Source organism: Sardina pilchardus, chromosome 1 (assembly GCF_963854185.1).
Source record: "Sardina pilchardus chromosome 1, fSarPil1.1, whole genome shotgun sequence".
NCBI lineage: Eukaryota > Metazoa > Chordata > Actinopteri > Clupeiformes > Clupeidae > Sardina > Sardina pilchardus.
Genome location: NC_084994.1, coordinates 13,712,177 through 13,961,166, shown reverse-complemented (window position 1 = coordinate 13,961,166; position 248,990 = coordinate 13,712,177). Strand labels below are relative to the sequence as shown.

The 248,990-nt window shown below is 40.5% G+C and overlaps 3 protein-coding genes and 3 long non-coding RNA genes across 6 annotated transcripts; 1 reads left to right on the top strand and 5 right to left on the bottom strand.

Moving 5' to 3' along the window:
• Positions 1–4,786: 4,786 nt before the first annotated feature.
• Positions 4,787–13,433, bottom strand: LOC134082724 (NACHT, LRR and PYD domains-containing protein 3-like). The gene is made up of 10 exons (XM_062538653.1): positions 12,953–13,433; positions 12,341–12,518; positions 12,089–12,202; positions 11,148–11,437; positions 8,768–10,514; positions 8,296–8,466; positions 7,473–7,643; positions 7,164–7,337; positions 6,280–6,326; positions 4,787–5,798 (listed from the first exon to the last, which is right to left on the bottom strand). The coding sequence occupies exons 2-10, from the start codon at positions 12,478–12,480 to the stop codon at positions 5,272–5,274; spliced, it is 3,381 nt and encodes a 1,126-aa protein (XP_062394637.1). The 5' UTR covers positions 12,481–12,518; positions 12,953–13,433; the 3' UTR covers positions 4,787–5,271.
• A 20,054-nt stretch (positions 13,434–33,487) lies between these two features.
• LOC134082546 (protein NLRC5-like) lies at positions 33,488–209,960 on the bottom strand. The gene is made up of 35 exons (XM_062538339.1): positions 209,721–209,960; positions 202,540–202,626; positions 176,910–177,263; positions 171,964–172,062; positions 165,523–165,573; positions 146,412–146,490; positions 136,978–137,148; positions 136,182–136,352; positions 130,480–130,650; positions 116,714–116,884; positions 116,431–116,604; positions 115,985–116,152; positions 113,065–113,235; positions 112,772–112,945; positions 112,389–112,559; positions 96,953–97,123; positions 94,878–95,045; positions 91,961–92,131; positions 89,035–89,208; positions 82,285–82,455; positions 76,959–77,129; positions 76,561–76,734; positions 74,467–74,640; positions 64,507–64,677; positions 64,224–64,397; positions 59,306–59,476; positions 55,702–55,872; positions 53,028–53,198; positions 52,547–52,720; positions 51,428–51,598; positions 45,005–45,178; positions 43,935–44,105; positions 43,151–43,324; positions 39,503–39,549; positions 33,488–36,344 (listed from the first exon to the last, which is right to left on the bottom strand). Exons 2-35 carry the CDS (start codon positions 202,622–202,624, stop codon positions 35,806–35,808), a joined length of 5,892 nt encoding a protein of 1,963 aa, XP_062394323.1. The 5' UTR covers positions 202,625–202,626; positions 209,721–209,960; the 3' UTR covers positions 33,488–35,805.
• Positions 209,961–210,473: 513 nt separating this feature from the next.
• On the top strand, positions 210,474–211,993 carry LOC134082980 (uncharacterized). Its single transcript, XR_009939684.1, has 3 exons — positions 210,474–210,516; positions 210,601–210,651; positions 210,723–211,993. It is a non-coding gene; the product is annotated as an uncharacterized LOC134082980 (long non-coding RNA).
• Positions 211,994–216,935: 4,942 nt separating this feature from the next.
• LOC134082951 (protein NLRC3-like) lies at positions 216,936–225,443 on the bottom strand. The gene is made up of 8 exons (XM_062539019.1): positions 225,261–225,443; positions 224,281–224,591; positions 223,438–224,115; positions 220,277–221,441; positions 219,452–219,622; positions 218,920–219,093; positions 218,377–218,423; positions 216,936–217,720 (listed from the first exon to the last, which is right to left on the bottom strand). The coding sequence occupies exons 1-8, from the start codon at positions 225,413–225,415 to the stop codon at positions 217,131–217,133; spliced, it is 3,291 nt and encodes a 1,096-aa protein (XP_062395003.1). The 5' UTR covers positions 225,416–225,443; the 3' UTR covers positions 216,936–217,130.
• Positions 225,444–231,204: 5,761 nt separating this feature from the next.
• LOC134082961 (uncharacterized) lies at positions 231,205–232,248 on the bottom strand. The gene is made up of 2 exons (XR_009939677.1): positions 231,973–232,248; positions 231,205–231,355 (listed from the first exon to the last, which is right to left on the bottom strand). It is a non-coding gene; the product is annotated as an uncharacterized LOC134082961 (long non-coding RNA).
• Positions 232,249–236,194: 3,946 nt separating this feature from the next.
• On the bottom strand, positions 236,195–237,402 carry LOC134082965 (uncharacterized). The gene is made up of 2 exons (XR_009939679.1): positions 236,963–237,402; positions 236,195–236,345 (listed from the first exon to the last, which is right to left on the bottom strand). It is a non-coding gene; the product is annotated as an uncharacterized LOC134082965 (long non-coding RNA).
• Between the last annotated feature and the right edge of the window lie 11,588 nt (positions 237,403–248,990).

Below are 248,990 nucleotides of genomic sequence, written 5' to 3'. Positions count from 1 at the left end.
GTCGACCTTCTCTGTACGTGTGCCATTTTAAGATAGCCTACCGGTGGCCAATTTCCTACATTCAGTGATGTAAGTTATGAACCCGTTTTCTACAAGCCACATCTCTCTAGCCGTTCCCATTCCCATTTACGGTGCTAACGTTAGCAAGCTAGCTTGGTTAACAGGCAAAATTTATGCAATTTATTTAGTACATGTCCGAAAGTGTGTTTTATTGGCATCACACAAGCAACGACAATAAAAAAAGTTATGTTTTGACACACCGCTTTCTTTCTGCTGCTTGGTTTTACATTTCTATGGTTTTATTGTTCTTTCATCTTTGTGAAGCACATTGGGTTGCCTTGCTGTACTAAATGCGTTATTCAAATAAAGTTGCCTTGCCTTGCCTATTTAGGAGACTGAAACTAGGCCCATCATCTTAGATTAGCGACTAGATGAGCTGTTCTAAAACCTTGCAACTGTAACTAGCTAATGAATGCTTTGTGACCGCTTAGAACTGCTGACAACGATGTGCAACATTTAATTCACACCTCTGCAACAGCTTTGTCCTATCCGTGGTTTTGTCTCATCGCAGATCTTTGGTGTGAATTGGGCGTTATGTTATGTGTGATGGCTACCATAGTTCTAATAGGTTGCGATATAATCCCTAACCACAACACAACTTTAACTCATATAAGGATAGTTAACTTTACATTTCGTCCACGTGGCAGTGACATCGTACGCTGGTCAACCAATAACATTGCAGTTGTTACCGAGAATAATATTTATGCGACATCATACAGAAGTAGCCTACTAGCAAACGTTTTAGTGTCATTTAGTAGGCTACATGAAGTTGACACAACATCGCGACCTGGTTGCCTGATAACAGACCCAGCAAACACCCGCCGTTCGGGAAACCTTCACTAAACTTTTGCTGTTACTTGCAACAGTAAACTTATGTTAGTTCGATCCAAAGGTTCAGGCAAAGTGGGTTCGACCACGGTTTCAACAAATCATAGGAGCTCTGTTCTTGGATTTGCTCTTTGGTCATGTTGAGGTTACAGCACATCGCAATTTAGGTTAGTTCCAAACGTACATTTCAAGTCAATTGCCTCGGTTAAAGGCCGTTATTGTTTTGATTTTGAAACAGTTTAGCCTTCTTGTACTGATATTTTAAATAGTAAAATGACAAAATATGCCCACTGAAAATGGTTTAGTTTGGCTAGTTTATTACATCAAGTATTACAGCTGTAGAAGATTTGTTTTTAACATAAAAATACCCTGTATATTATAAATATTAAAAAACAAAACATTTCAATTACGCAGAAAGATTTGCATTACACTGTGAACCTTTACCACAAACAACCCATTTCCCCTCTCCTCTCCACTACACTATTTTCAATTACTTCATAAAAAAATAAATAAATATAGCTGCAAACAGCAATGAAGGGGCCAGGCAGTAGGCCAGAGTAACCACGGCAACTCAACGCTGTTAGCTCAATGCCACAATGAGACATATGACAGTAAGCCGTCAGAACAAGTTTCATGTCTAACACGTCAAAAGCTACAACCCAACTTGCATTTTTGCAAATTTTTGCTAAAGGTCAAAGGTCACCAAATTTCTTGGACGTCCATACGATCGGGTCTGAGGGGTATGTACTAACTGTGGCTTTGATAGATTCAAAGGTTGCTGAGATATGAGCTCACTTCCTGTTTGGCGGCTTCACACCCCAGAGGTCAAAGGTCACCAAATGTCTTGGGCGTCGTCCGGATTGGGTCACAAGTCCATTTATTAAGTTTGGTGTTGATAGATGCAAAGGCTGCTAAGATATGAGCTAAATTCCTGTTTGGCGGCTTCGCCGCAAATTTTGATTGGCTGCGACGAGCAAACGCTTCTGTCAATTGTTACCAAAATTGACACACTAACAAGACATGGTGTGAAGATGATCTGTGCCAATTTTGGTGAGGATCGGTTGAAATTTGTGACCTAGGGAAATTTGTTAGTGTTTTTGATTAAATCCAATATGGCGGCCGAATCAATTACTTTGACGTCACGAGTTGTCCTCAGTTGACCTAAGGACCTTCCACAGTATTATAAAACACCACTAGTCCATTTGAATTCTAAATATAACAGCAGCTACAGGCCAAAAGGCATGTTTTTCAATTACAACGCCCCCTAGAGGTCAAAGGTCACCAAATTTCTGGTGCTTCCTCCTGATTGGGTCTGAAGTCCATGTTCTAAGTTTGGTTTTGAGACATACAAGGGTTGCTGAGATATCTGCTCACTTCCTGTTTGGCGGCTTCGTCACAAATTTTGATTGGCTGTTACAGGCCAACGGTTAAAGTTCTAAGGACAAAAAGCACGAGCTGAATAGGGCATTGTCTGAGGATATTCTGTGCCAAGTTTGGTGTTGATTGGACAAAATTTGTGGGAAAAATAGTCTTTGAAGTGTTTTTGATGAAATCCAAAATGGCAGAAAATCCATCATGGCGGAAAATGACGTCATAGGGTGCGTTGAACTCGGGCAAGTCCAAAGATTCCAAGAACACCTGTTTTTCCAAAAATCGGACCAACGGTTCAAAAGTTATGTGCATGAACGCACGTCCAACTTTGACCTGTTGGTGGCGCTAGAGCGCTTGAGCTGCCGACATGAAACTTGGTCACATGATTCAAGAGACTGTCCCCAATCAGTGTGCAAAATTTCGCTGCTTGGCCCCTAATTATCATTGCACCGTAGCCCACTGTACTCTCTAACTGAAGGTCCGCTCAAGTAATTTGTTAAGGTACAATCAATAAACAAAAACAGACACAATTATATCAACATGTACCTCCATGTTATATTTTGGAAAATAACTTACTATATTTTTTTAGTTTCATTTACATCGTGAATCACATGCCCTACTGGAATCCATGTCCTTGAAGCTGAGACACTCCTGTAGACAACTGGATGGACTTGTTTTATATCAGGAGGTTAGGGTGTGTTGATACTATCAACAGCACAATATTTGTTAAAGGTATACTATGCAGGATTGGCGATTTCATCGCCGGTTTCGCTTTCACTTTTCATTTTCGCTCGTTTTATGCTTGCATATTTCTCTGCAGAGCTTCCCCTACAGCTTTAGCGTGTATATTTGACAAAACTCTTCAATCGGTCAGTCTGCCGTGCCTTTTCATGAGACTTTACATGACACTTCCTGGAGTAGAGCATGGGTGCGTGCCCGGTGTCTCCTGAAGTTGCAAGTGTGGTTTTACCGCTACAGACCACTAGAGCGGCCAAAAAAAACACCGTTCGACTGGTAATGACTCATTTAATCATATATAACAGTATGGAACGAATTGATTAACTGAAAAACGTTGCATAGTATACCTTTAAGGTACAATCAATAAACAAAAACAGACACAATTATATCAACATGTACCTCCATGTTATATTTTGGAAAATAACTTACTATATTTTTTGAGTTTCATTTACATCGTGAATCACATGCCCTACTGGAATCCATGTCCTTGAAGCTGAGACACTCCTGTAGACAACTGGATGGACTTGTTTTATATCAGGAGGTTAGGGTGTGTTGATACTATCAACAGCACAATATCTCACCTTGTTATGAATGTTAACTCTTTCTTCCCCGTCTCTTTTTACGCCATCAAGGAAATGACTTGCTAGACAGATACAGCTAATCTTCCCCCTAATGGCACATTTATTTGTGCATGTGTAACTTGTGTTGTGTTGAATCGCATGGCTCAGACCTGCACACGCTTGGACAAACCCACAAACAGAAGTCAAGCATGCTAGCAATCATGTTAAAGGCCCAGGCTGCTAGATCTCCTGCCAACACTACTCTTAAGGTGTCAGGCACAGATATGGACTAGCTGGCTTCTGTTACACATGGAGTTTTCTCCATTTATTCAATTAGCAGATACTTTCTCCAAGTCGACTTACAATGGCCACTGTTACTCAGGGCAACTTGGGTCACCGCCCCAATTATTCTTCATCTCAGCAGTTGCACTTTACATGCTCAAAATGCTGGAATACCTAGAAACAATTTATTGCTTTAGTGAACTCCCAGCCTGGGACCGACAACATAGACTATACTGAAGTGCCTGATATCCAGTTTCCCTTCACTACACTCAATGAAGTTGCAAATTTTGAAGAGTGGCCGAGGGATCCTATCAATTCCTCAAAGAAAGAAAAATCTCGTATTTGTTGTAAATTTTGTGTTTTCCTGCAAGAGCTAGAATTCTCATGATGCGTCAGTAATTGATGATAACTCACAACTAATTTATAAACCACAAGCAAACATGTAGCCTGATATCCATAGTCTCTCATTATTGCTTTCTAAAACTAAAACACATTTAACAGTGCTTCCATATTCTATTTTTTTGCAATGATTTTATCTGTCTAATGTTTTGTCAACTTGTGATGCACTTTGTAGCTATGTTTAAAGACGTTTAAATATTTTTTTTTTTCTGTATTCTGTATTTCTGCTTACGGAGGGCTATGCCAGGCTAGTACAGAGGCATTTCCCCCTCTGTATCGGTAGAAACATGCCCCATGTCCCAATGCTTTGGTTCCAGAGTCAGATGCTGAATAGAAGTTTGAGTATTCTACCTCAGGCTAGTTATTATTGTGAAGGCAGATTACTCCAATCAGAGCTCCAATGTGTTCCTTATTTTGAACTGTGCTTACTATATAGTGTGTACAGATTCCCACCATGCAATACAGTCACTCACTACAGGTTTCAGTAAGGAACATAAAACCATAATACATTACTATAACATGGCAGGAGAATAAACACTGTTCATGCACACACAATCATAGGCTACATTAAATAACTGAAGGGTGCACAATATTTTATAAAATGTATATTATACAGAATCTCATAACACACATGTTTTAATTGCATACAGGTATCCATGTTCTTTGATTGAGCAGTTGTACTGTATATCAAGCACACACATTCTGAGCTAGGCCTACTTCGCATAGCGGAGGAACTGGGCTAAACAAAACCATGGCAAATAATAAATTATCCTTCCTAAAAAAAAATTTGTTGGCAACAGAACTGATGTATAAAGCGTTATCACACTTGTGGTCGTGGTGTTGTTGGCCCATATCGCCACAGCTGTGGTTACCTACGGCACTCAGCCTTCTGCTTCGTGCCTACGGCGAACCACAGCCGTGACGATATTGGCCAACAACACCACTCCCACTCGTGTGATAATGCTTAATACAAGTCATCCCATCAGAGCAGCATACTTTTGAATAGGAGTGATGTTTCTGAAGCATGAGGAGGTCATGTGATCTGGCACAGGGACACTGAAGTATTTGGCCACACCGCAAACCCTGGATAGAGGGGCTCAGTGAATGTGGAATGGAACGTGTGCAGGTGGGTGAGTGAGTCAGAGACGCTGTAGAATGACAGAGTGCCAGCCAACCAGTCCAGGTAGACTCCTATTCTGTTGGAGTGGGAGGAGGAGACATTTACAGGTTGACCACTATGCCTAACAACATGCTTGTCAGCAGAGCAGTTCAGAGCCCAGGACTTGGCATTTGCTCCCAGGTTACATTCATCTGTCAACCCTTTCCTCTTGATGCTTTTATAGGCCACAGCTATTTCACACTTATCCCCACTCCACTCAGCCTCCCAGTAGCAGCGTCCAGACAGACCCTCTCTACACAACACCTGAAGCCACCAGTCAAATCTCTCTGGGTGGTCAGGATATGGCTGTGACTCTGACATACGGGTCACCTTTCTATTCTGCTCAGAGAGAAGGACTCCTCTGCCTGCTGTGTTTGGGTCCATTGTGAGCTCACAGGCATCTGCAGACAAGAAAAGAGGAGAGAAAATTATCAGATTATGGAATAAGAATAATATATCCACAAATACACTATTTTTCTGTTCAACTGTTTCCTCTCCCTTCTCTGGTTAGATATGTTCCAACATCTACAGGTGAAACAAAAAAGAATTCAACTTAAAAGGTGAAACTAATATTTTATATAGACTCATTACAAAGTGAGATATTTCCAGCTTTTATGTGTTATAATTTTGATGATTATGGCTTACAGCTTATGAAAACCCCAAATTCGAAATCTCAGAAAAATAGAATAGCTCACAGTGTCACACTCTAATCAGCTAATTACTGTATGGACACTGGACTGTATGGAAATAGCACTGACTGATCCACTAACTTTACTGTGCTCTACCTCAATTGTTTACCACATTGAGTGTCACTTTGGTTAAAATGTATCAGCCAAATGTAATGTAATGTAATGTTGAATCTACATTTGGAGAAATACTTACATTTTTGCACACCAGGTCTAAATCTGCTTTCAGCACAGTGGTCCATACTATATAAAAGAGACAGTGAGTGAGAGCAATAGTAACACTGCAGGACTGAGTCTCACAATTCTATCTGAGATAACCACAAGAGAGAAATGCAAACAAACATCTACCCAGCCTGTTTGATGCTCATTGAGCTCAATGCAAATCAAACCAGCTAATAGGCTAACTGAAAAAAACATGCCAATTTCGAGGTGTGGTGAAGGGTATGTGATGATGTGGGGCTATTTTAATGCCAAAGGCCGAGGGTATGTTATCAGTATGCATAGTTTCCTGGTTCCATGAAATAGCTGGCCTTTAAAAATGAAAATCTGCCTGCTGTAGGAATTTTACATAGGAGGCAAATACTCATTCCCCCTGTATTCTTTATTTTTTTTTAATATATTAATTTATTTACGATACATTCTTCATTCACAAAGTAAATTGGTGTTCTGAAGTGAGCGGCAGAATTCGTGCAGAGTGAAATATGCGTAGTTACGCTCTTTTTAACGTACACACCCTTACGCGCCCTTACATACATGGGAGAATTCCCCCTATGTGTTTTGCAGTAGGGCACTTTACAACTCAAGTACAGTATGTTGTTTAGGTATTCATCATCATAAACTGCTCAAAAATTATTTAAGGGAACACTAACAGTTCTTCACAATTGCTAAAACACATTTTTGAAGCCTTCCACCCTTTCTTCCTTTCTCAAACTACATTCACAGAATGTCTGACAGATAATTTTTGCAAAATCAAACTATTCTATTTGAGCAATATATACATCCCTATGTTGGTCACTGGCCTCCCTAATTATGGGCACTGGCCATTGGTAACTGCAGGGATTGTGTGTTGATTCTATGTACTTAAGTGTCTCCAGTTTGCAGTGGGAATCCTCCAGTCTAGCAGATAAAAGCTTCAGTCCTGATTCTCCAGGATGATTGTAGTTCAGGTCCAGCTCTTTGAGACTGGATTGGTTTGAAATCAGAGCTGAACCCAGAAATCCACAGCCTTTCTCTGAGATGAGACAACCAGACAGCCTGGGGGCGATAGAGAGAGTGAGTTGACAGTGGCAGCGCTACCTGGAAAACGACATTGGGAGCTTAAAACACCATCAAGCCAAATAATTGCTTTGATCTATGGAGATTTTAAAGCAGGAATGATGAAAAACCAACCTTAATATTTGCAGTTTACAGCAAGTACTGGCTAGTCCCTCACAGAGATGCTGGATTCCAGAATCTCCCAGGTCATTGTGACTCAGGTCTAGCTCCATCAGGGGGTTTGCTGACTGTAGAACACAGGCTAATGTATTGCAGGATTCACCACTGAGTTTACAGTCACCAAGTCTGTAACATAATTTATAAGAAGTTAGACAAATAGTTTTGAGAGGAATACAATAACCTTGCTAAATGCCTCCTGCCTCCGTCCCTACAGTCCTGTACTTCAATACACATCCTGGTCTTAAGCAGTGTTCTGGCGGACACTCTAGATTGAGCATGGTGAAAAATACTACGAATCAGACAATCCTTACAACTTACCTCACCTACAGCTATCAAAGTAGCGCCGCGTGTCAGAGCCATTGAACGGACACATTGAGACGCGAGAGGTATAGTATGGTATCAAGAGGTACCATAATGAGAGAGAGTGGTTCTCAGTCTCTGCTCTAAATCTTCTCTACTTCACTTAATGCTATCGGTTATCTATACTGTATGTATCAAATTGTCTTAGTTAAGGGAATAACATCGTTCAACAATATGAACGATCATAATGTTCCTTTAAAGGTGTTCCTTTAAAGTCTCACCTTTCAAACGAGCCATAGTATGTGTTCATAGCTATAACATAGAATACGCTGTGGCTCTACAAAAATTGTCAATAATGATTTAGATTGCTGGCAATCTGGGACAAAGGTTCTGAAAACAGCGCAGCATTCAAAGTGTTAACTTCACACACAATGATCAAGGTCCAGACAATGCTGTAAATGTAATGAAATCTACGAGCCTCAATGTTTTCAATGTACAGTGGGGACTAGTTAGTCCTGCAGAAATAATCTGAAGTCCAGAATCTCCCAGGGCATTGCAACTCAGATCCAGCTGTATGAGGGAGTTGGCAGACTGCAGATATCGCCTCACTGTTTCACAGGACATCTGGTTGAGTTTACACCTATCAAGCCTGCAGATCAGCAAAATAGCATGGTCAACACACACATACTTCATGAATACAAAATAGATACATTAAGTTAGCAAAGGTACATGCCATTTGCCATTGTATAATTATATTTACACACACACACACACACACACACACACACACACACACACACACATGATGTGAATACAATTAGTAAGGTGTATAATTTGCAATGCCAATCAAACTCAGGCATAGTACTGCGGTTTTTAGCAAACACAGATGATCCTTGACATCAAAAAGCTAGAGCCAGAAAACCTAGCATGAAATTAATTATGTATCTCACATTGCTGTTCTGAAGCAAATCAGGGCTGGGATCAGTCGCCTGCGTCCCTCATCTGACGTGTTGTATCTCTTCAGGTCAAAGACGTCCAGCTCCTCCTCAGACATCAGAAGCATGTGGGCCAGTGCTGAACAGTGGGCAGGAGACAGTTTCTGTTTGAAACTATTGGGTGTTTTAAGGAATCTCTGAATTTCTTTATGAAGGCTATGATCATTCATTTCCAATAAACAATGGAAAAGATTTATGCATCTTTCAGGAGAAAGGTCTTGTGAGTTGAGATCCTTGATGTACTTGCACATTTCTCTGATGGTCTCTGAACTGTTGAGTGTGTGGCTCAGTATATCTTTCAAAAGTATCTGATTGCTCTCCACAGATATACCCATAAGGAAGCGAAGGAAAAGATCCAAGTGCCCATTCCTGCTTTCCAGAACTTTGGTAACTACAAACTTCAGTGAGTCCTCCAAGCAGAAAAACATCCCCATAGTCTCCATCTGGTACTTGTAGGAAACAAAGATATGAAGTGCTGCCAGAAACTCCTGGATGCTTAGATGCACAAAGCAGTAGACCTTCTTCTGATGAATCACAGATTCTTCTTTAACGATCTCAGTGCACATGCCAGAGTACACTGAGGCTTCACTGACATCAATGCCACACTCTATCAGATCTTTTCCGTAAAACATCACATTGCCATTCTCTAGATTCTTGAAAGCCAATTTTGCCAGGTTCAGTATTACTTCTTTCTGTGATTCCAGAAGGTCTTTATATGTCTGTCTTTCACTTTGACACTTTGGATCCTTCTTGGTTGTCTGAATGAGTAGGAAGTGTATGAACATCTCAGTCAGTGTTTTGGGGATTTCCTGGGTTTTATCCTTTTCTAGCATCTGCTGAAGTACAGTGGCTGCAATCCAACAGAAGACTGGAATGTGGCACATGATGTGGAGACTCTTGGATGTCTTTATGTGTGAGATTATGCAGTTGGCCTGACTCTCATCACTGATTCTCTTCCTGAAGTACTCTTCCTTCTGTGGGTCATTGAATCCTCGTACTTCTGTCACCTGATCGATATACTTAGCAGGAATCTGACTGGCTGCTGCTGGTCGTGAGGTTATCCAGATGAGTGAAGAGGGAAGCAGAGATCCCTGAATGAGACTCGTAATCAGAACATCCACTGATGATGCTTGTTTAATATCAGATACAAACATCTTTGGCTGAAAATTGAGAGAAAGTCGACTCTCATCCAGACCATCAAAGATGAACACAATCGGACAGTCTTTGTATCCTTCATAATCATTTAGCCTGTTCAGCTGAGGGTAGAAGTCAAGCAGGAGACTGTGAAGACTATATTTATCACCCCTTATCAAATTCAGCTCACGGAAAGAAAACGAAAATATAAAATCTATATCCTGATTGGCACCATCTGTCCAGTCAAGAATGAACTTTTGCACTGAGACAGTTTTTCCAATGCCAGCAACACCTTTGGTCATCACAGTTCTGATGTGCTTCTCCTGTCCAGGTAAAGGTTTGAAGATATCATTGCAGTTGATTGGTGTATCTTCAGTGGTTTGTGCTCTGGATGCAAATTCTACTTGCCAAATCTCGTGTTCATTATTCACCCCTTCACTCTCTCCCTCTGTGATGTAAACCTCTGTGTAGATCTTTTTGAGGGTTACTTGAGTCCTTGGATTGTTAACACCTTCAGATATGTTCTCAAATCTCCTCCTCAGACTGGCTTTATGTTTCTCTATGACTCCTATCAGGACATCATATGGTTAATATTAGAAAAAGAAAGAAGAGGTAAGCCATTATGTGTACAATAAATCACAATTTTGATTAATTCAACTGTGTGAATTGTGAGATCTGCTGTAGAGTTATCCTCTTAAACACTTTATGAGACTAGAGTAGGGGTGGGAGAATCATCTGAGTTTTTACACTGTAGCCCTAGTACACTTTTAAATCATTAATGCATTAAGTATAGTGATACACAAACATAAAAATGAAAGTGCAGACATCCAAGATGGTCAAATTGTGTATGTTGCTGCATTAGCGAAAATAAAGCTTTGTGAATCTGTATTTAAGGAAGATTCTTTTTTTTTTTTTAATTTACTATGCATACTACAATCACAAAGAAAATTGGTGTCCTTAGCGGTTGGATTTTTACAATTGTTTTTAATTAAGGCATTAAGATCAATTGTCAAAGATGATTTTATACTCCTCTTTTTAGTCAACTAGCATGGGGTCAAATACTTATTCTCCCCACTGTATGCGTGTATGATTAATTATATCCATACCAGCTAGCAAATGTTTCCCTGTCTTCTTGTCTTATAAGCTAGTCCTTCACAAGAGCTCATAGAAGTATAAGGTATAAAGATCAGAAGACCATTACCTTGATGTCTCTTTCTGCCTAGTGTGTGTCCAGTGTGCAGGTGTGTGCTGCTTTCGATCAAGCCTGCATCCTGTGTGCTCATATCTGTGTGTTCATCCAGAGTAGGCTGTAGAGGAGGTTGAGTTCTGCATGTCTCTCCACACTGGGGACAGGCTTGGTCTCCTGGTAGCCCAGGCTGCTCCCAGTAGCTGCTGATGCACTGCCTGCAGAAACTGTGTCCACAGGTGGTGATGACTGGGTCCCTCAGTACCTGCTCACACACTCCACACCTGGCAGCAACCCTCGGTTCACTTCAGAGATAAGAATCAGGAAAATGGTGGGAACACAAAGAGGGATTGTTAACAGATTGATAGTTGATTTTTTAGAAATTCTATTTTTTCAGCCTTGTTAAAGGTGCTCTAATATAAGCAATGTTAAAATCCATCCGTTAGCTGGCTGTCCCCTGAATACACTGCAAAACAAAATGCAGTCTGTGGACAGTCCAGGCTCCAATAGTGGCAACAATGACATTTTACACATCTAACATGGCGTAGGCCTACATCAAATCAAACCTTGCGTATACAAGGTATTTGATCTCTGCATTTATCCCATCTGTGAATCTGTGAATTAGTGAACACACAGTGAGGTGAGCACACACTAACCCAGAGCAGTGAGCTGCCTTCATACAGCAGCACTCGGGGAGCAGTGAGGGGTTAGGTGCCTTGCTCAAGGGCACTTCAGCCGTGGACTGGTTGAGGATCGAACCGGCGACCCTCCAGTCATACGCTCTAAGCCCTAACCAGAGCCAATAGGGAGTGAAAATGGTATTTATGCGTCGCAAACGGAACCATTTAGTTGGGCCCCCGGTGTGTCCTCCCTGTCAGTCATTACAGTGTCTCTGTGTGTGTGTGTGTGTGTGTGTGTGTGTGTGTGAACAGAATAAACTATGTCTCAAATCTCACCTCCGGTCATGATCTGGTGGTTCATGACTGAAGTTCTGGGGCACAGGCATGGACTCTTCACTCTTCAGAGACACACAGCTGGGCACTGGAGATGGAGGTCTGTGTGTGTTTGGCCTGTGGAGATTCAGGGGCCATGACATTGTTCTTGTTCTTAAAATCATTCTTCAATATTACACTGCCATAGTGCATAACCTCTGGTCTCATATTTGTGTGAACTTGAGACACTGAGTCAGGAGATTATTTTAAACCTACCCTCCATTAAAGTGTATTGGTTGTCCATGATCATCCATGTCTTTGGCATTCTTCATGGTCCCACAGCTGTGTGCTGCAGACTCTGGTCTGAGTGTATCAACGTCATCTGCAGCCTCCTCTCTCTCTTGAGAGACACTCATCCTAGCAGCAGAGCATATACTGTAGGTTCTTTACAGACCTGCACATTAAAAGTATCCATGACAGGAAGACATCAGAAATATTCAGCATGACAGGACTACTTCAGAAGTATTCAAAATGACTGCATGACCTTTAGATATCTCTATGTATGTTTTGGATTTTGACTTTTTAAGTAATGGGTCGGTCAGTTCTATCTAGCATACATTTATCCACTTCTTTCTGTCAACTTATACAACACATTGTTACACATTGTTAAAGTGTTACCGATACTTGATGGTTATGGTTATGGTTATGGTTATTTAGCAGACGCCTTTGTCCAAAGCGACATACAAATAAATAACAATACATATTAAATAACAGTGAACAATTACAAAAAGGGAGAATAGCAATATTATCAATAAACAATCAATTAAGCACTAACCTAATGATAAATAAAACAATGAAATTGTTATTGATAGGCTACTCAGTATTTACATAATTTGGATTTCCTTCTCATTGCAATGCGTACGACAATGGTCCTTTGTACCTAGCATACGATTATCCACATTTTCTCTCATGACAGACAGACACACAAGAGCACTGGGCTATGACATATCACATGTCTGTCAGTGTTTTCTGTGACCTAGAATAACCTGAAATGACAAAACTTTTTCAAGCAGTTGAGTGAAGGGGCACCCAACATTATAGAAGATGAAACCTGGCATAAACAATTGGAAAGTTATTTGTGTTGATTTGGCATCTACAGGCATGTCTCTAACCTTTTCCCCCAAGAAAGGACCGGTGAGATCATGCTGAATAAACTGTGATATTTTACTGCCTTCATACTTCTCCTCTTGTTTTTGTCCCTCTTTTACAAGAATTTCCATTCAACAAATGAAAACAAGTATCAACATGCAGAAACTACACATCGAGTGCCTACATGTGTATTGTATATAACAAACATCACTGTACTATACTCTCATGCTAAGTATTTACTCTCCTCTTAACTTATTTGTCTACGTACAATCAAGTAGATTAAACATACTACTTGTAATTAAATGTATACAAGCATATACTCATTATATTTAGTGATAAAACTTACGCTGTATTTTGAGTCTGGAATTTTTGAATCTCAGACACTCCCTGTAGAGAACTGGATGGACTTGTTCTGTCTCAGGAGTTTAAGGTGTGTTGATAATATCAATCCTTGTTATGAATGTTAACTCTTTCTTCCCCTCTCATCTCTTTTAATACCATCAATGGCCGCGTTTCCCAAACACGTTAAGAAGCTCTTGACGCCAATATCTTCTTTGGAGCGCTCTTAAGAACGCTGTGAAAGAAAAACGTGTTTCCCAGAGTCGCTCTTAGCTTAAGAAGATCTTTCACTTAGAAGGAAACGTAAGATCGAGCTGACCCACTCTTAACTGCCTTCTTAGCGATCAAATGCTCAGTGATCATAGCCTGCCGCTAGGGGCACCTAGATTTCTAGGCTTTAGTGATCAAGCTGCGTCAGGGAAATGTATCCTCCACTTTTTTAAACAATAAAACAATTTTCAATGTTGCAATGCACTCGTGGCTGTGGACCACTGGTGCAAGAAACATAGACTTAAAAAAATTAATATTGAATTACACGTTTAAGTTTTCAACACATCTGCATATGAGTTTATAATACTTCACATACAAAAAACATCCACAATCCTGTGGCATTCCACGGATATCAAGGAAACAGATGTAATTGAACTAAGAACCTAATCCAATGAGGCTTCACCTGCTACAGTAGCCTACTCTAGGCGTTGCCAAAGTCCGAGATGTAAAAGTCCGGTTTACATTAATGCATATGTGCACCCCACTCGCAGGCCACATGGGCTGGAGGGTTACATCTTCTCGGATATTAATATAAAGTAGACTAGCCTACATCATATGCCTACTACCACACTATCTATAAGAGAGATGGGATGGGTCTTGCATGAGTTAATATATGAATGGCCTGAGCTAATAAAAAAATAGGCCTAGGCTATATTGATAATCACCCTGTTTTATCAGTTAGTTTGAGTTTTTGGCAGACCTAAGGAGCCGCGAGCCGCAGAAGTGCCGCAAGGACACAGCAAATTATCTTCAGAAACATATTTAAACTCACGATATTCACACTGGCCCAAAACGTTGGCCCACCGGTAATCCTCCCGAATCTCCAGATTAGCCACACACACACACACACACACACACACACAAACACAAACACGCACGCACACACGATACATGCGTAGCCTAATTGCACCTGTAGGGGGAACACGGGGCGCTGTGTGTGACTTGTGCGCTTAAAAAGGGGTGGGTGATCGATTTGCCTGGCATCGATTGATTCCGTTTCAGCACCACCGTGGTGAACAGCTCTCGTTAAGAGCTTCTTCAGAAGCTTTTTTGGCTTGATCTTAAGATTCTCCTAAGAAGGCAGTTAAGAACGCGTTTGGGAAACACCCGTATCTTAGCGCTCCTTCTTAGCGATTTCTTCTTTGGAGCCTTCTTAAGTCCTTAAGAAAGATCGCGTTTGGGAAACGCGGCCAATAACAGTAACAGTAGTTAGATACAACAGACACCAGTTGCACAGAAAGCTGGCTTCCTTCCTACAGTATAATAGCACCTGCACATATTGTATGTGGAGTTTTCAGTGAAGAAAACATACAGCAGGTGTATGCTAGCCTTTCATAGCATATTTACACCTGAAACCACATCCCACTGAATTAAATGACTTTAGGGCAGTCGCTCGAACATGCAGACCATGGAGCAACTGCTACTTCACAATCCCAGACTCCAGGTCCGCCACTCAGTCGTCCAACTCCAGTTTGCATACCAGGAGAAGGTGGGAGTGGAGGATGCCATCATATACCTACTGCACCGAGCAATATTTCATCTGGACAAGGGAAAAGGTGCTCTGAGGTGCTTCAGCCCGTCATATTGTGCAGATGTGGGTTGATGCTCATCTGGTATCCTGGAACACAGACTATCTACCTGATGGAGAGACCACAGTTGAATTATTTGTTTCTCACAAATCACCCAAAGAAATGTCTACCACCCACCTTAATGTGTGTAAGTCCAGCTGCAAGGAGTTTGGTGACTGTAGAACGTTGGACAGTTCCACATATTATGCAAGGTTAAGGTTAACTGTGTAAAAATCAAATACAGTAGTTGTAAGCCAGCATGTTTTTTACAGGTAATGAATGAGAGGTGATATGAATCATTAACGTTTCAGCACATCTACATATGCAGTATCTAGCGAAATCCAACAGATCGTGAGGGAATAATGTTTTACACATATCATTCTCAGTGCATTGTACTACATTAGTCAATTTGATTTATACATTCATTTATTCATTCATTCATTCAAGCTAATTGGCAGAAACTGTGTTGAAACAGCTCTAAATGGGAATTTAGAAAATCCATGAAGAGGGAGAAGAGGGGAAAGCCAGGAGTAAATTTGTCTAGTTTGTTTAACAAGTATGTGTTACTGATACTGTAGACGTCACTGGAAACTGCAGATACAAATACTCCCTTTAGACTTCATATTTCACACTACATTATTATAAAGTAACTGTTTTGTCATTTTTCCATTTACCCTATAAGGCAGGTCATATTTGTCATGCATTTTTGTAACATTAAAGCACAGTAATTAATGAAAACTTGTACTATTTACAACTTCATGTATCCTCAATTGGATAAATGCAGCTAAAATGAATAAATGAATGAATAAATAAGAATCCAGACTGCAATTTGTGGTTTCTTTTTCATTAGAGTACATACTGAAGTGCTTCAACTTTGCTCCTCATACTCACTTACTGAAGTTACTGTGTGCTTACAAATCCTCACAAAATGCTCGCTAATTTTCACTAATAATCACTAATGCGCACTAATATGTATTAATACTAATAGATAAACAACTGAACTGATAAATGTACATATTATTTTGTTTTGACTTGGAAGAAACAATGTAAATGAATTCAGGAAATGATGACATTGATGTTTATGAAATCTGAAATATTTATTTTGTTTATATCAAATTTTGTTTAAATCAGATCAATTTACAGTGTATAATCCACATATTCCATGTAGATAGTGTAAACAAATAAGACAAAAAAAAAATCAATCACATTTCAACATATCAGCATCACACATGTGTATGAACAGGAACTTGTGACTCTGGTGTTCCTGCGGCATGAGGAGGTCATGTGATCTGGTACAGGGACACTGAAAAGTGAAGCCGACCTGAAACCCTGGACAGAGGTGCTCAGTGAACTGGGATGGAATGTGTGCAGGTGGGTGAGTGTCAGAGGAGACGCTGTAGAAGGACATAATGACGGCCAGCCATCTCAGTTCTTCTGCTAGGAGGAGGAAAGACTCTCTTGTGTCTCTATTACCGTACTGTGGGGAGAATCAAAGTAATGGCCAGGAGAGCAGTCCTGGCGGCAGGACTTGTCATCACACCTATCAATGCTTTATGAGCCACTCCACTCCACTCAGCCTCAGGAGGGCTGGGGTGAGAGAAGGAGATGTGAGGTGGGGTAAAGAGAGAAGAGAAGGGGCAGAGAGAATAATAGGGAGAGAGATCAGAGAAACAGATAGGAAGATGAGAGAGATGATGGGAAGGACAGAGGGAGGATTCAAAGAGAAGAAGGGGAGAGAGGGCAGAGAAAAAGAGCAGAAGAGGAGAGAGGGAAGATGAAAAGAGTAGAGAGTAGAGAGAAGAGCTTTTACGCAGTTTAGCTTTTAAGCTTTTATGCATTTTAGCTTTTAACTAATGCATTGGACTGTATATCATTGCTGTGTTGATTGTTGGTGTTTAATGTTCTGTATTCTCTACGTCCTCAATGTTAGATGTTTGTTGTGTTTAGTATTTATTTATTGATATTTATTGTTGTCTGTGCTTAAATGTTCAATGTGGCTCAATTGAGTGCACAACAAATTCCCCTCAGGGCAATAAAGGTTTCATTCATTCAAGAAGAAGATAGAGAGGATGGGAGGATTCAGAGATCTGACAAACAAATGCTATCAGTTCACTCTGCAAACCAACCCCCTCAGTCACAAGGCTCACATCCTCCAACCATCTAGTAGAGAACAACTTAGAGGAACGTTACTGATACTGATGAGGAAGAGAGAGAGATGAAGATGGTCATGATGAGGAGAATGGGGTGGAGGGGAAGAGAGGAGGAATGACAGCACAGATGGAAGGAGGAGAAAGAGGGAGGGAGAGAGTGAATAACTGTTTAGCGTGAAGTTAGTGATAAGGATCAGAGAGAGAAAAAGAAAGGTGGATGGAGAAAGGGAGAGGTAAAGAGAGAGAGAAAGAGAGAAAAAAGAGGGGACAGAGGATCTATAGTCGTTTGGGTCCTCAAAATCCACGTCATTGCAGCACTGCCTGGGTTAGTTAGGCCAGGGCTCGTAAAGGTTAGAAAACAGAAAACCAATGGACTGGGTTGGAGCATGTGCAGAAACACACACAAACACACACACACACACACACACACACACACACACACACACACACACACACACACACACACACACACACACACACACACACAGAGAGAGAGAGAGAGAGAGGTATGGATACACATACATACAACACTCAGCTGTATACTGGGATACAGAGACAGAGAGATAAGAGAGAGTAAGAGATAAACTCAGAAGAGATAGAGAGACAGAGAGAGAGAGAGAGAGAGAGAGAGAGAGAGAGAGAGAGAGAGAGAGAGAGAGGGAGAGAGAGAGAGCAAGGAAGTCCTGGAGGATATATCTAGAACAACGACCTCCTAACCACAGAACAACACAGAGATGACCCCAGTCTCCTGATCTGTGTGATGAGTCCACCTGCTCACCTATCAATCGGAGGGTCATCCAGGTCATTGTTATTCTTGCCCAGTGGTCCCACTGCTGCCTGGTGCAGCCTCTGCATCTCTGAAAATACAGGTTCAGTCTGTCCAGAAATGCGCACATATTTCTTGTTGGTTGACAAAGAAATTTATATATTTATCATTATGAACTTCATTTGTGTGCGTCAAAGTTATAATCCACACTTTCATATGTGTGTTCAAAGTTGCTATTCACAGTTTCACATGGGAACCTCACAGGAACGCTATGCACCTGCAGATAAGAAACTGGGCATGAGCGAGAGGAGGATTTTAGGGAGGTTTCGACCAAGGTCATGCTGACTTGTTTTGCTCTCTGCTTTTCTTTAATAAAAGAGCCTCTTTGCGTCCAAGAGCTCAGAGACTGTTTCGGAGAGGTAAAGCACCTCCTCTCTATGTCTCTCCTCTTGGCGCCAGAGTATACTGAAAATTATACTACTTGTCTGTGGTTCTTGTGTCATAATATTGGGAAGATTTTCCTGACATTCTTTGGTCCTTCGAGCCGGATGTCAATATATCCTTTCTGGAACTGATCGTCGGAAGTTGAAGACTGCAGCAGCCCGCGGACTACCGTGGAAAAGCCCCGCACGGTGAATTCCGTGCTGGCCAGCCGACGGCGACCAGCTCCTAGACTGGATTGACGACTGAACAACAGAGCAGAACCATAACAGTGTGAGTATAATTTCATAGGCCTAATAGTCTTGGACTATTTTCTAGAAAAGGGAAAAGTCGCATTAAGTTGCCGTTCCCAAGGGAAAAGTCGCATTAAGTTGCCGTTCTCTTAATACAGCTGTAAAAAAAAAGATAAACTTTCCAGGGGGGTTCCAGTCCCGCCTGATGTAAAGTGGCTATGGATGCCGCTTAGTTTATCAGATGTAAAGGGGCTATGGATGCCGCTTAGTTTATCTTTAAAACAGGGGGCCTGAAGTCCCACCTGAGACAGGGGGCCTGAAGTCCCACCTGAGCTGGGGGGCCTGAAGTCCCACCTAAGCTATCAAATAGGGAGTTATAGAATTCGCTTATGTTGATAAAATTGTGAAAATCAAGCCCGCTTAAGTCGACATGAGAGGGAAAGAAGGAGTGTGACTGAGAAGTGTGTGTGAAGGGATTGTCTGTGAGTTAAAACGAACAACAGAGCCTGTGAGAGATAAAACACCCAGGGGAAGCCGGACTAAGGTCTAGAAGCTCGCTTCCCAGGCTTGTTGTTTGCCCTAAGAGGACGACACAGAACAAACTCTTATTTGTGCAAAATGGAGAATACTCAAGATAAAGGACAACTTTTGAAAGGCGATGCCAAATTCATAGCTAGAGTCCATCGAGGAACTGAAAATTGGCTATTACGATGGAAAAATAAATTCGAATTTGCAAACTAAAACCAAAATTATCATCATGCCATGCAGAAGTGCACCTGTATGACGATGATGATGATTACGGTAAAACTCCAAATTGGCCCTCACCGCCGCCTCCGGTGGAGGCATTTCCAATGGTAGAACTGCCCAATCCAACATTTAAGCCAGACGTGGCTGAGGGTCAAAATAATCCACGGTTAATGTATGTCTATAGGACATGGACACAGGACGACGTAAAAAAAAGCAGTGGAGGGAATTCCATCTCATAAAGCCCAAATTGAAGAATTTTGCGACGAAATGAAAAACATAATAGCGGTGTACCACCTGAATGGTTTCGAGGTCGAAAGGATGTTCCGCTTTAAAATGGGCTCTGATTGGAGCCGTGTTAAAGATAGCTTTGTAGCCCATCAGGCTGGTACAGCGTATGCGCCTGGTTCTCTGGATTTAAATCAACAAGTCCAAAGCCTAGAGAATAAATGTAAAGACGTGTTTAAAAAACATTGCAATTACACCAAAATACACGCCACCACACAGAAAGATGATGAAGATGTCTGGAAGTTTAGAGACAGATTTGAAAAAGTTTTTAAAGCCTATAACGGCCTAAAGTCAGGGAGTGCAGAAGATAAGATAATTTATGGACAGCAATTAAAACAAGCATTACTCCAAAGTTTTAGACCAGAGATAAAAGGCTGGATAGAGAAATATTTTGTTTCTTTCAAAACAGCAGAACTGCCAGATTTTATGGAACATGCTAAACATGCAGAGAAAACAGTGAAAAATAAAGAAAGTAAGACAAAAGAAAGACTCAGAGAAAGTAGGGGAAGCATTTGTGATGGCATTACAAGGCAGAAATGGGTCAGAACAGAGAGATTATGAAAATGAAGGTGATGATAGCAACAACTGTTTCAGGTGTGGGGGTCGCGGGCATTGGTCTCGTGACTGCGCCACCGAGGATGAGAAAGAACAAAGATACGATAGTGACCAGTATGTAAGTGGAGAAGGAGAAGAGCTAGAAATGTGTAAGGAATGTTTAGACTAGAGCTGATGTGTGTTTAAATGACTAAGAAAGTGGTAGCCTACATATTTAAACTGAACATTTAAATTAGATATTTAAATTCTGCTGAAGTTGTGTTTTTTCACCCATTCACTGTGAAAATCCCACATGCCGTCTCCCAACTGCTGTTACAAACTAACATGACATTCTTATCTCGTATGACAGTATTGTTATCACAACCGCACATTAAATATGGTGTAAACAAAGCAGCTTATGCAGTGACTAACTGCTAAATTAGAAGTTAAACTTTTGTCTGCCACATGCTCTGCACAGGTAGCCGAATTGACTGGGCTGACCAGAGCATGTGAGCTTTTTGCCAAAAAGAAAGTGACAATATACACAGACAGCCAATATGCCTTTGCTGTGTCTTACATTGCTGAAATCAATGTACAAATGGGTAGCAATTTTGAGTCATGAGCAGAGCCATGTCTCAACAGGAGGGATGTGTGAACTAGTAGACAAACAGTATAACGTATAGATTTACAAACTACTCACAAAATGTTTGTTATGCATCATATGTACTGTATTGATGTAGGAGTAGTGGAACAACTAATTAAAACACTGTGTTCAAAGGAATATGTGGACACGGATACTGCTCCCTCTCTCTCTGTTTTTCCACAGGATCCCAGAGTGAAACCAGAAGATTGGGTGTTCATCAAAGTCATAAAGAAAAAGTGCTGGTCTGACTCGCGTTGGGAAGGACCCCACCAAATCATCCTATCTACACCCACTGCAGTGAAGGTGGAGGGCCGGACCGCTGGACGCATCTCTCTCACTGTAAGGTTCCAGTCAACCGCTGAGGAGGGGAAGCCCGACTGCAAAGGGGATTAGAGGTTTAGAATCTAGTCGTCTCAACGTCGGTGAAGATTTTGGATCCTCCTAAGCTTAGTGACGATGCCTTGAGATAACAGACTTTTAGTGTGGAGGATGGTCCTTGGAGCGGCTATCACTCTCACCTTGCTGACAATTTTGTTAAGGACTGAACAAAGACTTTTTTCTTGAAAGACAAAGGAAGCCGAAAAAAAAAAAAAAAAGACATTGATTTTGTCAGAGGATGTGCATACCTACATCACACATGTGTATCACTTAAATTCATGGTATCGTTATGCTCAAATGCTGGCTGATTTGAATAATGTGTCTGATTGCTATGTGTGTTCTCTGATGCCAATATCTGTTTATCATTCCCGTTTAACAGCCGTAAAAATTCCTCATGGACAGAGCTTGTGTATAGGTGAAGGGAAGTCTGGCAAAGATGACTTATAATTCATCCCACATGACAATACATAAAAATGGTATTAACATGATCTGTGAACCTTGTGCAGGGACACACCCTTTGAAGTACATAAAGTGTAGTGTAACATTGACCCCTTACTGTATGCCACTGTTAAACCTAGAACAAGATTCCCACTGTTTTTTTTTCAGAGATGGTTCTGTGCCGGTGGGGAGTTTGCCTCTCTACAGGTGTTATCAGTGAAGTTTAGAATGTAGCCCTACATTTTGTAGAATTAAGCTTTGATTATTTGAGGACTAGCCCTCATTGCATATAGCCCATCAAAATGTTGATGTGAATTTGCTTGCTTGATTGTTGTGATAATATGGGTCTGGGAAAAACATATGTGTAGTAGAAGGTGAGTTTTTCTCCTTTTGCTTGTGTACACAAGTGCTGCTGCTATAGCAGGGTAATGGAAGAATTTTTCCTTCAACGGTTTTCTCCTCAAAATTAAGATCAATCATGACTGAGGTTTTCCGGTAAGGTTTTCGCTTCCATCAAAAGGTTTGAAACTTGCTATTCGAGTTGGTAATAATTACTACACGCTTTGATTTGATTTATGGTTGAATCTACAGTATGTAGCAATGGAACAAATGATTGTGAAGTCTACTAATGATAAACAGGAGGGAAATGACAAAGAAATTTATATATTTATCATTATGAACTTCATTTGTGTGCGTCAAAGTTATAATCCACACTTTCATATGTGTGTTCAAAGTTGCTATTCACAGTTTCACATGGGAACCTCACAGGAACGCTATGCACCTGCAGATAAGAAACTGGGCATGAGCGAGAGGAGGATTTTAGGGAGGTTTCGACCAAGGTCATGCTGACTTGTTTTGCTCTCTGCTTTTCTTTAATAAAAGAGCCTCTTTGCGTCCAAGAGCTCAGAGACTGTTTCGGAGAGGTAAAGCACCTCCTCTCTATGTCTCTCCTCTTGGCGCCAGAGTATACTGAAAATTATACTACTTGTCTGTGGTTCTTGTGTCATAATATTGGGAAGATTTTCCTGACATTGGTCATTCTACTAAGAACTCATAACTTTGTTCTGAAAGTCCCACAAGGAACACCTACGTTTTTCACATTGTTGGAATGCAGTTGTGACTCCATTATCAGCTGACTGAAATAGGATCTGTTTTCCACCTTCCTCACCAAACCTGCATATCGTCTAATGCAACACATACTGTACATCAGGAGACTTTAAAGACTTCTGACTTTGCAACCTGGACCAAGCTGTTATGGTTGCCATTTTTGGAGTCTGGTCTAAAGAGACCACATTTTTCTACAGTGAATTCAGGGGATAGGCAGCTAGTGGATCATCAGGAGACGTTTGCTGTAAGTGATAAAAAAAATGTTTTAGCTTAGAAACCGTGTAACATTGCTGAGAGCACCTTTAACTGCACAGACTATCAGTAGCCTACTTGTGTAGTACAGAAACACTCTCATAAACATACATTACTGTATATTGAATAGTCTGTTTACCTTTGAGTCCTTTAGGAAAATCTCTCCCCAAAATAATAGAATGCCAATGTTTCATTCACTGATGTCAAGTTCTAAAATATTTTTGCTAACTGTGCAACGCCACGGTAACACTATGGTACACTACTCTCATACACTACTACACATGCCTTTTACATTACATGCCATCATCAGAGCAAAATAGACTTCCTCATATCAAGTAGTTCCAACCTCTTGGGATTATTAGAGTAACATTTTCATTATATCCTTAATTAGAAGCACAACTTGATCAAATAAACGTACAGGACATTCTGAGAGTTTTACCATTTTGAATCCATTTCCCTGAAGCTCAGACACTCCCTGCAGAACAGAACTGGCTGGACTACTTCAGTCACAGGACTAAAACAATGTGATACTATCTGCAGAAATGTTATGAACATTTAACTCTTTCTTTCACCTTGAATGTGCATAACTGTGTGCGTGTGTGTGTGTCTTGCACATCTTCACAGTTTCTGTCAATCAAATGTACTGTTCTATGTGGAGAATACAGTAGGAGCTAGGCATATTAATACAGCTTCATGTATCCTCACTCACATGAGTGCAACCATGAATGATTGCAATGTACAGTATGTATACATAAATAACAACACAGACTGCAATTTGTTTTTTTTGTTTTTTTCAGTACACACTGAAGTGCTTCAACTTCGCTCCTCATTCTCACTTATGCTTGCAAATTCTCACCAAATGCTTGCTAATTTTCACTAATAATCACTATATTTATTTTAATACTCTTAATAAATAAATAATTTAATATAAAAGTAAATGTGTATAAATGTACACAATACAAGGCAAGGGAATGGGGCAGAGGAGATGAAGAGTTAGAGAGGGGGCAGAAAGAAAGAAGGAGAGAGGAGGTAGAGAGAGGGAGGGTGGTGAGGTGAAAGACAAAAGAGGGGTGGGCAGTAGGAGAGGAAGAGAAGGGTCAGACAGAAAGAGAGAGAGAGAGAGAGAGATAGTGTGGAAAAGGGCAGGATGAAGGCAGGCACAAAAACACACACACACCCCAGCCGTAAACCAGACCAGATACTGAGAAGACGCTGTAGAAGGACAGAGTGCCGGCTTCCCAATCGAGGTACACTATACTCTATACTCCCAGGGCAGGTACTCCGTTCAGCCCTGCAAAAGTTCCCGGAACGTCGCATTACAGGGCAGTTCCTGTAATGGCAACGCGAACAAAAGTTCAGAATGTCCCGAAAATCAAGTTCCAGTTCCGGTAATGGAAACATGCCTATTGTTATGTTTCTGAGATGTCTGACTTAGTATTGTAACAAAGAGACTCTTGTGTGGGGGCGGGATCTGTTCTGTGGGGGAAATCAGTGATTTGGAATTATACCTGAAATTGATAACACCTGTGTGCTAGTCGTGACTGGGGAGAAGGAGGTTGTGAAAAGAGGAGCGAACGAGGCATGGTGAGTAGTTCTGGGGAGCGGTATCATTTGGAGCCTATTGTCCGAGCTAAGCACTCAGTTTTGGGGGGTGGGTGCCGCTCGCATGCTATTTAGGGCTGCCGGCGGTGAAGCTAGCTAGCGGGACTAGGGAAAGGTTCCAACGCTAGGTAGGGCGACGTGATAGCTAAGGCTGGGGGTAGGAGTGCGGACTGTTTGTCGCTTCCCATTTAGGGTTTTTTTCCACGCGCTGGATCGGCGTTTACTTCCTCCACTACTTTTCAGTGCCGGCCAGCGCCAAGCCTCAGACCCTGGGGGAGGGTCTCAAAGCCGTGGGGAAAGCTACGTTTTAATCTTTACATTGTGTTTGTGTGTGTGTGTGTGTTTGTATTTGTGTGTTTGTGTGTGTGTGTGTGTGTGTGTGTGTGTGTGTGTGTGTGTGAGTGTTTTAAGCAGTGTAGCCAACAAGGTTTTGGGTGGGAGGATGTAAAGGGCCTGTGCTTCTCATATGTCGCCTGTACGCGCTTCGGTAGTGTTTGAATTGTTGCAGTGCATAGCCTATGTGTGCAGTGCCCTAAGGGGGTGTGTGTGTTATGGCGTCCTGTGATTTGTAGTGTGATCTATTTAAAGAGTGTGATGCCCTTGTCTATTTATTTCATCGTAGTTAATTCGCTGCAAGGAGTAATTTGCGAAGTTGAATAGTGCTCTGGATTTTACCCATTCTGGCCAAGTTTGGCAGCTGCATGAATTTGTATTTAATAAAAGTGTATTTCTTGTAATTCTGTTGTGAAGCCTGTGTGTGGGGGTAACTGGGTAGCCTACAATCCTCTAGTTCTGTATTCTAGGTTTATTACTGTATCAACAAGGCATGGAAATCTGTTCAATTTCATACAGCTTGTTTAGAATCTCATCCCCGAGCTACACCAGGCCAACTCGTGAAGCACTCTGTTAGTGAAGGGGTGGGCAATTAATTTTCCCAAGGGGCCACATGAGAAACTGGGACTGTTGAGGAGGGCCGGACCCAAAACACCGAACTCAAGTCTGAACTCAATTCGGTTAAATTCTATTCTGCTCTTGTATAACATTAAGTAAATCGTATGGTTTTGGTTACAACCAGTAAGAGAAGATGAAAATGTAAGGAAGACAAAGTAAAAATGGCAATATTTCATATATGTCCAGTAACCTACTTAAACCTCATTCTCAAATAAAATTGTTTTGAAATAGTTTTTTTTTTTCGGAGTGATTATTTGCACCCGGGTGTAAATAGTGGAATGGAGGCATTTTCTTATTTGCACCCAAACCTGAAATCCAACATAGCGGGACCATCTTGGCAGGAGATTGCCAACCTAAATCCTAAATCTAACAAGTTAGGATTATTAAAACAATATTTTAGATGGTAAAGTGGTGCTAAATTTCCATAAACCTTGTTCAGTGAACGGGTAAAGCCGTCCGTTTGTAAGCAAAATCAAGAAATACGATCTTCTAGTTTGTTTACCGTTACCTAGCAACCATAAAACGTCATTCAAATATTAGTAGTATCGCAAAATGATTCAATAGGGAATAGTACAGTGGATAGGTGAACGGGTTACAACTCTGGAGACCCAGGTTCAATTCCCAGCTAAAGTAATGTTTTTTTTTTTGCATGCCAAAGTACGAACGACTTGTTTTTTCTTAGATGACGTTACCTCGCGGCAAATAAGAGTTTGTGCTTTTTGAACCTGTCAAAGATTGACTAGTTTTATTTCAGTTATGAGTACAGTAAGTAGAAGTAGGCTTCAGTAGTTGTGAGTAGAAGGGTTTCTTGGTGTTTTGAGCCCCCAACGTTGTCTTCAAGGCAGCGCTGCCTGGAAGGCGCTGGGGTTAGGCATGGGTTAAGGTTAGGGTTAGGGTTAGGAGTAGGAGTAGGCAGCGCTGCCTGGAAGACAACTCAGAAAACAACTCTTTGAACTATAGCTTGCCTTTGATCAAACTACCACATGACCACTCATTAGCCTAATATTTGTAAAATCACTTCAAAGTAGGCTAACGCAGACATGGAACAGCTAAAAACTGTTAAAAACTAAATTAGGCCTAGCCTACTGTAGAGCTGGTAAATACACAGGCCTATTGACAGGGTAGGCTACATGGATGTTAGATATTGGGTGAAAATAGTATTGTTGATTATTACACTATTTACACCCGGGTGTAAATAGTAATGTTGATTATTTGCACCCGGGTGTAAATAGTAATGTTGACTATTTTCACCCGGGTGTAAATAGTAATGTTAATTATTTCCACCCGGGTGCAAATAGTCTCTGCCTTTTTTTTTTTAGTTTACAAAGACTGGTAAAAAAAGCCACCAATATTTCAAAGACCGACATTAAATTAACTCTATACAAAATACAGACAATAGTAGGCTATGTGAGTAGTTAATCAACATTCACAAAAAGAAAAACTATTTTGAGAATTAAGGCTATTTCTTTGCTTTAACTTTACACACAAGACTGTGATTGGTCATCTCGCCCTGTGTTGAGCCTGCTGCTTCAAGCAACCTGTGGGTAGTAACATCATACTAGTTCGCAAGCATAAGCTTTGCAAACAAACTCAGGCATATTTTGGTTACAATGACGGGGTTATCCGATTGTAAACTGTCTATCTGTCAGTAACGTTTTGAAATTAACACTTCGTATAGCCACCAAGCAGCAGTAGGACTCCGTTGCGGTGGTGAGTGACGCAGAAACAGGAGACATAAAACTTTGAAAGGTTTACGCCTATGTAAAGGCAACTGCATTTAGATGCAAAACTCTATTCACCAACACATCAGTGAGGGTGTTTACATCGTATGCATAAACGCACAAACATATGCGATTAAAAATAGCAGTCACTTTCAAAATAAAAGCAACAATGTTTATTTGCGTGCATTATCTCTAGGCGCTTGACTGCCTATACTGTTTTTTTTACGGACCTTGAGCGGGCCGGTCAGGGAAAGCCTGCGGGCCGTAGTTTGCCCAGGTCTGTGTTAGTGGAACGTAAAAATAGTTCAAGACTGGTCTATATGTTCCTCTTTCACGCCTGGTATATCCAGTTCCATTGACCTTGTGATAGTTTTTGTTGCAGCAGATGCTCCGCAAACGGAACGCTGCAGTTAGGTCCGTTGTAGCCTCTCTGATCGGAACACGTTCCAGTACAGGGTCACATGGGGACATTGAATAGGCAAGAAGTCAACACAAGGACAACATTCAGTTGAAGCAAAGTCTTTTTAAAGCATGTCACGTCACTCGGCAGCCATATTGCCTATGGGGTCGGGCAGCGAGTTTGACCGTAACAAGACCAGGCCCCAGGCGCGTAGGAACGTACCTGTAGTTAGCATTGGGGGGGACGAGAATAAGGTCCGTTGCGCGCGCCAAATTTTTTTTATATTCATAAATAAAGGGGGGGGGGGGCGAATTATAAGTCACACAAGAAATAAAAACCCATTGTTGAAGTTTTAATGGTCCTCTGTAAGATGCCGCTTTGAAAATATGTATTTCAGTCTTTTTCTTTGATCACCTATTTTTGGAACTGCACATATTCAGATTTCTTCCCTGAAAACGCACACAGCTATGTCTGTAGGACAATCTAAACTGACTCCCCCAATGCTTCCCAGCACGTTTGTAAAGGTTGCATAAACGTTGCTTAAAATTAAAATATGTTTCTTTTTCTTGACTTTTCATATGCCATCTAAGTAAACTTTATGTCAGCTGACAGATGGACGCGCGTGTCGGGCACGAATGAATGGGTTTAAATGGAGGCGGGGGGAGCTGTGGCTATTGTTACCTGTATGCAGACAACTCAACAAAGTTACGTGGTTAGGAGATTACTGTATGCTGCATTGCCGTGACCCCTTCCTTATGGATTTTTCTCATTGGAATACAGCTAACGAACGCGAAAGCTGAGATTGCGTTGCACATCAGTGTTGGAACGACTTCTCAACAAACTGTGAGATAAACATTGTTTTTCGTGTCTAGGAGATCTCGTTGTCGTTTTGGACTGTCGGATTCTTGTGGTTATTGTTTGGATTTATGGACATGACCTTTGGTGGGGGGGCTTTACGAAGCTTTGTGTTAATTATAGCCTAAGTGTCAGGCCGTCACCTCAGCGCGTAAGTTGCGCGCTAGGTGGCCACGAACTCATTGCTTAATTTGTGACACAATACAGTGTGTATTCATAATTCATGTGTTTTTTCATTTGTTAGATTATTGTATGTTTGACGTAGTTTGTAATCATTCTGCCCATTTATCTTAAGTCAACCGAGGCCTTCAATGCGGTTGCTCATATCCGCCTGTAACCTATGTGCGTCGTGACAGTGTGTAGTAGCCTATATAATAATATAATATTATAATAAGAGGCAAATTGTTACGTATTTCATTTTAAAAGCATATAATATAGGATGAACAAAGTGTATGGACTTGCTATATTAAATCCAGGTAACCAGATAATTAGGCTGCACGTCCGATTTCGCAAGTGACTACATTCAAAAATCGACAGCCGTCTGTAAGACCAAAGGCCAACACTTATAGGCTATCGTAGACTATACTGTATTCACCCACAGTAGGCTATCCTCTTAACTTTTTCGAAAAGAATGAAAGAAGGCAGTTTATTAAAGATATGGACTGCGAGAGTAGCCTTCAGCAGCTTTAGGCACTCAAGGTGAGGAAGTGCTCCATGCTGCATTATTGAGACGGGCTTCGTTTCGGGAAACATTCTTAAAACACAATATGAAAAAGACCTCCGATGCGCACTGATAGTTATGGGGCCGTAACTCAGGAGGATATACTTGAGCCTAAGAAATCAACAACGTCTGTAATTTGCAGCGTTTTTTTTTTCGGGAGGGTGTCCAACATTGCGGGTGTCCTGACCCCCCTCGTTCCTACGCGCCTGCCAGGCCCTATCTAAATGAATGGGGAGAGAGCTGGATGTCCATGTTCAGTGTAAGGGACATAAAAATCACATGTTTGAATTCACGATGGAAATCAGACTAAAATCACTGAAAAGGTTTGGTGGTTTTGTATCAAATTAACGCTTAAAAGGCCTTTTTCTTACTGGTAATCTTGGACTGCGCATGCGTGACCACCAAGGATCGGCAAAATGAGCAACGGCACTGGAAGAGGCGGGACATGTGCTAACCGTACAAACACCCGCCATCTTTGCGTTACGTCAGCGTTTCTCAAACTAGTGGGGCGCAGAGACATGCCAGGTGGGGCGCGAGCTGAAGTGAAAAACCGGAGATTTCTTTTTAATCTGTAGCCTGTGCCTTCCTTTATTGATAATTACGAGAATGCACCTCCATCTCACAAAACAAACACAAACAAGGTAGGTAATCTAGACTCTTGTAGGCCTATCATTGACCAGATGAAAATGTTAGTCTGTCCTGGAACAATAGTCCGAAAAAAATGATTGATGTCGGAATTTTAATTGCAGCGGAAACAAAAAAAAACTGTTTATGTTCGAGACGAGCGCAGTAAAATTGAAGGATATCTTGGCTATCTGTCCGACGACACAATTGCTGTTCTGCGATCTCCAAGAACAACTGCTTGACAAACGCAAACACTCATGTTTTGCCTTGCAAGTGGACACGGCCACCGACAGTTACAAAGGTGGTTTAGTTATTGCTTATGTCCGCTTTGTTAACTTGACAGCGGGCGAAGATATTCTATTCTGCGAGTATGCCAAAAGTAGGGCCACTGCAGATGAACTATTCAACATTGATCTCAACAATTAGTCTACCTGGCAGAACAGGACATCAAATGGGAAAACTGTGAGGGACTTTGCTCGGTTGGCGCACAGACGATAGCAGGTAAAAGAAATGCTATCGTCGTGATAAAGAGGGTAGTGCCCGATGCGCAACAGACGGGACTGTTTCATTCAAAATCTTATTCAGTCAAGGCTTGACCTGAATAAGATTTTGAACGAGGTTGTGAGAGTGCCCAGCCGCTACGCGTGGGCATTTTTAGGTCCATGTTGGACATGTCAGTTTAATAAAGACATTTTAAACTATTTGGAGTGCCTTGGTCGTGGAGAAATTCTCCTTTTCTACACAAACTATTTACCTTGGACCAAAGCACCCACCAACAAGCAGCATCAAAAGAACAAAGAGGACTGAGCACGCCACTAACTCTGAACATTTGAGGTTGTGAGAGTGTTGAACTTCATTTATAACACAATGGTAGCATATAGTTGGCCCTTTTGCTGTATTATTGGAAATCAGCTTTTTTTGAAGCAAGGATTGACACCTTGTCAATGACAAAAAAACTGACGTTATTGGTCATTGATTTAGATTTTTATTTTCTCTATTTTTGAACTGATTTATCTTTAGTAGCCTAACTGTTATTTGTTAGGCCTACTGATGTATATGTAGCAAGTGACGTTATAAATATGAAATTTGCATCTTCTCTACAGTTATATGAGCTTACTTTTAGATCATTTGTTTACATGCCAAAGTAAGGTCAATTGCCTTTTTAAAAAATAAAAGTATTTCCATGTTAAAACCATGTCCAATTCCATTTCACAACAAAACTAGATGTACCGCAAAGCGATACACAATATGACCGCCGCTCAGTCCTGCACATTCTCTCCGCAAATATCAATCACGCTTGTGTTTCCATCGCCTACTCCATCCCTACTGCAACTTTTATGTAAATGAGTGTGTGCATGTGTGCGCTTGCTTTTGTGTATGAGTGCTTCTCTGTCTAGTGTGAGTGTGTGTCTGCTTGTGTGTGTGTTTTATGTGTCTCTGTGTATATGTTCACTGTGTTCTCTGCCGTCACTGTCACTCCAATATCAGATAACACACACACACACACACACACACACTCACATGCGCGCGTGTGCACACACACACACACACACACACATACACAGGCACACACTCACACACACACACACACACACACACACACAGGCACAACCAGAGAGAGAGAGAGAGAAAGAGAGAACACACACAGAATACACACAGATAACACAGACACAGAGAGAGAGAGAGAGAGAAAGAAAGAGAACACACACAGAACAGGCACATACACACATATACACACATGCAAACACAAAGATGGGCACACAGAAACGCACCCACACACACAGGCTATAGTACATCACACACACACTCACTTCTCAGCTCCGGTGGTCTCACAAAATGTACTCAAAGATGTGTGTGTGTGTGTGTGTGTGTGTGTGTGTGTGTGCACTGTGCATCGCTCTCTCTCTCTCTCTGTGTGTGTGTGTGTGTGTGTGTGTGTGTGCACTGTGCATCTCTCTCTCTGTGTGTGTGTGTGTGTGTGTGTGTGTGAGAGGTGTGTGTAGGTGTGTGTGTGTGTGTGTGCGTAAGGGTGTATGTGTGCATGCATGTGGGCGTGTTTGTGCATGTGTTTGTGTAATGTTTTATGTACATGTGTGTATGTAGTGGTGCGTGTGTGTGTAGGTATGTGTGTGTGTGTGTGTGTGTGTGTATTTAAGTGTGTGTGTGTGTGTGTGTGTGTGTGTGTGTGTGTGTTCCTGCATGTTTGTTGCACCCAGAGCAACCATTCTCTTTTAAAACATATTTGGAAACTAGTTGATTAAAGGTTTCTAATGGTGTCACTTATATGTTTCTAGGACAAAAACTAGCAGAGATTGAGATGTTTGGAACAGTTTTTGAAATCCCCAGGGGGGGATTTAGACTCCACCATCTACTGGCCGATGGGTATACAGTCCTGAATGTACACATAAATCCATTTATTTTATAGCCCCCCATGGATGAAATTCCACAAAACTTGGCATACTCCCAGAGGGTGTCAGGTTAATCATACACATGACATTTGGTGCAGTTCATAACATCTCATCTGAAGATAGGGGCAATTAAAGCAATATTACATTGCATTTTCAATTTTTACCATGGGGGGGCAAATCACAAATGACTGGTTATAAGCTAAGTTGATGCAAGCTCTAGAGAACAACATACCATAAACATTTTGTCATCCTCGGTGCCACGCTTCAGGTAGTTATGTAGGGAAAACTGTCATTTTTGGGCTTCGGGCGGGGGCAGCGCGGGGGCGGAGTGACCCCCGGGGACGAAACGAAAATTTTCCATAGAAGTCAACTGGGGCTACATGCCCACCAAGTTTCATGCGCTCCGGTGTTACGGTGTCCCGGGAATCGTTGACGAAAAATGACGGGAAAAAAGAATTAAAAAAAAAAAAAAAAAAAAAACTTTGACAACAACTATATGACCGCTTTGCTAGCTACGCTAGCGGCGGTCATAATAATTGGCACTCACCTTGAGATCTTTTTAACGACCTAAGGCATATTTCACCTGTACTGACTGACACCTGTTTCAGAGCGAACTTTGTATTCCTGCAATGAGCTGCTATAAGAGGTTTTACAGCTTAGATTAGACACAGTACTAAAGCTTGTGCTTCCTGAAAGCTTCTTACAACTTTGACTCCATGCGTTCATAGTCCGGAAGCCAAAGGCCAGAATTTCGGGTGAATCTGGTGTCCTTGTAAGTGGCAGACATTTCAGCAACAAAAGTTTCATTTTATAGTGAGGAGGTACGGGAGGCTGTTTTATCTTTTTTATTATTTTTTTTTACAAACTGGAAACTTTTGATATCCATATTCAGCTTGAAATTAAGACACGGGGCAGTTTAGACAAAATGCCAAATGCCAAATACAATATTGCTGAACTGATATGTAAAAAAATCTAGCTGTTGAAATAAAAAATGTTTCATACTTTTCATGATTTTGGCTCACAGGGCATTAAGGTTGTTAACATTGGAAATTGGCCAGGGCATATACTGGGGCACCACTATCTTAAATCACTACAAGATAAATCAGAAAAAGACATTCAGACGAAAAAACAAGTTGACACCACGTCTCCCAGACTATTCAAAACATTCAAGCCTAAACAGAAACACATATCATTTGCAAGCTTAAACAGAAGCACATATTATTTGCAATAGCCTCTAAAAGTAACAACAATGCAAAAAAGCTAATCTTTCCTTCAAACAACACAATCTTTGGTCAAAACAGTTTGTGCTTTGCCATGGAGAACACAAGGCAAAACACTACACATGTGATAACAGTGGAATAAAATGAAATTACATTCCAAATATACTGGAGATGAATACAAACGGAAGATAAGCAGAATGATGGCCTTCGAGGTGACCTTTAAGATGGAAATAATGAGTATTTCTCAAAGTCAAGAGCGCATCCTTGATAGAATGCTTTCTTTCGAGTCGGGTGCTAGAGAGACAAGGCTACACACCTTCCCAGTACCCTCCCCAGCCATCAAGATCACATGCAATAGAACAGCCTAGCGAGTGTGGAAGTGCACGCCGGTTCCAGCTGCACGCTTCATTTAAACCGTGGAAATTGTGCTGCTTTTACAGGAGTTCCGGCAACTGTGCAGCTGCACTTTCCTCTAAATAAACTTTTTGGAGTAGCCTACAGTATTTCCACAATCGACTTGGTCTTCACATATCACAATCCGTAGTTTATAATTATGTTAGTGTCAATGGAAAGATATACCGGTAATTGACAACGGCAACGGTAATGTTAAACTTGTACAAAGTTCGCATTGGGCGAAGTTCAGAGATACATTAATAACAAAAGTCTATCACAACTTATTCATGCACATTGACATAGGCTATGCATTTATCATGAATATGCACAATAACTTGATATAAATGTCTGAGCAAATATACGATGGCATTACCAAAACACTTGAGAAATCGTATTTAGCCTACATTAACACGCACTGCTTCTTTGCATCTACTTTCCATCTCCCTCTTCCTCTTTTTTTTTTAAATCACACCATCAGAAAATTTCTAATTGTCCATACGCAAAGGATTGTGGGTTATTTCTTCACGCCGAGGATCCATCGATGCATCCTCCGAAATTCTCAGAACGAAGGACTCAGTACTTGCTAAAATTTTAAAGCATCCTTGACTTTGGAACAGTGCTTGACGAGATTTGATGATGTAATGTCCTTGAAAAAGTGGCTTGGAATGACCAATCCTTGACTTTGAGAAACACCCAATGTCTCGGCAGAGTTCTAAGCCCCCACCCCGCCACTATTTCCATCGAACAGGTCACCTCGCCGACCATTATCCCTTACATATAATGCAGTTTATTACTTTGGCACACTACTACAATCATGTCCTAAACTCATTTATGTATTTAAAGTTGAAAACAGAAAACAAAAGAAATTCATTCATTCAATTGTGTATAATGGTTACGGGACACAATAAGACACAACTGTGTGACAAAGAAATTGCCATTTGCCAAGTTATACTGACATCATTACTGTCACTCTTCAAGACAACATGCCGATCAATGATGTAGTAATTACACTAGAATTCAAATTAAAGTAAATGTATGTATAGACAACAGTCCAAAGCCCTTCACACAGCCATAGAAACATAAATAACCAAAAAATAAGTTCATAAGCAATATGGCATAAGCAATGTAGAGTGGTTCAATTATGGCTCTGGATGCACAAATATGAAATCAGTCACTGGAAAGCCATACGCGTAGATCAGCAGCTGTCATTTCTGTGGAGCTCTCTGGATGCACATATTTTGAAGTCAGAACAATCTCTTTCAGCCAACAGCACTGGGAAACCAAACCACAGCTAGGTTGACTGAAAACATTCTGTTTTTCAGATAACATGTGAACCATTTTGAAACCCTGGGACCTACTTTGTCCCTCAAGCATCAAAACAGACAAAAACAGAAATTAAGAAAGAGTGTGGAAAGGGACAAAGGGATCATAGTGGAGGTCTGAGACTCACAATAGTCATACACAAATCTGAAAGTGGATCAGTACCAGATCCAAGCCAAACAAGGGCCTGCTGTATGAACAGGTGACAACCTGTTAGAGAAGGAACTCAAGTGATCTGGCACAGAGACACTGAGGAGCGAGGAGAAGTAACCAGGAATCCTGGATAGAGGGGCTCAGTGAATGTGGAGCGGAAAGTATGCAGGTGGGTGAGTGTGTGAGAGGAGACGCTGTAGAAGGACAAAGTGCCGGCCGGCCAGTCCAAGTAAACTCCTACTCTTCTGGAGCCAGAGGAGGGGGCAGGTATGGCAGTGTGTTTATTAATGTGTGAGGCAGAGTAACTGTCAGGAAAGCACTCCAGACTCCAGGACTTGGAATTATATCCCAGTCTGCAGTCAATACCATTCCCTTTCCTCTTGATGCTTTTATAGGCCACAGCTACAACAACCTTACTCCCACTCCACTCCACCTCCCAGTAGCAATGTCTAGACAGACTCTCTGTACACAACACCTGAGGCCAGCCGTCAAATCTCTCTGGGTGTTCAGGATACTGCTGGTTCTCTTTTGCCCATGTCACCTTTCTGTTCCCCTCAGTGAGAGAGAGATTCATATGTGCTATGTTTGGGTCCAGTGTGAGTTCACAGGCATCTGGGAAGAGAAGGAGAAGGGACATAAAGAGGAAAAGGAGGAGGGGTGGGAGATGAGGAGGAAAGATAAAGTGAGAGAAAGGCAGACAGACAGTGAGATAGAGAGAAGTGAAAGGTTGGATGAGGGGGAGATGGGAAAGAGAGATAAATGGGTGTTTTCCCACATGGTCCCTTTGAACCTTCTGAACTAGATGACTAACACATGTGTCAACTATTAAATATGTTTACAGTAGGCCTACTATACTGCATTGTGAGGCTAAGCCAGTGTAAACTAAACAGTATGGGAGTTTTGAGACATGGCAGCTGGCTCAGCCAGTTGCCTTTGAAGGAAGTTGAAATAGGTTATTTGGTAGCCTACTTGAGTTATTTCTCTGTGACGATTGTAATACATTTTGGACTGAAAGAAGAAATATGAAATATGCCCACATCCCCTAGCCTGGTCCTACCATACTCTCGAGTCTGGCCACTTTCCATTGCCAAGTGTGAAGTTACTTGAATGCGGGTTGTTTTGTTATAAATAAGTTACAAAGTAATACGTTAATTTGCCTCAAGCTTTAATTAGTTACTGTCTCTTTAAGATTCTCAGCTGTGTCAATAAACCTGTGGACTTCAGAACCAGATCGGTCTTAATGAAAAACAAGCAGTTAGAATTAAGCTTACAACAGCCTACATAGGACTTGGTGTGCTATGCCTAAACAGTATTTGCTTTAACTTTGTCCCCATATCTTCATACCCGTGGTGACCAGTTGGGACATCTGCAAATAAATAACATGCTGGTGTTTTCATCTGCACTTCATTTTAGCCTACTTTCTACTTAATGCTGCTAATGAAAAAGTAGTTGAGTAAAAGTAAGAAAAAAAAAACTCAAGTAAAGAACTTCCCTATTCATACGTAAGTAGTGTACTTAAAAAATACTATTTAGTTATTTTGCATCTGTGCTCTTCAGGTGGAGGTCACTCTCTGTCTCCCTCTCAAGTTCAAGTTAATTTATTAGTATGACAAATATGTTTGCATTGCTAAAGCAGACCATCTAGACATACATTTACACATAGAATGCCTGGAATACTGCACATGGCATATAGACATGCATCCAAAATGAACTAACAAACTGGTGAATGTGCGTGTGTTTATGTGTATGCGTGTGTGTGTGTGTGTGTGTGTGTGTGTGTGTGTGTGTGTGAGTGGGTACTGTACGTGTGTGAGTGTGTCTGTGTATGCGTGCATGTAGCTTCACAGATAGGTGCCGTACAAAAGCAAAATCATTTAACCACTGTCGCTGGCCTTATGACAGTCAGTGACGTATTTGGCAGCAATACCTGCTGTCTGTCCCTGTTGTCCAAGCAAGACTGCCACCATTTCCTGTTCCTCTAGACTTCGGAACCCCGGGATTAAGTTTGTAAGCCTGTCAAAGTATGACTTTCGTATGATGGTATACTTCTCTTACAATTCTTGAATGATTGTATTGGTGTTCAGTAATTAATGTCTGTTAAGGATAGACTAGTTACTCTCAGTACAGGAGATCTTGAGTTTCTACTGCATTAAAGTGCAGTTTGTCAGTGGGACTTGTTTGTAGATGCATCCAGAATTTGAGGACTCTTGTTTAAGGCCAATGGAAATCTGCCTAGTTCTACTCTGCACACATTTGTTGGTGTTTTCTTGTGTGAACTCTGCATGCAGGCTTTCTATAGGATGTCTATGGATGTCCCATCTAATGTTGCTGTGCTCACTGAGTGGACCCCATACCCCACTTCCATACTGTGCAATGGGCTAGATTACACAGTCAAGTCTCTCTCCCTCTCCCTCTCTCTCTCTCTCTCTCTCTCTCTGTTTTATTTTTATATATGATGCATTGTTTTACCTGATGTATTAGGCATCTAACTTTTTTATTATTATTATTTGTAAAGTCTATGTTTGAAGCAACACTAAAGAGTTTTACGTACCTAAAAATTATGTTTCCAAAATAATTTCAGCGGTTCATCAACTCGTAACAGGGTCAACGGCACTTCTGCATTCACTTTGCGGCCCTCTATCAGCTATAACCGCACTATTTAACTTTACCAGATTGGGTAGTGTACCTGTAGTTTGATGAAATGAGACATAAGAAACTACTCATACTCTACATTGTCTGTGGACATCATTATTTGCTGGATAAACAAATAGTGTGCTTGTGTGTGGCAGAGGAAAAGTGCTTTAGTTTCTCTTTAATGGAACACTTCACCGTTTTTTCATATTAAACTACGTTATTCCCTTAACTAAGACGAGTTGATACATACCTCTCACATTTCAATGCGTGGGGATGAATAGGGAAAACATGGAAGTGTTTGGTCACTTCGAACTTCATCTCTGTTTGGAACCTAATAAATGAACTGGGCCAGCTACTGTAAGTCCTATCAAAGTAGCGCCGCGCACCAGAGCCGGTGAGTGCACGTGTTGAAACGTGAGAGGATGTATCAACTCGTCTTAGTATGTCTTAGTACAGTGTACATTTCACTGACAGTGTTTTTGTGAAATGTCCTGACTCCGATTTTTCTGACAGCGTTTTTTCTGAGACCTGAGTCCACTTTTTCCGAGACCTGACTCCTTTGAGATGTTTTTCTGAGCCCGTTTGGTTTGATGTGCAGCTTTATCTGAGAGAGTTTTTTCTGACGCTGAGGCAGTTTTGTTGCCTAGGTGTTTTTCTAAGTCTGACACCTGAGTTTGAGGATGTCCTAAAATGAACACTGTATACTGGATATCTGAGTTTTTTTTTTTAAATGGCTGTTGTTGGGTTTTCATCTTTTTTTTTTATTAATCATGTATTGTCCATTGACCTTGCCACTGCTGTAATCCCAATGCTATAATATAGCAGAGACTTTTTGGTGTTCTTTCTGGATTTAAATGGCATTCAGAGGTCAATGAGAAAGTCCACGTTCCACATTTTCATATCAACCTAAATTAAGGAGGTGGTAGATCCGTCTGGCTCTTTGTTTAAATAAATCACGCCTCTTTCATAAGGCCGCCCTGATTTCGAACTTGCTCGATGTGGGTGTGTCAGAAGCTGGGATGGCAGAATAGGGTAAAACAGAGGTGTGCAACAGAAATGCGTGAATAAAAGCTTATGCACGATTTCCTCGCGAACGGGAGAATTCCCCTTATACTGAATAAACCATAAAAACTTACATCTCAGCAAACGTGGTCTTGCTTTGCTTACAGAAGCAGGGTCAGTTCTGTAAGAAAAGAAAAAAATGCAATAGTGCTTTGCTGTTTGTGCCACCTGTTAAATGTAATCCCACAGAATATAGCCTTCTACCATACATATTGTTGTCCTAATATGAAGTAATGAATTAACTCACTTTCCAGTTGTCTTCATCACCCAAAACAGTATTCATCTACTTATCATAGTGGTACTTCTCTAAACATCTAAACATGCATATTTCATGTGAGTCTTAATGACTAATGGACTTATACTACTTGACTTGTACTTTCCATCAATCAGGTAGTATATATATACAGTGAGGAGAAAATGTATTTGATACCATGCTAAAGTTGCCTAAAAAGAAGAATATAAAATCATCATTTGACAATTGATCTTAATGTCTTAATTTAAAAAATGAGTAAAAATAAGACCGCTTAGTACCCCAATTTTCTTTGTGATTGAATAATGTTTCGTAAATAAATAAATGTTCTTCCTAAATGCTAGGGGGAAGGAAGTATTTGACCCCCAATGTAACCCTATGGGAATTTAACACATAGGGTTAACATAGGGGCAGGCAGATTTTTATTTTTTAAGGCCAGCTATTTCATGGATTCAAGATATTATGCATCCTGATAAAGTTCCCTTGGCCGTTGTAATTAAAATAGCCCCACATCATTACATACCTTTCACCATAGCTAGAGATTGGCATGGTGCTTTTTCTAGTAGGCCTATTAGCCTGCTCATTGAGCTTAATGCAAATCAAACAGGCTAATAGGCCTACTGGAAAAAGCACCATGCCAATCTCTAGCTATGGTAAAGGGTATGTGATGATGTGGGGCTATTTTAGTTCCAAAGGCCAAGGTCAATTTATCAGGATGCATAATATCCTAGATCCATGAACTAGCTGGCCTTTAAAAATAAAAATCTGCCTGCCCCTATGTGAAACCTATGTGTTAAATAATATTACATAATGACGCTGTCTTATAAACATGAGCTACGCAATCTTTTGGCGTTTGAAAAAAATAAAATGAAATTGAAATTATATTCATATGATGATATGCTGAAATGTATGCTTTTGGCTACTGTAGGCTACCTGGAATTTACATTTCACACGCAATTACGCAGGCAGTCCGTGTTTGCCCAAGACGTGAGAACTCCTGCAGAATTCGGCTTGTCAACAAATGCATGTGTATCCTAGCTCTATCACCATGCTGCCAACCAAACTGCTCGGGAGCTGGCTATGTGTGCGTATAGCTCAACGTGTAAATCTACAGCCTATAGGCTACTGACCAAACAATTACAGTTTTTTTCAATCGCTAACAAGCGTTTGTCCATTCAGTTGACACATTTTCAAAACTCTAAACACAGTTAGCACAGCATCGGTCTTTTGTGGCCATACCATTCACACATTTCATGTTGTTTTCACACAGTATGCAGTCAGTGAATACATTTTCACAATGCTTACATTTTCTTAACAGAGAAACTATACTTCCCAACAAAATAATGGATTATTTTTGTATTATTTTTGAATGTTAACACACAACATCCCACAATAGTTAAAACAATATTCCAAACCTTAGATACAATATAAAAACCTCTGCTTCTGCAATGTTATCAATTCAAAAGCAATATATCTCAGCTGATAATAAACAAACAATGGAATAATTGACACACAGATGATTTACAGTATGTTGGGTAAATTGGGCCAACCACAGCTGATTCCAGTCTAGACTCAGTGGCAGGGGTTATTTCTCTCTATTACATTGACACGTACACAGTAAAAAGAGGAGGTGATGTTTTTGGAAGCAGAAACTGAAAAAGACAAATACTGTAATCTCTGGACGAGGAAGAGCAAGAGTAAGGGGCCCAGGGAGAAGAGCAGGCCCAGTGAGAGATGCAGTGAGAGGTGCAGGAGCACTGAGAGGAGCAGGTGCAGAGATTAGACACAGTAATATTGTGCTTTCTTTTGTTCACCCCCTTTTTATCTGGGCTTTTTGCTGTTGTTTTTTGTTCAGAATGCTCTTGTGTTTCATGGATATTTTGTTCACTGCAATGCTGTAAAACTTTTTCTGTTCTATCATTGTCTACTGTAAACTAAATTTAAATTTATGTTATAGAGACACTAAAAATTACCACCCTAGATTAGGCTACGCTATTGCTCATAAATATCGTAATCGTTTTTTAAAAATAAGTAATTGACCAACATTAGGCTATCCCAATACCGAGAACGTGCACAGACCTGAGCTGAAAGCCTAGTTTTACAAATGTATCACATAACTGGTATTGTAGTACCACATACTTTAATATTTAATGTGCAGCCTCAATATGTCTAGCCTATATTGTACGCTATGTCTTACTTGCTTCTGGTGTAACCGTGACAGATTTTACGACAAGAAATTGCCGTTTCCCAACTGTAGGGGGACCCCGAGAGCAAAACTTCCATGGTGTTGCTTTAAATGGGAAAATTACCGGAAATCTTAGTCACTTTTAAACATGAGGCTAGCAGGCAATATGCTAATGGTCTAAACCGATTCAATGATCTATGCTAGGCTGAAGCTAAAAGTTTTATCGCCAGGCTCACAGAATGGCTGGATAAACGGGAAAAAGGTAATTATCAATTGTTTTGCTCGAGGGGAGGTGGAACGTGAGCTTAATTCCAAAAATGGCAGAATATCCCTTTAAGGACACCAATTTTCTTTGTGAATGAAGTATGTATCGTAAATAAATAAATATTCTTCTATAAAATAGGAGAGAGTAATTGACCCCTATGTTAAATTCTCATAGAGGCAGGAAGATTTGTTTTATACGTTTCTATTTTTAAAGGCCAGCTATTTCATGGATCCACGATACCATGAATCCTGATAAAGTCCCCTTGGCCTTTGGAATTTAAATAGCCCGATATCATCACATACTCTCCACCATACCTAGAGATTGGCATGGTGTTTTTTCTATTTAGCCTATTAGCCTGTTTGATGCTCATTGAGCTCAATGTGTGTGTAAATTAGACTCCAGAACACTGACCCCTACACCCTAATATATATTTCTTGTTGTGCTTTATTGATGATGATTAACTGTTTGATCTCCACTGAATTGCTGTGATTTTATGACATTGTAGTGACTCATACTCAGTGTGTAGTGTTTTTATAGTCGCTGAAGTCAGCCTTCAGAGTGCCTACTACTTTGCTGTGATTTTGACTACTAAAACTGTATTTTTATATGGAACCATGTCTCTGTTTTCTCAGTACCCGGACCTGATAATGTAATGGGAGTCTTACACAGTGTCCTAACTGCAAGCGACGCGACCGAATGCGTGCGACAAAATCAGTTCCATCCCTGTATTTTCAATTGGAATGTCCTGACTGAATGCGATGCGACCGAACGCGACAAGTTGCTTTGCGAAGCGACTTCTTCAACCCTGTTTTGTCGCGCTGTCCGTTTCTATTTTAGTTGCGTCGCGTCGCCTTGACATTAACTTCTTCACGACGTAACAAAGGTTCCTTAAAGAATGTTAATGGATACAATGTGGACACAAACTATCCGGCAGTCGCTTTCAATTAGGACACGGTGTTAGTGGTAATTTACAGTGTCCTGGGTTAGGCCTGCATAGTCAAACTTCATTATGCTACACATACTTAAGTATCTTCAATTTAGAGTCAGGATCCTTCTGTCTAGCAGATAACTTCCCTTGTCCTGATTCTCCAGGATAATTGTAGCTCACATCCAACTCTTTTAGATGGTAAGGGTTTGAAGTCAGAGCTGAAGCCAGATAACCACAACCCTTCTTAGAGATGAGACAATCAGCAAGCCTGGGTGAGAGAGAGAGAGAGAGAGAGAGAGAGAGAGAGAGAGAGAGAGAGAGAGAGAGAGAGAGAGAGAGAGAGAGAGAGAGAGAGAGAGAGAGAGAGAGAGAGAGAGAGAGAGAGATAGAGAGAGAGAGAGAGAGAGAGAGAGAGAGAGAGAGAGAGAGAGAGAGAGAGAGAGAGAGAGTTGATGACAATGATGTAAAGGATGGAGATGGAGTTATGGACATACTGTAGTGAAATAACACTCCTCCATAAACAAAATCGTACTCCCCATCAGTACGATACCTCTAGAGTACTTAAATGACTTTGTTGGACAGAGGTTTTAAAGATAGGCATTAATACAATAATCAGATAATAAGATGTCAAAACTAGATAACACATGATTAAAATATGAATGAAACACGACTATCACAGCCATGGCGATATCTGCTACTGATGGCACTCTCACTAGCCATATTGCTTGATTTGACTACACCAGTGCAATAATATAAGCAAGGTACAACTTATTCAGTGAACTACTCCATTTTCAGTATTTAAATTCTATTGTTATGTAGTCATGGATCTTCTACCTTATCAGGAAATCTAAGTCAGTAAAAATATGTCTACCACCCACCTTAATGTCTGCAGTTTGCAATTGGAACTGGACAATCCCTTAGAGAAAAGCTCAACTCCTGAATCCCCCAGGTCATTATTACTCAGGTCCAGCTCTAGCAGGGAGTTTGGTGACCGTAGAACTGAAGCCACAATCTCACAGGACTTAAATGTGAGTTTATAGTCAGCAAATCTGGAACAATGTTTTGGCAAAATTATGACAAAACTCAACCAATTAGGCACAGTTACAATAAATCAAACTGAATAAATGTTTTAATTGCACATACAATTATATGTAGATTATACACTAATAAGCTATGCTTTCATGCTAAAGAATGATGGCAAGTACTGGTCTGCCTGATGTTGAAAATTTGAAATTCCATATATGGAACTTTGTGAAAATATAGTTTTTAGTTTAAAGGGGAACCTGTACATCTACAATTGCAATGAGTACTAATCTTTATGAAGTACGAGTAACAGGCCTTGCTTAACAACAATAAAATTACTTTGGTACATTTAGGCTACTCCTGGGTTTCCAGTCTTCATGTTTTGTTAAAACTGGGGATACCGGAAATACCGGGAATACTGGGAATACTGAATGAGCTAAGTTAATAAATACATTTTCATGCATGTCTCACACATGAATGCAAACATTTAAATAAATAAAATAGAATAAAAACACATTGCCCTTCGGTTTCTCAGGGCATTGACACTTGCCAAGTTTGCCTGTTGTGCATGAAGGCCGCTGTGTTGGAGATTTACTTTTGTTCTTACTTTTGTTCTTTCTTTGGACAACTGAGCTATTAGCATTGCTTTTTCCACTACTTGGTTGAATTCTGGTGTGGCTGTGAATGGGGCTAATGTCACTTGCATGACTGATTGGTTTGTAGTCATTGGAATTACGATCTTTCACAATGTTGCAATTTACTAGTTATGACATAAACTGCAAATGTCTTTACATGAAAAATTGTCTTTAAAATTGACAAACATCATATGGGTAACACCTCATCTGTGTTTATTTAACATTTAGATCAATTAATGAAAAATACAAATCCAGCCTGCAAAATTATATTTCTGTTTCCTGGTACATACTGAAGTGCTTCAACTTTGCGGTGAGGATCCTCCAGTGTGGCAGATAACAGCTTCTGTGCTGATTCTCCAGGATGATTGTTGCTCACATCCAGCTCTTCCATGCAGGAGGGGTTTAACATCAGTGTGAGAGCCAGACAAACATAACCTTCATCTGAGATACCACAATTACTGAGCCTGAAAGACAGACAGACAGACAGACCGACAGACAGGCATACAGACACAGAGGAGTCACACACACACACACACACACACACACACACACAGAAAGGATCAGAAATCATGGAATCATTTTTTTTTATGTATCCTGTTTTGAAACTATTACAATTATTTGTATTACCAGTCCATAAAAATGCAAAACATATACTAACATACAATGCAAAACAAACTTTTATTTAGAAACAGTTGTTGTGGGCAGAGGAAACAGTTGACGGGAGTCATTTGATGACACCTGACAGTTGGAATGGTTGAACAGTTAAATAGTTGAGTAGTTTAAATAGTTAAATTATCTAAGTGAAATATATTAGTGCTAACTTTTATTTTGAAACTGTAGGCAGAGGAAACAGATGGCGGACGTCATAGGCCCAATTCGAATGTCCGGACACACAGACTCAGGGACTTTGGTGTGCTTTCTCACGAAATTCATAAGGGCTTGGGGCTGTCCCAATGTCGAATTTCAAAAGGCATGAGGGCTTGAGTACAAACTTACCGAGCCCTTTCCGTGAGTCTGCATCGATACAGAGCTAGCCTAAGGGAATTACCCACAGTTCAAAGTGTTGTGACGTTCACCGCGGAGACCATAGGAAAATCCGGAAATTACAAAGGTAAACAATAGCACGACACACGTGTATGGTGCACATGTCAGTAACGTCTTTGTTATTAAACATTGGCAAAGTACATGTGATCTTGTGAAGTGCTGTCACAATCCCAGATACCTATCTGAGGCCTAAAAAAAAAAAAAGAGCCATGAGTCGGTAGGAATTTTCCAAATGTTATTAAAATGTGCCGATTTCTAATGTGTTTAACTTTCTTTAGGGGCAAATCAAATGAGTGAGTTGCTGAGCACGAAGCAACATCTCAAAGGCGGATGGAGGCCCATAAACTTTGAGCCGCGGAGGGCATAGATTCTGGCTCTGGGGCACACATATACAAATTAAACTGAAATAAAGAAATTATGCTGCTGACTATTGTTTTCGAGAGGATTCTTCAAGATCATAAAATAAATTTGAGTCGCACATAAATTGACAGGGTCGGTCAGCAACCGGAACCAAAACTATTGTTTTTTAGGCCTGAGTGCATGCGGCCTCACACACTCACTCAGATACTGAGATCAATAAAGTCTGTGAGTCTTTAGTCCTTAGTCCTCAGTGCTCACATTGGTATTGGGCCATAATTGATGACAATTGACAGTTGGAATGATTGAGGGCGAGATTGTATGCTTAAAGCCTGAAACAGAGTAGATAGTTGAAAAATTGTGATAGTGGAATTAATGGTGGTAGACATAATGGATGTTGATAGGCAGATTGTTTAATGGATGCTGATAGATAGTTTAGTGGGTGGATGAGTGAATGATTTGAGGAAGATGAATGGATAGAAAGTTGGAAGGAACCTTATATCCTTGTAGAATGGAGAGACAGGGAGAGCTGGCCTAGTTGAACACAGAGCAGTTGATAGGCTACAGGTGCAATCAGTTTAACTGGCCTTTTGATGGGGCCTAGTTGGATCTTTTAAGAGGGGTCTTAAGGCATATTTATTTAATATGCACTTAGTCCTTTGAGTTTGTGATGTGTTATGGTTTGTATAATAGTATTGTTTTGTTATAATTTGTCTATTGATAGAATTTGAAATTTATTTTGCTATTGTCCTTAAATTTAGCCATACCTTGCTTTAGTTATTATTATCATATATAATTAACTGAGTGACTTATTTGATTGCTATTCTCATTTCACTGTTTTATTTCTCATTAGGTTAGTGCTTAAAATTATTGTTCTACTGATAATATTACTATTCTCCCTAGTTTGTAATTGTTCACTGTTAATTTAATTTGTATTGTTATTTATTTGTATGTCGCTTTGGACAAAGGCGTCTGCTAAATAACCATAGCCATAGCCATAGCCATAGCCATAGCCATAGCCATAGCTGCTGGCCCCTGATACAGTTGAAAATCAGCTTAATTAGCATATTGAGATGTCATAGTGCCAAAGATACATCTATGGGGAGATTTTGAGTAGTTTTTAATTAATAGTTCAAAAAGTATAAAAGTTACAAATACAAAGCCCAGATGTCCTAAGTGAGACCTACGCAACAAAGTTTGAATGCACTTTCGGTATTAAATAGTTGAAGCTGCATTAACTGCGATAGAGGAATAACTGGAAATGCAACTTCAAGGAATTACTGGTTCATGAAAATGCAAAAAAATAAAATATTCTTTTAAACATCATACAGAGGAAAAATAGATAATTATAATTTTGATGCTAGGGTACATACATGTATGTTGGTTGCTATGCCAAAGAAAGTGGTTGCTATCCTGGTTGCTGGGGTAATAAAGTTGGTTGCTAGGTCAACATTGTAATAGTGGCTGTTTGGTTGTTGCTAGGGTAACTCATATGGTTGCTGGGGTGTTGCTAGGGCACTTTTGGTGGATGCTATGCAAAATAAAGCAGTTGCTATGGTGGTTCCTGGTTGTTGCTAGGGTAACCCATATGGTTGCTGGGGTGTTGCTAGGGCACTTTTGGTGGATGCTATGCAAAATAAAGCAGTTGCTATGGTGGTTCCAATTTAGATGGTTGCTAGGTTGTTGCTAGGGAACATATGGTGGTTTCCAAGTCAGGGCTCCAGAGTGCGACCTAATTTGAAAAAAAGCTAGGTGCACCAATGCAACAACCCCAAAAAATAGTCTGGAGGCCTGTATGCACAATAAAGCAGCTGTTAAGATGGTTGCTAGGGTAATTATGTTGGTCACTATGCTGTCATTGTATTTGAAGATGCTAGGTTGTTGCTAGGTTAAATCATATGGTTGCCAGGGTACTTATGGTGGTTGCTATGCAAAATAAAGCAGTTGCTATATTGAAATTTTAGTGGTTGTTCCAAGGATACCGTAAAACTTCAAACAATAGCCGAGTCCCAAATAGACGCATGTCTCTTTTAAACGCCCGGTGTGACTACAGATTTGGGGTTATAGGCCGGTCTCCAACAGAAGCCTGGTCTGTTTTTTTTAGTTTCGAGTTGTATTTATTCTTCTTATACCCGTCAGATCGTCTGGTGGTGGTGATCATCGATGGTACAGATTGCGCACACTAAATGTATAATTGCATGACTGCGGAGGTGAAAGCCAGCTATAGAGTTCCAAATTCTTAACTTTTTTCGACATTGGCCTATGTCCTGCATTATTTAATTAATGCCATTTTGTTAAATTTGCGCACTAGACAACATATTCTATCACGAACTTTCTTTGTTTAGTTTCACTTTCTCTCGTTTCTCCACGTTTCTCCGCGTTTCTCTCAATACCATGGCGGAAAAGAAAAAGACTTGATTTAAATGACATTTAAGCTGACAGTTGTCAAATTTGCCTAACAAAATTCGGGAGAAGCAGCGGCAAGATATTTCTCGGTTGATCCAAAGAGGGTGCGTAAAGGCTGAGCTGTAACGTCTGTCTCCAAAGAGGGAGAGCCCTGCGCATCTGGTCGGGAGCTGCGCAAGCAAGGCAGGCAAGTGGAGGAGAGCGACGAGGAGGAATTCGCAAATCAACTTGTAGCCTAGTTGAGGATCACGGTGATAGCGATTAATAGGATCATTTTTAATCACACGATTGCAGTTGTTTTACAGGGTAGCATTCATTCTTTATTGTTGATGTATTATCAGGGGCAACAAGTTCACAGGCTCGATGGTAACTTGAATTGTTCAGCCCGCTGTCACATCGTTTCGTTATTTTAAGCTGCCAATAATTTAAGACATATTTAATAAGCCTATTATAGTAGGCTAGTTCTAATATGATCTGATTTGTGAAACACATTCGAATTATAGGCTAAATAAATAAATATAGCCTACCCTACTATAATGTGGTAACCTCCTGTTGTCATGCTTTCTGTCTGCTTATGCTATTGGGTAGTTATCTCTAATCCTACAATAAACCTACACTCAACTAACACCACTAAATTAAACGCCTGTCTCATATAGACGCCTGTCTCAAATACACGCCGGTGCATTTTGGCAATTTGGCAAAATAAAAGCCCGGGCTATTGTTTGGAGTTTTACGGTATGTCACATGGTTGCTATGTTGTTGAAAAGAATAAATGGAGTGGCTATGCAAAATAAGGCAGTTTATAATCATGTTGGTTGCTAGGTTGTCATTATAGCAGTGGTGGCTAGGTTGGTGCTAGGGTAATTAAGATGGCTGCTAGATTGTTGCTAGGGTACATACGGTGGTTGCTATGCACAATAAAGTGGTTGCTTTGGTGGATGCTAGGGTAATCATGTTGGTTGCTAGTTGGAAATTGTAGTGGTGGTTGCTCGGCTGTTGCTAAGGTAACTAAGACGATTGCTAGGGTGGTGGTAGGGTAATTGCGATGGTTGCCGTAGTAACTCAAGTGGTTGCAAGGCTGTTGCTAGGTTAATTGTGTTAGGTTAAAGAGACCCTATGCAACTTTCTGCAGGACACGATCGCTCCTTGTTTACATCTGGAAGTCTGAGACGAAGAACCACGCTTGCAATTTATATATTTAAATATAGCCTATACATGTATAAATATACACGCTAAAGCTGTCGGGGAAGCTCTGCAGAGAAAATGCAAGCATAAAACGAGCGAAAACGAACAACGAAACCGAAACCAGAGATGAAATCGCCAATCCTGCATAGTTCCTCTTTAAGTGTGTTGGTTGGTAAGTTAATCTCTTTGGTTGCTCAGTTGTGGAAGTGGTTGCTAGGCTGTTGCTGTTGCTAGGGTCCTTCAGGTGGTTGCTAGGCTTTTGCTTGGATAGTTATGGTGGTTCCTATATTGGTTGCTAGGTTAATCATGTTGGTTGCTATGTTGGTTGCTAAGTTGTAACAGTGAAAGTGGTTGCAAGGTTGATGCTAGGCTGCTGCTAGGGTACTTGAGGTCTTCGCTAGGTTGTTGTTCAGGTATCCATGGCAGTCATCATCAGAAATAAAGAGATTACTGTAGTATAATCATGTTGGTTGCTGTGGAAACTGACATAGATGCCTAAATTCAATGGTTGCTATGTTGGTTGCTAGGTACGTGGAGGTTTCATATAGTTGGCTGGAGGCATAGTTGATGATAATAGACATATGTAGTGGTTGAACAGATAACACTTGGAGGTCTGGGGGCCTTTCAGACACTAGGAGGCAGTTTGCTACACCTACAGTTTTTAGTTAGTTCTTTACTTCTTAGTTATGGTCTTCAAGATTCTGAAGCAAGTACTAAGACTCTGATTGGCCCCGAGAAATGTCAATTACAAGAATTAGCCAATGCAATTATCATTTCCCTTCAGCATTACGTCTGGGTCTGATCCCATTGAACTCGATTTCACAGGATGCATTCCATACGAACCAATCAGCGAACGGGGGGGGGGGTGGGGGGAGGCGGGTGTTAACGATGACGTCAGGCATATGCACGTTGTAGTCTCTATAGCTGTCACGACCAAATGTTAGTGATTGGGTAAAATCAGGCCCAATCGTTTCAAACTTCAACAGAGTTTACACCTCCTGCCTGAAATCGATTCTGAATGGAGAAGGTCCAAACCCTCTTTGGTATGACCAGGCTAGCATGGGGGGGGGGGGGGGGCACAGGAAACATGGATCTGTAGTCTTAAGAGAATGAGATTGTACGCTTAAAGCCTGACACAGTGTCCTAACTGGATCCTAGCAAGCGACATGTAAACAAACTCATTGTTGTCTGTCTACACTGAATCCGTTAAATATGCCATTCTATTGAATCATCCATATTCCATATTTTTCATTCAAAATTGCAGAGCAAAGCAGGCGACAAAAAGAAAAAGCTCTCGTTTCGTTGCATCACGCTGCTCCCATCGCCATTGTAATGTTTGCTCACATCGTGTCCAGTTAGGACAAGGTGTAAAGTAGGGTTCAGACGAAATATTTGAGACAAGACGAGATCAGCTGCGACGTTCTAAAACCTTTGGTGGGCTTTAGAAACTGACAGTGGCCTGGCCACCTGGCATAATATTCTAATTGCTTAACGGCCCTATTGTTATGTCATAATCGCCTATGTTAAGTCTATGGGGACATTTTGAGTAGTTTTTAATTCATATTTCAAAAAGTATAAAAGTTACAAAGTTGAAAAATCAAACAAAGTTTGAATGGAGTTTCTACCTTAAACAGTTGAAGCTGAATTTCTTGAGACTTGACTGAAAATATAAGATATACTGTAATAGGTTCATTCCATCAAAAAAAATGTAAATCTCTGACCTCAGTGTCTCCAGCTGGCATTTTGGGTCTCTTAGTCCCAAGCAGAGCTCCTGCAGTCCTTCATCCCCTAGTTTGTTATCACTCATGTCCAGTTCTCTCAGAGTAGTTGTCCTTTGCAGTACTGATGCAATCATTACACAGCTTGCTTTAGAGAGGTGACACTGATTTAGCCTGTGGAAAAACACAAAAGACATACAGTATATTCAGCATGTATACTGTCCATGGGTACACATTTACACACCTTGTGACACATATAGCCTAGAAATGAAGAGTACAGCACTAAACAGTTCCCTATAGACTATATGTGACCCTCCACAGCAAAATCAGTCACATTGTTCAAATTTTCAAAATAATAGTTATTAATTTTTCACGAAAGGGCATAATCAACCTTCAAAACGATACCTATATCTAATGAATTGAACGTCATATTACTGAAATATTAACATTCAAAGGAGTTGAGTTCATCCTGTCACGCCAAAAGAGAAACTGAGAAATCTGCCTTTGAAGTTGACACTCGACTCAACACTCACCAACGTAAGGTCGCAGCTACTTGCTATGTTGTATTAACAACAACAAAGCACGCGAATAGCTTGGTGGTCGTCAATGAGTGCATTTACCGTAAATATTAGAGTAGAGTGGTAAAAACCAGACGCCTCTAACATTCTGCTGAAGTTGAATTTCTCACCTCAAAACACTCACGTTTTTAGACTAGAAAAGGTACGTTTTTCAGCTAAATGTATTCACGGCTATACAGTGTAGACCTCCCACTGTTTCAAAACACACACAAAAAAAACCCATGATTTTAGCACACGTAACATAAATTGTCATTTTTCTCCGAGTCACATATCAAACTTAGCAAACCTGACTCAATATCCAGTCATCATACCTGACCCTGATGACCTGACTTTGATTATTGTATTTTAATGTATGGCACAGAGTACTGTTTCATATTTTATAATATGGAATATGGGGCTGAACAATTACATAAGAGTACCTCAACTTTTTTGCAATTCGACATGCATATTTTCATGTTAAAGTGTCGGCAACCCAAGCCATTTCCTAATGTAATTAATTATTCAAAGCTGGACTGCAACTGGTTTCAGTTTCTAGAATACTTACTGAAGTGCTTCAACTTTACAGTGAGGATCCTCCAGTGTATCAGATAACAGCTTCTGTGCTGATTCTCCAGGATTATTGTTGCTCATATCCAGCTCTTTCACACAGGTGGGATTTAACATCAGAGCCAGAGCCAGACAAACATAACCATCATCTGAGATACCACACTTACAGAGCCTGTGAGGGAGAGAGGGTTAGATGGCAATATAAAACTACCACAAAAAGTGCGCTGCACTGGTCATAATAATAATATTTACTATTCATATAAGTCTAAAGACCAGCACCCACTGGACACATACGCAACACGCCGCGACAAGAAAAAAAATAGAACACCATTGTTTTTAACGGAGCAAAGCCCACTAAAAATGTTTGTTGCGTAGCAGCCACGCAGGGATAGAAAACAGTTTTAAAATCCTGCGCGTCAAGCCCACACCCCTGAACACCGTGTCCAGTGGGCGCTGCTCTCACCAGTCTTAACACCAACCTTAGTGTCTGCAGTTTGCTGTGAGGACTACATAGACCCTTAGAGAGAAATGGAACACCACAACCTTTCAAGTCATTGTGACTCAGGTCCAGCTCTATCAGGGAGTTTGGTGACTGTAGTACATCAGCCAGAGTGCTACAGGACCATTCTGAGAGGTTGCAGTCAGCAAGTCTGTATAACAATTTGACAGAAGATAACACATTACAGAAAAGGACAAATCAATAAGGTATACTTTTTACAAGATGCCACAATAACTCACAATAACACATAATACAGTAACATTCTTCCCCTTCAGTGATCTTCAACCGGGGGGCCTGCGGCCCCTAGGGGTATGCAGAGGTACTGCAGGGGGTCTGCCAAATTATCAGTGGGCTTAATCCAGCAAGCCCACTATACGCTCTGTGCACGCACTATTTCCGCATTTGAGGTCAAGATTTTATGGCATTTCCGGTTGATATGGGTGCCGGTGTTATGGTGTTTGAAGTTAACAAGATGCCTTTTGCAGTTACCGAAGTGTACTGTCAATGATGTGCGTCATATCTTCAGAGCAACAACTACAAGTAAACTTGAAAAAGGTTTCAAATTCTATGCGTCTTCCTACCTCTGTGACTTTGAGGGTTAGTCGCTGAGGCATCCTAGCTTACCTTGAGATAGCAGCGTTAGTGATGTTACTTCTGTTTATGTTTGCCACGAACCAAACCGTCCTGGTTCAGTTTAACTATGTAACTAAAATGGTTATCTGTTAACGTGTTTGTATTTCTGGTAGAAGTGTCAGGCAAAAATTGGGATGGTGTGATAACAGTGAGGGCCTGCTGCTACAGATCTATGAAGAAATCAGAAACGCCACACCAGCTGACAGTAGGACTAGTTGAAAAGACACGGTCAAAGTTCGGGTGAACATGTTCAACCAGTCACATTCTGCCCTATTTGTTCTTGCTCTTGCTTTTCAGTCTTGCTAAGTAAAAACAATACAACAAAATATGTATTTCGATTAACTTTTATTTTGTATGTAAAGAGACATGAGGTGAGTAGAATGAGAAGTAGAAGTAAATAACTAGAAATAAATAAGTAAAATATTATAGAACCTGTGAGGTGACTCCTAGCACTCTTCAGAACTGTTTCAGCGGCGCCCGAATGTATACAATTATCGTTACCTTTTAGCGGAAATGACATTACGCTCTGGCGTGCACAGGGGGTATTGTTCTTCTTAAGTTTACGTCTTATACTTATTATTCCTGTTCACCCACTTTTTAAGAATGCTGATTTGACATGGAACTACACTCTCATCTGGCGTAATAATCAAGGCAACTTGCAAACGAACCATAGGCGCAGTGATATCGTACGCAGCATCTGAAAATAGTCCCCATAGACAACAAGCAGTAGTAGTGCCAGTAGTTTGCAAGTTGCCTTGATTATTACGCCAGATGAGAGTGTAGTTCCATGTCAAATCAGCCTAGAAAAACGCCAGGTTTCATTTTCAGTTGGTCTTATTGCTCTTTCTAACTTGAGAGGAGACACGTTTTAAATGGGAAAATTACCAGAAATCTTAGTCACTTTTAAACATGAAGCTAGCAGGCGAGAAGCTAATGGTCTAATCCGATTCAATGATCTATGCTAGGCTGAAGCTAAAAGTGGTATCGCCAGACTCACAGAATGGCTGTATGAACTGGAACAAGGTAAATATCAACTGTTTTGCTCGAGGGGACGTGGGAAATGAGCTTATTTCCAAAAATGGCGGAATATCTTTTTCCACCTTATCTGTGCTGTTCCTCTGACCCTGTGACAAAACCCAAAAAAGTTAACAAGACTCACTGTAGTTCCATCATAGTGAGATTCAACACATTCTTTCTGTTGTGTGACTGTGGAATTGCTTTGAATTGCCATGAATTTAATTCCACTTTCTGTCATTCCAAATCCAATTCAAATTCAAATTCCTGTGGGGCAGTCAATTCAATTCAAATTCAAATTCATGAATAGAATGGAGGCCAATTCTAAAATTTGGAATCTGGCAGGTGGAGGTAGCAGAAGAAGATCGTGAAAAGACCGCTTTCACAACGGCCGTGGATTATACCAGTTCTGTTCCATGCCTACGGGTCTTACCAACGCTCTTGCCACGTTCCAGCATTTTATGGAGCTGGTGTTGAAAGGCCTCCCCTGGAACATCTGCATGGTTTATTTGGACAATATACTTCTGTACAGCCACTGTTTGTGTGAGCATCTCGCACACCTGGATGAGGTCCTTAAGAGGATAGAGGGAGCTGGACTGAACGCAAAGAAGTGCCACCTGGCCCGGGATCATGTTGTGTTCCTTGGCCATGTGATCTCACATGAAGGGCTACGCCCTGATCCACGCAACATCAAAAAGGTGCAGTCATGGCCTGTCCCACGGTCAGCAACGGAAAAACTTGAGACTAGACATGAGATTCGAGCGTAGCCACCGGTCACGTTCAAATTGATAATGCTATTCTTTGCGTGGATATAGCGTACGCCTGTCGTACACCTGTTTTAGGTCGTACGCACGTTTCATAAATGAGGGCCCATATGTATCAGAATCTTGATATACCACACCTCTGAGTTGGATGGATTATATCGACAAAGGGGAAGTGAAAGGGGAAGTGAAAGGGGAAGTGCTCACTAACACAGTGACATATCTTGTCCATAAGGAATATCTGACCTCAGTGTCTCCAGCTGACATGTGGAGCCTGTTAGTCCCACAGAGAGATCCTGCAGTCCTTCATCATCCAGGTTGTTGTTACTCATGTCCAGTTCTCTCAGAGTAGTTGTCCTTTGCAGTACTGATGCAAACATTGCACAGATTGCTTTAGAGAGGTGACATTGTTTTAGCCTGTGGAAACCAAAAATACATATTCAGCATGTACTCTGTCCATGGGTACACATGTATGCACCTTGTAACACATATAGCCTAGTAATGAAATACGGATTTCAATGAAACTCATGATTAGGACTAGGGATGTCCCGATCCGATCACGTGATCGGAAATCGGGGTCGTTCACATGGTTTCAGACTCGATCGGAATCGGACTTTAAATCCCGATCAGGGATCGGATATATATATTTATTTATATATATTTAACAGATCTATAATACTTAAAAACAAATGGGAAAAATAACAGCTTAGTATTTGCTGTTATGTGGTGGTACAGACAGGGCTCAAAATTAGCACCCGCCAAGCGCCAATGGCGTGTAGATTTCTGTTCTGGCGAGTGAATTATGACAACGTGTAATCCGCCACTTTGCCGTGTGTAAAACGGCCACAAGTTATCAACTAAATACTAGTTATATTACGTTAACGACACAACTCTGCTGTGTGTGTATTTGCCCCTAGCCCCCTCCTTCACTCGCCGTCTCTCTCCCGCGGCCGCGGCTGCTACCTCACAGGCAGCCGTGTGATTTAAACGAGTGGCTGCTCTGCCCAGTGGCAGTGAATGCTATAGACAGCGGTCTGATCTGGCTGCTCGAAAACTGCATACAGTTAGTTGAGCTCGGACAAAGCGAGCATCAGAGAGTTGTCAGCTAATCCTGTCCATCCCCTGCCATTTTCCGTTCTGTAGCCTATTCAATTATTGACGCCTTGACTGGCGCTATATGACGCAACATGAAAGTAAATAAAACTGACAGCGATCGCGCAACTTCTGTTTCAGTGATTCAGTCCAGAATTAAACATTGTATCCATAAGTGAGACGGAAAACTATATATCCTGAGAGTCACATGAAAAGGTGTTCGAATGAAAAGGCCAAACTTCATGGAGGGCATAGTGGATGAAGAATAGACACATGTCTATGAATTTAGTTTATTTGATTACTTTGCTTCATATGTTCATGTAACAGGACAAGGTCTCACGTCCCTTGTCTAAGCCAGCAGTGGCACTTTGAGTGGCTCACCTCCAATCGCCCGGAGCCAATCAATACGTGGGAGCGGCTATAAAGTTTAGCTTTTAGTTTGAAGGCTGACGTCGTAGCCGCATTGATACCTGACTCCAGCCTTCACCGTTCCCCGTATTGGCTTCTCCTCTGGCCGGCTCTGTGTGTCCGCCGACTTCGGTAGGTGATTGTGGCATTTGTGTTGGTAGTGACGTTTATGTAGCCTATTTATCAGAAATAAGCTGACTTAGACTTTGGGGTTTTAGGACTGCAGCTAGTCGCTGAACATGGGCTGTCGTAACTGACCACATCTGAGTGGTAGGTCACGTTAACTGTTTTAAACTAATATGTAGCTTGCATAGGTTTTAATTGTACATTCTTTGTGTAGCAGATCTCGGCGGTAACAGAACGGCAACATCAAGGCATCTTGGTTCCAGTTCCGACGAACGCTGCTGTTTTGTTTTGTTCTGTTTTGTGTTTGTGTTTGTTTCATTCCGTTTGTTGCATTGGCTGTGTATAGCCACCACGAGGTTGAGTGACGACAGGTGTGTTACGGTTTTTGCTATCCGAGTGACTACGAATTCAGTCTGGTTACAGGGGCTATTCCTTATCCTATGTACACTGCGTGTCATGATTATGCGTGGAGTGATTGTGCCAATTAACACTGTTTGCCTTGAGTGCATTTGAAGTGCTATTTATTCACGAGTGTCTCATTCCCTGAATAGTCACCTCTACTGACTTTAGCGAACTCACTCTGGAGAGTAGCCTACTACTACTGCTGTTAGCGAACCCACACTGGAGAATACTACTGACTTGAGCGAACCCACACTGGAGAGAACTCACTCCCTTTGTTTTACTGATGATAATAAAAAAGAGTTTATTTTTGGACACGCGTCTCTCTGGTTTTCTGTGACCCCGAACCTGTGTTGCCTGGTAGTTTGTAATACCTTAATTCAGTTTCAAATAATTCATATTCTGAGGGGAAGGGCCTCAGGTGGCGTAGTCGACATGTGTCAAAATATAGCAAACCATCCACTTTGCCAGTTCTTTCATCCTTATGATTGAACAAGTATCAATGAGATACACGTAAATTAGATTTAAGGTATTAGGGGGGTAGTCCAGTGGTGGGCCGGTCCAGGAGAAAAATGCCAGGGCCCAATTTTGTTCCCAGTCCGACCCTGCCCCTCACTGTCTCAATTTTAAATCACTGCTGGAAACCCACCTTTTTTTCACTGGCTTTTAACACCAGGTAGCGTGTTTGATGTGATGTAAATGTGTTGTGTGGGCAGTGCTCCCATCTCAATCTCAAAATTCAAACTCAAAGGTAAAATCGACGATGTAGCCACACCCCCAAAGTCTATGCCAAGAAACATTGATTATGTTGGATGTAAGTGTCATTCCTTACAATTTAAGAATATTTCTGCCTCAGCTGTTATCTTTAGATGTTTCATACAGTAGGCTAGTAGTAAACAGCAGTGACTTCAAAATAATATAATTAACAAAAATATAATATAAATGCATATACCTGTCTGCACACCTTGCTAATTGACTTTGCCCTGATGAAGACCTAGCCAAGGTCGAAACATGTTGGCATTTTTAATGATCATTCATGAATAAGCCTATGAATTAAAGCTTTTTAAACTTTTTTGGAAGAGTGCCTTGGTCAATTCACCTATTATCAGTATTTTTTCTACCAAAGAGCACCTTCATGAAGTTATTAAAGGAACAACGCCACAGCCCTCCAAACTTGTTCTATTCATAATATAAATGCACTTTGAGCAAGCTTGACTGCTTCCTGTGGATTCCACTTGCTCCATTTTTTCAATGTCGGGGAAGCATTGTTGATGATTAGATCATTAGACTGTGACAGGGCCATCTCTCAGCATATCTAAACTCCTCCCCCATTTCCAGATACTGTAGTTAGCAGTTACATGCACTCATGATGATTCTCTACAACAACGTTTTATTGCAATGCAATGAACAAAGTAAGGTGTTTCCTTGTCAAACAAATTGGGATGCATTATGAGTCTGGAGTTGAAAACCATGCAATAATTTCAATCTAGCAAATGTTCTCTTATGAACATGGCTTGCCATAGAGAAGCACATGATAGCGTTGGATTATGAACATACTTTGCTGCAAAAACACACAAAAGTGTCGGGTAAATCAAGCTATATGAAGTTATTATTTTGCTGTCACTTCATCTGTTTTCTAACGTAGAAGGATCGAAGCATTTGGTATCAATAGATGGCTCTGTGTCTCCTCTTTTGTTGGTCATAATGGATGTGGAGGTGAGCGCAGAGCAGTACAGACCGTAAATATGATATGATTATCTTCTTCTATGTCAATTCTTAAAACTACAGGATGGACAGAATATATTGTCCATATGGAATAACTGACCTCAGGGTCTCCAGCTGGCAATTTGGGTCTTGTAGTCCAACAGAGAGCTCCCCCAGTCCTTCATCTTCCACTTTGTTATTACTCATGTCCAATACTTTAAGAGAAGTTGTCCTTTGCAGTAGTGATGCAAACATTTTGCAGCTTGTTTTAGAGAGGTGATACTGATTTAGCCTGTGGAAAAATACAGAGGACCTATATTCAGCATGTATACAAGGGCTATTCAATTAGTTTGTAATAGGGGCTAGTTCATGAAGAGTATCACAACTGAGGGGCCAGAGAAATACAGTTTGAAATAAGTAATTGAGTAAATGGAGTAATCATATACAAATGTAGATAAACTACAACAGCACCAATATGGGTGTTCAAATGTTGTATTTTGTATTCAAAACATCGTTTTGGTGGTTATTTTGTAGTATTTGCTGTTTAGGGATAGTTTGGCTACAGGCCCAGACTTACACAGTGGTTAGGCCAACATTGGGATTGGACCCTGGCTCTATATTGCTAATATGGCTAATATGAAATCTATAATGATAAATATCAACATCAATGGAATCTGTGCTTTGCGCAGTAACTGCTAGGTCCATACAATTTCCAGTGAGTACAAACAGGATTGAAAAAGTGTTCAGGTGAATTAAATGTGCGTAATCGGTTGCATATGCAACTCTTCTCAATATATACAGTACTTGTTACATTAAACGCCCCCACAATTTAAATGAGATTAACACGTTCACAAATTAACCGTACTTACAATGGACTTTACACCTAAGGCGTTGGATGTAAAATGTAAGTATTAGCTTTGCTTCACATTGAAACTATTTGCACGGTGCAACCCGTTAAATGTTACCGTAATTTCCCGACTATTAGTCGCAGCTTATACATTGATTTTGCAACATTTCTTCAGCTATGAGGTTAATACATGGGGACAGGTAATATGGTATCAATATGGTTTTGTTTTTTTTAACTTGCATAAAACACTGTCCTGCGGCTTATACTCAGTGCGGCTTACAGTAGGTGTTGGATTCAATTGGCCGGCTTCACGTGAGATCCTCACGAGACCTCACGTGTGAATCACGCTTATTTTATTGATTTTTCCCTAGTGAAGCTGCAATGACCTAAACAACCACCAGGTGGCACTTGTGAGCAGGGTTAGGAATGTCGATGTTAAGGATCTCGATGGGATCATGTTAACTGAGGATAGATAGATAGATAGATAGATACTTTATTGAAAATTCAAGGATAAACCATAGATAAACAAATAACATGTCATCACGAGCAGGCCATTTTATCCAATTTAGGCTACTGCAGATGTGACTCTGATTCGACAAATAGTCAATCATAAAACCACAAGCCTACTTCTGCGCGATACAGAAGTCTGCGCGAACATAATATTATATGGTATTGACGTGTCCATAATACAATTTACAAAAACAAACCTTATTTCTGCGATCAGTTGAAGACCAGTTATTGCTCCACAGCCCTAAGTTCGTGTTGATTTGGGAGAGTGCAGCCTGCAGCTCTTACTGATTTGGGGGGAAAGATAGCTCCCTTTGGTAGACCACGGAAAGGAAAGCTGGTTCAGCTGTTTTGCATCAGTACATAGCGTGCGCGGCCAAGGTTCGCATCTCACCCTTCCGTGTCACTTTTGAGTAAAAGGAGGCATAGCCTACCACGCATAACAATGGATTAGACCCTAAATATATTTAATTAGCCTTTACATCGAGTGGCCAGGAACACATCAGTTTAAATAATAGCTCCACGCCATTACAAGGTTATTCCCACGTTTCACTGTAGTCAGAAACAAAAGCATGTTGATTGCATGCAGGGTTAGAACCTGCAATGAATCGATAACGAGTCTCCCGCTTTAGCCTCTGCACTAAAGACTGGTATGCATGAAATGTGGGTTTGTTCACCAAAACTCACCAAAACTCAAACCAACACGCAAATTAACGTAAGGTAACACAAGTAGCAAGAATGAGCCCAACAGGGGAGTCGGTGTTTTAATTTATATTAGCCTGCAGTAATGCGCAATCATTGAGTCACAAGAAAAACATCAACTTAGTGATTTTTGGTTAGGTGCTCCTGACACTGACGACATCACCAACCGCAATTCCCAAGGTAGCCTACGCCACAGGTGTGACTGCCCAGTCCTTGTTTGCAATTGAGAGTTTGATAGTTTGAATTACCTTTTCTAGAAACACCAAATCCAGGGAACTTTCAAGGTTGCGATGCAAGTAAGCATACGAGGCTTTCTAGAAACGATCACATTTCAACACCTACTGTAGGCCTATATGAGGGAAATTACTGTAGTAGCTCATAAATGCCAACGTCGTGGCAATTACGTTGAAACTAAGCTAAGATGGATCCTACAGTCAACTCGTTCAATATGGTACGTGCAATTGGCTGAAGGACTACAGAGTGGGCGAGAGATGCAAGAGAACAGGACTTGATATTGTAATGTACTGGTTTTGCCACATGCTTAAACTTTTTATCGACATCTGGCCCACAATCAGATACTGTAGGTCCGCTACATTTGGATCTAAAGGCTTTTATCCGGCCCAAAGGAAATTGTTATCTGGGAATTAACGTCTTTGCCTAATACACAGTACAACGGCAATGCACCACACAGAACATTATTTAAAGGTGCATGAAGGTACAACACACAAAACAGCAAACAGCAAAATTTGCTCATATGTTATAACAACATCACACGTCAAGGATCACCACAAAATATCTCCATATACAAAAACTATATCAAACCTAGCAAACCTGGATCACTATCAAGTCATCATACAAATCCAGACTGCAACTTGAGGTTTCTGCTGCCACTTGTCCTCTCCCCCTGCCCTTAGGGACCACAACGGAGATACGTCTTTGGCCTTTACTGTGTCATCTCTGACTATTTATGTATTTTAATGTATGTCACAGAGGGCCAGATGTACTAAGAAAGCGCTAATAGCGAGTTTTTGTGTGAGTGGAATGCGAACGCTGTGTTTTGCTATATTGCGTGGAATTCACTAAGCTATCACTTTATTACGTTCACAGCGTTCATCACCACCCGTCCCCGCCAAATGCGTGTGCAGAGATGAACCACAAGCGCAGTTGATTATTGCAACATTAAAAAGAATCAAAGTTTGAAGGAATAGTTCGGAATTTTGGACATAGGACCTAATTTCCAACTTTACCGAGGTGATATAGGTCGGTGGAGACCTTTTTCATCGCGTTTAACCCCTTCCTTCAGTTGCAGCATTCCCCTTTGCTAACGCTGGTTCTGAGCTAACGCATTTCAACGGTAACATCCAAAACCGTCGTACTCACTCCACAGTACACCCGAGACAAGTCAATATACATGTCCGTGTTGATAGAATAATTTTAGAAATAAAACTAACCTTGCAACTCAATGATTTATTATATTTTGAGGGACTAGTTTCTCAATATCAATCCACCACTGCCATACAGGGAACAAAGTAGGCTATTGCAATGCGATGCAAGGTTAGTTTTATTTCTAACATTGTTCTATCAACACAGGCATGGGCATCAATAGTCTGACGTTATTATTTATTTGTTTCGGGTGTTCTGTGGAGTGTTTTCAGTGGCACCAGGCACCAGGTTAGCACGAGATGAACGCTGCAACTCAAGGAAGGGCAGAAATTCACTAAAAATAGTCTTCACCGACAGATATCACCCCGACTAAGTTGGAAATGAGGTCCTATGTCCAAAATTCCGAACTATTCCTTTAACAATAATACATGATACAAAGAGATGTAAACGAGCAGCGACAGACAGAGTATTGGCCTAGTAGTTCTTCTAATCCACTTAAAAAAAAAACTTGAACTATTTACTGCACGTAGACTAGGGATATGACTTAAAGGAATAGTTCGGTATTTTACACTTGAAGCTCGTTTTCTGTATTGCCTAGGATGCAAACGAGTGGTTGACACCGAAAATTCGAAGATTGGTCCTGTTGCTGCAATTTGTCTGCTTCAAAATGTTCTCTGTATGGCTTCAGCATTGCTCGCTATGGGCCAGGACGATTCTGTCCTTAAAACACCCCTAACGTTTGTTTTTAAAAATGTGCAACTCAGAGTCTTCAACGATTTTCTATAGCAAGTTTCGCAGCCTAATTCAACTCAATTCAATTCAATTCAATTCAATTCAATTCAAAACAGGCTTAAAGTGTAAAATACCAAACTATTCCTTTAATACCTAGTCTAATAGATTGGGAAGTGTAGGCTATGTCGTGAAAGAGAAACTACGATATTAGAGAGGCAAACAAAAATGATGCTTGCCTTTGATATAGTACAATGTAGAAAACTGATTCTATGAATACTGATTCAGCTGTCTCTAAAAGTTTTTCTAATAAGACGCATTTAACCACAATTTGGATTATACCTGCTTTTAGAAGGCGGAAGTTTTTCAACGCAAAATAGACGTGCGCTGTTTCATACATATGGCTTAATCAGTCGCTATTAGCACTTCTCCTCTCATGTGCTTGTGTGATACAACCACTTTTTAGATGATCCTCCCAAGAATGCATATGCATGACACAGAAAAACGCAAATAGCAGTTTTCAGCTCCCAACAGGCAATCTGCGTTTTTTCTTCAGTGAGACCTGTTTGTACATACCTCACCATGTTTTGACGCGCATGTTACGCCTGAAATGGGCGCAAAAACGTAAGTACATCTGGTTCAGAGTACTATTTTTTATTTGATATTTGTCTCGCCAAATGAAATCCATTAATTCGGTTTCTTTAGAGTACATACTGAAGTGCCTCAACTTTTTTGCAATTCGACATGCAGTCTGAACGGAACATATATTCATGTTACAGTGTCGGCAACCCAAGCCATTTCCTAATGTAATTGTTAAAAGCTAGAGACAAAAATCCAGACGGCAACTGGTTTCTGTTTCCAGAGTACATACTGAAGTGCTTCAACTTTACGGTAAGGATCCTCCAGTGTAGCAGATAACAACTTATATGCTGATTCTCCAGGATTATTGTTGCTCATATCCAGCTCTTTCACACAGGAGGGATTTATCATCAGAGCCAGAGCCAGACAAACATAACCGTCATCTGAGATACCACAATCACAGAGCCTGAGAGGGAGAGAGAGGGAGAGAATTGTCATTCTAAAACTAAAAGAAAAAATGTACTGCACTTTTCATCATAATAATACTTAACTATTAAGAGTCGTCTAACACCAACCTTAATGTCTGCAGTTTGCTGTGGGGACTACACAGACCCTTAGAGAGAAATGGAACACCACAACCTTTTAAGTCATTGTGACTCAGGTCCAGCTCTATCAGGGAGTTTGGTGACTGTAGAATATCAGCAACAATTTCACAGGGCCAGTCTGAGAGGTTGCAGTCAGCAAGTCTGTATACCAAATGAGATTACAGAAATATTACAGAAAATGAAAAATAAGTAAGATACTGTTTACAAGATGCCACAGTAAATCAACATAAGCCACGGACATTTTTCCCATACAGTGATCTTCAACCGGGGGCCCGCAGAGGTACTGCAGGGGGTCCACTAAATCATTTCATCTGAAGCTTTCTTTCCCCCCTTTCGAAAATGAAAAACGTATAATAAAACGTCTTGCATAAACATAAACAGACCATAGAAAATATGCTTTCTATTTATTAAAATAACACATAGGCTACCCTTGAGTCTTGCAATCATGTGATCACCATGGGAACATGCACAATTTAGCTATCCTGGGTGAAAACCAAAACATGTTACCTCCATCAGACAAGCTCTGTGACACTCACCAGGGTCAGGCCTCTCACTGGGTAGGCTATGAGATATTTCAATCATGCTCAAAATGAATTATTGGTCCCTACCTAATTAAAATGTGATGGCTAACTGGCCATCACAGTTTACATAGTAGTTAACATAACCACCCCCTTCTATTGTAGATGTGAGGCTGATGGTTCAGCCTCTGATACCAGATTTGTTTATTTAACAGTTCAAATTAAAATGTTTCATATGCTCTACTCTGTTGTTTAATGAAGGTTTACAACATGTCAGAAGTGTCAGATTGTCTGAAGCAGTCTAAATGGACCGCACCATGAATATGCCACCAACAGTACGGTCATTGTTACGGACAGATATGGGATTTTGTCTGGTGTTTGGGTGTGTCTGCGTGGTGACGTGCACTGATTGGTCACATGATGGTGGTGGCGGTAGCGATTCGTAATATCACCTGTTCACTCGCTAGGTGAGAGTTAGTTAGTAGGTGATGGGGGAAGCCTACTTTTTGCTGACCGCTAACGCTAGTATGGTTTAGTATTTTAACGTTTCCTGGCACTTTGTACTTTATCCTTCTTGGAGTCTCGCTCTTTGCACTTTATCCCGCTGGGAATTTGCACTCGCACTTTATCCTACTGTGCTTGAAGACGTGTTGTGGATTATCACTCAGCCTGTGGATTTTACTGCTCCTGTGGATGATATCGTATGAACTGTGCTTTAATGCCGTGAAGATTTGTTTTGAATAAAGAACGCTAAACTTTCATACTGGAGAACTTTCATGTCCTGAAGCTTTGGATAGCTAGCGCGTCTGGCATATCTTCCCCCCAGTCAGCTGCTCGGCGACTTACTTTGTGAAATAGTCGCCAATAGTCATTATACAACAATTCTTCTTGTATCTTATAGTGCGTTCGTTTATGCTCTCCGAGCTGCCTCGGATCTCGGGTGTGATGTCACGTCTGCACTTCAACCGTTTTTTCATCTTTCGCGCGTCCAAACATAGACGTCACGTTTTGCGGAAGCACTGGCCAAGTTCCAGGCGTGTTTAGCTTCTAGCTTAGCTTTTAGCCTCTGTTAGCAACTCTAGCTACATTTACCAACTGCAGTTAAACAAGTCTTCATTCAATGTTGCACTCACAACAAGGCCGATTTCCATTCCCATAGGCAGTGATACAGACGCAGTAAGGCATTGTAGTGATTGAAATCGTCATTTAAACCACCAAAGCGGTCCAAACACAATGAAAACCGTTAATATTTACAAATGAATATGGGCGCAGCCATCTTGGAATCTGTCTCGGAAACTTCCCTCGGTCTCCTCTGAGTTCGACGAGCAGACGAGGTCGCCTTCTGAGGAAAGGGGGCGTGCTCGTGCGTGTCACTAGGCAACGTCCTCGGATCTCGTCCTCGGAAGGTTAATCGAACGCACTATTACCTACAGTATACACACACATATTCTCTTTCTCTCTCTCTCTCTCTCTCTCTCTCTCTCTCTCTCTCTCACACACACACACACACACATACTGTACACAGATACTGTACACACAGATACACACACTCTCTCTCTAACACACACACACACACAGACACACACTCAAGGGGACTTCACATTGCACAAGGCTTACAACTTAAACGGTTGGTCGGGCATCCTGAAGCCGGAGTAAACGAGGGTGGATCAAGCTATTCCAGACGGAGTACTGTGGGGGAAAGAAATTGAGTGGAAGTATGTAGACAGGCGGAGTCAGGCTACGACACAACTCCATTAGTATCAGTTAGTAAAGAACTTGACTCTTGGGCACAGTGTGAAGCTAGGTTAGTATAAGGTGGGTAAATGTTTGAGATACAGCTGGTATGTCCTGTTTCTTAAGCTGTTTATACACTGTGTGGTAATTATTTGGGGTTGGTTAGTCTGGAAGATCCATTTGAAGTGTGTATTGTATGAGCGTTGGTTGTTCAATGGTGAGTAACATTACTTTTAAACATGAGTGCAGTGGAGGAGTTTCTTACAGCTCCATCAGGGGGGAGCAGCACTGACTAAAGATTAGCTGTTTAGCATAGCAGATCATTAAATGAACTACTTTAATTAACTAATAAAATTAATTTGATTCCATTCATAGCAAGTTAAAGGAAAGGTGCTGCTGGGGGGGGCACGAGCAAACAGCTCGAGCAAAAGAAATTAGAAGCGCAAGAAAGTGTTTGCAAATGCAGCTTGAAAACTTAAAAATCAAGGTTTGGAAAAGGAAATTGAGCATAAGAGGCTTAACCCTCTAACCGCCCAAGGCGCCGTACGGCGACAAGCAACATCACTGATTAAAACAGACGGTAGATCCGAGTAGGGTGACAAATCGCCTTTGTACTCTCCACCACTAGTTGGCAGACATCCAGAGCTTCGATTCAAGCCCAAATTCGAGTAAAAAAGTTTTCAGGAAGTGCCTGTATTACTCGCGAGAAACAAAAAAAAAAAGACGCATTTCCTGTTTATAACGCGGAAGTGAAATGCGCGATCGCTATGCACAAATTGAAGCAGAAAAACGGCAAATGTTAAAAAACAAAGTCGTGTGTTATGAAGTCTTGGGTCTGCCATTCACCTACTCTGATTCTGAAGGAGAATATCTGCCTTTTGGAGATTATGATCGGTCGTTCATTGGCAGTGACAGTCCAGATGCGTCTGTAAATGGAGGTGGGTCTTTGCGTGTGTACGTCAATGTTTACCTGCAGCAATGTTGACCAAAGGGTTCAAATAAGCATGGTGTGCTTGGTGCCAGTGATAATCATGATGTTAGTGTCTGTTACTGACATGGTATAGACAGCAGGTCTAGTAAAAATAGGGCTCTGAAGAACTACAAAGTCATCCGCGATAGGAACTGATTTGACCAGGCTACTTTATTATATAGTAACATAGGGATTGTGATAATACTAATAGTTTACTATTGTTGGTTTACATGTGGCTGTGGTCCTGTTTGTTTGTTATGTCGGAGAAATTACAAAAATCAAAGTAAAACTGCTCAAATGTGTTCAACAATCAGTATTTACTGAAATGTGCATAATTTGACGTTATTTCCATCCTGTGACGTCATAATATGCAAATTAGATGAGTAAATGTACTCCCTTTATAAACTTTAGTTCATACTCAATGATTTTCACATTTACAGTAGGACTTTATCTCTGACCACTTTCAAGCCATGGCCTTTTGAATTTTTTATGCAAAAATCAAAAAAAACCCGGGCGGTTAGAGGGTTAATATGATTGCTGAAGGTAAAATATCCGCCAGTGGCGGATCGTCTGGTATGATTATGTTTCTTCCCAAATTTAATGAACGAGATCCAGACATGTTCTTTTCTTTGTTTGAAAATGTTGCTTCCGATAGAAATTGGAGTGACAAGGAGAAATATGCTTATAAACTGTGTTAGTCGGAAAAGCTCAGGAGGTCTTTGTTGCTCTGCCTCCTCCTTACAGAAAAGTTTATAGGTGTGTTAAGAGTGCTGTCTGAAAATGTTATGAGTTAGTTCCCGAAGCATATCGTCAGCGCTTTCGTAACTGGAAAAAGACCGACAAACAAACTCATGCTGAGGTGGCCAGGGAATTTTCACCGCTGGCTCTTGTCAGAAGGGGTTGATACTTTTGAGGCCTTGTGTAATCTTGTTGTTGTTGAACAGTATAAGAGTCATTGCATGAGAAAACCAGGCAGAGGTAGGAAGATGGGGGTCGGCTCATACTTTGTATATGTGATAAGTATGTGGAACTATGAACAGCCATATAATTAAAACCTTCCAGCTTTTTTTGTTATGGAGTTCTGGGACCCCTCTCAGAGACCCTCAGAAATCCAACAATTCATGGCTGAAAATGACTGAAATTGCAGTGGTTACCCTGATTATCCTGATAAAGACATGAGCATAAGCTTTATACATTCCCATAGAGCCTAAGTAGCATAGTTTTAAAGACCAAAAGGTGCACTAGGGGGTAATCTGCACCACTGAAAGCAGAATTTTCCTCCCTCTAAATGTCGGTCATTGTTGTCGGATATTTTATTATCTCATATTTGCAGTGGCTTTGGTGGATGGTTTTACTGTTGCTGGAGAGAGGAACATCTACTGATTAAAAAACAATTGCCATCTAATTGACCTTTCGCCAGGAGCGTTCTAATTACGCCCCCCCTGTATTGTGGGAGAATTCTGCTGTCAAGTCCGACATTCTGTCAGACATCAGCTGGCTAGTAAACATAGACGCCAAAAGTAACGCAATGATGGAATTTGGAAAGTTAAGCGATATACCAGATGACATTGTCTTATTATATCTTGAATCCAGCATATACTTAAAGAAAAAGAAAAAGGCATATGGATTCATATCGGGATCATAGGCCTATGTAGGCTACAAAAAGAGTAGCCTAGTAGGTACATTTTTGTCGATAGTCTTACTAGCGGCTTGCTAACTCTTAACGGCCTAGCAGCATATTTTTTTACATTGTCAGATAATGTATTTCTATTGAAATATAAAAAATCTAAAGTGTCAGAATAAATGTGTGTATCATGATTGAAGCAGAACCTTTCTGACAATGTATGTGGGCACAACATTAACGTTACATGCACAATCAGCGTTAGGGGAGAAGTTTATCCCAGCCAAAGAAAATCTGACGCTCGTCTTGTTAGCGGATTCGCACTAAAAGTGTCAACAAGGGTAGTGCATACGTTGATATTAGCTTAAACTAACTGTTGGCGTCTGCTGACTATCCTGTCATAAGTAGGCTATCGCAGGCTATGTCACGCATAATGACCGTCAATGCATAACGATTTTGTTTCAGTGGTGATGGCAGCTGCTCTCGTGTCATTGCCGTGTTATACCAACTCGAACAGTGGAAAACAAGTGGCATAAAAGATGTCCCTACTGTCTTCGACAAGTATGCCCAAGCAATGGGACAAGCCACGTAGAACGTTAATGCAGAGGTGGCATCCCACGTTTAAATTAGGTTTGCAACATGACATTACTGTAAAGAAAACAGAGCCACATGTTGTTGAAGAGTATCATTTTTAATGTCAGACCAAGGGCCATTTTAAAACACAGGCATGACCAACAATATACATAAATAAATTATAAAGGTGTTTGCGTTTCTTAAGTCAATATATGTACACAATGTTTAATTTACAGATTTTGCCCATTGTTTGAACACTGTAGACCCATGCTTAAACTAAAGTAACACAACTTGAAGTTTTGTTGCCATATCTCAAACATGCACCTATACCTTAAACAAAAGTGCTGCTTTGCACTCTAGTTGCAATTCTGCAACACACTTACTCATTTATACACACTTGAAGGCAATTACTTGCAAAACTGAACACCAATCAGCCAGCTACAAAAAGCCCTCAGTTTAGCCATTGTGAATGCTGATGTGAATAGTAGGCTAATATTTCCCAGTGTTGTTTGATGTTTACTTGTGTGTAGAGTTGTGGCACAATGAGCGAAGTTTTGCAAAATGTATTCAAGCAAATATGTTTTATATAAAGTAGACTAGTGGGTTTCTCCTGATCTGAAAGCATATGATGCAAGTGAGTTTTATTTTGACAAAGGATTGTTAGGTTTTGATAGCAGAGTTTACGTACTGATAGTAGAGTTTCACTTTGACAGATATGAAAGGTATATTTTCTAGTGTTGCGTTATGTTATTGTGTGTAGAGTTTTGGCACAGTGAGCGAAGTTTTGCAAAATGTGTTCATGCAACGGGCAAAAGCTTTAAATAGCACAGTTCAGGGTGTGGGGAGTAGTGTCCTGGGTGTGTAGAGTAGTGTCCAGGGCGTGTGGAGTAGGGTCCTGATGCTCCATGATGACCCTATGCAGATGGATATATCCATAACTGTTACTGTTAACAGTATGTGACTGAGATTTGTACCACAGTATCTTTAATAAAGAAATCATCTGTCATTGCATGTCCGTTCTTAATTTCATTTAAATTGAAAGACATCCTTTACCTTATGGCAGGGCTATTCAACTTCAGTTCCAAGAGGGCCGAATGGAAAAATCACTGGGTTTTCAGGGGCCGCATAAAATAAGACGCCGCAAAATAATTGTATCCAACAATATTTGATAAAATCAGAGTAAAATTCTGTTCAATTCACTTGAATTTTATACACTGGCATAGAAACTAAGAACATAGCCTATTATCCATATCCATAAAAAAATCTTCTCAGACAGGTGATAGGCTGCCACACAAACTATACAAGTATTTGAAAACACCCAGGCTAACCATAGTATTTTCATACCTGATGTCTGATAGCTGCCATATCATGCATCAGTGGGAAAAATTGCAGTGTTGATTTAACTAGCCTACTTCAAGATAATTAGGCTCATGTGTTTCAAACACACACAGTAGCCTACAGCGCCAATCTCTCAAATAGGCCTATACTTAGCATTGAATTTAAAGAAAAAGTAATGCCAGCTCTGCCTCTGTTTATCTATTTCACGATTTCTTACCGCCAAAGATTCTAAACTTCGAGCCTGCGCAAATCACAAACAATAACATTCCCACGAGTGGAGTGAAGATGGCTCTGTCTAAAGAAACGTCTAATTGACAACGAGAATCGTTCATTTTACCCTCTGCAACAAGTACGAGACTTTCATGTTTATTGTGCAACGAATCCATCGATGTAAAGAAGGAATATAAAGTCAAGAGGCAATTCTCTACAAACCACAGCTCCTTCACTAACTTTCCCGAGGCCTCGGAGGAACGGAGACCGCGGGTATGATTGTAACATTTTTGATTTGCGCACGCTCGAGGTTTAGAATCTTTGGCGGTAAGAAATCGTAATTTAATCAACATTTAATGATAACATTTAAAAAAACTAGTTGCACATTTGGAAATGTCAGTTTGTGTAGTGATGTGCTGTGTTCTCTGAGTGAAGATAACTGGAAGAATTAGTCTGGCCAATAGGGGCGGGCCGACAGTGCGCTACTCGCCAATCATATGAAGATCTATGCACACCCGTCAAAGCGAGTTCATTCTCATGACGAGACACGCGGGCCACAGGAAATTTGAAGCGGGCCACATCTGGCCCGCGGGCCACTAGTTGAATAGGCCTGCCTTATGGTTTCAGTAGGCCTAGCCTAGCTCTTGCTGGGGGGCTGTGGCTTTCTTCGCAGCTGTGGTGGGCGCGTTACAGATGATGGGTGATCATAAGGTGATGCTGCAGAGGATCAGGGTGGTCTTGGGTCGCTTTGCCTTCAACAAAGTGCTGGTGAAAGATGATAGAAATACTGAGTTTACATGGTAAAGAACCACACATATAAAATATCCCACACCAACTTGCTTTGCAACTCACAAAGCTTTAAAATCAGTGTAGGCTACAGTTTTACTGCCATGGTAGCCTATGCTAGCTGGGAGATTACTGCTGACACGTTTAGATTAAGTCGCTAACCTGCTTTAGTGAATTACGCAGACATTTGAATGAGCTAATATCCAATATCTAATAGTGGTGGGGGAAAAAATCGATTCTGTTCAGTATCGCGATATTTTGTGCATGCAATTATATCGATACGAGTAGCTCAAAGTATCGCAATACTTAATTATATAGTTTAATTATCTATTTTACTTTTATTTGAGGCGAGTTTACTCAGGGTTTACTCTGATCACATTAAATATGCTAGATATATAGATATAGATAGATAGATACTTTATAGATCCCCAAGGGGGAAATTCAAGATACTACGCTCACAAGGTGGCACTTGTTGTGCCGTTTTATTGTGCATTCAACGGCAATTTCAAATTGAAAGTGTGGGTGTGCTTCGGTTTACAACAAAAAGCAAATAGTAAGGACCTTGATATGCACCATGCCATGACAAAGTGAGTTGAACAGTGTTATTTTCCTTATTTTTTGTAATGCCTACGAACAATATGAGAGACATGAATAGCAATATATCGCAGAATCAAATCGCAATACTTGTTGTATCGCAATATGTTTAGAATCGCAATAATATCGGATTGTGGCCCAAATATCGCAATAGTATCGAATTGTCATTCTTTTGCCAATTCCCACCCCTAATATCTAATGGTTATCGTTAAAACAAAAATACAACGTTACAGTTCTGACGATACAAGCGATAGCCTAAGTTTAAAGTTAACGGCACGCTGGCGTTGTTAGGACATATCCATAACGTTAGTAACAGCAGTTAGCTACAACTAGCGCTAACAAGTAACTATAATGTTCGCGTTTACCTTAATGCCACACCATGATGTACAAAAACATTAATCTGTCCTACATCGATATAGAATTGAAACGACTTACCTTTGAGCAAACGTAGAAATGTTTCTAGTAGCTGTGCCGTGATTTCTTAATGTGTTGACGTTCAGCTGCTGGTCGTCCGCATAACTTTATCCAACGTAAACATTTTTCTATCTGTCTACATTTTCCCAGTCCTTGTATCTGAAGTCAGTGTTGCAAGTGCCATAACAACACCGTTTGACCATTTTGGAGGGGGGAAACCGAATAAGCTGAGACAGTAAATGAAAGGTCAACAGCTGTGTTGATGCTGTGATGTCGGACAGAACGGCGGACATCCATGAGCTCGGTATTAGAAGCATTCTGATTGGTCAGATTGTCTGTCAATCAAACGCTGGCCAAAGGTCAATTGGGCCACACATAATGTGCGCCGTGCCAGCATGGCGTTTCACTGCCTGTGTGGTTACTTGGGCAATGGCTCATGCACATGCAGAGGACACTGCTAAAGTATCCAAGTCAGCTACTGTAAAATTGTTTTCTGAATTAACAACACCTCTTTCTCATAGTGGAGTTTCTCTCTAATCTTAAAAGATTGAGCTTAGTATGGTGATAGCCAGCCAAGTGGATGCTCAGATAAAGGATAAAGGTCTTGCAAAGGCAAGATGATGCACTATGGGAAGAGGGCAAGCTAGCAGAGAAACAAAATGCATGTCTCACAATAAAAACACACATAAGATATGAAGGCCTGCCTCAAATACAAGCGTAATTATTTCTGAGACAATTTATAGTACAGCAAAAAAATGTATGATCTCTCTCACACACACACACACACACACACACACACACACACACACACACACACACACAGGGCATATAGAAAGGTAACTTACATTAATATATTGATCGTGTTGGATGGACACTTCTTTGTGTTAAAACTATTTCACCCTTCTGCATCAGTTAGTATCTTAAGGTTACATACAGTAGGTTGGTAGTAGACAGCAGTGACTTATTATACTGAACAAAAATATAAACTGTGCACTTTGAACATGCTTGACTGCTTCCTGTGGATTCCCTTTTCTCCCTTTTCTCATTGTTGGGGCAGCATTCTTACTGACTAGATCCTTAGACTGTGACACAGAGCCATCTCTTAGCACATTTGAACTCCCCCACCCTTTACATGTACAGGATTCACAGACTGTCCATAAGGAATAACTGACCTCAGTGTTTCGAGTTGGCACTTTGGGTCTTCCAACAGTCCCACAGAGATCTCCAGCAGTCCTTCATCCTCCAGTTTGTTATTGCTCATGTCCAGTTCTTTCAGAGTAGTTATTGTTTGCAATACTGATGCAATCATTACACAGCTTGCTTTAGAGAGCTGAAACAGATTTAGCCTGTTGGAAAATACAGAAGAAATTGTCTATGGGTATGCATTTATGCACCCTGTGACACATAAACTATATTGCCAAAAGTCCCTTAACTGGGCTAGGCCCCTTAAGGTCAGCGCCCACCAGACATGGCATTCAGCGGTGTGGGCTTGACACGCAGGATAGGAATCAGTTTTTATATACTGTTGTGACTACTACATTGGACAACTGGAATAAACTCCTTCCTGTTGATACGGAATTCTGTGGACCTATTTCCTTAACACTGCACACAAGTGAAGAAATTGCTTCTGTTCAGAAACATCAGCATAGCCATCATAACAACCATTAGTGCATCACACATTTAGCCAAACAGTTAATCTAATGTGAAAACCACTACATGCACTAAACAGTTCCCTACATACAGTTAGGCTCATAAGTATTTGAACCCATGCTTAAGTTCACTAAAAAGATACATAAAAAAATAATCTTTTCGAAATTGATCTTAACACTTGGAGGTCCGGGGCCTTTTCAGGCACTTTGAGGCAGTCAGCTATACCTTGAGATTTTTTAAGTTTTTCATCTAACTAAAAACATCTATGCAAAAGTGGCACATATGGTTATATTCTAGAGGTCCTCCGCAATAATTATATGAGAGTAAAGTGGATGTAATGAAATTACCTTTTATTATAATTCAGTGTAAACACAACTATTTAAAAAAAATGATTTTCAAATGTCGGAGGTCAAAGGTCAAAAACACACTATAAATATAGCCGCAAGCGGCGATGGCGGGCCCGAGCACCTGCGGTGCGGAGACCTGTGACATTTCGGAAACTAACAAAGCAACATGTGCGTGTTGGTGGGCATGTGCATGAGCAACACACATGCCCACCAAAATTGGTTAATTTTGGTGAATGTGCGTGTAAACCACAACAGACAATGCGCTAGGTGGCGCTATAGAGTCCCTAAGCCACACCCTAGGCCAGAGCTCTGTCTCTGACTATCGATAGCAATAACGCACAAGCCCACCAAATTTGGTTCATTTTCGTGAATATATGGGTCAACCACAATAGACACTGCGCTAGGTGGCGCTATAGAGTCCCTAAGCCACACCCTAGGCCAGAGCTCTGTCTCTGACTAGAGATAGCAATAACACACATGTCCACCAAAATTGGTTAATTTGGGAGCTCAATACAAATCAAACCAGTTAATAGGCTAAAAAAAAAGGTTAAAAAAATACCTCACACCAGTCTGTGGGTACGGTGAAGGGTATGTGATGATGTGGGGCTGTTTTAATTCCAAAAAACAAAGGAATTTTAACAATGTGCATAATATCCTGAATCTATGAAATAACTGGCCTTTAAAAATAACAATCTGCCTGCCTCTATGGGAATTTAATATAGGGGTGAGAAAAGCCTACTTATGACCCCTACATTATTCATTCACAAAGACAATTGGTGTCCTTAAAGGTTGGATATTCCCTCCAATTAATTTCCAAAAAGATGATCTTATATTAATCTTTTAGTCAGCTTTAGCATGGATTCAAATACTTATGAGCCTAACTGTACATAGACTATATCAAACCTGGGTCACTATCAAGTCATCATAAAAATCCAGACAGTCGTCTCCCACTGGCCTTATATGATATAAGTCTTTGGGCTTTACTATATCATATCCCTGACTAGTTACGCATGTTAATGTATGACACAGAGTACTGTTTCATATTTAATATTTAAGTGGCCAAATAAAATCAATTAATACATCAATTCTGTTTCTTTAGTTTAGAGTACATACTGAAGTAACTCAACTTTTTTGCAATGTGACTTGCAGTCTGAACAGTTATATCATAATATATATTCAGGTTACAGTGCTCAGCAGCCCAAGCCATTTCCTAATTTCATTGTGACAAAAATCCAGAATGCAACTGGTTTCTGTTTCTAGAATACATACTGAAGTGCTTCAATTTTACGGTGAGGATCCTTCAGTGTAGCAGATAACAGCTTCTGTGCTGATTCTCCAGGATTATTGTTGCTCATATCCAGCTCTTTCACACAGGAGGGGTTTAACATCAGAGCCAGAGCCAGACAAACATAACCATCATCTGAGATACCACAATCACAGAGCCTGAGAGAGAGAGAGAGAGAGAGAGAGAGAGAGAGAGAGAGAGAGAGAGAGAGAGAGAGAGAGAGAGAAAAACAAGAGAGAAAGCAAGATGACAAACCGTATTAACATATACTTAGAGAGCCTGTGAGAAAGAGGGAGAAGATATCATAATATAACTCCAACCTAAAATGTGCTGCACTGGTCATAATAACAATCCTTTACTATAAGAGATGTTTCACACCAACCTTAATGTCTGCAGTTTGCTGTGAGGACTACATAGACCCTTAGAGAGAAATGGAACACCACAACCTTTCAAGTCATTGTGACTCAGGTCCAGCTCTATCAGGGAGTTTGGTGACTGTAGAACATCAGCCAGAATGCTACAGGACCGCTCCGAGAGGTTGCTGTCAGCAAGTCTGTATAACAAAATGACAGAAGATAAAACAAAACCAGTTGTAAGTAGTGCTATGAGAGCTGGGTCTTTAGACATTTTTTGAAGAGTGGGATGTCCCTGCTCTAGTAGGAATTGGTAGTGTGTTCAACCAATGTAGAATAATGTGGTGTTTCATACCAGTAATTAATGTAAGAGCAGAGAGACCTGTAACACACTACTTTCAACTTTATTCTTCTTCCTCATCTTCGTACCAACCAACTACCTGTATCCTCATGATGCACTCTAGCGGCCATCTTAGATGAAAATGAGGAAATTATGCACAACCATTCAAAAGTGTGACTGCGTTTCTAACAATATAAAGCTTGATGCAAATGGGTCCATCAGAGGTGGAAAAATCAGGTTTCAGTGAGTAAAAGTCCCACCATATCTGTGCCAGAGCGGTAGATAAATCAGAGTGGCGACACTCCCAGACCTCCAGAGGAAACAATGGCGAACGTTTTTCCAGGCTACTTCCGCGTTATGGAGAGCTCAACAGTTCCTAACATTGACATTCGCGTTGTTGGCCCCATTCACTACCATTAGTGTCTGCCTAACTTTGTCAGCAGTAAGTAAACAAAAGCACAACGTTTTTTAAATTGTTATATATATTTTCTATATCAACTGTACCAGTATATACTGGTAGTGTTATTTGAGTTGTTTGTGCTGCTCATTTAACTGTTATTTTTTGTCTTAGTTATGACCGAAATTTCAGCGTAGTGTCATCTCATGTTAACGTTACAGCATGGACAATACATAATAAAAACTGTTTTCGCTGTCATTCTGATAATAGGCTTACTATTTAAGCAGCAGCTCGAGATTATTATCACGCGTCACGTATAGCTGAGGAGGAGAAGAGTGTCGGAGAATGGAGGAAGAAGACGAATTTGCAATGAAACAAGCTTCTTCTAATTCCTCCTCGTACGAGCATGCTCCAAACAAAAGGAATAAACTTTATGCGGAATAAAGGTTTACATGGTCAAGGAATTCAATAATCATTTTCATGCGGAATAAGCGTTTACATGTGCTTTTTTAAAGCGGAATTAAGTTTTATTCAGAATTAAGTTTGTTTTATTCAGAATTAAAGCTCTCATGTAAACGCAGCACGTGTGTGTGTGTGTGTGTGTGTGTGTGTGTGTGTGTGTGTGTGTGTGTGTGTGTGTGACTGACACCTAGTTTCCTAGTATAAGATCGGAATATCAGGCCTAAATTTGAGGCATAATGAGGCGGGGGTGAGGGTCTGTGCTTAGTGTCTCAGCCCAAGGAGCTAAGGGATCCTTGGTCTGAAAAAGGTTTGTTCACACTGTCTACACACACATGAAAACATACACACCCATACAAACACACGCACGCGCGCACACACACACGCACACGCACACACACACACACACACACACACACACACACACACACACACACACACACACACACACACACACACACACACACACACACACACACACACACACACACACACGGCATGCCCTATATAAAGAAATATATTAACATATTGAATATTATTACAGTTTTTCTCAAATGCTAAAACACATTTCACAAACGTTTCCTCCATGTTCCCCAATGTCTAAACACAATACCCTTTTCTAAAGCTACATAAGCACAACCACACCTTATCACTTCAAAACTCAAACTTTCACACCAAAAGAGCAGCTCGAAGCTTTCAAAAATGTAAACACTATACACATCATTACACACTACAGCAAAACAATTGAAAACACAATGCTCAATTTGTGAGAAGGTTCTTTGTTTCATAACTGCCAATGCATAGAGTAACGGATCTTCTTAGATCTCTGCAGAGGATTAGGCATTTGAAGAGTTCTTTTCCAAAACGCTATATCCACCATTTTACTAATGAATTTTCATAAATATATTTTTTACATTTTGTTTTTCAAGTAATTGGGTTATGTTTAGTTACAGTAATTTATCTTCACTCAATAAAAACAAAACAGCTGCATTTTTATTACCTGAAACACACAAATACTGTAAATATGGTAACATGATTTGTTACAGTACAGTAATGTCTATAGAATGGATTTATAGCGTTTTGGAAAAGAGCTCTTCATTTAGAGTTGTGAGTTTCATATGAAGAGTACCAAAAATTCTCCAAGTACTAGCCTGGCAAGCCAAACTACACAGAAATGTATAGGCAAAAATATTTTTGGCCACTAGGGTGCGTCTAGATTTCTAGGCTATCCAAGTACAATACTGTAACACAACTCAATGCAAAAACCAGAATCTACACAACAGTACTCTTGAAAACGTGATCAGGGTGTGAATTTTTTTTTTCTTATGGGTGTGAAATTTATTTTCTTCGTTCACACCACACACACACACACCACAGTCACTGTGCGCATTAGCAACAAGTGTCTTCATTTTTTAGTCGTTGTGTGTAATGAATGACGCCAGGTGTGTTCATTGTGTTCAGTTATTGCTGACTGTGGCAAGCATTTTGCATCACATGAGCATTCATTTGAGAATATGTTTTGCAACATGTGTTTTAGCAAGGAAAAATGTGCTTAGATTTATGAGAACGGAGGATTGTGTTTTGAGAATTGTGTCTTCATGTGAAATGTGTTTATGGTATTGAAAAATTGTGGCTAGATTTAGTAAATGTGTTTAGACAACTGGTCATTTGGTTTAGAGGATTGGCTTTTGTGTTTTAGCATTTGAGAAAAACTGTAACATATTGAATATGTTGGTTGTGAGTGTCACTCCTCACAATTAACTTAAAGAGGACATAGAACGGATGAATTGAGTATTGTACCAGAGACGGTTTATAAAGCGAGACAAGTCATATGAGGGTCAATTCCGGTTACCCTGTGACGTAGTGCCACTCCCATTTAGGAGGCAAACGGGAGGCAAACGGGATAAATAAACCTTATCTCGGATTATGACAATTCCCTTAGCCCTACATTCAGCAATGCAAGTAACGAACCCATATTCTACAAGGCACACGTCTTTCTAACATTCCCACATTGAAATCGTATTTTCCAGCGTGATAAATACATAGAAAAATTACTTTGTTCACGACCTGTCCCTCCTGACCTGACCTGTCTCCGCTAATTGCGCAGGCCACCTGTTATCAACGGCACACTGCTTCTGCTGCTTCTACACTGGTCTAAACCGATTACTCGTCACTGATCACGCCCCTTTAGGAGGCGGAAGTGGGCACCATTTCATTCCATTGAAAACCCCCTTTATGATTCATCTTCCTAACTATACGATCTTTGATTGTACTGTGTTCTCTGATGTTAAAATAGTATATTCAACTTTGATTTATGAAAGTATCTTCATCTAGTATCTTTAGATGTTTCATACAGTAGGTCGATAGTAGACAGCATTGACTTCAAAATTATACCGAACAAAAATATAAATGCACTTTGAGCAAGCTTGACTGCTTCCTGTGGATTCCACTTGCTCCCTTTTCTCACTGTTTGGGCAGCATTCTTGATGACTAGATCCATAGACTGTGACAGGGCCATCTCTTAGCACATTTGAACTTATCCACCCTTTGCATTACTGAAGTTATGGTAAGTACTTGCTAACTTATCCATTTGCCTGGTGTTTTTACAAGTGTTAATTATTACAAGTACAAGTTGGACTGAATATCTTGTCCGTAAAGCTGGGCATACACTGTGCAATTTTTTCAATCACAGTATTCTGCTGCTGCTCATACTGTACGAGTGAATTCGCAGGGGCAGCTCACGATTCCTGTTCTCACACTACACGATCCGATGGTCGGATGCGATTTGACTGCTCACACTGTACGTCCATATCGCAACTCGTCGGACTCTTATCTGGAACTTTATCAGCTGTGCTGCCATGCGGCTCCGTGTTGTCTAATTGCTTTCAGTGTTGCCAGGTCACGTGAGGAGTAATACGCAGCAGTGGGGTGTCCTACGAAGCTCGATTAGTGCCTTAGCGAGGTATGTTGCGCTCAAAACCAGGGTATGCTGTCATACGAAAGTGGATTTGTTTTAGCGTCGCTGTATCACCATGGTATCTTATGCTCGCAACCAAACCTGGTCGGGAGCGGGTTATGTGCTTAGTTATAGCTCAAATCGTGAAATATCACCGCCCTCTGACCAATTCTAACCAATCCATTATCTTGAAAAACGAAGTTCTCTCACGTGTGCTAATCTGTCTACTTTGAACAGGTCCAGCCCCGCCTCTGCAAACATTTTGAATCTCGAAGGCGCTTTTAACTATGTTGTGCGTGCAAATATGTCACTACTATGGACATGCATGCCATACAATATCTGATGACCATCGACTTTTTGATGTTATAGGTTAGACACTAAAAAAGACCACCCTAGATTTCGCTACCGCTCATAAATGCGGAAGTAATCGTTTTTAAACCTGGCTGTCTTGTGCGTCTCCACGTTTCCCGATTGGTCAAAATCGCCCCAACCACGAGAACGCGCACAGATCTGAGCTGAAAGCCTAGTTTGACAAATTTATCACATACCTGCTGTCGTAGGATCACTTAACTTAATACCCGAGTTGAGGCTTTGTGCAGCCTCGATATGTCTAGATAACCTAGATTTGTCTAACTTGCTTCGTAGGACACCCCACTGGTCTCTGAAAATAAGCCGTAATAAACACACAACCCCAAAAGGTTATAGCATCCCCTCCCCGAACCCCTTTTACCTTTCTGGGGTGGTCATAGAGGAGCCTACAGTGAGAGTCGACGCAGCTGCATAGCCTAGGTTCAAAATGCCCCCTGTGTATGCTACGTGTAGGCGCTGCGTGCAACCAGCAACTTCACACAAAATCAAGCCCAAGTCACTTAAAATAAGCAGACTATGGCAACACCATTTGTTTTGTTGTCCGTATCTGTGTTCGCGCATGTGTAGTGTGACAGGTTGAGGTAAATCGGCTCAAACAGTGCTTCAACAGTGCGACAGACTCACGAGGGGCGACCAGGATTTCAAACAAGTTTGATATTCTCCCGATCGATCGGGAGGTGGCCGGGAGGTGGTCGTGAGGTGGTAATCGCTTCTCGTTACCCCATGTATACTACATGATGCGAGACGCATGACTGAGCCAAAATTCGGCCCGATCCCCAAAATAGTCGCACGACTCAAAAATCGTGGCAAAATGGGCCAAAAGGAATAACTGACCTCAGTGTCTCCAGCTGGCATTTTGGGTCTCTTAGTCCCACACAGAGCTGCTTTAGTCCTTCATCCTCCAGTTTGCTACCATTCATGTAAAGTTCTTTCAGAGTAGTTGTCTTTTGCAATACCGATGCAATAAATTTACAGCTTGCTTTAGAGAGGTGACACTGATTTAGCCTGTGGAAAAATACAGAAGACATATATTCAGCATGTACTCTGTCCATGGGTATATTCTATTCCATGTATAGTTACACACTATAGAACATTTAGCTAATTAATCAGAGTTTTACCAACAGCTTGATATTTGACATAGGCTTATGTTCATGGTAACCAAAATCTAGATCAGTACATTTAGTAAGTGATCACTATTTATCTGGCTGTCTAGGTGTTTTCATGATACTGTTTAGGCTGAGAATAGTGGATAGCACTACCACCACCACGGCATGTATTGGTCTGTTGGCCTTCACCATTTCTCCAAGAATGCAACATCGCAAGCTAACATACAGTCATGGTTGAAATTGTTGGCACCCCATGCTAAAGTTGACTAAAAGGAGGAATATAAAATCATCTTTTGGAAATTGATTTTAATGGCTTAAGTAATAAAATTAGGAAAAATCCAACCTTTAAGGACACACCAAATTTCTTTGTGAATGAATAATGTATCATAAATAAATAAATGTTCTTCCCAAAATACTGGGGTCAAAAATATTGGCACCCCTACGTAACCCTATGGGAATTTTTTTTTTTTTTTTTAAAGATTTATTTTTGGGCTTTTTATGCCTTTATTTGGACAGGACAGTAGAGAGAATGACAGGAAGTGAGTGGGAGAGAGAGTCGGGGTGGGATCTGGAAAGGACCACGGGGCGGGAATCGAACCCGGGTCGCCAGCGTACGGTGCAGGTGCCCCAGCCAGTTGCGCCACTGCCGGGGCCAACCCTATGGGAATTTAACACATAGGGTTAGGAAGTTTTTTTTATTTTTAAAGGCCACTTATTTCATGGATCCAGGATACTATGCATCCTGATGAAGTTCCCTTGGTCTTTAGAACTAAAATTGACCCACATCATCACACACCCTTCACCATACCTAGAGATAGGCATGGTGTTTTGCTCAGTTTTGTTCAGTTAGCCTATTAGCTTGTTTGATTTGCATTGAGTTCAATGAGCATCAAACAGGCTAATAGGCTAACTGAAGAAAACTGAACAAAACACCATGCCTATCTCTAGATATGGTGAAGGGTGTGTGATGATGTGGGTCAATTTTAGTTCTAAAGACCAAGGGAACTTTATCAGGATGCAAAGTATCCATGAAATACGTGGTCTTTTAAAAAAAAAAAAAACCCTGCCTGCCTGTATGTTAACCCTATGTGTTAAATTCCCATAGGGTTACATAGGGGTGCCAATATTTTTGACCTCGGTATTTTGGGAAGAACATTTATTTATTTATGATACATTATTCATTCACAAAGAAAATTGGTGTCCTTAAAAGTTGGATTTTTCCTAATTTTATTACTTAAGCCATTAAAATCAACTTCCAAAAGATGATTTGATATTCCTCTTTTTAGTCAACTTTAGCATGGGTGCCAACAATTTCAACCATGACTGTATGCATATATTCTATGTATATGCATTATGTTATGATAATATTCTAAATGTTTATGAACACCATTATTTATTCATTCTCCACTTATGTTTTTAATTAGAGTACGCAGACCCACAGAGGGAAGAAAACCACCAAGACTATCAGATCAGAATCAATCTTTGAGAACTCAAGATGCAGTTTATCTTCATGGATTACATTTTTCTAGGTGATGTTGAATCCATAAACACACTAATAGGTTCCCCTAGTTTATGAAATTCTTACGTTTGATTTCAGAATACTGTGAACATTTATTAATGAGGTAAATATGCATTTATGTCAGATTTTCTCAAGGTTTGCAATGAGGCAAGTTGATATGAAGACTGATGGCATAACAAAAAGCTCAGCATCTCTCTCAAAGATGTCATCCACTACAAGAAGAGTTTGCAGGCGTGCTATGAAACATTATGACAATGAAGTGGGACAGTGCCTTGGAGATGAAAGGGAGTTTGTTATCATTGATGAAAGCCACTTCCGCTATAAACTAAAGGTATCAGGACTGGCTTCTAATTTGTTCATTTAAAAGTGTCTGGTACAGTCTCCCCACGGTATCATAGAATTAGGTACCAATAGAATAGAATTAGGTACAACAATGAACATAGAACATAGATTTTTAGGGATGAGTAGAGGGCATATAGGGGGACATCTCATCGTGAATCACTCAAGGTGGTTTGTTGATCCTGTAGTGGAGCTCATACTCAGCACTTAGAGAGAGCATGGTTAACATACAAGTCAACAATTCGGCGATTGAGGGGGAACTGAAGTGCCAAGCTTCTGAAAGAGCATCTTGCAGTTATTGAGTGGACTTATTGGCTTGGAAACAGGCATAAGAAAGGAACTCTTGGTCGTTTACTGAAGAATATTTGGGCCCAGTTTCCCTGCTAGCTCACAGTAGAAGTTCTTTACACTAGAAGCGCCAAGCAGCGGTCATTTGACCGCTGACGCGTATTACTAGAAGTGCCGTGTAGGTTTGACCTATATACCTAGAACTGCCGGGCTGCGGTCTTTTGACCGCAGTGATTGTCACACAGTGCAAAATGTAATTAGTTCACGAGTGCAGAGTGTAATTTCACAGTTGTGTCTTAATGCACCTTTTTGATTATTTTTGTGTTGTGATTTTGGGTTGCCGTGTTTGTGCGTGTGGACTTCAATCCTGTGACTTGTCCCAATCTCTTGAACTGACAATTAACACTCATCACTAGACAATTGGACCTATGGGGAGGGGCTACTTGATCTAATTAGTGGGAACAGGTGTTGGGATGTTGCCATTCCTATATTTGCAGAGAGGATCCAGTCTGTGGGGAACTGGACAAGAAACGGCGACCGAACCAGGAGCGGCGAACCAGGAGTGGAATTACAACGCGCACAAGCCATATCCGGGTGGCAGATTGGGTCTGCCCCCGGTGATGTGAGTAGCTCTCTTTGGCCTTGATTGACAGCGTGTATTTGTTATTGGTCAACTCCGCACTGCCCAAAGCCTTGTGTTGTTTCAGCACGGCAATCGCATAGCTGCTGGTGATCGGGGAGGAGAACCGAATGGCCTGTTGGTGGAGATCCTTCAGGACGGTAATTGTGCTCTGGATTACCCGTGAGTTCCTGTGTTGACTGCTTGGCTTGGCTGGCTAACACGGAAGCTAGGCTACCTGCTCGCTTGCTGCTGCTTGTTGACTTTCATCGCTGGCTTGCTTGTTGCTGTCTGGGGCTAGGACTGCTGCGGGATATCTGGCGCTGCTTGTGGCGGGCGGCGGAACTGCTATCTCTTGTCTTGCTGTTTTTGCACATAGAGCATTTACTGTCGCTTACATTTTATCCGTGGTTTTGCACAACAACCAATGAATTGTAATTTATTTATTTTATGGAGAATAAATGTATATGAAGATTAAACCCCTCTGCCTCCTTGGTTAATTCCACTGCCTACCACCTGGAATCTGAATTCAAAATATATATTGCTGTCTGGTCACGGGCAGCCTAACACTTTAATCTGGTGACATCTTTCAAAAATCTTTTCACTCGATTATATTCCAAATTTATGACCAAGCGATTTGATTCGTGCACGAAGCACCATCTAGCTATCATTATGTGTAAGTAACAGCCTGCCAGTCCAAGGACTCGCTTTAAGTAGTTCACACCAGCATGGCGCTTCTAGTAGGTCGTCAAAGCGGTCAAATGACCAGGGCGCGGCACTTCTAGGTATAAGTGGGTCAGAACAGCACGGCGCTTCTAGTGTTAACTTGAGAGTTACTTTTGAGATGAAGATAACATTCATCTGAGTGACAAATTCTTCTATTTATTTGTTTGACTTGGGCTTGGGCAATTTTAAGATTTATAAGTCTGTAAACTGTATAATGTTTGAAATCCAGCTTACAAAATAGTTTTCTTCTGGAATAGGGCCTTTCAAGTGATACAGATTGTTACAGATTGTTATTAAAGTATGAACACATATTCATACCCTTACCTGTGGTGACTAATGGTACATACCTACACTTGCACATAACTTGTGCAAGTATATGTCTGAACATAACTTGCACATAACTTGTGCAAGTTCTCTAAACGCACGTCATTTTCCATCACTTTCGTTGAAGGCCCACAAACATAATGAACTCATGAGGAACTATTGCTTAGTTAATCTCCTAACAATTCAAGAGGGCTTACATGCGTGAATTCATGATAATCAATGTACAGAAAAAGAAATCATCATGATCATGCTTAATAAAACATAATTCATGATGATGTACCAACCATACTTAATGCTTTTAGTTGATGTGTTGTTCATGCAAGAGATCATGAATGACATATGCTGAACTCATGTCAATTCCTGATGATTCATGAGAAGTTAAGGCATGAAGTAAAACATAAATCATGAATAAATTCATGTATGAGTTCATGATGACTCATGTACCCTTACCATGAAGTGTTACCTAACTTTTATATTTAATCGGCCAAATACAATCAATCAATCAATCAATTCCGTTTCTTTAGAGTACATACGGAGGTACCTCAACTTTTTTGTGACATGTTGTCTGAACAGTTTTATCGGATTATGCTGTATATTCACAATGATGGGCAGTAGCTACTAGCTTAACAACATTTTTCAGTAGCTTGACGGTGACATTGCTATTTACAAAACCAAGTAACTTTTCTTTAGCTAAGCTCTTTTATTGATCAAGTAACGTAATCGAAAGCTATTTTCTCCAGGATATTTCTCATGTTCATAACAGCGTTTCCTGCAGCCATCAACACACACAAATTAGGAAGACAGCCAGGATGTTTATGGGAGCCATTAACTAGTTTTTGTTGTGGTGGTGGTGGTCTACACTAGGTGGCAGTATGGTGTTAGTTAGGTCATAGGTCACGGTGGCACAAGCGTGCCAGGTAACTTAATCACTGGTGTAGGCGGTGGTAATTATGCTAGGGTGGCAGAGAGATCGCACGGTTTTTACTGCTGGCACGCCGCAGCTAGTTTAGCCCTCACGTTTGCCTAGTAAACCCTGTAAACTTTTAGCTTTGCTATTAAATGGGAACACCACCCAAATAGTAAGACGTTGTGGACTTGAACCTTATTGGACAGTGCGTCAAAAACAGGATCTAGCCCTCACCCTGCCGAGTGTCTGATTTGTTTGGAAGACAATCACTACAGCCAGAATGTTTATGTGGCCATGACAACATGCCGGGTACAAGCGCATCGGGTACCAAATGTCCTGGTTTTTTTTTTTAAGTAGGCCTGTTCACTTCTAATCCGCTCACAGAAAGTAAGGAAACTTGACTTTGGCCCATTATATCTCCCCATTATATCTCCCCTATGAGATTCTGGAGCCAGTGGCAATTCCATATCTCCAGAATATGGGACCAAATGCCATCCTCCAGGATGACAACGCTCGCCCCCATTGAGCTGGGATCATCAGAGAGTACCTCCAGAATTTGGGAGTGGAGAGGATGGAATGGCCTGCCGTGACGTGAGTCCAGACCTCAACCCAATTGAACACTTGTGGGATCAGCTTGGGCGTGCTGTACGTGCCAGAGTCACCAACAGAACCAGGTTGGCTGACTTAACAGATCCTTATCGAGGAATGGAATGCCATCCCACAGCAGAATGTAGCAAGGTTGGTGACCAGCATGAGAAGAAGGTGCCAAGCTGTTGTGGCTGCATATGGATCCTCTACACGCTACTGAAGACCCTGACACTGAGTATAAAATGAACAAATGTATGCCTAACATGTTTTGTTTTCCTCATTTCTGTGGGAGAGTGCAATCGTCAATGCTTGAAGTAACAAAGGTGAATTCCAACAGCATAACAGGCCATTTTGGCACATTTTTCGTTGGCACTACTTACACGTTTGCTTGTGTTGCTCATTCCATGGGAGCCCAATGCTTACAAGCTGTACCTCATTGTAAAGGTGACTAATAAACGATGAAAATGACAAACACTTTAGTGATTGGTATTATTAACGTGGAGATATAATGGGCCAAAGACAAGTTTCCATACTTTTTGTGAGCGGTTTATGTTACTTCTAATCTACGTTCTGTGCATGCAATCCTAGGCTACTATTTTTCCTTACGGTATCTTGATCCAGCTGTGCTTATGTGATTGGTTAAAGTAACCCTGCAAAACAAAAATTTACCTTAACCATCACAAACTACCGGCCATGTATGAATTATTACACTAATGTCTGTACACTATACTATACACTATGCATTCTAGCATAACTAGAGCTAAAATGTGCTCTGATTTGCAATTGTTTTTTTGTGAACTGGGCCATTGTTCAATGAATGAATCTAAACATATTTTAGCCCTTATCTGACTGAAAGTTGTGTTGATCACTAAAATTGCGTCGACTTGCAGTTTTAATTGAAAGTAGCTGCTATGTATCAAGCTACTTTTGACAGGATTTTGGAACTTCGCTTGCTACATTTGTATGGGTGGTAGCTTCTGTGTAGTGAAGCTGAATTTATTGTATTGAGTAGTTGGTAGCTTAGCTCACTACACAAATCAAGTAGCTTGCCCATCATTGTATATTCAGGTTACAGTGCTCAGCAACCCCAGCCATTTCTTGATTTCATTGTTCCAAGTTGGAGACAAAAATCCATTCTGCAATTGATTCCGGTTTCTAGAGTACATACTGGATTGCTTCAACTTCATGGTGAGGATCTTCCAGTGTAGCAGATAACAGCTTCTGTGCTGATTCTCCAGGATTATTGTTATTTATATCCAGCTCTTTCACACAGGAGGGATTTAACATCAGAGCCAGAGCCAGACAAACATAACCATCATCTGAGATACCACACTTACAGAGCCTGAGAGAGAGAGAGAGAGAGAGAGAGAGAGAGAGAGAGAGCTGCCATTCTAAAACTACAAGAAAACATGTGCTGCAAAGATACTAATAATAATTCCTTATTATTAAAGGAATAGTTTGGTATTTTACACTTTAAGCCCGTTTTCTGTATTGCCTCTAAACGTTCGTTTTTTTTTTTAAATGTGCAACTTACTGAGTGGCAGTGTTGTGCACGATCACACTTTTCAATAACTAGTTCAAAGTTCATTTGAATGAAAATCTGTTTCTGAACGGTAGCGGCCATTCAGACCTGAAGCATCTAATTTAGAATGTCCGTAAATTGGGCTTTGTTTCCCTGGGCAGATACCGACGCCTAATAAATGCGGCCGCACATTTATTAATAATTAATACTAATAATGCGTCAGCTGTGCATGCCTGACAGCGGAAGAGTGTAGTTTTTACACCGGGAGTATGGAGGAGGCTATAGCCTTGCTGCATTAGGCTACCTGCAGCGATGGAACTGTTCAGTGACATAGGCTACTGTAGGGCTCTTTGAACACACGTTATACATCACTCGATCATCACTGACAAGTAGGGTTGGGACTTTAGATGAATTTTCATGTTCGACTAATCATAACGTTATTGAACAATTAATCGATTACTTGCTAAATCATGATGTCACATGGCATTCAGAGCCGTGTAAACATTTGCCCCCCACCCATAACTCCCACATGTCCAACACGCACACAATTGATATGAACGATGATATTTAAAAAAAAAAAAATACCTTTATCAAGACATAAGTTGTTTACAGGGCATTATGCCATCCGACGTAGGTCCTATTTGAACATGTAGGCTAGCGATTGCAACGCTCACTGGTCATCTCCGGTGCTGGTTTCGTTTATGGTCGGATGAACATTTTGTTACCTTGCCGGTCGGCCCGTTATCTTATCACTTTTAACTTCACTTGCCGGCAGCTTGCGAGGTAATCGTTCAAACACGGGTTATCCTACTGGTATATTGGTGATGAAACAATTAAGAGGCTTGAAGAATACCAGTTTAATAGGTTTCTTTTCGTTTAACATGGAGATGCTTCACAAAACAGTTCTCCCGCATTCATTAACATAACGGAATTTTTCAGCGATTGCATTCACATAGCAGCGGTTCTATATGTGTACAATATATTATGCGTAACGTGATCATGGGTAATGTACGGTAACTTAGTGCAAAGCTGTAGTTTAGGAGTGGCGCCCGTGGGCAGTGAGTGTTTCTTTTGAATTCGTTCATGCACAACACTGCCGAGTGGTTACAATCTTCTATAGCAAGTTTCGCAGCGAAATACAGCTTATGTCATCTTTTATCAGGGATTTTCAAAATCCAGGAAGTACTTTTTCAGATACATGACAACCGTGTGTGCCTAATACATCACACCTGAAGTCACATCCCTATGACTGCCCTACCATCGCCATCCCTATGACTGCCCTACCATCGCCTGCTGTGGTTCCCTGCCCGAATCTTTGGCCCACGCATCCTAGCGACCCATCACTTTCCGAAATAACTAATGGATTACTAATGGACAATTTATTCCCTACACTGGACTATTTGAACTTTCATTTGCCACGTTTACATGATGTTTTTAATTCCGAATTAGTTTATTCAGAATTAAATAAATCGGAATTAAAATATTCTCCTTCGAGTTTACATGGAAATAATAATTCCGAATTGGCGTTTACATGGAGCATAGGTTAATTCCGCTTTATTGTATTCCGCTGAACGTCTGGGGGTCGGGAAGGGTTCCGATTGGACAGGCGGTGCATAAACGCAGCCTAATTAAGGTCCACTGGAAGAAAACAAACTTTAGCTGGCTAGCGGCTTTTTTGTCATCTCGGGTTAACGTTATAGCATGGGCAATAACGTAATGAAAACGGTTTTCGCAGTAATTCTGATAAAAGGCCTACTATTTAACCAGCAGCTCGAGAATATTGTCAAGCTTCACGTTTGCTAGCTGAGGAGGAGAACAGTGCCGGAGAAGGGGGGAAGAAGACGGAGCCGAATTAGCAATGAAACGAGCATGCGCTGCGTCTTCCTCCTTGTATGAGCATGCGCCAAACAAACGGAATAAACTTTGAATCGGAATAAAGGTTTACATGATCAAGGAGTGCGTTAATTCCGCTTTAACATCGGAATAAACCAACCACTTCAATCGGAGTTAAGTTTAATTCCGATTAATCATTTTCAAGCGGAATAAGCGTTTACATGGTCTCTTTTAAAGCGGAATTAACTTTTATTCCGATTTAACTTGGTTTTATTCGGAATTAAAGCACTCATGTAAACGCAGCAATTGTCATTGTAACTTTCAAACTACAAATGACTTTACTGTAACTGACCCCAGGCAGATGGGTTGGGCCCTTGAGTCGTGGATCTGTCTAAGGTTTCTTCCTATATGTATCTCCAATTCTAGGGAGTTTTTCCTTGCCCCTGTTACTCATGGGCTCTCTTTGAATGTTTAACACTCCGTAAAGCGCCATGAGACATGTGTAATGTTTTGGCGCTCTATAAGTGAAATTAAATTGAAATTGAAATTAATATAACACAACAGAAGTTGAATTTCGCAGCGAAACTTGCTGTAGAAGATCGTTGAAGACCAGTAACCACTAACCACAATTGCAGAAACAGGATCAATTGTGGAGATTCCGGTGTCAAACACTCGTTTGCATGCTAGACAATACAGAAAACGGGCCGAACTATTCCTTTAAGACACGTCTAACTCCAACCTTAATGTCTGCAGTTTGTTGTTGGGACTACACAGACCCTTAGAGAGAAATGTCACGCCACCATCTCCCAGGTCATTGTCACTTAGGTCCAGCTCTATCAGGGTGTTTGGTGACTGTAGAACAGCAGCCACAATTCCACAGGACCAGTCTGAGAGGTTGCAGTTAGCAAGTCTGTATAACATGACAGAAGATACAACATTACAGAAAAGGACAAATACATAAGATATACTGTTTACAAGATGGCACAATAACTCAGTCCCTAGGAGTCCCATGGAGGTACTGCAAGGGGTCCGGCAAATGTTTTCATCTGAAGCTTTTTTCCAATCATCTAAAAAAGCTTAAATTGTGGACCCAGTCCTCAATGTTCATGTTTTCAATGGATAGGCCGTAGGTTAAAATCAAATCAAGTGTGTGGCCGAGGACATGGGTGGGCTGATCAATATGCTGCATAAAACCAAGCGAGTCCAACACTTGACAGAATTCTTTGACAAAGGGTTTATCTGGACAACAGACATGAATATTAAAATCCCCTAAAATCAACAAGCAATCATATAGTGTGATATAATGTGATAAAAAGTCTAAGAATTCTGTTAAGAAGTCCTTGTTAGGTTTCGGGGGCCGATAGACCAGAGCACACACTAATGGGGCTGAAGATTCCACCATGACGCATTGAAATTCGAAGGTGGAATAAGCCCCTGTGGACAGTGAGCAAATTTTAAAATTGTTCTTAAAAAACAGAGCCGAGCCACCCCCCCTCCCCCCCTCCGCGTAGTCCTTGGCGTACTGATAAAAGAGCAGTTTGTGGGACAGAGTTTTCCGAAAACAGATGTTTCAACTGAGCTCGCGCCTATACAAAAATCCAAGCGTTTTTGAGTGAAAAAGTCATTTAGGAGGAAGGACTTATTTGACACCGACCGGGCATTGAGCAGAGACACCTTGGCCGTAATGTAAACAGGAGGCTCTATGCAGTCTAGATAGGCCAGATGGCGGAGATTGTCCATGTTTACACCGCTACCAGGGGGGATAGATTTCCGACAGCGGCGGGGGTTCTTGTGAACTGGGATGAAGTCGGAGCGCTGTACTGGGCCAGTGCCCGTTGTAAACGGCAAGGTAGCAAGACCCTCATGCACACTAGGCTGGTAGGAGGTATTGTGAGGGTCAAGCTGGGCAGAGAGTCAAAGTTACTAAAAGCAATAAAATTGATAAAAGTGGAAATTAGTTGGCCGACACTGGTTATGTTTGGATGAAAACCATCCCTGTCAAATAAATAAATACAAATTTCTAAGCCATTGGTGAAGGCTCCAGAGGCGACTAAAACATTCAGAACTCATTGAGGAAGATGGGATGGGGCCAGACAGAATGCAGAGTTTCTTTAAAGACTCAATGACATAACATAAGTGCTCAATGTCCTGTTGTAATTTAGCAGACATTCTATCCATAACATCATTTGTCCCTGTATGGACCATTACAATAGAGACAGTTGGGTGAAGCTGGAGAGGTGCAGCGTTTTTTCGCTTTGTGGAGAGGAGTTTGATCACCCAGCACCACGGGACTAGATGGTCGCGCTGGCTGTCGGGTAGCCATGCAACCTCGGGCTCTGTGCCCTGGAGTGTCTCGAGCAGCCCGAAGGAGTTGGAGAGTGGAATGGCGAAGTCCTCGTCATCCAGGGCGAAGAGCGGGACGGACAGCCTTCCCCCGTTTCTCGTGGCGGTCGTCCAGGTGGAGTGTGGATCCCGACCCGCCCGTTGTATGGTGTCCAGCCGGGAGAGCAGCAGGGATTGCCGCTGAGAGAGCGTCGCCCAGGAGAACCTCGATGGCGCGGAGTTCCGACCTCAGGCTGGACACATCAGGGTCCGAGCGGGCAGGAGAGGAAGAGGCATCAGGTAGGCAAGCCTCCATAGTCCAAGTTAGGACTCAGGTAGAAGCCGAGTTGAAGCCAGGTAGCCGGTTAAGTTTTCAATAGCGTTTTTTAGTAACAGCGCACGCTAAAACTCGAACCACTCTGTACTGCGCTATGTTGCTAAGTTCTTTAACATCGCAATTATTTCCAATGAATTCCTTGCTTATTCGAAGCCTCATATAGAGTGAAAGAGAGCTACCCCCAAGGGAATGCGCTTGTGGTCCTAACTCCTAACTGATTTTCGCAGTAGCTGCTAATCTGAAAAAAAAATGACCACAGTAAAATTACTTTTATGTAAGATCAATACTTTCCATTATACATCCAGCTTTAAGGGGGGAGGAGGGGCTCTCGATTGTGTTCTTTTTGTCAAAGTCCATAGCACAAGAACTAAACCATGTAGGAGGCTCAAATTGTACATGCTGGTGCATAAATAGGAATATTATTGTATAATAGTAATGGAGTTACTAGGAATATAGGAATATTATTGTATAATAGTATTGGAGTTTTTTCAGAGGACATATTTGTACTCAACATAGGAAATGTATTTTCATCATTGAGATAAGTAGAAACACTCTCACAAAAAGCAATAGAAAATAAATTCCATCTGGGTCTGACAAGTGTACCTCACAAGTCTGAAAAATGTTGGATCTCAGTTTCAGAGCATCCCACACCACCTTGTGGGATTTAAAAAAAAAAGCATAAATATATATATATTCTCCATGATGTTTTCTTTTTAAAAATACAAATTAGACCTGTATTTTCTACATTTTCATCTTTTCTACGTTTGGTTAATGATTATGGGGCCAGTAAGACATTTTTATTTTTTCTGAAGGAAAAAAATGCTTCAGATGAAAAAAAATTTGCAGACCTCTTAGTTGTCGTGGACCCCCGGTTGAATATAACAGCTGTAGTTAGTTAGTTACTGATTAATTTGGCTGACGCTATAGTGTACTGTATGTTACACTGCAAGTTCAAGATGGATAGAATACAGTATATTGTCCATAAGGAATAACTAACCTCAGGGTCTCCAGCTGGCATTGTGGGTCTCTTAGTGTCACAGACAGCTTCTGTAGTACTTCACCCTCCAGTTTGTTATTACTCATGTCCAGTTCTCTCAGAGTAATTGTTCTTTGCAGTAATGCTGTAATCATTTCACAGCTTACTTTAGAGAGGCACTGATTTAGCCTGTGGAAAAATACAGAAGACATATATTCAGCATGTACTCTGTCCATGGATACACATTTATGCACCTTGTGACACATATAGCCTAGTAATGAAGACTACAGTGTTACTACTAGTGCATCACACATTTAGCCAAACAGTTTATTTTAATCTCAAAATCAAAGATCATAGAACACTACGCGCTAGAATCTTTGGTAAAAAAAAAAACATTTCCAAACACACAAAACAGTTCTCTAAATACATGGACTAAATCAAACCCAGCAAACCTGGATCACTATCACTAACAACTACTGTTCATCACTTAAACATGGACTGATAACTTAGCCGTTAGTATCTATTTAATAAATTATTGTTTGAAATGTACTATCGGAGTGGTCTCCCCAATGTCATTCCTCCCCCCAGCCAGGTAGGTGTGACATACTGTATATGACTATATTTACACAATAACGTCCACAGAAAGTGACAGATATTTGTAAAAATAATTGACAAAATCTTCATCTTACAGTGTTGACAAACAAGTGATGGTGTTGACTACAACTGATGGTGTTGACAAACGGCTGATAGAGAGGGAAACTAATTACAAATCAGTTTTGACATTGAAGCCTCAAAGGAAAGGGAAAGAGAGCAGTCAAAAAACAAGAGGCAGCAGGATGTCATGGCAGTGGCAGACAAGAAAAGAGACAAAAATAACCTACAATGTTTTGTTATTAGGGCTGTCAATCAATGCAATCTAATTAATTACATACTCTGTGATTAATTAATCTAAATGAATCGAATATATAATTTTTGCTGTGAAAGTATTTAAAGGTAAATCTTTCAATAAATGATCTAGGCAGCACATTCTCTTCTCTCTCCTTCATTTTACAGTCTAATGGTGACTAGAACGGCTCTGGGTCAAATCGATTAATCTGTGTTATTTTTTTTTATCAGTTATTTTTTTATAAATTAATTAATCGAAATAAATCAGATATTTTGACAGCCCTAATTGTTATGAATACAACCACCATGCTTTAGAGGAGTTCAGGAGACATTAACCATAGGGAAGTTATTCTTGGACGAGGTCCTGACATCTCACTGAGACAAAAATGACTTGAATGCAATCGGGTCAGATTCTATGCAGAGACTCAGAGACTAGTTTTATTTCTAACATTATTCTATTAACATAGACATCTACATCGATAGTCTAATGTTATAATTGATTTGCCTCAGGTGTACTGTGGAGTGGGCAAGTTTTTAGTGGCAGGCTAGCACATACTGTTGACTTGCGCTAGCCTAGCACATGCAACCTCTGTAACTAGAGGGACTGGGTGAAATGTGCTGAAAACTGTCTCCACGCCAGGCAATCACATCCATGTACTGTATCTGATATGGGTGGGCCAGAGGTGAGCTAAAAAGATGATGACAGCGCTGCAACATAGATGTCCGAAATCAGTCAACATTAATTGTATCAAATCGTGTCAAAGTCTGGAATCAGTCAGTAAACATTGGCTGTAGTGTTATCCAATTGCATGCAGCGATATTTTAAAATCCATGCTTGGGGCCGCCCCTCGAGTTGGGCCATTTCCATTACTCATAGCCAGACCCTAAATATTTTGTAAATTCCCAGGCTAGGTGGTGAGCAAATTTGTCATCAGAAATTCATTAAAAGTTTGCTATTATTGGCTATATGTGGTGGCAAATCACTTATTGCTGCCAGAACTATGGTGGAAGTTTGCATCTAGAGACCAACACTGGCAAACTTTTGGCAATATTTTCTAGTGAATTCATTTGTTTCCCACAAATTACCCACAAACATTTAGCTTCTGTAAGGGAGATTTGTCATCTTAAAACTAAGAGAGACAAGTACATTATGACAGTGTGATACACTGGTAATAATACTAATACTTTACTATTAAGAGTCTAACACCAACCTTAATGTCTGCAGTTTGCTGTGGGGACTACCCAGACCCAAAGCGAGAAATGGAATACCACGACTTCCTAGGTCATTGTGACTCAGGTCCAGTTCTATCAGGGAGTTTGGTGACTTTAGAAGAGTAGCCACGGTATTACAGGACCAGTCTGAAAGGTTGCAGCCAGCAAGTCTACATAACATCACAGAAGATAACACATTACCGAAAATAACAAATACATAAGATATACTGTTTACAAGATGCTACAATAAATAATAAAACAACAATATATTAACATAATCAATAGTCATTATTCCCCTGCAGTGATCCTCAACTGGGGATCCATGAACCCTAGGGGGTCCACAGAGGTACTGCAGAGGTACATCAGAAGATGTTTCTCCTCCTTCCAAAAATTAAACACGACTACATAACAGAACATAGAAAAGATGCTTATTTATTAAAATAGTCTAGATTCATACTTTCCTCATAGGCCTACCACAACAGTTAGCCTACAACCAAAACAGTTAGCCCACAATAAACTGGCATGACCCAACTTCAGACATTCATTTTGGGCTGCAGAAACACACATTGTGATTATAAAAGTTAACATGGACTCTTGTGTGTTATTTTTGTGTTTATTTTTTTTCCATATTCAAGAACTATTCCTCTAACCCTATGGAGTCTAAATCCCCCCCTGGGGACTTGAAAAACTGTTCCAAACACACATCTCAATCTCTGCTAGTTTTTGTCCTAGAAACATATAAGTGACACCATTAGAAACCTTTAATCAACTAGTTTCCAAATATATATATGTTTTAACACTAGAAGCGCCGTGCCGTTCTGACCCACTTATACCTAGAAGCGCTGCGCCCCGGTCATTTGACCGCTTTGACGACCTACTAGAAGCGCCGTGCTGGTGTGAACTACTTAAAGCGAGGCGATGTGGTCAAAAGACCGCTGAGTCCTTAGACTGGGAGGCTGTTACTTACACATAATGATCGCTAGATGGCGCTTCGCGCACGAATCAAATCGTTTGGTCATAAATTCAGTTTGCACTAATGTGTCATTCGTGTCAGACCGTGTTGTTGATAGTCTGTGGTTGTTTCATTATGACATACAGCACGTTTGAGTTATCTGTTCATTTATTTGTGTTGATTTGTGTTGTTTGAGGTAAAAACCCTGGAAGAGTTCTTGAACAAACCTTAAGCAAACTTGACTTTCAACTAAAATGCCCTAAAAGTGAATGGGTAGCTAGTTCTAATTCACTCCCCAAATTCACTTCTATTCATTTAATAGGTAGCCTATATGTCAAGTCAAGTCAAGTCAAGTTTATTTATATAGCACATTTCATACACAGAGGTCATTCAATGTGCTTTACATAAACAAAAAACAGTAATTATAGCAGATAAAAGCATAGATGGGCAAAGAGTAATAGTAATAATAATAATAATAATAATAAAAAGATCATAATAGAAAATAAAAACAGAGCATAAATCAAGATCAAATCAATAGGGAATAATTAACATAAAAGACTCCAGATGGAATAATTAAGAGACAGTTAGCAGAAAGCATCTGAGAACAATTTGGTCTTAAGTCTAGATTTAAAACAGGCTGCAGTTGGGGCCTTTTTGCCTTGATTATTACGCCAGATGAGAGTGTAGTTCCAGGTCAAATCAGCCTAGAAAAACGTCAGGTTTCATTTTCAGTTGGTCTTATTGCACTTTCTAACTTGAGAGGAGACACGTTTTAAATGGGAAAATTACCAGAAATCTTAGTCACTTTTAAACATGAAGCTAGCAGGCGAGAAGCTAATGGTCTAATCCGATTCAATGATCTATGCTAGGCTGAAGCTAAAAGTTGTATCGCCAGACTCACAGAATGGCTGGATGAACGGGAACAAGGTAAATATCGATTGTTTTGCTCGAGGGGAGGTGGAAAATGAGCGTATTTCCAAAAATGGTGGAATATCCCTTTAAAGTCAACTCTGTGACATACTGGAAGCCAGTGCAGAGATTTAAGAATTGGAGTAATGTGCTCAGTTCTTTTTGTTTTTGTGAGAACCCTAGCTGCTGCATTTTGAATCATCTGAAGCTGTTTGATGCATGAATGAGTTTTTCTAAGTCATGTTTTGACATTAGCCCTCTCAGTTTGGCAATATTTTTGAGGTGATAAAAAGCTGATTTAAAGTTATCATTTTCATGTGACTGTTGAAATTTAGATCACTGTCGATTAATACACCGAGATTTTTAACAGTATCCTTTGCTTTCAATCCTTTTGTTTCAAGGAGAGTGGCAACCTTAATTCTTTCCTCCTTTTTACCAAATATAATTGCTTCAGTTTTCTCTTTGTTCAGCTGAAGAAAATTTTGAGCCATCCAAGTGTTGATTTGTTCTATACACTGACATAGAGATTCAAGGGGACCATAGTCTTTTGGTGACAGAGCTAAGTAAATTTGTGTGTCATCTGCATAGCTATGATATGAAATCAAATTATTTTGGATGATTTGTCCAAGTGGGAGCATATAGAGGTTGAATAATAGTGGCCCCAAGATCGACCCCTGGGGAACACCACAGGTCAAGGATGTTGGTGTTGAGGTACAGTTGCCGATGGCAACAAAGAAGCTCCTTTCTTGTAGATATGATTTGAGCCAGTTTAGAACTATGCCTGTAAATCCAACCCAGTGTTCTAGTCTGTGTAGTAAAATATTGTGATCAACAGTGTCAAATGCTGCGCTAAGGTCCAGTAGTACTAGGACTGATGTTTTACCAGAATCTGTGTTGAGACGTATGTCATTGAAAACCTTAATGAGGGCTGTTTCAGTGCTGTGATTTGCCCGAAAACCAGACTGAAAGTAATCAAAATACCCATTTGATGTTAGGAAGGTGGTTAGTTGATTAAAGACTACTTTTTCAATAATTTTGCCAATAAAAGGTAGATTGGATATGGGCCTGTAATTGTTTAAAATGGAGGCATCCAGGTTATTCTTCTTGAGCAGTGGCTTTACAACAGCTGTTTTTAGTGACTTAGGAAAAGTGCCAGACAGCAGTGATGTATTTACAATGTGAAGGACATCTGAGGCTATAAGGTGAAAAACAGTTTTGAAGAAATTTGTAGGCAGGGTGTCTGAGATACACGTGGAGGAGCTGATAATCTGTACTGTTTTTTCAAGTGTTTCATAGTCTATCAAAGTGAACTCTGACATCAAGTTAAGTTTCCCTCTATTTGTAGCTGGAAGTTCCGGGTGTTGAATGAGTAATTTAGCAGATATATTGAGTCTGATTTTGTCAATTTTACTTTAAAAAAAGATGAAAACTCATTGCATTTATTAGTTGAGAGAAGTTCGGGCGCTAATTGTGAGGGAGGATTTGTTAACTTTTCGACAGTGGAAAATAAAACACGAGTGTTATTTGAACTCCTACTGATGATGTTAGAAAAGAAAGATTGTCTTGCTTTGCATATTTCAAAGTTATATGTGCGGAGCATGTCTTTATGGATGTCATAGTGGATCTGAAGTTTGTATTTACGCCATTTTCTTTCATTCTTCCTACACTCTCTTTTTAGGAGTTTAACCGCTGGATTTTGCTTCCATGGTGCTTTCTGTTTGTCCTTAACTTTCTTGGATTTTAAGGGAGCAATGCAATCCATAATGTTTGCCATTTTTGCATTAAAGTGATCCAATAAGTCTTCTACTGAGTCTGACAAATTACTTGATGTCTGTGAGAGTGCTTGCTCAAAAAGAACACTTGTCTTATCATTTATGATTCTCCTTTTTACCAACATAGATCTGTTCTGACTGTGTGGGGACATAGACACATCAAAGAACACGCAGAAATGATCAGATAACGCCAGGTCTTTAACAGCTGTGGAGACATTGAGACCCTTTGTGATAACGAGGTCGAGTGTATGGCCTTGAGAGTGTGTTGGCTCCTGTATATGCTGTGTTAGGGAGAAAGTGTCGATTAGTGCAATGAATTCCTTGGCATAATTGTTTTCAGGATTATCCACATGTAGGTTTAGATCAACTGATATAATAAGACAGTCAAACTCTATGCAAATAACTGATAGCAGTTCACCGAACTCTTCAAGAAAGACTTTAGCTGAATGTTTTGGAGGCCTGTAAATAGTCAGTAATAAAATCTGAGGAGAAGACTTAATGCTTGCACACAGATATTAAAATGAAGTAAATTCACCAAATGATGACTGATTGCACTGAAAGGATGCCTTGAAAATTGTCGCTATCCCCCTCCTCTTTTATTTGCTCTGGTAGCACTCAAAAAACTGAAATTTGGTGGAGCAGATTCGATGAGGGTAGCAGCACTGTTTGCTTGGTCTAACCATGTCTCAGTTAAGAGTAAAAAATCAAGGTTGTATGTGCAAATAAGATCATTAATTAAGAATGATTTGTTTGAAAGAGATCTGATGTTTAGGAGAGCTAGTTTTGCTGTAAGAGTTGGGGAGCTATGATCCATTGGGGAAATCTGAGGCTGTAGTGGTACAGGTAGGAGATTTGACTGGTTTACCCTGTACAGTAGGCTCGATGTGCTAGTCTTCTATTACTTGTCAGAACAGGAATAGAAAATGACATAGGCTTACTGGGTCCCGGCATGTTCTCAAAACTACTGTCACTACCATTTCTATTGCAGGGACCCACAGAACATCATACAATACTCTCATGAAGTTGTTGCTGCTTAGGTGATCCTTTTGCATGCGGAGGGGGAGGGCGTGGAGGTGCACTGCGCTTCAGTGCTGAAGGTCTTGGGCTGTTGAAAATCTGCCTGGCTGCTGGTAGCAGTCTCTCCATTGTTGCAGGGAACATCATGTGCTTGAGTGGGGATGGTGACGGGTATGTGGGGGATCCTGGGGAGTTTCTTTGGGTGGTGGAATGATGAGATGAGGATTGGGATGGGATATTAGGTGGGTTTGGGTGGCCTGGGTAGTTGGATTGGGTGGGGTGGTTATTGGGTGTGTGTGGTGATGGGAAATCAAGGAATAAAAGTCCAGAGTCTCCATCTGCCAGATGGGGTCCTGGGGGGTTTGTTATTTCGCTATTAGCAAGTATTCCAGTAGTGTGTTCCATGTTGTTATGGCTTTGTGGTGGCAAGGAGTCAACGGAGGTGGGGAGGGGCACTGGTACATAGATAGATAGATAGATAGATAGATAGATAGATAGATAGATAGATAGATAGATAGATACTTTATTGATCCCCAAGGGGAAATTCAAGGTCCCAGCAGCTTAAGACACCACACACAACATACAGTACAATGTAAACAATGTAAACAGGAAAATTAAAAAGCAAATCAACAAATCAACATGACTAAAGGAGCAGTAGAATACTATAGATAAGGTATGCATGAATGTACTGAGGATTGGTACTGTGATCCAGTCTGAGGTGTGTGTCAAGTTGGTAGTGCAAATAAGTCCAACAGTGCAACAGTGCAAGATTAAATTCTAGTGACCAGCAATAAATATGTGCAGTACAAAATGTAAGCATAGTAATAATAATAACAGTACTAGTATAAATATATGGACAATTAAAATAAAGTTAACATAGTAATAATATAAGAGTTAGACATGAGGGTAGACATGTAAGCCATGCCATGTAAGTGTATAAGAGGGTGGAGGTGCAGATATACTATGCATAGAAGTCCAACTCTCCTTTTCCCTTCAGTGAAGCATTGTACAGTTGTATGGCCCTGGGTACAAATGACTTCCTCAGTCTGTCTGTTGTGCATGTCATGGAGCGTAGTCTCCAGCTGATCAAGCTCTTCTGCTGTAAGATAGTGCTGTAGAGTGGATGACAGTCATTGTCCAGGATGCTGTGTAGCTTGTTCAGGGTCCTTTTGTCTGATACTGAAGTGATGCACTCCAGATCAGCTCCCACAACAGAGCCAGCCTTCCTTACCAGCCTGTCTAGTCGCCCAGCATCCCTCTTCCTAGTGCTTCCTCCCCAGCATGCCACAGCATAGAAGAGGACACTGGCAACAACAGACTGGTAAAACATGACCCTTCCTTTCTGATAGCCTTCCAACAGCTTTGATAGGTGCTATCTTCTCCTGTTCATGACATCCATTTGTTTGCTGAGATTTCGCAGAGTTTGACGCCAGTGATTTACTATGAATCATTTTAGCAGCACCCATCTTATCATGTCCAGTGGACGTGGCTGGGCATTGTTGTTCTGGTTGTTTATGTTTCTCCAAGGTCTGCATGTTGATGTCCTCAGCTTGTTCCGTCTGTGTGGCTACTGAGCGCTTATCAGAGGCTTGGCTCAAGGTTGGCAGAGAAAATGTTGGGTGCAAGAGAGAGAGGTGATAGTTCTGAGTTAAGATCTTGGCTCCAGCCCAACTCAGCTCTGTGCTTTTTGGTCTGAAATATTCCCTGCGATTCCAGAAAAGGTTGAAATTGTCAATAAAATTCATCCCAACTGAAAAGCATGTTTTTGCGAGCCAGGTGTTTAAACTACACAGTCTCGCAAAAACAAAGCTTCCCTCTGCTGGGAGTGGGCCACTGATGAAAGTTTGTAATCCAAGCTCAAATACAGCAGAGAAAAGTTCCTTGAAATCTTGTTGGACATACAGTTGTTCTTTGTAAATGTCATTTGCTCCAACATGCACAATGATGCGCTTGATAGTTGTATATTTTGACACCAGTTCTGCCAGTTTGTTTTTTGTGTCAGACACTGAAACATTTGGGAAAAAACATACAATCATCCTTTCCCCATTTAAAAGTCTCACTGTAGAGTCGCCTAGAATGAGGGTTGTGGGATGAACAGGTGCCGAGTGCTGCTTCTTGTCCGTCTTTCTATTGTTGTGGTTTGCTCGCTGCCTGTTTTGGGTTTTTTCCCTGGGAAAAACCTCTCTCACGTCCTGGAGGCATTCAAATCTGTTCCATAGTTTTAGGGGCTCTGGGTCACCCCTAGGACCACAAGCCCTATAGTTTGCTGATCTATCTGTATTTCTGATCCGAGGCCTGGAATTAACATCTGAGTTTACTGGTGTTGAGGTACGTACAGTTCTTGTATTACGTTTTTTGCTTTTTGGCCTGGCACCTTGCCTGCGCCAAGGCTCAGAACTCTCATTTTGCTTTGTGAGGTAGATGCATTCAATGCTATTGGCAGATTGTTGAGTTACATTCTCTGCATTTCCAGTTGTCACTGTACTCACTTCATGAGATGTCTCTCGTAGTTCATCCGTCTTTGATGAAAGGGCACCAATCTTTGATTCCAAAGCAGAAATCCTCTGTTCTAGTTCAGTACATTTACTACATGATCTCCTGCGTCTTGGGCCGGAGGAGTGCATGTTGTTTAATCCAACTTCAAGGTGACTTGCCGTTCATGTAAAGTAAAAACTAACTATTAAAGTCTCACCATCTTTGCTAACCTAGCTTATAAATGAAATAAAAGAAAGAAAAAGAGTGAAAATTGCTAAAGGGTTAGTAAAGCAGGAGCAGCAAGAAATGCGTCCTACTCGCTTGAGTAGGAGGAGGATGTGTTTGCGCTGCCGAAAATGATCGGACCTGGAACAAGAGCCTAACAGTCTGGTTTCAATTACACAGTAGCCAGGATTTCATGCCGCATTTTACAGGCTACCGTGGCTACTTTCTAAAACAATTTTCATTCATTTAGGGAGAAGTATCTCTAGCTACCTCGGAGGGAGGGAGATAGAGAGAGCTATGCTGAGCAGGCATAGGCGCGAGAAATAGCCTAGTCTAATTAAAAATGACGAGTGAAAGATATTCTCCGTTTTGCGAATGTGTAGGCTATGTTTGCGATGTCTGCTTAAAAAAGGCTATAGGCCTATTGTTTCTACAATTTCAGCTATCATCTATGTGAATTGACACAGACATTTTAACTTGTCAATGTAGAAGACCTGTAGCTCACTGCTTAGAGCTTCGGCCTCAAAACCCAAGGGTTGCTGGTTCGATCCCCAATCTGTACATGGCGGAAGTTCTTTTGAGCAAGGCATCAATAAAGTAGGCTATAATCTATTCTATTCTTTTCTATTCACACAACTACACGCACGCTGGCGAATTCGAACATTCTGAAACGCGCATATGCGATGAAACATGATTGCGCATTCTTCCACGAGTTGCCTGAACAGCCAGCCTACAGCCTATGCAGGGGACAGAGGGTGGGGGTGGGGAGGCAGTTAATTGTCCTCAGTGATGTCTGTAGCCTAAGTAGCCTAGACGAGTGTATGGGGGAGGGGGAATGATCGGTTTCAAATAGGCTATCTTTGCAATGGATAGTGTGTTATGTTAGACCCCGAAGCCATTTGCTTTGAGAATAACGGCTGGCTGATGAAGTAGTTGGCTGGCTAGCTGGCTCAGCCAAAACCTGCGGCAGCCGCCAAAGTTTTCATGACTGACAATGGCTTTAGTTGCCACTTCATGTCTACAGATGTCTATATTGTAGGCTACAAGATCTCAACACACAATGTTATTGTATTGTTTTGGACAACGTTCTGCAAGTTTCACTTCAATGTAGACTGCATGCGTTGTGAACAGCGCAGCAATCTCTGGAAAGGAAACGGTGGAAGTCGCAGTAGCCTAATAGCCTATCGGGTTCAATGCTATCCGTCTGTTCCAGAATATTTGGTTCATATCATCAATCTTTGGTTGTGGTGTTTGTGCAACCGGGCCCTGAAGATTTAACAAAAGTCTGAGTAGCCCTACGTAGGAATTAGGAAAGTAGCCTATGTAAGACGAGATCAAAATTGTTCGCTTCTTTCCCCCATGTCATCTCAATTGATCGCCAACTCACTGCGAGTCCTGTGTATCGTAGCAACAAGCACATTACTGATGTGGTGTGTCCAAATCTCATGCAGGCCTAGTTTCTAGGCTATCGTTTATTTTTTGCATGTCTCTATGATATAATTATTTTTAGATGCAAAAAGTCTAACTGGCTTAGTCAAAGTTTGTCAGATGGCGGCTCAATTTGGCTCAGAAAATGATTGGCTTGCGAAATTATTTTTCGTTAATGGTAAACAGTAGGCTATTGCGATTCATCCGTTTATTTCAGATAGTTTGTTATTAAAAACCATTAACAAAAAATAATTGTTCGTCGACGTTGAAAAACGGTCAGTGAATTCAGTCAATATAAGCCACATTATTTCGCTCGTGCCAAGTTGTGAACCTGGATCTCCTGCGTAATAGTCGAGCGAGTTCACGTTGCGCCACTTAACATTTGTTACATCATTCAATTGGAAATAGGTATTTGAAGCGATGCAACGCAGTTTGTCCAGCAAATATGTAAGAAAATGCTTATACATTAGTCTGAGCTTTAAAAGATAGCCTACAAATAGAAGATAAGATATACAATTATGAATGTACGTAGGTATACGCGCCCTACGTACATAAATACGCCGAATTTCGATGAATTTCAGCTGAAAAATATTTTTTACACACGTAGGCCTGCCTAATAGAACAACGTCGCAACGTTTTCAAAACTTGCATTTTACCACTGTAAATCGCCTCCATAGACTACTATGCCATGTAAATGAAAAATAGTTATTAAAATAAATCACATATATATAATACATATTGCACATATATAAACTATGGTAAACTATGGTAAAATATTATTCTCATGCCCGACTGACAGGAAACCCTTGCGACATCTACTGTGAGAAAAGAGAATAGCAGTCTGGACAAACATGGCCGAAAGTGAGATAACGTAGTGTTGTCACATAAGTGAGCGCAAAATAGCTCTAAACTAGCTTGTACCGGTGTGCTTTTGATCATGTAAAAATTCTGGGTGATAAAACACGCGTATTTAGAAAAAGTCGTGAACGTAGGGTCCTGGAATTTAAGGAAAAGATTTTTTTTTTTTGTAATCACTGCGGTCAAAAGACCGCAGCCCGGCAGTTCTAGGTATATCTAGGTCAAACCTACACGGTGCTTCTAGTAATACGCGTCAGCGGTCAAATGACCGGCGCTTGGCGCTTCTAGTGTTAAAAGAGAATGTATCAATGGCACTTTGTAAAAGCAATAAAAGAAAATCCCAGGATTTCAGTCCTGTCACCTGCAGCTGGCCCATTCAAAAAGCCCATTGAACTTAATTTGCATTTGAAAGAGACACTCACTAAGTGACTCATTTAGTCAGACTTTTTTCCAATTTGTAGTAAAACTACATAACATTTGTTAATGTTCTTTTTACTTATATGGAGCCAACACCATTGTTTTCAAAGTTCAAACTTCAAAAGTCTTACAGTGGGTACGGGTTGAGAATGCACCTTCTCCCGCGGGACTCCCGAAGAGATCCCGCAGGCCGTCAAGCCGATTTTTTTCGAGGCTAAGGCAATGTACCCAAACAACCACCAGGTGGCAGAAAGTTTCATCCCGCAGTTCAAAATGATGAAGACCGCATATCCGTCAATAGTCGACTCCTTAATCTCATTTAATCATTACAATGAAGGTGATGACTGGCGAAATTATTCAAACGACGTTTCAATGAACCATTGTTGAAATGAATGAAAATGGTTATAGAAAATTGCCTACAGCCTAACGCCGACACAGCTGATTATTTGATTGATTAAGCTGTTTTGATGTAGGGGATGGGTAAACTGGCGCGCTACAAACATGTTACCAATCAAATGTAATATTAGTAGGACTAGCCTACTTAGACACTTTAGTCATAGGCAACGTTGCCATGTTAATTTGGGCTAGAAGTGCTTGCTTGTGGTGGCGCTCCTGTCCGCTGCTTCTCCCGAATTGTGTGGCAAATTTGTCAGCAATCAGCTTAAATGTCAAATCATATTTATTTCTCTTTGTCGCCATGGTATTGGGGGAAACGCGGAGAAACGAGACGGTTAGTCCTCGTATTTTTTCTTCGCGTTTCGTTATAAGAAATATATAGGTAATAGTTAGTCTTCTTCCGTATTGAACAGATAGGCTACGGGACGCTCTTTGTTCCATATTTTAAGGAACTACTCAATGCACACACACTACAATGAAAAACACACAAAGAAATCGCTAAACAACCAAAGCCTACAACCAAATGACACTTTAATGCAGCGTTTCTCAAACTATGGGCCGCGAAACGTGGAGACTGCTGCTGGTCCGCGAGACATGGGAGTGAAATTAGGTCCGGTGATCTGATAATTTGCTGCGCAATTGACCAAGCAACCGCGGACCGACAGAAAAAGAAAGCAAACGTTGCTGCTATCGGGAGGAAATGCTTGCTAATTTTATGTGTTTCAACATAGAGCCATACAATTAGGTGTGTCTGTTATTATGATAATTTTCGAGCATAACTGCTTGTCCATAGCTCAGTGACAGGTGTTAATAGCCTTGCCATAAGCACTGCTGTGGAATGCAGGTGCTTCTTTTATTATGCGGTTAGAGCATAAGCGCTTAGGCTACTCATATAGACCAGGGGTCTTCAACCTTTTTCAGCCCAAGGACCCCTTGGCTGTGAGAGAGACTGAGCACGGACCCCCACACCTGGCACACCTCAAATCATGCCTATCATTTGAACCGTCAGTCATTAGTGCCTACATGCATGCACGTACGCGCACGCACACACACGAACGCACACATTCTAAACATAAGTTATTATTAACAGGGGGGTAACTGCTTTATACAACTCGTTTCTGATAATTCTTTACATAGTGTTGCATAAACTCGCCCTATAATAGAATGAATGTCACAAGGGTCAACTAAGGTGGATAGGCTATGTAAGGGATAATCAACGACGCACGTTTTAAGTGTTAATAAGGTCCCGACGCCGCAGGCATTATTGCAGTGAGTGCATTATTTTCCTATAAACGCACGGCGCGGAGTTGATTATCCCGTTTATACCACTGCTACTGTCATTTTCGTTTATATTGCCGCTGTCTTAGATACAACGTTGCTGTGTTTACCGTTACATTCACATTGGCGAATTAATATTCAAGTGTGAGAAGCTCCGCTTTAACCCTCTCTGGTGGTATAAATTCAGCTAAATTCAGGCAAAGCTTCATTTGCTCAACCTGATACAGACAGAGAGCCTCTGCATCTTGTGTAAATATAACTTGTCTTACACAAGGAAACACAAACACACAATATTATCGTTATCGTTTCATTTTGATGGTATGACATCGCGGAGAACGTTGGATTAATGAATTCACGCAGAACGCCAGACTAAATGTGTCACTTTAGTGATTGGCTCTTTCAAATGCAAATGAGGTGGATGGGCTTTTGAATGGGCCTGCTGCAGGTGAGAGGACAAATCCTAAGAATTTGTTGTTTTTACAAAGTGCCATTATCATTGGCATATTCTCTTAAAACAATACATAGGCCTAAGTTTAGAGCGAACGTTTCAACTATGTTTGCCATGGTAGACAAAAACACTCAAATAAAACAATAGCCTAAAAAATAACTGTAGTGCGTAATGGACACGGCTCTATATCCTAAATAATTTTCGAGGTTCGCCATTTGGTAAAAAGCCAGGTCTATATATATATATAGAGAGAGAGAGAGAGAGAGAGAGAGAGATTCATGCATTCTGCATTACCGTGACCCTATACCTTGGATGTTTTTTTTTTTTTCATTGGAATACAGCAGGACAGGATGCCTTTTATCTAACGCAAAAGCTGAGATTGTTGGAAGGACTAGGCTACTCAACAAACTTGTTTTTCGTTTCTGGGAGATCTCGTTATCGTTTTGGATTGTCGGATTTTATACTTATTGTATATATAGGATGAACAAAGTCCATGGATGTGCTATATTAAATCCAGTAGCCTAATAATTAGGCTATGTGCCACGTCCGATTTCGCAAGTGGTGTAGTAGGCCTAGGCTACATTTAAAAATCGACAGCCGTATGTGAGATCCATTTCATGAAGAGCAATTGTCTTGTGCGATCATGCCCCCTCCCCCACACTCGTCTAACCAGTTCACTACATTATAGCCTACCTATATGTGGCACTGAGGACGACTGCCTCTCCCTCTTCTCTCTCGACAGACACCTGAGCCCGACTCGTCAATGTAAAAATGTGCGTGAGGGTGCGCTGAACCACGAATTCACATAGGCTATTAACTTTTCTTTTCAGCAGACATCGCAAACATAAAAAAAATCGCAAAACAGAAAATCTTTCATTTTTTTATAAAACGACAGCTTCTCCCTTGATGAGTTCCGGAGGGGTTCTTCGAGTGGGTTTCGAACCCCGGTCGCTGGCGTACCTTGCACATGCTCCAACCAGTTGCGCCACAGCTCTATTTTTACCATCATTGTGCTGTATTCGCGCCATGGACTTGAAACGCTGATCAAAAGTTCTGACATGTTAAACTGACGTTAGTTATTAATTCACCATGATAAAATGCTGTCATATAGCTTGACGCCCAGCAGCCTATGGTAGTCTATGCCTATCTCTGAATCAACATGGACATGCATAGCCTACGATACATACGTTGCTAGAAACTTATATTGCGGAGCTAGGCCTCCTAGTCGATGGTTACAATGAATCACCCTCACTGCCCTATCGCATATCTGACCATCCATTGTTACAATGTTACAAAATGCGCGATCTTCTCCATGCATGTAGCCTACGGTTATAAGTAAAGTGACAAGCATAGGCATGTATCAAAGAGATTTCTGTTAAATACATTTTATTTTCAGTCGTCAAAAGTGGTGGGGACAAAATCTGTGATAACAAGTGCTGGGTACATGTAGGCTACCCAGCGTCGCCGGTTAAAATGAACATGCCTCCGTTTTAAATAACACCGAAATGCGGTCTTGTAGGCTAACCGTAATGAATTCATGAATTAATCTAAGGTTGCCTTTCGAGTATTTCAGGTTGAATTGAAGGCTATTTTCTTCTGATAGGCCTATAGGCGATTTTCTAAAACCATTTTCATTAATTTCAACAATGGTTTATTGAAACGTGGTTTGATTAATTTCGCCAGTCATCACTTTCATTTTAATGATTAAATGAGACGGATATGCGGAGCATTTCTCTCCCCCTCCATTGACCAAAACGTTGCTCTGACATCTCTGCTGGACTGACTGAGTTATAGGCTACGTCGAGTGAGAGAGCTGTGAGGTAGGCTGTAAACATTCGAAAACTCTGCAACTGCAATCTAACATGCCGAGCGTCATGTCTCTTTTCTCCGCTTGTCACCAGTGCGGTGTCCTCGGGTTTTTCCATGAGCCGAACCTTCATATTATTAGGGCGGTCTATGTTGCCCCCTTGCGGTTGCAGTTTTCCCGATGCTTCGGGAGTCCCGATGTGCGGGAAAGAAAGGAGCATTCTCAACCCGTACCATCTGTAGCTCAAAAGATTTATAGTGTGTTTTTTACCTTTGACCTTTGAACTTTGAAAATATTTTTTTAAATAGTTGTGTTTACACTGAATTATAATAAAAAGTAATTTCATTACATCCACTTTACTCTCATATAATTATTGTGGAGGACCTCTAGATTATATTCATATGTGCCATTTTTGCATAGATGTTTTTAGTTAGATGAAAAACGTAAAAATCTCAAGGTATAGCAGACTGCCTCAAAGTGCCTGAAAAGGCCCCGGACCTCCAAGTGTTAAAGAGACATGTACTTGACATAAACTGTGACATAAAATGTTTTCAGCAATATCCATTATTTTGTTTCACTTGCAACATCTGAACCTCTACCACTCCAGGGGCAGAGGCAGAGCAGACCGCTGTTGAATTTACACTGATTTTATGCAAATATGACATGATCACCAACCAAACTGGCAACCAGGTGAGACACTGGGAAACAGACAATTAGCAAAACCACAGCTAATTAGCTAACCCCCATTACTGACTGGGATATTGGCTTCTGTTGTACACCTTTCTATCAAATTTGGATTATTTTTTTGATATAAGCTTATTATATCTTCTAATTCAAATAAAGAATTTAAAAATGTATGTATGTGTGTGTGTGTGTGTGTGTGTGTGTGTGTGTGTGTGTGACTGACAATTAGTTTCCCAGTATATGATAGGAATATCAGGCCTACATTTGGGGCAGGGCAGAGTCGGGCAGTGGTATCCGTGCCTCTCTCAGGCAGGGAGTCCCTGAGCTGGAAAAGGTTGAAGACCCCTGCCCTACACATCTCATTCACACTATGTCTCCACACACATGCACACATACATACACAGGGCATATCTGCCCTATATAAATGTAATTTACATTAATATATTGATTATATTTGATGTAAGGGTAATCTTACAAGTAAGACTATTCCACCTTCTGCATCAGCTATCTTTAGATTATTCATACAGTAGGTCGGTAGTAGACAGCAGTGACTTATAGAGAGACTTACAGAGACCTAACAAAATTATCCTTAGACTGTGACACAGGGCCATTGCTTAGCACATTTGAACTCATCCACCCTTTCCACATGCTGTAGAAGTTAGTTAGTTAGTTAGTTACTTTATTACTTAGCTACTTACTTACGCTTTTATGTGTCAATTATTACAAGTGCAAGATGGACTGAATATCTTGTCCATAAGGAATAACTAACCTCAGTGTCTCCAGCTGGCATTCTGGGTCTATTAGTCCCACACAGAGATCCTGTAGTCCTTCATCCTCCAGGTTGTTGTTACTCATGTCCAGTTCTCTCAGAGTAGATGTCCTTTGCAGTACTGATGCAATCATTTCACAGCTTGCTTTAGAGAGGTGACACTGATTTAGCCTGTGGAAAAAGCGGAAGACATACATTCAATCCGATTCTGTCCATCACCTTGCAGCAAATAGAGCCTAAAAATGAAGACTACAGTTTTATTACAACCTTTAGTACATCACACATTTAGCCAAACAGTTCATTTCATTTGGCATTTGGCTCAATATCACGTCATTATACAAATCCAGATTACAGCTTGAGGTTTCTGTTTCTAGAGCACATACTGAAGTGTTTCAACGTTACGATGAGGATCCTCCAGTGTAGCAGATAACAGATTCTGTGCTGATTCTCCAGCAATATTGTTTCTCACATCCAGCTCTTTCACACAGGAGGGGTTTAACATCAGAGCCAGAGCCAGATAAACATAACCTCCATTTGATATACAACAATTACAGAGCCTGAGAGGGAGAAAGAGAGATTTGTCATTATAAAACTAAAAGAAAAAGAAAACGTCTTGACAGTGTGCTGCACTGGTCATAATAATAATCCTTTGCTATAAGAGATGTTTAACACCAACCTTAATGTCTGCAGTTTGCTGTGAGGACTAGACAGACCCTTAGAGAGGAATAGAACACCACAATCGCTCAGGTCATTGTGACTCAGGTCCAGCTCTATCAGGGAGTTTGGTGACTGTAGAACAGTAGCCACAATTCCACAGGACAGGTCTAAAAGGTTGCAGTCAGCAAGTCTTTATAACAACATAACAGAAAAGGACAAAAAAGAAGCTTTACAAGATGCCACAATGAATCAACATAATCAAAAGACATTTTTCCCCCACACATTTCGCTCACACTATGCCTACACACAGACACAGACACTAGAGATGCGCGGATAGCGGTTACAGCCGCGGACTCCGCGATTAAACCGCGGATCGGGCGGATGACCTTACAAAAAATGATGTGAAAAGGCCGATAATTATTCCCGTGTATTTGACGTGTGAGGCTTAGATGTGAGTGTGGGGGCGGGGATGTTTGTTTTTGCACAAGCACATAAGGCCTACATTTGTCACTAAAGCAAGTGCTGGAGGCTGTAAAAAAAAAGTCAAACATTCAAGTCAGTGCCTTTGGTGAGGAAGCAGGGATGTTGTCTGTCTGGTCATTCTTCAAAGTGTCTGAATCCTTTTCCAAAAACCATAGTTGCTAACGCTAACCTGTTAGCAATTTAGTTGGTTGGCAATGGGAAATTGCATTGCAACCACAAATTTTCTAAGTTAGTTACATAGACTACTGATTCAGCTTGCGTACGTATCGAGACACACACACGCATGTTCATATCTTTATCAGGATGATCAGGGTAGAAATGCCAATTTCAGTCATTTTCAGCCATGAATTGTTGGATTTTTGAGGGTCTCTGAGAGGGGTCCCAGAACTCCATAACAAAAAACAGCTGGAGGGTTTTAAGTATATGGCTGTTCATTATTCCACATACTTCTCGCTAAAGGCTAAATCTGGCTCATTTCGATAAGCCTCGCTAATTTTAGTGAGAGTTCTGTTCCATTAGTGTGGTTTACGTGAATCCCAGTTTAGTAACCATGGGAATTTATGCCACAGAACTAGCCTGGTCGGTGGCAGGCTAACTGCCAAAAGATGGTTCCGTCAACCTGTTCTTTCGTCACTTTGTAGCCTACAACCTCAAAAATAGAAGGAGAAATTTGGGGGGGCGCTGTGGCGCAGCAGGCTACAGCGCCCGAACCATTTACGGGTCCGAGTGCCCATGGGGACCCAGGTTCGAATCTAACCTGCGGTCATATCCCAATCCCACCCCATCTCTCTCTCCCACTTGTTTCCTGTCTACCTCTTCACTGTCCTATACTAATAAAGGCAAAAAGGCCAAAAAAATACTTAAAAAAAAAAAAAAAAAGAAGGAGAAACTTTTTTCCGACAGCATTGATTTGGGCTACCTACCTATTCGCTAGTTTCAACGAATTTATGAAAATTATGCAACTTAAAATGTTTGAACTTGATGTGTGTGTGGGCCAAGGAATCTTGCGGCTCTGCATAATGTGCGTCTCTCATGGTGTCATGCACTGCGAGACGGGTTTACAAAGAAATCATGTTTTGCGTGTTCTCGGGTTCGGTTCCCATGCGATGAATTTACATATGTTAACACATTAATAATGCAGTGTTTAGTTATACCCTTTAATGGAAGGCATATCACTATTGATAAAGGCTCATGCACATTTAGTAGCTTGTTCAGTGACAGAACAGGCTGTCAGTGGGCTATATCTGATGCAAGCCATAGCCTATAGCCTACTTCTGTAACCTTTATACTGTAGGCTATAATAATTAAAACCGCTTCATGTAGTCTATTGATTAGGCCTATAGGCTAGTTCATGGATGTCAAATCAACTTTATTACACAAATTAAATATTCAATGACAAATTGAAAGCCAATATTGCATTTCAGATAATTATATTTCACAAACACTTTGGCAGAACTATGCTTATGAGAGACAATAGGTTAGCCTAAATTAGGCTATGTTCATACTAATTTCTTTTATGACCACCGAAAACATATTTTAGAGTGAACCCTTTTAATCTACAAACGTAGGTTATCTTTGGCATAGGCTATTCAACATCAAAGTTGTTTTGAGTTTGAATAGCCTACCTATTCACTCGTTTTGTTCAGAGTGAAGACAATCAAAGTCCCAATTCAAACCATCATAATTACTGTCTAGCGAGTTACAGTAGCCTACAATTTCGTTATTCTCCTTTTATGTAGGCTAGGCAACTATCTATTTTTTTCTCTCGTGTTCAAATTGATTACTTCCGATGATAATCCTGTAGATGGCGCTTGTAAATCAAACTGAAATCTTCTAGTTTGCCTTAATTTTACGACATACATCCTCTTTTCGTCAATCTACGGTTTTGGTCTACTTTCCTACCTCGTGCACGAGCAGACATGAAGCTGATTTAAGTCCCGTTTGAATAAACGAGGGCAAGATGCAGGCAGCTAACTTGAGTTAATGGAGCTTTAGCTTCAAGTGAAAGTCTACACTAGTTCAAGCCGGGCTTACATTGAAAAAATAATGCTTACTACTGCATACTTAAAATGATAAAAACGTAGGTTGGTAGCAGACAGCAGTGACTTCAAAATTATGCAGAGCAAAAATATAAATGCACTTGCCTCCCTTTTCTCATTGTTGGGGCAGCATTCTTGCTGACTAGATCCTCAGACTGTGACAGGACCATCTATTAGCACATTTGAACTCCCCCATCCTTTACATTACAGGATGTCTTAATATGCACACTGTACTGGTGAAAATGTCATGTGGATAGCCTCATTGGAAAAATTACATGTTCAATACTTGTTTCCCTCACTGTACAATAATGTATTTCTGTTACGTTGTCGACAAGATATTTTGATTTAAATTCTGAAGTATTCTGACTGAAAATATGAAAACACTTAAAACAGGATTATTCCATAAGTAAAACAGACCTCAGTGTCTCCAGCTGGCATTTTGAATCTCTTAGTCCCACACAGAGCTCCAGCAGTTCTTCATCCTCCAGCTTATCACTCATGTCCAGTTTTCTCAGAGTAGTTGTCCTTTGCAGTACTGATGCAATCATTTTACAGCTTGCTTTGGAGAGGTGACACTGATTTAGCCTGTGCAGAAGACATATATTTAGCATGTATTCTGTCCATGAGTATCGATTCATGCAACTTGTAGCAAATATATTCTAAAAAAAATAAGACTACAGTTTTATCGCGACCTTTAGTACATCACACATTTAGCCAAACAATTTATTTCAATGTCAAAACCACATCTCCAAACACACAAAACAGTTATTTACATACATAGACTATCTCAAAACCCAGCAATCATTGCTCAATATCAAGTCATCATACAAATCCAGACTGGTTTCTGTTTCGAGAGTACATACTGAATTGTTTCAACTTTACGATGAGGATCCTCCAGTGTGGCAGATAACAGCTTCTGTGCTGATTCTCCAGGATGATTGTTGCTCACATCCAGCTCTTTCACACAGGAGGGATTTAACATCAGAGTCAGAGCCAGACAAACATGACCTTCGTCTGAGATTCCACAATTACAGAGCCTGAGAGAGAAAGAGAAAGAGATTTGTTATTCTAAAACTAAAAGAAAAAAGACAACGTTGTGATAGTGTGCTACACTGATAATAATACTTTAAAATTAAGAACACCAACCTTAATGTCTGCAGTTTGCTGTGGGGATTACACAGTCCCTCAGAGAGAAGCTGAACTCCAGAATCTCTCAGGTCATTGAAACTAAGGTCCAGTTCTACCAGGGAGTTTGGTGACTGTAGAACAGCAGCTACAGTTCCACAGGACTTCTCTGAGAGGTTGCAGGTAGCAAGTCTGCATAATAACATGACAGAGGAGATAACATTACAGAAAAGGACAAAAAGAAGATATACTGTTTAAAAGATGGCACAATAAATCAACATAATCAGTAGACATTATTACACATTAGTACATTAGTTCATTCACACTGTGCCCGACAGACAGACAGACAGACAGACAGACAGACAGACACACCGACAGACACACACACACAGCATATTTGCTCTATTAAAATCTAACTGACAGCCAACAACATAATCAAGGGTCATTTCACGTCAGTTCAACCAGAGCGTCTCAAAACATCTGAAAAAAATACCATGTGTACCTATGTTACCCAGGAGACACTCTGTAAAATTGTTTTGTGCTAAGATTAATACTTTCCAAGTTACAGCCAGATTTATGGGGGGAGGGGGCTGTCAATTTTTTGCTGCCTCTTTTTTGTCAAAGTTCACAAGCACATTGCTCAAGAACTAAAGAATATGTAGGAGGCTCTAGATTAGATTTCGCTATCAGGTGTTGTACAAGATAGATACTGACAGCGCAATAACTTTCAAAAAAGACCAGAAGATAAAGCCTACGTCATTGACTATTTCGTTGCTCTGTTAGGTTAGGTCTATCCAATAAGTGAAGAGCCATGCCCCCCGCCCTGTATCTGGATTAGGTTCAGACTCACATTCTGACCAGAATCGTGAGGATGACGTAGTCAGGCTATCACATGCCCTTCACCATACCTAGAGATTGGCATGGTTTTATTTCAGTTAGCCTATAAGCTGGTTTGATGTACATTGAGCTCAATGAGAATTTACGTGGGGCTATTTGAATAAATACAAACAAAATACATGAAAAAATACAAGTATATTAAAAAAGATGACTACCACATACTTAACCCTTAAATGCATAACATGGGTCACAAGTGACCCGGACGAGTTTATTTTTTCTGTAACTCAGCTATAACTTATTTTCATGACCCAGCACTCCATGATATCCTCAATTAACTTGTTTTTGTTCATTACAATACTAAATATATTTTTTTTCTCTTAAACATTTTAAATAAAAACACTTTTTCTGTCACTACCCCTCTAATGCATAACATGGGTCACAAGTGACCCGCATTCATTTTCTATGGAGTTTTGTTGAAGAGTTAGGGTTTCTTAGCTATATTTAAGAAAATAATTTAATTTGTCATCTAATATTCCAGGTTTCCATCACTTACTTAGTTTCTTCCAAACATCAATTATTATTTTCATTAATTGATGGATACTCCTTGAATTCCAACTCTTTTTATTTGTCTAAATTACATTTGAACACATGGGTCACAAATGACCCGCATTCATTTCCTATGTAAAATTAGCCTATAATCAGAATTTCTTTGCAGTACTCTTTGAAATCAGTCTAATTAGTCATTTAATATTCAAATTTACCATTACAAATTCAGATTTTAATAAACAGCAATAATCGTTCACTCCTCTATGACTACTCTATGAATGTGAGTAAGTTTAGTGAAACAATACAATGATTGAACACATGGGTCAGAAATGACCTGTGTGTGCAAAGTGTGATTATGTAAGATAATGAATATTATGAGAACAATTTTAATACAAACAACAAATTCTAATATTTCTAATACTAATCTGATTAGAAATAGTTGTTATAGGCCCCAGCCGTGACGCGGTTGGGGCACCTGCACCACACGCCGGCAACCCGGGTTCGATTCCTGTCCCGTGGTCCTTTCCAGATCCCACCCCAATTCTCTCTCCCACTCACTTCCTTTCATACTCTACTGTCCTGTCCATTTAAAGGCATAAAAAGGCCAAAAAAATAATCTGAAAAAAAAGAAATCTAAACATTTTTAATTTGCTTTTGTAAAACACTGTACATTATGTCACTGACACTTTGAATACCAATACAGAACTGCATTGCATCAGTAACGCAATTTATGTCCATAACTATGGATCTATGAGACTTCTCTCAGACCGTCACCATGGTCTACCTGTGGATGGCATCATTCATAGGTATACCGTGGTGACGGTCTGAGGGATGTGAAAATAGATCTATAGCGAGAGGACTTGGAGAACTGGTTAACTTTCAAACTGTGGAGAAGTAGTAAATGCGACTAAAACTGATGGTTTTGCTTGTCGTACCACCTCAAGCTGGTCATTTTAACTGGTGTTGCTGGTCTACATTGTTGGTTTTTACTGGCCATGCCAGCTTATGTTGGTCATTCTAGCAAGCCAGCATGACCATCTCACACCAACAATGTCAATCTTGGCAGGCTGGTCACCAGCATGACCATCTAACACCAGCGGTATCCCACACGACAGGCCATGACCAGCTTCCTCAGATGGTCACGCCAGCATGTCAACCTGGTGGCCTAACCAGCTACACCAGCTAGCAGCAATAGCTGGAAGAAAACTAGCAAAGATCAGCTCAAACCAGCTACCAGCGTACCAGTAGGGATGTTTCACAAATGACCACTGTCACTTTATGGTCCTGGCACACAGGCCGTGTGCATTTGGAGCAGGAGAGGGTGACTTTTCTATCACTGGCAGTTGGACAAAGGCTGCATCGCTTTCTGGGTTGTCTCAGCACTCCCCATATCGCCATGGTCTTGCAAATATTATAGTTACATAAAATGGTTCACATAATATTCATTATCTTACTCACAATCACACTTTGCAGACACAGGTCATTTCTGACCCATGTGTTCAATCATTGTATTGTTTCACAAAACTTTCATGGAGTAGGCATAGAGGAATGAATATAATTATTGGTGTTTGTTAAAATATTAATATGTAATGGTAAATTTTAATATGAAATGACAAATGACACTGATTTCAAAGAGTACTGCAAATAACTTTTGATTATAGGTTCATTTTACATAGGAAATGAATGCGGGTCATTTGTGACCCATGTGTTCAAATGTAATTTAGGCACATAAAAAGTGTTAGAATTCAAGGAGTGACCATCAATTAATGAAAATAATGATTGGTGTTTGGAAGAAACTAAATAAGTGATGGAAACCTGGAATATTAAATTATAAATTGAATTATTTTCTTGAAAATAGCTGAGAAACCCTAACCCTTCAACAAAACTCCATTGAAAATGAATGCGGGTCACTTGTGACCCATGTTATGAATTAGAGGGGTATTGACAGAAAAGTGTTTTTCTTTAAAAAGTTTAAGAGAAAAAAATACAACTTAGTCTTGTAATGAACAAAAAAAAGTTAATTGAGGAATTCATGGAGTGCTGGGTCATGAAAATAAGTTTTTTTTAAAGAAATTGCTAAGAAACCCTAGCCCTTCAACAAAACTCCATAGAAAATGAATGCGGGTCACTTGTGACCCATGTTATGCATTAGAGGGGGTTTCAATAGCTCATGCATCAAAGGGTTAAAATGCTAAAGTAGATTGTGACTTCAAAATGATTTGAGCCTGTGGATTCCAGCTGCTCCTCCTCTCACTGTTGAGGCAGCATTCTTGAGGACTACCCTTAGAGCCCATGGACTTAACACTAGAAGCGGCAATTGATCCGCTGACGCGTATTACTAGAAGCGCCGTGTAGGTTTGACCTAGATAAACCTAGAACTGCCGGGCTGCGGTCTTTTGACGCGTGTCTTGTCACCCGGAATTTTTACATGATCAAAAGCACACCGGTACAAGCTAGTTTAGAGCTATTTTGTGCTCACTTACGTGACAACACTATGTTGTCTCGCGTTCGGCCATGTTTGTCCAGGCTGCTATTCTCTTTTCTCACAGCAGATGTCGCAAGGGTTTCCTGTCAGTCGGGCATGAGAATAATATTTTACCATAAAACATATAGTTTATATATGTGCAATATGTATTATATATGTGATTTATTTTAATAACTATTTTTCATTTACATGGCATAGTCTATGGAGGCGATTTACAGTGGTAAAATGCGAGTTTGTTTTGAAAACGTTGCGACGTTGTTCTATTAGGCAGGCCTACATGTGTAAAAAATATTTTCAGCTGAAATTCGTCGTACTAGCCTATTTATGTACGTAGGGCGCGTATGACTACGTACATTCATAGTTGTATATCTTATCTTCTATTTGTAGGCTATCTTTTAAAGCTCAGACTAATGTATAAGCATTTTCTTACATATTTGCTGGACGAGTTACGTCACATCAAAAACCTATGGTATTTCCAAATCAGGAGTATTTATAAAATTAAGAGGCGCAGCGTTAGCTCCCTTGACTACTACGCAGGAGACCCGGGCTCACACCTTGGCACGAGCAAAATGTTGTATTTCATATTGACTGAATTCACTGACCGTTTTTCAACGTCGACGACGAACAATTATTTTTTGTTAATGGTTTTTAATAACAAACTATCTGAAATAAACGGATTAATCACAATACTGTTTACCATTAACGAAAAATAATTTCGCCAGCCAATAATTTTCTAAGCCAAATTGAGCCGCCATCTGACAAACCTTGGCTAAGCCAGTTAGACTTTTTGCATCTAAAAATAGTAATATCATAGAGACACACGCGAAAAATAAACGATAGCCTATAAACGATTCCCACTGGATACACCACATCAGTATTGTGCTCGTTGCTACGATAGGCTACTCAGTTGCATGTTCTGTAGACATGAAGTGGCAACTAAAGCCATTATCAGCCATGAAAACTTTGGCGGCTGCAGCAGCATTTAGGTTTTGGCTGAGCCAGCTAGCCAGCCACTAACTTCATCAGCCAGCCGTTATTCTCAAAGCAAATGGCTTGGGGGTCTATACATAACACACTATCCATTGCAAACATAGCCTATTTGAAACCGATCATTACCCCTCCCCCATACACGTCTAACCAGTTCACGGAGGGGGGAGATCGTTTTGCTACGTGTAGACATGATCTTGGGCTACAGACATCACTGCGCCATTGACAACTGCCTCCCCACCCCCACCCTCTGCCCCCTGCATAGGTTGTAGGCTGGCTGTTTGTTGTTTACATGCAACTCGTGGAAGAATGTGCAATCATGTTTCATCGCAAATGCGCGTTTCAGAATGTTCGAATTCGCCAGCGTGCGTGTAGTTGTGTGAATAGAAAAGAATAGAATAGAATAGGCTATACTCTATTGATGCCTTGCTCAAAAGAACTTCATACACATGTCGGGGATAGAACCAGTAACTCTTGGGCGTTGGGACTGAAGCTCTAACCAGTGGGCTACAACTCTGTCTCCTCAAGACATCACAATGTGTGTCTCAATGCTGAATCACAAACTCACATAGAAGTTAGCTTAAATTGTAGAAACAATAGGCCTATAGCTTTTTTTCCAGCAGACATCGAAACATATCCTACATATTCGCAAAACGGAGAATACTCATCTTTCACTCATCATTTTTAATTAGCCTACTTCCCGCGCCTATGCCTGCTCAGCATTTCTGCTCTCTCTATCTCCCTCCCTCCGATGTAGCTAGACCCTACACGATGCTTCTCCCTAAATTAATGAACATTGTTTTAGAAAGTAGCCGCGGTAGCCTGTAAAATGCGGCATGAAATCCTGGCTACTGTGTAATTGAAACCAGACTAGGTTAGGCTCTTTGTTCCAGGTCCGATCATTTTCGGCGGCGCGAACATAGCCTATAGGCTACCTATTAAATGAATAGAAGTGAATTTGGGGAGTGAATTAGAACTAGCCACCCATTCATTTTAGAGTTTAGATTATCTGCCCAAACCCGAACTGCGGGTTACGGATCTCGAGATCTAACAACGTTGGGTCGACATTTTTCATCCTTCCCCTCCCGTCGGGTCAGGCTCCTACTCACAGAACGCGTATGCTTCCGTTTTAAAATAGCAAACATTTCTAAGTAGCATACAAAATGTAAAAACGAAATATAAAAAATGAAATAGCCTACTATGAAAAACTTGAGAGTCAAGTTTGCTTAAGGTTTGTTCAAGAACTCTTCCAGAGTTTTTACCTCAAACAACACAAATCAACACAAATAAATAAACAGATAACTCAAACGTGCTGTATGTCATAATGAAACAACCACAGACTATCAACAACACGGTCTGACACATTTATGACCAAACTGGTCATTCGTGCACGAAGCGCCATCTAGTTATCATTATGTGTAAGTTACAGCCTCCCAGTCTAAGGACTCAGCGGTCTTTTGACCGCCTCGCCGCGCTTTAAGTAGTTCACACCAGGACGGCGCTTCTAGTAGGTCGTCAAAGCGACTAAAAAATCATAAAACCAACAAAAAGAGGCTAAAAGCTTAAAACAAAGTAGGAAATAGGGATAAAACCAAAACAAAACTAAAAATAAGAATAAAAATAAATTAAAAATAAGCTGGAAAAGCTATAGAAAACAGGGTGGTTTTCAATTGGGTTTTGAAATTGGCAATGGTTGGAGCATTCTTAATGTGATCAGGCAGTTTATTCCATATCTGGACTGCTTAATAACTAAAAGCAGCTTCCCCCTGTCCCCCCTCCTTTCTCTGATCTAAGATGTCTGAAGGGGGTGTAAAAGTCTGATATGTATGTTGGCTCCATCCCATGTAATGCTTTAAAAACCAATAGCAGTACTTTAAATCTATTCTAAAAGTAAGGGGCAGCCAATGCAAGGACTTGAGTATAGGGGTGATATGTTCTCTTCTGCTTGTCTTTGTTAGACTCGTGCTGCAGCGTTTTGGACTAGCTGAAGTTGTCTGACAGTCTTTTTTGGGAGTCCTGTGAAGAGACCGTTACAGTAGTCTAGTCGACTTGAAATAAAAGCATGGACAAGCTTTTCCAGGTCAGATTGGGACATAAGGTCTCTCAACTTGGCAATGTTTTTTAGGTGATAAAAATATGTCCTGGTTACATATCTCATGTGATCCTCAAAGTTGAGGTCACTATTGATTAAAACTCCAAGGTTTCTGACTTTAGTCTTAACTTCAAGCCCCTTTGCCCTAAAAAGTGTGGCCATTTTGACTCTTTCCCCCCTCCTCCCAAATAAAATCACTTCGGTCTTCTCTTTGTTTAAGTGTAAAACGTTTTGTGACATCCAGCTATTTATTTGGTCTAGGCAGTCACTTAGTGAGCCAAGAGGATCCTTGTCAGTGGGTGATAGGGCTAAATAAAGTTATGTGTCATCTGCGTAACTGTGATATGACACCTGAGTGTTCTTTATAATGTGAGCCAGTGGAAGCATGTAAAGATTAAAAAGAAGTGGCCCTAGGATCGACCCTTGAGGGACACCTGACGTCAGGGGTGCTGGAGCTGAGGTGTAGTTGCCAAGGGCAACAAAGAAAGATCTGTCCTGCAGATAGGACTTCAGCCAGTTGATTACGCTGCCTGAAAGTCCAACCCAGTGTTCTAGTTGACGTACGAGTATACTATGATCAATTGTATCAAAGGCTGCGCTGAGGTCTAGCAATACAAGTACTGAAGTTTTGAGTCTGAGTTGAGACGTATGTCATTCAGGACCTTTATGAGAGCTGTTTCAGTAGTATGATTGGCCCGGAAGCCTGACTGAAAGGGATCAAAGCAGCAATTTTCTGTTAAAAAATCGTTTAACCTGATTAAAAAACACTTTCTCAATAAGTTTCCCAATAAAAGGCAGGTTGGATACAGGTCAATAGTTATTTAATACTGATGAGTCTAGACTTTTCTTTTTGAGCAGAGGCTTTACAACAGCCATTCGCAGGGATTCAGGAAAGATTCCAAGACAAGTTCACAATTTTTAGTACATTGTCTGATAGTAGATGAGCAATATCTTTAAAAAAGTTTGTGGGAATTATATATAGACTGCAGGTGGAGGAGTTTAGGCTACTTAAGGTTTTTTCTAGTGTTCCAATGTCTATCAGGCTGAACTCTGTCATGAGGGGTTTGTTATACCTGAGAATGGCTGGTTCAGGACATTGAGCAGACTGTGATTGAGAACCAATATTTGATCTGATGTTCTCAATTTTGCTTTTGAAAGAAGAGGCAAATTCATCACATGACCTGCTTGAGAGCAGTTCTGAGGGCAGCTGGGATGGTGGATCAGTTAGCTTTCCAACCATCAGGAATAATGTACAGGAATTATTTATGTTTTTGTTTATTAGATCAGAGAAATAAAATTGCCTTGCCTTATATACCTCAAGATTGTATTTGCGGAGTGACTCTTTATAGACCTGGAGGTGAACTTGAAGTTTATTTTTCCGCCATTTCCTTTCACTTCTCCTACACTCTCTTTTCATGAGTTTAACGGTTTAACTATTTAACCAAGGGGCTTTATGTTTGCTGGTAACTGACTGAGTTTTAATGGGGCAACCTCATTCATGATCCAATCCAATTCATCCAACCCTTGGATTAAGAGGCCGAAGCTCTAACCAGTGGGCTACAGCTCTGCATTACTACTGTTTGAAAACGTGTGTCTCAAACCTGAATCTCAAATTCACATAGAAGTTAGCTTAAATTGTAGAAACAATAGGCCTATATAGCTTTTTTTCAGCAGACATCGCAAAAACACATTCGCAAAACAGAGAATAGCCTATCTTTCACTCATCATTTTTAATTTGGCTACTTCTCGCGCCTATGCCTGCTCAGCATAGCTCTCTCTATCTCCCTCCCTCCGAGGTAGCTAGACCCTATAAGATGCTTCTCCCTAAATGAATGAAAATTGGTGTTGGGTCGACATTTTTCATCCTTCCCCTCCCGTCGGGTTAGGCTCCTATCACAGAACGCATGCCTCCGTTTTAAAATTGCCTATAAATAACATTTCTAAGTAGCATACAAAATGTAAAAACGAAATGTAAAAAATGAAATACAATGAAAAAGTTGAGAGTCAAGTTTGCTTATAGTTTGTTCAAGAACTCTTCCAGAGTTTTTACCTAAAACAACACAAATCAACACAAATAAATGAACAGATAACTCAAACGTGCTGTATGTCATAATGAAACAACCACAGACTATCAACGACACGGTCTGACACGAATGACGCATGGCTTTGTGCAAACTGAATTTATGACCAAACGATTTGATTCATGCACGAAGCGCCATCTAGCTATCATTATGTGTAAGTAACAGCCTCCCATTCTAAGGACTCAGCGGTCTTTTGACGGCCTCGCCGCGCTTTAAGTAGTTCACACCAGCACGGCGCTTCTAGTAGGTCATAAAAGCGGTCAAATGACTGGGGCGCGGCGCTTCTAGGTATAAGTGGGTCAGAACGGCACGGCGCTTCTAGTGCTAATTGGGAACACATCTTGCGAGCAAGGCGAGGCAATGACAGTGGCAGACGGTACGGGTTGTCATTGTGTATCTCTTTTTTAATTTAATCATTCTTCAAATTAAATTATGAAGGCAACAGGGGGTTATCTGGTTCCCACTGACATGTTTTATGCTCAGATTGGTGTGATTGCTCTGACATACCTGTAGTCTGCAATCAATGTAATTTGGAATATGTACAATAATATGAATACTAGTGCTGTAAAACATATCGCCTCATTAACGCATTCACGCAAAACAATTTCAACGGCGTTATTTTTTTATCGCGAGATTAACGCTCTTCCTGACCTGTGGGAAGTTTTTTCATAAACGACAGGACCCGGCCAGCTGTAAATCAGAAGCAAAACGGATGCCGTTGTTTAGATGTCCAGCTGAAGACGTTAAAATGGGCTGCTAACAAAATAATAAATGGAAAGGGTCAGGGTCAGGGTCAGTTGATAAGAGCAAAAGTTATCTGCATGTACTGTCGATGTGAACTTAGTTACCATCGTAGCACGACTAGTTATTATTAGCCGCATTGAGAATTTGCAGGAAACTTAGAAGACTATAGGTAGAGCAGGCGTTGGGGCAGACACAGTTGTGCTAACGGGAGATTAGCCTACAGGACTCGGTAATGAGAACTAGCTCGAGGTAACGTTAATGTGAGTGTATATGTGTGTCTGTGTGCGACATCCCTCTGGCTCTTCTCTCCCCTTCCTACTGCTGCGTTATCAGTCTTCTGCCTGCGTGTGTGTGTGTGCGCGCGCACGCATTCATGCACATTCGGTTTGTGTGTGTGTGAGTGAGTGTGTGTGCATTTGTGCACATTCAGTGTGTGTGTGTGTGTGTGTGTGTGTGTGTGTGTGTGTGTGTGTGAGTGAGTGAGTGAGTGAGTGAGTGAGTGAGTGAGTGAGTGAGTGAGTGAGTGAGTGAGTGAGTGAGTGAAGAACTATGCTTGAATTAGGCTACAACAATTAAAGGTATACTATGCAGGATTGGCAATTTCATCGCCGGTTTCGCTTTCACTTTTCATTTTCGTTTTATGCTTGCATATTTCTCTGCAGAGCTTCCCCTACAGCTTTAGCGTGTATATTTGACAAAACTCCTCAATCGGTCAGTCTGCCGTGCCTTTTCATGAGACTTTACATGACACTTCCTGGAGTAGAGCATGGGTGCGTGCCCGGTGTCTCCTGAAGTTGCAAGTGTGGTTTTACCGCTACAGACCACTAGAGCGGCCAAAAAAAAAACACTGTTCGACCGGTAATGACTCATTTAATCATATATGGAACGCATAGATTAACTGAAAAACGTTGCAAAGTGGTCTGTGTATGCTTCGTTCATTTGATATTCAATTAAGAACCAAAAATCAAAAAATAAAAAAAAATGACTTGTTATTTCATTATTTGTTTATGAATGTGATACGAAGAAGAAAATAACGCTTTGTTTTTCAGACTCTTGATTTCGTGGTCAGATCAAAAGTGGAACATTTAAAAAACGAACTCAGGGCTAACTGATTTTAATATTTATTTTTTTCCGATTGCTGTGACCTGGAAGTCAATTCAAAGTCACTTTCTTGGTCTTTCAGTGCTCAGTGTTGCCAATTTAGTGACTTATTTGTTGCTAGCTTTAGCGACTTTTGGCCATTTTAACGACAGAAAATATTGTCTGGCAAACTAGAAACTGCGCGACTTTGCGCAACTCAGTTTCATTGTTGAATCGTCAGAAAATCATCTCCCTTTTTGTGCCTGTTTTCTTGAACATTGCATTCGCCCAAATCATTGCTCCATGATTATAGAATAGAATAATGATTAGTCTGTAGTAGCCTAGGCTATCAGGCAATGTTATTACATGGAAGTAGGCTACAGTGGGTTGACACACTGAGGATGGCTTGACGCCGAAACGCGTTTGTTTTTTAGGCATGGTGCTACAACAAAGAATAAAAAGATAACCAACTAGTGAGTGCGGTTCTTTTGCACATTGGAATTCCCTAGAAGTGGCCACTTAATTCACGCACATTGAATTGTATTACAACTTATTGCCACGAGGTGGCAGTTTAAGTCCGCTGTAGCATTGCCCCGGTGTTATGTTTGCCGGTGTTATGTTTGTACCAGTGATGCGTGGGTACGTGTCTGAACGGCCCGCCCCGCCCCGCTGTTTACAACTAACCCGACCGCAACTCGGACCACAAAAAAATATTATTACAATACTGTACCCGACCCGCTTCCTGACTCGCTTATTGTAAAAAGTATAGTCTAACTTAGTCGTAGCGTCATGATCTACGCAAAACTGGTATCTCATATGCATGTGTGTGCTGTGTGTGTGTTCACTAATTCGGTTAAATTGGGTTAAATGCAGAGAAACGACTTGTCCTCACGGGATCAAAAAAGTATATATTCTATTCTATTCTATGTAAAACAATATTTAGGCCTAATTAGCCTATATATAGCCTAGTGATTGCTCAGAATTTAGGAAACATGCATTTAGTCCACCTTTTTTTGTTCCGTGTCTGCATTCATCCAAAAATTAGGCTATTTGACTCAACATTGAACATAATTAGCCTAAGGATTTTCACGAAAGAGCAGACATGGGGCTTTCCAACAAGCCACTCTATAAGTTGCGCAAGGACGCACATTGCATGCTCATACCAATTGTAGGCTATACCTTGATGACATTAAATTAAGAAGTATTTCCTGATTGGGGAAACTTTTAGTTTATTTTCTTTCAGTCCATGGTTCCATACCATTCGATCTTGCTGCAAATTATCAGACTTGAGAAGCATGCATCGCATCGGCAACTTCGCTGCTCAGCATATGCTCTGAGAACAGAACACAACTGCATGTCAAGTGTAGCCGAGGGTCTGTCTACGCAGAAACAACAAGTGCATTTCTATGTTAGTGACGAAATGTGGGGGATAGAATCGCGTTTCAGTGGGAATGCTGTAAATTATGTCTTTCTCTTCTTTCTCTTATGTCTTTCTCTTCTAAGTACGATGTATGAAAAAAAATGAACGGCATATTTTTTTTACCGACCCGACCAAACATGACCCGAATATCATTAAAAATATGTTTTCTCTACCCATAACCGCGGGTGACCGCGGTCGCCCGCTCGATTCGGATCAGCCCGCGCATCACTGGTTTGTACCGGTATGTCTGCTTTTCCCATAGACACTAAACTAACCAACCACTGGTTTCTTTGCGCATGCTCGCGTTGCTCACAACAGCTGCAGGAGTTTTCTGTGCCATCACTACACTACAACCTCTCGGACGAAAGACATGTGAAATATAGGCTATGGGCTATTTTAGCAAAAAGTGGACCACAACTTCATTCACAAGCAGAGCAAACAATTCAAATTAGAAAAACCTAGATTGTCAGCTGAGGGGACATTTAAATAGCCTATAGCCTAGGCTAACCATAGTCTTTAGGTTAAATTGTGTATAGCCTATGGTAAAGTCATATTCGGACTGGTCTGACAGAAGCAGCAGCTGGGAATTAAGTCAATAAATAATTTCCGGGGTCACAGCAATCGGAAAAAAATATCAAATTTTGTCCCCAAGTCATTTTTTCAAATGTTCTTCTTTTGATCTGACCACGAAATCGAAAGTCTGAAAAACAAAGTGTTAATTGCTTCTTCGTATCACATTCATAAACACATAATGAAATAACAAGTCATTTTTGATTTTTTTATATTATTGCAGTGTTTGAACTTCTAGGAGGAGAGATGTTTGTTTCTTGCTCAGTGGTGCTGCCAGCATTGTGTCATCTGTCCCAATAGCCTACTTATTGACAGCATTACTGGTTACTGGTTTGCAATAAAAAATAAATAAATAAATAAACATTTGCACAAAGCAAGCCTATACACTTAAGTTTGATATGAGTATTAAAATGAGTATTAAAATGATAAATCAAGGGACATTTTGAACAGATAAAAATGTGCGATTAATATTTGATTAATCGCGAGTTAACTAGGACATTCATGAGATTAATCACGATTAATTTTTTTAATCGATTGACAGCACTAATACAAATATGTGAAATGTTCCTTTAAGTATATTCTCCTACTATATTATGGTTACAAACAAACTGAAATCAAACCCAAAAGTATTGTTTTTAGCAAAATTGATATCAGCCTAAATAAATAGGCCTGTATTTTCTTTTGCCGTTCATCTTAGTGTTATAAGGCCAATCATCTTTGTGATCAAAACATGTGGATGATGGGTGTTTGTTGGATGCTTTTTCTGCTTGGAATTGAACTTGTTTCATTGCACCACAGTTACAAATTAGGAATCTGACAGACGTTCAGAGAACAGCATTGTATTGTCTGACTGCTTTTAGCTCTGTTACACTCCATTTGGAGAACAGGCCAGCGTACATATGACCCCTACAGTAGCACAGGTTTATTACATACATAATAACTGACCTCAGTGTCTCCAGTTGGCATGTTGGATCTCTTAGTCCCACACAGAGTTCCTGCAGTCCTTCATCCTCCAGTTTGTTATCACTCATGTCCAGTTCTCTCAGAGTAGTTCTCCTTTGTAGAACTGATGCAATCATTACACAGCTTGCTTTAGAGAGGTGACACTGATTTAGCCTGTGGAAAAATACAGAAGACATATTCAGCATGTATTCTGTCCATGGGTATACACACTTAATGCACCTTTTCACACATATAGTCTTTTTCAAAGCTACACTATGCAAGATTTCCACCTTTACAAAGCCAATTTGATGGTAAACAAACGTGTAGTAGGTGGATTGCTCACCTAGCATAGATTTACTGCATGGATGAAGCGAGTCTCTACCGAGAAAACCAGCCATGCAACTGTCAAGAGCAGCACTTTGCCAGATCTCATGAAACATAGCTACATGTACATATAGATATACTGTAGCTCTTTAGGGATATTTTGACTTTTCGCCTGTTGTTAATCCTTCACCTCCACAACAAAAACATTTGTATTATGTACAGGTAGTGAGACATTTGCTATTGAAAGCGTTATTAAATGATAATATCGCTTGGTATAAACATAGACTGGCAAACTGCAAGAAACTCAATTACAAGCAGAGACGGTAAAAGTGAGCTATGGCCTGAAGAAGCTGTGACACCGGCTTGGAACGGGGCCTGTACTACGAAGCGGGGTTACTGGCTTAGCTGGGTAACTTCGAGAGTTGATCACGTGTGGCGTAACTTCCCGGGTTAACCCGAAAGGTGGATAGGTTTTAACCGAGGTATGCTGCCATGGCAATTTACACTGCATCATCTCAAACCTGCTCCGTGCAGGTTATGTTCTTGGTTAACCCAAGGTTTGCGGTTAACCACACCCTTTATAGGGGAAGTACCAAAATGTCGACGTAGGCTACCTGGAAGATCCATATCCAGTATTGGAGCACATATTGTAAGCAGCTCTCTTCGCAAGGCGAGGGTTTTTAAAGACGGCCAGAATCTTTCTCCATATATAAAATATTTTCTATAAAATATACATTCTCAGCCGAGGAAATTCGTTGCATTGGCAGCTGATCGAGGCAAAGTGGAGGCTATAAGCATTGGCAATATAACATATTTTTATAATTAAGAAATATTAATGGGCAATTCCATATCAGTTGGAACAGGTCCGACACCATGGTGCCCCAGTGTTCAAATTTTTAGAAAATAATATGGTAGCCTTAAGAGAGGAGAGGGGTTTAAAAAAAAGTGGTGCTCATTAAATACAGGAAATTTCAGCCTTTTTTTTAGGACACGTCTAACCACATTTGAAGAGCCATATCTCAGAAACTAAACAATATACCCAGCTACAATGTTGGTTTTCTTCTAATGAGACATGGAGGAACATTTGAACCAAAAATCAGGAAAAACTGAGGACCATGGTGTCGGACCTGTTCCAACTGATATGGAATTGCCCTAATGCAAGCTAAGCCCATATAAACCTTCTGAATGTTTTTGAGTTTCATTTTCACCTGCTGCCAGCGGCACTGCCATTGCATCTAAAATGTTCACATGATTAGATATACAGTACACTAAATCAGTCAATGGGGCTAAACATTAAATTATCCTTATTAATCTACATGGCATGAATTGTGTTGCATCTGTCGGACTCTTATGAACTCAAAATGTATTTATTTCAACACATTGCAGACATTCCGCAAGCTATTAATCCTCCGTAACACATAAGGAACATGACATTTTTTTACTTTCATATATTCGATCTGCAATACGTTGCCAACAGCCTGGTCTTGCTTTGTTTGCTGCCGACGTATTTGATGTGTCGTAGCGTGGGTTTTAATTCCTCACAACTTTTTATAATCATTGCGCATTCCTGATCGCTTCATCATTAAAAGTGGTGGCTTTGCGCTGCAACCCGCCCATTTTATGTGAACGCGCACCAACTCCGATGAGGTTAACCCCAGTTCAAAAAATCAACCTCTTACTCAGCATCGTAGTACCGATTAACACCAATGAAGATAACCAGGTTTTGTCTACCCCGGTTTAGCAAAGTGACCCTGGGTTACATCTGGGTAGGTTGAAATCTCTTGGTAATAGGGCTGCAACGATTCGTCGAGTTACTCGAGTAACTCGATTATGAAAATTCCTCGAGGCAAAACATCTGCCTCGAAGCCTCGTTAAATTCCTATGGAAGCACACCAGCGCGTCATACATTCTGAATTTAGTTGGCGCGATGGCGACAGAGGTGTGTGACGGGGCGAGTAGCGCAGTGAGCTGCCATCATTATGTGTGTTGTCTATGTCGGGTTGCAATGCATGTATATGTTTGTTGAATGTGTCTATGTTTCCCGTTTATCTTTCTACCGTTTATAATTATCAGTCATACAAGTCATTCATCAGACCCTTCCCCGTTTCTCCCGTAGCTGTTATATGTAGGCCTAGGCCTACAAATGACCAAACACCATGGCGAGGCGTAGGCTACGCTAATACACCTAACATCAAAACTCCCGACAGTTTAAAACATGATTCACCCCTTCAATCACATTACGGCTGTTAAAATAATCACACAACGTCTTGTCATAGGCTAAATGTTCCGTTTATTTAGTTTCAAAGAATTATCACGTCATTAGGCTATCAAGTTGTCACGTGTTTGTCCTACCCGATGTCCACCAGTCTCCCGGTGTCGCGTCTTCAGTCTGTTTGTATAGGAGTGAATGCGTCTTTTTAAAAAACATTTTGGGACTTCCTGGGAGTTCGTTATTGTAAATGAATTGTAATTCCTAGTTCCTACTAGTTCTTTGGAATGTTGTTTTGGGCTGTTCTAAGCTTATTTATATTTATTGTCTGCAACCACCCCTGCTGAGATTTCGTATAGCCTATTGCTTGGTCCAATTTGAGGGGTGCGTTCAGGAGTATTTAAACTGGTTTGTTCAGTCTAATAGGGGGGTGCTTGCTGTTGAGACGCAAGTCTTGTGATACTCTGCTATTTTATTGACTAGTTCAATTAGTCTGTGTAGTTGATTGTTATTTTTGAGCCTTGATTGAATTCATATTGTTTTGACTGTCAAGTCAGTTTATTTGGTTTAGCAAAAGTATTTATTTTGATATTTTTACTTTTGTTACAATTTCGTTATTTTTGAGCCTTGATTGAATTCATATTGTTTTGACTGTCAAGTCAGTTTATTTGGTTTAGCAAAAGTATTTATTTTGATATTTTTACTTTTGTTACAATTTCTTTATTTTTGCCCTTTGGGCCTTAATTGGGAAAAATAAATACCCATCCTCATTCATCCTTTTTCTGAGTTGCTAATTCCATCAACCTCACACCGCTCCGACCACACCTACCCTGGCCTTTACTATTTAAGTTTGTATTTACAGTTTTACATGTTATCCATGTTTTACAATAAGTTGATTTAACTGTATTGTGCTGTAATTATTGTCACTGGCACTTAAATGGGTTTAGTTTTGGAGCCATATTTTGGATTTGGAATGAATACCTCGTAATTTCCTGGCTATTAGCCGCGGCTTATACATTGATTTTGCAAAATGTCTTCAGCTATGAGGTTAATACAAGGGAACAGTTAATATGGTGTTAATATGGTTTTGTGTCTTTTAACTTGCATAAAACACTGTCCTGCGGCTTATACACAATGCGGCTTATATGCGGGAAATTACTGTATGCATGATTTGTTTTGGTTGTTTAAAAACGCATTTTTTTTTTATCAGATTCATCGATTAATCGATCGATAAAGTGCTAGATTAATCGATTACAAAAAGAATCGATAGCTGCAGCCCTACTTGGTAATACAGGCCCCCTGTATCTTCCTCTGATACAAACAAATGTTCTCTTTTCTAACAATGGAGTCTCCTCACATAAATATTTAAATACTGGCAGGAAAACAAAAACAATGTGATTGGCTCTCCGCCTTCTTATCAGACACACCTACCCACACCTATCTTTGATTTACATTTCAGAGAGGAGAGCTAATTCCTTGGCACAAATACATCAACATTCAGAAATATCACTTACAGGAAGAGCATTAGCGAAGGTTTAGGAGGGGACGTCGGTTTTGAGAGGATAAAATTGTCCCCATCAATATTTTAGCTAACCCTTTTGCCCTATTTGGACCGATTCCGATAGCCATCCTGGACAGCAAAAGAAACACTGGCTCATTTTGAACGGAGTTACCTGATAGCCCACGAGACTTGTTTTTTTTTGCTGTTTTCTGTTTGTCCCGAAGTTACCATTAGCTCAATGATTTTTTCTGTGCCTCCAAATACCTTAGAAACATTAAATGTTTGTTTCTGCAGGCCCAAGAATAGAATAGTCACTCTTGTATGTAAATATATACATATAAAGCCCATGAGAGACAAAAGAGCTTTTTTGTTTTGAAAAATAGACTTTAAGAGTTTTGAAAATGTGTGTAAACAGTTGCAAACAGCTGTAAAAACGTTCATTCTGGCTACTCTTGAGGACGTCTTCTGGATGTTCAATAATTCAGTCTTTCAACAACATCTATATAACACCCCAAATAAAACATCTAGAATGTCCAGAAAAGATATATTAAAAACTTTCATTCTGGCTGCTCTGACAACGTTTTCTGGATGTTCAACAAAGTCTTTCGAAGTATTTTCCTGACGTGTACTGTATATAACATCCAAAATGAGACATCTACAGCATACAACATCCAGAAAAGAAATATTAAAAACGTTCATTTTGGCTACTCTGAGGACATCTTCTTGAGTACGACCACATTTTTTTTTTTTTTTGCTTTTTTGGACCAATTTTGCCCAGTGGGATTATTCCCCGCTGTGTGTGTGTGCGTGTGCGTGTGTGTGTGTGCGGGTGTGCGGGCGTGCGTGCATGCGTGAAATAGAGAAATGTAGTAAGTACAACATCATCATCTACCAATCCTTCCTTTACCCATCTACCATATGAAATCAAACTTTTTTCAATTCATATTATCTACAGCTGATAAAGGTTTGATATTTTTTGTAATGTGACATGCAGTCTGAGCAGTTACATCAGAATATATGCAGGTTACAGTACTCAGACTACGTGGCATCCCAAGCCATCTCCTAACTACATTGTTTAAAGCTGGAGAATTAAGACTGCCGTTTGAGGTTTCTTTTTCTAGACTGCACACTGAAATGCTTCAACACTACAGTGACGATCCACCACTATAGCAGATAACAGTCACTGTACTGAGTATCCAGAATTTTTGTTGCTCATATCAGGGTTTTTCACGCAGGAGGGGTTTAACATCAGAGTCAGAGAAAGTCTGTAATACTGCATATGTTCAAGAACACTGCAGTGGCAGGAAGCATTAGCCAGAATTGAACCATTAATCTTTTCTGGGTACTGCTTGCTAGCCCAGCTCCTTAAGGAATTGAAATAGACTAAAATGTTTTGTATGTGTACAGTATATCACGTTTTGAAACCGTAAAAATACAAGAAATTGTCCATTTTAAATACATGCACTACACTTACAAATCTACTAGTCTCAGGTACAGTTGAGTTTCACAGCTACAAGTTATCCTATAACTAAAATATTCCTTTACAATTAAGACACATCTTAAACTCCAATCATCAAAGAAACATCAAAACAAGAGGGAAAAAAAACATGACTGCGCTGCGTAAAATCATGAAAATAATCCTTTTTTAATTAAGACATGTCTAACACCTACCTTAATAGCCACAGTTTACAGTGGGGACTAGACAAACATTCAGATAGCAACTGGACACCAGCATCTCCAAGGTTATTTTCACTCAGGTCCAGCTTTTTCAGTGAGTTTGGTGACTGCAGAACAGGTGCCACAATTCCAGAGAACATCGCTGAGAGGTTGCAAGCTGCAAGTCTGTAACAATATGACAAAAATAATATTCTGCAGATATGAATACATGGAAGGGATAGTGTTTAAATCAACATTTAATAAAGAAATGACATAACTGCACATTATCTTAATGCCACCAAAAACCATAACACCACTAACCAAGAAAAAAATAAAGTCTAAAGCAAATGTAAAGCACAGCTATTTTGAAGGTGCATTTTGAAGCAGCTCTTAGCAACAAGTCCCAGGCAAGGGCACGTCTGCAGGATTGTGATGTCACTTTAAATAGGGCTATGAGCTTTTTATGAGTGCTCTAGAACATTATGAATGCTACATTAAAATACTGGACAACTTACTTTCACTTTCACGTGAACATGTACATTTGCTATAATAAATGGTACATATAATCGTGTATGAATGTGTTGCTTATACACCACTGCTGGGACTGACATACAAGCTTGGCTGCAACTATACAAATAAACATGAACTGAATGAACAGAGTTACAAATTAGGAATCTGACAGACATTCAGAGAATATCAACATTATAACTGACTACTGATTACATCGCATTTGGAGTAAAGGCATCAGTAAATACGACACCCAACACAGGTTTAATATAGCATACGTCATTAACATTACAAAATAAATTACCTCAGTGTCTTTAGCTGGCAATTTGGATTTCTTAGTCCCTCAAAGAGCTTCTCTAGTCCTTTATTATCCACTTTGCTCTTGCTCATGTCCAGTTCATCAAGAGTAGTTGACCTTTGCAGTACTGATGCAATCATTTCACAGCTTGCCTCAGAAAGGTGACACTGATTTAGCCTGAGTTAGAATACAGAATGAAGATTTTAGTTTTAGAACTACAAAATTTAGTTTGCGTTTCTTGCCCGCCAGGTATCCATGGTAGTCACATGACTGCAAAGTGTGAATAGCAGCATTAGTGTTGTCACAATATCAAAATGATTGTTTCGATACCGATAACTTAGACCTTAGGTCTAATTGAGTGTGCATTAGTCGTGTGTGTAATTGAGTGCCTGTAGCTTTAAGAAATATGTGAGGGTAATTATCCTTTAGTCTGACGGTTTTACGCGAGTGAAAAAAAGTTGCATATAGTGCATGACAAGGATGTGTGGATAAGGCTATGCTTCCCGTGTCATTATATAAAAAACATGTTGAAAAAACTAACTAAAGCCCTATTCGGACGGGATTAGTTTTATGGGGTGACATGCGGTAAAGTTGTTAGCAATTTCAAACTACTTATAGCATAACATAAAGCTAACGTTAGCTAGTTTAACCAACTTGTGTAGTCTTTGAAATCTGAAAATGCCGCACGCAACTGATGCAAAGTATCACGTGAACGGTGACGAAGACGTGACGGCAGAACGTAAAAGTAGTTACTCCTCCCATGTTAAATAAAATGACAGATTTTTAGTCCCGTCCGAATTGGACATTTACATTACAGGTCATGTGATAATCCTGAATTACTCTACATCCCCCTGTAAAACTAGTCCCGTCCGAATAGGGCTTTAGTCAAATAAAATCTTTCTGTGATCATACAAGAGATGAGTGTCTTGCAATGTTCCGTTATGATTTTAGTGAGCACTATGATTTTAGTTAGCAAGCTCTCTCCAGATGTACAAGTTAGCCATGGTTGCGTAGCCTTTTGCTGACATTAAACCCAACAGTAAGCCTAAATGACCTAAATATCATAGCATAGTCGGGGTGCACAATTCAGAAAATGTCACGATTCGATTTCGATTTTCAGGCTCAAGATTCGAATCAAAATCGATCTAGGATTCAAAAATGATTCTCGATTCAGAGAACAATTTGCAGTATAGTTACTTTTTCCATATGATTTCAGTAGACATACAAGAAAAGAAGCACAACAAATTAAATAAGTTTAATTCTACTCAATGTCAGCTTATTTGGGTAAGATGTATTGTTTTCATTCTGTCCACTCACAAGGATGGGCAACATAAAGTTATAATTTTGACTACAATATTTACTATAACCCTAGTCTGGTCTTTTAAGATGGAACATTAGTCTGGGGAGGCTGCGCTTTGTTTCTACTGCAAAAGAGGCGTGGTCAATAATGGGCATCGTTCAAAAGACTCCATAAGCAATTGACACAAGCGGGGCTAGTTGGTAAATGAAACTTTTACCAGAGCCAGTAGGTAGAATCACAAACACGTCCTCCTTCTGTATGAACTGTTCCAGGGCAAGTTTTTGTTCTGTTTTCAAAGAAAACTTGCCTTTAACATCTTCCAAAACAGAAGTGTGAGTGTGTACACTGAACTGCTGTTTCACGTCGGTTGGAGCCATGGAGCTCATGGAAAGACATAGCCTGACTCTCGCCAGACCCTTGTAGTTCCGCCATGCTCCACCAGAGGCGTTTCGCTGAGCTCCACACAAGGGTCTGGACGCAAGGGCAATCCAAACCCCTGCCAGTGATCAAAAAATGAGCAACCAATGTTTGATTCAAATAACAATGGCGGCACGCAGCGAGGAGTCTTGTGCTGACATTGATTCTGCTATTTCAACCGTTTTGTCGAATCTATAGAGTATTCATTCTTTAAAAGATTAACAAAGAATAGTTTTGAAGACATTTATTGGTGGCAAGGATGTTTTTACTCTTCTTCCGACCGGGTTTGGCAAGAGCTTGAAGAAGCCTAGCACGTCATTCAAGATAACAGGCAAGTGGTTTATCAAATCACATGCGAGGATGTTTTACAAGGACCCGCCTTCATAAATACATCTCCTATCGAGAAGTCCCAGATCCTTGAATCTGGTGCAGTTTGGAGTGTTAATATTATTATTAGGAATGCTTAATCTCAAATTATGTGAAAAGTGGAGTAGCCCCCATGTGTTGTTTGTTGCTTTTAAACACACACGACCAAACTGTCACCTTTCAAGCTGCACCGTTGCAGTCAGTTAATGTCCAGACAACACCTGAACATCCAATCAGCATTGATTGTTTACCTAAAGACTTCAAGGAACAGGCCTACAGGCACTTGAACACCTGTCTGAGAGGGGACTGCCTTTACAGGCATGCTGAAGATGAAAGAAATCTGTCTGGAACTCAGAAAGACAATAATTGAGGCCTAAAATATTGAGAAAGGTTATACTAGCCCCTTTCACATTTAGAAACGATACATTAGCGTTTAAGACATTTCACAAAGTGAAAGGTAGACGTGTTTTGGTCCCGGGGTTGTTTGAAGCCGGTTTCAGAGGCGAGTTATGGGAGGCGTTGCCTAGCAGCACGTCACACGCAATTTGGGAGTGAACAATAACGTTAAGCATGCCTTGGACGTCGGAGATAAACTGATAAAACACAACTGTCATGCTAGTGCTACTTGGTTTAGTTTCCAAATGATGGCGGGCCACTTGTTATGTTATTTGAATGCCAAATGAGGTCCTTTTGTCTGTTGAAGTCATATTTTAGTGTGTTGAGTCGTCCTGAACAACTGCTCTGACAGTTAGCTCGTTGGCTAGTTAGCTAGCATTAGGCAAACATTCTAAAAAGACGTGCTGGCAGCAGACGGTTTTGGTAACCTAGCAACAATAAACACTTGACCTAAGTGCTGAGAAAAGGAGGTTCAGGGTAGAGGGCTGCATTGGGACTGGGACCCGCCGGGTCCCGCGGGACCCAACGCAAATCTTGCGGGAACGGGCGGTATGAACTTGACTGCGGGCGGGAGCGGGCGGCAGAAAAAAAACTCTGCGGGATCGAGATTTAGCATAGCAATAAAATGGAGAGCATAATTGGAGTGGAAAGCCTAGCCTAGCCTTGCCTCCCATTGAGATACAGTGAGGGTTTAATTGTTTGTCGTGCGTGTCTGTTGCGACTGTCATGAGGCAGAGGAGCTGTGATGCGCCTGGCTCGCTCCATGCCTGATTATTTTTATTTCTTTCCCGATATCTCAGACAGGCGTCCGTCATTTAGTACACAATGCACTGGGGGTGTGCAACACAGCCTAAGTGGCTGCATAAGTTGCAAAGACGCAGTTTTTATAGCCTAATGATTAAACGAAGTTCTAGCCGTGAACGGTCATTCAAACACAGTTGTTTTCTATTCAAGCAGCTGTTTTTTTCTCTTGCGGGACGGGAGAAGATACAAAATCAATGCATGCATATTACAGTGCGGGCAAAAATTATCAGAATTTCGCGGGAGCGGGCGGGACTAAACATAAACATTGCGGGTGCGGGCGGGACTGTAACACACACTTCACGGGTGCGGGTGGTAATGGTCAGAATTTCTGATTATGCGGGCGGGATTGGGATGAAGAAAACAGTCCCGCGCAGGGCTCTAGTTCAGGGAACTCTCCGCATAAAAAACGCGATTGTTGGACACAGCCATATATATATGGACACAGCAAAGTTGTCTTGTCTCTTGTGTGTTTCCTGTATTTTAACCTCCTGCCTTGCCAAATACGTCATCAGTCACACACCCCTAATAGCGGGGCTGACCTCTGTTCCCTTCATATTCAACACGCCTCGGCAATAATACTACCCCCCGAGACGGGTTCGATTGACGAGGCGGGTTGACTCCCCACCCCGTGTCGTCAGTGTGAAAGGAACAGCCTTAACGTTAAATTCGGCTGATTTAGCGTTAAATTCGGTGAATGTGAAAGGGGCTACTGTAATTTCTAGATGCTTCACAGTCTGTAGAACAGCCGTGCAAGGCATCATTACAAAGAACAAAGAGATCCAAGTTTGTGCTTAACAAAAAATGAAAATGCTAAATATCTCAATCTATAGAGAGAAAAATCTTCAGGGATGTTAGCAAGCATCCTCGCACATCCGCCAAAATGATAGTTGCTGACCTTGAGACCTCTGGGTTAGAGAGGGCTTTTATTGTGGAGGCCTTCAAGGTCATCGGCTGAGAAAAAACCCATTACTCCAAAAGGGGCTCTTCAAAGTCAGACTGAACTTTGTCCATGCACATTTAAAAGCTAAAAAGGAGTTTAGGGAAAACTGTCCTTTGGCCCAATGAGATCAAACTGGAGCTGTTTGGGCACATGGATGTTGCCTATGTTTGGCGAAAAAAAGGGAAGGCCAACAACCTTAAAAATACAGTTTCAACAGTGAAGCATGGTGGTGGGAGCATCATGTTATGGGTATGTTTTGCTGTCTCAGGCACAGGGAGCTTTGTTGAGGTGCATGGGATCATGAAAACGAAAGATTATGTTGACCTTTTGAGGGATAACATCAAGACATCTGCTCTTAATCTAGGCTTAGGTCGCCACCAGGTCCTTCAGCATGATAATAACCCAAAGCATAGTGAAAAGTGGTCTAAAACGCCCTAAAGGATATCAAAATCAAGATGCTGGAATGGCCTACAAAGAGACCAGACCTCAACCCCATCCAGAATCTGTGGCACGAGTCCATACAAGAAAACCATGCAGTTTGGACAAGCTGGAGCTAATAAGTGCTTAAAAGATATGTGCCAACCTAGTAAAAGACTATTCAAAGAAGTTGTTATCAGTTGAAGCAAAGAAAGGCTACACTATTGACTATTAACGGTCAGGGGGCTAATATTTGTAAACTACAGTATTTAACTATAAAGCATTTCCTAAAGGAAATACCAGGGCATGAAAAGTAATTGCAAGGATTATGCTAGGGTACTTAAAGGGATTACTAAGGTGTTGCTAGGCTAAATAAAGTGGTTACTATTCTATAAAAAGTGGTTACTAGGTTGGTTGCTAGGGAAATCACGTTGGTTGCTAAGATGGTTGCCAGGGTGTCATAATGGAGGAGGTTGCTACGTTGTTACTAAGTAATTATAGTGGTTGCTTTGCTATAAAAAGTGTTATTTCAAATATAGTTTTAAAAAGTTATTGAAATTGGGAGATATAGAGAGAGTGATAGAGAAAGAAAGTGGGGATGACAAGTGAGCTATCCAGTTCAATGGAGAGACACAGGCTGTGTCCGAAACGGGCAAAAATGCTGCCTTCTAAGATATCTTACAGGGGAGCGAGGCATCGTGTCACGTCCGAAACAAAAACGCTGCCTTATAAGATACCTTCGTTTTGCCCAGTTTTGAAGGCAGCATAGATGTATCCTTCATGCTGCCTTCAACGTCCAAAAGTTCTATTCTACTATGATGTCAGTGAACGGTAAAATGCTTCCATTCACCTCTTTGTATTTAGCTTGCAAAAATCACAATAAGTCTGTTTACACATCTAAAGCATGTTATACTTCAAATTTCGACTCCTCTCCTACACAACACCATCCGCGGGGTCTTAAAGGGATATTCCGCCATTTTTGGAAATACGCTCTTTCATCTGGCGTAATAATCAAGGCAACTTGCAGACTACTGGCACTACTACTGCTTGTTGTCTATGGGGACTATTTTCAGGTGCTGCGTACGATATTACTGCGCCTATGGTACGTTTGCAAGTTGCCTTGATTATTACGCCAGATGAGAGTGTAGTTCCATGTCAAATCAGCCTAGAAAAACGCCAGGTTTCATTTTCAGTTGGTCTTATTGCACTTTCTAACTTGAGAGGAGACACATTTTAAATGGGAAAATTACCAGAAATCTTTGTCACTTTTAAACATGAAGCTAGCAGGCGAGAAGCTAATGGTCTAATCCGATTCAATGATCTATGCTAGGCTGAAGCTAAAAGTTGTATCGCCAGACTCACAGAATGGCTGGATGAACGGGAACAAGGTAAATATTGATTGTTTTGCTCGAGGGAAGGTGGAAAATGAGCGTATTTCCAAAAATGGCGGAATATCCCTTTAAAGGGATAGTTCGGATTTTAAGACACGAAGTTGTATGGGTTCCCTGTCAGCAACGTAGTGCATCAGCACTGACTTACCCCCGACAGCGTCCTGTGAGCCGAGATCCAGCCGGTTTTTGATCGTTTTTGATGCCGGACTATTTTCTTCAGCAAGTTTCTGGGGTCACGAAAGTAAAGTGTTTTTCTTCTCAAAACCATATGCGTTCAACAGAGTGATATATTTGCACCACAAAAACGTTGTCCAGCTGTCAGTAGCGCGCAGTGATAGGAATCGCGAAAAATAAGTAAGTGATAACGAGGTTTGAATTTTTCCTGGACAACGTTTTTGTGGTGCAAATATATCACTCTGTTGAACGCATATGGTTTTGAGAAGAAAAACACTTTACTTTCGTGACCCCAGAAACTTGCCGGACTACTTTCTTCAGCATCAAAAACGATCTAAAACCGGCTGGATCTCGGCTCACAGGACGCTGTCGGGGGTAAGTCAGTGCTGATGCACTACGTTGCTGACAGGGAACCCATACAACTTCGTGTCTTAAAATCCGAACTATCCCTTTAACAAGTGAACTGCGTTGGCTGGTCAGGTTTCTAAAGTATTTCCAGAAATTGTCCGGTCATTACACATCAGTGGCAAATAATTTGCAATGACTAGCATGCTAATAGCGATTTACGCTAACATACCTAAAGCACAGCTGACGGTAACATACCAACGGTGTTCTATGTTGATATCTTGCTAGGCTGTCCGAAACAGAGCTTTTGGCTGCTACCTTGTTGCCTTCTACGGCAACTCACTCGCTAGGCAGTGAAGGCAGTGAGGCAGTAGGCAGCTGCCTTTCGTTTCGGACACAGCCACAGAGAAGAGGCTGCAGTCAGTGATGGAACACAGGCATAGTTGATTCCATTCTATTTCTTTAACTCATTGGCTGCCAGCCATTTTCAGTGCAGAGCGCTCCATACTGCCAGACGTTTTACAGCGTTTGACTGTTTATTCAAGATCCACCGAACGGTGTGCTTTATGACTATGTAAACACTGAAGGTACCAAATGAAAGAGTAGACTCTCTTCTTTCACCAGGACAAACGGTTTGTTTCTATCGTTTTACATTCTTTAGTAATCGTCAGTAGAACATGGGTTAGTTTGGCTAAAAACACCCGTTTCTGACCAAAACACCCTTTTTGTGAAAATCAACTTTTTAACGTTAGCGTTTCAGTAGTATGTCAACCACGATTGCACTGTTATCTCGTCAGTCTTGTCAAGGCTGCTAGGGACTGATGGTCGCTATAGACTCTGAACAAGACATGGGTGTGTTCTTCTAACATCCACCGCATAGCCTACTGTCATTATTGACGTGGGTGTAAATGCTGGTGTTGAAATAAAGTTTTGATTTATTTTAGCCATGTTGCCCTTTAGGCCTACTTCGTTTTTCAGCGTAGCCTTCCGTAGATTTTAAATTTACCCCAAATCTGCTAAATCTCTCGGATATTCTATTGAACTTTGACTGGGATGCTTGACTGTTGGCCTGGCATGCAACGCCGATTTGCACAGACAGTAGCCGACCATGAAGTGTTAGTGGCAGATTTTTAAACATTTAAATATATGTTTGCCATAACACGATATGACTTACAGGGCTGCCAAGTTTCATAAAACGGTAAGCGTGCAGTTTATTTGACCCCACTCTCAAAGTGTGACACTTGGCAGCTCCGATTAGAGTCGCTTTTTCAAGTGTTAACTGACCAAGAGGAGAGGCAAATAAATGTTACACAGCTCTGCAACAAATATAGGACAATGATGGGCTTATAGCAGCCTTACAACAGTAGCCTACATGTTAACTTGGAAACTAAAGCAGAAACAGCGAATCAACAGTGAACAAAATCTAGCAAGTAGGAGAAATTTTTAAATGTGGGACTCAGCGCTCAACGCCAAGACCCGCCTTACGTTGCTTCTGATTGGTTTATATTGCGTTTTGCTCTCTGTGGTTGGTTAGATTTAGGCCCAAAGGACTGATGGATTAGCCTGGAAAACCAGCGCCAACTGCTGGGCGGCAAAATGTTTTGCCTGCATTTGGGTCTGGCCTCGGACCATTGAACATTTTGAAAACACTGCCCTGAATCTGGCAGATGGCAACTAAACCAATCACAACGCAGAGATGTGTTTTGAATCAACGCGGGCGGGGCAGAGGGCTCTGGGGCGGGGTTTTGAGGGAGCGTTGGCCTAATAGGCACAGACACGGTTTGAAAGACAACGGGTTGTGCTCATCAACAATGTTCCGTTGTTTCCATTCATCGAGGCCAGACTAAATTAGACATCCAATCCATTTAGGCTGGTTTATCAGGCTACTGATGGATTGGTTATTGCGGTCAGTCAATCAGAGTTGCTCGAACTACGGCAAGGCAAGACAAGGACCAAAGTTTATTATCCTGAAAATAATATATAGCCTACTGAAAGGGGAAAAATAAGTGTGAGAAATGTCAAGTATGGCGTGTTGTGTGAGAATGGGTGAAATTGCGTGACTGTCACGTTCAATTTGGCCAATGGTCTATGGGGAAATTTTGATAGTTTTGAATTAATAGTTTAAAAAGTATAAAAGTTACAAAGTTGAAATATACATACCTGAAGTCACCTAAGTAAGACCTACGCAGCACAGTTTGAATTAAGTTTCTACATTAAACGGTTGAAGCTGAAGTAGACGCACAAAAAGCGTTAGAAGAAGAATAATGACCTATAAGAATAAATCGGATAACAGTAGAGTGCTTTTTCATGCACTCTAATAATAAGAAGACTATAATAAGAATCATTTGGAAGAACAGTATAGTGCATTTTCATGCACTGTAATAAGCCTATATGCCTAGACAGACGTTTTGGAATTGTATGAATCGATTCTGAATTGGTGGAGTTTGAATCGCGATAACAGCGCAAATCAATTTTTGAAATTCTATGAATCCATTCTGAATCGGCAGAGTTTCAATCGCGATACTGTAATCACTAGACTAGTACCCATGTAACCAGACTAGTATCTCCCTGAAAGGATATCTAGGTGGGTGTGAACAGGCAACAAGATTACAGGAATCTTAAAAAGCAACATTTATGCCAATGCCATGCCAATTTCATCCAAAACAAGGACAGTGATTAAAAATATAAACATAAACATAACTATAAACATGAGAGATGCGGTCAGCTAGTAGTCTATCTATAATGGATTGGAATTGAAATCTCTAAATAAATGTTTTTCATTTTCCAATAAGCTTGTCTTTTTTTAAAATGCATTATGTTACACTTGCATCTGTGTTCATAAAAAAAAGCCAAAACATTTTTCAAAAGTTACCTTTAAAGCTTTACTCACCAAACTCTCTTGGACGCTTTAACTACAGGAAGCATTTTTTTAAGCCCTTGGTCTGGGTATTTCTCCAGATGAAAATTGTCTGCATGACATAAGAAATCCAAACATTTGAATATTAAATGTCATCCATGGTGTCCACTACAGTGGACAGATATGCAAACTTAATTTAAAGGAATACGCCACCCAAAAATGAAATTAAGCTAGTCTCGGTCACCCCCAGAGTTAGAACAGTGAAAAAAACCCGGTTAAAATCCGTCCGGGCATTCTCCTGCTTTGGGAGCAGCGATGTTAGCTTTAGCTTAGAACAGTTGCTGTAGATGAAGGGTGTCAGTGAGCACGTCCTCCAAAAAAGTGACCGAGACGTCTACATTTTTTTCTAAATATATCTTGGGAGCCGTGTGTTCAAAACGAGTACAAATCATAATGCAAAATCGAACGAGACTATTACCTGGGCAGATCTTTACTTGGAACTATTTTCAGCCTCATCGCCGACGAAGCACCGCTAGCTAGGCGCAAAGTTCTCACGTAGCACCACTTGTGAAGTTCCAGTCGAATCTAGTTGGGAGTTTACAAGACTGCTACGTGAGAACTTTGCGCCTAGCTAGCGGTGCTTCGCTGTAGACGTCTCGGTCACTTTTTTGGAGGACGTGCTCACTGACACCCTTCATCTACAGCAACTGTTCTAAGCTAAAGCTAACATCGCTGCTCCCAAAGCAGGAGAATGCCCGGACGGATTTTAACCGGGTTTTTTTCACTGTTCTAACTCTGGGGGTGACCGAGACTAGATTCATTTCATTTTTGGGTGGCGTATTCCTTTAAAACTACTGGATTTGCAATATTTACTTTAAACCATCAGTGAGGATTCTCCTAAAACCTGTATGTACTGTGTGCATAAACATTGTCTTAAATATTATTTGTAACTTCAAATATTTGACAATCGTGTCGTGTGTGTGTGTGTGTGTGTGTGTGTGTGTATGTGCTTGGGGTTTTGCTTGCTGCTGTGTGGGTTTCGTGTTGTGCGCGGTGTGTGTGCGGGGGTGTGGCTGCTTCTCTGGCTGGGTGTGTGTTTGGTGTGGGACGTCTGTTGTTTGTGTTTTGGTTGCGTTGGTGTGCATGTACGTGTGTGTGTGCTCGGGTATGTGTGTGGGTGTGTGTGTGTGTGTGTGTGTGTGTGTGTGTGTGGGGGGGGGGGGGGGGCTCGGTCTTGCTTTGCCTACTCTTTTTTCCCATGTTATCTACAGCTCACTCTTTGTCTATTGTACCACGTTCTGAATGACTAAACTTACAGTATTTTCTTTTAACGCACGTGGCCTTAATTTGCCCCATAAACGCACAAGTTTCCTGGAGGTGCTCAGAAGGGAGAGAGTGGACATAGCCATGGTCAGCGAATCCCACATGCTTCAGAAGGATGTCCATAAGCTGCAGAATAAACATTACTGTGTAAAGGCATATTCTTCAGCCTTAAATAAAACTAAAGGAGTTTTAATTGTTGTCCGCCGCAACTTTCAGTTTGCCAACTTAGGAGTTGGTAGTGACTCAGATGGCAGAATCACTTTTATGAAAACCATTGTAGAGAATAAGAAAATTGCCTTCTTGTCTATTTACGCCCCCAACAATTTTGATTCTGAGTTTTATGCACGACTATCTAACACTATGCATGATCTGGCAGATTACCGGTTAATTATCGGAGCAGACTTTAACGCAGTCTGGGACCACTCTTTAGACAGGACGGCGGTAGTTGAGGGCAGTGATCAGAGATCAGCGTCTGGTGCATTAAGAAAATGGGCACAAGATTTCTCAGTAATTGATATATGGCGTGTCACCAACTATAATCGACAAGACTTCTCGTTCTTTTCGGCAAGACATCAGTCATTTTCTAGAATAGACTTCATTTTTATATCCAAGGATCTCCTTGAAAAGGTAAGTACGGACATGCTACCTCTGGCCTTCTCAGACCATAAGGCTGTCATTTGTAAAGCTAATATTTCTAAATCTCATGACCGCGCTCCTCGCTGGCGTCTTAATACCTCTTTGTTGCGCAATGAGAGCTTTGTGAATCAACTTAAATCTGGTCTAACAGAATTTATATCATTCAACGAACATTCAGTTGAGGACACTCGCATACTATGGGATTCGGTGAAAGGTTACATTAGAAGTAACTGTGTATCGTTTGCGTCCAACTTAAACAAGACTCGCCAACGCAGGGTTCTTGAATTAGAACGTGAGCTCCAGCAATTGGAGTGTGTCATGCACAACAACGTTTCCCCAGACTCAATCATCCAACGTAATAAAATAAAAGAGGAGTTAAATTCATTAGTCCGACAGCGCGTTGAATTCCTTATTCATCGCACGCGTCAAAATCATTACTTTGAGGGAGCCCGTCCCAGCCGGTCACTTGCCATAAGCCTGCGCGCCAGTGAAAACTTCGCGCACATACCTGCTATTAAAACATCAGAAGGAGTTCTGGTAACGGACCCCAAATTGATTAACTCTACCTTCCGCTCTTTTTATTCCAAACTGTACAGTTCTGAGGTTCCACATGACTCCTCTAAACTTGATTTATTTTTTAAGAATTTAAATCTCACTAAATTATCGCCCCATGAGGTTGCATCCCTAGATAGACCTTTTACGATAACCGAATTGGAGATGGCGGTACGTAGTCTTAACAAAGGGAAATCGCCTGGGTTTGATGGAATTCCTCCTGAACTGTATTTACAACTTTGGCCGCAGCTCGGACCTCTGTTGCTGAACATGTTTAACCATGCCATTTCAATGGGATCCTTTTCGAGAGATGTTAACACTGCTACAATAACTTTACTCCATAAAAAAGGAAAAGACCCAAACGAATGCGCAAATTATCGTCCTTTATCTCTTTTGAATGCTGACATAAAGCTCTTTGCTAAATTGCTTGCATTAAGGCTTGAACCCCTTATGAATAAGCTAATTCACCCTGACCAAACTGGCTTCGTAAAATCTCGCCTATCTTCAGATAATGTTCGCAGACTATTGCATATACTAGAAGCTTCCGCTGAGGAACAAACATCTTGTGCTGTGTTATCCCTGGATGCTGAAAAGGCTTTCGATCGCCTTGAATGGCACTACTTATGGGCTGTCCTTCACCATAGGGGATTTGGTACCAACTTCATCAACATGATAAAAACTCTCTATGCTTCCCCTTCAGCCATGGTAATGACAGGCAATACCTGTTCTTCGTTATTTCCAGTGGGCCGCAGCTCCAGACAAGGCTGCGTTCTTTCGCCACTTTTGTTCATTCTATCGCTGGAACCTTTGGCTCAGATGGTGCGTCAGTCACCCCACACTCCTATAGCGGTTCATGGAACGGATCATTTCATCTCTCTTTACTGTGATGATATTTTACTATATCTTGGTGATGCAATTAATTCCACTCCACATATTTTGTCCATATTTAATATGTTCGGGAGTATATCGGGTTACAAAATAAACTGGTCCAAGTCGGCTCTCCTTCCTCTCAACAACACATTGAGGAAAGACTCTTTACCAAACGATATTCCAGTGGTTGATCGTTTTAAATACCTGGGCTTATCAATTTTTCCTTCAATTCAAACTACTGTTTCTTTTAATTTCAACCAGTCTCTTAGGCAGGTGGAATTCGATTTGGAGCGCTGGTCATCCATTCCCAATTCATTTAGAGCAAGAACTGCGATCATTAAGATGAATATCTTACCACGGGTCAACTATTGTAGCACAATGTTGCCCTTAGCACCTCCTACTGGACATTGGGAAAAACTCCATAAATTAGTATCTAGGTATGTCTGGAGAGGGAAACGGCCACGGATCAAAATGTCCATCTTACAGAGGCAAAAACTCTCTGGAGGTATTGGGTTCCCAAACTTCCAGTTTTATTTCTGGTCCTTAACTCTTCGTCCTCTTCATACCTGGCTAAATCCTGATGCACAAGTAGCTTGGCGCTCTTTGGAAGAAAATATAGTAAAACCACATAGGCTTCAGGATTTAATATATTCTAACATCCCACTTAACAAATGTAAATCCAAGTTTGGTTCAATAATCTCACATCTTCTTGCCACATGGAGAAACATGGAATCACACTCTGACAGTCACTCAAAATTCCATCCTCACCTTCCTTTATTTAATAATTATGCCCTTTGCTTGGGTGGTCACCCGATTTCCTTCCATCAATGGAGCAGCAAAGGGATCAATACCCTCTCTGACATTACATCAGAGTATGCACTCAGATCTTTTCAAGACCTGAAGTCACATTTCAATCTACCTGGTACTTCTTTTTTCTTCTACCTACAACTCCGCAGTGCCTTACTGGCATATGGAGTCCCATGGGGAGATAAGTTGGAGCCCCATCCGATTCATAGAATTTGTAGTACTTTACCTACCCGAGGGCTAATCTCCTCTCTTTACACATACATTGCTAAACGTGCAGATAAACCTCTGCAAGTTGATATTCACTGGAGCCATGATCTCTCAATTGCACCTAACACAATAAATTGGACTACAGTCTGGTCAAAGATAGTTTTAGCATCTCGTAATCCCAACCATCAAATGATTCATTACAATTCCATACACAGACTATATTGCACTCCTCGCAAATTATTTTTCATGAAACTTAACCCATCTCCCAACTGCCAGCTATGCTCTTTAGGAACAGCAGGAACTTTTGTTCATATGGTCTGGGATTGCCCTGGGGTGAGCGATTTTTGGAAGATGGTCTCCTATAAGATGTCCATAGTACTTGAGCGTACCATCCCCTGTTCCCCAACTATATTACTGCTTAGTGATTTTACTGATCTTGACCTCTCTTTGATGCACCAACGCTGGTTCCTGGTAGGCCTTACTGCTGCCAAGAAACTTATAGCACAGAGATGGAAAGCGCCTCATGATCTGTCCTATCAACATTGGGCAAACACAGCTATAGACCTGGCTAAACTAGAGAAGTCGGTGGCCATTATGCATGGAGCTCAGGCAAAAAACATCGCTTTATGGGCATCTTTTATTGATAACATGTCAGGATAATAACCAATGGCCTGATGCTCTCTGCTCACTCTTTTCCATTTTCACCTCCCATCATAATTTGCATACAAATTGTGGCAACTTTGTTGAGCTGTATCAACTAACCAAATCTCTTTCTTTCTGGGGCACAGGGAGCAAGACCTGGGGATGGGGGGAGTGAATGCGGTTGAATGTCGTATGTTGTCTTATTTGATATATGTTGTCTTATTTGTTGTTGTACATGTATTTCAGTTTGTTTGTGTGTCTGTTGTACGAACTATAAAACACAATAAAAAAATTGATAACAAAAAAAATATTTGACAATCAATGCGGTTCCAAACTGACCCACATGTGCAAAATAACAATAATATTGACATCAGCTGCATAATTGTGACAAAGGCAGATGTAGATTGACGTAAAAGGCACATCAAAAAAAGTATATTACAGAGGGAATTATGGATACCTCGTTTAGGTATTCAGTAAATCAGAAAACACTACCAGCCTTTAACCCTCTGGAGTCTAAATCCCCCCCTGGGGATTTGAAAAACACACCCAAAAAAAAAAACACACATCTCAATCTCTGCTATATTTTGTCCTAGAAACATTTAAGTGACACCATTAGAAACCTTTACTCAATTAGTTTCCAAATATATACTGTATGTTTTAAAAGACAATGCATCAATGGCACTTTGTAAAAACAATATAAGAAAATCCTCGGATTTCAGTCCTCTCACCTGCAGCAGGCCCATTCAAATTAATTTGCATTTGAAAGAGACACTCACTAAGTGACACATTTAGTCTGACTTTTTTCCAATTTGTAGTAAAACTACATAACATTTTTGAATGTTCTTTTTACTTATAAAGAGCCAACACAGTTGTTCACCGTTGGTTAAAACTTCAAAAGTCTTAGCTCGATATATTTAGTGTGATTTTTACCTTTGAACTTTAAAAATCTTTTTTTAAATAGTTGTGTTTATACTGAATTATAATAAAAAAATAATTTCATTACATCCACTTTACTCTCATATAATTATTGTGGAGGACCTCTAGAATATAACCACTTTTATTTTTTTTTCTAGAATATATGTGCCACTTTTGCATAGACTTTTTAGTTAGATGAAAAACTTAAAAATCTCAAGGTATAGCTGACTGCCTCAAAGTGCCTGAAAAGGCCCCGGATCTCCAAGTGTTAAAGGGTAACTGCACCCTAAAATATGTTTTTTGAGCTGTTGATTGATTGAAAATACTCATAAGGGGTACAACATAAAGCCTGCCTCAGAAATTTGCATTCCCATCATATCTTGCCATTTATTATTCATTATTTACACTATTGATTTACTATTTCCCTGACCATTTAGTATGGCACAATGTGTGTTCTTTTTGTGTGTTCATGTCCTTGTGATGTGTATGTCTGTCAACTAAAGAAAACAAAACAAAAACTAGAAAACGTAATTCCAGAAAATTACTAGTGCATGAAAATGCAAAAATGAAGAGGACTTTTATTTTGAAACAGTTGTGGGTAGAGGAAACAGTTGAACAGGATATGTAGTCTGAAGAGAGCCAGAAAGCCTGAGACAGAGGCTCCGTTCGAATCGGGAAAAACTGCTGCCTTCTAAGATATCTAACTAGAGAGCAAGGCAGCGAAGGCCGTTCGAAACCGAAAAAACGATTTTCGCTGCCTTCTAAGATATCTTAGAATTCCTGAATAACGGTCAATTTTGAAGGCAGCATCGATGTACACTTGAAGCTCCCTTCTACCCATAATCCTTTGCGGCCACGTCTGAATCTCTGTGTAAACAAAACAAACATGGCTGCCGATGTCGGTAAACGACTGCCGAATCTGTTGAAATGTCATTTGTGTGACGTTATTTAGCTTCGATTTGTGGAAAGTAGATTGAAAATAAATGGTTTACTACCTGGTTATACCATTGTTGTACCCACTAATAACGCCTGGTCTGAGATATTAGCTGCCAGTGAAACTATTTTATACCGTTAGCCTGCTAGCTTACGTAGGCTAATTTAGTTAACGTCAGGCTTTTGCTAACGTCATACCGTAGTGTTAACCAAAGATTCTAGAGTGCTACGCTCATTTTTAAACGACGCGTTTAATCTAAAGTCATGTCTAGTTAGAGAGCTCTCTATTTAGGGAGGGAGGCAGTAGGCAGCTGCCGTCCGATTCGAACGGAGCCAGAGAGTTGCTGCCAGGTGGCCTGGACACCTGGCATAGGATTCTAATTGCTTAATGACTCTATTGTGATATCAGAAAGGCCAATGTTAAGTCTATGGGGAAATTTTGAATAGTGTTTAATTTATAGTTTAAAAAGTATTAAAAGTTACAAAGTTGAAAAGTCATACCAACCTGGTCCATTAGTAGACCTACATTACAAAGTTTGAATGAAGCTTCTAAGTTAAACGGTTGAAGAGAAATTGCGTACGGAAAAAGCCGTCAGCGGAATAACAATAACTAGAAATGCAATTCCAAGGAATTACCAGTGCATGAAAATGCAATAATGTATAGATAAATAATGTAGATATGGTTACTAAGGTGTAGCTAGGGTAAACATGGTGGTTGCATAGTTTAAAGAAAGCTGATAGTGTGAAGGTAGACCGTTGAAAGCTTAAACATTGCACTTCTAACTGAACTAATGATTTCTAGCAGTTATGGTAAAAATGCTAACAAAGTTAACTATGTTAACAATGCTAACCAGGTTGATCAGCTAACTTAAAGGGATAGTTCGGGTTTTAGGACACAAAGTTATATGGGTTCCCTGTCAGCAACGTTGTGCATCAGCACTGACTTACCCCCCGACAGCATCCTGTGAGCAGAGATCCAGCCGGTTTTTGATCGTTTTTGATGCTGAAGAAAGTAGTCCGGCAAGTTGCTGGGGTCACGAAAGTAAAGTGTTTTTCTTCTCAAAACCATATGCGTTCAAAAGAGTGATATATTTGCACCACAAAAACGCTGTCCAGCTGTCAGTAGCGCGCAGTGATAGGAATCGAGAAAAATAGTGCCAGTGATAACGACGTTTGAATTTTTCCTGGACAACGTTTTTGTGGTGCAAATATATCACTCTTTTGAACACGTATGGTTTTGAGAAGAAAAACACTTTACTTTCGTGACCCCAGAAACTTGCCGGACTACTTTCTTCAGCATCAAAAACCGGCTGGATCTCGGCTCACAGGACGCTGTCGGGGGGTAAGTCATTGCTGATGCACAACGTTGCTGACAGGGAACCCATATAACTTTGTGTCTTAAAACCCGAACTATCCCTTTAACTAATGATTTCTAACAGAAATGTTAAAAATGTTAACCATGTTAACAATGCTAACTATGCTTACAATGCTAACCAGGTTGATAAGCTAACTTAGCTAATAATTTCTAGCAGTAATGTTAAAAATGCTAACAATGCTAACTATGCTAACCAGGTTGATTAGCTTACTTAGCTAATCATTTCTAGCAGTTATGTTAAAAATGTTAACTATGCTAACAATACAAACAATGCTAACTATGCTAACCAGGTTGATTAGCTAACTTAGCTAATAATTTCTAGCAGTTATGTTAAAAAGGCTAACAATGCTAACCATGCTAACTAGCTAACTTGATATTGAGGACTTTTATTTTGAAACATTTGTTGATGGGTATCTATGTTGGCCACTATCAGGAATAAAGAAGTTACTGTAGTAAAATCATGTTGGTTGCTATGGAAACGGTCAAAAACGCTTAATTTTAATGGTTGCTATGTTGGTTGCTAGGTACATGAAGGTTTCATGTAGTTGACTGGAGGCATAGTTGATGATAACTGACAGTTAGAATGGTTGAACAGTTAAACAGTTGAGTAGTTTCAATGGTTAAATGATTTAATAGTGTATAGAGAGCCGAAGTCACGCCCTTCTACTTCCGGTCTATGGGACCTATTTCACGATTTTTTATGCATGGGAGTCAATGGAGAGATTACAATTATTTTTTGGTCCCGTTCGAATTGGACTGTGCATTTCACATATGATGTGTCGAAATTTAAAAGATAATTTTTCACATTAATAAAGTTCTGTTTTTTGTTAGACATTAAACGTTATGTAAGTTTTGTGCGAATCCGTTCAGTGGACTACATTTCTCGTCTCAAACGATGCACGTCACCAACTAGCAAACGAGAGGCTGGCTAGTTAGCTAGCTATTATGCTAGTTAACGGTTACATCTTGCTGCCAGCTAAGTCACTTAACAGTAGTGTTTGTACAGTCTATGAATGAAATACAACTTATCTGATGTGTTTAATCCTCTGACTCATGATATTTTCATCGGCAAGGGCGAAGCTCAAATAAGACCTGTTGCTGGCGCCCGTGGCTGTGAATTGGTCTAACGTCACTAATGCGACTGATGTGTTTGTAGTCGTTGGAAACACGATCTTTCACAGTGTTGTAATTCACTAGTTACGACATACTTTTCAAATGTCTTTACATGAAAAATTTTTATTAAAATTGACAAACATCATATGGGTAATTCAAGGCACAAGACAATCGGGACCAGAAAATAATTTATATTTCTCCATTGACTGCCATTAAAAAAAAATCCAAAGATAGGTCCCATGGAGACAAACGGAAGGGGCGGGACTTCGGCTCTCTATTATTGCAGTGAGGACTTTTATTTTGAAACAGTTGTGGACAGAGGAAACAGTTTAACAGGATATGTGTAGTCTTCAGAGAGATTGTATGCTTAAAGCCTGAGAGAAACTGACAGTTGGTGCCCAGGTGGCTGACCAGCTGGGGTAACATTCTAATTGCTGCCGTGATGTCATAATGAGCAATGTTAAGTCTATGGGGGAAATTGTAATAGTTTTTAACTAATAGTTTAAAAAGTATAAAAGTTACAAAGTTGAAAAATACAAAGCCCACATCGCGTAAGTAAGACCTACGCGACATAGTTTGAATGGAGTTTCTACGTTAAGCGGTTGAAGCTGAATTGCGTGCATTTGAAGAAGAAGAAGAAGACGACTTTGGAAGAACAGTAGAGTGCATTTGCATGCACTCTAATAATTCGGTTATTAAGTGATGATGTAATAATGGGATAATAAATAGTTTTCCGGGTCCAACGGCTTTCAAACTCTCATGTTATTCTCCATAGACAGTAAAATAAACTATTATTTTCCACTATTCTGACTAGCCTTTAAGAAAATGTTCATCTTATACGGACTTGTTGCCTCAACCTAATCAAATCTATATTTTTCGCGGAAGCCTGAACGTTACCCATTCATATATCATCTGGCTGCATAGCTACAGTGATTACTTTGTTAAAGTTTAGCGATTTTGTTTTAAAACCGCTAAAACGAAGGTGGTGATGATAAAGTTTACAAGTAGCAAAACCCGTCTGGCTGCGCTAATAAACGTCTTTTCACAAAATAGCTGCTGGGTCCGTGACATCGGACTTAACAACCGAATAAGAAGACTTGGAATAACAGTATAGTGCATTTTCATGCACTATAAAAAGGAGTTGAAGAAGACTAGGAAGAACAGTACAGTGCATTTTCATGCACTGTAATTATAATAAGAAGAAGTCTAGGAAGAACAGTACAGTGCATTTTCATGCACTGTAATAATAAGAAGTCTAGGAAGAACAGTACAGTGCATTTCCATGCACTGTAAAAACCTCAGAAAAAAAACACAAAGTCTAAAGGCCATAGTCAGACAAAATACAGGTGTAGGCAGTGTGTGGTGGGCCTTTGTGTTGTGCCCTGCAATAAGAGGTACCACACCATGAAACACTACAAGAAGTGTCACCTGGATGAATAGGGATTCATTATCTCTATGGCAAAAGGCATGCTACATAAATTTGCAGCATCATCATCATTCCCGTCATCTTGCTATTAGTAGCCTATGATGATTTACTATTTCCCTGACCATTCAGTATAGTACAATGCTTGTTCTTTTTGCGTTTTCATGTCCTGGTGATGTGTATGTCTGTCAGCCAAAATATGAATAAAAATAATATTAATATTTTTAGAACAATATTTTAAAAATCATGAAAATTCAAAAATCTGGATGGCCGCCACCATATGATGTCATTATGACGTCATAATATGCAAATTAGCTGGATACATTTAAGCCCTACATGAACTTTGGGCCATCCTTAATATTTCTATAATTTACAGAAAGTCTATCTCTGATCACTTTTAAGTTAAAGCCTTTTGAATTGATTATGTCAAAATTGAACGTTTTAGGAAAAAAACTCGCCTAAAGGGTTAAAGAAAATCAGTCTTCGCCATGTTTTTTTGGAATAAACTGTCATATAAATCAGGCTAAGAGTAATATATTAACCAACCTCTCTGTAAAAACCTTCTAAACATGGTTAGGTATGAGACTGAAAACTCTGATGTATGTAAATGCTTCTGAAGTGGAGATTTTGTTCTCAGAGTGAGCGGAAACTCACTCCAAACTCCATTAAATTACATTAAATTACAGAAAACTTGTAATATATTTATTTTTCACAAGATCTCAGTAATTAGTGGGCTTGCTGTAAAGCAAAGCCCATTGTTCTTCTAAAGTTTACTTATTACAGTGCCTGTTCTTCCTAGGCTTCTTATTATTATTCCGCTTACCAAATTCATTTTTTCTATTCAGCTTGAACCGTTTAAAGAGACCCTATGCAACTTTTTCATAGTCATAAAATCACTCAGAGATCGTTGTTTTGCTTGACTGACCAGTTTCATCGAAAACAGTAATATTTCCTCCCGCCCCCAGTGTCCCTATCCGCTACTGCAACCTTGCAACTTTCTGATGAGCGATCGTCTTCAGTTTACTTCTGGAAGTCAGAGACGCGTAAGGAACAAGAAGAACCACGCTTGCAATTTATATATTTATATATAGCCTATATATGTATAAATATACACGCTAAAGCTGTCGGGGAAGCTCTGCAGAGAAATATGCAAGCATAAAACGAGCGAAAACGAAACCAGAGATGAAATCGCCAATCCTGCATAATTCCTCTTTAACCTAGAAACTTCATTCAAACGTTGCAACGTAGGTCTTCAATAGGGGAATGCTGCTATGTATTTTTCAACTTTGTAACTTTTATACTTTTTAAACTATAAATTAAAAACTATCAAAAATTTCCCCATAGACTTAACATTGGCCTCTATGACAACACAATTGGGTCGTTAAGCAATTACAATCTTATGCCAGGTGGCCAGCCCCACCTGCAGCAGCTCTCCTCTCTCTGGCTTTAAGCATACAATCTCTCTGTGAAGACTACATATCCTGTTAAACTGTTTCCTCTGTCCACAACTGTTTCAAAATAAAAGTCCTCACTGCAATAATACACTATTAAATCATTTAACCATTGAAACTACTCAACTATTTAAAGGGACACTTCATCGATTAGCATTAAGGTTTGTATCTTTAGAAAACCAGTCATGTTTTTGAATGGCCGTGCAACATTCCCTCAGTTTGCCTTGAGACGGGAGAAATATGGTTTTCAATGTTGGACTTCCTGCTTTCAATGATGGAAAAATCGTCATTTTACATCATTGAAAGCAGGAAGTCCTATATCTTTGATGAGTAGATGAAACCACAAACACTTTCCTTATTTTTCCTAGAGGGGGCGCTAGCGGTGGGACTTCACTTGCAGAAACTAAAATATATAGCCGCCATCTTTTTTGGAAGCTATAGGCTCCCAGTCTGTGGAGAAAGCTGATAAGTAACTATGATTTAATATTAAATACTAATTCATTGAATGCTGATATTGAAACTGATATGGCAAATGGGAATTCTGAAGATCTGGTATGTGAATTTGATGCACGAGATGACCTGTACGAGCTGTAATACAGAACAGAACATCAAGGCCTCCATTAAGGCCTGCAGCAAGCCTGGACGTCGATTAGGATCATTGGCTGTCGGTTAGCCTTTGCCTGGGCTAGCTCAAGCTAGAATGGACTAGAACTCACAAGGTCAGTTATCCTAATGTTATTCACAAGTTATTGCACAAATAGTATTAGCGATACTAATACTTGTTAAAGGTCGGGTATTCTAGCATATGCTGTCAATTTGCGGGACATTTGACATGGAAATATGTTAATTAACGTTTTGGTTTTTTTCGCGATTTTTTCGCTAATTTCTTTTAAAGACCAGCAACATTGATATATGGCCACAAGATTGAGTACAACATAAAACAATGATCGTTTTAATTTTAGAATCGTTATTAATGCCAAAATGTTACATTAATGAGTCCTTGTCTACTTCCTGGTGGTGCTGGTAAGGCAGTGAAAGGCAGGGAAATTCTGGGAGTTGTTGGATTTTATCCACATGACCCAAAAATGCATTTTCGGCTTTTTTCTCCCATCTCAGGGGAAAATGAGGGAATGATGCACGACCATTCGAAAATATGACTGGGTTTCTAATAATAAAAAGCTTAATGTAAATGGGTGAAATGCTCCTTTAACTGTTCAACCATTCCAACTGTCAGTTTTCATCAACTTTGCCTCCAGTCAACTACATGAAACCTCCATGTACCTAGTAACCAACATAGCAACCATTAAAATTAAGCATTTATGACCGTTTCCATAGCAACCAACATGATTTTACTACAGTAACTTCTTTATTCCTGATAGTGGCCACCATGGATACCCTATCAACACATGTTTCAAAATAGAAGTCCTCATTAGCAAGTTAGCTAGTTAGCATGGTTAGCATTTTTAAAATAGCTGCTAGAAATGATTAGCTGAGTTAGCTAATCAACCTGGTTAGCATTGTTAGTCTAGTTAGCATTGTTAGCATGTTTAGCATAACTGCTAGAAATGATTAGCTAAGATAGCTAATCAACCTGGTTAGCATTGTTAACATTGTTAGCATAGTGAACATTTTTAACATAACTGATAGAAATCATTAGCTAGGTTAGCTAATCAACCTGGTTAAATTGTTAGCATAGTTATCATTGTTAACACTCTAACCGCCCAAGGCGCCGTACGCCGACAAGCAACGTCACTGATTAAAACAGACGATAGATCCGAGTAGGGTGACAAATCTCCTTTGTACTCTCCACCACTAATTGGCAGACATCCAGAGCTTCGATTCAAGCCCAAACTTGAGTAACAAAGTTTTCAGGAAGTGCCTGTATTACTCGCGAGAAACACAAGAAGAAGACGCATTTCCTGTTTATAACGCGTAAGTAAAATGCAGAAGTTATGAAGTCTTGGTTCTGCCATTCACCTACTCTGATTCTGAAGGAGAATATCTGCCTTTTGCAGATTATGATCGGTCGTCCATTTGCAGTGACAGTGAAGATGCGTCTGTGAATGGAGGTGCGTCTTTGCGTGTGTACGTCAGTGTCTGCCTGCAGCAATATTGGTCAGAGGATTAAAATAAGCATGGTGTGCTAGGTGCCAGTGATAAACATGATGATAGTGTCTGTAATTGACATGGTACAGACAGCAGGGCTAGTAAAAATAGGGCTCTGGAGAACTACAAAGTCACCCGCAATAGGAACTGATTTGACCAGGCTACTTTATTGTATAGTAACATAGGGATTGTGGTAATACTAATAGTTTACTATTGTTGGTTTACATGTGACTGGTGACTGTGGTCCTGTTCGTTTGTTATGTAGGAGAAATTACAAAAATCAAAGTAAAACTGCTCAAATGTGTTCAACAACCAGTATTTACTAAAAGGTGCATAATTTGACGTTATTGCCATCCTGTGACGTCATAATATGCAAATTAGATGAGTAAATTGACACCCTTCTTAAACTTTAGTTCATACTCAATGATTTTCACATTTACAGTAGGACTTTATCTCTGACCACTTTCAAGCCATGGCCTTTTGAATTTTTTATGCAAAAATCCAAAAAAACCTGGGCGGTTAGAGGGTTAACATAGTTAACATTTTAACATACCTTTTAGAAATCATTAGCTAAGTTAGAACTGGAATGTTTAAGCTTTAAACTGTCTACCTTCACACTATCAACTCTCTTTAAACTATGCAACCACCATGTTTACCCTAGCTAAACCTTAGTAACCATATCTACATTATCTATCTATATATTTTTGCATTTTCATGCACTGGCAATTCCTTGGAATTGCATTTCTAGTTATTTTTATTATTAGTGGGCTTGCTGTAAAGCAAGGCCCACTATTGTTCTTCTTAAGTGTTATTATTCAACTTATATTCCTGTTCACCCAGTTTAAGACGCCTCTTCTCCTAGAGAGTTTGAGCTATCGACGCGGTTCCAACACTAAAAAATCAGGCCCGATCCGGTGTACATTGCTTGTTCATGTCGGATGGCTGCCGGTTGTCATTTTTCCGGTATTCCCGTTTTTCGACGTTTTTTGGTCCCATTGAAATTAATGGGGAAATTATTTTTTTGGTATTCTTCTGGCAGCCTGTGTTTTTTAAGCATTGTTGACATAATATAAGTCATTAGCTAGGTTGGCATTGTTAGCATAGTTAGCATGGTTACCATAGTTAACATTGTTAGCATAAATGCTAGAAATCATCAGCTAAGTTAACTAATCAACCTGGTTAGCATAGATAGCATTGTTAGCATTTTTAACATAAATATTGGAAATCATCAGCTTAATTTGCTCATCAACCTGGTTAGCATTGTTAGTCTAGTTAACATTGTTAACATAGCTAGCATTTTTGCAAGCCCACTCTTGCAGGTCCTCGGACATGCACATTTCTAGTTCAACTTATATTCCTGTTCACCCAGTTTTTTAAGCCTCTTCTCCTAGAGCGTTTATGCTATCGACGCGGTTCCAACACTAAAAAATCAGGCCCAATCCGGTGTACGTTGCTTGTTTCTGTCGGATGGCTGCCGGTTGTCGTTTTTCCGGTATTCCGTTTTTTCGCCGGTTTTCTGTCCCAGAAATGAGTGGGGAAATATTTTTTTTTGGTATTTTTCTGGCAGCCTGTGTTTTTTAAGCATTGTTGACATAAGAGAAGTCATTAGCTAGGTTGGCATTGTTAGCATAGTTATCATTTTTAACATAAATGTTAGAAATCATCAGCTAAGTTAGCTAATCAACCTGGTTAGCATAGTTAACATGGTTAACAAAGTTAACTTGGTTAGCATAGTTAGCATTTTTAACATAAATGCTAGAAATCATCAGCTAAGTTTGTTAATCAACCTGGTTAGCATTGTCAACCATTGTTAGCATGGTTAGCATTTTTGCAAGCCCACTCTTGCAGGTCCTCGGACATGCACATTTCTAGTTACATTGCATGTCAATGCAATGTACTGTTATCACTGTTCTTCTTCTTATAATTATTATTATATCTTCCGACCAAAATCAACGATCAAAGGCTCTAGAACCACTGAACCGTTTGACGTCATTCAAGCACTCCTACAAAGGTCTCGAAACGGAGATTTGTTCTATTATTTTTTCACATTTGTGAACTTTATACTTTTTGAGATATTTACGATAAAAGATTTTAAAATTCCCATAGAGTTAACGTTGAGACCCTTTGGCGGTAAAGATTAACTGTTACGTCAGTGCTCAGCTGTCAGTAATCAAGGATCTTTGATCCAAATGCCACCGCTGTAACAGCTATGAAAACATTCTACCATGCCACTGCTGTAGGCTAAACCAGGACGTTATCGTCTTGTCTCCTGCTACTCCTTACTTGATTTGTTTATCGTTACAGTAACCGGTTTGCTCTCGGTAACGTTATCAACAGCTAAAGACAATCTAACCTAACGTCAACGTAAACACTGTATTTAGCTAACGACAAGCAAGTTACTAGCAAGTTACAAGCAACTAGTTGCACGATTTAGGTTCAAGCCTTCTTACAGTCGTTTCTAGTACAAACTGCATTGCTATCATTTCACGTTTGTTTGTTAGCACGCTAGTCGTTTCAGCTATAGGACTTGCCAGCCAGGCATTCATTTAAAACTTTCGGCATCATTCACAAATTAAAAACCTTTGTTAACAGCGTATTGTAGGCTACATTCCTATTAGGACAATCACACACCTGGAAATACTTCGAAGAACATACTAGCTCATCCTAGCTAATATGTGTATCCTACATAAAATATCCTACATTGCTAGATATCCTACCTGTTGCTGCATCATCGTTTGGCGTTGTTTGAGATTGTAGCCTATTCCGTGTTCCAATGGTGTCTAAATCTATAGCCTATGGCCTACTTTTAACCTGCATTAGTATATGAAGGCTATGTAAGCTATCCTACCAGTCGTCACTGTAGGCTACTAAAGTGTCAGCTCTTGCAACTCGTTTTAAGTAGGCAACTTCATTTCAGTCTTTTAAAGAGTTATTTTCCAAAATAGCCTATATTCACAATTTTGATGCATTTTCATAAATCACTTTTTAAATGTGACTTTCCAAGTAATTTCAGTGGAATTGTAATTGGGTTATTGTTATTTATCTATTCTTCTGTGTAGCCTAGTTGTCTTTTAAACTATAGGCCTAATACAATGTTTTACACAGTCAGCAACCTTTTTGCATTTACATGCAATGGTAATTCCTTCCATGGAATTACATTTTCTAGTTAACTGGTGAAGTTTTATAGTGATATCTGCTTGTTAATTTTTTTGCCCTATTCACTTACAGTGGGTACGGGTTGAGAATGGACATTATGCTGCAGCAATCCCGCAGAGATCCCGTAGGCTGTCAAGCCAAACAGGAAGTGAGCTCATATCTTAGCAGCCTTTGCATCTATCAAAACCAAAGTTAGTATATGGACTCATGACCCAATTGGAAAGATGCCCAAAAAATAGTGGTGCAACGGATCATCACTGATCCGTGATCCGTTCGGATCAGTATCTTCGGTTCGGCACACACATGATCCGCGGATTGAAATAATAATTATTAACCCTCTAACCGCCCAAGGCCCCGTACGGCGACAAGCAACGTCACTGATTAAAACAGACGGTAGATCCGAGTAGGGTGACAAATCTCCTTTGTACTCTCCACCACTAGTTGGCAGACATCTAGAGCTTCGATTCAAGCCCAAACTTGAGTAACAAAGTTTTCAGGAAGTACCTGTGTTACTCGCGAGAAACACAAGACGCATTCCTGTTTATAACGCGGAAGTAAAATGCGCGATCGCGATGCACATATTGAAGCAGAAAAACGGCAGAAAAACGGCAAATGTTAAAAAAACAAACTCATGTGTTATGCAGTCTTGGGTCTGCCATTCACCTACTCTGATTCTGAAGGAGAATATCTGCCTTTTGCAGATTATGATCGGTCGTCCATTTGCAGTGACAGTGAAAATGCGTCTGTGAATGGAGGTGCGTCTTTGCGTGAGTACGTCATTGTCTGCCTGCAGCAATATTGGTCAGAGGATTAAAATAAGCATGGTGTGCTAGGTGCCAGTGATAATCATGATGATAGTGTCTGTAATTGACATGGTACAGACAGCAGGGCTAGTAAAAATAGGGCTCTGGAGAACTACAAAGGTCACCCGCAATAGGAACTGATTTGACCAGGCTACTTTATTGTATAACATAGGGATTGTGGTAATACTAATAGTTTACTATTGTTGGTTTACATGTGAATGTGGTCCTGTTCGTTTGTTATGTAGGAGAAATTACAAAAATCAAAGTAAAACTGCTCAAATGTGTTCAACAACCAGTATTTACTCACAGGTGTATAATTTGACGTTATTGCCATCCTGTGACATCATAATATGCTAATTAGATGAGTAAATTGACCCCCTTCTTAAACTTTAGTTCATACTCAATGATTTTCACATTTACAGTAGGACTTTATCTCTGACCACTTTCAAGCCATGGCCTTTTAAAATTTGTATGCAAAAATCCAAAAAAACCTGGGCGGTTAGAGGGTTAATAATAATGTCTGTGTGTTCTTTTGAAGTAACATTTGTGTCCACAAGGCATGCTTCTAGTCCCTCCATACAGCTCCCCTAGCCTGCCTGCGCGTCTTTTCTGCTCTCACACACGTTATTAGCGGTCATGCCATAACCAGCAATACATGGCTGCTAGTTTAAGTGCTGCACAAAGCCAAAAGCCAAAGCAACAACAAAAAGCCAAGGCAACAACAACAACAAAACTAAATAAACTATGTATTTTTAAATAAATGTAAAGATATTTCCCCCGTGCCTCTAACAGAACATCTTTTTAATCACATCTCTGCCTACAGCATACATACCTGTTTCGTCTTTAGTTTTTACTTGCTTCCATAGCCTCCTCCTCTTCCTCACTTGAAAAGAAATACATCATAATAAAGTATAGAAGTACTATAGTACAATGTTACAATACAATATTTCAGTCAACATAAACAGAACTCATCTCCACATTAAGGCGAGACACCACAGATGAATAGGGTAAAGATTTTAACTTAAAGATGTCTTCATGAAACTATACCAGTTGAATACTCACATAAATAGGAGAAACAAATGTATTGCAAGTTTTCAGTAATGTTATGTTTAAATATGCTAATTAGACTATGTCTAATTAAATATGCGCTAATTTGCATATACTGTGATGCAATTAATCTGACCATTGGAAAAAGTGAAATTGGAAATGCTTTGTTGTGTTAACTCATTGAGTGCCAACAACATAATATTGGGTTTTTAGCTCCCATGCGTAGAGTGCCAATAACGCAATATTGCGTTTTTAGCTTTTTTTTTAATTACGAAACTAGACACTCTAACTCACCTTATGTGTGATTTTTGGAAGTCTATCATGAAGAGAACTGATGTAAATGACGATCGAAAACTCATGAAATCTCACAATCCGGACATTTTATCTGGACATTATATCACAACGCACATTTGATTGATATTGCCGCATGAATTGTGTCGAATCAGGCACGTCAAGTCAATACAAGGTCATTTCGTAATTTTGTGGGTTTGTCACAAGGTGGCAGTCTCAACAATGGGATAGTCTATCCAGTGTTAGTTAGTAGATCAGTGCGACCGAGCATCGAGGATCGAGGAGAGAGTTTGAGAATTACCCCGGGAGTAGCCTAGGGCTAGGCTATGGAAGAGGTAGCCTTGCTGCATTACCTGCAGCGTGTTAGAGAGATTGAACTGTTATTGACATAGGGCGCTTTAAATACACGCAGGCTAACACTTCCCTTGATCATCATCACCAATGAGAATCTTTGATCATCACCATAGACCTAAAAGAAATGGACAAACAGACTCCGTTGTTCTCGATGGAAGGGGGCTGAAACAAAATTCCGTTTACTTTCCGTCGTACTGCGCAGACTCGTACTCAGTCGAAAACCTCTGAAATTGTTAACGTTCGTTTTCAATATTATTATTATCTGTACTTGCCTCTAGGTAATGCTTTACCATATCAAACAGTAGGCTACCATAGGCTACACGCATTTTCACTGATCTTGCGAATGACTCTCCGTCAGGGTTTTTGTGCAGACTCACTCAGCTTCTTATCCAAACATTACGGGCGAACGTTAGCTTCCCTACAACCGACATGCTAAAATACTTCTTTACGGGAAACCAACGTAATATACGGGGAAGAAGTGAATTAATTTTGCCTTCGATACCCTATATAGAATACACAGAAGCTATAAGGGAGACAAAGGGCACATGTTACATGAAGTTATGGGATCGCAAAAAAATCTGAAATCTATGGCCGTCCAAGGGAGTTAGCAGAGCGTTGATCACCAGCTCATTTCGTGTTTCTACTTCCGGGAATATGCCTGCCCCCTTGATCATCACTGAGAAGTGCAAGTTTCTGCAATTGCATGCACATAGCAGCTGTGGCGGCAACATAGGTCGGCAGCAGGAAAGGTTCCGGCCGGGGATAGATATAGGCTACGGACATATGAATTCAGACAGCACAACAAAAAAAAGCCCCTTCCGTAAAAGTCCGTGAACATTGCGGAAATGTACGTCTGTCTTAAAGCGATTTATATCTCCGTTTCTAGAAGACAAACAGTGATTTTGATGAAAACCAGCAACTGTTTAACTTGGGATTTCTCGGGAATGGGGACACGTAGAAATAAACGGTTTTCACCCACTGAGAGCTCAGAGTCTCACCTCTCAAATGAGTTCATAACTATAAAATAGAATACGCTGTGGCTCTACAAAAATAGTCAAAAATGATCTAGCTTGCCGGCACTCTGGGACATAGCTCCCAAAAACAATGCAGCATTCAAAGTTAATATATCAAATTTAAAAAAAAAATACAGAGGGGATTATGAATATCTTCTTTTGTTATCCAGTAAATCAGAAATACTGCCAATTGGCTTTTTAAGCATAAAAAGTCATATAAATCAGGCCAAGAATGCTATATCAACAAATCCCTCTGTAAAAATCTTCAAAATATAGCTGGAATAAGACTGGACAGTTTGGTGTATGTAGGTGCTGCAGAAGTGAAGATGCTTTGCATGGAGTGTGGGGAAAAAATAATTTTGAGAAAACGGCCTTGAAGCACAGCCAATGGGATACAGTTCTAAGCCTAGACTCGCCTTTGAACTTCACACAAACAATACAATTTGGATCACGGTCACGATAGCACATCACACTTTAGAATGGGAACTTTTGGTGGAATTAGGAGAAATATATAGGCGCGAGTAGACAAAATGTCATGAAATAAACACCTAGATGTGCAAATCGGACTTTGTTGTTGTAGTAGGGTGGTAGAATATGTGCTAATGTAGCAAACTAGCACAAAATCTCAAAATTGACCGGTGCTCACAAAAACGATGTTTTCACCTGCCGTGTCTCGCCTTAAGAACACCAAAGTAATGTGTATAAATGAACCAGTTGACCCACGTATCACCATCAATGATGAGGCTTAAGAGAGTGTAAAATACATCATATATCTTGGTAGCATTGCACACATTAATGAGCACATAGAATGGATGAATTGACCATTGTAGAGAGTTCTCTGATGTTGCACTAGTATATATTCAACTTTGATTCATAAAAATGAAACTCAATTGCAATTTTACAAGCCCAATTAAAACCTTATATAGGGAACCTAAGTGACGCGCATCTACTTCCGGTCCATTGGACCTAAATCGCTTTGAAGCTTTGCTGGGTATCAGTTCATCCGGTGTAAGCAAAAGCTATGGTGATACGATTACAGTTCTTGAGGTAAGATTAATGTTTCACGTGTATCTATTATTTTAATTTTTATTGTTATCGTTGCCGATCATTGTAGTCACGTAGCTGCCTTGATTTGAGAGTAAAGTCAGTAGCCTAATCCTTAAAGGAGTCCTAGAATTCAAAACCACATTCACCTTGTTCCTGTTGAATTTAGGCTGCGAGCAGTGTCCAAAGGACAACACCAAAGACTTTACCGCGTCCCCCGCCTGCTTTCGTATGCAAATTGGGAAATAGAAACAGCCGTGTTGAAATGGTCCAATCTGAACAGAGCTCAGATAACACGTAATAGGCGCCCATCCCCCTTTAGATACACCCCCTCTCATTTGCATACCTTCGATTAATAATTCTTGTTAAACTGCTCTTACGATGCTAGTATCTAGATGTGGTCTATGGCAGAGATGTTGTAATGCTAGCGTTGTTACAGCTAACTTTGGAGAGTTACTATACGAAATGTACTGATAAAACTTACCAATCTAACACATTCATTCTGTTGGGGAATCTGCTGCACTTCATCTTCGTCAGAACCTTCTTCTGATTCGGTTTATGCATGTACGGCTGTATTCCTTATTTAAATCCATTGTTGATAGCTTTATCAAAGACTTTGGCTTTATTTACCAGCAGTAAACGTAGTTTCACTTTGCTCTAGCTTCAGACCGGTGGATTGAGCCAATCAACTTTCAGGACATATCGGCCAATCGACCAATCAGCGCGCATCTCATTTGAATATTCATGAACTTGCTGAGTGGGCGGGAAAACCAAACTGTTTCATTGCAAGGCTTATTTATGACCTTGTATTTGGCGATCTAGCAGTGCTCCTGGGGCGTTTTCAGCCCCACAAATTTACATATGACATTATTTAGGCTCAAAGATCAATTTGTAATGGTCAAAAAATGCGTTCTATGACTCCTTTAATATATAGAAGAACTTCAGCTAGCTTCAAGTTGGCTTGATAGTGGATATTCGACAGAGATTCAAAATATGGAACGGCCTTTCATTGACTATCCGAATATCCAATATCAAACTAACTTGCTAACATGTTAGCTAGCTGAAGTTGCTGCTACGTATAGCACGGGTCTCCTAACGTTAGGACTAACGTTATGTTCAGTTGTCGTTTGCAATATTAGCTTCATTGATTTGAGAGTAAAGTTAAATGACGTTATGACTGTATATTACTGCTACCGGACGAACTGATACCCAGCTGCTGACATCATGTGAAAAGGGTCTATTGTACTGTGCATTTCACATATGATGTGTGTGAATTTAAAAAATAATTTTCCAAGTCAATAAAGTACTGTTGTTCGATAGATTTTAAAAGTTATGTTAGTTTTGTTTTGTGCGAATCCGCTCCTCAGTGGAATACATCTCGTCTCAAATGATGTACTTCACCAACTTAATGAAACGAGAGGCTTCCCAGACAGCACGTTCAGTCTTGCCGCAGTCGGCAATTGGAGGGCACCAGCGGCAAAGGATCGGCAGGGGTTTTTCCCCATGCACATCAAATAAAACTTGTCAGTTTAGGAGGGCAAATCATCGGCGGGACGAGTCTACCCGACAGCGCACACTGGAGATCGGCGGAGGAACCATGAAGAACCATTTAGCCGATCCCGCTTCTTTTTTTTTTTTTTAAGTGCTGCCTGCTGCCAACGAGTAGTCCGTTCGTTGGTCCACATCAAGCCGGCTGTGTAAGTATGAAGGTACGTTGAGCTTGTGTAAAATCTGTATGCCGCAAATTATATGATTATTTAATATATGATATGATATATGATGATATATCATATTTGGTAAAATGTATAATACGGTGTAGATTATTAACCTTTTGAAGATAATAACGTTAGCAGCTAACGGTTACACAAGACGTTTCTCAAACTATCTGGTTAGCTGCTGACTTACATGTATATATGGCTAACTTAGGATAACACATAAGTAAACTCATTGTAGAAGTGTTTTAAATCAGATATTGTATCCTATGACGTCTGTTGTGGCTATAAAATGCTTTAACGGGATGTGTTTTTAGCAAACGTCAGGTAGCTAGCTAGCGTTAGCGCAAGCATAATTATCTTGCCACTTTGTTGGCCGTACACTGCGAAATAACAGGTAGAGCGGACGCCATGCCTGCAGAGATGGAAAATTCTCATTAATTAGCGGCTGTACCTAGCTGAACACTTGTGGTAATTAGAATCAGCTGGTTTAAGTGAATGGTTGGCATTTGATATGATATGTGGTAGGACTTTTACTTTCTGAAGCTGGACTTTTCCACCTCTGCATGTCTGTGGTGTGCTTGACTAATAAGTAAACTTGTAAGTTTCTTTATATGTGATGTATAGGGTCAGCTCTCATCCAAGGTTGCACACTCCAGTGATTTGAACTGCTGCGTGCTTGACAATTGCTGCAGTAGCCGTTGAAATCAGCTTCATACTGGTAAAAAGGGTCTGAGCCGAGCGCCCAGTTAACAGCTGTCGCGCAGCTCCCTGCAGGTGGCAAAATGACCTGGCCCAATTGTGGTTGCCACGACTCAGCCAAGGATGCATCTCAGCCGACAGCGCCGCAGGTTTTATGGAAGCGGCCCGGTCCTAATTTCGAGAAGGGCGCCGATGGCGCAACTCAGCCGACAGCGCCGGAGGTTTTACGGAAGCGGCCCGCGTGTAATTGCTAGCTGGGTGGCCACCATGGATACCCTAGCAACAAATGTTTCAAAATAAAAGTCCTCCCTAGCAAGAAAGCTAGTTAGCATGGTTAGCATAGTTAACATAGTTAGCATTTTTAACATAACTGCAAAAAATCATGATCTAAGTTAGCTAATCAACCTGGTTAGCATTGTTAGCAAATTTAACATTGTTAGCATAGTTAGCATTTTTAACATTACTGCTAGAAATCATCGGTTAAGTAAGCTAATCAACCTGGTTAGCATTGTTAGTAAAGTGAGCATTGCTAGCATAATTAGCATTTTTAACGTATCTGCTAGAAATCATTAGCCAAGTTAGCTAATCAACATTTTAACATGAATAGAAATCATTAGCTAAGTTAGAACTGGTATGTTTCAGCTTTAAACTGTCTACCATAGACTGTATGGAATGCACGGCAGAGAAAATGTATCGGATTTTATCGAAACTTAAGTAATCTTTGCGGTACGTCCATCGCAAGCGTTGATATCGCGATAACAATACATCTTAGACATATCGTGCAGCCCTAGTCTATACTGTATAGATATGCTAGGTGAACGATTTGTCTATTATGTTTGTTTGCTATCAAATTGGCTTTGTAATTGTGAACGCTTTGCATAGTGTACCTTTAAAGCAGCAATATGCAAGTTGTCTTGCATAGATACAACAGCTTTGAAGGTAACTTGAACTGCTTATCTAAAGCAGAAATACTCATCCATCATGTATGCCATTTATTTTGCTGGTGTTGTTTTATAACTTTAACACCTAATGGACATTTGAAAAGGGATATGTAGATTATTTTTGCATTCTTTAACATAAGATTATTTTCCCATTAAATGGTTCCCTTACCTTTGTAGAAAATTACCACAATTCCCACAATTAATGAAATGATGATGACAGACAATACAAATGCAACAGGGATTTTCCAGTGTTGAGTATATACATCATCTGAAAAACAAAATACAGAAAATGAGAGAAATCCAATTGCTGGACACACGCTTTGGTATAATAGCATAAGCCAAACAACCATGTCAACCATCATTCTTTCATCTTTCTATGCGAGTCTGCAGATAAAATTATCTGTGTTTTCTACAGTATAAGCAAACAGACATCATTTCACTTTGAAGCCGTTTGAATACAAATAGCATCTCAGGTGGCTCTGCAGTTAGAACAGACTCTCACAGAAGAGTGATCCCACCTTCGGAAATTATCTTGTCAATTGGTGCTTGCTTCAAATATGGCCATCATTCTTAACACTTTGAATGCTACGCTGTTTTTGGAAGCTTTGTCTCAAATTGCCAGCAATCTAGATCATTGTTGTTGACGATTTGTACAGCCACTGCTCTCTTCAAGTCAATCCACAGATTTTTTCACAGATTGAATTCAGGGCTCTGACTTGGCCACTCAAGGACATTCACCTTCCCATCCTTAAAGTGTAAGTCTGGTAAAAATGTAAACAAATGTGTTTTTCTGAATGAACATACATCAACTATGTAGCCATGGAAAAAGTATTTTGGTCACGCAGTACAGAGATAGCATGGGCAAGAGCTACAGCCCAAAATTGCAAACAGTGGGTTATAGTGAATAGTTTGTATACACTTTGCTTCAGATAGGGTTGCGATCTCAAACTGATTCTCAAAAATGTCACGCGAGATCTCGCTCGGGAGCATTGCATTCTATAATCGCGGACTTTCCTTGTGAGGAGCTGGAAGGGGTAAGTGTTCATAACAGTCTTCTTTTATAAATGTCGGGTTCGTGAACCAAGTTGTTGGTGCTTTGTTTTATATGCAGACACCTAGAGCAAGCTTCTGACGAGGTTTGGCATTGTTTTGAGCAATGTTAGTGGTTTAAAAATGTGATTTTGACTACCAGTAGTCCCTTCCGGCAATAGCTTCCGTGCTTACGTGTGAGATCTTGCGTGACATTTCTGAGGTTCAGATTGGGTTGATTGCTCTGGGTTAGTGTGTGATTCACCTCACTGTGTGTGTACTGTGTGTGTTCACTAATTCGGTTAAATTGGGTTAAATGCAGAGAAACGAATTTCCTTCACGGGATCAAAAAAGTATATATTCTATTCTATTCTATTCTTATGTGTAGACACCTAGAGCAGGGGTCGGCAACCTGGGCTCTGGAGCTGCATGCCGTTCTTTAGCGCCCCCCTGGTGGCTCATGGAGCCTCTTCAAAAATGTAGGAAAATGAATGGGGGGATATATATTTTTTTTTTTTTAAAATGCGGTTTTAATATGGTTTCTGGAGGTAGGAGGACAAACATTGTTAACGTTTTCCAATGCTGTAAAAATGTGCATAATAAATATAAGATTTCAACATTTCTGTCAAAGAAGATTTAAGTCATAGCCTGCGACACACGTTTCAGCGTGGCGCCGTGCCAGGCAGGTGGCTGTTGTAAACAAACCAGCGGGTGTGTCATGGGCCATGGATCCCAAAGGGAAAAAGGGAAAGGTTCCTGATGAGAACAGGAGATTCAAGGCAGAATGGACCGTATCATTTGCTTTCATCGCCAATGCGGAAGGATTGCCTGCATGTTTGATTTGTAACGGAAAGTTGTCGAACAATAAAAAGAGTCAATTTGGAAAGACATTTTAAGGGAAGGCATGCTAAATTTGCAGCCGACTACCCAGTTGGGACTTAAAGAAAAAGTGTGATTGCAGCACTTCTGGAGAAATTAGAGGAGAGCAAAGGTAGATTTAAAAAGTGGATTGCATCTCCAATCTCCACTACTGCTGCAAGTTTTGTTGCAACCGGAGAAATAATAAAGCGTGGAAAACTGTTCACAGATGGTGATTAAATATCAGCGCACCTGTTTTCTGACTTCAAAAACAAAACCGAGAAACAAAAGACATGCCTCTCTCCGCAAAGACGGTGAAAGAAAAGGCCATTAAAATAGCAGGCGACATCACCTATCAGCAAATCAAGGACATTAATTCAGCTCCAGCGTACTCAATTGCATGTGATGAGTCGTGTGATGTCATTGATATTGAACAGACAGCGCTGTTATGCAGGTATGTGAACTCTGATGGGCCGCAAGAAGAAATGGTCAAATTAATACCACTGAAAGGCCAAACACGGGGGGGAGGGATTATGTGAGGCTGTGCTGAAGTGTTTAAATGACAAAGGAATAAACACCGACCACCTGGTTTCAGTGGCTACAGATGGGGCACCCAGTATGAGAGGGTCTCAAAAGGGGTTTGTGACTTTACTACAAAAAGCCTTGGATCAAAATCTGCTTGCATTTCACTGCATCTTGCACCAAGAAGCACTCTGCACAAACATTCCCACTAGGGATGCACCGATCCGATATTTGGATCGGATATCTGCCCCGATATAAACAAAATAGCTGGATCGGGGAATCGGAAAAAATGGGCCGATCCGAATTTAATATAGTCTCAAAAAAAGGCTGAGCCATGACGCGCAACCAGCCATTCAGCGCTGCTGTAGCAGCAGCCCACTGCTGCGGGTTAGAGTGTGCCTCACCCACTGTGTGCTCTGAGTGTCTAAATTCATGGATGGGATAAATACAGATAGGCCTACCAAATTTATGTCATAGGATCAAAAGAATATATATACTAACCACAATTTGTCATAGATTAATTACGATCTTCATGCGTTTTGTTCCATTTAGGCAACACGTTAATGTGTAACAGTAAACAAAATAGGCTACTCAAACTAAACACATTGTCATTTTCATCTCATCTGTATAAACTGTTATTGGTATAAAGACATGCAAATGTTCAAATGGGCTGTTAAAAACGTATCATTTATTAGATAAAACGTACAACTTCTACCGCTTACCACCATTCAAACTCTGTGTGAACTAATCAGTTTATCGTGGGGAAACTGCGGGATCGTACCACTATGAGTAAATAGAGGGGTTTCACGGGTGACACCATTTTGGCAGGGGTGTTTCAATGTATGTTACTAATATGGGATTTTTATCTGCAAAATTGTTTTTTTTTACTGTGAACTTGAATTTGAATGCTGTTCCAAGTTGCTGCTGGTGTACAACTGTTTATTTTTAATACTAGTAATATAATCAATAATGATGATGATGATAATAATAATAATAATAATAATAATAATAATAATAATCGGTATCGGGACTGAAAAAGTCGGATCGGTGCACCCCTAATTCCCACCGAAGTGTATGGAGGTGATGAACCTTGTCATCCAGATTGTGAACAAGATAATTGCAAAAACATTAAACCACCGTCAGTTCCGTGAATTGCTAGATGAAGTTGACAGCGAATATTCTGACCTCCTGCAGCACAACAAAGTCTGCTGGATCAACATACACGTCACGTGTGAGCAGATATTCTTACTACATCAAGTCCAAATACCGCACCCCCCTCAAAGATGAGAGCTTGCAGTCCTGTGTTAAGATTAAAGTTTCATCTTACATGCCCAATGTTGAGAAGCTATCCAGTGAAAACAGAAGTCACATTAAACAGGTGAGAACACAATCTTTTCATAGGCACATATTTAGCAACAAAGTTTTTATAAAGAGATTTATGATTTGTGTCAGTATTTGGAATAACACTTAGGGATATCATTGTGTTTTATTGCTCAGGTCCGAGGATTGCTGCGCTTGTATTGTGCGTGTCTGTCTGTTGCTGAGATAAGAAGGGGAAAAGAGAAGAGGATGCTGCTGTGTTGTACCCTTGCACAGACGTAGGAACTTGCAGAAAACTTAAACTGTCTTATTCTAATTTTATGCTTTACATTTTCAAAAAGCTAAGGAACCTGCCTTTTAATTGCAGGCTGTTCTATTATTCGTTTGCAAGCCTATTTGTGTATGTTGCCACCATAAGGGGGAAAAGAGAAAAGGATTGTTCTGCATCATTTGCACTGACTTAACCTGGCTTACTTTCGTTTTATATAGCCTACTTACCTTTTCAAAAGGCTGCTGAGGTTTGAAGAGGACTGCATTTTATTTCATTGGGAAGGTCTGAAATTGCAGGAGGCCTATATGCACTTTCCTTTTTTGATTTTTGGAAACCTCAAAATGACACCAACAATCTGTTTTATTTACTGTATTTCTATAATTTCATCAATGCAACAAAATATAATATATTAAGTTAAACTTAAAGCACCAAATATCGTAGTAGGCCTACAGCAGAGCAGTCACGTGGTGTGTCATTCTCTCCAGGATGTGCTGCAGGGAAAACATTTAATCATGAATGCTCATTATCCTGTGTTGCCTTCATATAAGGCTTATACAAGGCTTTTAATTTTTTGCGGCTCCGGACAGATTTGCTTTTTGTTTTTTTGGTCCAATATGGCACTTAGAACATTTTCTGTTGCCGACCCCTGACCTAGAGCAAGCTACTAACGAGATTTGCCGCTGTTTTGATCAATGTTAGTGGTTTATGTGAGTTTGAAAGCGTTTGCTTGTATGCCCTATGCTAACCCACTGTTTGCGATTTTGGGCTGTAGCTCTTGCCCGTGCTAGCTCTGTACTGCGTGATCAACGAAAAATACTTCTTCCAAGGCTTAGTTGATGTATATTCATTCAGAATTGGGTTTTTTTTTTTTTTTTTTTTTTTTCAATTTTCGCCAGACTTACACTTTAAGCCACTGTTTTGTTCTTTTGTCGTGTTGGAAGGTGAATGACCTGTAAAAGAACAAAAAAGTCCGCACACAGTGAATGTGAAGGTGAATGACCTGCCCATCTTCAGCTTTCTAGCAGACCCCCCCCCCCCCCCCCCCCCCCCCCATCGCACCCTGGGTATCAGCACAAAATTACATCGGATATTTTGACATATAAAACAGATTTCACCTCGAACAATGACTTGAATGAGGGCATCATCATAGTCTGGTCCAGCCTGGATGAAGCATTTATAGTCTCCCTCGTCAGACATCTGGACACTGCGGAGTTTTAATGAAGCGTTGCCCATTTTCAGGTCATCTTTGAACAAGCTTGTCCTGTTAAAGTAAGACTGGATCTGTCTGCTTGGATGTTGGTCCTTGCCATCTTTATAAAGGTGCACCAAGGACGGCTGTTGATTCAGCCTGACCCATTCCACAGTCATCCCCTCAATACTGAGATTCGGCTTTATTGAGCAGGGAAGAACCAGGTCTTCACCTGACACAGCATAAAGAGGCTGGTCTGAACCAATAACCTGAAACAACCCTGTAAAAAATAAAGACAGTTAGGGAAGTTTCTAGTCTTGAATCCCATTGAACGGTCATTCATGCACCCAAATTATTGAATCCCTCATTGAACAGAATACACCAAGATGGATCAAGACCCTGGTTAGTTACACACTGCATGCACCTGCGGTTTAGATTCTCAAAATAGGGAAAGACCCCTTTCTGATAGTCCTTTGCCAAAATTGCAGTAAAAGTATGAGTATGTCAGGAGGGAACACTCCACTGTGGCTCGAAGATTATTGTTTAACATGCCATTCTTGTACCCCCAAAGTTTCAAGAGAATGTAAATGTGTGTTCAAGTAGTCACTAGAAGTGCAATTCCAAGGAATTACCAGTGCATGAAAATGCACAAATGTACAGATAGATCATGTATATGGCTACTAAGGTGTTGCTAGGGTAGACATGGTGGTTTCATAGTTTATGAAAGTTGATAGTCAGTTTAAAAATTGAATATGGATAGCTTGAAAGCCATTGATAAAAATAATTTAATGAATGTTGATAGACAGATAGTTTAATTGATGTTGATAAGTAAATCATTATAAATGGATGGCGATAGGTATATAGTTTAATGGATGTTTAATGTTTTGCTAAAGTTCTCTAGCAGTTCTGTTAATATTGCTAATATGCTAATCAGATTGCTTAGCTAATTTAACTCAAGTTTGTTAACTATGCTAGCAATGCTAACAATGTTAACCAGGTTAATCAGCTAACTTGGCTAATGATTTTTAGCAGTTATATTAAAAATGCTAACTATACTTAGAATGCTAACCAAGTTGATTAGCTAACTTGGCTAATGATTTCTAGCAGTTATGCAAAAAATGCTAACTATGTTAACAATGCTAACTATGCGAATCATGTCAACTAACTAACTTGCTAGTGAGGACTTTTATTTTGAAACATTTGTTGCTAGGATATCCATGGTGGCCACTATCAGGAATAAAGAAGTTACTGTAGTATAATCATGTGGGTTGCTATGGAAACTGTCATAAATGCTATGGAAACTGTCCTAAATGCTTAATTTTAATGGTTGCTATGTTGGTTGCTAGGTATGTGGAGGTTTCATATAGTTGACTGGAGGCATAGACCTCTGAAGTTCGCCTACAAAAAAGCCACCATCTTTGCCCAAATAAGGAGATCCGATATCTTGAGATTTTTTCTATGGGAAAATAACATGTTTTTCAATTATCTCACCTGTCTAACTCTCACGGGGATGATGACATTGGAAATGCAGACGTTTTTTGCTACACAGCTTTGTCCACTGCCGTCTAGTGGATAATGTGATCTTCGATAGGTGAAGACGGCACACTTTGCTACCCCAGAGCTAACTTACCATGCAACTTGCCATAGGCAGCCACCCGGATCTCCTTATATGGGCAAAGATGGCAGCTTTGGATCCTTTTTGTAGGCGAACTTCAGAGGTCTATAGGCTGTGTTCTAAATTGTTGCCAATTACTACATACTGCATACTGATCAAGTATAGGCCTACACTGTGTACTGCACACTACCCCCCACCCCTGTACGCAGTAGCCGTCACCAGCAGCACAGCGTACAAAATAGCCGTTTGAAATGGGTGGTAAGTACTAGTCGCATACTGATACTGATGTGAACCTAGCAAGCAGTATGCAGTGTGTGAAAAATTAGATTTTACTAGTTTGCAAAAGTTCCCCGGATGTTCTACTAATGGTGGCAAAATCGCCAGTGTGCAACAACTGCACACTTCTCAGATACTGCATCCCATAATGCAAAGCGATTATTTCCAGTTTCAGAAAAATTCAACAACGCTGGCGGACAGCGATAGGACAAGTATGGCAAACCGAAGGCGAAGAGTACAAATGTGATTATTAGTTGGGTGTTTTGGTATGGAACGTTTCGTGGCTTCTGTTATTGTGGAAGTTTTAGTACTTGTGTATGTGCAAGTGAAATAGCCCAGCTTATCCAAAGCGAACATGAACTAGCTGGTGCGCAATGGAAATTAATGATATTAAAGCTAAGTCGCTAAGCATCAAGCTTGTCTAGCTCTTGTTAACGTTGTTATTAACACTAGAAGCGCCGTGCCGTTCTGACCCACTTATACCTAGAAGCGCCGCGCCCCGGTCATTTGACCGCTTTGACGACCTACTAGAAGCGCCGTGCTGGTGTGAACTACTTAAAGCGCGGCGAGGCGGTCAAAAGACCGCTGAGTCCTTAGACTGGGAGGCTGTTACTTACACATAATGATAGCTAGATGGCGCTTCGTGCACGAATCAAATCATTTGGTCATAAATTTGTCAGATCGTGTTGTTGATAGTCTGTGGTTGTTTATGACATACAGCACGTTTGAGTTATCTGTTCATTTATTTGTGTTGATTTGTGTTTGAGGTAAAAACTCTGGAAGAGTTCTTGAACAAACCTTAAGCAAACTTGACTTTCAACTTTTTCATAGTAGGCCTATTTCATTTTTATAGGCTATTTCGTTTTTACATTTTGTATGCTACTTAGAAATGTTGGTTATTTTAAAACGGAGGCATATGCCATAGCCTACGCGTTCTGTGATTAGGAGCCTGACCCGACGGGAGGGGAAGGATGAAAAATGTCGACCCAACACCGTGTTGTTGGATCTCGAGATCCATAACCCGCAGTTCGAGTTCGGGCAGATAATCTAAACTCTAAAATGAATGGGTGGCTAGTTCTAATTCACTCCCCAAATTCACTTCTATTCATTTAATAGGTAGCCTATCTATGTTCGCGCATTTAACAGGCTACCGCGGCTACTTTCTAAAACAACGTTCATTCATTTAGGGTGAAGCATCTTGTAGGGTCTAGCTACCTCGGAGGGAGGGAGATAGAGAGAGCAGAAATGCTGAGCAGGCATAGGCGCGAGAAGTAGGCTAATTAAAAATGATGAGTGAAAAAGATATTCTCCGTTTTGCGAATGTGTAGGCTATGTTTCGATGTCTGCTGAAAAAAAAGCTATAGGCCTATTGTTTCTACAATTTAAGCTAACTTCTATGTGAATTCGTGATGTTGCATGTAAACAACAAACAGCCAGCTTACAGCCTATGCAGGAGGCAGAGAGAGGTGGTGGGGGTGGGGAGGCAGTTGTCAATGCCGCAGTGATGTCTGTAGCCTAAGATCATGTCCACGCGTAGCAAAACGACCCCCCCCACCCTCCGTGAACTGGTTAGACGTGTATGGGGGAGGGGGAATGATCGGATTCCAATAGGCTATGTTTGCAATGGATAGTGTGTTATGTATAGACCCCGAAGCCATTTGCTTTGAGAATAACGGCTGGCTGATGAAGTTAGTGGCTGGCTAGCTGGCTCAGCCAAAACCTAAACATGCAACTGAGTCCTGTGTAGCCTATCGTTTATTTTTCGCGTGTGTTATGATATAATTATTTTTAGATGCAAAAAGTCTAACTGGCTTAGCCAAAGTTTGTCAGATGGCGGCTCAATTTGGCTTAGAAAATTATTGGCTGGCGAAATTATTTTTCGTTAATGGTAAACAGTAGGGAGGAAAATTCTGCTTTCAGTGGTGTAGATAACCCCTCGGTGCACCTTTTGGTCTTGAAAACTATGCTACCTAGGCTCTATGGAAATATAAAGCTTATGTTCATATCTTTATCAGGATAATCAGGGTAGAAATGGCAATTTCAGTCATTTACAGCCATGAATTGTTGGATTTTTGAGGGTCTCTGAGAGGGGTCCCAGAACTCCATAACAAAAAACAGCTGGAGGGTTTTAAGTATATGGCTGTTCTTAGTTCCACATACTTATCACATATACAAAGTATGAGCCGATTTGGCCGACCCCCATCTTCCCACCTCTGCCTGGTTTTCTCATGCAATGACTCTTAAGCGTTTATGTGTTGGTTGCTAGGTATGTGGAGGTTTCATATAGTTGACTGGAAGCATAGTTGATGATAATGACAGTTGGAATGATTGAACAGTTAAATAGTTGAGTAGTTTCAATGGGTAAACAATTTAATAGTGCATTATTGCAGTGAGGACTTTTATTTTGAAACAGTTTTGGACAGAGGAAGTACTGAAACAGGATCTGTAGTCTTAATGAGATTGTATGCTTAAAGCCTGAGAGAGAGAGAGCTGCAGCACCTGGACTGGCCATCTGGCATAAGATTCTAATTGCCCTATTATGTCATAATGTAATGTTAAGTCTATGGGGAAATTTTAATAGTTTTTATTTAATAGTTCAAAAAGTATAAAAGTTACAAAGTTGAAAAATACATAGCTGAAGTCGCGTAAGTAAGACCTACGCAGCGCAGTTTGAATGAAGTTTCTACGTTAAATGGTTGAAGCTGAATTGCACGCACAAAAAGCGTTAGAAGAAGAATAATCGCCTATAACTAGAAATGCAATTCCAAGGAATTACCAGTGCATGAAAGTGCAAAAATAGATAGATAATGTAGATATGGTTACTAATGTGTAGCTACATGGTGGTTGCATTGTGTACAGAGAGTTGATAGTGTGAAGGTAGACAGTTTAAAGATGAAACATTCCAGTTCTAACTTAACTAATGATTTCTATTCATGTTAAAATGTTGATTAGCTAACTTAGCTAATGATTTCTAGCAGTTACGCAAAAAATGCTAACTATGCTAGCAATGCTAACTTTACTAACAATGCTAACCAGCTTGATTAGCTAACTTAACTGATGATTTCTAGCAGTAATGTTAAAAATGCTAACAATGCTAAATGTGCTAACAATGCTAACCAGGTTGATTAGATAACTTAGTTGATGATTTTTTGCAGTTATGCTAAAACATGCTAACTATGCTAACCATGCTAACTAGCTAACTTGCTAGTGAGGACTTTTATTTTGAAACATTTGTTGCTAGGGTATCCATGGTGGCCACTATCAGGAAACAAGAAGTTACTGCAGTATAATCATGTTGGTTGCTATGGAAACGGTCATAAACACTTAATTTTAATGGTTGCTATGTTGGTTGCTAGGTACATGGAGGTTTCATGTAGTTTACTTGAAGCATAGTGGATGATAACTGACAGTTGGAATGGTTGAACAGTTCAATAGTTGAGTAGTTTCAATGGTTAAATGATTTAATAGTGTATTATTGCTGTGAGGACTTTTATTTTGAAACAGTTGTGGACAGAGGAAACAGTTAACAGGATATATAGTCTTCTAAGAGACTGTATGCTTAAAGCCAGAGAAACTGACAGTTGGTGCCCAGGTGGCCAGCCACCTGGCATAAGATTCTAATTGCTGCCGTGATGTCATAATGAGCAATGTTAAGTCTATGGGGGAAATTGTAATAGTTTTTAACTAATAGTTTAAAAAGTATAAATGTTACAAAGTTGAAAAATAGAAAGCACACATCGCGTAAGTAAGACCTACGTAACACAGTTTGAATGAAGTTTCTACGTTAAACGGTTCAAGCTGAATTGCGTGCGTTAGAAGAAGAATAATAAAAAGTTGAAGTTGAAGTTGAAGCCTAGGAAGAACAGTACAGTGCATTTTCATGCACTGTAACTAGAAATGCAATTCCAAGGAATTACCAGTGCATGAAAATGCAAAAATAGATAGATAATGTAGATATGGTTACTAAGGTGTAGCTAGGGTAAACATGGTGGTTGCATAGTTTACATAGAGTTGATAGTGTGAAGGTAGACAGTTTAAAGATGAAACGTTCCAGTTCTAACTTAACTAATGATTTCTATTCATGTTAAAATGTTGATTAGCTAACTTAGCTAATGATTTCTAGCAGTTACGCTAAAAATGCTTATTATGCTAGCAATGCTAACTTTACTAACAATGCTAACCAGGTTGATTAGCTAACTTAACCGATGATTTCTAGCAGTAATGCTAAAAATGCTAACTATGCTAACAATGCTAAATTTGCTAACAATGTTAACCAGGTTGATTAGCTAACTTAGTTGATGATTTTTTGCAGTTATGTTAAAAATGCTAACTATGCTAACAATGCTAACTATGATTACCATGCTAACTAGCTAACTTGCTAGTGAGGACTTTTATTTTGAAACATTTGTTGCTAGGGTATCCATGGTGGCCACTATCAGGAAACAAGAAGTTACTGCAGTATAATCATGTTGGTTGCTATGGAAACGGTCATAAACACTTAATTTTAATGGTTGCTATGTTGGTTGCTAGGTACATGGAGGTTTCATGTAGTTGACTGGAGGCATAGTGGATGATAACTGACAGTTGGAATGGTTGAACAGTTCAATAGTTGAGTAGTTTCAATGGTTAAATGATTTAATAGTGTATTATTGCAGTGAGGACCTTTATTTTGAAACAGTTGTGGACAGAGGAAGTAGTGAAACAGGATCTGTAGTCTTAATGAGATTGTATGCTTAAAGCCTGAGACAGAAGGTGCCTCTCATATAGCGTTTACGCGTCCTCTCTCGCTCCTCACTGATCTACATAAAGAATGATGGAGCGGCAACAATGGGATAGTCTAGCCCTTCTTCTATCTTTCTTTATGTAGATCATTGAGGATCGAGGAGCAAGGGAGGACATATAAACGCTACTTGAGAGGGACCCACAGTAAATACTTTAAAAGTTGTATGTAGATAGTCTAATTAATGTTGATAGACAGAATGTTTAATGGATGTTGATAGGCAGATTGTTTAATAGATATTGATTGACAGTTTAATGGGTGGATGAGTGAATGGTCTGAAGAAGATGAATGGATAGAAGGTTGGATGCAATGTGCCTTATATTCTTGTTAAGAGAGACACTGATACAGCTCTCTGAGAGTTGACACAGGTGTAATCAATTTAACTGGCTAGTCTTAAGAGAGCCAGAGTACTCTTAAAGCCTGAGACAGAGTAAATAATTTAAAAGTTGAATGTAGATAGTCTAATTAATGTTGATAGACCGAGAGTTTAATGGATGTTGATAGACAGATTGTTTAATAGATGTTGATAGACAGTTTAATGGGTGGATGAGTGAATGGTCTGAAGAAGATGAATGGATAGAATGTTGGATGGAATGTGCCTTATATTCTTGTAGAATGGAGAGACACAGCTCTCTACTGAGAGTAGTGGATACAGATACAGGTGTAATCAATTTAACTGGCTAGTCTTAAGAGAGCCAGCCTGAGACAGAGTAGATTGTTTAAAAGTTGAATGTAGGGATGTTAACCGGTGACTGTTTGACCGATGGTTGACCGTATCCACGTTAACCGATCAAAGTTTTCGCTAGTCGGTTAAAAAAAAAAACGATCTCTAAATTAGGCTATTATAGACAGTGGACTAAGTCCTACTTCAGCTAGCCATCTCATTCCAAGATCTTTTTTTGTGTTAGCAAATTATACCTCACACTCAATTTTTCATAACTCGCCTGCTTGTAGGCTAGGCTAGCCTACTTAATAAACCAATAAAAACATTTGGCACGAGGTTTGAGCGCTCTGCCTTGGCTGACGCGTCTTTTGCAATCTGGAGGTGCCTGTTTTTCCATTGATTTGCTCGTGTTGCAGTCTATTCGGCAACTTTCCGCATAAGATGGGCTTAGATTTGGAAATACATTACATATACATTTCAGGAAGGGTCATCAATGGTAACAAATAAGGTAATCATATTTCTTTATTATTGTTAGCACTTCCTCAAACTAAGCTGCGTCTCTTCGGAGCTGTCATTTTCTAATCTTAAGTGAGCCACGGCAATTTCTTTTTCAAATTAGCTTCTAACGCTAGACAAAAGCCTTTATTTGCAACGCGATCACCTTGTACCCAAACCATTTCGAAACGAAGGAGCCATTTGTCCTCCACTTACTTGCAAGCTCCTTGGTTTGTGGGACTCATGACTCGCGCTGTAGAGGACTTTAAAACAAGTGACGTGAGTGAAAGGACAGCGCCGGGGCTGCGTGTGAGCAGGGGACAGAGAGATGCGACAGAGTTGCGAAATTGCGTGGCTGTTATTTCAAATAGCGTAGCATATTTTAAATGAATCAGTTAACCGGTTTCAACCGGCTAATGAGGCTCGGTGGTCGGTCAAGAAAATTTGTAGTTTTCGCCATCCCTAGTTGAATGTAGAGCGTCTAATTGATGTTGATAGGCAGACTGTTTAGAATCGGTGGATGAGTAAATGGTTTGAAGAAGATGAATGGATATAAAGTTGGATGGAATTAGGAGGACTTATTTTGATACTGTTGTGCGCAGAGGATACAGGGGAACAGAATATGTAGTCTTCAAAGAGGAGCCTGAGAGAAACTGACAGTTGGTGCCCAGGTGGCTGACCAGCTGGGGTAACATTCTAATTGCTGCCGTGATGTCATAATGAGCAATGTTACGTCTATGGGGAAATTGTTAATAGTTTTTATTTAATAGTTCAAAAAGTATAAAAGTTACAAAGTTGAAAAATACAAAGCACACATGGCATAAGCAAGACCTACGCAACAACGTTTGAATGAAGTTTCTACGTTAAACGGTTGAAGCTGAATTGCGAGCGTTAGAAGAAGAAGTTTAACTAGAAACGCAATTCCAAGGAATTACCAGTGCATGAAAATGCAAAAATAGATAGATAATGTAGATATGGTTACTAAGGTGTAGCTAGGGTAAACATGGTGGTTGCATAGTTTACAGAGAGTTGATAGTGTGAAGGTAGACAGTTTAAAGCTGAAACATTCCAGTTCTAACTTAACTAATGATTTCTATTCATGTTAAAATGTTAACTATGGTAACAATGATTACCAGGTTGATTGGTAAACTTAGCTACTGATTTCATGCAGTTATGGTAAAAATGTTAACTATGCTAACTATGCTCACAGTTCTAACCAGGTTGATTAGCTAACTTAGCTAATGATTTCCAGCAGTTATGCTAAAAATGCTAACTATGCTAGCAATGCTAACTATGGTAACAATGCTAACTTAAACTAACATTGCTAACCAGGTTGATTAGCTAACTTAACTGATGATTTCTAACAATAATGCTAAAAATGCTAACTATGCTAACAATGTTAAAAATGCTAACAATGCTAACCAGGTTGATTAGCTAACTAAGTTGATGATTTTGTGCAGTTATGCTAAAAATGCTAACTATGCTAAACATGCTAACCAGGTTGATTAGCTAACTTAGCCAATCATTTCTAGCAGTTATGCTAAAAATGATAACTATGCTAACTATGCTAACCATGCTAACTAGCTAGTGAGGACTTTTATTTTTAAACATTTGTTGCAAGGGTATCCATTGTGGCCACTATCAGGAAACAAGAAGTTACTGCAGTATAATCATGTTGGTTGCTATGGAAACGGTCATAAACGCTTAATTTTAATGGTTGCTATGTTGGTTGCTAGGTACATGGAGGTTTCATGTAGTTGACTGGAGGCATAGTTGATAACTGACAGTTGGAATGGTTGAACAGTTAAATAGTTGAGTAGTTTCAATGGTTAAATGATTTAATGGTGTATTATTGCAGTGAGGACTTTTATTTTGAAACAGTTGTAGACAGAGGAAACAGTTAACAGGATATGTAGTCTTCAGAGAGATTGTATGCTTATAGCCAGAGAAACTGACAGTTGATACAGGTGTAATCAATTTAACTGGCTAGTCTTAAGAGAGCCAGAGTGTATATGCTTGAAGCCTGAGAGAGTAAATAATTTAAAAGTTGAATGTAGTCTAATTAATGTTGATAGACAGAGAGTTTAATGGATGTTGATAGACAGTTTAATGGGTGGATGAGTGAATGGTCTGAAGAAGATGAATGGATAGAAAGTTGGATAGAATGTGCCTTATATTCTTGTAGAATGGAGAGACACAGCTCTCTACTGAGAGTAGTGGATACAGATACAGGTGTAATCAATTTAACTGGCTAGTCTTAAGAGAGCCAGAGTGTGTCCTTAAAGCCTGAGACAGAGTAGATTGTTTAAAAGTTGAATGTAGATCGTCTAATTGATGTTGATAGGCAGACTGTTTAGAATGGGTGGATGAGTGAATGGTTTGAAGAAGATGAATGGATAGAAAGTTGGATGTAATTAGGAAGACTTATGTTGATACAGTTGATACAGGGGAACAGAAAATGTAGTCTCAAGAGCCTGAGAGAGAGAGAGAGAGCTGCTGCACCTGGACTGGCCACCTGGGTAACATTCTAATTGCTGCCGTGATGTCATAATGAGCAATGTTAAGTCTATGGGGAAATGTTTAATAGTTTTTAATTTACAGTTTAAAAAGTATAAAAGTTACAAAGTTGAAAAATATATTGCACAGGTCTCCTTAGTAAGACCTACGTAGCAAAGTTTGAATCAAGTTTCTACGTTAAACGGTTCAAGCTGAATTGCGAGCGTTAGAAGAAGTTGGATTAATAACTAGAAATGCAATTCCAAGGAATTACCAGTGCATGAAAATGCAAAAAAATGTAGATATGGTTACTAAGGTGTAGCTAGGGTAAACATGGTGGTTGCATAGTTTAAAGAGAGTTGATAGTGTTAAGGTAGACATTTTAAAGCTTAAACATTCCTGTTCTAACTTCACTAATGATTTCTAACAGGTGTTCTAAAATGTTAACTATGCTAACAATGTTAACCAGGTTGATAAGTTAACTTAGCTGATGATTTCTAGCAGTAATGCTAAAAATGCTAACTATGCTAACATTGCTAACTATGTTAGCAATGCTAACCACATTGATTAGCTAACTTAGCTAATCATTTTAACAGTTGTGCTAAAAATGCTAACAATGCTAACTATGCTAACAATGCTAACCAGGTTGATTGGCTAACTTAGCTAATCATTTTTAGCAGTTATGCTAAAAATGCTAACTATGCTAACCATGCTAACAATGCTAACAATGCTAACTTGCTAGTGAGGACTTTTATTTTGAAACAGTAGTTGCTAGGGTATCCATGGTGCCCATTATCAGGAATAAAGAAGTTACTTTAGCAAAATCATGTTGGTTGCTATGGAAACGGTCATAAACGCTTAATTTTAATGGTTGCTATGTTGGTTGCTAGGTACAGAAAGGTCTCATGTAGTTGACTGGAGGCATAGTTGATGATAACTGACAGTTGGAATGGTTGAACAGTTAATTGGTTGAGTAGTTTCAATGGTTAAATGATTTAATAGTGTATTATTGCAGTGAGGACTTTTATTTTGAAACAGTTGTGGACAGAGGAAACAGTTAACAGGATATGTAGTCTTCACAGAGAGATTGTATGCTTAAAGCCTGAGAGAGAGAGGGCTGCTGCAGGTGGGGCTGGCCACCTGGCATAAGATTCTAATTGCTTAACGACCCGATTGTGATGTCATAGAGGCCAATGTTAAGTCTATGGGGAAATTTTTAATAGTTTTTATTTAATAGTTCAAAAAGTATAAAAGTTACAAAGTTGAAAAGTCATAGCAACTCGATCCATTAGAATACCTACGTTACGAAGTTTGAATGAAGTTGCTAAGTTAAACGGTTGATGAGAAATTGCGTACGGAAAAAGCTGTCAGCGGAATAATAATAACTATAATAATAACTAGAAATGCAATTCCAAGGAATTACCAGTGCATGAAAATGCAAAAAAATTTAGATATGGCTACTAAGGTGTAGCTAGGGTAAACATGGTGGTTGCATAGTTTAAAGAGAGTTGATAGTGTTAAGGTAGACATTTTAAAGCTTAAACATTCCTGTTCTAACTTAACTAATACTTTCTAACAGGTATTCTAAAATGTTAACTATGCTAACAATGCTAACCAGGTTGATAAGTTAACTTAGCTGATGATTTCTAGCAGTAATGCTAAAAATGCTAACTATGCTAACATTGCTAACTATGTTAACAATGCTAACCACATTGATTAGCTAATTTAGCTAATCATTTTAGCAGTTGTGCTAAAAATGCTAACTATGCTAACAATGCTAACTATGCTAACAATGCTAGCCAGGTTGATTAGCTAACTTAGCTAATCATTTTTAGCAGTTACGCTAAAAATGCTAACAATGCTTACTATGCTAACAATGCTAACTTGCTAGTGAGGACTTTTATTTTGAAACAGTAGTTGCTAGGGTATCCATGGTGCCCACTATCAGGAATAAAGAAGTTACTGTAGTATAATCATGTTGGTTGCTATGGAAACTGTCAAAAACGCTTAATTTTAATGGTTGATATGTTGGTTGCTAGGTACATGGAGGTTTCATTTAGTTGACTGGAGGCATAGTTGATGAAAACTGACAGTTGGAATGGTTGAACAGTTAAATAGTTGAGTAGTTTCAGTGGTTAAATGATTCAATAGTGTATTATTGCAGTGAGGACTTTTATTTTGAAACAGTTGTGGACAGAGGAAACAGTAAACAGGATATGTAGTCTTCACAGAGAGATTGTATGCTTAAAGCCTGAGAGAGAGAGGGCTGCTGCAGGTGGGGCTGGCCACCTGGCATAAGATTCTAATTGCTCAACGACCCGATTGTGATGTCATAGAGGCCAATAATAAGTCTATGGGGGAATTTTTAATAGTTTTTAATTTATAGTTTAAAAAGTATAAAAGTTACAAAGTAAAAAAATACATTGCGCTGATGTCCTAAGCAAGACCTTCGTAACACAGTTTGAATGAAGTTTCTACGTTAAACGGTTCAAGCTGAATTGCGTGCATTAGAAGAAGAACTAGAAATGCAATTCCAAGGAATTACCAGTGCATGAAAATGCAAAAATAGATAGATAATGTAGATATGGTTACTAAGGTGTAGCTAGCGTAAACATGGTGGTTGCATAGTTTACAGAGAGTTGATAGTGTGAAGGTAGATAGTTTAAAGATGAAACATTCCAGTTCTAACTTAACTAATGATTTCTATTCATGTTAAAATGTTGATTAGCTAACTTAGCTAATGAATTCTAGCAGTTATGCTAAAATGCTAATTATGCTAGCAATGCTACTTTACTAACAATGCTAACCAGGTTGATTAGCTAACTTAGTTGATGATTTTTTGCAGTTATGCTTAAAATGCTAACTATGCTAACTATGCTAACCATGCTAACTAGCTAACTTGCTAGTGAGGACTTTTATTTTGAAACATTTGTTGCTAGGGTTTCCATGGTGGCCACTATCAGGAAACAAGAAGTTACTGCAGTATAATCATGTTGGTTGCTATGGAAACGGTCATAAACACTTAATTTGAATGGTTGCTATGTTGGTTGCTAGGTACATGGAGGTTTCATGTAGTTGACTGGAGGCATAGTGGATGATAACTGACAGTTGGAATGGTTGAACAGTTCAATAGTTGAGTAGTTTCAATGGTTAAATTATTTAATAGTGTATTATTGCAGTGAGGACTTTTATTTTGAAACAGTTGTGGACAGAGGAAACAGTTAACAGGATATGTAGTCTTCTGAGAGACTGTATGCTTAAAGCCAGAGAAACTGACAGTTGGTGCCCAGGTGGCCGGCCACCTGGCGTAAGATTCTAATTGCTGCCGTGATGTCATAATGAGCAATGTTAAGTCTATGGGGGAAATGGTAATAGTTTTTAAGTAATAGTTTAAAAAGTATAAAAGTTACAAAGTTAAAATATAGCCGCAAGCGGCGATGGCGGGCCCGAGCACCTGTGGTGCGGAGACATGTGACATTTCGGAATCTAACAAAGCAACATGTACGTGTTGGTGGGCATGTGCATGAGCAACACACATGCCCACCAAATTTGGTCAATTTTCCTGAATGTATGTGTCAACCACAAAAGACAACACGCTAGGTGGAGCAATAGAGTTCCTAAGCCACACCCTAGGCCAGAGCTCTATCTCTGACTATCGATAGCAATAACGCACAAGCCCACCAAATTTGGTTCATTTTCGTGAATGTGTGTGTCAACCACAACAGACAATGCGCTAGGTGGTGTTATACAGTCCCGAAGACACCCTTGGCCAGAGTGCTGTCTCTGAATAGCTATAGCAATAACACATGTCAACCAAATTTGGTTCATTTTTGTGAATGTATGTGTCAACCACAACAGACAATGCACTAGGTGGCGCTATAGAGTCCCTAAGCCACACCCCAGGCCAGAGCTCTGTCTCTGAATAACTATAGCAATAACACACATGCCCACCAAATTTGGTTAATTTGGGTGAACGTACACAGACAATGCGCTAGGTGGCGCTATAGAGTCCCTAAGCCACACCCTAGGGCAGAGCTCTATCTCTGACTATCGATAGCAATAACGCACAAGCCCACCAAATTTGGTTCATTTTCGTGAATGTGTGTGTCAACCACAACAGACAATGCGCTAGGTGGCGTTATACAGTCCCGAAGACACCCTTGGCCAGAGTGCTGTCTCTGAATAGCTATAGCAATAACACATGCCAACCAAATTTGGTTCATTTTTGTGAATGTATGTGTCAACCACAACAGACAATGCACTAGGTGGCGCTATAGAGTCCCTAAGCCACACCCCAGGCCAGAGCTCTGTCTCTGAATAACTATAGCAATAACACACATGCCCACCAAATTTGGTTAATTTGGGTGAACGTACACAGACAATGCGCTAGGTGGCGCTATAGAGTCCCTAAGCCACACCCTAGGGCAGAGCTCTATCTCTGACTATCGATAGCAATAACGCACAAGCCCACCAAATTTGGTTCATTTTCCTGAATGTGTGTGTCAACCACAACAGACAATGCGCTAGGTGGCGTTATACAGTCCCGAAGACACCCTTGGCCAGAGTGCTGTCTCTGAATAGCTATAGCAATAACACATATGCCAACCAAATTTGGTTCATTTTTGTGAATGTATGTGTCAACCACAACAGACAATGCACTAGGTGGCGCTATAGAGTCCTTAAGCCACACCCGAGGCCAGAGCTCTGTCTCTGAATAACTATAGCAATAACACACATGCCCATAAAATTTGGTTCATTTTGGTGAATGTACGTGTCAACCACAACAGACAATGCATTAGGTGGCGCTCTAGAGTCCCTATGCCACACTCTAGGCCAGAGCTCTGTCTCTGACTACCGATAGCAATAACACACAAGCCCACCAAATTTGGTTAATTTTAGTGAATGTTTGTGTCAACCACAACAGACAACGCACTAGGTGGCGCTATAGAGTCCCTACGCCACACCCTCTGCCAAAGCTCTGTCTCTGACTAGCCATAGCAATAACACACAAGTCCACCAAATTTGGTTCATTTTGGTGAATGTACATGTCAACCACAAAATATAATGTGCTGCTAGGTGGCGCTATAGAGTCCCAAAGCCACACCTTAGGCCAGAGCTCTGTCTCTGACTAGCTGAAGCAATTCCACATGTAGCTGCCAAATTACATCCAATTCATAATCTTTTTTCTGCCTATAACACCAACTTCCTGTTTCTCAATAAAACACCATAATTCAAACCTTCGCCATTTCGATATACTTTTGAAATTCAAAAATCTGGTCGCAATTCCTCTCGGGCAACCCCTCAAGATCATTTTAGTGCTTATATGACATGATTTCGATAAACCGTCTAGGAGAAGTGTTTCAAAATACATGATGTGCAAAATTCATAATCATAACCATAACTCAAATTCTTCGAATATCTGCTATAGAGTGTAAATGTAAAAATTGTTTAGATTAATACAAGACACATGCCCACCAAATCTGGGCCATTTTCGTGAATGCATGTGTCAACCACAACAGACAGCGTGATAGGTGGCGCTATAGAGTCCCTGAGCCACGCCCTAGGCCAAAGCTCTGTCTCTGAGTTTCGATTGCAATTCTACAAATGGCTGCCAAATTACAAGAGTTTTAGAGCATGCCAAGTTGGTGAAAAAAAAAAAACAGGTAAGACGGAAAAAGAATAATAAATATAGCCGCAAGCGGCGATGGCGGGCCCGAGCACCTGCGGTGCGGAGACCTGTGAGATTTCGGAATCTAACAAAGCAACATGTGCGTGTTGGTGGGCATGTGCATGAGCAACACACATGCCCACCAAATTCGGTCAAGTTTCCTGAATGTATGTGTCAGCCACAACAGACAACATGCTAGGTAGCGCTATAGAGTCCCTAAGCCACACCCTAGGCCAGAGCTCTATCTCTGACTATCGATAGCAATAACGCACAAGCCCACCAAATTTGGTTCATTTTCGTGAATGCGTGTGTCAACCACAACAGACAATGCACTAGGTGGCGCTATACAGTCCCTAAGACAACCTTGGCCAGAGCGCTGTCTCTGAATAGCTATAGCAATAACACACATGCCCACCAAATTTGGTTCATTTTCGTGAATGTATGTGTCAACCACAACAGACAATGCGCTAGGTGGCGCTCTAGAGTCCCTAAGCCACACTCTAGGCCAGAGCTCTGTCTCTGACTAGTGGTAGCAATAACACACAAGCCCACCACATTTGATTAATTTTCGTGAATGTATGTGAGAACTACAACAGCCTATATGCTAGGTGGCGCTATAGAGTCCCTAAGCCACACCCTTGGCTAGAGCTCTGTCTCTGACTAGCAATAGAAATAACACACATGCCCACCAAATTTGGTTCATTTTCGTGAATGTATGTGTCAACCACAACAGACAATGCGCTAGGTGGCGCTCTAGAGTCCCTAAGCCACACTCTAGGCCAGAGCTCTGTCTCTGACTAGTGGTAGCAATAACACACAAGCCCACCACATTTGATTAATTTTCGTGAATGTATGTGACAACTACAACAGCCTATATGCTAGGTGGCGCTATAGAGTCCCTAAGCCACACCCTTGGCTAGAGCTCTGTCTCTGACTAGCAATAGCAATAACACACATGCCCACCAAATTTAGTTCATTTTCGTGAATGTTTGTGTCAACCACAACAGATTACGTGCTGCTAGGTGGCGCTATAGAGTCCCTATGCCACACCCTAGGCCAAAGCTCTGTCTCTGACTAGCCACAGCAATAACACACAAGTCCACCAAATTTGGTTCATTTTCGTGAATGTTTGTGTCAACCACAACAGATAACGTGCTGCTAGGTGGCGCTATAGAGTCCCAAAGCCACACCTTAGGCCAGAGCCCTGTCTCTGACTAGCAGAAGCAATTCCACATGTAGCTGCCAAATTACATACAATTCCTAACCTTTTTTCTGCCTATAACACCAACTTCCTGTTTCTTAATAAAACGCCATAATTCAAACCTTCGCCATTTCGATATACTTTTGAAATTCAAAAATCTGGTCGCAATTCCTCTCGGGCAACCCCTCAAGATCATTTTAGTGCTTATATGACATGATTTCGATAAACCGTCTAGGAGAAGTGTTTCAAAATACATGATGTGCAAAAATCATAATCATAATCATAACTCAAATTCTTCTAAGATTTACTATATTGTTTAAATGTAAAACTTGTTCAGATTCATACAACACACATGTCCACCAAATTTGGTTCATTTCCGTGAATGTATGTGTCAACCACAACAGAAACGGCGCTAGGTGGCGCTATAGAGTCCCTGAGCCACACCCTAGGCCAAAGCTCTGTCTCTGAGTTTCGATTGCAATTCTACAAATGGCTGCCAAATTACAAGAGTTTTAGAGCATGCCAAGTTGGTGTAAAAAAAAAAACAGGTAAGACGGAAGAAGAAGAAGAAGAAGAAAAATAATAATAAATATAGCCGCAAGCGGCGATGGCGGGCCCGAGCACCAGCGGTGCGGAGACCTGTGAGATTTTGGAATCTAACAAAGCAACATGTGCGTGTTGGTGGGCATGTGCATGAGCAACACACATGCCCACCAAATTTGGTCAATTTTCCTGAATGTATGTGTCAGCCACAACAGACAATATGCTAGGTAGCGCTATAGAGTCCCTAAGCCACACCCTAGGCCAGAGCTCTATCTCTGACTATCGATAGCAATAACGCTAGACAGACACAGACAGAGGGGGTAGAGACAAATGGATCAATAGAATAGAATATGCACTTTTTTGATCCCGTGAGGGAAATTTATTTCTCTGCATGTAACCCAATTTAACCAAATTAGTGAACACACACAGCACACAGTGAACACACAGTGAGGTGAATCACACACTGACCCAGAGCAGTGAGCTGCCTGCCCAACCAGCGGTGCTGGGGGAGCAGTGAGGGGTTAGGTGCCTTGCTCAAGGGCACTTTAGTGGTGGACTGGTTGGGGATTGAACCGGCAACCTTCCAGTTACAAGCCCCAAGCCCTAACCAGTAGGCCACGGCTGCCCAGAGGGAAGGAGGGAGGGAGGAAAGAGGGAGTGTGTGTGTGTGTGTGTGTGTGTGTGTGTGTGTGTGTGTGTGTGTGTGTGTGTGTGTGTGTGTGTGTGTGTGTGTGTGTGTGTGTGTGTGTGTGTGTGTGTGTGTGTGTGTGTGTGTGTGTGTGTGTGGGTGTGTGTGGGTGTGTGTTTGTGTGTGTCTGTGTGTGTGTGTGTGCGCGCGCGCGTGCGTGCGTGAGAGAGAGAGAGAATGACGGGGGAGGGGTGAGAGAGTGTCTGTGAGTCTGTGTAGAGAAGTAGCAGGGGACGAGAGAGACATGCAGCTGAGAGGGAGAGCACCTACTCCTGCTCAGCTAAATGGATGGAGTATAAGACATATGCAAACACAAATAAACCTAAATACTCACTTACTGTGAACATGGCTAAAGTCAAAATTTCAAAATTGCAGCATAGGTTGATATGATTATAATTATTCGTCAACTCGCTTCAAAATATTTTAGCTAAAACTGTGTCCACCACAATCATTAATGCACTTTTAAAAAACACAAACAACACCAAATTCAAAACTTTGCATATGACTGTCACTACAAACACACTAACTAATACTCCATCAAATTTCATCCAAATTAGTCACTGTTTTCTACCTATAACACCAACTTTCTGTTTCTTTTACAAGACACCTAGATTCAAACCTTCGCCATTTCAATATACTTTTGTATACTTTTTAATATACTATACTCAGAGCAGTGAGCTGCCTGCCCAACCAGCGGCGCTCAGGGAGCAGTCAGGGGTTAGGTGCCTTGCTCAAGGGCACTTCAGCTGTGGACTGGTCAGGGATCGAACCGGCAATCCTCCAGCTACAAGCCCCAAGCCCTAACCAGTAGGCCACGGTTGCCCAAAGGGTGTGTGTGTGTGTGTGTGTGTGTGTGTGTGTGTGTGTGTGTGTGTGTGTGTGTGTGTGTGTGTGTGTGTGTGTGTGTGTGTGTGTGTGTGTGTGTGTGTGTGTGTGTGTGTGTGTGTGTGTGTGTGTGTGTGTGTGTGTGTGTGTGTCTGTCTCTGTGTCTCTAGAAAGCCGCGCGTGTGTCAATGTGTGTGTGTTAGTTAGGGAGGACCCGAGAAGGGGGGTGACAGAATGCGTGCGTGTGTCTGTTAGTTGCAACAGAGAGAGAGGCAGAGAAGGACAGAGAGGAGGGGCTGTGTGATTGGGCAAATATGAAATTAAAAATAACTCACTTTCTGTTAACATGGTTAAAATCAAAATTGCAGCATAGCTTGATATGATTATAATCATTCATCAACTCGCTTCAAAATATTTTAGCTAAAACTGTATCCACCACAATCATTAATGCGCTTTTAAAAATCACAAACAACACCAAATTCAAAACTTTGTATATGACTGTCACTACAAACACACTAACTAATACTCCATCAAATTTCATCCAAATTAGTCACTGTTTTCTGCCTATAACACCAACTTTTTGTTTCTTTTATAAGACACCTAGATTCAAACCTTCGCCATTTCAATATACTTTTGAAATTCAAAAATCTGGTCGCAATTCCTCTCGGGCAACCCCTCAAGATCATTTTACTGCTGAAAGGACATGATTTCGATAAACCGTCTAGGAGAAGTGTTTCAAAATACGTGATGTGCAAAAATCATAATCATAATCATAACTCAAATTCCTCTAAGATTTACTATATCATTTAAATGTAAAAGTTGTTCAGATTAGTACAACACATATGCCCACCAAATTTGGTTCATTTTCGTGCATGTATGTGTCAAACACAACAGAAACCGCGCTAGGTGGCGCTATAGAGTCCCTGAGCCACACCTTAGGCCAAAGCTCTGTCTCTGAGTTTCGATTGCAATTCTACAAATGGCTGCCAAATTACAAGAGTTTTAGAGCATGCCAAGTTGGTGAAAAAAAAAAAACAGGTAAGACGGAAAAAGAATAATAATAATAATAATAATAATAATAATAATAATAATCTGAGCAGAAACAATAGGGCCTTGCACCTACGGTGCAGCCGCTGCTACAGCGGCCGCACCTCGGTGCTCGGGCCCTAAATATAGCCGCAAGCGGCGATGGCGGGCCCGAGCACCTGCGGTGCGGACCCGTGACATTTCGGAATCTAACAAAGCAACATGTGTGGGTTGGTGTGCATGTGCATGAGCAACACACAGGCCCACTAAATTTGGTTAATTTTCGTGAATGTATGTGTCAACCACAACAGACAATGCGCTAGGTGGCGCTATAGAGTCATTAAGCCACACCCTAGGCCAGAGCTCTGTCTCTGACTTGCGATAGCAATAACACACAATCCCGCCAAATTTGGTTGATTTTCGTGAATATATGTGTCAACCACAACAGACAATGCGCTAGGTGGCGCTATAGAGTCCTTAAGCCACACCCTAAACCAGAGCTCTGTCTCTGACTTGCGATTGCAATAACACACAAGCCCGCCAAATTTGGTTCATTTTTCGTGAATGTATGTGTAAACCACAACAGACAATGCGCTAGGTGGCGCTATAGAGTCCCTACGCCACACCCTAGGCCAAAGCTCTGTCTCTGACTAGCCATAGCAATAACACACAAGTCCACCAAATTTGGTTCATTTTCGTGAATGTTTGTGTCAACCACAACAGATAACATGCTGCTAGGTGGCGCTATAGAGTCCTGAAGCCACACCTTAGGCAAGAGCTCTGTCTCTGACTAGCGATAGCAATAACACACAAGCACACCAAATTTGGTTCATTTTCATCAATGTATGTGTCAACCACAACAGACAATGTGCTAGGTGGCGCTATAGAGTTTCTAAGCCACACCCTAGGCCAAAGCTCTGTCTCTGACTAGTAGTAGCAATAACACACAAGTCCACCAAATTTGGTTCATTTTCGTGAATGTTTGTGTCAACCACAACAGATAACATGCTGCTAGGTGGCGCTATAGAGTCCCGAAGCCACACCTTAGGCCAGATCTCTGTCTCTGAGTAGCAGTAGCAATTCCACATGTAGCTGCCAAATTACATCCAAATTAGTCACTGTTTTCTGCCTATAACACCAACTTCCTGTTTCTTTAATAAGTCGCCATAATTCAAATCTTTGCCATTTCAATATGCTTCGAAAATTCAAAAATCTGTTCGCAATTTCTCTTGAGCGACCCCTCCAGATCATTTTACTGCCCATATTACATGATTTCGATAAACCGTCTAGGAGAAGTGTTTCAAAATACATGATGTGCAAAATTCATAATGATAATCATAACTCAAATTTGTCTAAGATTCACTATGTAGTCTCAATGTAAAAGTTGTTCAGATTAATAACACACATGCCTACCAAATTTGGTTCATTTTCGTGCATGTATGTGTCAACCACAACAGACAGCGCGGTAGGTGGCGCTATAGAGTCCCTGAGCCACACCCAAGGCCAGAGCTCTGTGTCTGAGTAGCGACTGTGATTCCACATGTAGCTGCGAAATTACAAGAGTTTTGGAGCATGCGAAGTTGGTGAAAAAGGCCGCACGGGCAAAGAGGAAAAAAGAATAATAATAATCTGAGCAAAAACAATAGGGCCTTGCACCTACGGTGCAGCCACTTTCAGTGGCCGCACCTCGGTGCTCGGGCCCTAAAAATACAAAGCAGGCATGGCATAAGCAAGACCTACGCAACAACGTTTGAATGAAGTTTCTACGTTAAACGGTTGAAGCTGAATTGGCTGCGTTAGAAGAAGAAGTTTAATAATAACTAGAAATGCAATTCCAAGGAATTACCAGTGCATGAAAATGCAAAAATAGATAGATAATGTAGATATGGTTACTAAGGTGTAGCTAGGGTAAACATGGTGGTTGCATAGTTTACAGAGAGTTGATAGTGTGAAGGTAGACAGTTTAAAGATTAAACATTCCAGCTCTAACTTAACTAATGATTTCTATTCATGCTAAAATGTTGATTAGCTAACTTAGGCAATGATTTCTAACAGTTACGCTAAAAATGCTAATTATGCTAGCAATGCTAACTTTATTAACAATGCTAACCAGGTTGATTAGCTAACTTAACCGATGATTTCTAGCAGTAATGCTAAAAATGCTAACTATGCTAACAATGCTAAATTTGTTAATAATGCTAACCAGGTTGATTAGCTAACTTAGTTGATGATTTTTTGCAGTTATGCTAAAAATGCTACCTATGCTAACAATGCTAACCATGCTAACAAGCTAACTTGCTAGTGAGGACTTTTATTTTGAAACATTTGTTGCTAGGGTATCCATGGTGGCCACTATCAAGAAACAAGAAGTTACTGCAGTATAATCATGTTGGTTGCTATGGAGACGGTCATAAACACTTAATTTTAATGGTTGCTATGTTGGTTGCTAGGTACATGGAGGTTTCATGTAGTTGACTGGAGGCATAGTGGATGATAACTGACAGTTGGAATGGTTGAACAGTTCAATAGTTGAGTAGTTTCAATGGTTAAATGATTTAATAGTGTAGTATTGCATTGAGGACTTTTATTTTGAAACAGTTGTGGACAGAGGAAACAGTTAACAGGATATGTAGTCTTCTGAAAGACTGTATGCTTAAAGCCAGAGAAACTGACAGTTGGTGCCCAGGTGGCCGGCCACCTGGCGTAAGATTCTAATTGCTGCCGTGATGTCATAATGAGCAATGTTAAGTCTATGGGGGAAATGGTAATAGTTTTTAAGTAATAGTTTAAAAAGTATAAAAGTTACAAAGTTAAAAAATACAAAGCAGGCATGGCATAAGCAAGACCTACGCAACAACGTTTGAATGAAGTTTCTATGTTAAACGGTTGAAGCTGAATTGGCTGTGTTAGAAGAAGAAGTTTAATAATAACTAGAAATGCAATTCCAAGGAATTACCAGTGCATGAAAATGCAAAAATAGATAGATAATGTAGATATGGTTACTAAGGTGTAGCTAAGGTAAACATGGTGGTTGCATAGTTTACAGAGAGTTGATAGTGTGAAGGTAGACAGTTTAAAGATTAAACATTCCAGCTCTAACTTGGCCGGCCACCTGGCGTAAGATTCTAATTGCTGCCGTGATGTCATAATGAGCAATGTTAAGTCTACGGGGGAAATTGTAATAGTTTTTAACTAATAGTTTAAAAAGTATAAAAGTTAAAAAGTTGAAAAATACAAAGCCCACATCGCGTAAGTAAGACCTACGCGACAAAATTTGAATGGAGTTTCTACGTTAAGCGGTTGAAGCTGAATTGCGTGCGTTAGAAGAAGAAGAAGAAGAAGACCGAGGAAGAACAGTACAGTGCATTTTCATGCACTGTAATAAGAAGACTTGGAATAACAGTATAGTGCATTTTCATGCACTATAATAATAATAACTAGAAATGCAATTCCAAGGAATTACCAGTGCATGAAAATGCAAAAATAGATAGATAATGTAGATATGGTTTCTAAGGTATAGCTAGGGTAAACATGGTGGTTGCATAGTTTACAGAGAGTTGATAGTGTGAAGGTAGACAGTTTAAAGATTAAACATTCCAGTTCTAACTTAACTAATGATTTCTATTCATGTTAAAATGTTGATTTGCTAACTTAGCTAATGATTTCTAGCAGTTACGTTAAAAATGCTAATTATGCTAACTTTACTAACAATGCTAACCAGGTTGATTAGCTAACTTAACCGATGATTTCTAGCAGTAATGCTAAAAATGCTAACTATGCTATCAATGCAAAATTTGCTAACAATGCTAACCAGGTTGATTAGCTAACTTAGTTGATGATTTTTTGCAGTTATGCTAAAAATGCTAACTATGCTAACTATGCTAACCATGCTAACTAGCTAACTTGCTAGTGAGGACTTTTATTTTGAAACATTTGTTGCTAGGGTATCCATGGTGGCCACTATCAGGAAACAAGAAGTTACTGCAGTATAATCATGTTGGTTGCTATGGAAACGGTCATAAACACTTAATTTTAATGGTTGCTATGTTGGTTGCTAGGTACATGGATGTTTCATGTAGTTGACTGGAGGCATAGTGGATGATAACTGACAGTTGGAATGGTTGAACAGTTCAATAGTTGAGTAGTTTCAATGGTTAAATGATTTAATAGTGTATTATTGCAGAGAGGACTTTTATTTTGAAACAGTTGTGGACAGAGGAAACAGTTAACAGGATATGTAGTCTTCACAGAGAGATTGTATGCTTAAAGCCTGAGAGAGAGAGGGCTGCTGCAGGTGGGGCTGGCCACCTGGCATAAGATTCTAATTGCTTAACGACCCGATTGTGATGTCATAGAGGCCAATGTTAAGTCTATGGGGGAATTTTTGATAGCTTTTAATTTATAGTTTAAAAAGTATAAAAGTTACAAAGTTAAAAAATACATTGCGCTGATGTCCTAAGCAAGACCTTCGTAACACAGTTTGAATGAAGTTTCTACATTAAACGGTTCAAGCTGAATTGCGTGCGTTAGAAGAAGAATAATAAGAAGTAGTAGAAGAAGAAGAAGCCTAGGGATAACAGTACAGTGCATTTTCATGCACTGTAATAAGAAGAAGACCGAGGAAGAACAGTACAGTGCATTTTCATGCACTGTAATAAGAAGAAGAAGCCTAGGAAGAACAGTACAGTGCATTTTCATGCACTGTAATAATAAGAAGTAGTAGAAGAAGAAGAAGAAGCCTAGGAAGAACAGTACAGTGCATTTTCATGCACTGTAATAATAATAAGAAGCCTAGGAAGAACAGTACAGTGCATTTTCATGCACTGTAATAAGAAGAAACCGGATAACAGTAGAGTGCATTTTTTCATGCACTCTAACTAGGCCAGACACCTGGACACTGTGAAATGGGCTCATTGTAAGCTTAAAGCCTGAGACAGGGAGATGCTGCAGGTGGCCTGAACACCTGGTATAGGATTCTAATTGCTCAACGACCCGATTGTGATGTCATAAAGGCCAATGTTAAGTCTATGGGGACATTTTTAATAGTTTTTAATTTAAAGTAAAAAAGTATAAAAGTTACAAAGTTGAAAAATACATAGCAGCCTTCTCCTATTGAAGAGCTATGTTGCAACGTTTGAATGAAGTTTCTAGGTTAAACGGTTCAAGCTGAATAAAAAAATTAATTTGGTAAGCGGAATAATTAGAAGAAGCCTAGGAAGAACAGTACAGTGCATTTTCATGCACTATAATGATAAACTACTAGCAGAAGTGTCCCTCACCTGAACTGGATATGGTGCTGCACTGGAGAAGCAGAACCATAACCAACACCAGGGACTTGGATGAAGAGTCACACACACACGCCATCACTGGGGGAAAGGAGAATAAAGAAACATGTCAATTAATTTGCTATGACTATTTCCTCCCTTGGTTATTAATAATTCATATAATTGTCTAATGCCTTATGCTTGCAGTGCCCATCTTGATGCAGATGAAACTGAAGCTGTGCATGCGAGTGTAGTTTTCACACTGGGAGTAGCCTTGCTGCATTACTGTAGGTTACGAAGGTAACTATGGATCTGTTAGACCGAGGGATGACCGTCACCATCCCTTTTTAGACCGTAGTGACGGTCAGAGTGAGGTCGAAACAGATCTGCAGCGTGTTAGAGAGATGTAGGCTAACTGTTCAGTGATATCGGGCACTTTAAATACACGTAATACTTCCCTTGATCATCACTGACAAGTGCAGATTTTTTCAGCAATTGTTGTTCAAATAGCAGCTGTGGCGGCAACATTACGGAAACATGACTACTGTAGGTCGGCAGCAGGTAAAGTTCCGACATGTGCTGACATATGCATTCACACAGCACAACAAAAAAAGACTACTGTAGAATGTCCGTGAACATTGCGTAAATACACGTCTGTCTGAAAGGGGCTTATGTCTGTTTTTCAAAAAAAAAATTCATGTTTGAAGCAATACTAAAACACTTTTCCCCTGTCGCATACAGCAAATAACGATGTCCACAGACAAGGTAGAGTATATTGCATGATTTTATGAAAGTATGGTGTATTACGACTAGGGCTGCTCGAATATGGTAAAAATCATTATCACGATTATTTTGTTCAATACTGAGATCACGATCATTAAATGTGATTACTCCGTGATTTTGGAAGTTATATTCAAAATGTATTTTTTTTTTTTTAAATTGAATTGTAAGCATAATTTAGCAGGGAAAAATACATGTAAAAAGATAATGCACACAACAACTCAAGACAAAAGGAGGGCATTGTTATGAAAATGTAGCAAAACTATAATTGTTGGAAGTCATAATTACGATTAATCAATTAATTGCACAGCCCTAATTACAGTCCAGCAAAAAATGAGTTGCGCTCTTAACAAAGTCCTTTTGGTTCTGGTGCGGTAGTAGCCTGGCTAACGCCTACCACTTCTCAAATGAGACGTGGTCTGGCAACTAGACGTTCATTTTCTCGTATTTGAAAAAATGCCCAGATCCGTTCATTGGGCGCCACGGATGTCTATCAAATGCGCATAGCTCACCCAACTCGTTCGTATGCAACGCTAAGGGCTGCCATTGACATCAGTATAAATCCTTTGGCGTCGAATGTAGACGCAAGAAGGCAACGGAAACTTCTCGGATGTTCTGTGATTGGTTCGCCAACATCAGACGAACATTTGGGCGTTAGTTTCCCGACTGGCTTAGCAGCGGGATTGAAATCACCGCGCAAGGCAGTATGGGAACACCCAGGCTAGTGCGGTAGTCAAGTAGACCATAGACTGTTTGCAGGGGGGACTCGCACACAGAATGACGAACTCAAGCAGAGTTTTTTTTTCAGATCATGTTCTTTTTACTTAGTGGAGCCCAGAAGGGGGAAAAAAAGAATATATATCTGCATTCCACAAAAGCGTATACAGAAATGATACCACCATGCCACAGAAGTCCAAGTCTGTAATTGAATGATTGCCATCAGCAAAATGCCTAGCCACTGCAGATTTGGGGTCTTCTCTGCGGAGAGCGCTCGTGTTCATTAATCCTACATTTTAATTGTCTGATGGTTTTACCAACATATTGAATACCACATTTAGTGCACACCAAAAGGTAAACAACATTAAATGATCTACATGTAATGATTTTTTTTGATCCTATATTCCTTTTTGGTAATAAAACTAGAAAACACATTCACTTTTTTAGTGTTGGAGCAGACAGCACAACTGCGACATGGGTAAAAACCTGTGGCATTGTCCAAACATTCTGTACGGCTGGGCCCTCTATAAGTATCTGCATGAACGAGAAAATCCCGGATGTTTTTTGCCCTGGAAAAGGAGAAGAGTGGCAGTGTATTAAAAATGTCTTTCCCAATAGACCTCTGAAGTTCGCCTACAAAAAAGATACCATCTTTGCCCAAATAAGGAGATCCGATATCTTGAGATTTTTTCTATGGGAATATAACATAGGGATCTTGAGTTAACGCACCTGTTAAACTCTTGCGGGGATGATGACATTGGAAATGCAGACGTTTTTCTCTACACAGTGTTGTTCACTGCCGTCTAGTGGATACTGTGATCTTCGGTGGGTGAAGACAGCACACTTTGATCTTTGCTCCCCCAGAGCTAACTTACAATGCAACTAGCCATAGGCAGTTAGCTTCAATTAATTCCTGGATCTCCTTATATAGGCAAAGATGGCAGATTTGGATCCTTTTTGTAGGCGAACTTCAGAGGTCAATGGCCCTTTCCGAAACGTGCCCCTAAACCCTCCCCCTACACACTTCCACTTCGTTTGAACGTTCACGCGAGGGTCCGCCAAATTGAATATCATCTGAAACAAAATGAGTCGAGTGAAGTGCCTAGGGAGAGGGGCTACCACGCCTCCAGGAGCAGGCGTGGTAGCTAGCCCCTTGGATGCTGACTTGGAACGCAGGTGCAACCGTTTTCACTTGTTTGTGCAGCTCGTGTAATCTCCTGACAGTTGTTTTTTAGTCCGTATGACAGCATTTACAGACAAAAGCGTGATTTAAGCTACATTGTAACAACTCATGATTAGTTTGATACTCAGTAAAATGTGCAAGATCGTACAGAAGTAGGCTGTAATATTTAAACACATGTGCAGGTCGCATTTACAGCACTTTTATAATTTGATGTTAAATAAAGCATAAAATGCAACTCCTCACTCATAGTAATGAAAGGAGAGAATAGGAATGTATATCATAATACACAGGGGTGTCCAGAACATCTTTATTGGCAATTTAACATATATTGACTTCATAATGAAAACAAATATGACGTCAATTTCCTTCTCCCTTCAAGCGCATCCGAAATGTAGCACTGTTTTAACCCCTACCCCTTCAATGCAAGTGTTCTCCGCACCCACGAGTGTGACTTGAAAAGGAATTTAAAGGTATACTATGCAGGATTGGCGATTTCATCGCGGTTTCGCTTTCAATTTTCGTTTTCGCTCGTTTTATGCTTGCATATTTCTCTGCAGAGCTTCCCCTACAGCTTTAGCGTGTATATTTGACAAAACTCCTCAATCGGTCAGTCTGCCGTGTCTTTTCATGAGACTTTACATGACACTTCCTGGAGTAGAGCATGGGTGCGTGCCCGGTGTCTCCTGAAGTTGCAAGTGTGGTTTTACCGCTACAGACCACTAGAGCGGCCAAAAAAACACTGTTTGACCGGTAATCACTCATTTAATCATATATTACAGTATGGAACGAATTGATTAACTGAAAAACGTTGCATAGTATACCTTTAACTCGCTGGATGTATTGGGAACAGCCATAGGCGTAATTTGCGGGGGGGTTACAGGGGTCATGACCCCCTCAAAAAACATATCCAGCTAATATAACCCCCTCAATATCATCACATAATTCAGATTACACTGAATATGAAATATTCTGGATGAATATGTTTTGTTCGTTTTCTTTATTCATTTCATTTTCCAGCAAGATAGTATCATGTTTTAAATATTCTGAAATGTACCCCCCTGCCCACCGACTACTTGGTATTACCCAACCTGCGTTCTCTACCGAAAGTTTGTTTACTATTTTGCGCAGTCACTGGGATGAATGGTTGCAGAAAGCTCTTAACTCAGGTGGGAAGATGAAAAAGACATTGAAAGGCAGCCAGACAGCATTTTTTCATTGTTGGTTGACACCAACCAAAAATAGGAAAAATCCTGACCAAATGGAGGTATACCCCTATTGCTAAGTTAGCTGTTAAATTAGCTGATGATTTGTTGACTGGAGTTGGCTGGCTAGCCCTATGAGCCTGACGGACGCAAAGTGCGTCTAAAACACACCCATTCTTCTCTGTTACATTGCTCCGGGATAATTAGTCACAGCGAGATGAGACCTATATTGCACGAAAGAGCAGAACCGGGGCTTTCCAACGAGACTCGACACTAGTCTGTACGATCAAGTATGAAACTAAAATAAAATCATGAAGTTAAATCAAAGTATATCATATTTACAGTCTATATTGCTCTGCATTCACTTGAATTACATGCGAACCCGCCATCAGAAAGATATGGCACGCATGTCAGATGAAAGAGGAGAGCTAGAGCTATCCACATATACCAAATACAACCTTCTGGGCCATAAAACAGACGAAGTGACAGCAAAATAGCCTTTAACTTCATTTAGCTCCACTTACCCCATGTTTTTGTGTGGCATAATAGCCTATGTTCATAATCCAACGTTATCATGTGTTTCCGTTTCTCTATGGCAAAGTCACGTTCATGATACGGTTTTGAGATCCTAGCAAACTCCTGTATGGTATCCAATTCAAGACTCGTATTGCATCCAAATTTGTTTGACAAATAAACACTTTTTTGCCTTTACTTTGTTCATGCTTTGCAATGCAGTAAAACATATTATAGAGAATCATCATCTGTGCACGTCATGTGTGCTACCATGCAAACAAGTCAGGTCAGATCAGCTAGTGTAACAAATATGGAGCACAAAAAGTGTCAAAAAGTAATTTCTCATCACTAAATAAAAATTGCCATTTATTTCTGGAAGGCACACACCACATATTTCTGTAAATTGCTCAGCCCCAAAGTATACCTCCACCATGGTTCTCATATTGCAATTTTCAGGACAGTCAGGCCTACACAACCATGCAAGTCATGTCGAGCTGTCAGCTTGCTGTGGTGAGATACATGTCAAAATGTAAGAATTTGTATAGTATGTTTTTAATGTTGATAATGTGTTTTGAATGTTAATAATTTCATTTGTATTATTTAAAAATCTAAATCAAATCAATGCAAGTATTAATACATGTGGTAGATCTGGGTAGCCTAGACTGTGCTGGAAAAAAAAACAAAAAAAACAATATGTAGCATGTGTGAATGGCACTTACAATGACCAGGATAAATGCTTTTAACTAGAGGTAGTGAAAATGCCCTTAAAACAGCCTAGGGCTCATAGGGCTAGTGCAGGCGCGCACTTTATACATAGGCCTACACACAAGACGGTCCATGTGAGCACACTGAATTCAACTACTGTGGCATTATGGCACAAACAGTCAAGTGAACAGCTGCATTTACGTTAAGTAGCCTAGCCTAAATCATCATGATGTGTTTCTAATAAAGGAACGGCAATTTAGCATACCTTTTGCACAAGAAAATTATTCAATAAATAAATAAATTGATAAATATGCTGCAAGTTTAACCCCCCCAATGGTAGACCCAAAGTTACGCCCTTGGAACAGCCCCGGATCTCCGTGCCTTAAAAGTAATGATGAAAATCGACCCAGAGGTTTTTATGATATTCCAAACGAACGCCACGGCTAGCAGCCACCAGAGCCGTATCTATATGGCTCTGGCAGCCACAACTGCAACATTGTTACTAGCGCTGACCTGGCGTTATGGAGTCCGAATCATTTGTTGCAACTTCAGAACGATGTGACCGGCCACCCGGCATCCTCTAGTTTTGTTTGTGAACGGGAAATACGTGTAGCCTATTGAAGTCAATAAATTACATATAGGGAACTTCAAAAAAGGAATAGCCTAGATATGTTCTTCTACAAGCAACTGGTGCATCCACGGCAGGGGACATGTTGATCAAAAAGAGAAAAATACCGGTTGATGTTTAATAGTTTGTTGTAGGCTAAGGCTGGGATTATACTTGCCATTAGACCAAGCGTAAGCGTATGCGCCCGTGTGCGACCTGCTGTGTCCTGTGTACAGACTCGCTGCAGCATTACGCACCCAACTGGAGGTCTTCACTAGGGAGAGACTATAGTAATTCAGCTGTAGAAGTTGGCCATGTGCCATTGTTTACTCTCATGATTGCCCCCGTCGTTGATTTCGATAATGCATCTTGCGGTCACTTTTTTGGCAATGATCGCCCCCTACTTTCTTGTCAGTATTGCATCTCGCGGACGCGTCATGTTCGCTTGCGACGACGTGCACGACCGACGCAGCAAACGACCGCAAAATACGCGAGGCAGCCATGATACGAACACGAACGCGTTGTCTGCGGCAAGTCTAAACCTGCCTTAATGCAAAGGTGCACAGCAACAGTCTAACGTTTCGAATAGCCTAGATCTTCGTCAGAGTCTGTTATTAACGTTCTGCTAGATGTAGGCTAGGCATACACAGAGCCATATAAACATATGGCTCTGGGCATAGGGCCCAACCCCTCCCCAGAGAGACCCAGGTACCCCCGACCCTGCTCACACATGCACTCACCTACACATCTAAACTCAGTAGACGTAGACTTTGGTCTAGTGGGGAAATTAACTTTGTTTTAAAAATATGACGACGAGGACCTCAACGATTGGCCTTACTTTCCTTCTCAATAGGTTGAAATCGCATCTTTCACAGCCCAATTTTAAAGATTTCCCGGGGGGGATCCCCGGAAGATGGAAGGGTCAGCCGGGCTATAGCCCCGAATCTTTTGAAGTTAATCTCAATAAGGCAGATATTCTCCTTCAGAATCAGAATAGGTGAGCTACAGATCCAAGACTTCATCACACGTGAACTTTTTTGTCAAGATTTGGTGTATTTCTGCTTCAATTTGTGAAACGCTACTGCGTTAAATTAGTTTCGCTTTCGCGTTATTAAAAGGAAATCTGTCTTTCGTGTTTCTCGGGAGTAATTCATGGGTTTCATCAGGTCCCTTTCCACAGATGTATAAAATCAAGCACCTAGATTCAGAATGCACACTGCATGGTGCTTGATCAAAACACCTGTGGAAATGGACCTGATGAAATCCATGAATATAAGTAGGCTACTTCCTGAAGACTTTGTGTAGCTCTGGATGGCTGCCAAATAGTGGTAGGCCTACGTACAAATGAGATATCACCCTGATCACCTGTTTTAATCAGTCACGTTGCTTGTCGCAATCATGCCACTTTGGTGGACAAAGGGAATAACGTAGTTTAATAGGCTATAAAAACAGTGGCGTGTTCATTTAACTAAGACAAGTTGATACATACCTCTCGCGTTTTAATGCATGCAGTCAATGGCTCTTGCGCGCGGCGCTTCGATCTTTGCTAGCACTTAGCCAGCCCAGTTCACTCATTAGGAGATGAAGTTAGAAGCGACCAAACACCTCCACGTTTTCCTCATCCGTACAGTTAGGCCTACACGAGTAGTTACACGACCAAGTATGGTGACTCAAAATAAAACGTGGCGACTTGCTAAGCGGGTGAGAATTGCACTTGGGAGCACTTCGACTCGGCGTATTCCAAGTGAAACTGAAAATCCCAAGTAGCCTGACTACATTCCGCCCACATCCAAGTCGGCTATACTGATTACGTCACATGCTCAAACGTTAGACAAGTGTCCATGTAGCCTAACGTATGTCAATGCAGGTGTCCCTCTGCCTGTTTAGCGAACTGACAGTAAAAGAAGGGTAGGCTAAACCTTGCGTTCTTAATGTTTATTTTCACTCTATTAATTAGTGATGGGCGAGTTATCACTGTGATTATGAGTTATCACACTGAATTGTAAATTGTTTGTCAGATTGATTGATTTTTTAATTGCTACTTAATGTAACAGGTTAGAACACGATAGAATAAATAAAGCTATCCCACCTGTGAGAGAATGTTATAAATGCAAGTGTAGCAGTACGGAATTTAGTTCCTGTCTGTAGTGCCCGTATACTAGCAGGTAATTGGTCAACCAATGGCTTGGTAGGACTTTTGTATATTCTCAGTGACTACCCTTTCCTTTTTTACGTCCGACTGGCTGGTCGCTGCTCACCCAATTTCCGCTAGTCTACTCACACAGGTAACAGTTCGAGCGCTTCCTCTTGAGGTTCTGCTGTTTGATTTCGTGGCTGTTTAGTTATACGAGTGCCTTTTGTGTATACAGCTTCGTTGTGGATCCGTCCCCATCTCTGTTGCTGGAATCGCATCATAACCGGTATGTTTATATCTTATTTGCAACGCAAATAGCCTACACGGTCACATAGTGAATGTTTGTTTACATTTTAGGTAGTCGCGGCTACATCCCATCTTAGCACTTTTTCCCTCTGCAACGCGAACCTATGGTACGTAACTCCGTTTCAGTGTTGGCCTGTCTTTTCTCTTTACTAGAATATTAATTGTACATTTTACTTTCGTGTTGCAGAGAACTGTAGTTAGTTAACAACAGGATGGGGAACTACCGCCGTGCTGCTGTGTGATCGCTGCTGCTTTGTCTACACGACGTTGATCTCTCAAGCTGTGTTTAGCCCACCACACCGAATGCAGTAAATTGTCCCTTTGTTCAGCCTACTGTGTTGGTTGCGTTGTGTTGTCGGCGCATACAAGCGACCGTAGCCTACAGTGTCCGTCCAAACTCACTAGCTGGCTAGCTATTAGGCTTAGCGTTACGTTAGACTCGACGTTGTCATAAGTGTCATTCTTGACAATACTCTGTGCTGATTAAGGTGTCTAACACTCTCACCTCCACCACTGACTTATGTTTTGATTTTGTGCTTTGTTTGGTTTTGTACTCTTTTGTTGTGAATTGCTTTACCCCTGGCAGGAGGCCATTTCATATGCTGCTGATAACCAGTGTTCCAACACCTGTTGTTTTGTAACTCTTTGGTTTTCTAGTTTGGATTTGCTTTGCCACTGGCAGGAGGCCATTTCCCCTGCGCTGCTGATAACCAGTGTCCCAACACCTCTTACTTTGTAATGTATTTCTGGTTTTTTGGTTTGCTTCTTTTGATTTGCCACTGATAGGAGGCCATTTCCAACTGCTGCTGATCACCAGTGTGCTAGTGTTTGTCATTGTTATTTCATTATTGTGGTTTTTGCTGTTTATTATTTTTGGGGAAAATCTTTATTTTATATTTTGTTTGTTTATGTTACATTGTCAGAAGGCCCTTTATCCAACTGCTGAGAGCCTATATCTTACTCCAAGTTATTGTACTTGCGTGTGTGTGGTTAAACAGTGTTAAACTAATTGTCCTCCCTTGTTCTGTCTTTTCCAGGAGCTGAGGCTGACGGTGGAGGGGCTGCTGTCTTCCTAGTGGTGTCCCCTTTCTGGTGTGCTACTATTCCTCACGGGTGCTGCCGACTTGACCTTTGCTGTGTGTGTGTGTGAGTGCGTGGACACTTTTGCAGTGGTGTGACCTCTTCCAGGACGCCCCCCTCCTTAGTTAGCCAGTCCCCTCGCTGGTAAGCCTCAGTTCCTATTGTCTGTTGTCCCCCCTTTGTATGTCTGGTATACTTGAGAGAATTGGAGTGCAATTTTAGGTTCTGTCAATAAACTATTGTTTTACTTTGAATGAAACCACGTCTCTGACAGTTAATGAACCTGGGTGCCTTTTTGAGCAACTTAGTACACACATTTCCCTGGGTGAAACTCCCAGGGTGGCGTAGTCGCATAACATTCAAGTAGTATCTAACACGTTACTACCACTTGCCACACAAGACATTGTAATACAAATAATAGATATTGCATAGGCTACATATGGCAACTATATAGGCTACTCTACAGAAACTGAGCAGTACTAAAATTAATATCAGTTAACAGATTAGCCTACTTGGATCTTATTTCTTGTATCTTGTTTGACTTGATAGGCTATTATGGGCTTGAAATGGAATTCCCTCTAAATGTGTTATGGGCCAGAAGGACTGTCTGGATAGTGAGAATGATCAAAATATGATTTAATCTAAAAGTTAACTTTACGTGGTATTTTGTTTATTTTAACCACAATAAAGGGAATAGAATCCTATTGATTACAATGGAATGTTCTGTATTTTTTTTTTTTTTTTTTGCATATCTATGATTTCAGAAGCATTGTTAACTCTTACATTCTAATTACATGTACAATCAAGGTATCAGATGAAAGCCTATCTTCCACTCGTTTGAAAGGTGTGCTCAGTTTGTTTCTAGCATAAACTACCAGGGAGATATGGCCTAGGATTCATGATATATTTAAATCTTTTAAGCATGATTTGGTGATTCCGGGGAGTTAAAGCAGAATTGAGATAGCATTCTTTAGACCCTAATTGTAAGTTTACAGCAGCTTGTTGCCCGGGTTGGCCACCCAGGTTGTGATCCTCAGACATCATAACTTTCATTTTTGTATGACAACCTTTTACAGCAGCCCATGTCTGGTAAACCACCTTTGCCCCCTGGGTATAATATGTCTAACGGCGTGTAAGGACTACACGTTTGGTTTGGTTGGGGCTAGCCTGCATTCTTGAAAGTAAATCACGATAATGATAATCATGACATAAGTAATATTTTAACATAATGACAATGACAATGTCATATTTGTTTATTAAATCGAAGTTTCTACTTTGCAGATAGCTTCATATTAATATTGACGATATGTCATTACCTAGCCTACATATCCAATCTGTAAACTGTAGCCTATAATATGGAAGCATATGTGTTCCAAAATTCAAATGAGAATGCATTCTGCAATATGCAATTCTAAAAGACATTACTGTACATTAAGCAATTGCCAATTCATTATGCAATTTAATATGTGAAGTGACAATGCAATCATCAAATCAATTTGATTTGTGTTGGTGAAAATTTGAATAAACATGGATTGAATTGCATTCCATTTTGCCATGGTACTTTAGTCTCAAAATTCAAATGGCAATTAATTTTGCAGTTCAATTTAGTTTAATCATTTAATTGTCAATTACTTTTGCAATTTAATGTTCAAAATTCAATGTAGAATTGAATGAATTTTTTATTTATTTATTTATTTTTTTAAATTGTTTTTTGAAATGTTTTTTTTTTTAATATTGAAAACATTGTAGGCTACAGCCACCTGTTGTTCTCTAATTTACAACGTCCGTAAATTGGGCTTTGTTTCGCTATACCGACGGCTAAATGCGGCCGCGCATTTATTCATAATTAATACCAATAAATGGTACCGTGGGCAGTGAGTGTGACAATGACATGCTGTTTCTAAAATGCCAGCAGATAGTGTCACTCGACTTCTCAGGACAAAACAAATTCCGTAACGTTTAATTGGACCTCAACAGTGACGTTCGTCGTTCATTTCACATAATCTGAGCGAATTCACGTTCAAAATTCATTATTTACAAATGTGTTGCGTTCAGTTCAACGTTCACAGAAAAATTAACGTGTTCAATGAACGCGTTCTTTTGAACTCGTTCATGCACAACACTGCCTCCAAGACACAACTCTGAACAAGCAGAGACTAAGTGTTGCCAAGCAGGAGTCACGAATGATGGATGCCCTCTGCAGCGGGGGATTCCACGACCCAGGCCTTGGGGAGAAGGTGTGCACGTTCTGAAGAAGCTCCAGAGGGAGAGGGTTTTTAAGTGTCATCATAACACCTCTTTTTTCTCCCTTCTGTCCAACCCTGGGCAGGTGTCTGCCCACTATGTAAATAGGAATTATTTAATTATTCTACAGTAGGCCCTGTTCATGACCGGGACATGACTGCGTGTGTTTGTGTGTGTGTGTGTGTGTGTGTGTGTGTGTGTGTGTGTGTGTGTGTGTGTGTGTGTGTGTGTGTCAACATCCTTCTGCTCCTGCCTGGCAGCACATTAGGCCTGCATGAAAATTTACCACAAGCACCAGGGTCAGTGTTTGTGGCCCTGCCTTGAGACTTTTTGAGTTTCAGCTTTGAACCTGGTGTGGTCTCAACCTATTTATGGACAAGAACTTCAACTTCACACAAACAAGAATACATTTGTCACTGTCTGAAGCTCAAGCAACAGATGCAGATCAGATAGAAGTGGTCAAAAATAAACTACAAAGCACAAAGCCCAGAAGATGGTTGTGTATAAATTAAAGTCAGAGTCCAATAGCAAAGGAAACCCCAGATGTTGGCAAAACTACCTTTCCTCGAAAAAACGGCATGCCTGATATAAAGCTGAAAATCACCACCTCAGAATGAGATAATATGGGTATTTATACATTTTCTGCAAGAGTCATGCCAGTATTGCAGTGTTTGCAATTTGTATCTCTGATGCTCCCTAATGCCACATGATTAAAAGGAAAAAATATATGATTTTGGCAGAAATTACAGGAAAATGTGTGTAATTAAAAGTTTGAAGAGCTCCTGTATTTGTCCAAAGTGTTGATAAAAGGATTTGAATGAAACCTCAGATTGTCCTCTTTAAAATGATACCTAACATTATAAAACGTGCACAGACCTGAGCTGAAAGCTAATTTTACAAATGTGTCACATACAGTAACTGCTATCTGCAACTGCAACTTCATGTATCCTCACTCACATGAATGCAACCATGAATGATTGCAATGTATGTATACATAAATAACAATACAGACTGCCATTTTTTTAGACAATGTAGACAAATATAAAACGTCATAAAAAGACATGAAGAGGATAGAGGGAAGATGAAAAGACAGGAAGATGATAGAGAGCAAGGAAAAGAAGAGGATAGAGGAGAGAGAAAAAGAGAGAGAATTCAAAGAGCTGACACCCAGTTTACTCCCCAAACCAAAGCCCTCAGTCACAAGGCTCACATCCTCCCACCATCTAGTAGAGAACAACTCATATTAGAGGAACATAACTGGTTAGGGATCAACAGAAAAAGTCTGGGGGGAGAGAGAAGAAAGAGGAGGGGAAGAGAGACATAAGATAGGAGGGAGAGGGAGAGAGAGAGAGAGAGAGAAAGAAGAGAGGGAGATATATGGTGATGAGAGGAGAAAGAGAGAACAGAGGGAAGATAAAAGGCAAGGGTAGGGGGCAGAAGAGATGAAGAGGAAGAGAGGGGGCATATAGAAAGAAAGAAGGAGGAAGGAGGTAGAGAGAGAGGGGGTGGTGAGGTGAAAGATAAAAGAGGGGTGGGCAGTAGGAGAGGCAGAGAAGGGTCAGACAGAATGAGAGAGAGAGAGAAGTGGAGAAAGAGTGTGGAAAGGGGAAGGATGAAGGCAGACACACACACACACACACACACACACACACACACCCCAGCCGTAGACCAGACCAGAGACAGATCCACTGTGAACAGGAGACAGGTGGACGTACCTGTTGGAGGAGGAGTTCACATATCACATATCGGGCACAGGGTCACTGAGGAGTTATATAGAACGCAAACCCTGGATAGAGGGGCTCAGTGAATGTGGGGTGGAATGTCTGCAGATGGGTGAGTGTGTGAGAAAAGACGCTGTATAGGACAGAGTGCTGGCTTCCCAGTCCAGGTACACTCCTACTCTCCTGGAGCCGGAGGACGTGGCAGGTATGGTAGTGTTTTCATCATTGTGCCAGACAGAGTCAAGAGAGACTCAAGAGAGCAGTCCAGACTCCAGGACTTGGCATATTCCTAAGACATATTCCACCTGTACTGAATGATAGCTGTTTCAGAGTGAACTTTGTATTCCTGCAATTAGCTGCTATAAAAGGTTTTACAGCTTAGATTACTTTACACAGCACTAAAGCCTGTGCTTCCTGAAAGCTTCTTACAACGTTGACTTCACACCTTCATAGTCCGGAAGCCGATGGCCAGAATTTCAGGTGAATCTGGTGTCTTTGTGTGTGGCACTGGCAGAAATAGACATCTCAGCAATCTCAGCAATGTAATAAGATGTCAGCCTGAAAGTTTCCTTTTGTAACAAGGTGGAGGCGGTTTATTTATTTTTATTTTTATTATTATTATCATTTTTAAACTGGGAACTTGATGCAGTTAAACCACACTGAAAGTGATCTCAGAATTGCTATAGAAAAGCAAAGAGATCAGCCTGACCTCTCGCCAATAGCAGAAGAATAGCAGAGCCCTTATCTCCAAGAATCAAACTGTTTTATCCAGCTACACCTTAGAATATTCCCAACTCTTTCAACTAGCCTGCAGTTCATTTGGTCATTTGGATAATACATATGTTCACCAGCAGACTACAGAGAATTTCTTAATCTACAGATAATTTCTAACAGATACATTAGATTGCAATACAACCATGATCAGACTGTTGCCCACATTACACGTATTAATTCAAGACAAAACATGAATGTGTTATATTCACAACATACATTGTACAGATATTTCAGAAGTGGCTATCAGACCAGTTGGGTTTTCATGGTATGATGATTCACTGGGCACCCTGCATAGTAGTAAGAAAGTCCTTTGAAATTGGGGTAGCCATGTGGTAGCCATTTTGCAGCTTTGGCCCAAATCCTGACCTCATACCGTTTTCTTGGAGACGTAACCATATGTGTGTAGACAGCATAGCGACACTGAAAGTTTGCACATTCTTTTAAAAAACTGGAGGGGGGGATGGCTGATGCCACTTTTTTTTAAGATAAAATAAAATAAAAAATAAAAAAAGAAGAAGAGAGGAAAACATAGGAGTGGAGACAAAGGCAGATGATGTGTAAAAAAAATAAATAAATCCTTTGTTTGAAATGGGTGCAGCCATGTGGCAGCCATTTTGCAGGTTTGGCCCAAATCCTGGCCTTACACAAGTCTGATAGTGGATTGGCCCCTGACACAGGTGGTGTTGGAGGAGGAGCTCATGATCTGGCTCAGGTCCACTGAGGAGCCAGGCCAAAGCCCAAACCCTGGACAGAGGGGCTCAGTGAACGTGGAGTGGAAAGTGTGCAGGTGGGTGAGTGTGTCAGAGGAGACGCTGTAGAAGGCTATAGTGCCGCCCGGCTGGTTCAGGTACACTCCTACTCTTCTGGACCCAGAGGAGGGGGCGGGCATTGCAGTGTGTTTATTATTGTGCCAGGCAGAGTAACGGAGAGGAGAGCAGGTCAGACTCCAGGACTTGGCGTTAGATCCCAGCAGGCTGTCAGTATCTTCCCCTTTCCTCTCGATGCTTTTATAGACCACAGCAATAGCAACCTCTTGTCCACTCCACTCAGCCTCCCAGTAGCAGTGTCCAGGCAGATTGTCTCTACACAACACCTGACCCCACCAGGCAAATCTTTCAGGGTGGTCAGGATACGGCTGCATCTCACCCACACATGTCACCTTTGTCTTCTGCTCAGAGAGAACAAGTTCTTTGTCTGCTGTGTTTGGGTCTAGTGTGAGCGCACAGGTATCTGTAAAAAAGACATCCACAGAATCCACAGAATCAGTGTGGAGAGTGGCAGATCTCTTTCTCTCTCTCTCTCTCTCTCTCTCTCTCTCTCTCTCTCTCTCTCTCTCTCTCTCTCTCTCTCTCTCTCACTCACACACACACACACACACACAGACACACATTCATACATCTGTGTGTGTATGTGTGCATGTCTGTTGCCTGTGTGTGTGTGTGTGTGTGTGTGTGTGTGTGTGTGTGTGTTTATGTTATTTAAACACCACCATCTACAGGCCGATAGGTGTAAAGTCACTAAATGTACTCTAATTTATTGGTTGGCCACCCATAGATGAAATTCCATGAAACTAACTCACAGAGACTGTCAGAGTTATCATACACATGGAATTTGGGGCAATTCAGTACAACTCACAAGTGAGTGGTTATGGACCCTTGATACTATCATACCAGAACAATTTCGTCATCTTTGGCGCATGGTTAGTTACAGTAGTAGAGAGAGAGAGAGACAGAGAGATAGAAGGGTTTGTATGGTCATGTTTTTAAGAAGCTATATTTGAAAGAGTATATAGCCATGGTGACTATAATATCCACTAAATACATTAACCCTCTACTGCACACATTATTATGTTGCATGAAAAAAAAATATAAAACTCAAAAACTTACATCTCAGCAAACGTGGTCGAGCTCTGCTCACAGAGGAATGGTCAGTTCTGTAAGAAAAACAACATGTCATGTCACAAACAGGTTTGTGCAACCTGTGAATTGATCATAAAGAGATTTATTATAATTTATTACCATGTATTACAATCTGCTGGCATACCATTTTATATACACTGTGTGTATATACTGTCTGCCTGCTCACCTCCCTCCTTGAAATCTTATCCTCACATGACATTCACTTATGTTATGTACAATTGCTGACTGCACATTTAAGCAACTATTTAGACATTTGCATTATTGGATGCTGAGATAAAGAGGTAACATATATGCTTTAATGTAAAGCAGTAATTCAAACATGACTTCATAAACTTCACTTGCATGATTGGATGCTGCTTCTAAGAGCTAGTTTTGAAAAAAAAAAAAAAACTTGTGGTATATACAACATTGAAAATAGACCACTACAGTATGTATTAATATATTGATATGGTCTCCACAATGGAGACAGTGTCTAAATGTGAAACATAGGGTTTTTTTTTCTGAACATACTTGAGTATCTCCAGTTTACAGTCAGGATCCTCCAATCTAGCAGATAACAGCTTCATTCCTGATTCTCCATGATGATTGTAGCTCAGATCTAGCTCTTTTAGATGGGAGGGGTTTGAAGTCAGAGCCAAAGCCAGATAAATACAACCCTCCTCTGAGATGAGGCAATCAGAGAGCCTGAGACATAAATAGATAAAGGGAAAAGAGTGAGAGAGAAAGAGACAGATTGTAGTAAAATCTGATATGACGACGATGTTTGGAAAAATCACAGACAATGTGTGCTATCAATGCCACTCTCACTCGTGCCATATTGTTTAATTGTAAACTGTTGTGACACAGATCTGGTTAATTCAGAAATCCATTTCGAAACTCACAAATAGGCTCAAACATAGGACTACACCAGTGCAATACAATATGCCAGGACAGATGTTTCCTTGTTATTTTTTCAGTGTGCTGACAAGTGTATGTTATGTTGTCATGGTTCTTCTAACTAATCAGGTAATCTGTGTCAATAAAGAAATCAATGCCCACCCACCTCAATGTATGAATTTTGCAGTTGGAACTGGACAGTCCCTTAGAGAGAAGATTAACTCCTGAATCCCCCAGGTCATTGCCATTCAAGTCCAGCTGTAGCAGGGAGTTTTGTGACTGGAGAACTGAAGCCACAATCTCACAAGACTTATCTGTGAGTTTACAGTCAGCAAATCTGTGACAAGGTTTGACAGAAATTATGACATAACTCATAATGGAAGGTTTCTACACAGTGAATCAGCCTAATTAAAAAAAGGTATTCATTGCACTGCAACAACAGCGTGTCTAATAAAAATTAATAGATAGACAAAGCTACAGTAGTTGGTATTGTTATAAAGAGACTTTGGCCCTGTCCCATTTCTCTGGAGTTAAGTTTCGCTTTCGCTTTCCCACGATGTCGTTCATTTCATCTTCCACTTCGTTTTAAGCCTCCATCGGAGCCCACTATAATGTTAGGGTGGATTTTAAGGGGAACTTTGCTCTTCCACTTGCTTCCTAAAGTAATGGGACACCCTAACCCTACACGGGAAAGCGCAAAATCTAGGGTTAAGGGCAAAAATCTAGGGGGAGATGAGAATTGGGACAGGCCTTTATCACTTTCTCTTAGAGACTTTATCGCTTTCTCTTAGAATGACTTATTTTAAGAAGTCTCATACTGAAGCTAATTTGTCTTCCAGTGTGGCCAAAGATATTGTGATATATTGTGAGCCAACGTGAAATAAGTCTCTTCACACTTAAAACAATACCAAATATATTGATCTTGATATAAGATCTTTTTTTGCAGTGTATGATCACATGAAAAGCTCATCCATCTCCATCAGAATCTCACCGTGCCTTTCTGTAGCAACTCACAGCTGGGATCAGTCTCCTGCGTCCTTCATCTGATGTGTTGAATTTTCTCAGATCAATCTCATCCTGCACCTCCTCTGACATCAAAAGTATGTGGGCCAGTGCTGAACAGTGAACAGGAGACACGTTTTGATTGATGTTCTTTGGTGATGATAGGAATTTCTGAATTTCTTTGTGTATGGAATGATCATTCATTTCAAACAAGCAGTGGAAAAGATTGATGTATCGTTCTGGAGAGAGATCTTCGCTGTCAAGCTGCTTAATGTACTGACATGTCTCCTTGATGCTATTTGAGGTGTTGTGTGTGTGGTCAAGTACACCTTTCAGAAGGGTCTGATTGCTCTCCAGACAAATGCCCATTAGGAAGCAAAGGAAAAGATCCAGATGTCCGCTCTGGCTCTCCAAAGCCTTATTGAGTGCACTCTTAAGTAAGACATGTAAAGTGTCCTGAGATTTTAATCCTAATATTGAAAGAAAATAAGATGTAATTGATGGGTGGAGCTCATCTCTGCATTCTTCACTGATAAGGGATTTCACTGCCTCAAAGTTCTTGGTCATGTAAGAGTGAAACACATACAGGGCTGCCAGAAACTCCTGGACACTCAGATGCACAAAGCAGTAGACCTTCTGGTGAAAAACAGATTCTTCTTTGAAGATCTCAGTGCACATGCCAGAGTACACTGAGGCTTCACGGACATCAATGCCACATTCATGCAGGTCTTCCTCATAAAACATGAGGTTGCCATTCTCTAGATTCTTGAAAGACAGTTCTGCTAGCTTCAGCAGTATGATGTTCTGTGATTCCAAGAGCCTCTTCGTATCTGTTTCGTGGCTTTCTTGATATTTCTGATTCTTTCGAGTAGTCTGGATTAGTAGGAAGTGTATGAACATCTCAGTCAGAGTAGTGGGTATTTCCTGGGTGTTGTCCTGTTCCAGCATCTGCTGAAGTACAGTGGCTGCAATCCAACAGAAGATTGGAATGTGGCACATGATGTGAAAACTCCTGGATGCTTTAATGTGTGAGATGATTCTGTTAGCCTGATTCTGATTTTTGATTCTCTTCCTGAAGTACTCTTCTTTCTGTGGGTCATTGAATCCTCGTACTTCTGTTACCTGGTCAGTATACTGAGTAGGAATTTGACTCACTGCTGCTGGTACGGTGTTCATTTTAGGACATCCTCAGACTCAGGTGTCAGACTCAGAAAAACCTCTGTCATCCTCAGACAAAACTGTGTCAGCGTCAGAAAAACCTCTCTCATCGTCAGACAAAACTTTCTCAGCGTCGGAAAAAACTTTGTCATTCTCAGACAAAACCGTGTCAGAAAAACCTCTCTCATCGTCAGACAAAACTTTCTCAGCGTCGGAAAAAACTTTGTCATTCTCAGACAAAACCGTGTCAGAAAAACCTCTCTCATCGTCAGACAAAACTTTCTCAGCGTCGGAAAAAACTTTGTCATTCTCCGACAAAACCGTGTCAGAAAAACCTCTCATCCTCAGACAAAACTTTCTCAGCGTCAGAAAAAACTCTCTCATCCTCAGACAAAACTGACAAAACATACAAACATAATTGAGATTACAGTATTTCTGTCTAAAATCATGCATGATAGGCCTACCAATGAATCATTCCATAGGGCACGGAATGAATAATTTAATTAGTCTGTGAACCGAGCTAACTAGCTAGCGGACGCTAGCTTAAAAAGCAATGGAAGTGAATGGCAGTAACCATGACAAATAGCTATGCGCTGCCAGGTCACTAACAGTTGAAAGACTCCGCTTAAACTGTATACCGTTGCAAGTTCACTTGAGTATAAACTACCCACTTTACCTAATATCACTAATGTTATTCAGGTAGTTGTCATTTCAAAGAATGACACAGCTCCGTTTAAAATGTTACCTTAGATAGGCGGCTAGCTAGCTAGCCAGCAACCAGACAGTAACCAACAGCAGCATGGTCTGATATTAAGTTATTTTCTTAACAAATCCATACACTAAAAAATACACTTTTTTACAGATTATGACAAAATATTCCAAAATACCGTCAACAAATCCAGAAAGCCATAATGACCAATTTATTGATAACATTCCACAAGTATCCCATTGATATTAATGCAGCGAGGGCGTACTCCCCTTGAGGGGCTAGCAGCTAGCTGTCTGGTTGCTGGCTAGCTAGCTAGCCGCCTAGCTAGGTAACATTTTAAACGGAGCTGTGTCATTTCTTTGAAATGACAACTACCTGAATAAGATTAGTGACATTAGTTTAAGTGGGTAGTTTATACTCAAGTGAACTTGCAACGGTATACAGTTTAAGCGGAGTCTTTCAACTGTTAGTGACCTGGCAGCGCATAGCTATTTGTCATGGTTACTGCCATTCACTTCCATTGCTTTTTAAGCTAGCGTCCGCTAGCTAGTTAGCTCGGTTCACAGACTAATTAAATTATTCATTCCGTGCCCTATGGAATGATTCATTGGTAGGCCTATCATGCATGATTTTAGACAGAAATACTGTAATCTCAATTATGTTTGTATGTTTTGTCAGTTTTGTCTGAGGATGAGAGAGTTTTTTCTGACGCTGAGAAAGTTTTGTCTGAGGATGACGAGAGAGGTTTTCCTGACACGGTTTTGTCGGAGAATGACAAAGTTTTTTCCGACGCTGAGAAAGTTTTGTCTGACGATGAGAGAGGTTTTTCTGACACGGTTTTGTCTGAGAATGACAGAGATTTTTCCGACGCTGAGAAAGTTTTGTCTGAGGATGAGAGAGGTTTTTCTGACACGGTTGTCTGAGGATGACAGAGTTTTTTTTGACGCTGAGAAAGTTTTGTCTGAGGATGAGAGAGGTTTTTCTGACAGAGGTTTTTCTGACGCAATTTTGTCTGAGGATGAGAGAGGTTTTTCTGACGCTGACACAGTTTTGTCTGAGGATGACAAGGTTTTTCTGACGCTGAGGCAGTTTTGTCTGAAGATGACGGTAGTTTTCCTGAGTCTGACACCTGAGTCTGAGGATGACAAGGTTTTTTCTGACGCTGACACAGTTTTGCCTGAAGATGACAGAGGTTTTTCTGACGCTGAGGCAGTTTTGTCTGAGGATGACGGATGTTTTTCTGAGTCTGACAACTGAGTCTGAGGATGTCCTAAAATGTACACCGTATGCTGGTCGTGAGGTTATCCAGATGAGTGCAGAGGGAAGCAGAGTTCCCTGAATGAGGCTTGTTATCAGAAGATCCACTGATGATATTTGTTCTACATCAGACAACTTACTGTTCTGTTCCAGATCCAGAGTCAACCGGCTCTCGTCCAAACCATCAAAGATGAACGCAACCTGACACTGTTTGTATCCTTCATCATGCAGCGCCTTCAGTTCAGGGTGGAAGTCCAGCAGGAGCCTGTGAAGACTATACTGATCACCCCTGACCAAATTCAGCTCACGGAAAGAAAAGGGAAACATAAAATCTACATCCTGATTGGCCACCCCATCTGTCCAGTCAAGAATGAATTTCTGTACTGAGACTGTTTTTCCAATGTCAGCGACACCTTTGGTCATCACAGTTCTGATGTGCCTCTTCTGTCCAGGTAAGGGCTTGAAGATGTCATTGCAGTTGATCGGTGTGTCTTCTGTTGTTTGTACTCTGGATGCTGACTCTATCTGCCAAACCTCATGCTTCGTATTCACCCCTTCACTATCTCCTGCTGTGATGTAGAGGTCTGTGTAGATCTTACTGAGGAGTATCTCAGCCCCTGGTTTGATGATGCCTTCAGATATGTTCTCAAATCTCCTCTTCAGACTGGCTTTGTGATTCTGTATAACTCTCTTCAGGTCCTCATCTATTTAAAAATGAGAAGTCAACAAAGAAAATAAATAAATAAGTTGTACCACTTAGTGCCCTTACAACCATCCCTAAATGTAATATGTAATTTGAAATGCTTGGTAACATTGACTCTCAGAAAAACAGATACATGTTTTTAAGCCAAAATATAGCCTATATGCACCTAGTTTATTCTTTCTGCTTAGTTTATGCTCAGTGTTTGGGTGTGTTCTGCTTTTGATCAAGCGTCTGTGTTCATCTTGTGTGCTCATATCTGTGTGCTTGTCTAGAGGAGGCTGTAGAGGAGGTTGGATTCTGCAAGTCTTTTCACACTGGGGACAGGCTTGGTCTCCTGGTAGTCCAGGCTGCTTCCAGTAGCTGCTGATGCACTGCCTGCAGAAACTGTGTCCACAGGTGGTGATGACTGGATCCCTCAGTACCTGCTCACACACTCCACACATGGACTGATCCTTGGTCAGATCAGCCCCTAGCTCACTACAGACACAAGAGAAATCAGTCAAGAAACGCTGAGTAATTTCTGCGTATTAGCCGCATTGTGTATAAGCCACAGAATTATACAAGTATATGAATTATACAAGTTAAAATAAACAAAACCATATCATAACTGCCCCCATATATTAACCTCATAGCTGATGAAATATTGCAAAATCAATCTATAAGCTGCAGCCAAGTTAGGAAATACGGTAGGATCACTTAAAGCAGCACTACATGGTTTTGGTCTTAAAGAAATACTGTATGGCAAAGAAATTTGACACTGTGTTTGCTCACAGCAGAGACACGAGAACCTGTGACATCTGACCACAGGTCACAGTCTTAGGCCTTGTGCACATGCACCTGTGCTAGAACCACCACCCACTATTAAGAATCGTGCAAAGACTGCCCCATCATAAATATGTGCAGCACCAGATGCAGTGAAATGTGCTGAAGCTGATAAGGTGACCAGATGTCCAAGACCAAATCCGGGGACATACAGTAATCCCAAAAATTATGTCCCAGTTTGCCTATCCATCTGATTGAAATACATTTTTAAAAATTATTTTGCTGGGGGCAGGCAACCAAAAACGGGAACTGTCCCCTGAAACCGGGGATGTCTGGTCACCCTAGAAGCTGAGCCCAATTTCACCCCTGAACCTCAAATCTCACTTCAGGTCATGATCTGCTGGTTCATCACTGAAGTAGAGGGACAGAGGCATGGACTCCTCTCTCTTCAGAGACACACATCTGGGCACTGGAGATGGAGGTCTGGACATGTCTGCCCTGTGTAGTTTAGGGTCATGAAACAGAACAGGGTTTTTCATTTCAGAAAACACTCCATAGCTGATATTCTGTTTGGAGAAGAAGATGTTTTGAAGACAATGGCCGGGTTTCCCAGAATTGTGAAGAAGCTCTTAAGTGCTAAGAACTTCTTAGGAGCGTTGTAAGAATGTTCTAAGAACACTCCTAAGAAGTTCTTAGCACTTAAGAGCTTCTTAACGATTCTGGGAAACCCGGCCATTATCAGTTATCATCCTGACTACCAGAGGTGCATTTTGTCCTCTCTGGGGGACATTTGTAAACTTGAATATCTCGTAGACCATGCATTCTACTGCGCTAACTCCTTTTGTTCTGTACAGAGGACATTCAGAACTTTTATTTGATAACACATTTATGGAGGTGGGGTTTTGGGAACTTCCTTTCTTGAAATGTCATTGGTCAAATGGACACAATTTTCCCGGAAGAAAAAGAGGAAGTTCCCTAAAACCCATATTAAAATATATCCCCATTATATCCCCATATAAAGCCTTGAATGTTCTCTCTACAGATCAAAAGGAGTGAGCAGTAGTATTCATGGTGTTGGGGATTTAGAAATGTCCTCTAGAGAAGAACAAAAATGAACTGCTGGTAGTCAGTGTGTGTGTGTGTGTGTGTGTGTGTGTGTGTGTGTACACAGATGACACCACACATCAAAGCTCACTTCAGATCATGACATGGTTCATTGCTGAAGTAAAGGGACAGAGGCATGGACTCCTGGCTCCTCAGAGACACACAGCTGGGCATTGGAGATGGAGGCACGTTTGGCCTGTGGAGATTGGGGGACACATGCAATGTACCGTATCTCATCCAAATCATTCTTCATGATCACCCAGGCATAGTGCATAACCTCTGGTGTGTATATTTGTGCGGAATTTAAACACTCAGGACATTTGGCTGACGCTTTTTTCCACTCACCATCCATCGTAATGTGTTGGTGAGAAAGGATCATCCAGGTCCTTGATGTTCTCCATAGACACACATGCGTTAACTGCAGACTCTGGTCTAAACGTCCCGCGGTGACCTGCAGCCTCCTCTCTCTCCTGAGAGTCACTCATCTCAGCAGCAGTCGGAGACCTGAACTGATGAAACATGCAAATGTGTATGACAAGTTACAAGGTTTGTTTACAAACTACAATAACAATGACGATTGTCAAGGTATTTGTTATAGGCACATCAGAATTGTTCAGAATGATTGCATGGCAGGAGGGCCGCAAGTTGGTCTGGATAAGTGCATCAGCTAAATAAATGCAAAAACTGATATCTAACCAAATGTCATTCAATATTAAGTTGGTAGCCTGATATACAGTAAGTGCACCAGCTAAGTGAATGCAAGAACTTATATCTGACCAAAGTACATTAAGTTGGTAGCCTGACATTGTCATACTAAAAATTCTAGCTAGAATTTGAGTCTGATGCTGCTCCATTAGGCTGTGATATTGGGGCGTGTTTCAACCGAAACCGAGACAAAATGCCTTTTCACTCATTAGGACCTACAACCAAGCAGAGCAGCATTTCTGTTGTAAACAAAATCAACCCAAGCACTCTTTGGTGAAGTGGTTGATCACGATACTTTTGATCATCTTGTCAATCATTGTATAAAGCCAGCCCTGACAATTTGATTGGTCCAAACAGCTTTGGTTCGAGCATGGTTTGCGCCTCAGTGGAGCAATGCCAGACCGAACTTCCTAAGTTTTCTAAGTTTGGCTGGCACCCAGGCTATTAGTCTAGTTAGTATTGTTTTTAGTGTGACTACACTTATAGCTCTTTCTTGTAAGTCTATTAAGCATATTCGTCTTGCTAATATGTCTTAAGATTAGAGTTGGATTTATTTTAAGATATCTCATCAAATTTAGATTTTAAACGTTGACCACTCCCTCAACCAACTTCTAGTTATGGTTATTCTAGGTCACGGAAAAATACTGACAGACATGTGATACGTCATAGTCCATTGCTCTTGTGTGCGTGTTTTGTCTTATACAATGAGAGAAAATGTGGATAACCCTGTTCTGAGTAGATATGAAAAAAACATATTACACATTGCCATGAAGACAACAGCCAAAATGTTGTCAACACCGAGTATCACTCCCCAATGCAATCACAGATATAGTTAATACATATGCAACAATACACAATAATGTAGACATATTAGTACCCCACAGACTGTGGTCTGCATCAAACTTGAATCTCACACATATCCTTTCATACCAGCTGACTGACCAATTAGCTGGGAAGAGGACAGTAGTGTTGATGTGTTTCAGGATAAAATACCTGAATATGGAGAGATTGTTCTTCTTTCCTCTTGCTCTTGGGCCTCTCTCTCTCTCTCTCTCTCTCTCTCTCTCTCTCTATCAGACATCAGACCATAATGCTAAACCTTCGAGGTCAAAATAGTTCTCTTCCTGAGATGTGCCTGCAACATCTAGTTTCTTCATACTTTTCTCTCTGTTGTTGTTCCTCTTTGTTTTTTATCACCCTGTCCAAACAACTTTCATCAAACAAACACAAACAAGTATCAACAAGCAGATACTACACAATGAATACCTGCCAGCTTAACAGCCTGCATAAGTGCAAAAAGGGGGTGTCTAAAAACAAGATAAAACAATAAATCTGAGGTAAAAGGTACTCAAAACAAGTGAAATTATGTGTCCATGCAGCAAGATAATTTCACTTACACTTACTTCACAAGATTTCTTGGATTGAGATAATTAAATCTAGAAATGAGATTCTAGTGTAAAGTTGAATAAGCTGCTCAATTATACTAAGAGATGTACAGTACATTTCAAACATTTATCACACATGACCCCTGTCCCAGAAGCAGAGGAAGGAAGTACATTATTTTGATTCATTTTCTATATTTAAGCATCACCAGTTGCACTCTGCCATACTCTCAAACTGATGGTCCTCTCAAGTAATTTGTCCTGGTACAACACATAAATCTAACAATACATAAAGCATCCAAAGAAAAAATATATTTATACATTATATTTAATGGAATAACTTACACTATATTTTGAGCTTCATTTGCGTGCTTGTCTGGAATCCATGTCCTTAACAGTCCGATGCTAGAGAACTATGGAGTTTCGTTTGTGCCAAAAAGTTCAAACAATACTTTTTCAAATTCAAACAAAAATCAATTAATCAAAATACCAAATACAAAATCTAAACAAAAAAAATAAAGTCGAAAAAAAAAATCTAAACTCGCAAACAAATTATTTGTGTAGTTGCAAAAAAAAACTGTTTGAATAACTTGTCTTTTGGTTTACAATAACAACAGTCATTTGCAGCGACATCATTCGTTTGTTTGCTCCTGGCTTTTTCAGTTTCGATTCTGGCTCTCGCGTTTGCGCTGCCTGTTTCTTTGCTTGCGATTCTGGCACAAACTTCACATGTGGGTGGGTGTCTGTGGGGTGCATTCCTATTGGCTGATGCGTTTTGACTGACAGCTTTACTATGGATTCAAGCGCAAGAGCTACCCACCTCCCCCCCAGGTAGTGGTGCAACGCTCTTTTTGGCCACTATGTACAGGTATATGGGATGTGGCGCTATTGAGCACAGTATGTCAACCGCCATATGAAGAAGAAGAAGATATTGACCACAGTAAGTAGTTCCGTGGAGCTAGCTACACCAAAGCCATCGATGGGCTACACGCGTTATGGACTCAAAACAATGGGTTTTCCTCACTACTCATTAACCCAAGGTAAGAAGTGTAATCTAATTTGTTATGGGTCTAATTTTCACGTTTATGTGGGATGTTATGGCGTAGTTGTTACAATACTGACGCTGGTTTTAAGGTATCAGATGGCTATCTTAGCATCGTAGGTTTGTCCACATACAAACGAGGCTTTTGATGAAATGTCGCATTACAGTAGCCTAAATTATGAATTCATACCATGTATTTATTTGTTCAGAAGTATATTGTTAATGTCCTCGCGTTATATAAGCGTATGTGTCCGATTATGTCATGAAATATCGCTATGTTGTCAACGGTAGTCTAGCATAGTATGAGCGCGATGGTGCGATCTATCTGTGGTCAGTTCATCAATGGCCCTGGCGATCTCTGGAGGTCCACTCTTTGTGAACGTTTGGAGACCACAGACATAGTGTAACCTTAGTTAGAGTATTGGTTCATTTGCCTGAGAAAGACCCAAGGGTCGAAACGTTACTTTTTGTAAACATGGGAGCTCAAGCAGTGTTGCCAACGTTACCTTCTTCTGTTACATCTCCCCAGGAAATGTTATTAAGCACTGTGACCAGCTCTGTCTTTTGATTAGTACATGTCTCATGTCTTTTGCTTGTGCTTGTGTGCTTGTGCAGAACAACTCATCGTGATGGAGCACCTGTACTCCCTGATACAGCAGGATCTGAGGGGATTCCTCAGACAGGACGCAGATGTGGATTGACAACATCCTGCAGTTTGACCTGTTCAACCGACCTCTTCTCTGTCCCATACACACCACACAGTCTTTGGTCAACCTCTGCTTCATTGCCATCACAACCATCGGTCCCTGTTTCATCTGCAGCACAACACAGCACAGCTGACGGCCTCTTCTCCATCTGCAGCACAGCACCACACACCAGACAGAGTCCGCTGCGTCTTTCACACACCTGGTGGATCCTATTGTGTGCCTCACATACCTGAGAGACTCTGCTCCACAGTACCTGCAGGCTCTGCCCTGCCCCACCCCTCGCACACCCGATGGACCTAGCTGTGTCCCTCACATACACAATGCGCTGTACCCCATCCCTCACACACCCGATGGATCTAGCTGTGTCCCTCACATACACAATGCGCTGTACCCCATCCCTCACACACCCAACAGATCCTGTTGTGTCTCTAACACACAGAGCAGGCTTTGCCCAGCCCCTCAGGGTGGCTCTGAAATCTGTGGCTTTCACACTCCCAACAGACGCTGCTCTCTCCCTCACACACCCGGCTGGCTCTGCCCGGTCCGTTGCACACCTGCAGACTTCCAGCCGCCACAAACCCAGCTCACCCTTCTCCTGCTGTGTCCTTTACAAACCAAAAAACACAGCTATGCTCCGCACATGACTAGCTGACTCTGCCTGGTCCCTTGCACACCCAGTGGACGTGGACACTGTTGTGACTGTTGATATTGCTGTTATTGTTGATATACATAGGTTTCTCGTTTACCAACTATACTGGCTGCGCGCGCATCCGAGAGGCAGAAAATGCCAAGCTACATTAGAAAGTTACCAAGTAGTTGGATGTTAAGAATGGTAAGCTTATATGCTATGATTAATTAAGCAATGAAAAAGTGATGTTACCTTCCAAAAAAATGTATTTATTCAGTCAGAGTTCCCAAAAGTACAGCTTGATGATGGTATTGACAAACATACTGGGAAGGCAGAGCGCCGAAACGCGTCTGTGTGAATAAATGGTGATTGCTTATGCATAGTGCGGCCTGTTCTCTTGTTTTCATTGACAAACATAGCACATCAGTTATGAAACCATGCTGTGTGATGGATGTATATCAGGTTTATGTAACAACAGGCCACATTTAATTTTATGTGTTTGACTTCATGGCGGGCCACATGAAACAGAGCAGAGGGCCGCATGTGGCCCCTGGGCCTTAGTTTGCCCACCCCTGTTGTAGTAGCATGTCAATAAATTAGTTTATCCAATCATATGAAAGGTGTTTTGACAAGGCCCTGCCTTCTGAAATACATTTCCAATGGAGTAGTTCCAGATGAATGTGAGGAGCTAGGTGGAACGAAATTCAAGTGGTGAGTCAGGTTAACATACAGTAAGTAGTATGTAGTAAGTAGTAAGTAGTACAATTTTATTGTTCTTTATTCAAAACAACACTTATTCTAATAAAGTTAAACTGCAGGATGTTGTCAATCCACATCTGCGTCCTGTCTGAGGAATCCCCTCAGATCCTGCTGTATCAGGGAGTACAGGTGCTCCATCACGATGAGTTGTTCTGCACAAGCACACAAGCACAAGCAAAAGACATGAGACATGTACTAATCAAAAGACAGAGCTGGTCACAGTGCTTAATAACATTTCCTGGGGAGATGTAACAGAAGAAGGTAACGTTGGCAACACTGCTTGAGCTCCCATGTTTACAAAAAGTAACGTTTCGACCCTTGGGTCTTTCTCAGGCAAATGAACCAATACTCTAACTAAGGTTACACTATGTCTGTGGTCTCCAAACGTTCACAAAGAGTGGACCTCCAGAGATCGCCAGGGCCATTGATGAACTGACCACAGATAGATCGCACCATCGCGCTCATACTATGCTAGACTACTGTTGACAACATAGCGATATTTCATGACATAATCGGACACATACGCTTATATAACGCGAGGACATTAACAATATACTTCTGAACAAATAAATACATGGTATGAATTCATAATTTAGGCTACTGTAGTGCGACATTTCATCAAAAGCCTCGTTTGTATGTGGACAAACCTACGATGCTAAGATAGCCATCTGATACCTTAAAACCAGCGTCAGTATTGTAACAACTACGCCATAACATCCCACATAAACGTGAAAATTAGACCCATAACAAATTAGATTACACTTCTTACCTTGGGTTAATGAGTAGTGAGGAAAACCCATTGTTTTGAGTCCATAACGCGTGTAGCCCATCGATGGCTTTGGTGTAGCTAGCTCCACGGAACTACTTACTGTGGTCAATATCTTCTTCTTCTTCATATGGCGGTTGACATACTGTGCTCAATAGCGCCACATCCCATATACCTGTACATAGTGGCCAAAAAGAGCGTTGCACCACTACCTGGGGGGGAGGTGGGTAGCTCTTGCGCTTGAATCCATAGTAAAGCTGTCAGTCAAAACGCATCAGCCAATAGGAATGCACCCCACAGACACCCACCCACATGTGAAGTTTGTGCCAGAATCGCAAGCAAAGAAACAGGCAGCGCAAACGCGAGAGCCAGAATCGAAACTGAAAAAGCCAGGAGCAAACAAACGAATGATGTCGCTGCAAATGACTGTTGTTATTGTAAACCAAAAGACAAGTTATTCAAACAGTTTTTTTTTGCAACTACACAAATAATTTGTTTGCGAGTTTAGATTTTTTTTTTCGACTTTATTTTTTTTGTTTAGATTTTGTATTTGGTATTTTGATTAATTGATTTTTGTTTGAATTTGAAAAAGTATTGTTTGAACTTTTTGGCACAAACGAAACTCCATAGAGAACTGGATGGACTTGTTCAGTCTCAGGAGTTTAAAATGTGTTGATACGATCAGAAACAAGAGCAAAAACAACTTAGTTTGTTAAGAATGTTAACTCTTTCTTCCTCACTCTTCTCCCACAGGGTTTTGACTCAACATACAGAATTCCACAAGTATACCATGAATCAAATTGACCAATTGTATGGAGTTTCGTTTGTGCCAAAAAGTTCAAACAATACTTTTTCAAATTCAAACAAAAATCAATTAATCAAAATACCAAATACAAAATCTAAACAAAAAAAATAAAGTCGAAAAAAAAAATCTAAACTCGCAAACAAATTATTTGTGTAGTTGCAAAAAAAAACTGTTTGAATAACTTGTCTTTTGGTTTACAATAACAACAGTCATTTGCAGCGACATCATTCGTTTGTTTGCTCCTGGCTTTTTCAGTTTCGATTCTGGCTCTCGCGTTTGCGCTGCCTGTTTCTTTGCTTGCGATTCTGGCACAAACTTCACATGTGGGTGGGTGTCTGTGGGGTGCATTCCTATTGGCTGATGCGTTTTGACTGACAGCTTTACTATGGATTCAAGCGCAAGAGCTACCCACCTCCCCCCCAGGTAGTGGTGCAACGCTCTTTTTGGCCACTATGTACAGGTATATGCGATGTGGCGCTATTGAGCACAGTATGTCAACCGCCATATGAAGAAGAAGAAGATATTGACCACAGTAAGTAGTTCCGTGGAGCTAGCTACACCAAAGCCATCGATGGGCTACACGCGTTATGGACTCAAAACAATGGGTTTTCCTCACTACTCATTAACCCAAGGTAAGAAGTGTAATCTAATTTGTTATGGGTCTAATTTTCACGTTTATGTGGGATGTTATGGCGTAGTTGTTACAATACTGACGCTGGTTTTAAGGTATCAGATGGCTATCTTAGCATCGTAGGTTTGTCCACATACAAACGAGGCTTTTGATGAAATGTCGCACTACAGTAGCCTAAATTATGAATTCATACCATGTATTTATTTGTTCAGAAGTATATTGTTAATGTCCTCGCGTTATATAAGCGTATGTGTCCGATTATGTCATGAAATATCGCTATGTTGTCAACGGTAGTCTAGCATAGTATGAGCGCGATGGTGCGATCTATCTGTGGTCAGTTCATCAATGGCCCTGGCGATCTCTGGAGGTCCACTCTTTGTGAACGTTTGGAGACCACAGACATAGTGTAACCTTAGTTAGAGTATTGGTTCATTTGCCTGAGAAAGACCCAAGGGTCGAAACGTTACTTTTTGTAAACATGGGAGCTCAAGCAGTGTTGCCAACGTTACCTTCTTCTGTTACATCTCCCCAGGAAATGTTATTAAGCACTGTGACCAGCTCTGTCTTTTGATTAGTACATGTAATTTGTCTTTTGCTTGTGCTTGTGTGTTTGTGCAGAACAACTCATCGTGATGGAGCACCTGTACTCCCTGATACAGCAGGATCTGAGGGGATTCCTCAGACAGGACGCAGATGTGGATTGACAACATCCTGCAGTTTGACCTGTTCAACCGACCTCTTCTCTGTCCCATACACACCACACAGTCTTTGGTCAACCTCTGCTTCATTGCCATCACAACCATCGGTCCCTGTTTCATCTGCAGCACAACACAGCACAGCTGACGGCCTCTTCTCCATCTGCAGCACAGCACCACACACCAGACAGAGTCCGCTGCGTCTTTCACACACCTGTGGGGTGTCCTACGAAGCAAGTTAGACAAATCTAGGTTATCTAGACATATCGAGGCTGCACAAAGCCTCAACTCGGGTATTAAGTTAAGTGATCCTACGACAGCAGGTATGTGATAAATTTGTCAAACTAGGCTTTCAGCTCAGATCTGTGCGCGTTCTCGTGGTTGGGGTGATTTTGACCAATCGGGAAACGTGGAGACGCACAAGACAGCCTGGGTTTAAAAACGATTACTTCCGCATTTATGAGCGGTAGCGAAATCTAGGGTGGTCTTTTTTAGTGTCTAACCTATAACATCAAAAAGTCGATGGTCATCAGATATTGTATGGCATGCATGTCCACAGTAGTGACATATTTGCACGCACAACATACTTAAAAGCGCCTTCGAGATTCAAAATGTTTGCAGAGGCGGGGCTGAACTTGTTCTAAGTATGACAGATTAGCACACGTGAGATAACTTCGTTGTTCAAGATAATGGATTGGTTAGAATTGGTCAGAGGGCGGTGATATTTCACGATTTGAGCTATAACTAAGCACATAACCCGCTCCCGAGCAGGTTTGGTTGCGAGCATAAGATACCATGGTGATACAGCGACGCTAAAACAAATCCACTTTCGTATGACAGCATACCCTGGTTTTGAGCGCAACATACCTCGCTAAGCCACTAATCGAGCTTCGTAGGACACCCCACTGGTGGATCCTATTGTGTGCCTCACATACCTGAGAGACTCTGCTCCACAGTACCTGCAGGCTCTGCCCTGCCCCACCCCTCGCACACCCGATGGACCTAGCTGTGTCCCTCACATAAACAATGCGCTGTACCCCATCCCTCACACACCCGATGGATCTAGCTGTGTCCCTCACATACACAATGCGCTGTACCCCATCCCTCACACACCCAACAGATCCTGTTGTGTCTCTAACACACAGAGCAGGCTTTGCCCAGCCCCTCAGGGTGGCTCTGAAATCTGTGGCTTTCACACTCCCAACAGACGCTGCTCTCTCCCTCACACACCCGGCTGGCTCTGCCCGGTCCGTTGCACACCTGCAGACTTCCAGCCGCCACAAACCCAGCTCACCCTTCTCCTGCTGTGTCCTTTACAAACCAAAAAACACAGCTATGCTCCGCACATGACTAGCTGACTCTGCCTGGTCCCTTGCACACCCAGTGGACGTGGACACTGTTGTGACTGTTGATATTGCTGTTATTGTTGATATACATAGGTTTCTCGTTTACCAACTATACTGGCTGCGCGCGCATCCGAGAGGCTGAAAATGCCAAGCTACATTAGAAAGTTACCAAGTAGTTGGATGTTAAGAATGGTAAGCTTATATGCTATGATTAATTAAGCAATGAAAAAGTGATGTTACCTTCCAAAAAAATGTATTTATTCAGTCAGAGTTCCCAAAAGTACAGCTTGATGATGGTATTGACAAACATACTGGGAAGGCAGAGCGCCGAAACGCGTCTGTGTGAATAAATGGTGATTGCTTATGCATAGTGCGGCCTGTTCTCTTGTTTTCATTGACAAACATAGCACATCAGTTATGAAACCATGCTGTGTGATGGATGTATATCAGGTTTATGTAACAACAGGCCACATTTAATTTTATGTGTTTGACTTCATGGCGGGCCACATGAAACAGAGCAGAGGGCCGCATGTGGCCCCTGGGCCTTAGTTTGCCCACCCCTGTTGTAGTAGCATGTCAATAAATTAGTTTATCCAATCATATGAAAGGTGTTTTGACAAGGCCCTGCCTTCTGAAATACATTTCCAATGGAGTAGTTCCAGATGAATGTGAGGAGCTAGGTGGAACGAAATTCAAGTGGTGAGTCAGGTTAACATACAGTAAGTAGTATGTAGTAAGTAGTAAGTAGTACAATTTTATTGTTCTTTATTCAAAACAACACTTATTCTAATAAAGTTAAACTGCAGGATGTTGTCAATCCACATCTGCGTCCTGTCTGAGGAATCCCCTCAGATCCTGCTGTATCAGGGAGTACAGGTGCTCCATCACGATGAGTTGTTCTGCACAAACACACAAGCACAAGCAAAAGACAAATTACATGTACTAATCAAAAGACAGAGCTGGTCACAGTGCTTAATAACATTTCCTGGGGAGATGTAACAGAAGAAGGTAACGTTGGCAACACTGCTTGAGCTCCCATGTTTACAAAAAGTAACGTTTCGACCCTTGGGTCTTTCTCAGGCAAATGAACCAATACTCTAACTAAGGTTACACTATGTCTGTGGTCTCCAAACGTTCACAAAGAGTGGACCTCCAGAGATCGCCAGGGCCATTGATGAACTGACCACAGATAGATCGCACCATCGCGCTCATACTATGCTAGACTACCGTTGACAACATAGCGATATTTCATGACATAATCGGACACATACGCTTATATAACGCGAGGACATTAACAATATACTTCTGAACAAATAAATACATGGTATGAATTCATAATTTAGGCTACTGTAGTGCGACATTTCATCAAAAGCCTCGTTTGTATGTGGACAAACCTACGATGCTAAGATAGCCATCTGATACCTTAAAACCAGCGTCAGTATTGTAACAACTACGCCATAACATCCCACATAAACGTGAAAATTAGACCCATAACAAATTAGATTACACTTCTTACCTTGGGTTAATGAGTAGTGAGGAAAACCCATTGTTTTGAGTCCATAACGCGTGTAGCCCATCGATGGCTTTGGTGTAGCTAGCTCCACGGAACTACTTACTGTGGTCAATATCTTCTTCTTCTTCATATGGCGGTTGACATACTGTGCTCAATAGCGCCACATCGCATATACCTGTACATAGTGGCCAAAAAGAGCGTTGCACCACTACCTGGGGGGGAGGTGGGTAGCTCTTGCGCTTGAATCCATAGTAAAGCTGTCAGTCAAAACGCATCAGCCAATAGGAATGCACCCCACAGACACCCACCCACATGTGAAGTTTGTGCCAGAATCGCAAGCAAAGAAACAGGCAGCGCAAACGCGAGAGCCAGAATCGAAACTGAAAAAGCCAGGAGCAAACAAACGAATGATGTCGCTGCAAATGACTGTTGTTATTGTAAACCAAAAGACAAGTTATTCAAACAGTTTTTTTTTGCAACTACACAAATAATTTGTTTGCGAGTTTAGATTTTTTTTTTCGACTTTATTTTTTTTGTTTAGATTTTGTATTTGGTATTTTGATTAATTGATTTTTGTTTGAATTTGAAAAAGTATTGTTTGAACTTTTTGGCACAAACAAAACTCCATACAATTGTAGTATAATGCACAGAGAATGATTTGTGTAAAACACTGTAATTCCTTCAGTATCTCGCACATGTTCACTAGATGCTAATGATTCATATCACCTCTCATTCATTACCTGTACAAAAAGAGTACTGGCTATTAAATAAATAAATAAATACATAAATAAGACAGTATTTTTAATACTCTAATAAATAAATAAAAAAAAAAGTAAATGTGTACTAATAAATGTACATAATATTTTGTTTTGACGTAGAAGATGAACCATAAATAAATTCAGGAAATGATGACATATCCACATTAATGTTTATGAAATGTGTAATATTTATTTACAGTATAGATGTTTACATCAGATCAATTTACTGTGTATAATCTAGACAACGTAGACAAATACAGTATGAAAAAAAAGCAATATCAACATTTACACTGCATTATCAAAGTGTATGTGGGGGGTTGGGGGTGGAATTGAATGCACGTATCAATACTTCAAACACATTTCAGCATCATCCTTGAATATGAATAGGAATGTGTGACTCTGGTGTTCCTGCAGCATGAGGAGGTCACGTGATCTGGCACAGGGACATTGAAGAGTGAAGCCGACCTTAAACCCTGCATAGAGGTGTTCGGTGACTGTGGAGTGGAATGTGTGCAGGGTGAGTGTCAGAAGAGACACTGTAGAAGGTCAGAGTACCATCTCGGGTCCACTCCTAGGTACGACTGTGTCTCTATTACTGTACTGTGAGGAGAATCAAAGTAATGGTCAGAAGAGAAGTCCTGACCGCAGGACTTGTCATCACACCTCTCAATGCTTGAAAATGGATCGGCCCCAGACCCAGTTCAGACCAGAGACAGATCCGCTGCTATATGATCTGGTGACAGGTGGACACACCTGTTGGAGGAGGAGCTGACGTGATCTGGCACAGGGACACTGAGGAGGTGTAATCGTTAAGCCTAAACCCTGGATACAGGGGTTCAGTGAATGTGGAGTGGAACGTGTGCAGGTGGGTGAGTGTGTCAGAGGAGACGCTGTAGAAGGACAGAGTGCCGGCCGCCCAGTCCAGGTACACTCCTACTCTGCTGGAGCTGGAGGAGGAGGCATTTATGACATTCTCTTCCTTATTGTGCTTGGTAATGTATTTGTCATGAGAGCGGTTCAGACTCCAGGACTTGTCATTCCGTCCCATTATGATGTCATCACCCCTCCCTTTCCTCTCGATGCTTTTATAGGCCACACATATACGAGTGCCATTACTCCACTCCACCTCCCAGTAGCAGCGTCCAGACAAACCCTCTGTACACAACACCTGATACCAGAAGTCAAATCTCTCTGGGTGGTCAGGACATGACTGCTCCTCTCTCTCAAGTTTAGCCTCTCTGTTCCCCTTAGAGAGAGAGATTTTTCTGTGTGCTGAGATTGGGTCCAGTGAGAGCTCACAGGCATCTGCAGACATGAGCAGAGGAGAGAACATCTTCATCAGAATATGGGGAGTGACACACACACACACACACACACACACACACACACACACACACACACACACACAAACAGAGAGTGAGAAAGAGAGAGAGAGAGAGAAAGGGGCAGAAAGGAAGATGAGAATAGGGGGATGAGTTTGAGAAAAGAAGAGAAAGCATGGAGCAGAGAACACACACACACACACTTTTGCACACTACGCTATAACAACCCACAGTCACACATATTGAAGCACAGTATCTGATCACACACACCCATGCAATGAAAAAAGCAATATACGGGATAATGTATGCGCAGTGGAAGGGTTTTGCTTTGTCCGGAAGGGACTTATTTTCCGATAATTACCGACGGACAATACATTATCCTGCTTTTAATAAGGCTACTCTCCAAAACAGGAGGAGAAACTTCGTCAGGCATCTTTCAAAATGACTTGGCTACCGTTTCGTGGCATCTGCTAACAAAATAAAACGTTTTCCACACAGATGGAACCGGACAGTTGCAGGTGCTGCGTGGCAACGTCTTACTAGCTGAGTTTCGCTTTCAATGAAATTCAAGTGCAATAAGCAAACATACAAAAAGTATTTGTTGCGGATTGATATGAAAAACGTCATTATATAGAGTTATCAGACTTCCGAACGTTGGGAACTTTCAGCACTCTGAAGAGCCGTGTTAGCCTGATAAACCAGCCTAAATGGATTGGATGTCTAATTTAGTCTGGCCTCGATCAATGGATACAACGGAACATTGTTGATGAGCACAACCCGTTGTCTTTCAAACCGTGTCTGTGCCTATAGGCCAACGCTCCCTCAAAACCCCGCCCCAGAGCCCTCTGCCCCGCCCGCGTTGATTCAAAACACATCTCTGCGTTGTGATTGGTTTAGTTGCCATCTGCCAGATTCAGGGCAGTGTTTTCAAAATGTTCAATGGTCCGAGGCCAGACCCAAATGCAGGCAAAACATTTTGCCGTCCAGCAGTTGGCGCTGGTTTTCCAGGCTAGAGCCATGTGATAAACACTGATCATCATCGGGAAAAGTCCTGACTGCATGAAAAGGACATCTATTCAAAGCCATACGCACGCACACACACACACACACACACACACACACACACACACACACACACACACATATAATATATTGCTATGTGACACCAATACACTCATTTAAGCATACCATGCTAAATCTGTAAATGGTCACAAACACTGAATAAAACACAGAAACTTACATCTCTTCATACGTGGCTGTGCTCTGCTAACAGAAGCATTGTCAGTTCTGTAAGAAAAACAAAATGTCACACACACACATCACTGCTGATTTGCTTTTTATGCCATTGTGTGAAAAGACAACACTGAACATGAAGGAAATAATATGGTCTCTGCATTGGAGAAATGTCCAAATGTGCAACACTGGGGTTTCTTTCAGAACATACTTCAGTATTTCCAGTTTACACACAGGATCCTCCAGTCTAGCAGATAACAGCTCCAGTCCTGATTCTCCAGGATGATTGTAGCTCAGATCCAACTCTTTTAGATGGGAGGGGTTTGAAGTCAGAGCTGAAGCCAGAGAACCACAACCCTTCTCTGAGATGAGGCAATCAGAGAGCCTGAGAGAGAGAATTGATTTGACGATGATGATGATGATGATGATGATGATGATGATGAGGATGATGTAAATTATGGAGATAGAGAATGAGAATGAATCAAATGAAGAAATAGTACGCATGAGTACACACATACCATTAATCAAAGTCAAACTGAAATAAACTCATCAACTTATCAGCAAAATATCTCTTCGGTGTCTAAATCACTTTTTTTTGGATAGAAGCTTTAAAGTGTAACTCTGGTGAAAATTGACCAAAGGGCTTTTTTTCTTAATGAAAATATATCAAATAAGCAGTGGAGACTGTGTTTTTCTTTGATCAAGCACTACAGAGCTATAGAACCAGCATAAGCTAGAGTATAAAATCGCAAAAAGAGTGGATTAGCTAAGGTAGGTGAGCCAAACACTTTCAAAATTATAATTTTTGAACTTGTAATATTGCTCAAAAATGTAGCTTGCTCTGGGTCCTCCCTACGCAACAAAACGAAGCACCAACAATGTAGTTTATAACAGAAGACTGTTCAGAACACGTACCGACTGGATTTACGAAGAAAAGTCGATATAACGTCATATAATTGCCATTTATGGATTTTCCTTCGAGAGGAGCTGGTAAAAATAGAGTGCTAGCTCTGTAGTAGATCAAAGAACCGGCTTATATTAATTCAGAAAAACACCTTTTCGTCAATTTTCACCAGAGTAACACTTAAAGGACAGTTATGAAAAAAAAATGCACCTGTAATAAACTAAGGTGACACAGATTTGATCAATCCAGAGACAGATTTTGAAACTCACAAATAGGCACCAGTGCAATAATATAAGCAAGGCAAGATGTTCACTGCAACTTTTTCAGTGTGCTGACCAGTTAATAATTAATACAGTTAATTTAATTTAATGCGTTCATGGTGCTTCTAACTAATCAGGAATCAAAGTCAATGCTCAAATGTCTACCACCCACCTTAATGTCTGCACTATGCAGTTGGAATGGGACAGTCCCTTAGAGAGAAGCTCAACTCCAGAATCCCCTAAGTTGTTATCACTCAAGTCCAGCTCTAGCAGGGAGTTTGGTGACTGTAGAACTGCAGCCACAATCTCACAGGACTTAAATGTGAGTTTCCAGTCAACAAATCTGCAACAACATAGTAAATTGCACATAGAATGCTAAAAGTGTAAACCACTGTAGTTTATGATACAAGTAGATTGGCTGACATATTCATTATTCATATGTTACCTGTAGACAAATGTCTCTATTCTTCAATTCAAACACAGAAACGTAGGCTTTCATATTAAAGAATCATATGCATGACACATTTGTACCTGACTGATGTTATGAATAGTTTAAAGTTTAAAGGGAACCTTTAAATCTGCAGTTTGCAGTGAGGACTACCAAGTCCTTCTGCAGTAACACTAACTCACAGTCACGGTACTTGTTCAACCACACTCATGGATGTAATGGAGGCTACACACAAGTAAACACAGTTTATCCACCTCTGAAATTTCATAAATGGTTAATCCACCACTCAAAATAGTTTGTTTACCAATTGCAACTTTTTACATTCAAATATCACACTGTATTATTATCCACATTCACAATAAGTGCTCAACCATTTAATACCACTGGTCTTGATATTAGCATTAGACAATAACCTCCACCATCACCAAAACCTGTCCAGGTCTCTGTTCCTCTAATAGGGCATTGGCACTTGCCCGTGAAGATTGCGTGTTGCGCATGAAGGTCGCTGTGTTGGTGATTTTGTGTTTGCTCCTTTAGTTTGTTGTTTTGATGAGGCTGTCATAGCCATCAGCACAAGCATTTGCTAGTTTGTTATGAAGTATTTGTTTGGTTCCTTCTTTGAAAAACTAGGCTGATAGCATTGCTTAGAGCTTAGAGCACTTGATAGGAAAGTGTTGCTGCTGGCTGGCCACTGTTTTACTTGTAGCACGGGGAACTGAACACCTCCCCTGTGCATATTTAAAATGTAATTAAATGAATAAATAAATACAATAGTATATTTCTCTGTCTTTAGAGTACATACTTGAATTCTTGAACTTTGCAGTGAGGATCCTCCCGAGTAGCATCTAACAGCTTCTGTGCTGATTCTCCAGGATGATTGCTGTTCATATGCAGGTCTTTCACACAGGAGGGGTTTAACATCAGAGTGAGAGCCAGACAAACATAACCTTCACCTGAGATACCACAATTACAGAGCCTGAAAGACAGACAGACAGACAGACAGACAGACAGACAGACAGACAGACAGACAGACGCGTGTGCACGCGCGCGCGCGTGTGCACGCACGCGCGCGCACGCACACACACGTGTGCACGCACGCGCGCGCACGCACACACACACACACACACGTGTGCACGCACGCGCGCGCACGCACACACACACACACACACACACACACACACACACACACACACACACACACACACACACACACACACACACACACACACACACACAAATGAGTATAGAATAGAATAGAATAATTTCGTATGGAATAATTTTGCATGCACAGCACACAGCACACCAAGTCTTACATAGAGGCTGAATTAAATTTAAAAACATATTGCTGCAAAGTTGATATTGTGGATTATTTGCATATAGATTAGGATGGATTGTTTCTAGATTCATTTTATATTGATGTTGCTTATCATTGGTCAGTGTGAACGCTTTTATCATCATGGTTATAGCTATCATTATTGCTATAGCTATCATTCTTGGTGTGAATGGCCCTTTATGGCTTGATTGAGCTTATTGTCTTGTAGCTCCTTTTGATTAAAATAATATTATCTGACGATTCTCTGCCTCTGCATCTGTGTTCAAAACCACACCCTGACAAAACACCTTACACAGGTTTATATCATAAGGAATATCTGACCTTAATGTATGCAGTTGGCATTTTGGGTTTCTTAATCCCACACAGAGCTCCAGCAATCCTTCATCCTCCAGGTTGTTATCACTCAAGTCCAGTTCTCTCAGAGTAGTTGACATTTGCAGTACTGATGCAATAATTTTACAGCTGGCTTTAGAGAGGTGACACTGATTTAGCCTGTGTTAAAATACAGAAGACATACAGTATATTCATCATACTGTCCATGGGTATGCATGCATACACCTTGTGACACATAGCCTATTTTATTTATTTATTTATTAATTACAAATACATCCCCTAGCACATTACATATTTAGACAAACAGGTCATTTTGATGTCAAAAGAAAGCACTGAAACAATAAACTGTTGGACAGTTCACCTACAAAAGTTTTAGTGGATTTCAGGTTCATTCTGAAATTTCACACGGAAGCCAAATATCCCTGACTTTTGTGAGTAGGGTCTATTCAGTTTCCTAGCCTAACCCATGTCCTAATTTCATTGTTAAAATTGCTGAAGACAAAAATCCAGACTGCAACTGGTTTCTATTTTTTGAGTACATACTGAAGCGCTTCAACTTTGCGGTGAGGATCCTCCAGTGTAGCATCTAACAGCTTCTGTGCTGATCCTCCAGGATGATTGTTGCTCACAACCAGCTTTTTCACACAGGAGGGGTTTAACATCAGAGCCAGAGCCAGAAAAACATAACCTTCATCTGAGATACCACACTTACTGAGCCTGAGAGGGAGACAGGGAGAGATTTGTTATTCTAAAACTAAAAGAAAAAGACCATGTTACTGTATGTCAGCATGCTGCACTGGTTATAATAATAATCAAGAGCTGTCTAATACCAACTGTAGTGACCCCCTGTGGAGGTCATTTTAGGTTTTACCTCTAGGGGGCACTATATATATGTAGGCCTGAAGAACAAACACTAGAGGAGAAGAAGCCAGTTAGTTACTGAAGTGTCCATGAAGTGTCATGTATGTTGGTGCTGCTGTTAATAAACCAAACACAGTGAACTCAGGTGGATTTGTGCAAACCTCATGTCTGTAAGACACAGTAACAGACATGACACCAACCTTAATGTGTTCAGTTTGCAATGGTGACTAGACAGTCCCTTAGAGAGAAGCTGAACTCCAGAATCCCCCAGGTCATTGGTACTCAGGTCCAGTTCTTTCAGGGAGTTTGGTGACTGCAGAACAGTAGCAACAGCTACACAGGACCTCTCTGATAGAATGCATTCAGAAAGTCTGCAGAATAACATGACAGAAGATGAAACATTATAAGGACACAGAAAAGGAGGTTTACTGTCTGCAAGATGCCACAATAAATCAATAAATCAACATGATCAAGAGATAGTATTTCCCGTACACAGTTCATTCACACTATGCACACACACACACACACACACACACACACACACACAGCAATCTCATACATAGACAAAGGCCATCTGATGCGATCACCAGGGTAAAACTGTGAGATGTTTGGTGTTTTTCTGCTTTGAATTGAACTTTTTTCAGGCAAGAAGGTGAAATGATCTGAAGAAGGCCGTTGGCCGAAACATTACCGCAATAAATAGTCTGTCTAAACTCGGAGTGTGCGGCATCTCTCTCTCCTTACTACGTCTATTAGTTGCCTGCACCTCATTTTTTGGTGTGCGTTTACACCTCTTTTTCATAAGAAGGTGAAATGTCCCATTGCAACAGAGTTACACATTAGGAATCTAACAGACGTTCTGAGAATAGCAACATTGTAACATCTGACTGCTTTTAGCTCTGTTACACTCCATTTGGAGAAAAGGCGAGAGTAAATATGTCATCTAACATAGGTTTATTACATACAAATTAACTGACCTCAATGTATGCAGTTGGCATTTTGGGTCTCTTAGTCCCACACAGAGCTCCTGCAGTCCTGCATCCTCCAGTTTGTTATTTTTCATGTCCAGTTCTCTCAGAGTAGTTGACATTTGTAGTACTGATGCAATAATTTTACAGCTTGCTTTGGAGAGGTCACACTGATTTAGCCTTTGGAAAAATACAGAGGACAAATTCAGCATCTATTCTGTCTATGGGTTAGGGTTAGGGTTAGGGTTAGAAATAATACTAGGATTGGTAATGAATAATTGATCATCGCTTATTTGTCATTAAGAATCCATTTGAATAAAAATGATAGCCTCAACACTTAAAAAGAGAGGTGGTGGATCAGCCTGGTTCTATTGTATTTAAAATAAATCGCGCCTCATTCATAAGGCCGCCATGATTTCGAACTTGTGCCCTGTGAGCGAGACAGAAGAGCGAATGGGAGATTACGCATAACAAAGTTATAACACAGATGTGTGTAACTGAGGCACGTAAAAACAAAGCTCACCCGCGATTTACAATGACATTGGGGGAATTCTCCATGCATGCATAAATGGTGGTCTTACAGCACTCCATCAGTAGCGTGCCTCCCTAAGTGAAGCTCCCACCTCACTACATTGAGTTTTCAGTTCAGCTCCATACCCTTGTCGACTTCAGTATATGATCCATATGATTTATTTTGAAGAATTTGTCATACATGAATATATTATCATTATTGTTATCATAATATACATTATTATTGGGGGCCAAGTAGAAAAGCTGCGAAAGCACCCATTGTGTTTCTACGTTTTTCGTATTATTCTGCAACTTCTTCTGCAATGGGAGTCTATGGGAGTCTATGACAGGCCATAGAACTATCTGGTAAAAAGTTGTGAAATTGGGCACTCGGGGACAGTCCCATGATTCATGTCACCAAATTTCATGTTGGCACCTCATATGCTATAGCGCCACCAACAAGTCAAAGTTGGACATGCATTCACACATGTAACTTTTGAACAGTTGGTCCAATTTTCAAAATTCAGGTATCGTTGGAATCCTTGTACAAAGTCGAGTTCAACATACCCTACGATGCCATTTTCCACCATTTTGGATTTTAGCGAAAGTGAAAACGCCTAAGAAATGTGGTGACCATTAACCTCTCGGGTCGCTGCAATTAGCAAAAATGCAAGTTGGCTTGTAACTTCTCACGTGCTAGACATGAAACTTGCTCTGACAGCATACGGCCATATGTCTGATTGCAGCATTGAGCTAACAGCATTGAGTTGCCATGGTTACTCAGGTCTAACTGCTTGGCCCCCTCGTTGCTGCTTGCAGCTATATCTATTGTTATTATTATTATTATCATTATTATATTTTACTTGCACACCCTTTTGCACACAGGATAATCCCCCCCATTGTGAATGCTACTCAAAAATACTGGACAATTTACGTACACTTTCATAATGTACATTTGCAACACTAAATGGCGAATACAGCATAATCATGTATGAATGTGTTGCTAATTTGCTGCTGTTGGGACTGATGTACAAGCACGGCTGCAACTTTACACTTTAAGGGGGAAAGAACTACATCAACTGTCCCAATGCAACAGAGTTACATATTATGAATCTGACAGACGTTCAAAGAATATCAACATTGTAACATCTACATCGCATTTAGAGAAAAGTCACCAGCACAACACAGGTTTATTCTATACAAAATAACTGACCTCAGTGTCTGCAGCTGGCATTCTGGATCTATTAGTCCCACACACAGCTTCTGCAGTCCTTCATCCTCCAGATTGTTATCACTCATGTCCAGTTCTCTCAGAGTAGTTGGCCTTTGCAGTACTGATGCAACCATTTTACAGCTTGCCTCAGAAAGGTGACACTGCTTTAGCCTGTGTTCAAAGACAAAATGAAGGTTACAGTTTTAGAACACTTCCAAGTGTTTACTATATACAGTGAGGGAAATCAGTACTGAATGTGTCAAAAAAAAAAATCCCCAGTAACTACTTTCAGTGAGGCTATTTGCATGAAATTTTCACCAGACATTAATATTAATGCAGTCAATCCACCTATATAAAATATCCAAACATTAAAGTCCATAAGTAGAATTACGTGTAATAACACACTAAGAAAAAGCAGTACAACAAGGCAAGGAAACGCAAGGAATAAGCTGGAATCTACAGTATAGGAAGTTGGGGGCGAATTGATTCTCCCATTCACACGTAAGCCCTTTTTGCACTTGTATTCGTAACTGACCTCAGTGTCTCCAGCTGGCATTCTGGATCTATTAGTCCCACACACAGCTTCTGCAGTCCTTCATCCTCCAGATTGTTATCACTCATGTCCAGTTCTCTCAGAGTAGTTGACCTTTGCAGTACTGATGCAATCATTTCACAGCTTGCCTTACAAAGGTGACACTGGTCTAGCCTGTGTTAAAATACAGAATAAAGATTACAGTTTTAGAATATACACTTCCAAGTGTTTACTATATAGTGGGGGGAATCAGTATGGAACTTTTTCCAGTAACTACTGTACTTCTAGTGAGGCTATTTGCATAACATTTTCATCAGACATTAATATTAACTCAGGCAATCCACCCATAAAACAAATCCAAACATTAAAGTCCATAAGTTGAGTTATGCGTGTGTAAGTTTCAGTTACACATAAGAAACACATATGAAATCAAGGTGGCCTTATGAAAGAGGTGTGATTTATATCAAACAGAACCAGACTGATCCACCACAGTTTTAATTTAAAGGAATAGTTTGGAATTTTGGACATAGGACCTCATTTCCAACTTTACCGAGGTGATATAGGTCGGTGGAGACCGTTTTTATCGCGTTTAACCCCTTCCTTCAGTTGCAGCGTTCCCCTTTGCTAACGCTGGTTCTGAGCTAACGCATTTCAACGGTAACATCCAAAACTTAACAAAACCGTCTTACTCACTCCACAGCACACCCGAGACAAGTCAATTAAAACGCCAGACTATCGATATACATGTCCGTGTTGATAGAATAATTTTAGAAATAAAACTAACCTTGCAATTCAATGATTTATTACATTTTGAGGGACTAGTTTCTCAATATCAATCCGCCACTGCCATACAGGGAACAAAGTAGGCTATTGCAATGCGATGCCAGGTTAGTTTTATTTCTAACATTGTTCTATCAACACAGGCATGTGCATCGATAGTCTGACGTTATAATTTATTTGTTTCGGGTGTTCTGTGGAGTGTTTTCAGTGGCAGGCTGGATGTTACCGTTGACTTGCGTTATCTCGGCACCAGGTTAGCACGAGATGAACGCTCTCAACTCAAGGAAGGTTAGCACTCAAAGAAGGGCAGAAATTCACTGAAAATGGTCTTCACCGACCTATATCACCCTGACTAAGTTGGAAATGAGGTCCTATGTCCAAAATTCTGAACTATTCCTTTAGGTTGATTTGTAATGGACTCTCTCATTGACCTTCTAAATGCCATTTAATTCCAGAAAGAACACAACTCGTAAGCGTCTGGTCTGACATTTGTATGTGTTTTCAGTTTCGGAGCATGTTTCTGACATGTGTATGTGTTTTGAGTTTGGAGCGCGTTTCTGGATTGCGTGTGTTGTA

Excerpts from the sequence above, each read along its gene's own strand:
- LOC134082724 (XM_062538653.1), bottom strand. The coding sequence starts at position 12,480 with ATGAGTGTCTCTCAAGAGAGAGAGGAGGCTGCAGATGACGTTGATACA. Across the intron at positions 12,203-12,340 it reads CCAATACACTTTAATGGAGG|GCCAAACACACACAGACCTC; the intron begins GTAGGTTTAAAA and ends GAATCTCCACAG. Across the intron at positions 6,327-7,163 it reads TGCAAACTGGAGACACTTAA|TATGGACCACTGTGCTGAAA; the intron begins GTACATAGAATC and ends TCTTTTATATAG.
- LOC134082546 (XM_062538339.1), bottom strand. The coding sequence starts at position 202,624 with ATGGCGTGTGTGTGTGACTCTTCATCCAAGTCCCTGGTGTTGGTTATG. Across the intron at positions 64,678-74,466 it reads TGCCAACTCGAAACACTGAG|ACTTGCTGACTGCAACCTCT; the intron begins GTCAGTTATTCC and ends TTTGGTATACAG. Across the intron at positions 64,398-64,506 it reads AGCAAACTGCAGACATTAAG|GCTCTGTGATTGTGGTATCT; the intron begins GTTGGTGTTAGA and ends TCTCCCTCTCAG.
- LOC134082951 (XM_062539019.1), bottom strand. The coding sequence starts at position 225,415 with ATGAAAAACCCTGTTCTGTTTCATGACCCTAAACTACACAGGGCAGAC. Across the intron at positions 224,116-224,280 it reads AAGCAGAAAGAATAAACTAG|ATGAGGACCTGAAGAGAGTT; the intron begins GTGCATATAGGC and ends ATTTTTAAATAG. Across the intron at positions 221,442-223,437 it reads AACCTCACGACCAGCATACG|TGAGTCAAATTCCTACTCAG; the intron begins GTGTACATTTTA and ends TACCAGCAGCAG.